A 262275-nucleotide genomic window follows, 5' to 3' on the forward strand; every position below is an offset into this window, starting at 1 on the left:
CTTGGTATGCAGGAGCCGCTGCCGGCTTCAAATCCCATCGACTTCCAATGAGCAATGCCATCAATAAAAGCTAATTGATGGCACGGCCGCTCCAAATCAGATTCCCCATCCCCTGAATCGAGTTGATGGCTCCGCGCCCCGCAGCCAGCCGCGGCAGAAATTGAATCTATTAAAGGAAGAGGCTCCATTAGCCCGTCCCTTCTGTCTCGCAATCCCCCCAGTGCCATTTCCCCCCCTTCCCAGCTCCCCATTGCTGCCCATATGCCAGCCGGGACACTGGGGTGGGCACATGGGTCCCATAGGTGAGGGTTCCTGGGCACCCTTGGCCATCAGGTCCATGTCCCCTGGGTGGGTGGGAATTAAACCCTCAGGAATTGGAAAGGGAAAATTGATCACCAGGAGCAGAGAAATGATGTGGAACGGTGATGGGCAGCCCTGGGCTGGAGAGAGGGACGAAGAGGTGTTGGACTGGGGAGGTGAGATGGAGGCATGGCCGTGGCCAGCCCTCTGAGGATGGATTCAGGCACCGCGGCCGTCGCAAGGGCAGCCCCAGGACACACAGGGTGGGACACGGGACCTGGTGACCCCCCCAGAAGGCTTTAAGGGGCAGTGGGTCCTGTCCCTGCCCGTCTCCCATGGGTGCAGGGCAGTCGTTGCCATCCCCACCGAGAGCCGCCGAGAGCATCCTGGAGATGGGAAATGGCTCCGTGTCACCATGGAAACGGGGCCAGCGGCTCTCCATGCCGAGGGGACACGCCAAGACAAGGGGACACGTGTGCCGAGCCCCGGGGAGCGTGGCACCGGCTGAGCCGGGCACTGGGCACGGTGCAACGGACACCGGGCACCAGACACGGGCTTCCCGCCACCCTGGGGTCCCAACACAGAGCCCAGCACCTGCCTCGGGTGGGGAAGGTCCTCGGAGCGTGATGGGATGAGACCCCTGCGTGATGCCACCGCACCCAGGCGGCTCTGCACCACCACACCGGTGCTCAGCACCGGGTGCCCAGGGCTGGAGCTGCCTCTTCCCCAAGCAGCCGCCTGATGATTCGCGTCGTCAAGGTTATAACTGAGCAGAGCACTCGGCGGGGGCTTTGTGGGGGAGCCGGGCTCATCAACCAGAGCACGCACCGAGCCCTGCCTTGGCAATGAGGGAGCATGCACAGGCCGTGCCGGCTGCACCGGGCAAGGACCGTCGTGTCCCACCCGTGTCCTGCAGTGCTGGGTCGGAGCAGCGGCACCACCGGTCACCTCCGTCAGCCCCACAGGAGCTGCCAGCCCCATGCTGGGTTTGCACACCTGGGGCAATGGGCGCAGGCAGATACTGCCTGAGACGGCTCCATCCCATGCTGGGGTGTCCGTCCATCCCTGCCTGCGCCATCTCCCTGTGCCCTTGCACGTGCCGGGGTGCCGGCAGCAGCTCAGCAGGGCTGTGTCCCCCCACCAGCACCTCCCCAGCCTGCTTAATCCTGATGGACAATAATCCTGCTGTGCCAGGGGTGGGATGGGCAGGAGCAACAGCACGATTGAGCTGCACCCGCTGCATACTAAGGGCCCACAGCCCTGGAGGTGGCTCTGCCATGTCCTGGGGTCCTGGTGCTGGGATCCTCTCTGAATCCAAGGGTTTAAATGGGGAAGTTCAGGTTGGAGACAAGGCAGAAGCTCTTCCCTGTGAGGGTGCTGAGGCGCTGGCCCAGGGTGCCCAGAGAAGCTGTGGCTGCCGCATCCCTGGCAGTGTTCAAGGCCATTGCTTGCAGGAGCACAGGGACAACCTGGTCACAGCATGGACCCACACCATTGTCCCCAGCCTGGCACCCCCCCATGTCACCCCCTTCCACCTCTGCCGGTGCTCCCGGTTCCGGCCGCCACAGATGCTGATTGTGGTGTGATCTATGGACAGTGTGAGCAAGATATTGATGCTGCCTGTCACCCCTCAATCGGATTAACGTCACTTAGGCACCGGCAGCGGGCGGCTGCAGGGATGTGCCAGCAGGGCTGGAGTGGGGATGGTGCAGGCTCCAGCACCATCACCCTGTACCAGAACCGGTGCCAGCTCTAACTGGGTAAGGGCAGGTCTCTTGGGGGGCTGAGTTGTGTGGTATCCCCATGCCCACCATGCGCTCGGGTGCTCCTGTGGCTCAGTGCAGGGTGTTTATGGCTCCCCATGGCACAGCCACCCACGCCATCAGTCCCACGGTTGGCTTCTCCATCACCACCCTGCCCGCCCCTGCCTGCTTGGGTCTGATGGGTGCTGGGCACCCCTCTGGTGGTGCCTACTGCAGCTTTGGCCGGTGCAGCGGACAGGGGTTGGCCAGTGGGGAGCCAAGCGCTGGTCCTGGCGGCTGCAGCTCCAGCTCCGTGTCCTTGCCCCTTCCCCATGGAGCTGTGCTGCAGCGCTCACCCTGCCCACACTGGACGGCTCCCTCCCGTCACAGCCCTCGTGCCCATCCTTGCCATGGCTATGCCGGAGCAGGAGGTGCTGAGCAGGGGTAGCAAGGCCGGGGCTGCCACTGGTGGCTCATATAGGAGTGATCTTGAGGCCAGGAGGGAGGTTTTCCACGCGGGAGGAGAGGAGAGGAGCCGGCTGAGTCACCCGGTGCTGGCTGCTGACTCAGGCGCTGCCTGCCAGGTAGGCCCCGCCGCCAGCACGGGATGCGGCAAAGGGGGCAACCGGGACCCTAGCACCCAGTGGGGCACCCACCGTGCCATGGGCTGGCGGGAGGTGAGCGCAGCGCGGTGCTGCTGGTGCCTGTGGGTTACCCGCTTGTGGCACAGCCATGGGCCGGGGCGGCGTGGGAACCACGAGGAGCCGGATGCTGGCATTTCCCACGCGGCACCGCTGTGTGCCAGGGATGTGGCACGGCCGAGCCAGGCTTCCGGCCCTCAGGCACCGGGCACCCAGGGCAGGGAGCCTGCAGCTTCCTCCGTGCTGGGCAGCGGGAGCAGCCCCAGTGCCATGAACCAGCCTGCGAGGAAGCTGATTTCCTCTGCACCAGCACCGCCACCCTGCTCCGTGCTGGCCACGAGCCCTCCTCTGCTCCACCTCAATCAGCTCTGCAGTGCTAATTAACGGCTCACCCCTATGCCCACCTCCACCCCCCCAGCATGAGGCTGCTCTGGCTGGACCCACGGCACAACAGGGAGGTGGCCGGCAGCGCTGCCACCCATCCTCACCCCCCTGTGCTGCATCCTCACCCTGGATCTCGCTGCCATCACACCAAAGGTGGCCCTGGGAGGTTTGGGCTCTGCCTGGGTGCGGGGGGCTCAGCACCGAGGTACCACTCACCCAGAGCTCAGCACCGAGACGCTGACGCGGCGCGACCATCCGTGAGGCCTTCATTCAAATTTAAAGACCAACACGGGGATATGAAAGGGAAGGGGCAGCAAGGAGCGGGGCGGCTGCAAGCCCGTTCGTGTGCTCCATGGCAGGGCAGCAGCCGATGCACAGCACGGGGCTGCCCATGGGCACTAAGCGCTGCCTGGGGGAGCTGGCAGGAGCCGGGGGCTCCATGCGGATGCTCTGGCGCTGTTCCCTGTCCCGGGTGCCATGCCCCTGCGGCTTGGCCCCGCGTGCCATTAGCGTGTTCTTGCCTTGTCCAGCCGGTCAAGTGCCGGCACAGGTCGGGAGCCCCGAGCTCAGTGCGTTTGGGGCCGCAGAGGTGCGGCTGGTGAATATTTGATGCCCTCCTTGGCCGCGCTCTCGGCTCCGCTCCTGCCTCCTCCTCTCGCCATGTTTATTTATTTAATGAATTATTTATAGGCTCCCCCTCTCGCTCCGCTGGGCGCTGCCCCCCCGGCCCCCCCCCGGCTCCCAGCCCGGCGCGATGATTTATTGAATGCCGGCTCTGCTCTGCGGTTGCGACATGCTGTCACAGGAAGCCGCGGTTAAATATTAACCAGGGCGGGCAGAGCGGGTCCCCTGTGCCCACTGCCCCAGCCGGTGAATGGGGGCTCTGCCTGAGTCCCCCCTGCATTGAAGCAGAGACCTGCTGGTCCCTCACCGGGTGATGGAGACGGGGGACACCGGGGCTGCGTCGTGCTCAAGCGCTGCTGGAGACCTTGAGGCCTCTCATGTCCTCCTGGGAGCGAAGCCACCCGGCTGCAGTGTCCCCACCAGGGATGCTGTGGTCAGCAAACCCATCCCAGCCGCCCTCGGTACCGCCAAGCCCCGGGGGCTGCCAGCACCCGCATGCGTGTGCACAAAGGGTGACTCCGGTCACAGGTGTCCCTGCGGGAGCACCGGGTGCGTCCCGCCATGGCCCCGCACACCGGGGTGCCCCGGAGCTGCGGGGTGAGCGCGGCTGCGTGCGGGTGCTGGCGGCGGCACTCGCGTTGCCATGAGCGGGGGGGTTTCCATGTGGAGGTGTGTGTTGCCATGGGTTTGCCGAGCCATGGCGTTTCCATGGTGGCAGCGCGGTGCTGCCGGGGCCCTTCCAGAGGTGCGCGGCCCCCCCGGGATGCCCCAGCTCTGCGGGTGCACCAGGAAGGACCGGCATCACCACCGGCCCCCGGTGCCCCGGTCCCTGCACACCCCCCAGAGTCACCCACGTTCCCCCCCTAGGGCCGTTTTCCATGGGTTCTGTTCTCTTCAATTCACTTCTCCAGATGAATAATTAATAGGAGGCTTTTTTTGGTCCTCGGGGCCCTTCCGCCAGCCCCCTCCCCCTTCCCGGCAGGGCTCCGGTGGGGTTTGGGCCCCCAATGCCACCGGCAAGGATGGAGCTGTGGGGCTATGACACAGCATCACTGGCACTGGGTCCCCACGGTGCTAAGGAAGGCGGGGGGGAGCTGAGCAAGACCCTCGCCACCACCATCCTCATGTTCCTCCATGGGCAGGGGCAGCATCTGCACCCAAAAGGGGTTTAGGGAGCACAAAAAGGGGCCTCAAGGGGTCCCGAGCTCCCCCACAGCTTTGGGGAGCCAGAAACCCCCATGACCATGGTACTGGGCAGCTACAGCGAGTCACCTGCCCAGGCCAGGGAAGCCACAGTGCCAGGCAGTGGGGACACGGGAACTCAGGACATGGTGTTTGACCACGAGCCAGCTCAGCCCTGGCTCAATGCCTCCCTCCTGGTTTCATTTGCAGGCTCTCAGTGCTGCCAAATCCAACCGGAGCGGGGCCCGCTGGGTCGGTGCCGGTGCTCCCGTGGGGCAGGTCCCGGTGAGCTGCGTGTGCCTGCTCGTGTGCACACACGTGTGTCGGGGCGTGGATCACCTGGCACATGGGACTGCCGGGCGGTGCCACACCGCAGTTACTAAGGGATCTGGCCAAGGATTCAGCTTCATCCCCTCCTGCACCGGGGGGACCAGCACCTCGAGGGCACCCATCGGCCCCACGGCTCCCAGGGCACCTCTGCCCCATTGATCCTTGGGGGAAAACAAGGCAGGGGTGTGGGAGAGAGCCAGGGAACAGGCCCCAAGGGTGGGTGCTTGAGCACATGGAGGCTCCTGGGGCAGGATGAGGCAGCTGGAGAACCTGGCACTGTGGCTGTTGCTCCTCTGGCACTGTGGCCCCGTGCCGGTGGTGAGTGGATGGGTGCCCCCCCTTTCCCGGACACGTGTGACCCTCAGGGTGCTGGCAGCAGCACTGCAAGGACCCTTTGGGTCCTGAGCCACCAGGCACATGGACCCATGGGGACAGCGCCCGAGCCCCACTGCTCCCACCCAGGGTGACCCCAATGTCAGTGGGACCCAGTGCTGGTGCCTCCACGCCTGCGGTCCTGTTAAGACCCCACAGCATCTGATCCCGGCGGGACCCGGTCCTGGTCCCTGCACCTGCAGGGGTTCCGGTGAGACCCCAATATCAGCAGGAGCCGTCCCTGATGCCCCCACCCTTGGGGTCCCGGTAAGACCCCGGTGGCACCTAACCCCAGCGGGATCGTGGGACACAGCCCCGATGCCCGGTGTCGGTGCCCGGTGCCGGTGCAGCCGGGCCCGGGGCGGCGGCGGGCGCGCGCGCGGGGGCGCGGCGGCGGCGGGCGCGCGCGGGGCGGAGCTGGGCGCCGGGGGCGCGGGGCGCGGGCGGCTCCGGCTCCGTTCTCCATTCATCGGGATCGCGGCGGGGCTCCGCGGCGGCGGCAGGATGGCTGCTCGGCTGCCCGTGCTCCTGCCCCTGCTCCCGCTGCTGCTGCTGCTGCCGGGCCGGGGGCCAACGGGGGCCCTGGGCAATCGGCACGCCGTGCACTGGAACAGCTCCAACCCGCAGTGAGTGCGGGGCTGGCGCGGGGGGAGGCCGCCGGAACCGGTACCGGGAGGCGGTGTAAGGTGGGGGGTGTCCCCGGGGCCGGGGGGCGCCGCCGGGAAGGACGCGGCGGGGGCGCGCAGCGATCGCGCTGAAGGATGCGCGCAGCGGCGGAACGGGGGGGGGGGCGGCGGCGGCGGCGGGGGGCGGGCGGTCGGGGGGGGGCGCACCGGGACTGCGGGACCCCCCGGTGTCGGTGTCTGCGCGGCGCCCCCGTGCGGGCGGGGCTGCCGGGCCCCCGGGTGCCGGTGTCGGTGCCGGCCCCGCGCACCTCGCCCTGCCCGCGGAGGCGGGGACCGCACCGGGGGGGGGCGGCAGCCGCCCGGCCGGACCGACCCGACCTGCGGCGGCGGCGGGGCCCCGGGGCTGGGCTCGGCTGCCCCCGGCGCGGGGGGGTCGGTGACACCGGGGGGTGCTGAGCCCCCTCCTGTCCCTCCCCGAGGGCGCTGACCCGCCCCGCGGCGGGCACCGGGGCACGGCGGGAAGAGCACGACCGGGTCCGCGTCCCCCCGCCTCAGTGCGGCGGCCGGCGCAGGGGGTCTCGGTGCGGCGCTCGCGCCGCCAGACGCGCCCCCCGCCTGTCTGGGTGCGGGAGCGGCAGCGGCGGCACCGCGCGGGGGGGGCCCGGCAGGTACCCGCCGCCCGCCCGGGTCATCCCTGGGCAGCAGCCGAGGGCGGGGGGGCCGGGAGCTCCCGGTGCGGGGGTGACGGGGGGGGCGGGAGGAGGTCTTGTGGGAGCCGCCACCGGGAGCAGAGCCGGGTGGTGGCCCCGGACCCCCGGCACCGCTCTCGTGCCCGGTACCGGGGCTGAGCCTTGACCTCGCCCACTGCTCCCCCCACCTTTCCCGGGTGCGGGGGGGCTGCGATGGGGCTGTCCCGGGTGTGGGGTGCGATGGGCAGGGCCGGATGGGAGTGGGGACCGCGGGTGCCGGTGGGTCCGTGGGGAGCTGGAGCTGAACCCGTCTCCCATTCCCAGTGCGAGGGCGTGGCGGGGCCTCACACCCAGGCGAGCATCCCCCGGTACCGGGGTGTGCCCAGGGTACCACGGGCTCCCCCCGGCCCTGCACCCTTTTGTGTGCTGAGGGGATGTGTGTGTGTGTCCCCCTCCCCGCAGCTCCTTCCCCTCCCTTTGAGGTTGTGTCTCCAGGCGGAAGCTCGGGCCCCATAAATCGTGCGTGTGTGCGACGTGCCGAGGCGCAGCACAATGGCGAGGTGCTTGGCCACGCTTCGGCATCCCCTGCACCCGCACGCTCTCACCCATGGCCTCACCCCCTCACCGTGACATTGCCGGGGCGTTGGCGGGTGCCATCACCCTGCCACGACCGAGACCGAGGGGCATCCTCTCCCCACCCCATCACCGGAGCCACGTGCCATGACCCGGGGGGGACACAGGGTGTGGATGTGGGGGTGTCGCAGCCAGACACCCGCACCCGCTGCGCACACGTCTCTGGCGCGGCCGCTGCGAGCGTCCGGCTCAGGGCATGGGCGACGCGGTGGGGGCGGCTGCGGCAGAGACGTGTCCCAGGGACTCGGGAGCTGATATTTATTGTGAGGCAGCGCGGCAGCTCGCCCGCAATTACAGCCGCGCTGCAAAGTGTCTGGATTGGATAAATTATGGGGGGAATGAGGCTCCCTGGGCTGCAGCCGGCAAATCCCAGCAACCCCGCTGCGATCCCAGCAATAAACCCACCTGGTGCGGCCCCGCGGGGCTCTCTAGGGGCTGGGGGTGCTGCAGGCTCAGCTCCGAGGTGCTCCTGGGAGGCTGTGATAGGCACCCCACAAATTGATGGGCATCTCCCACTGCGGCTCCCATTGGTGAGGGACCGCCCCATGGAGACCACTGTGGTCCCAGGAGTGCTTTGGGGGACAACGGTGGTGCTGTGGGGCTGGGCAGGCCATGCAGCACACAGTGCACCCCTCGCAGGTGGGTTGGCTCTGGGGAGGTGTGAAGGCGGGATCTGGTGTCTCTGCTCGGTCAGGTTGTTGGTCCGGGTGCGCTTTCTGTCTGTCCTGCTGCCTCTGCCGGTGGCAGCGAGTGAGCCCCGGGGGCATGGGATGGTCCTTGGCCGGTCCCTGCCCCCTGCTCCTAAATCCTGCTGGGAGCAGGCACCGCGGCACAGAGGGCAAAGGTGGAGCAGCCTTTGCCCCAGTGCTGGCGTCGAGGGGGGTGGCATCCCTGGGGTTGAGAACGTTCATCTCTGGGGTGCCCCATGGTGTGGGGCTGAGGGCTCCCCAGCCGAGGGGTGTCCCCAGCCGAGCCAGGCCCTCACGTGCCGGGATGCCAGTTGGGTCTCCCAGGTGCCAAGGAGGGGATGGAGGTTCTGTCCCCGTGTGTTGGCACAGGCATGGCCAGCTCCCCCTCCCACAGCTGCAGCCCCCAGGAGCCCCCCAGAGCAGAGCCACTCTGTGACCCTGGCTCTGCTTTGGGTGCCTGAGGCCTCGTGGCACCCAGTGCCATGGGGGAGCCGGGTCGGGTGCTGTGACACCGGGGTGCACAGGGTGCTGGTGCATGGCTGAGGCAGGGGGATCAGAGCCCACTGGTGCTCAGGGAGGCCCCAGTATCATGTGCCGGTGCCACCGCCACGCTCCCAGCTTTTATCTGGCTGAGTTTGTGTTGCAGGCAGCGAGAGCTGGAGCCGGCTCTCGAGAGCCCTTGTGTGGAGCTGCCGCTGCCTGGGGAGCATCTGGCCCAGGAGAGGAGCCACGGCCCCACTCTGCACCCTCTGGGGAGCCCCGGGAGGGTCCGAGGGGACCCAAATCCCTGTGTCCTCTGTAGACACTGGGGCTGGACCCTGACATGAGGGCTGTGCCCTGCTGCATCCCTCCATCGCATCAGCTCGATGCTCATCAGCTCCCACCTCCCCACCCCATGGCTGTGCCCTTCAGGCCGGTCCCCTGGGGTGCAGAGCCCCCTGCCACCTTGGGTGCTGGCTGTGGCACTGGGGGTGCTGTGGGTCACCGCGCCGGGCAGCACCGAGCCCCGGCAGCGCTACCAGGGCCCACGGCATTCCCATGGGAGAAGGGGCCGCGGCATTCCTTGGGGTGTGACCATGGGGGCTGTCCTGGGCCACCTGCTCCTGCCCAGGCTGGTAATTGAGTCACTGGTTGCAGATTGATGGTTTAATTAAAACCCAATTAGAAACCTCATTGATCTTGTTAGCAAAGCGGGGAAGGTCCGGGCTTTAGCAGGGATTAAAGGGATCGTGTGGCCGTCAACAGGGATGGAGGATGTGTGGGTATCTGTGGGGCAGTGCTGGGGGTCCCGGGCTGCTTGCTGAGGGCTGTGCCCACCACCCCACAGTGCGCACTGCCCCATGGCCCCACAGTGCCTGGTGCCTCATCCCCCATCTCCAGTTCCTGGAGCAGGGAGGTGGCCGCGGGGATGCCTTGTGCCAGCGATGCCCGTGGTGGCTGTGCCGGGCGGGCTGGCGGTCCCTGCCGTGCCAGGCCGTGCCGTGGCACTGTGCCACCCGTGCGCGTGGGCTGCGGCGCAGGCACTGTCTGCACACGCGTGTGCGCGGCCGTCTGGGCGCCGTGACTGTGCAGCGCTGCTGCGTAGGGAGGGCCGGGGATGGGGAGGGGGGAGCCCGGTCCGTCTGTCCCGATGGACGGGCCGCGGGGATGGATGCGCCTCCTCCTCTCGCGGCCGCTGGGATGGGACCACATAAATCAACGGCGCTTTTTTGTTCCCTTCTGAAAGATGCGCCCCGGATGTGCCAAAAGGGCGACGCTGCTGGAGCCAAACAAAGGGGCCAAGCTGGGCTTGGGGGGGGCACCTCAGTGCTGGGGGGCACCGCGCCCTCACCCACATCAGTCCTCACAACGCGGGGTGCTGAGCCCGGCTCCGGCTGTGCCCCCTTCCAGGCCTTTCCCGCACGGCGGGGATGAGTGTCCGTGGCGCGGGGGTCCGGGCAGGGGTCTGGTGCGCCGGTTCGTGCTGCAGTGCACCAGGCGCTGCCGGCAGCGCGGCGGCGCTCCGCACGGGTGTACGGCAGCGGGTGGAAGCGGAGCGGCCGCCCCTGCTCAGCGGTGAAGCACCAGGTAGCCGGGGTCTCGCCGGTGCGGGGCCGGTGGGCGCCGAGCCCAGCCCGTGCTCGGGACGGTGCTGCCAGGGGACATCCATCTGCCCAGCGCAGACAGGCTGCTGGAAGGTGCCACTGCCTTCGCAAAGCCCTGCTCTAAAAACGCAGTCGTGCAGAAGTGATGCTGCCCGCTCCGCTCCTGCGCTTAACCCTTCGGGCACTGCACCGCGGCCCCGGCAGGACGGGGGGGCTCCATCCTCACACAGGTCGCCTGTCGCTGGTGCTTCCTGCCCTGTGCTGCCGGGCAGTGCTGCAGGAACAGCGCAGGGTGCCCTGGGGGTGGCACTGGGGGCACCCAGCTCTGTGGGTGCTGCTCTGCACCCGTGGTGCAGGAGCCGAGCATGGCAGGAACACGGTGTCGTGGCCAAAGTTGCTTCCAGAGACCCTGGTTCTACCCATTTGGGGCCATTCTCCTGCCCCACTCCTACCCCCCTCCCCAGCTGGTGCCGATGCCCTGATGCCTGTGACCTCCCATGGGGCTTATTGCCATAGAGAGCGGGGCTCCTGAGCCCCATCTGGGGTGCCCCGTGCCCCTTTGCTTTGGCGCTGGTGTGCCCCGGTCCAATGGGGCACTCCAATGGGGCAGCGCTCATTAGCGAGGCTGTTTACCAGGAGCCACGTTCTTAATGAGCCCCAGCGTGAAGTCCCAGGGGTTGGGGTGGCCCAGCGCTGGGCCCTGCAAGGGGAGGATCCCAGCACCACAGGACAGGGTGGGAGATGGACCAAGGTGTCAATCCTGCGGGCACAGAGACCTGGGGGTGCGCTTCCTCCGGCCCCTCACTCCCATGGCACAGCCGCGGTGGGCACCGGCCCCGTTTGGGGCGCGCCCGCGTCCCGACCCTGCATCCCGCACGGAGTTAATTGCGATGTGATCCTCGGGGCCATTTCTTTAATAACAAGCCTTTTCTCCCCCCTCCTCTCCCCACCACATCAAAGGCGCAAGATGAAAGGTCCCGGCGCCCCGCTGCTGAGCAAGGGTGGCTGCCTCAGCACCTCGCTGGCGCAGGAGTTGCCCGCCGGGTGCCGGGATAGCGGCTGCGCGGCGCGGGAGGTGCCGCGTGGGGCTCCCTGCCCCATGGGTGATGAGGGCTGCGGGATCCCCCCCATGGCCCCCGCTGCCTGGCTCCTCCCTTTGCCGGCAGACACCGGGACCCCTTTGGTTCCCTGTGCCCGGCGCTGGGTGACGCGGGCGCTGGCGGGGTGCCGGGGCTCCCCAAACAGCGCCGGGGGCGCTGGTGCTGGGTGCGGCGTCTGCACACGCAGCCCTGCCCGCTGCCTGCCCTGCCCTGGCAGCCGGCTTCGCTCCCAGGGGGGCCGGGACCCCCCCCGTGGGGTGAGGGGACCCCAAGTGCTGCATTTGCAGACGGTGGGGATGGCCTGTGCCAGGCTGAGAACACTGAGCCTGGGGAAGAGAAGCTGCGTGGAGACCTCAGAGCAGCCTCCAGTGTCTGAAGGGGGCTACAAGGATGCTGGAGAGGGGCTTTCATAAGGGACTGGAGCAACAGGACAAGGGGTGATGGTTTCAAACTGAAACAGGGGAAGTTCAGGTTGGAGATAAGGCAGAAGCTCTTTACTATGAGGGTGCTGAGGCGCTGGCACAGGGTGCCCAGAGAAGCTGTGGCTGCCCCATCCCTGGCAGTGTTCAAGCCCGGGTTGGACACGGGCTTGGAGCACCCTGCTCCAGTGGAAGGGGTCCCTGCCCACAGCAGGGCTTGGAACTGGATGAGCTTTTGGTCCTCTCCAACCCAAACCGTTCCATGATCCTATGAGAAGCAGGGAAAGGGGCCCCAAGCCGGAGCAATGCACCGCAGGGATCCACACGTGCCAGGATGCTGCCGAGTGAGGGACCCCCAATGCAGCGGGCCCGGGGGAGGCCCCAGGCGGGCTGGGCAGTGGAGCGAGGGCCGGTGCTGCCGCGGCAGCTCGGGCGGAGCTGTAATTAATTGGCAGGAGCAGCGGGTCAGCGCGGCAGTGGGATTACTGCGGCCGGGATCTCCATCGGCCGCGGATTAGGAGCCAGCAGAGCCTCTCCTGAGTGGATCTGAGGGGATTGCTGCTCCTAATCAATGTAAATGAGGCTCCCCCAGGGCCACCCTTTATGGCATTAACGAACTAACGGGATTAGCCGGAGCGGGGTGAGAAATCCTCTCTCTGAGCTGCGGCGCGTGGCGGGGCCGGGGCTGCGGTGGGGCTGGGGAACACCGAGCACCCACCGCACCCAGGGCTGCGCGGTGGGGACCAGGAGCCGCGTCCTGCAGTGCCCATCGCTGTGTCCGGGTCTGTCTGTCCCTCTGTGTCCATCCCCTCCTTGATGCTCCCCACACGTTCCCGGCAGGACACAGCAGCGCTGCCTCCTGTGCCTGCTGTCTTGCACCCTACATGTGGCACCCGTAGCATCATCCCCAGCAGCACCCGCGCCCCCCCGAGCCGGTGATGCCACATGCGGGTCCATGGGGCTGAAGGGTCCCAATGTGTCAGGGACTCCAGGTAGAGGTTGAGCATCCTCCTGGGCTCCTTGCTCCGGGACCTGCCCCTTCTCCAGCCTCCATGTCCTTTTGAGGAGGGGGACACAGTGTTTGGGAAGGTGCAGGGGGGGTCCCTGACAGCTGCCCCCCTGTCCCCTTGCAGCCTGCGGCGGGAGGGCTACACGGTGCAGGTGAACGTCAATGACTACCTGGACATCTACTGCCCACACTACAACGCCTCAGTGCCCGAGCACCGGCTGGAGCAGTACGTGCTCTACATGGTGAACGCAGAGGGGTACCGCACCTGCAACACCAGCCAGGGCTTCAAGCGCTGGGAGTGCAACCGGTCCCACGCGCCCCACAGCCCCATCAAGTTCTCGGAGAAGTTCCAGCGGTACAGCGCCTTCTCACTGGGCTACGAGTTCCGCGCCGGGCAGGAGTACTACTACATCTGTACGTACCCCCCTCCAGCACCCACATGGGCCCTCCTGCATCCCCATCCTGGCCAGGACCCCCCACACCAAACCCCCCACGCCAAACCCGCCACAAATACCACTGATGTGGGTGCCCCAGGCTAAGGGATGGGTGTATGGGGAGAGTTGGGGTGTGGAGGGGGTCGTGATGCAGGGGTGAGATGGGGCATGGGGAGAGATGAGGGTGTGGAGGAGCAGAATTGTGGTACTGGGGTATGTTGGTGCAGGATGGGGGAGCTGTGGGGTGCTAATGCAGAATTGGGATGCTGTGGGGTGCTGGTGCAGGATGTGGGAGCTGTGGGGGTACTAATGCAGAATTGGGATGCTGTGGGGTGCTGGCGCAGGATGGGGGTGTTGGGGGTGCTGGTGCAGGATGGGGGTGCTGGGGGGTGGAGGGCGCTGCTGCAGGTTTAACTCCAAGGGGTGCAGGATGCGGCTGCTGCCTCCCCCCAGCCCAGGGCTCACCCCAGGCAGGGCCGGCCCCCCCCATACCCCATCTCAGCCCCCCCCCCCCCGCGGGTGCCCGGGGCTGAGACCGCCCACAGCGGAGCCCCCCCCCAGCCCGCTCTGTCCTTGCAGCCACCCCGACGCACAACCACCGCCGCGCCTGCCTCAAGATGAAGGTGTTCGTGTGCTGCGCCTCCAGTAAGTGCCCGGGGCGGCGGGGGGCGGCGGGTCCCCCCCGGGGGGCGCTGTGGCACAAGGCGGCCGGGAGCATGGTCCCCATCCCCGTCCCCATCCCTGTCCCCATCCCCGTCCCCATCCCTGTCTCCTTCTTGCAGCGTCGCACGCCGGGGAGAAGCCGGTGCCCACCCTGCCGCAGTTCACCCTGCGGCCCGAGGTGAAGATCGAGGACCTGGGTGAGTCCAGCACAGCCCCCGGCCCCACCGCGCCGCGTGTGTGTGCCCCCCCCCCCGCCACCGCCACCCGTGGGGGTGCCCCAGCCATGGGGTGAGGGGTTTGGGGCCACCCCATTGCCATCCTCACCCTCTTCTTGCTCTTCCTTCCTTCCCCACAGACAACTTCAACCCGGAGATGCCCAAGCTGGAGAAGAGCATCAGCGGCACCAGCCCCAAGCGGGAACACTTGCCCTTGGCCGTGGCTGCCGCGCTCTTCCTCATGACGCTGCTGGCCTCCTAGCTCCCGGTGCGAACGGGGGCCCCCAGCCTGCTGAGAGCCAGCGGGGACCCCCGGGACCCCCGTCCCCTCTGCACCACCACCCCCTGCCCACAGAGCTGCCCGCGGGGCAGGGGCCGATCCCGCCTGGCGCTTCCACCCTTCCCGATGGATGCGGCCGCATCTGCGGGGATGCGGCTCGGTGCTGCACCGGCCACTGACACCGTCCTGCCGGTGCCCAGGGTTGGCCCCCAGGGCTGGGCAGCCTGTACATACCTATATAGAGTCTATACATACTGTACAGAGAGCGACTATAGAGATATATCTACACTGTACCATAGGCAGCGGTGCCGGCCCCGGGCTGGCTTGTACATAGTCGAACGTGTTGGATTTTCCTCGTCTTCCGTGAAGACCCGACCTATGCAAACGCACAGACACTTTTTGGGGACAAAAGAAACCGAAACAGAACAAAAAAAACAAACAGTCTGAACCTTTTTTCAAGTGCTTTGGCTGGTGATTTTCATATTCTGCTCTTAGTCTATTACAAAACCTAATAAAAGGATAAAAAAACCACCCCCTGTCACGTCGTGGCAAGTGCCATCACCATGGGCTCAGCGCCTCTGGCACATGGGGGGCACTACATTGCCCCCGAGGCATGGAGCATCCAGCCAGGACTGGGTGCTGCCCGCAGATGGAAGCATGGACACAACCTGCAGGTAAGGGCAGCGTGTGGCCATGGGCCACGGGTCCCACACTGGGCCCAGGTCCCTGGGGTGTTGACGGCTGGGGAGAAGTGGGTGCAGGAAAATCTTCATCACCTTCCTCACCACCATCACCGGCTGCATGGGGTGAAAGGCCATGAGCTGGCACCCCCACATGCCCAGGAGCCTCCCAGGGCTCCCCACATTGTCCCCCCCCAGCACCTCTGGCTCTGCTGGGGTTAGGGGCACACAGCGCACACTGCACAATGGCTCCAGGACATGGGGACACCCCTGAGCCCCCCAGCACCAGAGGGAAGGGGATGTGAGGGGAGGGGGTTCCCTGGGGCTGGGCTCCCACCGAAGGGGGTGTCCGTGGGAGCAGTGGGGTGCACCCAGCCCTGCAGCCAGCACCCATGGCCCCAGCAGTGCAGGGGAGCACCGCGCTGGCCTGGGGGGCCCCGGTGCCCCACGAGGCAGGGTGGGACATGGGGGGCTTCCCCCACCGTGGCGCTGGGGCGGCCGCTCCCCCCCCCTCGGCAGCGGTGTTGCTGGGCGGCGGCTCCGTGTCCCGCCGGCCCGGGCTTGTCCTGGTGCGGGAGAACCCGTCCGACGGGTCCTGGGCGCTGCCGGCAGGCGCCGGGCTCCCCACGGCCCCCCCGCCTGCCCCTGCGGGCCTGGCCCCACTGCGGAGCCCCCCATCCATGGGTGTCACCAGCCTCTGCCCCCGGGGCGATGGGTTCGGGGTCCGGGTGCATCCCCAAAGGACCAAGCCCTGTCGTGGGGGCCAGCACAGCCCCTGTTGTGGCACAGGGCCCTGCCGGCGGCTCACGGTGCAGTGGTGTGGGGAGCCCAAAGCCGTGCTGGGGTGCATCATGTAGGGGAGCAGGGGACCCATGGCCACCCTGGCACCGTGTGGCACCGTGAGCTCTGCTTGTGACATCCCTCCCGCTGCTTGCCTCGACCTTGGCACCGCTCCGCTGTGTTTGCATGGCACGGTTCCCGTTCGGTGGGGACCGGCCGCCCTGCTCCGTGCCTCCAGGCAAGGTGCAGTGTGGCACCGGACCAGGCAGGAGCCTCCTGCGGCACTGGGGGGCTTCCACCTGGGGCTGGGCACGGCTGGACCGTCCCTTAGCATCAGCCCATGGCAGCATCGGTGCTGCCCAGGCAGGGCTGGGAGCATCCTGCTCGCTCTGGCCAAGCGAAAGGGCCTGGCGTGGCCGGGCAGCCCCAGGGCCGTGGCTCTGGCGTCGGGGCCGTGCCTACCTGCCAGGCTGCACGCAGCCAGCACCGCACGTCACCGCGGCCTTCGCTCCTGGACGAGAGGCCATAAACCCCTGGTCACGAGCTCGGCGGCCTCTGCCCGGCCCCACCTGCCCCGTGCCACCGGGGGTGCCGGGAAAGGTGTGAAACGGTTTCACCTTTGCCCTGTGAACCAGGCACCAGGGCCGGTCCCCGGCCAGCACACATCAGCGGCGCAGCCGTGACCACAGGCACGTGCACGGCACCCGCGGTGCTGCTGTGGGTGAGTGCTGACCACCCTATCTGTGATCCTGCCCACCCTATACAGGGTGCTGCCCACCCTTGTCCCTGCCATGGCTCGTCCCGCACCATCGAGCCCCAAGTGATGCAGCACCGGGAGGTACCAGGGCCCCCTCCAGCCCCAGCTCATCCCTGGGGCTGTCCCTAGCAGGGGACACGAGCTTGTCCTTCCTCCCCAGTGCAGCCACTGATGTGGGGCCACGCTCTTGCCATGGGCCAGGCAGGGCAGTGATGCTGGGACCTGGCTCCCAGCCCTGGCTCCGTGTGCTGGTGGTCCTGCCTGGCGCTGGGTACCACATCCCAGGGAACGGATCCAGTGTGGATCCCCCATGGCTGCTCCTTGCCTCAGTTTCCACAAGCACCCAGCACAGGCCTGTCTCTGTGCAGTGGCAGCAGCAGCGGGGCAGTGCCAGGACCCAGTGCTGACAGGCTCCCAGCACCATCCATCCGGCTGTGCCGGTCCCTGTGGTTTGCACGTGCCGCACTCTGGTGCTGTGATCCCAGGGGTGTTCCCAGGAGGTGCTCCCCTGTACAAGCCACGGCAGCGCCAGCTTCCCAGGAGCAGGAGGCCTCGCACAGTCATCGCGGCGCAGGGAATGATGTCAGGCCTGGCCGCAGCGAGGCGGGATGAAAGGGAAGCAGCAGGTCCCCCTCCCACGGGAGAGAGGTTGGGACATGGGGAGGACACGGGGGGTGCGGGGGGGATGTGGGGCACCAGCCCCACACCTTGGCCTCATGGGAGCCCCGGGCTGCTGGAGCCAAGAGCTGCTCTGTGGTTAAGGCCGTGGTGCCGGCGCCTGCCTGAGCCCCTGCGGGTGCCAGGGGAGCGCTGCTCGCACGGCTGCGGCGGCGGGCACGCAACATTACCCACGATCAATGGATCATTATGTCATAAACAAGAGGAAAGTTGTTTTGCAAATGCGGCTGAGTTATCACTTCCCACCACGGAGCATCCCTCTGCAGGGCTGAGCAGGGAGGGATCCGCGCTGGGGCACACGGAGCTGGATAAAGAGCGGCCGCTCTGCGCAGCGCCCTGCAGCCCCTCACGCCGCACCGGGGGCAGTGGGGGGGATGTCGCGATAGAGAGCAAACAACAGCAGGGGACATGTGTGGGGTTTGTCCAGTGCTGCCCTGGGAGGGCAGAGGCAGCTCAGAAGGGCAAGAATGGGGGCAGCTGCCCCTGTGCCCCCCAGCACCTCCTTAGCAGCCACTGCAGACCCCAGCCCCACTCGCTTGGGGTCCAGCACCCCAGATAAGGGGGTTCCCATGGGGAGGGCTGGGGCGCCAGGTCCTAGGGTCCCCCCATCACCGGGACCCCACTCGCAGCTCTCAAGGCGCCGTCATCCCCCGGGGCCTCACCCCCCCACCGCCCATCACCCCAGGGCAGTGACCCCCCCCCCCGCCCGCGCACCCGCGGCACCACGGGGGCGATGCCGCCCCCCGCCACGGTCGGTACCGGGGTCTCGGTGCCCGCTACCGGTAGCGCTTGGTGCCGCCCCCCCGCGCTGCCCGTGGTGTTGTTGTTGTGTCTCGCCCGGTGCGCGGGGCGGGGCGCGGGGCGGGCGCGGCGGCGGCGGCAGCGGGGCCGTACTTAAGGCGGGGGCCGGGCGCGGTGCCCGCCCGGCGGAGCGGCCCGCGGAGCGCATGGAGCGGCGGTGGCTGCCCCTGGCCCTGCTGGGGCTCGGGCTGTGCTGGGCGGCGGCGGCCGAGCGGCACACGGTGTTCTGGAACAGCTCCAACCCCCGGTGAGTGCCGCCGCACCGGGACCCCCCCTCCCCGCACCTCCACCGGCGGCCCCGAGGGCGCGGACGCCGTCGCTCCCTGCCGGGGCTGGGCGCTCCCCGGCGGCCTTTGTCCGGGGCGGGCGGCGCGGCCGCAGCCGCGCGGGGCCGGGGGAAGGTGGAGGTGCGCGGGCTCCCGGTGCGGGGGGGGACGCGGCGGGGCCGGCCCAGGTGCGGACCGGGGGGGCCTTTCCGTTCCCAGGGCCGAGCGGGAGCGGGGCCTCTTCCTTCCCCGCGGCGGTGGCGCGGCGCCAGCCCCGGCGTCGGGGCACAGGGAAGCTGTTGACAAACACGGGGCTGGCCCCGGCTCCTGCCGCCCGGGCAGGATGTGCCGGGGGGGGGAAAAGGCCGGGATGGGTCCCCTCCAAGCCCTGGCTGCTCCCAGGTCCTGGCCCCAGGGCTGTGGGGTTACCCCATCCTCGACCCCAGCCTGTTGTGGGGCTGCGTGTGTCCATTCCCCCCCAGCGGTGAGCAGGGTTTGGGGGTAGCGGGTGCCCCCCCCCCGCTGGATGTGCTTTAAGAGGGGACCCCAGCGAGGCCCCTGAGCGGCTGCAACCCCCCCGGGCTGAGGTGTGGGGAGCAGCAGGCGCTGCAGCAGGGCCGGCTGCCCCACGGGTAGCGCTGCCGCCGCCTCCTGGCTGGGGCAGGTCCCCTCCCTGTTCCCGGGGTGCGCTGGGAATGGGGGTGCTGGAGGGGGACTCCTCCTCCCAAAGCCATCCTGGGCCCTGTGGGGCTGCCCAGGGACAGGCAGACCAGGGGTTGCCCCTTGGAAAGAGCGGCTTTGCTGTCCCTTGGCCTAGTGAATCAGTGGGGGGGGGGGTTTGGGGGTGCATGGGAAGGGCCCCCCCAGCTCTCCCCATGGAGCTGACCCTTGCTGCTGCAGGTTCCTGTGGAGCGATTACACGGTGGAGGTGCGGCTCAACGACTACTTGGACATCATCTGCCCGCACTACGAGGAGGGGAGCGTGGACCCCCGCACCATGGAGCGCTACACGCTCTACCTGGTGGAGCCCGAGGAGTACGAGGCCTGCAAGCCCCGCTCCAAGGAGCAGATCCGTTGGGAATGCGACAAACCCAGCGCCCTGCACGGCCCCGAGAAGTTCTCCGAGAAGTTCCAGCGCTTCACCCCCTTCACGCTGGGCAAGGAGTTCAAGGAGGGGCACAGCTACTACTACATCTGTGAGAGCCGGGGGGGCTGCCGGGGGGGGGGGGGTCCTGCTGGGTACCCCCCCCGGGCCCTAACCCACCTCCTCCCTTGCAGCCAAGCCCATTCACCACCACGGTGAAGCGTGTCTGAAGCTGAAGGTGATGGTGGCTGGCAAAGGCAGTGAGTATTGCCCGGACCCCCCTGCATCCCACCCTGTCCCTGCTCTCATTTCCTGCGCTGAGTCACGGCCAGCCCCGGTGTGGGCACCCGAGCGTGGACTGGGACGGTGCTGGTGGCTGTGGGGGGACGGTCCCTGGTGCAGCTTGGCCGTGGGGGGTCCCTGGGGGCTGCCACAAGCCTGACCTTGCGTTTGCTTTGCAGCTCAGGCACCGCCTGTCCCTGCCTCTACCCAGAAGGGGAGGATCCAGGCAGGTAGGTTGGGGGCTGCAAGGCAGAGAGATGGGGCTGTGCTGGGCTCCACTGCTGTCCCCGGGGGAGCTGGGGCAGGCCCTGCATGGGGTGATGATGTGGGTCCCGGCACCTCCCTCGGGGGTGATGCTCACAGCTCCTCTCTCCCCATGGCACAGATGATGCGGCTGCGCACGTGCTGAGGAGCGTGGGGCAGAATTCGGCCATGAGGAGCAGCAGCCCCTTCACCTTCATCAGCCTCCTCGTGCCCCTCCTGGTGCCGCAGGGGCTGTGACTGCTCCGCCGGGCCCGGATGGACCAAGGCTGCGGCTGCTGGGGATGGAGCTGGGATGCAGCAGAGGGGGAACCCCCGTTTGTCCTCCTGTGTGCCCCGGGGCCGCCTGCCCTGTGCCTGTCTGGGTGAGGGGAGAAAGGATTTGTCAGTATTAGAGGGCCGGAGGGCCCGAAGCCAAAGCTGAGCAGCCAAAGCCCTCGGACGCCCCCGGCTCCCCTGGCTCTCGCAGGACGTCGAGGCTGAGCCAGGAGCCTGGGGCTGGAGCTGTCCCGGGCTGGAGGGGAGCAAGGGGCTGGTTCCCCTGGGCCGGGACCGGCGCTCACCGTGGGGGGGGGGGGCGCTCCCCCGTGTCCTGCCGGCGGGGCCGCGGTCCCTCGGTGTCCCCGGCGCTGGGAGCCTGGATGCGTGAGCAGCAGAGCGGGGCTGTGCGAGCATCCCCCTTCCCCGACCTTCACACCCCCCCTTTACCTTCCCCGGTGCTGGAGGGGGCCGCCCTCAGCAGCACCCAGGGTGGGTGCTTTGTGCACCCCCGTTTGTACAGCTTTCTAACGGGAGTTTTTATACTATTGTCTTGAATAAATAACCAAGACCAATGAGAACGTGGGGTTGGGGGGGTTCTGGCCCCCACACCTTGTGCCTGAGCTGCTCTGGCCTTGGCGGGAGCCATGGCCCGTGTGGGGCGTTTGTGCTGGTGAATTGCTCAATTGGCTGGTGCTTGGGGAGGGCTTTGAAGTGGAAAAGGGCCGCAGTTTGGTGGTGCCATCGCTTGTCTCCACCTGGGGACACGGAGCCTTCCGAGGCCTGGGGGTGGGGGTTTCATCTCCTTCCCTGTGCTTTGTGATGAGCTCCCGGGCCTGGGGCGGTGCGGAGGGGACTCATGGCAGGAGGGGAATGGGGGTCTCGGGGCTTTGAGATCACGGGGGGGGGTGCTGGGGTCGTGGGGAATGGGGGTCCCAGGGATGTGTGACCCCAGGGTGTGGGGATGGGGGTCCCAGGGATGTGTGACCCCAGGGTGTGGGGATTGAGGGCTCCTGGAGAGGTGGGAGCGCAGGGATGCAGGACCTGTGCAGGCAAATGGGCTCCGGACGGGTGCGGGGGCCGCAGTGATGGAGGCTCCCGGTGAGGAGCCCGTGGGGATGCGGGGTCCTTGGCAGCCGGGTGCATCCCGTCCGTTCCAGCCCCCCCGCCCCGGCCCCTCAGTGCTATGGGGCGATGCGGAGGGGCCCTCCCGGTGCTCGGCCCCGCCCCGGTAGTGCGTCCCGCCCCGCCCCGCGCGGGAAGCACCGCCCCCGCCGGTGCCCGGTGCCGCGGCCCAGCATGGCCCCGCCGCCGCTGCTCGCTGCTGCCTGCATCGGCTGCACCGTGGCCATGTTCGGGACCGGGCTGTGAGCGGGACACGGGGGGCGATGGGGCCAGTTTGGGGGTGCAGGGGGGCTGCAGAGGGGGTGTGGGATGCAGTGGGGAGGGCAGTAGGACCAGTTTGGGGGGCCTATGGGGAGAGGTGCAGTGGGGCCAGTTTGGGGGGTGCGGGGACGTCCATGGGGGCTCTGGGAGGGTTGGGGTGCAGTGGGGAGGACAGTGGGGGGATGCAGTGGGTTCCATTGGGTGCTGGTGCAGGGGGTTTGGGGGTGCAATGGGAGAGGAGGGATGCAGCAGGTGCTGGCAGGGTTTGGGGTTCACAAGGGTGGGGGGTGTAGGTTTTGGGGTGCCTGCTGCCTGCAGGGACCGTGGTGCTGGCACCCAGGAGCCTGCCTCGCTCCGCTCTCCATAGGTCTGACCTGCGCCAGATGCTGGCAACCAAGAGCGTGGAGAACATCCAGTTCCTGCCCTTCCTCACCACCGACATCAAGTACAGCGGGGTCCGTGACGCTGGGGGCACGTGGTGGTGCCGGGGGGCAGCACCCCATTGCCAAGCACCTCTTTGCCCCACAGCAACCTCAGCTGGTTGGGCTACGGGTGCTTGAAGCAGGACTGGACCCTGATCGCCATCAACACCATCGGCGCAGCGCTGCAGACCCTCTACATCCTGGTGTACCTCTACTACAGCCCCGTGAAGGTGGGGGGCAGCCTGCGTTGATGGGGGGGGGGGGGCATAGGGGGGACCCTCACCCTGACGGTGCCCCCCTGCAGCGCGTGGTGCTGCTGCAGAGCCTGGCGCTGCTGGCGCTGCTGGCCACGGGCTACGGTTACTTCACGCTGGTGGTGGGGGACGCGCGGACGCGCCTGGCGCGCCTGGGGCTCTTCTGCAGTGCCTTCACCATCAGCATGTACCTGTCACCGCTCGCAGACCTGGTGCGTGGGGCCGGGGGGGTGGTTCTGGGGGGGGGGGGGTCGCGGTGGCACCGGCACTGCCCGGCCCCAGCCTGGTCCTGCCGCAGGCCAGGGTGGTGCGGAGCAGGTCCACGCGCTGCCTGTCCTTCCCCCTCGCCGTCACCACCTGCCTGGCCTCCTCCAGCTGGACCCTCTACGGCCTCCAGCTCCAAGACCCCTACATCACGGTGCGTTGGGGGGAATGAGGGTGCTCCCCTTCCCTTCCCATCCCATCTCATTCCAACCCGTCCCATCTTATCCTATCCCATCTTGTCCCATCTCATTCCATCCCATCTTATCGCATCCCACGCCATCCCATTATCCCATCTTGTCCAATCCTATTCCATCCTGTCCCATCCCATTTCATCCCATCTCATCCTATCCCATTCTATCTTGTATCTCATCTCATCCCATCCTGTCCCATTTTGTCCCATCCCATCCAGTCCTGCCCTGCCCCATCTCATTCCATCCCATCCCGTCCCAACCTGGCCCAGCCCATCCTATCCCATTCTGTCTCGTGTCTCATCTCATCCCATCCTTTCCCATCCCACCCCATGGTGCTCAGCGGAGCGGTGGTACTGGATTGACCCTGCTCTGTCACCATGTGTCACACAGCAGAGCCCGTGCCTGGGCTCAGGGATACGAGGATCGATTCCCATTAATTAACTTCTATAAGGCCAATAAATCCCCCCCGGCAGCACCAGGAGCTGCGTGGATCTGGACCAGCTCTCCCCATCCCGCAGGTCCCCAATGTGCCGGGGATCATCACCAGCGTCGTGAGGTTCTGGCTCTTCTGGCGGTACCGGGACAAGCCCCACAGACCCCTCCCTGCCTGAGGGCACCGGACCATGAAGGACCCCCCCATCCCATCCTGCTCCAGTAGGGACCAGTTCCAGTGCTGAGCACCAGGAGCCACCTCCTGCCCCTGCGGTTCTTTCTCACCAGCATCCCCCCCAGCCCTTGGTCCCTCCAGGTCGGGTTGGGCTCAGCGATGCCTTTGGGGTGCCAGGAGCACCCCCCAGGCTCCCACCTATCCCATGGGACAGTCTCCCATGCCCGGAGCTGTCTGGAGCTGCCGGGAAGCCCCACGTCCCTTTCGGACCCATTTAAGTGCCTTGAATAAATCAGAGGCTTCCCGGTGCCGGGTTTGTTCCTTCCCTTGGTGTGGGGCTGGGGGCTCTTCCCACGGCCTCCAGCAGCCCCCAGTGGAAGCATCAGCCCCGGATGGGACCCAGGGGATGGCAGCACTGCCTGGGGAGGCTGCGCGGACCCCCCCGGAGCAGCAGCCTGGGGCCATTGGTCACAATGGGGACGGAAAAGGCCTCTGTGGCTTGAACACGTTGGCGTGGACCCAAAGTCGATGAACAATGACCTGGAATGAAGCCACCAGGCAAATGCAGGAGCAAGGGGACAGGAGCGTGCTTGGGTGACAATTACACAACGGCCACCACAGTCTTGGGAGAGGTGACAGCAAACACCCCCCCCATGGGGCAGGAGAGACCCCTATGGGGCAGAAGAACCCCCCCCCCCCGGGGCAGGATTAAGGGAGGGTGACGCAGACGGATCAAGGAAGCAGTGACGAGGATGTTGGCAGAGCCCGAGCGGCGGCTCCGACGCTGGTTCACACCTTGTGCGTGGCCTGGGAAAAGTCAACACGGAGGGAGCAGGACAGGAACGGGATTGGGAGCGGGACTGGGACAAGGAGCGGGAGCAGAGGCCAGGCTCTGGGTGGCTCCAGCTGCGTGTGCTAGGAACACCGGGAAGTGGCCCCATGGCAAGGATGGAGACGTACTCAACAAGGAGACTTTGCCACCCTCCGTGTGCGGGGTAACGAGCCCATAGGTGGCCGTGAGTAGCCCACGGAGGGTCCTGAGTAGCCCATGGAGGGCGGCCCATGGAGCAGCCTCCAGCAGCTGCAGTTCCTGCCTTGTGGTCTCTGCCCCCAGCACCGACCCCGGGGCGGTGCCGCCCCCCCCGCTGCCCACCCAGCTCCGCGCCGCCACCGCTGCGCAGGAAGGAGCTCATTAGCTCCTCCTGTTAATTACGCCGAGTGCTCCCGCCCCGTGCGCGCAGCGCTCATTAAAGCACAAGCAAGGCCTTCGGCTGGAACGCGAGGCAGCCGCGGGAGGGGGGGGGGGCAGGTCCCGGCCTGAGTCACCGCGCAGCGACCTCAGCGTGGGGCTGAGCCCCCCGGGTGCTGCGGCCCCGGCCCTGGGTGCTCCGCACTGCAGAGGCTGCGCCGCCCGCTCCGCCCGGGGGAGCTCCCTCCTCCTCCTCCTCCTCCTCCTCCTCCCGCTGGAATCCGGGCACGGCGGCCGGGAGGAGGCTGCGGCAGCTCCCGCCCGACGGCGGGAACCACATCTAAGGGGACCGCGCTGTGCCCGCGGGGCTGGGGCCGGTCCAGGCCGCGGAGCCTCCATCCCCCCCCCAGAGCCGGGCTCCGAGAGGGGCCTCGCAGCCTCCCGGGAGCCCCCGGGCGCACCGGACACCCGGACTCCCCGTCCGCGCCGTTTATTGGGCTCAGAAGCGCAGGCCGCGCCGGGCCAGGTCTGCCCGCGCCGCACGGATGTGCTCCCGCAGCTCGGCCGCCGCCTCCTCACAGTCGTTGAAGGTGGCGAGGCGGAAGCCCACGGTGGCCAGCGAGTAGCAGCCGAAGGCCACCAGCAGGTAGACGGGCAGCGGCAGCAGGGCCTGGCGGAACGGCGCCGGTAACCGCAGCCCCGGCGGCGACAGCGCCAGCGCGGCCCAGGCGGAGCCCAGCAGCACGAGTCCGCACAGCCACTGCCCCAGCTTGGTCATGGCGGCCTGCGGGGAGAGCGCCCATGAGAGCCCGCCCCGAGCCCCGGCCCCGCCGCCACCCGCCCCGGGCGCCCCCCGGTACCGGCTCCGTCACTCCCGGGCCCCGCGCTCCTGCCGTCGCTAAGGTGACGTCACGGCCGCGCCGCAGCGCGGTGACCGCTGGGAGTTGTAGTTCAAAGCAGCGCCACGTCGCTTAACGCCTGCGCAGCGGGAGGCCCGTGCAGCGCCCCCTGGCGGCGGGGCGGGTGACCTCCACATCCCTCCCCCCCCCCCCGTTCCCTCTCCCGTTCCCCCCCGTTGCGGCCCCGGTGCCGCAGGAAGCACCTGGCTTCCGCCGCGTCCGGCCGCGGGGCTGGCGTGGGAGCGGGGCCTGCCGGTCCTCCCACGGCTCCCAGCGCCCGCAACCTTCCCAGGGCCCCTTTGTTCCCAATGGCTGTGCCAGCGGATGGAGCGGCCACCGGTGAGCAAGGAACCCGCGCAGCCTGAGCGGGACCAGTCTCTGGCACAGAGCAGTGAGAGGAAACCGGGCAGGGGAACCAGAGCCACAGCCACGGAGCTACAAAGAAATGGCTTTATTGGGCCCGGTGGGGAGGGGGCTGCCCCGGGGAAGGGGCTGCAGGACATCAATTCCTCTTCCTGCCTTTGCCGACAGCCTTGGCGGGAGCAGCGATGGGCGCTGTGGACTGGTAGAGAGTGGAGGAGATCTTGTTGATGTAGTAGAGGCCAACCATGGAGAAGATGAGGCTGTGGGGGAAGAAGAGATGAGGATGCTCAGTCAGTAACACACCGGGATAAACCAACCTTCCCCTTCCATCCCACTGTGAGTGCCTGTCCCCCTCCTCACCCTCCCGAGCCGGGTCTGCACTTACCAAGTGGTCACACAGACGCGGTGAATGAGGCCGGAGGCAAAGAGAGCCAGCAAGAGGCAGGTGAGGACTGCGGGAAGAGCAGGAGGGAGCGATGCAGCCCCAGCGCAGGGGGCCCGGACTGCAGCAGAGCCCTTGGGCCCCAAGGGCAGAGCAGGGACACCCCAAACCCCTCCCCACGGCCCCCGCTGACCCCGGCCCCGCAGCACTCACTCTCCGGGAATATCTTGGCCTGGAAGCCCTTGCCGAAGACGAGGTTCTCCAGGTTGTTGAAGGCCTGGCTGGGGGTTAAGGACCGTACCGGGGCCGTACCGAGGAGGCGCCGCAGCCCCGGCCCCCGGTGCAAAGGATACGGTGAGGGAGCAGACGAAGAGCGCGGAGCCCAGCAGCCCGCCCTGGATCGTCAGCCACTCGGTGGAGGCGAGCTGCCGGCTGTACATCTGCATCCCGGCGAACAGCAGCAGCGACAGCAGCGACGACAGCGCCAGCGACGTGCCCGTGCCTACAGCTGCGACCGCGGGGGAGTCTCAGCGTGGGCACCGGGACCGAGCCCCCCCCCCCCCCCCCATCACTACCGGTGCTCCTTCCTCCCCGGTACCCCCCCCCATCGGCCGCCGTTACCCATAGTGCCCCGCGGCGCGTCCCGGTGCCGTCCCGGTGCCGCCGCTCTGCGCACTGCGCCCGCGCCAGGAGGCCCCGCCCCGCCCCGGTGCTGCCCCCTGGCGCCCGGGCGCGGGGCTGCGGCGCCCCCTGGCGGCGGGGAGAGGCGCCGCCGTTTCCCCCCCGTTCCCCGGTACCGGCCCCGGTACCGGTTTCACGGGCTCCGCGCACCGAACCCTCCCCGGAGTGCCCGGGAGCGCTGCGGGAGCTTCCCGGAGCCGCCCCCCCCACCCCAGCCTCTGGTGCTGCTGAGCATGCGCGCCGCCGCCCCCCGCCCTCCCCCCCGGCTCCGCCGCTCCCTGCAACCGAGCGGGGTGTCCGCTGCTGCCGCCGCGGGGACCGGCGCCGGGAGCGGGCGCGGAGCCATGGCCGAGGGCGAGGACCTGCAGACCTTCACCTCCATCATGGACGCGCTCGTCCGCATCAGCGTGAGCGGCGGCGGCGGCGGCGGGAGGGGGGCACCGCGGGGCGGCCGGGCCTGGCCGCGCTCCCCCGGGCCTGGCGTCGCCATGGCAACGCGGCGGGGCGCGATGAGGGGCGAGTGGGGCGGCGGCGCTGCCCTGGAGGGTCTCGAACCTCGACCCGGCGCATCCGGACCCCCCCTCCCCATCGCGGGCCTGGCTCTGGGCCCGCTGCCGGTGCCCATCGTGAGCGCCCCCAGCCCCATCCCGATCCCAGCCCTGGGCCCCATCCTGGTGCTGGTCCAGGCCCGATCCTGGCCCTGGTGCTGGGCATGATCCTGGTGCTGGTCCCATCCCCCATCCCATCCCCATCTCAGCCCTGGTGCTGCTTCTGATCTGAATCCTGACCATGCTGCTGCCCCCAGTCCCAATCCTGGCCCTGATGCTGGCCCCAGCCCTTTTCTGGGCCCTGGTGCTTCTCCTGATCCCAATCCTGACCATGCTGCTGCTCCCAGCCCTGATCCTGGCCCTGGTGCTGCTCCCAGCCCTGCTCACACACTTGGGGTTGGTCCTGGCTCTGATCCCACTGCTGGTCCTGACTGTGGCCCTGATGCCAGCCCCCATCCCAGCCATAGCCCTGATCCCCATCCTGCTGCTGGTCCCAGTGCTGGTCCTTACCCTATCCCTGCTGCTGCTGCTGCTGCTCCCAGCCCCGCTCCCATCCCCATCCGATGACGCTCCCCACTCTCTCCGCAGACCAGCATGAAGAACATGGAGCGGGAGCTGGTGTGCCCGGTGTGCAAGGAGATGTACAAGCAGCCGCTGGCGCTGCCCTGCACGCACAACGTCTGCCACGTCTGCGCCAGCGAGGTGCTGCTGCAGCACGGGTACCTCTGCTGCGACCCCACCTCCGAGCCCTCCTCGCCCGCCGCCACTCCGGCCACCCGCAGCCCCCGCCTGGGCCGCCGCGCTGTGCCCAAGCCCGACCGCCTCGACCGCCTCCTCAAGTCAGGTGAGCGGCCAGAGGGCACAGGGACGGCACTGCGGGTCTGGGGGTGCTGCCCCCCCCCCCTCGGCCTGACCACCTTCCCCGCATCCCCCCCACAGGCTTTGGCACCTACCCCGGGCGCAAGCGGGGCCCGGTGCACCCGCAGAGCGTGAGCTTCCCGTGCCCCGCGTGCCGGCGGGACGTGGACCTGGGCGAGCGGGGCCTGGGCAGCCTCTTCCGCAACCTGACGCTGGAGCGGGTGGTGGAGCGCTACCGGCAGACCATCAACATCAGCGCTGCCATCATGTGCCAGTTCTGCAAGCCCCCGCAGCTGGAGGCCACCAAGGGCTGCACCGAGTGCAAGTCCAGCTTCTGCAATGAGTGCTTCAAGCTCTACCACCCCTGGGGCACGCAGAAAGCCCAGCACGAGCCCACGCCGCCCACCCTCACCTTCCGACCCAAGGTACCGGCTCCTTCCCTGCTCCTTTGGGGTGCTGAGGGTTCGGGGAGGGTGGGTTCAGAGTGGGTTCAGAGCCCCACTGAGCTCCCCTATGGCCACACACAGGGGCTGATGTGCCCGGAGCACAAGGAGGAGGTGACTCACTACTGCAAGACGTGCCAGCGCCTGGTGTGCCAGCTCTGCCGCGTGCGGCGCACTCACACCAGCCACAAGATCACCCCTGTGCTCAGCGCGTACCAGGCCCTCAGGGTAAGAGCTGCCGGGGCAGGGATGGGGGGGAATTGGGGTCACCCCATGGGGGATGTGGGGTGTGGGTGTGGGAGCTGCCAGTGCCTCCCATCCCCTCCCTCCCTGCAGGAAAAGCTGACAAAGAGCCTTGCCTACATCCTGAGCAGCCAGGACACGGTGCAGACCCAGATCGCTGAGCTGGAGGAGACGGTGAAGCACACAGAGGTGAGGGTGGAGGGTGCCTGCAGTCCCCAGGCTCTCCCTGGGCTGTCCCGCTCAGCCCCGGCGCATGCAGCGAGCTGACCCCGCCGTTGTGGGCAGGTGAATGGCTCGCAGGCCAAGGAGGAGGTGTCGCAGCTGATCCAGGGGCTGTGCTCCATGCTGGAGGAGAAGCGGGCCACCCTGCTGCAGGCCATCGAGGAGTGCCAGCAGGAGCGGCTGGCCAGCCTGCACGGCCAGATCCAGGAGCACCAGGCCATGCTGGAGAACTCGGGCATGGTGGGCTATGCGCAGGAAGTGCTGAAGGAGACCGACCACCCCTGCTTCGTCCAGGCTGCCAAGCAGCTGCACAACAGGTACGGGGCTGCAGGGACCCAGGGCGCTGCGGTGCTCAAGGCAGGGTGAGCATCACAGGCTGCAGGGCTGCACCCAATGCTGCAGGGGGGGTCTCACCAGAGTAGAGCAGAGGGGCAGGATCCCCTCCCTGAGCTGCTGCTCCCACTCTGGGGGTGCTCCCAGCACACTCTGAAGCAGCTCACGTTCAGCTTCTTGTTTGCTGAGACCCCGCTCTCCCCTGCTGCAGGATCCTCAGGGCCACCGACTCGCTGCAGAGCTTCCGTCCTGCGGCCACAGCCTCCTTCAGCCACTTCCAGCTGGACGTCAGCAGGGAGCTGAAGCTGCTCACGGACCTGGCCTTCATCCGAGGTAACGGCAGCAGCGCCGGGCACCGGCTGTGCCCGTGCAGAGGTGCAGCCCCACAGCCGCTCGCGGGTCTCCTGGTCCCCCCTCCCCGCCAGGGACAGCCCCTACAGCCCCCAGACCCCCCCCACCCCGTGCCGGGTGCGGAGGCAGCACAGGCAGGGCTGTGGTGCCAGGTAAGGGCAGCAGCGGCGCCGGAGGGTGAGTACGGACGGTGGCTGCGCCGCGGGCAGGGCAGCGCTTCCCCCCCGGGCAGGAGCCGCGGGGCCCTGCCGCACCTCGGCGGCACTTTTCAGACCTGCTTCTACCTCTCTTTGTTTATAGGCTGCGCCCGCTGCCGAGTCGTCACTGAAGTAACTGAGGCAAGTCACACCCCTGCCCCAGAGCCCGCCCCGCTCTCTCTGTCCCATCCTTCCAGCCCCATCCTGCCCCATCCCCGCTGCCATCCTCCATCCCCGTCCTGCCCCATCCCCGCTGCCATCCTCCATCCCCATCCTGCCCCATCCCCGCTGCCATCCTCCATCCCCGTCCTGCCCCATCCCCGCTGCCATCCTCCATCCCCATCCTGCCCCATCCCCGCTGCCATCCTCCATCCCCGTCCTGCCCCATCCCCGCTGCCATCCTCCATCCCCATCCTGCCCCATCCCCGCTGCCATCTTCCATCCCCGTCCTGCCCCATCCCCGCTGCCATCTTCCATCCCCGTCCTGCCCCATCCCCGCTGCCATCCTCCATCCCCATCCTGCCCCATCCCCGCTGCCATCCTCCATCCCCATCCTGCCCCATCCCCGCTGCCATCCTCCATCCCCATCCTGCCCCATCCCCGCTGCCATCTTCCATCCCCGTCCTGCCCCATCCCCGCTGCCATCCTCCATCCCCATCCTGCCCCATCCCCGCTGCCATCCTCCATCCCCATCCTGCCCCATCCCCGCTGCCATCTTCCATCCCCGTCCTGCCCCATCCCCGCTGCCATCCTCCATCCCCATCCTGCCCCATCCCCGCTGCCATCCTCCATCCCCGTCCTGCCCCATCCCCGCTGCCATCCTCCATCCCCGTCCTGCCCCATCCCCGCTGCCATCCTCCATCCCCATCCTGCCCCATCCCCGCTGCCATCTTCCATCCCCATCCTGCGCGCTGGTGGTGGCAGGCGGTGGCTCTGCCCCACTCCTCCATCTGCTGCCACTCCTCCTGCCCTCCCACCACCTTCTCTCCCCATTTCCATCCACTCCTTGCCCCATTTCTGTCCCTCTTTCACCCCATTTCTGTCCCCCTTTTTACCTGATTTCCATCACCTCCTCACCCCATTTCCGTCCCCCTTCTCACCCCATTTCCACCCACTTCCTCATCTCACTTCCCCCTGCCATCCCCTCATCTCCCCACTGTCCTTCTCACCCTGCCTCTGCTCCCACCATGCCTCTGGCACCCTCACACCACCATCCTCATCTCCTCCTCTCCCGCTGCCTCCATCCTCTCTCTTTCTCTCTCTCCTCCCTCCCGACTTGCACTCAGCCTGTCTGGTCCCTGCAGCCCCACAGCAGCAGCTCCTCTGTCTCCCCGACTCTCGCTCCTCTCTGGTGCCTCCACACGGTCTCTGCAGTCAGATCCCTTTAGACTCCTGGTTGTGCGTCCGTGCGTCCGTCCGGAATGCCCCTTCCCTGCATCTGGCCGCCTCCCCGCCTGCCGGGGGGGGGGATGCTGCCTGATGCCCGCCGGTGCCTTTCCCCACAGCCCCTGAGGCCCCCGTCATCGACACGCAGCGCACCTACGCCTACGACCAGATCTTCCTGTGCTGGCGGCTGCCGCAGCACTCACCGCCCGCCTGGCACTACACGGTGGAGTACCGCAAGACCGACACCAAGGCCAAGGGGCTGAAGCTGTGGCAGCGGCGGGAGGAGGTGCGCGGCACCAGCGCCCTCGTGGAGTACCTGGATACCGACAGCGTGTACGTGCTGCGGGTGAAGGGCTGCAACAAGGCAGGATTTGGGGAGTACAGCGAGGACATCTACCTGCACACGCCGCCCGCCCCAGGTGAGAGGGGCTGAGGGCTCGGAGCACCCCATGGGCTGCTCGCACCGTCCTCACCCTTCCTCCTCCTTCCTGCAGTCCTCAACTTCTTCCTGGACAACCGCTGGGGCTTCAACCGGGACCGCCTGGCCATCAGCAAGGACCAGCGCGCCGTGCGCAGCGTGCCCGGCATCCCCATGCTCTTCGCTGCTGAGCGCCTCATGACCAGCTGCCACCTCTCCATCGACCTGGTCATTGGCGACGTGGCCATCACGCAGGGCAAGAGCTACTGGGCCTGCTGCGTGGACCCCAGCTCCTACCTGGTCAAAGTGGGAGTGGGGCTGGAAAGCAAGCTCCAGGAGTGGTTCCAGGTGCCGCAGGACGTGGTGAGCCCCAGGTGAGGTCTGGTGCCCTCCCACCTATGGGGTGCCGAGGGGAGCCCCTGATCGCCCCTCACCCATCCCCCTGCCACAGGTACGACCCCGACAGCGGCCACGACAGCGGCGCAGAGGACACAACGGTGGAGGCCCCCCCTCCCTACGCCTTCCTCACCATCGGCATGGGCAAGATCCTGCTGTCGCACGGCTCGGCGCTCACCTCCCGCGACCCCAATGGCTGCACCGTGCCCTTGCCCCCGCGCATCGGCATCTGTCTGGACTACGAGCAGGGCAAGGTGAGCTTCTACGACGCCGTGTCCTTCCGTGAGCTCTGGGAGTGCGGCGTGGACTGCTCCGGGCCCGTCTGCCCGGCCTTCTGCTTCATTGGCGGCGGGGCCCTGCACCTCCAGGAGCTGGTGGCCAACAAGCATGAGCGGAAAGTGACCATCGGGGGCTTCGCCAAGCTGGACTGAGCCGCGCTGCAGCCCCGCTGAGCGGCGGGGCTGGGGGTGCAGAGCGCGGGGGGGGCCCTGCCGCTGGGGGCAGGCCGGGTGTGGGGCTTGGGGGACGGGGGGGACAGGGACAGCGCTGCCGTCCCCTCCTCTCCCTCTCTGCAAGCCCCATTCCCAGCTCGGCTCAAGGCTGTGGGCAGGGTCAGCCCCTAGAGATGGAGCAGGGAGGGGGTGTGAGCGGGACACGGGGCTGTGCAGGGAGGGGGGACCGCAGGTGGCAGTGAGGTGACAGTGGGGTGACAGTGGGGGGTGCGCCGCTGGGTGCTGGCTGGGGTGGGGGAGGCAGCCGGGTTGGGGGGCAGTGGGGGGGGCTGGGTTGGACCAAGGTGTTGGAGACTTGTTTTATAATGGCTCATGTTCAGTGTGGCCGCCCCGGGCACAGCCACTGGCACGGGCACAGCCACCGGGGGTGTCCCCTGCTCTGCGGGGATCTGCAATGTGTCCCATGCCCCCCGGGAGCTCCATGCTCGAGGCCTTGCCTGCACGTGCTCTGCAGGGACACACTGAGCCCCTGTTAATCGCAGTGGGGTCGGCATCCGGCCCGGACGGTGATCCCACACCGGTGATCCTACACCGGCGATGCCGCACTGGTGCTCCTGCACTGGTGATCCTGCACTGGTGATCCTGCACCGGGATCCATCTGAGCTGCTGTTGTTTCTCTTGGGTTCTGTTACAGTCGCTGTATTTTCATGGTTTCCTACAATAAACTGCAACGCCAGACTCCTCCTGAGCCACCCTGCAGGGCTGTGGGGCTGAGCCGGCCTTGGGGCTGTGGCCAGCATGGGCTAATCCTGCCCAGGGCAGTGCTCGGGCAGTGCTGACGTGTCCAGTTCCTGCCTGGCCGCGTGGCCGCTGCTGCCCATCCCTGTGGTATCAGGGCGCTCCAGCACCATCTCCCTGCACAAGCCCAGGGCAGGGACAAGGGTCCAGCACGGAGGAGGGGGCACCGGGGCATCCTCTGGAGTGGTAACAAGGGCTGGACCCACATCCCGGGTACCTGGAGGAGGGGCTGCGTGCGGGGCTGTCCCGGTCCCCGTCGCAGTCCCTCGCTGTCGGGGCCGTCGGGGCCGGCTCCCTGTGAACAAGCACCGCTTTGTCGTGCCCAGTTTCGATTCCTGCGGGCCCTGCCCAGGGCCGGAAGGGTTTCGAGCGCCCTGCCCGGCCGCGCTTCCCCCCTTCCCGTGCCCTGGGTGTGCGGGGCTGGGGCTGACACCCTCGGTGCTGCCCTTGTGTCCCTACTGGGGCAGGGTCCCCTCATCCCCATCCCCGGATGCTCCTCCTGTGCCACTCCCCCGAGCCCCCCCATCGCATCCATCCCCATCCCCGCTGGCAGGATGCTGGTCCCGCTCGCTGTTGCTGTTGGCAACTCTGGTTACCAGCACGGCACAAGGAGAGCCAGAAGCAGCAGAGACACCCCCTTACCTCCCCCCCACAGCCTTGGGGCTTGTGCCACCACCTCCCGCAGGGCAGGCACCCCCCCGGGCTCCCCCCCCAGCCACCCACTGGCCCCGTGCCCATCTTCACAAGGGATCACTTTGGGGAACGTTGTTTCCTCGTTCTGTTGTTCCAGTGGTTGCCAAAACCCTCCCAGCACCCAGCCCCAAAGTAGGGCTGCTGTGGGGCTGCCCCCCGGTCAGTGCCCCACTCCCTGCCCCACGGCAAGCAGGCCAGGTCCTCCTTTCATCCCCCTCCCCGCTGCTCCACCCCGCTGCCCCCCAGCCCTGCCATGCTCCTCTTCTCCTCTCCAAAGCCCTCTCGGGGCTCGCTCTGGGTTTGGAGCATCCCAAACCTGGACCAGGCGGGGTTTGGAGCGGGCCCGGCCGCGCTCGGACCCGGCTCATGTTTTATGGCCCCTCGGTTACCTTTCCCATCGTCACCTTTGCGTGACGCGGCGGAACCGGTTGTGCCGAACAGTTCGTGTTTGCCCATGTGATTGAAACCGGGAGCGCGGGTGTGAGAGAGGGGACACGGAGGACAGCGCCTGCGGCCGTGCGGGGCAGGCACAGGGAGTGATGGGCAGCACCCGCAGGACCCAGCACCCGCAGGACCCCCCCGAGCCGAGCCCGGAGCCCACATCCCACAGAGAGAGATGTATTTGTATAAAATAACACCACAAAAGAGCCATTGAGTTGAGGGGGGAAAAGCGGGGGGGCGGGGGGGGGGGCAGGAGCCGGGACCCCCCCTTGGTGCAAAGCCAAGCGAGTGCAGGGAGCGGGGGGCGCAGGGAGCCCCCTTCCAGCCTGGATCCCAATCCCTGTCCATCCAGTTCTGTCATGTGCATGAATCCGGCTGCTCCAGAACCATCTGGCTCCTGCTGCCTGTGGCGAGGGGGGGAACAAGCCCGGGGCCGGTGCTTGCCCTCCTATCCCGAGCCCTCTCCTTGTGCGTCCCGGTGTTACTCAGAGGTTGTCGGAGGTAGCGGAAGGGTTGGTGTAGGTGAAGGTGCCGGTCCCTGCGCCGTTGCTGCTGGCGACCTGCAATAAGCCCCCTCCTCAGTGCCGGAACCCCCTCTATCACCACGGGGTCAGCCCAAACACGTGTCCCCCCGACCCTGCATGGTGGGCACCCACAGTTGCCTATGGGCACACTGAGCCCACCATGACCCCCATTGATGCCCATGGGCACCCTGGGCACAGGAGCCGTGCCGTGGCCCTGGCCGTGTCCCTCTTCCTGCACGATAAGCCCAGCCCAGGCAGAGCCAAGGTAAATATTTACCCAGGCCCCTGGTATTTGCTCAGGGGGAGCTGCTTGATGAGGCCACGCAGCTGGATGCGGCTCCTGCCACAGCACCAGTGCATAGGCAGAGCATGGGGGGCAGGGGGGTGGCCCCTGCACCCCTTATTGCTCTGGGGAGCTGGGGCCTGTGCATGTGCGGGCAGCTCCTGGCACTGTCCTGCAGCTCTGCTTACAGAGCTTCTGGTGCAGGAGATGGGGTGCTGGGTGCAAGGTGCAGGATATGGGATGCTGGCTACGGGAATCAGCCCTCAGCCAATCCCACTCCCCATCCATGCAGGAGGATGCCTCGACACCAGCACATGCGAGGCTCTGGCTGGGACGCAGCGCTTGGGAAGGGGCAGAGCAGCAGCAGGCACCCGAGGCTGTGGAGCTCCCCATGGCCGGGCCGGGTCTGCCAGCGCCGGTGCCGCTGCTCCATCGAGGCGTGAAAGTTACCTCGCAGGTCCCGGGGCCACCGGCCCCGCTGGCTCCGTTAGCCATTAACCAGCGGCCATGGAGCTGCCGGGTGCCGGCGGTGCTGGGCACTCACCTGGCTGTAGGGGTTGGGTTTGCTGCTGGGGGACACGTAGCGCCCGTGGCTCTGGTACTGCAGGTACTCAGACATGGGGTGGTAGGAATCCTTTGTGCTGAACAGGTCCAGCTTCCCACGGGTCTTGCGGCGGCAGGCGCAGATGGTCTGGGGGGAGGATGGGGTTGTGGGGCTGACGGCACAGGGACGGGCACAGGGACCCACCGGCAGGAGGGCTGGGGACTCACCAGCAGGAGGCAGGTAAGGATGCTCAGCAGCAGCAGGATGCAGACCAGGACCAGCAGAGCAATGGCCCAGCCTGGCACCGCAGGCACTGTCGCTGGGGACATCCCATCCGTGTTGCCTGAAAGAGGACCAGAGCCGTGTCTGCGCTATGGGGCAGAGCCATGGCACTGGCCAGGACCGACAGCCACAGGGCAGGGCCTCCTCCAGGGGTCCAGTTGGAGTTCCCACTGGGAACCTGCATTGGCTCTGCAGGCTGCCCCCCACCACCAGGGAGACCCCCAAAGCATCCCAGTGGGGCCCCATCCTCCCTCATATCCCCATCCCAAAGCCCCTGCTCACTCAAGATGTCACTCAGCTGCAGGCCCATGATGAAGCCGTTCTGGTCCAGGTTGTTCCTGAGCTGCTCCTCAGTGGCACTGCTGGAGATGATGCCGTTGCCCTGGCCAAACACGAGGGTGGACTGCACGGCCACGGAGCCTTGGCTGCCCATGGGAGAAGTGTTAGTGCCCAGGTGGTGCCCAGCACCAGGGGCTCTGCATGGTGCAGCCCCACTCACCTGAAATGGAGCTCACTGCATCCCTTGTAGCTCTGCTCACTGCCGTAGACACGGTCAAACTGGAACAGAGCACGAGGGTGATGGAGACCCCATCCCTCCTCCATCCATCCCGTCCCCTCAGTGCTCCCCATCATGGCACTGGCACTGCTGAAGTGGGTACCGGGGGCAATTGCACAGGGCACAGCACCGGGGGCTTTGCTCTGGGACTCACCATGGCCAGCACAGCGCGGCTCAGGCTCCGGTACTGCTCTGATGTGGGGTTGCGCAGGCTCTCGTTGAAGCTCCTGTTGAGGATGCGGAAGGACAGGGGGATGCTGAGCAGCAGCGGCACCGCGGTGGCTGTGTTGGGGCTGGGACCGGCGCTGCCACCCGGTGCCACTGCAGGGGCCGTGACAGAGGTTCTGTGCGTGGGGGTGGTCTGGGTGCTGCTGCTTTTGGTGCTGGAGGTGAGAATCACTGTGCCACCGTCCGTGTCAGAGGTGGGAGCTGCAGCGCTGCTCTTGGCTGTGTTGGTGGCAATGGTGGGAGCTGTGGTGCTGCTGTTGGTTGTGTTGGTGGCAGAGATGGGACCCAAGGTGCCGCTGTTGGTTGCGTTGATGGCAAAGGTGGGAGCCACGGTGCTGCTGTTGGTTATGTTGGTGGCAGAGGTGGGAGCCACGGTGCTGCTGTTGGTTATGTTGATGGCAAAGGTGGGAGCCACAGTGCTGCTGTTGGTTATGTTGATGGCAGAGGTAGGAGCCACGGTGCTGCTGTTGGTTATGTTGGTGGCAGAGGTGGGAGCCACAGTGCTGCTGTTGGTTATGTTGGTGGCAGAGGTGGGAGCCACGGTGCTGCTGTTGGTTATGTTGATGGCAAAGGTGGGAGCCACAGCGCTGCTGTTGGTTATGTTGGTGGCAGAGGTGGGAGCCACGGTGCTGCTGTTGGCGCTGAAGGTGGGGACCAAGCTGCTGCTGTTTGTGGTGGTGTTGGTGTAGGGGGTGGCAGAGCTGACTGGGGTAGGCACCATGGTGCTGTTGGCAGTGGTGGTGTTGGGCTGGAAGCTTGTGGTGTTGATTGTGCTGGGGAAGGCTGTAGCAGGGGGTGGTTGCGTCCCATTGCTGCTTGTGATGATGATGTTCGGGGTGGTGGTCATGGGGGTGGTGGTGGTCGTCTCGGTGGTCATCTCCGTGGTGGTCGTGGTTGTCTCTGTGGTGGTTGTGTCAGTGGTGGTGGTCTCTGTGGTGCTCTCCGTGGTGGTGGTCATGGCACAGGTACCTAAAGGAAAACACCAGGAGTCAGTGGCTGGGAACCATTTACCCAACACGGCTCCTTGGCCAGACGTTCCCTGGGCACCGGGAGCCACCACAACCTCAGGAGCCAACCAGAACACCCCGCGGCCGGGGCTGGTGCTGGGCACATGTGGCCCTATGGGGAGCACCAGCCCTGCAGCCCCCCATCGCCTCACCCCATGAGCTCCCTTTGCTGTGGGTCACCACGCTGCCCGCTGAAGGCGCTGGAGGGGAGCCCGTGGTCCCGGTGCTCACAGACACGCCTGAATTCCAGCCCCGGGCACAGCCGGCTCCGGCTGCTCAGACACGGCCGGCGGGAGCCACCGGCGGTGCGAGACCCCCGTGTCCCGGCTTCGCTGGGGTCACCACCCCCGGAGCGATGCAGCGGGAGAAGCGGTGACATCGCTGGTGCCGGGGTCCTCGCTCAGAAGCGGCCCCGGGGGCTCGGCTCCCGCCCCGCATCCCCCCCAGCCCCGCTCCTTCGGGCTCGGGGTATCCCCGTCCGCAGCCCCTCACCTGTGCCCAGCGCCAGCAGCAGCAGGAGGGCGGTGTTGGCCATGGGGCTGCCGGTCCGGGGCCGCCGGAGCCCTCCCCTGCGCGCTGTCGGCTCGCTCCGGTCCCGGCAGCAGGAACTGGCGGGAGCTTTATAGAAACACCTGAGGCGGGAGGGGAGGCCCCACCCCGCCGCCGGCCCCACCGATTGGGGGGGGTCCCTCCGTGCCGCTTCGCACCGGGCACGGGGCGCGATGGGGCTCCCGCAGCATCCTGACCCCCGGGGTTGGGTCCCGGGTTGGGGGGGCACCACCGGCAGCGTCCCCGAGCCGCGGGAGGGGACACAGGGAAGGGGCAGTGCCGGGGATCCCGGGATCCCTGGGCAGGGGGGTTTGGGGTTAAACCCACAAGAACCCCATGGGCTATGCTGCGGCTCCCAGAACCTGGTGGGGAGCAAGGGGGGGACAGAGCCTCCCAGTGCCCTATACCAGGGAGGGGGGGGCTCATTCTCTGGCTCTGTCCTGCGTTAATCATTACCGGCCGGCCCCTGCCTCGCCCTACACTCAAATAAACGCCGGTGATACCCCCCCGAAATGCTTACGCAGGTGGGGCCCGGGGCCCCATAAAATCCCAGTACCTCCCAGTACCCTCCCTGCCAGGTCCCAGTGCACCCCCCGGTCCTGGGTGCCACAACAGGCGTAAGACCCTCATCGCCCTTGGGACACAGCCCCTGGCGGTGCCCGGTGCCAAGCTGGATGCTGATGCTCCACCCCAGGGGTACGAGGTGCCCGCCGGTGCCCCCGTTCTGCCCGGTGCCACGTGCTCCTGGCACGGCCGGACCGCACCAACCGCTCTGGTCCCTCCCTGTCCCTGCCCTGCGGAAGAGCCCCCATTCCCGGAGAGAGCCCCAACTCCCGGGAAGGGCTTGGCCAGGGCCCCCCCGCCCGGCGCCCTGCCCTGCCCTGCCCTGCCCTGCTCGGTGAGCGGGGGGGGGTCAGTGCAAAGGGGAGCTGGAGGGGGGACCCTCCGCGGTGCCCAAGGAGTGGGTGTCCTGCGCCTCAGCACGGGTTCGACAGGACCCGGCTGCACCCCGGTCACCAGCGGGGAGCGCTGCACTGGGGCCGCGCAGGGGGGATGCGGCAGGGGATGGGCAGGAAGCTCCAGGTGACCGTGACAACCCCCCCTCCTCCCAAACCCCCCCGGAAGCCCCCATTCGAGCGGACCCCCGCGTTCTGCTCTGCGACAGCTCCGGTCCCCGGGACCCCCCCCCCCGTTCAACGCTCCCCTCGGCAGAACCGATGGAGCACTCGCCGAAGGGGGGGCCCGGGGCACGGAACGGGCCCCGTCCCCCGCGGCAGCGACCCCCGGGCTCGGCGCCGTACGAGGGGGCGCTGGGTCCCGACTGGGTCCCGCTGGGTCCCGACTGGGTCCCGGTTGGGTCCTGCCCGCCCCGGCGGCGACTGAGCTGCGGCGCCCTCTGGCGGACGCGGTCCTCGCGACACGCCTCGGGACGGGAAGCGGGAGCGGGACCGGAGCCTGCGGATGCCCCTGGCAGCCCGGGGGGGTCTGTGTGTGTGTGGTGGTGGCTCAGCCCCGCCGCGCCGTGCACCGGACGGACCAGGGGGCGTTCGGTACCGCGCAGCAGCCCCCGGTTCCCGCAAGCCCCGGTCGAGCCGCGGCCCCGGTCCGGGATCGGGCAGCGCTAACCCGGGCACTGCCTCCGGAACCGGTACTGCCGGAGCAGCCCCGCGACCACCGCGTTGCCCTTTTAAGAGCGGGGCCCGGTGCCGCCGCGCCCATTGTCGCCGCCGTGGGGCGGGGTGGGGGGGGGGCGGGCCGGTGGCGGCTCCGCGCGCTCCCGGGCGGGCGGGAGCAGGGAAGGAAGGGAGGGGGGGAGGCACATTCCGCAGCGTTGCCGGGACAGCCGTCGCTATGGCGACCGGGAAGTGCCGCCGGGGCTCGGCGCGCACCGCGCAGTTCCCACGGAGCGGCCCGAGCGGCGGGTCCGGTGCGCGTCCTCCGCGGCGGCGGCAGGGACGGGATGCGGTGCAGTGTTGTGCTCTCGCCTACCAATATTGCACTCGTCCCGGCCTCCCGCCGCCGCGGGCACCGCCGGTGGCACCGGCCGCGAAACCCACACCCCCCCTCCGCGACCACTGGACCGGAGAGCACCGGGGGGGGGGCAGAGCCGTTTCGGGGCACCGGGACCCCCCCCCCAAAGGAGCGGGGCAAGCAGGCTAGAAAACACTTAAAACTTTATGGCCAGACTTCGGGCAGGGACCGGAGCAGCAGCGGGGGGGGCCGCGCCGGTACCGGCAGTGCAAAGTCCGCGGGGGGCCCGGAGCGGGGCCTGGCCGGGAGCGGGGCCCAGAGCGGTGCCGTCGGCGCGGTGCGGGGGGAACCGGGCCGGGCGCGGCCGCTCACTCGCGTCCCTGCAGCAGGAACCGGCGGAAGGGCTCGAAGTCGGCGGGGATCGTGTCTGCAGGGACACAGCGGGGGGGAAAGCTCCGGTAAACCGGCGCCGAGCCACCCCCCGCAGGAGATGCTCGTCGAGCTCTCGGCCGGGTAAAGCGGGGGGCTCCCCGGGGGGGCCCTGCTCACCGTTGCAGCGGTACTGCAGGTTGGACCAGATGATGTTTTCCTGGGAGAAGCAGAAGACCCCCAGCCGCCCCCCGCGCATCGTGGTGTCGATGATCACCCCGGAGTCGGCCACCAGCCGCGGGCCCTCGTACAGCCGGACCCTGCGGAGGGAACGGTGCGGCCCGGCCGGTCAGCGGGACCTCCCCGGGGGCAGCGTCGGGCATCCCGACCCAGGCTGGAGTGGGGCACGGGGATGGCGGCACCGAGCTGGGGCATCGCGGCCTACGGTGGGATGCGAGCACCGGGCCGGGAACGGGGCATCCCGCGGCGGATGGGATGGGCAGAATCCCCCGCCCCGGGCAGGGCCCCCCCGCTACGGGCGGGATGGAGCCCCCGGCCCCGGCCCCGCCGCCTTTGTCGGGCGCTTTGCATGTGAAAGGCTCCGGCGGCCGCGGGGTCGCCATGGAGACGGGACAATGGCCACGGGGGCCCGGCCGGGCGGACAGGACCGGCCCGCGGATCCCCCCCGCGGCGGCCGCCCCGCCGGGAGCCTTAAAGGGGAAACGCGGTCCCACCGGACAGGACCCCCCTCCACCGACAGCGTCCTCCCCCTCAAGAGCTGGACCACACTGGCGCTGGACCCCTCCCCAGGGCATCCCCCAGCCACTGTGGTCCCACCGGGGCTGGACCGCTCCCCACCACCAGCATCCTCCCCCTGTACCATGGCAGGAGCAGCCGCATCCCATCATTCCAGGCCCTGCTCACCTGATGTAGCCAACCTGGGGCCTGTGGGCCAGTTGCCAGCGGTAGGAGGTCTTGTCCCGCCAGCCCACGTTGCGTGGGTCCTTCCAGAGCAGGCGGACGTGGTCGGGTGTGTGGCCCGTGTGCCACAACGCGTTGCGCAGGTGCTCCCCGGGGCCCGTCGAGGACTTCACTGCCTGTGGGTGCACGGGGCGTCAATGGGGAGGGACCCCGACCTGGTGCCAGGGGTAGCCAGCACCCACCTTGAGCTGCAGCCCTGGCTCAGCCACGGCACGGAAAGGGGTGGCCTGCCAGTACGTCTGCTCCGTCTGCTTCCACATCACCACGTAGAAGCTGGCGCTGTCCTGGTAGCTGAAGATGAAGCCGGCGTAGTCATCGTCGGTGACAGTGTTGACATGGAAGGTGCCCTCGAAGTCCACCCCATTGAAGGCTGTGTAGCCTACAGGCAGGCAAACGCTGCGAGGACACCTCTCCCCCAGCACAGGACCCCCCACCCCAGCTCCCTCCACTCCTCTGTGGGGCAAGGAACCAGCCCTCACCTCCCAGCGCAGGGGGACAGGAGCAGAGGGGCTGCCCCACAGGGCCTAGGGGTGGGAGAGCATCTCTTACCGACAGCCAAGCCTGGGTCACTGTTCATGGTCTGCACGATCTCCATGCCCTGATGGGGACAGCTGGGTGAGGGGCGTCCCCAGGGACCCCCCAGCCCTGCTCTGCTCCTCCCCTGCCAGCTCTGGCCCCAGAAACACGGGGGGCAGCACCCACACCTGGTTGAGGACGACCCAGTTGGGATCGATCTGAGCATCCCCCTCGGGGTCAAGGATGACGGTCTGGTAGGCTCGGAAGTCGGTCAGCGTCACCTCGGCGCTCTCGGGGCACACGTCGAGCTGATCCACCACCGTGTCGTTGTCAAAGTCCTCCTCGCACACATCGCCCACCCCGTTCCCTGCGGACACGCAGCCCGATCAGGCCAGGATGAGCCCGTCTGTGGCTCTGCCTCCTCTCGCTGGCCCCGCGCTCACCATCCGAGTCCTTCTGGTTGGGGTTGGCGATGAGGCGGCAGTTGTCTGGGCCGGGCGCTGTGTAGTCGGGGATGCCATCGTTGTCATCGTCGTTGTCACAGTCATCCCCCAGCCCATCGTTGTCCGAGTCCAGCTGGGAACTGTTGGGGATCTCGGCGCAGTTGTCCTTGGTGTCCTGGTGCCCGTCCCCATCACTGGCAGCAAGAACAGGGTCACAGCAGTGCTGCACACTGGGGCCCCAGCACCGTGTCCCTGCACCCTTGTCATCCCCAAAGACCTTGTCATCCCTCTCCCAGGCCTCCAAGCCAGGAATGGATGGGACAGGGTGGTAACCCCACCTCAGCGTGGTCCCTACCTGTCCTCATTGGTGTCACAGATGTCTCCTACCAGGTCGCTGTCCATATCTGTCTGGAGGAGAGCAGTGCCCTGGTTCAGTGCTGCCTGAAGACCCCCCATTCCCCACGGGGCCCCCACCATACCTGAGTGGGGTTGCTCATTTCAGGGCAACTGTCACAGGCGTCCCCGACCCCATCCTCATCCCGGTCTGTCTGCAGAGGGTTGGGCACCTTGGGGCAGTTATCCAGCATGTTGGGAATCCCTGCAAGGACAGCGCTGGGTGGATGCCCGCAGCCTGGGGTGCAGCAGGGCAGGACAGCCCCCGCAGCCGCTCACCGTCCCCATCGATGTCGTTGTCACAAGCGTCCCCCTCGCCGTTGCTGTCTGTGTCCCGCTGGTCGTTGTTGGGCACGTTGGGGCAGTTGTCGCAGGCGTCCCCAAAGGAGTCGGTGTCTGAGTTCTGCTGGTCCTTGTTGGGGAAGAGCCGGCAGTTGTCCTGTGAGAAAGGGGACAGGGAGGCCCACGCTGCAGTGGTTGGTGGGCAAGAGGGCACAGTCCCGCATGGCTCAGTGCAGGGCATCTCCAGGGATGACCATCCCAGAGCCCTAGGAGAACCATCTTGAAGGAGTCAGCACCAAGCCGAAGGCAGAAGCCCCCTGCCCAGCACAGCCCCAAGAGCCACAGGCACCTCCACATTCTTGATGCCATCACCATCAGCATCATCATCACACTGGTCCCCGATGCCGTCATTGTCAGCATCCTCCTGCCCCGAGTTTGGTGTCAGGCGGCAGTTGTCCTGCAGGGACAGTGTCAGACAGGAGGAGACGAGGTGTGAAGCACAGCCCCTGCCCCATGGTGCCGCTGGTACCCACCTGCTTGCAGTGCTTGTTGTTGTCGATGCAGGGCAGGGGCTCATCGGGGTAGCCATCAAGGTCCGTGTCTTGCCCACACACGTTGCCGTTGCCAGCCCAGCCCACGTTGCACTGAAGAAACAAGGAATCAGGAGCTGGGAAGCAGGACAAGGCCATGGCAGGACCAAGTGCTGCCCGTGCCCCTCCGGCTTCGCCCTCCTCCTGCCCCAGTCCCCTCACGCACCGCACACGAGATCTCCCCGTTCCTCTCGAACACACAGAAGCCGTTGACGTCGCAGGGGTTGGAGGTGGGGGTGCTGCAGGACTTCTGCGGGATGCAGCCGGACGTTTGGTTCCCCACAAACCCGGACTTGCAGGGACCGCACTTGTAGGAGCCCTGGGAGAGGGAGGGCAGGGTCAGGATGAGGGAGCGGAGCAGCCGCGGGTGCCAGGCCTTGGGGCAGCTCTGCTCACCAGCGTGTTGGTGCAGATGGAGTTGGGGTCACAGCCCCCGTTGTTCCCATCGTTGCATTCATCAATATCCGTGCAAACCTGCGAGCAGGGTGGGAGAAGCCATCACACGGAGCCGTTTCCTGCAGCTCTGCCCATTCCTGTCCCTCCTCCGGCAGCATCCTCCACCCGTCCCCACAGCTCCGCAGCTGGGAGCATCCGCAGGGATCGGGCTGAGCACTGCACTCACCTGCTTGCTGGCCCTTGCATAGTCAGCTCCCACACCGGACACGGTGTTGCCGCGATAGCCGCGGGGACAGGGCTCGCAGCGGAAGCCGGGGGCTGTGTTGATGCACTTGGAGCCAGGGAAGCAGGGGTTGGCGTGGGCACACTGCAGAGGGAGAAACACCCCTTCACCGCCGGCACGGCATTCTGCACTGGAATTCCCAGTGGAGCCCTTCCCAGTGAGGGGAAGCACCATCTGGAGCGCACCCACCTCATCGATGTCGGCACAGTGGGTGCCGTTGCCCTCCAGCCCCGGCGGGCAGGGCCCGCAGCGGTACCCGGGGTACTCGTAGGTCTCCATGCAGTCCACGCCGCTGAAGCAGGGGTTGGGGTTGCAGCGGGACCGGTGCTCGTGGAAGCCTGAGGAGAGGGAGGACGGGGCAGGGGTGAGACAGGGCCTCCCTTTGCCCCCTGTGGTGGGAGCAGAGCCTCGTAGCACTCACCGCAGACCTGGCACTCCATGATGGTGTTACGGATCAGGGACATCTCCTTCACCTGCGGCAGCAGAGCACAGGGTCGGGGGCTGCAGCACCCCCCGGCAGCGTGCTCCGGGGACATCCAGCCCAGGGACCCCCCTGCCTCACCTGGTCCCTGATGTCCTCCCGCAGCTCGGTCAGGACCTGGTTGAACAGGGTCAGCTGCGTGACCAGCGCCTTGGTCTGCTCGCCTGGCCGGGAGCAAAGGGACAAAGTCAGCCCCAGGGCAGATGCAGCTTCCCAGGGCCATGGGCTGGGAACTGGGAGGACAAGACAAGCAATGGCTCCTCCTCCTCCCTGGTCCACACAGGATCCCTTCCCCAGTAGCAATCCCTTTGATCCACCACATCCTGAGGCCAGCAGGCACGTGGGGCACCAGGGAGGTTTGTGTAGCCCCAAACACTGCCATTGCCCTCATGCCAAGGAAGGAGGGAAGCAGAGCAGAGACTTACCCAGGACGGAGGCCAGCGCATTTGTCACTGCCAAGGAGAGAGGCGAGATGTTACTGAGTGCTGCCAAGAGCCCAGCAGTGCCGGGCTGCTCCTGGTCAGTGCATGCACAGCACTTGGGCAGGAGCACCCCTTTGTGCAGCACATTGTCACCTCCTACCTCGTGTGTCACAGCACATGGGTGACCCCATACCTGCTCTGCCCGGTGCAAGGGGCAGACATGCCATTACCTGCACTGTGAATGGACTCATCCCCTTGGAAAGGGCACTCGCTCAGGGCCCCCACGCGGCTCATGGACCCCCCCAGGATCAGCTTCATCGACTCCACGACCCCCTGACGTACAAAGGGAGACGTGGTCAGCCCGGGGGGGTGCTCTGCCTGTCCCCAAAGCACAGCAAGGGGGGTCCCAGCACTCACCTGCATCCTCTGGTAGGCTTTCTGCCCCGTGCGCACCTCGATGGACTCTACCTCTGCCAGGGGGATCTCGGACAGCTCGGGCAGCCCCACGCTGGAATCCATCTGCTTGCAGTCAACGTAGAGCTCCACGCTGAGCATGTCCCCGCGCAGCCCGCTCAGGCGCACGATGACCGTGTGGCTCTGCCCGTCCGCCACGTGCGCATGCTGCAGGTTCACCGAGTGCAGTTTGTTGTCCTCTCGCAGGTAACGCACCAGGACTGCGGAGCAGCAGGAAGAGGCCGTCAGCTCCCCCCTGCCCCAGCGCTGGCAGCCCCCCCGGACCAGCGTGCACCCAGTGCCATCCCCAGTGGGCTCCTCGGGTGGCAGCGACTCAGACCCCGTTTCCCTCTGAGCATCACGGACCCACCTTTGTTGATTTTCCCCACTACAGAGACCTCCAACCACCTCGTGTTGTCCTTCTTGGAGTAGAGGCCGAAGAGGGTCCCCCCCTGCTTGGGGGGCAGGCGGAAGGTGGAGAGGAGGTAAACGTCGTTAACGGTCAGGAGCTCCATGCGGATCTTGTGTGTGATGCTGGCCATCTGCCGGGCCTCGCTCACCAGCAGCAGGTCGATGACTGCAGGAGCCAAACGCGGGGGTCGCATCCTGAACCGGGACCCGCAGCTCCGGACATGCCCGGTGCGGGGCACGCGGCGCGGCCCGCCCGAGGGGACGGAGCCGCGGGAAGTCCCTGGACCGCCGGGCCCCGGGGGTCCGGGGAAGCCCCGAGATCCCCGGGCCCCACCCAGCGCCGGCCCCGCGCGGTGGCGCTCCAGGACCGGCAGCGCCGCGGCCGCACCACCGGGAGGGGACCCGCGGAGCCCCGCCACCGGCGGGACCGGCGGCCCAGCGGGGACCCCGGCCCGGAGCCTGCCCTGCTCCGCACCCCCGCTCCGCAGCCGGGGCTTCCCCGCCCGCCCCGGGCATCCCGCAGCTGGGACGGCCCCGCAGAGCGGGGATGCAACTCGCGGGACTGCCCCCCCCCGCCCCGGGACCGGCCCCGCCAAACCGCAGCGGGACCGGGAGCTCCTGCAGGGACGGCCCGGCCCGGCCCGGAGCGTTCCGCGGAGGCACGGAGAGCCCGGTCCCGCCGCCTGCTCCGTGCAGCCGCACCGGGCAGAGCAGCAGCAGCCCCGACAAGCGGCAGCCGCGCACCGCTGGAGCTCCCGCTGCCCCGAGCTCGCATCGGGACCGGCGGCTCCCTGCTCCCGGCGGCCGCTCCGCGCTCCGCGGATGAATGTGCCTCTGTCCCCCTGTCCCTCTGTCCCCCGGTGCCCGCGGAGCGGCTGCCAGAGCTCCCAGGGCCAGCAGAGCCGCTGTCAGCGGGCCCCGGGCCGGGGAGCGGGGCCGGAGGTCTCCGTCCGCCTCGCCCCGGTCTCCCCTTACCTTGCAGCCCCTGACGAGCCGCGCCGGCGGCTCCCAGCAGGAGCAGCGCCAGGAGCGCGCCCAGCGCCGGGCCCCCCGCGGCCGCCGGTGCCCCCATGCCGCCGGTGCCGCCGGTGCGGAGCGGAGCGCGGTGGAGCGGGGTGGCGCGACGGGGGAGGGGCCGGGGCTGCCGGCGAGGAGGAAACAAAGAGCCGTCAATCACGGGCGCGCATCCCGGGGACCCCGGCGGGCGCTCGGGGCCGCGGCCCCGTTGGCGGAGGGGAGAGGAGCGGAGCGGGACGCGGCGCACAGGGGCCGCGAGGGAGCCACCGGCCGCCCCGCGCTGCCCGGCCCTGGCGCAGCTCCTGCGCGCCGGTTCACCGGGAGGTCAGGCAGTCTGGGGCCGCCCTACAGCGAGCCAGAGGCTCCCCAGCAGCGCCGGAGCATCCCAGCCCCGGAGAGCCGGGGCCGCGGGGACGGCGGGGGCTGCTTTGCGGGGTGTCCCCCGGTGCGAGCCCCCGGGGCGGGCGGTGCTTCCCGGCGGGAGCGGAGCGAGCGGAGCCAGCGCTTGAGAGCGCTCAGCGGCATAAATCAGCGCCGGGCCCCAGCCCAAGCCGCGGAGCAGCGATGAGCTCATCCCGGGAGCGCCTGCCCCTGCGCCCTGGGCCGGGAGAGCGGGGCCGCCGGGGGAGCCCCGCTGTGCCCTCGGGCGGCGGCAGCAGCGCGGGGTCCCGCGGGCATCACTCGGTTGGGCAGCGCCGCGCGGTACCGGTCCGGTCCGTGCCGCCGGAGCCCGCTGCGGCGCCCGGGGCCGCTCGGGCCGCTCCCCGCTGAGCTCCGGCCAAGGCGGGCGGGCGGCCCCGGCCGTGTTTATCGCTGTTTTCCCCGGCTCCATAACAACGCCCCGCGGCCGCCCCAGCGCCGTTCCCCCGGCCCCAGCCCCGCGCCAGCGGCTCGGAGCGGAGCAGCGGCCCCGGGCAGAGGCGGGACGGGGCGGGGGCTGCTCCCGAGTCCCCCCCCGGGGGGTTCCCGTCCCTCCGGTGCCAGCGGGCTCCCGGCCCCGTTCCCCGTCCATAGACACGTGCGAGGCGCTGGGACACGGGGCACGGCCGCCCCTGCCCCGGGGGCTCCTCTCGGACACGGGGCGGCCTCGGGCCGGTGGCGCGCCCGGTGGCGGAGCCACCCCGCGGCGGGGACGGGCGGAGTCGGCCCGTGTGGTTCCGGGTCGGGCGGGAAGATGGCGGCGCCCATGGAGCTGTTCTGCTGGGCCGGGGGCTGGGGGCTGCCCTCGGTGGACCCCGACTGCTTGGCCGTGCTGGTGAGCGGCGGCGGGGCCGGGGCCGCGGCGGGGCCGGGGTCGGTGCGTCCCGTCCGGCCGAGCCCCCGCTCCCGCCGCCGCTCTCCTCTTGCAGACGTACGCGCGGTTCACGGGCGCGCCGCTGAAGGTTCACCGGGTCTCCAGCCCCTGGAGGAGCCCCTCCGGTAAGGACCCCGCCGCCCCTCCGGGGCTGCCGGCACCGCCCGGCAGCCGGGACCACCCGACCCAGTGCAACGCTCCCATTGCACCCCCTGGCCCAGTGCACACCCACTGCATCGCGCTCCATCAAACCCCTGCACCTTTCCGTTATCACCTCGGCCACCCCCGACCCCATTGCGCCCCCTGCCCCATTGCGCCCCCTGCCCCATTGCACCCCTGCCCCCTTGCGCCCTCTGCCCCATTGCGCCCCTGCCCCATTGCTCCACCTGCTCCATTGCTCCCCCTGCCCCATTGCGCTTGCTGCCCCATTGCTGCCCCTGCCCCATTGCTGCCCCTGCCCCATTGCTCCCCCTGCCCCATTGCGCTTGCTGCCCCATTGCTGCCCCTGCCCCATTGCTGCCCCTTCCCCATTGCTCCCCCTGCTCCATTGCACTTGCTGCCCCATTGCGCCCCCTGCCCCATTGCGCCCCCTCGCACTGCCGCGTGCCCCTCTGCCTTGCACCCCTTACCTGAGCATAGGGGCCCCTTGCCCCTGCACCGATGCCTGCACCTACCCCTCTCCTGCCCTCAGGGCGCCTGCCAGCCTTGAAGACGAGGGACAACGGCACCATTTCCAAAACGGAGCAGATCATAACTCACCTCAGGAAACAGGTATGGGGGGGACGAGGGGCACCCCCAGGGCACCGGAGACCCCTGGAAGGAAGGGGCAGGATTTGGCCCTTCCTTGCTGGATCAGTCCCCTTGTGTTGCCCTGCAGAAGTACAACGCTGACTACGACCTCTCTGCTGCGCAAGGGGCGGACACGCTGGCCTTCGTGTCCCTGCTGGAGGAGAAGCTGCTGCCAGTGCTGGTGAGTTCTGTTCTCAGGGATCAAACCTCAGGGTCCGGAGCAGCAGGAGCAGGGATGACGGTGCCGGGCTCTGCTATGGTGACCCTGCTGCTCCCTCAGCCCCTCGGGGTCTCCGGGGTGCTCAGTGCCTGTGTGAGCAGCGCCGGGGCACGGCTTCAGCCCCACCATAGCCTGGGCACGGGTTGCTCCTCCCTGCAGATCCACACCTTCTGGGTGGACGCAAAGAACTACGTGGAGCACACGCGGAAGTGGTACGCGGAAACCATCCCCTTCCCCCTGAACTTCTTCCTGCCCAACTGCATGCACAAGCAGCACCTCGAGCGGCTGCAGCTTCTGTGGGGGGACGGCTACATGGAGGATGAGGAGAAGCTGGAGAAGGAGGTGAGGGGATGTGCTTTGGGCACAGCAGCTCCTCACGGGCTCCAGGGTTCACCCTGGCTGAGCGCTCCCGTCCCGCTCCCCATGTCCCACTGTGTGGCTGGGGGGGTGACGGCCCTCTCTCCTCCTGCTCCTGCTCCAGCTGTACCGGGATGCTCGGGAATGTCTGACGCTCCTGTCCCAGCGCCTCGGATCCCAGAAGTTTTTCTTTGGAGACTCGTAGGTGGCTGCAGGGGGAGGATGCTCCACACACACACACACAGAGAGGACCAACCCCATGGTCCACAGGGGACCCGCAGCCCATGCGTGTCACTTTGGGGTCGGGCAGGCTTCCATGGCAGCAGGAGATGCCACCAGCCCCGTCTCTTGTTGGAGCCAGCTCCGGAGTGGGATAATCCTGCTCCCCCTGTCCTCACCTTGGGGCTGGAAGCAGAAAGGGAGGAGGCGCTGCCTGCCATTCCCTGGGGCGCAGGGGGTGGCCCATGGCGTTGATGGCTTTGGTTGGGGCAGTGCCTCAGGGCAGGTCTCTGTGCCCCAGGCCAGCCTCCCTCGACGCCTTTGTCTTCAGCCGCCTGGCGCCGCTCCTGAAGGCAAAACTTCCCAATGGGAAACTGCAGCAGCACCTCAAGTCCCTGCAGAACCTGTGCAATTACTGCACCTCCATTCTCAGCCTCTACTTCCCCTGGGACGGAGGTGAGACGCATGCCCCCCCCCCCCTCACCCAGCGGGCTCAGGGTGCCCTGTGCCCTCACCGCATCCTGGCTCTGTCCCCCCAGCAGAGCACCCGGGCAGCGCCCCGCGAGCTGCAGGCACCGACGAGGCCGAGGAGGACCCGCACAAGCGGCGGAACCAGCTGCTGTCGGTGCTGGTGGGGCTGGTGGCCATGCTGGGCTACGCCTTCCTCAGCGGCATCGTGTCCATCCAACGCGGCGGCGCAGGGCCGGCCGCCCGCCAGCCCATTGCCATGCAGGAGGAGGAAGAGGAGGAGGAGGAGTGAGGAAGAGCCGCTCGTCCTGGTCCCTGGAACTGTTTTTACACTGGAGCGTGGCAGCATCGCTCCCTGGGGATGCTCCGCTCTGCATCCCGCCGGGAACTGCAGCTCTCCATAGGGAGCGCGCCGCCACGCCAATAAATGTCCCCGTCATCACACGTGCCCTGGAGTCCTCCCAGCAGCTCGGTTCCCTTCCCAGTCTCCCCACTTGCACAGGCTGGAGCGCTGCAGCAGGCACTGATGTGCTGTCTCGTTCCGTTCCTGCTCTGTCTCACTACCGCATCCTCCCACAGCTCCAGCTCTTGTCCCTGGCCTCAGGGCTCTCTGGGGATGGGGTGAAGGGGGGGACGATGAGTGTCAGGGTTCCTAAAAGCATCTGTGAGCGTCTCAGCAGCACCCCCTGTCCTTTCTCTAGCAGCTGTGGCGCTGAGCCCATCATCTCCCTATTCTGCAGTATCCCGGCAGAGCAGGCAGCAGGTTCTGGGGGCTGGTGTGTTTGTGCCCCCCCCGCTGCTGCCGGCCTGGCTTTCCTGGGAGCTGTGGCATGAAGACCTGGGCTCCTTGGCAGGATGTGGCACAGCCTGGAAGGGCACGAGTGCTCTCAAGTCTCTGCAGAACCTGTGCAACCACTGCACCTCCATCCTCAGCCTCTGCTTCCCCTGGGATGGAGGTGAGATCTGTGTGTCCCAGCCTCACTCAGTGGGCTCAAGGTGCTGGATGTTCACCCAGAGCCCCCCTCCCTGCTGCTGGATGGGTACCCAGAGCCCCGCTCCCTGCTGCTGGATGGGTACCCAGAGCCCCGCTCCCTGCTGCTGGATGGGTACCCAGAGCCCCGCTCCCTGCTGCTGGATGGGTACCCAGAGCCCCGCTCCCTGCTGCTGGATGGGTACCCAGAGCCCCGCTCCCTGCTGCTGGATGGGTACCCAGAGCCCCGCTCCCTGCTGCTGGATGGGTACCCAGAGCCCCGCTCCCTGCTGCTGGATGGGTACCCAGAGCCCCGCTCCCTGCTGCTGGATGGGTACCCAGAGCCCCGCTCCCTGCTGCTGGATGGGTACCCAGAGCCCCGCTCCCGGTTCTGGCCCCCGGCGCTCGCAGGGTGCGGGCAGCAGCTGCGGTGGCCGCAGCAGGAATCCCTCCGGGCTCTGTTTGCCTTCATGCGCCCGCCCGCAGCGGGGAGCCGCTGCCGCTGCCGCGAGCACATCGCGGCCACCCAAGCACCGCGCGTCCCTGCAGCACCGCGGGGCTCCCCCGGGGCACCCCCGTGCGGCTGCGATGGAAACGGGGCCAGGAAACAGCGCTCGCTTGTTCGGGGCAGGGACAGGCTGTGCCCCCCCGCTCCCTGTGTGTGATGGCCCGGGGGGGGCCCGCGGTATGGTGGGAGCGGAGCCGCGGTGCCAGGACCAGCGCTGGAGCCTCCCCTGTGCTGGCCCAGTTCGAGGGGCCCCACGGGAAGGGGATGAGTCAATGCAGCCCCCCCGGGCCCGCTCCCCCCATCACGTCACTCGGGAAGTATGTACCCGGCGCTCCCGGTTCCCATTAGCCGGGAAGGGCTGATGCTGCTCCAGCGGCAGGAACCGCAGCCGCCTGCTCTGGCCGGAGCTGCTGACGTCCTCAATCCCAGCTCCCCATCCCTGCCAGCTCCTGGTGCCTGCCCAGGGGATGCTGCAGTGAGGGAGATGCTTTCCCTTGGGGTGACAGCTCTTTGCCTCCCTGCAGCATGGACCTGGTCCCCAAGGTGCCCCTAGGAACCCCATAGGGCTCACAGCAGGTACCTCAGCCCCAAACCTGCCTCCTCTGGCCCCTGGCACGGCTCAGCAAGGGAAGGCAGAGGGGCTGCAGGCGAGGATGTAGAAAACTTGTTTATTGTACGAAAACATCTAGAAAAGAGCAGGCACCACAGCCCTTGGATCAACCAGGTCCCCTGCGGTGTCCCCAGCCCCACACAGGGGCCTGTCCCCAAGCCCCAACCAGCACCACACTCCCAGTGCCAGCACCTCCCTTCTCCACCAGCCACATCCATCCTAGGCTGGCTGCGTCCAGAGGAATGTCTGGATGGAGTCGCTGAGAGCCGTGGCCTCGATGAAGCCAACCCGTGGGTCAGAGATCCCGAAGGACACGTCCACAGGGGAGCTGTGGGGAAGGCGAAGGGGCCGCAGGTCAGGAGGCAGCCACGCTCCGGGCCGGGCACAGGGCTCAGGCACTCACCGGTTCAGGACCACCAGGACCACGGCGCCATCAGGGCGCAGGAACGCCGAGTGCTCCAGGTCACAGCGGTGGCACCTCTTGGACACAGCCAGCCCCACGCGCTGCGAGCCCTCGGGGATGAACTTGCTGCGGGGACAGCACCAGGACAGGGATGGGGACCCGGCTTTCAGGCTGGTGGCATCACCCCCGCCCCACTCCCAGCCGTGCCCCACCTGAAGTGCCCCATGTGGTAGAACATGGGCTGCTTGTAGAAGATGTCCTTGCTGCTGTCCACGATGATGGGGCTGTCCACATAGTTTTTGCTCCAGTTGGGGCCCCCCTTCATGTCCAGAGCCAGGTTCCAGTCGGTCCAACCCGTCACGTAGTTGTTGAGGTTCTGTGGGGCAGATGATGGTGCTGAGCTGCACTGGGCGCAGGGGGGTGGCACGTCCGTGTCCCCAGCCGAGCCCTACCGTCAGGATGCTGTGGCTGTACTTGCTGCCGCGGTCCCAGCCGCCCAGCACCACCCTGGGCTCCCAAAAGTAGGAGCCGGCGGAAGCCTCGGTGGAGAGGAGGAAATAATCCGGGAAGAGGTGGTGGGTGATGGACAGCGTGAGGTCAACTGGCGCCAGGAAGTCCAGGTACCAGTGGATGCCGATGCCGCTGATGTAGCTGGCGGCCATGGGGTCTTTGAGGACCTGGCAGGAGAAGAGGGTCACCGGCGCCCAGGGCTGGAAGAGCCATGCGGGGCCAGGACAGTGGCCATGGGGACTCACCACCTCGGCCCAGTAGGGCAGCATCACCCTCTGGTCATCCAGGATGATGAGCCGGATGCCGCGGTGGGAGCTGTTGGCCAGCGCGGGGCCCAGGTCCCGGGCGATGAAGTCCCGCTGGTGCTCGGGGGAGAAGCCCAGGCACTGGAAGGGGTAGAAGATGATCTCCCCAGCCGTGGGCTCGTTCCCTGCCGTCACCGCCCAGAAGGTCAGGTTGTGTTTGGCGTATTCATCCAGGAACCTGCGTGTGCGGCACGCCGTGAATGGCCCCGTTGTGGCAGCGCCGGCCCCGTGCCCTGGCACCCACCGAGCTCTGCAGCCCCTCACCGGATGAAGTACTTGGCCCAGGCCTGGTGGTACTTGTCCCCGGGGCTGCCCTTCAGCGTCCCTCTCCCCGTCATCGCGCCATTCGTCTTCATCCACACTGGGGAGGTCCAGGGGCTGGCGTAGAGCGACAGAGGCCGCTTGGCCATTGCCTGGGCTGCCCGGAGGATGGGGATCTGTGGAGAACCAGGATGGCAGCGGGCGCACGGGGCATGCCTCAGTGCCAGCATCGTGGGCAGCAGGATGAGCACCCTCCCTCCTCATCAGTGGGAAGGTGCTCCCCTTCCCCAGCCCATTCTATCCCATCCCATCCCACCCGAGCTCTCCCTTTGGGACTCACCTTCATCCGCGTGTCCTCCTCCGTCAGGTTGAAGTGCTTCAGCTCAAAGTCACCCTCTGCATCAGCATAGGTGTACAGGCGGACGGAGAAGTCGGTGCTGGCCATGGGGACACGCACGAGGTTGTACTCGATGCCTGGGGACAGGGCGGGTGGTGATGGACATCCCTGGGGTGTCTTTGGGGGGAGCAGCCCCTTGACAGGGGTCTCAGGGGCCAGACCCTGAGCAGAGGAGGTCAGAGCAGCCCCACCGCGCCGCAGCGTCGCCCTGCCTCAGGCTCACCCTCCTCGGAGAAGTAGGAGCGGAGAAGGTGATTCTGAGCATCCCTGGACAGGGACAAGATGTTGATGGCAGCCGAGTCTGTGACGGAGCCACCGAAGCCCTTCACCTTCTGGTACCGCTGCGCAGTGTCCAGGGTGAGGTGGAAATCTGCAGGGGACAGAGACCATGGCAGCCGCAGGCAGGGATGGGCTCTGTGCCCCGCATCCAGCCCTGGCGTGTACCTGGAGTGGCCGCATTGTGCTGGAAGCTCCCCTCGCTGCGCTCCAGCCGCTTCCCGGCCTTGCTGCTCTCGTACCTCACGTAGGTACCGTGGGCCGGCAGCACCACGGGGTCCAGCGTGTCGCAGTACGCGGCGCTGCAGGCACACACCAGAGAGCCCTGCCCGAAGTCCTTGGCATCACAGGGACGGCCGCCTGCGGGAGGAGGCACCGGGTAGGAGCCCGGCTCGCCATGGACACCAAAGCACTGCCCTCCGGCCCCGGGCACGGCACCAGCACCTACCTGCTGCTTGCCACACTGCCTGCGCCAGCAGGAACCAGCACAAGACCCCTGCACAGCCCGGCCCCATTGCACCTCTGGTGACAAGAACCAGGCTGGGAGCGGGTGATCGGTGTCAGCAACGGGTTCCCTGCTGGAGCACAAGTGATGGGGAACGGCTGAGAGACCTGGGGGGTTCAGATGGAGAAGAGAAGGTTCAGGGGGGACCTGATCGCTCCCTACAAGTGCCTGACAGGAGGATGGAGCCAGGAGGGGCTGGGCTCTGCTCCCAAGGGATGGGACAAGTGGAACTGGCCTCAAGCTGCACCAGGGCAGGTTTAGATGGAGCTGAGGAACAATTCCTGCCCCACTGGACCAGGCTGCCCAGGGCAGGGCTGCAGGCGCCGGCCCTGGAGGTGCTCACACCCCCTCAGTGCCATGGGGCAGTGGTGGCCTTGGCAGCTGGGACTGGCTGAGCTGAGAGGGCTTTTCCGGCTTCTCTGATCCTGCGATTCCATGATTCAGTTCACTCCCATCACGTCCCTCCCACTCCTTGCTTGTCCCACGGCTGTGCCATGTCCTGATGCTCCACACGTTCCCAGTGCCGCAGCCAACAGCTCCACGCTTCCAGCCCCACAAGCGTGGCAGCCAGGGCTTGTCCTCACGTGGTGCTTTGGGGCCTGAGCTCCCAGCACCGAGGGGTCCCGCATTGCCCTGCTCCCTGCGGGTCCTCCCACCCTGCCCTGGGATAGCAGCTTCTCCATGGGGACATGGGATGAGCCTCCTCCACACCCGGTGCTGCAGAGGAGTTCGATGGGACGGTGCGGGGCAGGGAGCTCCCTGTGCAGGATGGGGCCGGGGCCGCTCCCGCACATCCCCTCCCTCCCCATGGGCACGGCCTCAGCGCGGTCCTGCTCTGAGGTCCATCCCCATCCCCACCGGCAGCTCCGGACCCGCGGTACTCACCTGCAGCCCAGGATCCCTCTGCTGCGCCTCTGTGGGTGCGGGCGGCGGGACCTGCTCCGTGGCTCCTCGTGGTGGGAGGCGACGGCGTCCGGTGGAGCAGGAAAGGTGAGTCGGGCCGGGACAGCTGATGGGGCTCCCAAACGGAGCCCGGGGATGGTTTTGCAACCTGGATCCAGTGAGAGCTTTCAACACTCACCACAGCTCCCAGCCCCGTCCCAGTGGGGTGCCCCCCAAGTGCCACCACACCCAGCCCCGGCACAGGGATCCCCTTGGGAAGAGCCCCCCAGCAGCCACCTCATCTCCCCCTGGACACCCCAAACGGGCTGAGGGTCCCATGGGTGCTCAGCCTTGAGTCCCACCCGGCAGCAGCCACCATCCCCTGCATGTGGCTGCACCAGCAGCGGGCAGATGCACTGTGAGGATGCCATAGGTGCAATGGGGGGCTATGGGTGCTGCCCTCTGGGACCCTGCTCCCCCCTGCCATGCGGCTGCACTCCCCACGCCTGTGCCCCAGGCCCGCAACGGGGCTGGGTGGAGCAGGCTGCAGTGGTTTATGATCATCAAAACAAGCCTGGGCCCTGCACCTCCTCCTCTGGGATCTCCCTAATTGCAGGCACTCGCGCATCAGGAGAAACAGGAGCCACAGGAGGGGCAGCCTCGGCCCGGCCCCACTGTTCCCCTGATGCGGGTGGCCAAGGGGACAACCCTGGTCCAGGGACACGCGGGTGATGGGGGGGATCCCTGGGGCCATGGACGTGCTCCATGTGCAGGGCTCAGACGGAGCCTGGTGCCACCTTCCTGCCACGCTCCAGCTGCTAAACCTCTCCTTTGATGAGTTTTCCCCCAGCCTCAGCAGCTCCGCGGCTCGCACACAGGGGACGCTGCCAAGGAGCGCTCTGGCTTTCTCATTCCATCACTTCAAAGATGCTGGTAACGTTCCCAAAAGCTGGAGCGAGCAAACACTGTAACTGGTGTTGAAGGAGAGCAAACAGCACGGCCGGGTAATTGTGGGCTGCCAGCTCCACGGCCAGGATAGAGGGGAGTCTGTGTGGAGGGTGGCTGGATGCGGCCAGCGTGAGCTGTGGGATGGCACCAGCCCGGCTTGGCGCAGGAGGACACGGAGTGAATTCCCTTCTCTACAGCGAGATTCGGTTTAATGAAGAGGGAAACGCAGCCGGGTTGGGGCAAACCCAGAGCACATCTGAAACCCATCAGGCGCTGGCGGGCGGCCGCGGCTGCAGCTGCAGCCATCGGCACGGCAGCCCCACACGGAGCCCTCCGGAGCGGCCCTTCCCGAGGAAAACCGCGCTGTTTCCGAGCGTGCAGAGGAAACACTGACGGGATGGCGCATACCGGAGCAGCCGCGTCACCGCGCCGCTTGGCGCACGCGAAGGGTCCCTGGGAGCCACGTGTGGAAGCGAGGGCCAGGACATGGAGCACTGGGGCTGGGGGGAGCTGGGAAGCACCGGAGCAGCAGGGGCGCAGTGCGGGGAGCACACGGAGCCCGCTGCAGTGGTCATCAGCAGCTTCCATCATTGCAGGGGGACCCCCAGAGGTCCCCCCCGGCTCAGCACCAGCCCCAGCTCTGTCCTGGCCATCACTGCTGGCGCCACAGGTAGGTCTGGATGGAGTTGGCTGGAGCCACCGTCTCGATGAAGCCGACGGCAGGGTCCTGGATCCCGAAGGGCACGTCCCAGCCAGACCTGGGGGCGAGAGGAGCGGAGCGCATTGGCACGGCCATGGCCGGGTGTCCCCATGGGCCCTGCCCCACTGACCTGTTGAGCACCACCAGGACCAGAGCCCCGTCGGGGCGCACGACGGCCACGTGCTCGAGCTGGCAGGGGAGGCACCGGCGGCTCCGCTGCAGCCCCACGCGCTGCGAGCCCTCGGGGATGAACTTGCTGCGGGGACAGCACCAGGACAGGGATGGGGACCTGCTCTCAGGCTGGTGGCATCACCCCCACCCCACTCCCAGCCGTGCCCCACCTGAAGTGCCCCATGTGGTAGAACATGGGCTGCTTGTAGAAGATGTCCTTGCTGCTGTCCACGATGATGGGGCTGTCCACATAGTTCTTGACCCAGTTGGGCCCCCCCTTCATGTCCAGAGCCAGGTTCCAGTCGGTCCAACCGGACACAAAGTGGTTCAGGACCTGGTCAGGAGGGGATGGGGCTGAGCAGGGCTGAGCCCCCAGGCCTGGGCAGGCAGTGCCGGGGGGGCCATACCGTGAGGATGCTGTGGCTGTAGCGCTGCCCCCGGTCCCAGCAGCCCAGGGACACGGAGAAGCGGAAGGTGAGGAACCCGCTGCAGGCCTCTGTGTAGAGCAGGAAGTGGTGAGGGAAGAGCTCGTGTGTGGCCTCCAGGCTGCAGCGCGGGGGAACGATGCTGTCCAGGTACCAGTGAACCCCAATGCCAGCGACGTAGCGGGCAGCGGTGGCATTGCCCAGGACCTGGTGGGGGGAGCAGAGCAGAGGCCTCACACCATGGAATCGACTGGGTTGGAAAAGACCTTTCAGCTCATCCAGTCCAACCATTCCCATCTCCTGTTCCTTGAGAGCAGAGACCAGACCCCTCCTGGCTCCATCCTGCTCTCAGGCAGTTGTAGAGAGCTATAGAGCCACCTGGGCCCCATGCGGATGGATGCATGGATCCCACATCGGGGTCTCCTCGGACCATGTGCTCATGATACAAAGCGAAGGGTGTGTGGGGCAGACGTGCCCCTCATTGGGCTCCTTACCCCACGCATGGCTCCCGGTCCTCCCTCCGCATCCCCCTTGCACCCCGACCCTGCCTGTCAGAGGCTCGAGCCCGCGGCAGGAGCGCGTTTTGTGTTCGTTCAGTTAAAGGCAATTCCCGCAAACAGCTCTGGGAGCGCTGCGAGGGCTGAGCCAAAGCAGCCGGAGCCCTGCCCGGGGCCAGCCGCTCCTGTGCGCGCCGCGCTGCAGGAACCCGGGCCGCGGATGCCACCTCCCGTCCCCGCTGCAGCCGGGCAGCTGCGGAGGAAGCTGCTGCCGGGGGAGCCGGCTCCAGCAGACCGGGTTCTGCTGCGCTCTGAGGGGCTGGGAGCGGCCGCCGGCTTGGTTTGCACCTAAACCCCAAGGCTTGGGTGGGACGGGGCAGGGAGGGAGAGGAAGGAGCCGGTCAGGGTGGCTTTGCCCTTCACCACTTTGGCCCAGTGCGGGAGGTGGATGCGCTGGTCGTCCAGGATGATGAGCTGCGTGCGGTGGGAGCTCTGGGCCAGCGCGGGGCCCAGGTCCTGGACCACAAAGTCCCGCTGCTGCTCGGCTGTGAAGACAATGGTGGGGAACAGGGGCGGGGTGAGGAGCGCCGCGAGGGGCTCGTTCTGCACCGTCACTGCCCAGAAGGTCAGGTTGTGTTTGGCGTATTCATCCAGGAACCTGGCGCGGGGAAGGGAGGGCAGTGTCAGCCGCACCACCTCTGCCTGCTCCATCCCTCCCTCTGCCCACCAGCCCTGTCCCGGCACCAAGGGCACGGTACTTGATGAAGTAGTTGGCCCAGGTCTTGTGGTACTTGTCCCCTGCCTGCCCCTTGAGCACGCCCTTCCCGCGGACATCCCCGTTGCTCCTCATCCAGGCTGGGGCGGTCCAGGGGCTGGCATAGAGCAACAGCGGCCGCTTGCTCATGGCCGAGGCTCGGTGCAGGAGGGGGATCTGCAGGAGGGGGCAGAGGGATGGGCTCAGCTTCAGCCGCAGCCCCCCCTGGGTACCACCCGGCCTGGAAAGGGATTGGAGCACCTCAATAGACCCATATGGAGAACGGCACCAGGGAGCAACACCCCATGGCACCGTGCCCCGCTCTGCGCCCTGCCATGCCAGCCGGGATGCGCCGGGACGTGCCCCGGAGGAGGTGCCAGCTCCCACAGGCTGTCCCCATGCACCCCACGCAGTCACGGAGGTCCCAGCACACACAAGAGCTCTGGCATGAGACGGGACAAGGTGCTTCAGCCTCCCACCTTCATCTTCACATCCTCCTCCGCCAGCTTGAAGTGCTTCAGCTCGTAGTCGTCGGCGACATCGTCGTAGCTGTAGGGGCGCATGGAGAAGTCGCTGCAAGCCATGGGGAGCCGGACGAGGTTGTACTCGATCCCTGTGGAGCAAGAAAGGCATCGAGCAGCACTGGAGCAGCCAGGCAATGGGTGTCCCAGCGGTGGGGACAGGGACACAGCCACCACGGGGGACCCGTGAGCCGCCCCGCGCTCCCTGCTCACCGCTCTCTGAGAAGTAGGATTGCAGCAGCTTGTCCTGGGCCGGCGGCGACAGCCCCAGGATGTTGAGGGCAGCAGCATCAGAGAGGGAGCCGCCGAAGCCCTTCACGCGCTGGTACAACGTGGAGACGTTGACCGTGAGCAGCAGCCCTGCAATGGAGACCCCGGCTCAGTGCACACTGCCGGGGGCTGTGCTGGCACCCGCTCGGCCGCAGCAGGTACCTGTGTTCACGGCGCTGCGCTGGAAGCTCCCCTCGCTGCGCTCCAGCCGCTTCCCGGCCTTGCTGCTCTCGTACTTGATGTAGGTGCCCGGCGGCGGCAGCACCACGGGGTCCAGCGTGTCGCAGTATGTGGCGTTGCAGACGCACACCACGGCATTGCGGCCAAAGTACTTGAGGCTGCAGGGCTGGGCCCCTGGGGAGCACGGGCAGGGGGTGGCAGCGGCAGGGCTCAGGATGTCCCACGCACCCCATCACCTCCTGCGGCCCCCATCGCCCCCCGGGCACCGGGCTCGCGGTGCTGCCCCATTGCCACCCCAGACGCTGTCCCTGCACCCACCTGCAGCCCAGGGCACCGCCTGCAGCAGCAGCAGCAGCATCCAGCCCATGGCACTGACAGCGCCCATGGTCCCTCTGTGTCGCCCCGGGGAGCAGAGCCTGCGGGCAGGGGCACCCTCAGCGCGGGTGGGGATGGGGGCAGGGGCTGCGCTCCCCAGATCCATCCCAAAGCCCCTTGCAGGAGGGTGCTGTGGGTCCATCGCTCCCGGCACCCCCCCACCTCTGCCCCGGCTGCTCCAACTGCTCCTCCCCAGGCGGCTCCAGCCTCCCCACCTCATCTTGCTCCAAGTCCTCCCTCCGCACGGCCTCTCCCACCCCCACAGCTCCTCCTCGCTCCCTCCCCACCCCACACCTTCTGCTGGTCCTGGACCATCACTGCACAGGGCCGGGGCTGAGGAGCGCCGGGAGCCCCCCTCTGCTGCTGCCATGCAAAGGGATCAGGCGCTGGGGAAGAGAGACAGGGATCCCGTTTTAGCAGCTCTGAACGCATGCAAAGCCCCTCTAGCACACGGGGATGCAGCTTGGGGCACCCTTGAACCCACTGCAATGCCCTGAAGGAAGAGCTGATTTCTTTGTTTGGCCAGGTAGGGTCTGAATGAATCCCTGCTCTAACAGCACCTTGGGCCATTTACCCCTGCCCGTCACCCCAGTGCCCTCATTCCCTCCATGCATCCAGCACGGGGAGGGTCCAGAGCCCCCAGGCCAGGATGGAAACGCGGCTGCATCGCCCGGTGCAGCAGAACACCCTGGTAGGTGCAGGCACACGGGAGCTGGGGCCGCTGCCATCCCCCAGCCTGCTGCATTGCTGCCCCCACCTCAGCACATGTCACGGAGGTGTAGAACAAGTAGCAAGCAGGGCAAGAACAAGCAAGCAGAACAAGAACAAGCAGCAGCAGCAGCTCCTGCATGGCAGGGCTCTGCCCTCAGCCCCAGCAATAGCAAACCCATACTTATATAGCCAGACCCACGGAGAGGAACCTCCTGCCCCAACCCTGATCTCCGATGCCAGGAGCCGAGCTCAGCTCCGTGCCTGCTCCCATGGACAGGATGGGATGGATGCTCCTGTTCGTGCATCCATTGCTGCCGGGACACCCTCGGCATCTCCCCACAGGGGTGCCCAAGGGGAAAGCCACTGCTCTGTCTGCCCGGGAGCATCCACACGGGGCTCAGCAGGGTTAACCCCCCCGCCGCTTGCTCCCCCTCTCCACCAGCAGCGCTTCCCGAGGGATTTTCTCCTTTCCTGGCACCCCAGAGGCAGCTCGGGGGCAGTTGAACCCAGCGGGGTTCCTCCTTCCCTTCAGCACTGCCCTGCGCTCCCACACCTCCCCTGGAGCCCAGCCCGGGCCAGCTGCCACCGGGGCACTCGGGGACGGGCAGCTCCAGAGGCAGCTCCTGGCTCTCCCTCTCCCACCCCCGGCTGTGATTCAGCTGATACACCCAGGCTAATGAGCCCCCCTTCTGGGAGGGGTTAATGGGTCAGTGCTGGCTCACAGTGAGCTTAGGCCACCACCAGCCACCCGCGACGCTCCCGACGCCCTTTCCCTCCCTGTTTCAGGGTCTATCTCATCTTGCATCCCACCCAGCAACAGCCCCGCGGCCAACTCGGGTCCCCACAGCTCCTTGGGGTGAAAGCTGAGGAGGCTGCTGGAGCCGGTCCTTATCTACACTGGGCGATAAGAGCTTCCTGCTGAGCAGGAAAAGTGAGATCCAGGGGAAAGGCAACCGCATGGAGCAGGTGGTGCCGGGCGCCCTCACCAGAGCCTCTTCAAGCCACTTTGTGCTGGGTATTAGGAGCAATTCCTTCCCCAAAGGGTGCTCAGGCGTTGGAACAGGCTGCCCAGGGCAGGGCTGCAGTCACCGTCCCTGCAAGTGCTCACACAGAGTGGAGACAAGGCCCTCAGTGCCGTGGGTTAGGGGTGGCCTTGGCAGTGCTGGGAACGGTTGGACTGGATGAGCTTAAAGGTCTTGTCCAACCTCACTGATTCTGTGATTCTCTGCCGTTGGTGGGTTCTCCCCCTCTCCATTTGGTCCTTCGGCAGAAAGCACAGGGAAGACGGCTCTGTCCCACGATGATTCAGCATCCGGCCATCACCTTTATTACCAGGAATGGCAAAACCTTAAAGGAACCCGGTGAGTAAGGACGTGCGGAAGCAGCCGCAGGTGGAGGAGCAGCCCCGCACCGGGCGCAGGGATGCCGGGAGCGGGACCCCTCTTGTGGCCAAACCGCCTCCGGGCGGGAGCGGGATGCTCCTGCCCGCGGCCACCGCAGCTCTGCCCAGGACACGATGCCGGGTCCCGGGGCCCTCCCGGGCCGTGTCCTGGGGATGAGCCAAGATCCCGCAGTGACCGAGCTGCGCCCGGCCCACGCAGCATCGCTGCCAGCCCCGCCAGCGTCGCGCCTGCCTCAGCCCTTCCTCACCCGCACCCGTGACCTCCCTGCCCTAATCCTTGGCTCAGCAACACCCTCCTGCTTCCTCCCTCCCGCCTGGGTGCGCCCCGCTCGGCGCCCACTCTCAGCCTCATCCCTCTTGCTCAAGCTGCCCCGGCTCCATCACCAGGGCCCTGGTGCACCCTGGACCTGCTCAGGGCAGTGGGGACCGGGATGCCCCATCCTTGCCGGGGATGGCACCTGCACTGCAGGGCTGCTGCCACCTGGGCGGCATCGCTCTCACTGCAAAGCCTCAGGAGAACGTTGTGGATGCCCTGGCCTCATCCAGACCCGGCTCATCCCCTGAACCCAGCGCGCTGGGATGGTCCTGCAGCCCTGACCCCATCAGACATCGAGGCAGCATCAGCATTTAATGGCAGAGCAGCAGGAAACAGCGTTCACAGCCTGGGGAAGCTTCACCCCAAGGGGCACCAGTGCCCCTGGACCTCCTACATGTGCCCGGTGCTGCCCAGCTCATCCAAGCACTCGGCTCCATTGCAGTGGTGGGACTCTTCTTCCACAGTCCCAGGCCCAAGCCAATGGAGCACCAGCAGAATCCAGCCCCTGGCCAGCCATGGGCATCCCAGCCCCATCACTGTCGCTGCCACAGGTAGGTCTGGATGGAGCTGGCTGGAGCCACGGCTGCGATGAGGCCAACGCTATCGGCCAGCCCGAAGGTGATGTTCTGTGGGGACCTGGAGGGTGAGGAGCAGCGGGGTCAGCCCTGCAGCAGCTCCATGGGAGCACAGGGCGCAGCAGGACAGGGCCCCACTCTGGGTGCCTCACTCACCGGTTCAGAACCACCACCACCACGGCGCCGTCGGGGCGCAGGAACGCTGTGTACTCCAGGTCTGTCTTTTTGGACTCCTTGGAGGCAACAAGCCCCACACGCTGGGAGCCCTCAGGGATGAACTTACTGCATGGGCAGGAGCGAAAAGCAACCCCAGGAAGGGGGTCAGACCCCAGAACAGCTCCTGTCCTGACAAGCTGCTACAGCAACCATGGAGATGGGACCCAGGCAGCACGTTGGGGGGACCCCAACCCATGTCAGGGGGGTCCTGACCCACCTGAAGTGCCCCATGTGGTAGAACATGGGCTGTTTGTAGAAGATGCCTTCGCTGCTGTCCACAATGACGGGGCTGTCCACGTAGTTCTTGACCCAGTTGGGGCCCCCCTCCAGGTCCAGGGCCAGATTCCAGTCGGTCCAACCGGACACAAAGTGGTTCAGGTTCTGCAACAGGACAGCCCAGATGGGTGCCCAAGCAATGGGGTGCCAACAGGAGACAGGGCACAGCAGGAACCTTCTGGGGCCTGCCCCATGGGGCAGCACCGGGGCCTCACCATCAGGATGCTGTGGCTGTACTGGTTCCCCCGCTCCCAGCAGCCCAGGATCACATCCCTCTCCCAGAAATGGGCCCCGATGCTCGCCTCCGTGGCCAGGATGAAGTAGTCTGGGAACAGCCCATGAGTGGGCACCACCGTGTCCTTTATGGGACCGATGAAGTCCAGGTACCAGTGGATGCCAATGCCATGGACATAGCGAGCTGCCTCTTCATCCTCCAGGACCTGGCAGGGAGACATCAGCCACCACCGGGTCCCATGGGGCAGCACCAGCGCCGCGGGGACGTGCTGTGACACAGGACGGGGGCTCTGCCCCCTCGCTGTGCTGCTGGACCCCACGCTCACCACTTTGGCCCAGTGCGGGAGGTGGAGCCGGTTGTCATCCAGGATGATGAGCCGGATGCCGCGGTGGGAGCTGTTGGCCAGCGCGGGGCCCAGGTCCTGGGCGATGAAGTCCCGCTGCTGCTCGGCCGTGAAGCCCAGGCACTGGAAGGGGTAGTTGTTGATCAGCCCAGCCGAGGGCTCGTTCTCTGCTGTCACTGCCCAGAAGGTCAGGTTGTGTTTGGCGTATTCATCCAGGAACCTGGGTGCGGAACAAAGGGTGAGCCATGGGGTGATCCCGGTGCCAGGTCTCTCCCCTGTCCCCGGGTGCTCCTCACCGTACAAAGTAGTTGGCCCAGGTCTTGTGGTACTTGTCCCCCGCCTGCCCCTTCAGGGTGCCCTTCCCCACAAAGGACTCGCTGGTCTTCATCCAGGTCGGGGAGGTCCAGGGGCTGGCGTAGAGCGACAGCGGCCGCTTGCTCATGGCCAAGGCTCGGTGCAGGAGGGGGATCTGTGGAGGGGGCAGAGGGAGGGGCTGAGCTGAGCCCCTGCACTCCCCATTCCACCCCATCCCATCCCGCTCCCTCCCGCTGCTCACCTTCAGCTTCGTGTCCTCATCTCGCAGGCTGAAGTGCTTCAGCTCGTAGTCAAAGGGGACGTCATCATAGGTGTAGGCATGGAGGGAGAAGTCGCAGCTGGCCATAGGGAGCCGGACCAGGTTGTACTCCAGCCCTGCAGGCACAGGGGGTGGGACAGGCAGAGGTGGGCAGGGGACAGGACCCATGCAAGGTCCCAGCCACCATCCCTTTCACCTCCTCAGTGTTCTCACCCTCCTCAGAGAAGTAGGAGCGCAGCAGATGATCCTGGGCTGCTTCCGGCAGGGACAAGATGTTGATGGCGGCCGCATCAGTGACGGAGCCACCAAACCCCTTCACCTCCTGGTACCGCTGCGCCGTGTCCACAGTCAGGACGAGGTCTGCAGGAGGGAGCCGTTGTGATGTCCAGTGGCAGGCAGGGTCCAGCCCATCTCCCACAGCCACAACAGGTACCTGGGGCTCGCAGGCTGCGCTGGAAGCTCCCCTCGCTGCGCTCCAGCCGCTTCCCGGCCTTGCTGCTCTCGTACTTGACGTAGGTGCCCGGCGCCGGCAGCACCACGGGGTCCAGCGTGTCGCAGTACGTGGCGTTGCAGACGCACACCATGGCATCGCGGCCAAAGTACTTGGGGCTGCAGGGCCGGGCCCCTGGGGAGCACAGGCAGGGGGTGGGCAGCGGTGGGGCTTGGGATGTCCCTCCTACAGCATCCTGCCTGCCCTGGGATGGGGGCCCCATCACCGCCCCACCCACCCCATCACCGTTCCAACCACCCCATCACCACCCCGGGTGCCCCAGCTCCGGTGCTGCCTTTGATGCCCCCAACCCTGCCAGCCCCCGGCTCACCTGCAGCCCAGTGCGCGGCCACCAGCAGCAGCCACAGCCGCCAGCCCAGGGCAGCGGCCCCGGTGGCCACCATGGCCCCTTCCGTGTCCCCAGGCAGGTCCCGGGGTACGGAGCCTCCTGTCCCGTGTCACCCCGAGCAGAGCCGGTCAGGTCCCGTTCGGTCCGGTCGCACCGCTCTGGCTGCCCGCCGAGCCCGCAGCACCGGGACCGATGCCGGCCGAGCCTTTAAAGGTGCCCGGGCTTCCCGTTCCGCCTCCGCCTGGGGCACCGGTGCAGGAACGGCACCGGCTCTGGGCGGGCCGGGCCCTGATTGGGCAACGCAGCGGGCGCCGGCCCGGCCCTACCACGCGACGGTAACGGGGCCGCTCAGCCCCTCCCCAGGCACCGGGGGGCTCCGAGCACCGCTCGGGCACGGCCCTGGGTTCCCGCCGCTACCGCCGTTACCGGCAGCCCCGCCCGTCCACCGGGGACCAGGCGCCCGCTCCGCCCCTCATATGACCAGCGTCAGCTGACCTGTTCCCGCCCCTTTCCCCGCGGCCCCGGCGGCACGGCCCCGGTGGAGGCGGCGATCACCTTTATTCGGTCTCTAGCGAGGGGCGGCGCGGCCTGAGCGCTGCGGGACCGGCCCCGCAACGGGCAGCAGGGGACGGGCACGGCCGGCGCGAGGACCGGTGCGGGACAGGACGGGACAGGCGCGGCCGTCCGGGGGTACAGGCACAGCTGGTGCAGGGGACAGGCATGGCCGGAGCAGGGGACGGGGCAGGGCGCAGGCACGGCTGGCGCAGGGCACAGGGCTGGGGACACGACGGCCCCGCAGCAGACACCGCAGGGGACCAGCCCCTCGCCATGGGGAAGGGGCAGCGGCGCAGGACCCAGCCCCGCCGGGGCGGCAGCCACGTCCGAGGGCCCCGGCCCGGAGCGGGGCCCCTCTTTGGGGCAGCGAGGGGGTCCCCGCGCTCAGAGGACGCTCTCGCTGTCTTTGCAGGTCCCGCTGAGGCTCCGCGGGCGGCCCCGCTCCAGCCGGCGGGCGGAGAGGAGGCGGCGCAGGGACGAGGTGGAGCTCAGGTCCCCGCAGCTCCGCAGGTGGATGCCGTCGTGGGGCCGCTCTGCTCCGGGCCAGGCGCTCCAGGGAACCTGCAGCCCCATGGGGACAGGCTGCAGCCACGGGCCTTCCACCAGAGCAGGGTCCTCCAGCCCGGCCTTGAGCACTGCCACGGGTGGGGCAGCCACAGCTTCTCCATTCAACCCATTCCAGTTCCCCACCACCCTCACAGGGAAGAGCTTCTGCCTTATCTCCGACCTGAACTTCCCCTGTTTCAGTCTGAACCCATCGCCCTTTGTCCTATCGCTACAGTCCCTGATGAAGAGCCCCATCGGGGCTTCCTGGGCTGCGCAAAGTCTCCAACATCCCTTAAGCCAAGGCTGGGACATCCCAGTGGCTGTTTCCGGGCTGTGGTGACTCGAGGGCAAAGCCAAAACTGTTGCGACATGCATGATTTTCCCACTCATGGCTACAGCTGGGAACTAAGGGAAGGAGCTGTCACGCCAAGGAGGGCTGGGCAAGGACAGTGACACAGGAGGGAAGCTCTGGTCACAGCCCCTGCCTGGAGCTGGGGTGCCGACACCATGGGGTGCATGGCAGGGGAACAGACCCTGGAAGGGCTGGTGTGGAGATGGGGAGCAGAGGGAGGAAGAGGGTGTGGATGGGGCTCCCTGCAAAGGAGGAGCTGCCCCTGTCCCACTGGAACCCACCTGCTTGTGCCCCTGGGAGCTGTGCCCGGGCCCCTCCGCGCTGCGCTTGGGTCTCTGCAGGAACCTGGCCATCAGCCCGCGGGTGCCCCGGCAGACCTTGAGGTCCCCCAGGGATCGGGTCGTGCTCTTGGAGAGCTGCTCCGTCACCTTCTTGGAGGGCAGCGCCTTGCTCTTCCCTGCCGAGCCGGCCCGGAGCAGCGGCGGGGAATCACAGTGAGAGCGGCGGCACAGGCAGGCCTCGGAGCACAGCCCTGCGGGGACATCACCATCGCACCCGGGGATGCTGCTCCCAGTGGGACCTGTCCCCAAGCCCCAAAAGGGTGAGCCTGATCCCCACGGGCTGCAGAAACACCCCCCCACCTCCTTGTATAACCTAATACAGCCCAGTGCCCTGACCTGTATCCGCCGAGGAGCTGGACGTGGTGTCCTCCAGTGCTTTGGTATAAAGTATTTCCCTGAAATCTGCAGGGAGCGGAAAGAGGTCTCAGGCTTTGGCAGCATCCTGCACCCCTGTGCGGGCCCCAGCACCAGCCCAGGCAGCACGACCCAACAGCAACCCCTCCTCCCAGCGCAGCAGAACCCTCCTGCCTGTCCCTGCCACGGGCAGGGACCCCTTCCACTGGAGCAGGGTGCTCCAAGCCCCTGTGTCCAACCTGGCCTTGAACACTGCCAGGGATGGGGCAGCCGCAGCTTCTCTGGGCACCCTGTGCCAGCGCCTCAGCACCCTCACAGGGAAGATCTCTGAGTTCATCTCTGGCAGGTTAAAGCCATTCCCCTTGTCCTGCCCCTCCATCCCTTGTCCAAAGCCCCTCTCCAGGTTTCCTGTGGCCTGTTTAGGCACTGGAGCTGCTCTAAAGTCTCCCCAGAGCCTCCTCTTCTCCGGGATCAAACCCCAGGGTCTGGAGCAGCAGGAGCAGGGATTTAACCTCACTTAACCTGAATCAACATCATTTAACCCAGCCCCATTGAACACCTCTGCTGCACCCCGGCTGCATGCGAGCATTCCCATCCCGCACCCATCGCCGCCTACCAGCGCGTCCGGCCGCGGGGACGCCGGGGTCGCTGTGCGCCCTCACGAGCGGGCGCTGGCTCGGCGCGGGGCCCGGGGACGCGGGGCAGGAGCTTTCGCTGTTGCGCCGGAGCTGCCCGAGGCGGCCGGGGCCGAGCCCCGAGGTGCGGCCGCGGCCCCGCAGCGCCCCCTTGTCCTTGAGCCGCACCTCGGGGAAGCAGGGCCCGGCGCAGCGGGACAGCCCCTCCAGCCGGTTGCAGCTGTGGGTGACGGCTCCCCCCACCAGGACGCCGTCGTGGCCGGGTTCTGCCGCCGTGGAGCAGGAGTAGGAGCGTTCCCCCCGCACCCGCGGCTGCGGCACCTCCTCGAAGGGCCCCTGCAGGCCCAGCATGGGGCTGCGCGGGTGGTGGCTGCACTGCACGCAGTCCACGCTCAGGCAGTAATCGGCGCGGCTGCGCTGGATGGAGCGGAACAGCACGTAGTCAACGGAGCGCATGGAGCCCTGCAGCTCCAGCAGGCACGAGTCCTCCGAGGGGCTGCTGTCCCCCGGGATGTCCATGATCTCGGACATGATGAGGGACCCGCTGTCCATGGATACTGCAAGGAGCGGAGCGGGGGGGAGTGAGGAGCTGCTGGGAAGGGACAGTCCCCCCGCGGCCCCTCTCCCCTTCCTCGATGGGGCACAAGCACCTTCTCCACTGAGCACGATGGAGGGGACGCGGTCGCAGGCGCAGGTGTGCGAGCCGTCCGTCAGCGGCAAGTCGAAGAAGGTGGCCTGTGGGGTGACGCAGTCAGGAGCAGGAAGGAGCCCAGCGTGCCTGCCCCATCCCCTGCCCACATCTCCTACCTGGCTGTCCCCCTGCAGCCCCATCACAGTCTCATAGGAAGGAGGGAAGTCGGTTGGGTAGAGGGGCACGGGGCTGTCCATGGAGCCGTTGTAGGTGATGCTGTGGGGCAAGAGCAGAAAAGCCGCGTTGGGTGGGACAAGCCCTGCCTGGGGCTCACGGACCCCCTGCTCCACCAGGCAGGTACCTCTGCGCATCGGTCTCCGAGCTGCACGTGTACTCGGGGGGGTAATAGGGGGGTGGCGGCACCGGGGGCACGAACTCCTCGAAGTCCATCATGCTCTGCAGGAAGGTGTCGGGGGGGGACGTGCATTCCAGCGTCACGGAGCTCGAGCGCTGCGGGACCAGCTGCAGGGAGAGGGGAGGAGGAAGAGCTGGGACCCCCTGCACAGGCATCCAGCAAGGGATGCGCATCCCAAGCCTTAATCCGGCTGGGGCCTGGTCCTGCCCTGGCACCCCAGGGAATGCCAGTCCCAGCCCCATCTGCTCCCGGGCTAGGGCTGGGTCTCACCACATGGACGATATCGAGGGAGAAGATTTGGATGCAGCACACAACAGCAGAGAGCGTGCAGATGATGGTCGAGAAGACGGTCAAGCCACAGACACTGAAGAGGAGGTCCTGGGGGGCAGTGGGGTGAGCGCAGGCGCCCGCAGAGCGTGGTGGGGTGCCCCAGGGAGCCCTGGCCCCACGTCAGGTGTCCCACCTTGAGCGCCACGCGGATGCTGCGGCAGTCGGGGTTGGGGAACATGGTGAGCATCTCGCTCTGCCGGCTGCAGGAGGCAGGGGGGGGCTCCGGGCGGGCCTGGCAGCAAACACACGAGTCCCTCTCCTGGGGACAAGGAGCACCATGAGGGATACCCCTGAGAGCCACCAGAACCTCGCCCCACAGGACCCCTGCCCCACAGCTCCCCGTGTGTCCAGAGCCCGGCAGCCAGGGCTGTGCCCCGCTGCCCCGGGGCCCATCTCACCCTCTCACAGGCCTGCAGGGACTTCACCAGCTGCGCGTTCTGGCAGGACAGGATGGACCCGGCGAGGCTCAGCATGATGCCCAGCACCGACAGCAGCGTGAAGAAGGTGATCTGTGGGCACAGAGGGCTGGTACGTGCAGCCATGCATCCATAGGGGTACACGGGGCTCAACCCCTTGCTCTGCCCTCCCCACCCTGGTCCCCCCCAACACCTACCACCAGCGTGAGGGGCCGCTTCCAGGAGACGATGCCGACAAGGCCGGACAGTGCCAGCTGCAGACGCACAGGCCAAGGGGTGAGGATGAGGAGGGGTCTCTGCCAGGCAGTGGGGCCAAGAGCGGGCCCCCAAGCCCCTGGGCAGAGCCCCCTGAGCCCTGTGGGCCTGGAGCCCGCCCAGGGCCATTCAGGCAGCCCCAGCGCTGCTGCAAGCCAGGCAAAACTGCTGATTCAGGGCACCGGGGAGCCTGGGGACTGCGGGCAGCTCCGCGCCGCACGGGAACCGTGGGGCCTGCGGGGGTCCTGCCCTCGCCCCGCACACACAGCGGGCAAAGCACCCCAGTGCGGGGCTGGGGAGCAGGGCAGGGCTGCCCGGTCCCCCCCTGCCACCACCACTGCAGCACCCCCCGCTCCCCTCCCTCCCAGCACAAACTGCTCAGGGTCTGGATAGAACCGAGTCACCCCCCCCCCGCCCCGCTGCTGGGGTCCCCATCCCACATTGTCACCCTGGAGGAAGCCTTGGGATTCTCCCACAATGCACCACAGCAGCCACAAGCGAAGGATGGGGGAGCAGCGGGGCCACACTCCCTTGGGACGGAGCTGAAGGGACCCGGCAGAGCGGGGCTGGACCGGACCCTCCCCGCGCTGCCCCGGCCCTGGACTCACCGAGAAGCCGGCCCAGGACGGGCAGGAGTGCCGGATCCTGGCGGAGGGCGTGATGGTGGCCGCCACCAGGCTGAAGGTGACGATGAGGACGCCCAGGATGACTTGGATGAAGCCGAGCACCAGCAGGATCTGCAGCCAGGTCCGCTGGACGCGGAGGTGGGTGAGGCTGCGGGATGTGCGGCCGGTCAAGGAGCGGCTGGACTCGCTAGGGGAGGGCATGGCTGCCCCGGGCGGCGAGCGGCGGCTGCGGGCCCCGGAGCCCCGGGGCAACCGGCGGCACCGCGCCAGGACGGCGCCGGCCCCGGGGAAGCAGGAGCGGACGCTCTGCAGGAACGGGCCGGGCTCCACCTTTCGCCTCCCGGAGGATGCTGACGGCGGCGCTGGCCTGCCCGGGCTGTTCTGGAGCAGAACGCGCCTCACCGGTACCTCCGCATCCCGGCCAGAGCCGGGCCTATGGCTCCCGGCGGGCGGCAGAGCGCGGCCCCGCGGCTTCCTCCTCTCTCGCCGTCCCTGTCTCGCCGGGGCCCCGCGGGGGGCTCATAGCGCGCTGCCGAGGCCGGGAGCCGCCGCCCGGGACGCGGCGCCCCTGACCCCGGGGCAGCGCCGGGAGACGGGAGCCGCGGGCGGGGGCCCGGGTGCCGCCCAGGAGCATCCTCCGCGGGGCGGGGGGGTCCCGCTGCCCGGAGCGCACCCGGTGCCGGATGCTGCGCGGAACACGGCCACGCATCGCCCCCCGCCCAGCCCCGGCGGCCCCCGCGCTCCCCGCTCCGCCGGGGCCGGGGCTCAGCTCCGCTTCGGGCTCGCTCCCGCCGCCGCCCGCGCCCCGCAGAGGGGCCGCCCCCCCCCCCCTCCGTTGCACGCCGGGAGCTGTAGCGCGGCTCAGCCCGCCCCGCCGGGGCTGCGGCACCGGCCCCGGGCCCACCCCCCCCCGGTCCCGGTGCACGGAGGCGCAGAGGCACGGAGTGAAACTTCATTTATTCCTTAAATAAAACCCGAGGGCGGCGTCGGGCTCAGCAACACGCGGGGCCGCGGCGGGGGCAGCCCCCGGTGGGGCGGCAGCGGTGGGAGCAGGGACCCCCCCTCCGGGCCCACACGGGAACCGGGCAGAGGCACCGGCCCCATGGATGAAGGCACGAACCCTCCCGCCAGCTCCGGAGCAACAGGGACAAACCCGGGGCACTGAGAGGAGATGGGGCAAAGCAGAACGAGCAGGACCCAGCCCAGGGCTCCCCGAAGGGACGGGTGGCAGCGGGGGGGACACAGGGCAGTGCACAGGGAGGGACAGGCTGCGGGTGAAGAGTGCTGGGCAGGGGGGCAAGAAGGTGATGAAGGTGAGGGGGGGGTTTAGGGGTACCGGGGTCCCTCCTTGGTGCCCAGCCCAGCTCTGGGCTCCACCACAGGCCTGGTTCAGCTGCTGTGGGGCACACGGCTTCAAGGCCAGCAGCCCCCCCACTGCTGCCCGGGTGCATCACATGCTCCTTATTCCTGTGCATGGAGCAGGCTCAGCTGTAAGAAAGGGGGACAAGGAAGGGGGATAGAATGGGGGCTGCCCCTCAGCTCAGCACCCTGGGGACAGAACCAGCCCCACCACCACCAGAGCAAGCTCCTGGGGAAAGCAGGGGACGGATGATGCTCTTGGCAGAGAATTAGGGCCTGCAGCAGAGAAAAGGCAGGGAAAAGCCCCCAGGGAGAAGCTGGGGGCACAAGGGGAACGCAGGGCACACGGATGGGGAAATGGGAATGCCCAAGGAAGGGGAGCAGCCATTTCAGTCCCTGTCACACATCTGGAGGAGCCTCCTGGCCCCAGCAGCTCAGTGCCGGAAGGGAGGGCAATGACAAGCACAGGGCTTGGCCACAGCACCTCCCACCCCGCTCCATCCCCAGTCCGCTGAGGGGAGGGACCAGCACAAACCAGCGCAGCCTCCATCCGTGAGGAAAGGGGTTAGAGCAGCAAACGATTCGGGCACCAGCACATCCAAGCTGGGATGAGGCAGCCTCTGAGAGCTGATGCAGACACACGGGGATCCAATGAAAGTGCAACCTGGATTTCCTCTCCCTCAGGAAGAGCCCACGTGCGATGAGGAGCCGGGGCCCTGTCTTAGGGTGCTCGGAAGGCGTTGGTGGCGGCGCCTGCAGCGGCATTGGCGGCCGCGTTGCGCACAGCCTGGTTGGAGAAGACCCCGGCAGCAAACTCCTCCTGTGCCTTCTGGAAGCTGGCGCCCGTCCGGCGGTACAGGGAGTGGATCTGGGATTGACGAGAGGCTCAGGGCCAGGGCACCCCGGCGAGCAGAGCTGTGTGCCTGTGCCTGCCAAAGCCACTCCAAAAGGTGCTCCGGCCCCAAGGTCTGGTCCAAACTCACCTTTTTCAGCATGATGATGCCCAGCACAGCCACTCCTGTGAAGGACAAGGACACCAGGATCATCATCACCGCCACGGCCGTGTTCTTCTGCAGCGCTATCAGGCTCAATATCCAGCCACTGCAACACAAGAGGCAGTTCCACACCACAGGTTCCCTCGTGCCCACCCGCCTCCTCTCTTTCTGGAGTACTCGGCTGGCCAGGGCTCCCTGGCTTTGCACCACACACACCTGAACCCCCAGTTGGGGATGCCAATGGCCTGCAGCACGTACATCACGTTCTGGGCAAAGAAGACGAAGAAGAAGACAAAGAAGTTGAAGGAACTGTCGCTCCTGGGAGAAAAGAGACAGGCGAGCTTAGGCCACAGGGAAGAACCCCCAAACCTTCCTTACAGCAGGGGGGCACAAGGAGAACACAAAGCTCAATGCAGAATCACAACAGCCCCAGACCCAAAGGCCACCAAAGGAGCTGGGACACCATCAGTGTCCCACTGGGGGCACAACCTGTGCCACCAAGCAGCCCCGTGCCCCCAGCTCCAAGCCCCAGCCATGCAGCCTTCCCACAGCGCTGCTTTGCTGGCCTGGGAGCAGATACACACCTGAAGGCTTTGTACATGGGCCTGTACCAGCAGACAAAGGAGCAGGGCGTGTAGAGGAGAGCCCAGAGGATGGAGAGCCCGAAACCAGAGCCAGACGAGGGCTCCACACAGAACCAGGCCAGCGAGGACAAGAAGTTCAGGAAGAGAGCAATGGTGCTGGCTGAGAAAGAGGCGAGGTCAGTGGGGCACCCACGGCTCCTCCGTCCCCACAGGCCCCCAGTCCCGCACGCATCGCGTTAACCCCAGCTCCTCCAGAGCACCCGGGTCACTCTTGCTCTGCTTCCCGCCGGGACTCACCCATCCAGAGGTAATACATGGTGGAAACGGTCTTCTGGAAGTCCGCGGGGATCTCCACCGGGATGTCCTGGTAGAAGCAAGGCTTCACGGGGCAGAAGGCCGGCAGCGGGGGCCAGTTGTTGAGCCTCGCTGCAGGGGGAAGGAGGCGACAGGCAGAGAGCGGCGGTGCCCGCGCAGGGGGGCCCCGAGGGGACGGTCCCTGCCCGGCCCCTCCGGCCACTCACTTGCGGTGCCGCCGAGGGCCGCGTTCTGCAGCTCCCGCTCCCTCCGGTCCAGCTCCTCCGCCTTCCGGTTCAGCTCCTCCTGCCGCTTCAGCAGCTCGGCCGTGGCGGCCGCAGCCGAGGCCTGCGAGGGGGGAAGCGCAAGCGCTGGGGCTTCCGCCTGCTCCCCGAGCCCTTCCCGCGGCGGCCGCGCCCCCCGCCCCGGTACCTGCGTGCCGTAGGAGCCATAGTTGCGGGGCTCGGTGGGGCTGGCTCTGCGCGGGGGCTGCGGGGCTGCGGCCGGGGCCTGGTACGGCGGCGGCGGCTGCGGGGGACAGAGGAGCGCGGTGAGGGCCCGCCCGCCGGATCCCGGCCCCCCCCGGCCCGCCGGGGCCTCACCGCGCCGCTCTCGAAGGGGTTGTACGCGTCCAGCGCCGCGCTCTCGGGGCCGGGCCGCGGCGGCAGCAGCGCCGGGTCCTGCAACACGCAATGGGCGGGGTGAGGCGGCGGAGGGAAGGGGGATCTGCACCGCCGCTCCCGCTGCCCCGGCCCCGCACCTGGAACGGGTTGTCCGGTAGCACCGCGGAGCCGCCGCGCTGGGCCATGGCGGGACCGGGACCGGGACCAGGGCCGCCGCCGCCGCCTCAGCCCCGTCAGGCGCAGCCCCGCCTCCCACCGCCGCCGATTGGCTGCCGCCCGTGACGTCACCAGCGCCGGCGAGCCCTGCGGCAGGGTGTCCTCTGCACACGCGCGGGGCTGGGCCGGGCAGGCACGTGACGCAGCGCTGTCCGGTAACGGGAACCGGCGCTCGCCCCCCCAGTCCCCCATGACCCCCCCGAGCACCCTGGGCCAGCGCCTCAGCACCCTCACAGGGAAGATTCTGCCTCAGATCCCATCTCCACCCTCCCTCTGGCAGGTTAAAGCCATTCCGCTTGTCCTATCCCTGCATCCCTTGCCCAAAGCCCCTCTCCCGGTTTCCCGGAGCCCGTTTGGGTCCCACACGAACTCAGGTGAAGCCAGGCTTCCCCTTCATCCCTCTGCGCGGTGTCAGTCAGCACCAGGGCAGCATTTGCCACAGGCAGATGGTGCCACAGCCAAGTGCTAAGCTGAGGACAGAGCAGGAGTGCTCCGTTATTGCCAGCCCCCCAGCACGGCTCTTCCAGACGCGCTGGCAAAGCGCCTGCACCAAGCTGGAACCACGTCTGAAACAGCCCCAGCAAGTCCCATGGCAGCAGCCTCACTGCAGGACTGATAAGAGCCAGAGACAGACCCCGAGGTGGCTGCTTGACATCCCTTTTCCCACAGCTACCACCCAGAGCAGCTGCTGCTGGCTCAGACCCAGACCCGGGGCTTTATTCACTTCATATTTATTTCTCCACAAAGACTGTACAAAATCCTTATAAAACTCTGGTGTGGGGATGGGCTATGACATTGATCCAAAAAATAATTCCCATGCAGTCCCACCAGTTTCATAACTTACAAGGAAACAGATAAGCTACAGCGAGCTGCGAGTCCTGGAGTATGTACACCAAGGAGGGCAGGAGGAGACAGAGCAACACATGAACAGAGGTATTTACATATGGACATACAGGCCCCCTCACCTCATGATAACGGCAGCAGCAACAGTAGGAGGTTGGGCCTGTGGTGCTCAGAGGCCGCTATAGAATACGGGCTATTTACAATATCTCACATATTAACAGCTTTACAAACTTGTCCAGGGGAGTTTTACTCATGTATAAAAAAAAACCAAACCAAAAGCACCAAAAGTCTGAATAGAAATGACACAGGCCTCCACGGGGGCTAGAATGTGAGTGCAGGCTGGCGCCCAGGCCGTCACCGGCTGATGTCCCTGCTCGAGTCCCACAGTTTTGTGCTGGGCTCCATCTCCAACATGTCAAAGAAGGGGTGCTTGAGGGCTTCGGCCAGGGTGAGGCGCTTGGAGGGCTCGTACTCCAGCATGCTCTCAATGAGGTCAAAAAGGCGGTGATGGTCCTCGGCCTCCGAGGTCAGGTATCGCTGGGCAGATGGAAGGGGAAGGTTAGTGCTGAGGATGCTGCATGCGGCCCACTCACAGGGCTTTCCCTGGGCTGAATGGCCAAGATGGGGGAAGGTTTGGTTTGTTCAGGCCATCACTAATCCCAGACCTGAGCTCTGCGCTTTACCAAGCATGGAACTGCTGAGTTCCCCCTGCCCTCTTTCCCCACGCACTTCCCAAGGTCTCCATGCCCTCCTCCTCCACATCAGATTACGCCCAGGCTGCTGCAGCCTTCCTCATTTATGTCTGGGATAGCCAATGCTCCTTCAGGAATGCACTGGTCTGACTCTCTTGGTGGCCCAACCTTGCCCCCAGGACAATCTTCCTAACTGGGGCAGGCATTAAAAGACTCTGCAATGAGAAGAGGCTGCAGCAAGCAGGATTCCTGCCCACCCCTCCTTACCCGCAGTGGTTTGCAGTTCTCCCTCACGTAGCGGCCAGCAGAGGTGTTCTCATCCCAGTCCAGGCGGCCATGGTAGAAATACTTCTGTTTCCTGCCAGAGTAAGAGGTGGGAACAAGTTAGCCCACCACCAAATGCCTTGCAGCAACACCAACACGCTCAGCAGGCAGCTTCAAAGCTCAGCCCCTCAGAGGAGCACTACCCTGAAGCAGGAGCAAGCCTGTGGTACCCAAGCAGCCTTGCCCACCTCGTCTTCCGGATCATCCGAGAAGGAATTGGCCCCAAGATCCTCTCCATCATGGCCAGGTGCTCCCGGTTGTCATGTGTCTGAGGGGGAGAAACATAAAGGGAAGGCATGGAACAGATTCCAATTGTTCCAGCTCCAGCCCTGGGTACTCCCCTGCTCAGAACCCCTTGCTGGGCAACACCTTGGTTGTCTCTACAAGACTGCAGTGATGGAGGGAAGCCCATGATTCCCAGAGGCTCCCGGCTGTACTGGGGAACAGCCAGCATCCTCTTTCACCAGTTGTGAGGTAGCCATACAGCGTACAGTTCTCACCTGAAACAGGGTGAAACCCACATAATACTCAAAGATGATGCAGCCAATGCTCCACACATCACAGGGCTGGCTCCAGCCAAGCTCTAGAAAACAATGTGTTTTAAATAAAAGATCCAGTTACGGCCTAAGATTCCAAATCCCTCTCCCTTTTAGAAACAAACAACTGGAAAAACAACTCCCATTCCCACCAGGCTCCTGACACACTGGTGTGCCCAGCTGGTGGCAATGCCAAAACACCAACTTAGGAGTTGCTGCCTGCCCCCCGCCACCCCTCCCCAAAATAGCACTGTAGAGCATGTTAAATAAAGTGTTTCTCATCTCCCAGGGTAAACCCAGGACAGCCACTGAAGGATGTGGAGGCAAAATGCTCCTTAATCCAGCAGGCAACACCCAGTGCCCTGGGGCAAACACCTGCCTCTGCAGAGACCAAGGGGAACATACCCAGGATGACTTCTGGGGCTCGGTAGTGCCTGGTAGACACAATGGTGCTGTGATGCTCATGGTCAAAGGTGGCACTGCCAAAGTCCACCACTCTGATGGCTGTGCTCTTCACGCTCCGCTCATCCCGCTTCTTCACAAGGGAGAACAGCATCAGTTACTCGGGAGCTTCAGGACGTACACTTAGCCCCTTCCTTACACAGCTAAGGCTTCACCACAGGGCAGGGGAAGGCTTCAGAGGCTACACTAGCACTAGCACAGCCCCAGACAAGCTCCCACCATCAGCCAGGTAATCCTGTGGTCCCTATGGCTCCCTCACAGGCCACACAGGCAGCTCGTGCAAGCTACAGGCCCTGAACATGTGCACGAACGTAGCCGGTGAACCCCGTGTCTCCTGGCTCCGTGTTCTGACTCATCCCTCCTGCTGCTAAGGCCAGGGACAGCAGAACCCAAGAGAAGAACCCCAGAAGCACCGTTACCTTTTCCAGGTTATAGGAGAGCTCATAATCGGAATTCACAAAGAGGATGTTCTCTGGCTTGAGGTCGGTGTGGGTGAGTTTATTGTCGTGCAGAACTGAGGGAGCAAACAGAGTCGGGTGATGGAGCAGAAGCGAAGTGAGGCTACACCCACCCAAAGAGCGAACATCACTGATTCAGGCTGCTCACACTGGCACCAGTTTAGCCCACGTTTAGAACAGGGTGTGAACAGGCTGCTCCAGGCCAAGATGATTTGTCAGAAGCACATTTATCATATTGATCACCCAAACGCATAAAGGGGTGGATGCTGAAGTGCTCTGAGCTCCTGCCAGCCCACATGCATCGGAAAACATTACAAGCAGGAAAACAAGCATCCATTCCAAGCATGCATTCACCACTGGAGGCAGTGCAAGGCTTAGGCTCAGAACTGGCACTGCTGGGAGCTGCACAGCTCTCCAGGTCAGCCAAGGAGCAGTGGAGAAGCACAGCGGGCACTTACATTTCACAGCCTGGCACACCTGGTAGGCCATGTGCCGCACTTGGTGGATGGGGTAAGGCAGGTAGTTGTTGTCCTTGAGGAAATCAAAGGTGCTGAGCCCCAGGAGCTCGAAGGAGATGCACATGTGGCCGTGGTAGTCAAACCAGTCAAACATCCTGACGCAAAGACTGAGGGCAAAAATATGAGGCTTGAGACAGACCTGCACAAATCACCCCGCTGCTATCCCTGTGCCTGCTTCCTCCTTTCCTTCTCATCCCACAGCAAGCCAATATACCTCCAAAACATAGCCACACACAGATTCAGTCACCCAGCATCAAGTACCTCTCGCATTCCATCCCTGCAACTGCACTAAGGCAAGGCTTCCCCTTCCATTGCAACAGCAAGAGCCCACTCACTTGGTGTTCTCGGGATCCTTCTCGTTGATCTTCTCCAGCACGTTGATCTCCAGCCGAGCAGCCTCTTTGTACTTCTCTACGTTTTTAATGATTTTGAGAGCAACACGGGCACCAGCCCTGGCGGAGAAAGAGAGATAAAGCTCAAGATCAACCCTGAGCTGGGCCAGAGAGCCCATGCCCTGCAAAAAGGCTTTCTGAATCAGCCTCACCCTCTGCAGCACAGCCTTCCACCACCCTTCCCAAGCCAGGAGGTGGCTTTTATTAAGGGCTGTCATAGAATGGTTTGGGTTGGAAAGGAACTGAAGATCATCCAGTTCTAACCCCCTGCCATGGGCAGGGACACCTCACACTAGACCGTGTTGCCCAAGTCACTGTTCAACCTGGCCTTGAACACAGCCAAGGGTGGAGCATTTACCACTTCTCTGGGCAACCTCTGTCAGCGCCTCATGACCCTCACAGTAAAGAACTTCTTCCTTTTATTCAACCTGAACTTCCCCTCTTTCCATTTGAACCCACCACCCCTTGTCCTGTCACTCTAGTCCCCAATGAAGGTCCCTCCCCAACATCCTTGTAGCCCCCTCCAGACACTGGAAGCTGCTCTGTCCACCAAAGCAGCACCTTTTCCCTCCTTACAAGCACCCCCCAGCAGCTCCCCCTGACCCTTCTCCAACACACGGACAACCTGAGAGGTTGAGTGCCCAGACCAGCTGAGGAATCCCAGGAACAAAGAGGCTCATTTCACCCCCAGGCTCCCACGTTGAGCTCAAAAGGCTCCATTGCCAGCTACGGTCTCTCTTTACCCCTCACCACCACGCCCCTGCCCACGTACCTGCGGTGATCGATGCATTGCACCACCCTGCCGAACGTGCCTTCCCCTAAGGTGCTAATAATCTCATCTGGGAGGGAGAGAAAGAGAGGAAAGCAGATGAGAGAGTGAGCACGACCTGGATGCAGCGCATACACAAGGCAGAGGAGAATGCATTGCAACACCTAACCTGCACACAGCTTGAGAGGCCGGAGCAGCGGAAGGCTGACACCGGCTGCACAAGGCAACAGCCCTAATTCCCTGGCACTTCAGTAACAATACAAAATATAAACGTAGCTTTAACAAAAGGGGAAGGAAAAAGGAGAGGGTTTCTCTTTAATAAACAATGGAAATAAAATGAAAAAGAAAGATAAGACAGATCTGCGACTGCGATGGGAGCTTAACTAGAGAGCTAAATTATGTTACGATTTGGCTGTACATCTTTCTTGTAGCCAGTCGCCGACGCGATAGATCAGATGCCCCTCGTCGTCGTCCTCCACACTCTTGGCCCTTCTGCTGCTCTGTCGACTCCGCTGCTGGCCCAGGCAGACAGGGAATTCATCATTCACCAATCACATTTTCAACCCAGCGCAGCAGCCAGCGTCACGCATTGGTTGGTTTGGAAATTCACATGGTTGTTTGAGGAGGGGTTGCAGGAGGAGATTCCCAGCCAATTCATACGGCACAGAGGAATATATAACGATAGGGATATTGCAAGGGAACATGTCAAGATACAACACACTAGCTCAGAAAAGAAAAAAACAGTTTGCTTTTCGTTGTAGCCAAAAAGAAAAAAAAAAAGAAAAGAAAAACAAGGAAAAAAAAAAAAAAAAAAGAAAAAGAACCAAAAAAAAAAAAGAACCTAGAAACAGCCCCACCCGAACCAGTGCGAGAGCAGAGACGGTCACAACAAGGCTAGTGGAGGGCAGAGCAAGGGGGCAGCTGCCCTCACTCCTAGCAGGGCTCCGAGAGCAAAGGCACTGGCCTTCAGGTCCTGGTGACGCCAAGAGAGCGCGGCAGAGCCCCGGGGAGAGGCTCCTTCAGCCCCATGCGGCCGCTGGGGAAAGGCAGCAGAAGGCGGGTGCTGGCAAGTCCTGCACAAGCAAAGGCCCGGGCTGTCCCCCACATCCCATTCCAACAGCCCCCCCACAGCGTCCCCCAGCCCCAACACTCAGGCAAAGATGAATTCAGAGGTTTCAGAAGCAACTCTCAGTAAAATGATCCATCCAAACCAGAGAGAACTGTGACTGCCTTGGGGAAGATGTGACCCTGCTGCCTACACCCTCCCCTAACAAAGCTGATCCTGGAAGGACTAGCTTCCAGGAGAGAAGCAGAGGCCCAGTAGGGAATAGGGACAGCCTGGGATGAGGCAGATAAGAGGCTTATGCCAGAGAAGAGAGAATTCCTGCCTTCGGTTCTTCAGCTAAGTATCCCCACACCTGGGAGCAACCAACTGGCCAACACACTTGGGACCTGAATCCAGCCCCGAGACCCATCCCTGGACATAAAGCCAGAACAGACCGGACAACACTGAGAGCTCCACATACAGAGCAGAGAACGTGTCGGGGGTCTAACAGAAGTGGAAGGTGAACAGCAGAACAGACAAGAAGAGAAAGGCAGGGACACTGCTGGGAAGAGCCTGTGACGGTTGCTGCCTCCACCTGAATTGATCAGTCCACAAGTTTCACTCCTTTGCAAAGCCCCTCACACGACATCCCACATCAGCTGAGCCCACCCAGAAGGATCCTGCTCTGCTGCAGGACCTAACCCTCAGAGACAGGGAGGCTTCCTGCCACAGAACACAGAACCAGGGACCAAGCTGCCTGTGGCAGGCAGGCTGAGCTCTCTGGGACCAGGATCAGCTGGACCTCACACAAAAGACTGCTTGGCTGGGGTTCCTAGACAGCTCTTAATGAGCACCACCGAACAAAAGCAGTGCTCTGGAGGGATAAAGGAGCTGAGGCCTGCTGCACCACCCCGGGGGGGACATGCCAGCCTCGCAAGGCACAGCCTGTCCTCCTCCCACCTCTGAGTGGGCAACACTATGCGAGGGGCTGAGCTGCCTGGGCCGGGCTGGCACAGTGCAGCCCCTGCCGAGGCGCAGCAGGATGGTGGACACGAGCTGCCACCTGCACCAAAGGTTTCTCTACGCACATCTCAAGCTGAGTCCGAGAGAGCAGTTAGAAAGTGAGTTTTCCACTTACCCAGCTCGGCACCTGGGAGAGAAAGGTTACAGGGGAGGCCCAGCACAGCAGGATACTCACCGATGAGGAGCGACTAAAGGACCGGCTGCGGCGCCGCCTCCGCCTGTGCTTACGCCGGCTGCTTTTGCAGCTCCGGTAGCTGCCCTCGCGGTCCCGGGAGCGCCGGTACTCGTAGGAGTGACGGTACTCGGGGTCATAGTAGGCTTCCCCCCGCTCGCGGCTGTAGTCGTTCCGCCGGTAGCTGTCACAGTAACGCCGGTCATAGGCCCTCCTGTCTGCTGAGTGGTCGTCGTAGCTGGGAAAGGGGAAGCACGGTGGGGATTCCATCAGGAACACAACCCAGCTCAGAGCACAGGGCAGAGCAGAGGAGCTGCCCCTGGAGGAGCCCCGCAGGTCAGGGGCCCTGCCCCGGCCTTGCAGCCTCACCTCCTGGAGCGAACATGGTAGCTGTCCTCCCGCCGGTGCCGCCGGTCCCGCTCGCTGCTGCTGGACCGTGACCGTGTCCGCCGCCGCTTGTGCTTGCGGCTCCTGTAGCGCTCGTGGTAACTGCCCCGGCTGCTGCGCTCCGACGAGCGGTACCTTCGGGAGTGAGGCATCTGCAGGGACAGGAGAGGACTGTGAGAGGCAATGGTAAGGGAGAGAAGACAGAGCAGAGCATCCGCAGCCAAGGAGCTGCCAGGGCAAGGAGAGGGGAGGCCACCAGCAGCGTGTCTGAGCATGCAGGGGGGACCTGACAGGGAGGGGATGAGCTTCTGAGAGACCCCAGAACCCCATATGAGAGGATGTGGCCACCCACATGGGCTGTGCTTGCTGCAGTTCTGGTTTTCAGGTTACTTTCACCTCTTTGCACTCAACTCTACTGGCCACAGCTCCAGGAGCAGCATTTGAGCCTTCAGAGCTTCCACCTTCTTCTCTCTTTAAACTAAGGTGCTCCCCAGGAAGGAGAGAACAGCGCCAAGGAAAACTGAAGGAAGGTGAAATGAAGCTCAGGATATCAGCAAGTGCTTGGCCAAAAGTCCTTGTACTCCAGCACTGCTGCACAGGGACTTTGTACGGGAGCTCCTGAAGAAATGTCTCTGGTTTACTGCAGAGCAAGAGACATCCACACTTCCCACTGCCCCATCCAGGGAGCAAAATCACCCTCTGCACGTGCAAAGGCATTCATGAAGCCTTGCAGACCCCTCCTCAGTGGGATGAGTGCTCACCTCTACCTCTCTGATGGGATGCAAGAGCCAAGAGAGAAGGACACTGTCCTTCAGTAGGACGGCATGCTGAGTCCCAGCTCATAGGATCCTGCTCCCAGACCGAGCTCTAAGCCATTCCCCACACATATTTTAGCTCCAAACCATCAAACACCTCCACCTGCTCTGCCTCCAAAGGTAAGAGCCTGGAGCTAGGCTTGCCCACAGCCCTTCCAATAGCGACTTTTCCCCTCAACAGGCACACACGCAGCGGCCGCACACCCGTCTCAGTATTACAGGCCCGGCTACCGAAAGGCCGAGGTGGTGACTGGAAGGACCCGGGGCCGGCGGCTCCTCGTCCAACCTCTCATTAAAGGCAGCGCATGAAGGCGGCGCTGGAGGCCTGCCAAGGCCGGGCACCCCCATCCCGAGCAGGCAAAGCCCGCACCGGCGCGTTCCAAAGCAGCTCTGGAACCGGTTTGGGGACGATGATGGCGGCCGCGCTCCGCCGCTGTCGGGTGGGGCCTCACCGGCCGAGCGCCAACAGCGGAAGGACCGGGGACGGGACCAGGCCGCGAAGCGGCAGAACGGGGCTCACGCACCGGGAGGCACCAGCACCGAGGGAAGAGGCTGCGGGTGGGGAGCAACAGCAAGGCCTCACCGCGGCCTTCTCCCCCAACCCCACCCCCGGAAGGGCCCGCACCGCCCCGCGCTCCGCACCGTCCTCGCAGCCAGCCCGGTGCGTTTATCCCACAGGAAATCCGTGATGGCGGCCGTGGAGCCCCCGGGAATCCCGGGCCCCGCTCCGAGTACTCCGAGCTCCGCCGCGCCCCGCCGCCGCCGATCCGGGTCCCCGCCGCCAGGCCGCGTACGCACGTACGCAACTGCGTCACAGGGGGAGGGGCCGGGGTGGGCGGGGCTCCGGGGGACGACGTACGTCGTCCCCCGGAGCCCCGCCCACCCCGGCCCCGCCCCGCCCGCGGGGTCCCGCGCTGCCGCCGCCGCCGCTCCGGTACCTCCGGTGCATCCCCGTTAGCGGCGGGGCCCCGCTGCCTCGCCCCTGGGTGCGCAACAGGAGGGCGGCCCCTGGAGCTGCGGACACCGGTAACGGAGCGGTGAGCGGTGACCGAGCGGTCGGGACCGGCGAAGTGAACGCGCGCCCGCCCGCCCGCCCGGGGCCGGGCATGTGCGGCGGGGCGGCGGGCAGAACGCCCGGGCAAGGGCGTTTGAAGGAAACGTGAGGCGGCGGCGGCGGAGGGATGGACGAGGCACCGGGCAGGAGCCCCGAGCCGCGGGAGAAGCCGCCGGTGCTGGATGGGGAAGCGACAGGAGCGGCCCCGGCTTCGCCGGTGGCGGCGGAGCAGATCGTGGCGGAGGGCGAGGCGGCGGCTACGGCGGCGGCGGCGGGCACGTTCGTGCAGCGGCAGCTCGGGGCCATGCTGCAGCCCGCCGTGAACAAGTTCTCGCTGCGCATGTTCGGCAGCCACCGGGCCGTGGAGATCGAACGGCAGCGGGTGAAGTCGGCCGGTGCCTGGATCATCCATCCCTACAGCGACTTCAGGTGGGACCCGCTCCCGGTCCCGCGCGGTGCCGCTGTCCCTGGTGCTGAGCGCGGCTCCTCCGCCCGCCTCGCCCCGCCCCGGCCCCGTCGGGGCAACAAGTGACGGGCACCCGCGCTCCGCAGCACCGGGCCGGGAGGACGTGGCTCCGCACCGTAGCCGCCGGCCCGGCCCTCCCCGGGGCCCGGGGACGCCCAGCCCCAGCCCCTGCCCCGTCCTTGGGTTATTCTACGGGGGGCACCGGTGACTTTCTCCTGCCTCAGTCCCTCCGCACCGGGCCCCGGGGGTTTCCCGTTGGCCGGGGGCAGCCCAGCCCAACCGAGGCCCCCTCTTCCTCCTCCTCCTCGGAGGCAGGGGCCGCCGGCCTTCATCCACGCAGCTCCCCGCTTCCCGACGCTGTTTGTGTCTGGTGAGGAGCTGCGTGACCCCGGTGGGGACACGGGCCCCGCGAGCTGCCTGCAGAGCCTGGGAGCTGGTGGCAGGGGGCAGGACGCTCAGCATGGAGCCGGGCCTGGCTCACGGTGTCACCGGGATCACGGGGAGGGCTCAGGGACGGATGATGTGGGAGGAACTGGGTGTCACGGGGATGTTGAGTCATACAGGGTGGGCTTTCTCTACGGGGAAGGGAGCCGCCAGGCAGTCGTCTCCCGCGGCAAGCTGTGACACGGCTCATGTCCCCAGCCTGGCGAGCACCCCAGTACCTGTAGCCAACTCCTGAGCCTGACACCGGGGGCCGCCAGCCCTCGGAGCCCTTTTCCCAGGGAAGCTGCCCCAAAGTTCGGGAGCCTGCGCTCGGCAGGAGCAGCTTGTGCAGTGGTGCCATGGGGCGAGCTGGCCGGTAGACAGCTGGCGGGATTACGCCGGTGTTTATCACATTATAGGGATACATAAAGGCCACTGAGATCAGGGCCCTGCGTGTTCGGCCTGACACAGAGCAGAGGACGGGGCTTGCCCTAAATAGCTTAAGCCTGAGGCTGAATCAAGAGCTCTGGCAGCTGCGGGGGCTGGCGGCTCGGCAGTGCAGCGCTTGGGGCACAGCGTGGGGTGCAGGAGGCAATTGCTCGGCTGGGTCAGGCCCCTTCTGCCATGACCAGCATCTTCTTGCCTTCCCCAGCCTGTCTTGGCCACAGGCAAGAGGGTGTTAACATGTGTGAGGCCTCTGGGTCCTGAGGGAGCCCCCGTGTTGGTGGTGCCCCCTCCCTGGCATGGTGCTCTCTCTTGAAGGAGCCATCACTTCTGCTCCTTCCTCTTCCCCACCACTTGCAGAAAGCGTTGCCTGATGAGGACACAGTGGAGGAAACGCCTGCAGGCTTCTTGTCATTGCAAAGGCCACTTTGAATCAAAGAGTTGCCCTGAGGTCACCTTTGAAGACTTGGGGTCTTTACCCACAACCGGGGCTGGGGCTAATGGGGCACCCAAAGGTGGGAGCTGGATTTGCTTTTCCAGGCGCCCATAAAGACTTGGAGCCTCGGAGTCCACCAAGCTGCTGCAGGAGCCGTCACAGGCCTTGCGAAGCAAAGTGTGTCCATGTGTTTGTGTGAGGAACGAAAACATCCCAGCCACATTTGCACGTGAATGGGGACGCTGGGTTTCATGGCATGAGCAAACACCAATCAACTGCTGCCCAGTGTCTCTTGGCTTTGCCTCCGAAGCCTCTGAGCTTGTCCACTCCCAGGGAAAGGAGGTGGATTGAGGGGTCCTGCAGACCCAGTGCCCATGAGTAGCCCCTTTGGGGTTGGACATGTTCCTCCCACCTTCCCTATGGTGATGGCACTTGTCTACCCTTGCTTGGCTGCTGCCTGGCTCCCCCATGCTGCTGCCGCTTCACTGGCCTCCAGGTCAGAAGAGGGAGCAGCGACAGCCAAGCTGCAGCTCTCCATTCCCACACGCATTGGGTAATGTTTGCTCCCCCAGACCCACCAAGAGCCAGTGCATTGCTGCTCCTCCCCGCACACGAGTGTCCCAGCCGAGCAGCAGCGTTAGTCATGTGTGTGGGCAGGCGCGTGTGTGCATGTCCTGAGCGCCCGTCTCTCCACACTGCATTGGGCTCTCTAACTTCGAACTTGGGGTTGCTTCTAACCCACTGTCTCCTGCCTCTCCCTGCTTCTCCCACCCCTGTGCTCCGTCCCTGCAGGTTCTACTGGGACCTCATCATGCTGCTGCTGATGGTGGGGAATCTGATCATCCTGCCCGTGGGCATCACCTTCTTCAAGGATGAGAACACCCCTCCCTGGATCGTCTTCAACGTGCTGTCGGACACTTTCTTCTTGGCTGACCTGGTGCTGAACTTCCGGACAGGCATCGTGGTGGAGGACAACACGGAGATCATCCTCGACCCGCACACCATCAAAATGAAGTACTTGAAGAGCTGGTTCCTGGTTGACTTCATCTCCTCCATCCCCGTGGATTACATCTTCCTCATCGTTGACCTGGAGACGCAGGTGGATTCTGACGTGTACAAGACAGCGCGGGCGCTGCGCATCGTGCGCTTCACCAAGATCCTCAGCCTGCTGCGCCTGCTGCGCCTCTCGCGCCTCATCCGCTACATCCATCAGTGGGAGGAGGTGAGAGCCCCTTGGGGACCCACGGCCCCTGCTCAAGGCCTCACGCTGGGGACCCCTGGCTGTGGGGTACGGCTGGCTGGGGGGTTCAGAGCTGTTGTGGGACAAGTGTCATAGACTCATAGAATGGTTTGAGTTGGAAAGGACCTTAAGATCATCCAGTTCCAACCCCCCTGCCATGGGCAGGGACACCCCACACTAAACCATGGCACCCAAGGCTCTGTCCAACCTGGCCTTGAACACCGCCAGGGATGGAGCATTCACAACCTCCCTGGGCAACCCATTCCAGTGCCAGTGTCTCTGTAGCTCCAACTCCTGCCTCTTCCCCAGATCTTCCACATGACCTACGACCTGGCCAGCGCTGTGGTGAGGATCTTCAACCTCATTGGCATGATGCTGCTGCTGTGTCACTGGGACGGCTGCCTCCAGTTCCTGGTGCCCATGCTGCAAGACTTCCCTGAGGACTGCTGGGTCTCCATCAACCACATGGTGGTGAGTGCGCTGCACAGGGGGGATGCTGGCCACGTAGGGAGGAGAGGATTTGATCACCCAAAGGCTGGAGCTGCCTGGATCCATGTGCTCAGAGCAGCATTCCTCTTCTAGTCCCAGCAGCGCCATGGGGTGGAGGGAATCTCTGCATCACCCTCCTGTCTCAGCCCGCTGTGGCTGCTGCTGGGGTTGGGGGGGCTGGAGGGTTCAGCCCAGCAGCTCCTTCCAGCAGCCCCCAGCGCCGCTGTTCCTTGCCCGCAGAACGACTCCTGGGGGAAGCAGTACTCGCACGCGCTCTTCAAGGCCATGAGCCACATGCTCTGCATCGGCTACGGGCAGCAGGCGCCGGAGGGCATGACCGACGTGTGGCTCACCATGCTGAGCATGATCGTGGGCGCCACGTGCTATGCCATGTTCATCGGCCACGCCACCGCCCTCATCCAGTCGCTGGACTCGTCCCGGCGCCAGTACCAGGAGAAGGTCAGTGCGATGGGCGCTGGGTGCCTGAGCACAGCGGAAAGGTGCCCCCAGCACCAGTGGGTCCCTGCCCTGCAGGTTCCTGCCCTTGTCTCTGCCACTCACCCGGAGGGGTGTTCGGGGGCATCAGGCGGCCCATTTGCAGAGAGATGCCCCATTCGTAGTGTTGGGGTCACCTCAGCGTAGTGAGGCACCATCCTGGGCTCTGCCCCAGGGCCCTCTGCGTCCCGAGTGCACAGGGTTCTGTCCTCTGCCCTGGACATCAGGTCAGATATAACGCAGAAGCTCTCCCCTGTGAGGGTGCTGAGGCGCTGGCACAGGGTGCCCAGAGAAGCTGTGGCTGCCCCATCCCTGGCAGTGTTCAAGGCCAGGTTGGACACAGGGGCTTGGGGCACCCTGCTCTAGTGGAAGATGTCCCTGCCCACGGCAGGGGTTGGAACTGGAGGAGCTTTAAGGTCCTTTCAACCTAAACCAGTGATCCTAGGATTCTTTGACATGGCTTTTGGGGGGGTCTGGATCCCAGCCCCGCGGTGCAGCTTGGTTCACCCCGTGTGGCTCTGCCTTGTCCCCGGCAGTACAAGCAAGTGGAGCAGTACATGTCATTCCACAAGCTGCCTGGGGACACGCGCCAGCGCATCCACGAGTACTACGAGCACCGCTACCAGGGCAAGATGTTCGACGAGGAGAACATCCTGGGGGAGCTCAGCGAGCCGCTCAAAGAGGTACGGGCAGGCACCCACTGCTGGTGCCTTGGGTGTTCACCAGGGCCAGGCTCGGCGATGTCCCTGTTGGTGATGTGCTCCTCAACCCCACAGGAGATCATCAACTTCAACTGCCGCAATCTGGTGGCCAACATGCCCCTGTTTGCCAACGCGGACCCCAACTTTGTGACAGCCATGCTGACCAAGCTGCGCTTCGAGGTCTTCCAGCCCGGGGACTTCATCATCCGCGAGGGCACCGTAGGCAAAAAGATGTACTTCATCCAGCACGGGGTGGTCAGCATCCTCACCAAGGGCAACAAGGAAACGAAGCTGTCTGATGGCTCCTACTTTGGGGGTGAGGCTGGGCTGGGGCACCTGGGAAGCAGAGGGGAGCAAGAGCTGCTGGGGGGCAGGAGCTGGGGCATCCAGCTCACGCTGGGCTCTGGGGCTCACAATTCCACCACCGCTGTTCTCATGGGGTACCTTGTCCAGCAGATTGAGTTGCAGAGACCAGAATTCTGTCTGGCTTGGGCAGAGGGGGCATCTCCACAACTCTGGCCGGAAAAGAGGGAGGTTTAGAGCAGAGCATCTGAGCCAGTTGGTAGGCTACAGGTTTGGGAGAGCAGCCATGGCCAGGGGTGTCTCCATGGCCTGGGCAGGCTGTGCCTGGCTGAGGACACAGCGTGGCTGTCCAGGCTCCAGGGTCTGTCCCTCTTCCTGAGTCACAGTTTCTGTGCAGGGTATGGGAGTGCCAGGCAGTCCGGTCCCCATCCCAGCTGCCCTTATCTGGGGACATGGTTGGGAAGGGGATGGATGGAAGTGTTAAGGGACAGGTTGGATGGGGCTTGGAGCAAACTGCTCTAGTGGAAGGTGTCCCTGTCCGTGGCAAGGGGCTGGAGCTGGATGAGCTTTAAGGTTCCTTCAACCCAACCCATTCCATGGTTCTATGGATGCATCATCCCGACAGCCAAACCTGTGTCCCTGCAGAAATCTGCCTGCTGACACGGGGCCGGCGCACGGCCAGTGTGCGCGCTGACACCTACTGCCGCCTCTACTCCTTGTCCGTGGATAACTTCAACGAGGTGCTGGAGGAGTACCCCATGATGCGCAGGGCCTTCGAGACAGTGGCCATGGACCGGCTGGACCGCATAGGTGAGCAGTGGCCCCCGGGCCCAGCAGAGCCACTCCTGAGCCATGGCACCTCAGCCCCATGGGTGATGGCACCCCAGCCCCATGGGTGATGGCACTGCAGCCCCATGGGTGCCCAGCAATGAGGATGAGGGGGAGCACAGGGAAGGAGCCTGCCTCCAGCATCCCTTTCTCCTCCCAGGAAGATCCAGGCAATGCTGTGTGACAGAGGGGCTATCACCCACTCCCTTCTCCCATATTTGCACTGGCTTTGGCCGGCTGCTTGTCCTCACCCCCCTCACCTGCAGAGGACAAGCAGGACCACGGTCTCCAGCCTCCAACCTGGAACCTTTGGAGCTGGGACTCCCTTGGTTTGTCCCTGCTTCCCCCTCTGCTCCAGCCCGAACCCTCCCCAGGGGCACAGGGGTGAGGCTTTACTGTCCCTTCCCCACCGCTGCTCCCAGTGACGCTGCTGCCTCCCCCCCAACGCAGGGAAGAAGAACTCCATCTTGCTCCGCAAGCGAGCCGAGCACAGCTCGGGGCCCATGAACAACGAGATGATCCAGCAGATCGTGAAGCACGACCAGGACATGGCGCACAACATCCAGGACCTGCAGCAGATGGCTATGGGCCGGGAGCTCAGCGGCAAGCCGGTGATCTGGGAGCCGCTGGTGCACGCACCGCTGCAGACGGCCGCCGCCACCACCAACGTGGCCATCGCCTTGACCCACCAGCACAGCCTGCAGGCGCACATCTTCCTGCCGCCCTCCTCCATCGCCAGCCCGCTCTCCCCCGAGGCCACGCTGCTCACCAAGCCCGTGCGCCGCTCCCAGCCCAGCCTGGGGGGCTCCCGGCCCTCCTCCATGAGCTCCCCGTCGGCGCCGCAGTCCCACCTCCAGACGCCCGCCGCCGGGTCCCCGTCCTCGCCCATGGTGCAGCCTCTGGAGGGCGCGGGGCAGAGACCCAGCCCCGGGGCACAGCCGCTGCCGCGCCCGGCACCCAAGGGGGACCCCGCGCCCGCGGCCAAGCAGCCCCCGGCCGGCCCCCAGCCGCAGCTCTCCCGGTCCCGCGGCGCCTCGGTGTCCACGTCGCTGCTGCAGCAGGCGGCCGGGGCCCCGTCCCCCAGCTCGGAGCAGGCGCTGCCGCCCGGGAGAACGCTCCACTACAGCCTGTCCCGAGCCACCGGCTCCCACATCTCACTCCTGATGCAGCCGCAGCAGCTGGTGAAGCACCGGAGCATCCAGGGCCTGCCGGTGGGGCGGCTCACCCAGGACGTCCGGCTCCTCTCCGCATCCCAGCCCTCCCTTCCCAACAGAGTGGCCCTGCAAGGCGACGGGAGCTCCCTGCAGCAGGGCAGGAAGTCCGCGGGGAGCCTGGCCCGCCGGTCCTCGCCCTCGGTCGCCGGGCTCCTGTCCAAGCCGTGCCCGGGGGTGCCAGCCCAGCACTCGCAGCAGATGCCTTCAGGATCGCTGGCTCAACCCGGCCGCGCCGTGGCCGGAGCATCCACGCCACAGTCCCCGGTGTCCGCGTCCCGGCAAGCAGCAGGTCCCTCCCGCAAGGGCTCCGTGGCCTTCAGCCCCGAGGTAGAAACGGGGAAGCCCAAACTCCAGTCCAACATGTGAGTCCCGGGTACAGGCAAGAGGGAGCCGGGCACCCGACGGCACAGGCGGAGGGAAGACGAGGGGAGAGGCAGCACCGTGGCTGTGGACCGGCTGCTCTGGGTGTGGGGCAGCCCCTGGGTGAGGAGGGGGCTCTGCCGACTGCCCCATGGGTCCCACCCAGGCTCTCCCCTTGCTCCATCACCGTTCACCCTCCTCCTGGAGGCAGCAGGACCGGTCGGAGCCCTCGCCCGAGTCCTGGGGAGCTGTCTCCCCACAGCTGCTCCATGGGGTCCGTGCCCCACCGCGCTCTGCCCTCGCTCCCCATTGCCCCTCCTTGGGGCCAGGCCAGCGCTGGGGGCTCCTCCAGCTTGTCCTGTCACAGCGGGGGCCTCCACACACCCGCCTCGGTCCCCAGACAGCTCTGCCAGCACCTTTGCTTTGGGGAGAGGAGGAGAGGCCCCAGTGCTGGGGCAGAGTGAGGGGTCTGGAGCTCATCGCAGAAGCCAGGTCCCCCTCCCTGAGGCCCTGGACACAGTGCCCAGACCTGGGGGTCCCGGGCAGGGTTCCCCTGGGGTGACGAGCTCCAGGCAGCAGATCTGGGGGCAGATGGGTCTCTCATGGGGCAGCCCCTGAGTGCCTCTCCCCAGCAACATCAAGGGGTCCGGGCGCTGTGACCTGGCCCCTCTCCATGCTCCATCAAGGGGGCAGCCCTGGGGTGACCCCGCTGCCTGAAGGGATGCTCAGTCTGGGTTCTACTCCTTCCCTGCGCTGTGGTCCCAGTTCCAGGCACCGCAGTGAGCAAAAGGGTGTCTGGAGGAGATGCAGTTCCCGGGTGAAGTGTGGGGCTGTGGAGCTGCCTCCCCTCACCCTTCTGGGTCTCTGTTTTGGGGGGCAGGAGGCTGGGTTCCCCATGGCCAACCCACACCACCCCTCGGGAGCCAGTAGTCAGCAATGTGTGTTCAAGCTGTGGCTCTGCCCAGCCGCTGAGCTCTGCTTGCAGTGTCGCTTTGGGTCACCCGTGTTACCAGTCCTGGTTAAAGTAGTGTCCCCTCCCGTCCCCGCCACTCTGCGCCAGCTGCTTCCCACTACCGGGGTCAGGAACCATGGCTTGTATTTGTGCTCTGGGGCCTGGCTGCCACCGAGCAGGGCCCCCGTGCAGCGAGCGAGGGCCTTGTTCCGTGTGGTCCTTTCTCAAAGTGAGGTCTTCAGTTCTCCCCCCTTGCGTTTTGGGACGCCAGGACCGATGCAGCCCGTAAGGCACCGCAGCCCGGCCGGGATCCTGCCAGCGCGTCCAGCGGAGGGGATGGCCAGCACTGCCTTCTTCTCATGGACCTCAGCTCTTCCCTGCCCACATCCCGCTCCATCCCCATGGTCGGTGTGTCCCCAGCAGCCCCTCGGGAAGGGGTCTGCGGCGGGGCCGTGTAGTCAGACGTTCCCAGGCTGTGTGATGTAGATGTGTTAACCCATCCTTAGGTGTCCCCGCAGAGCCCGCGGGCTGGTCCGGATGGTACCGAGCTCAGCTCTGCTCCCGTTGCAGCCAGAGCCACCCCCGGTGTGGAGGCAGGAGGGGCCGCCGGGGGTGCTGGTGTCTCTGCAGCGTGCGCGGGCACAAGTCTAAGCCACCAAAGACCACGCTCCTCCACTCGCACTCGCGGCAGTTGATGTACAGAGCTTGTAGTTTTCATATCGCAGAGGATTTAAAAGCGTTTTTTTATTTTTGGTCGTTGTACATAATGGATTTAAATAATAAAGAGAGATTCCGAGCTGGTTCTGGGGGAGCCTCCTTCGGGGCTGGCACCCCCAGCACCCCGCCTGCCCGCGGGGATGGGATGGGGCAGGGGGATGCTCTGCGGATCCAATCCCCGGGATCTGTGGAGCATCCTTGGGTACCCACTGAGGGGCCTCTCCCCGACCCCCCAGCCCCAGTGGGAGCCCAAAGGCAGCAGGTCCCCTCCTGCCCATCCCGTCCCTTTAGGCCCTGGGGAGATTAATGTTTAATCTTCAGTTACTTTCCCCTTCCATTTCTTACTGGGGGGATGGGGAGGTTTGATACCGCCTGATTGCAGAGCAGACGCTGGGCATTAACCAGATTAAATGAAGGTCGTGCAGCACGAGATGGGCTGCTGGTGGCACAGAGCTCCCACCACAGCCACCCGCAGCGCCCTGCAGCAGCCCCTGCCCTACCACCAGCAGGACTTGGGCTCTGTGACACACGATGCCATCAGAGCTGATTAGCAGTTTCTTTCTAATTTGATTATTTCAGCTTACACCGAAGCCAGCCTGATTAAGAGCGTGTGTAGCCAACAGTGCCCTGCCCCAGCGCCCTGCTGGAAGGCTGGGATGTGCTGCCAGAGCCTGGATCTGCCTCTGCAGAGGCTGCTGGAAGGGAAAAGAGCTTTTTCCTAGAAGCACAATCCCAGCCTCTGCATCCCTGCTCAGCGCTGCTCGGGCACCCAACGCACCCGGAGGCAGGAGGAGGCGAAGGGACCTGCTGGCTCCGCAAGGGCACCCTGGGCTGTCTCATCCCCAAGCCCCCGCGTTGACGGCTGTAGGGGTGTGGGGGGGATTAGCAGCCCGCAAGGCAGAGATTAATTAAACCGGGGTTAGCGGGGATTAGGGGATCGCAGCAGATAAAGCGCAGATTGGCAATCAGCGGGGCTGGGGAGGGGGCCGCGGTGCCCCTCGCTGTGCCCGCCACTGACTGAAGCCTCGTCCCGGACGGGTGATGGGGAACCTGCCCCGTCCCTGGCGCCGGGGCTCTGTCCTGTGCACAAAGGTGTGGGGTGCACCCCCTGGTTAACACTGCACAGCCCCAAGCTGTCCTGCATCCCCTCATGCATCCCCCCATGCACTCCTAGCTGCCTGCACCCCCCATTACCCCCCAGCTGCCCAAAGCCCCCGTGCAGCCCCGGTCCCCATGCACCCCCAGTTTCCATGTACCCCCCCATGCACCCACCCATACACCAGTCCCCATGCACCCCCAGTCCCCCAGGCCCCATGCACCCCCCATGCACCCCCCATGCACTCCTAGCTGCCTGCACCCCCCATTACCCCCCAGCTGCCCAAAGCCCCCGTGCAGCCCCGGTCCCCATGCACCCCCAGTTTCCATGTACCCCCCCATGCACCCACCCATACACCAGTCCCCATGCACCCCCAGTCCCCCAGGCCCCATGCACCCCCCATGCACCCCCCATGCACCCCGATCTGTCTGCCCCGGGGCGTGCACCCCTCGCCCTCCTCCGCAGCCTCGCCCCGCGCCCCCGCGCATCGGCAGAGCCCTCGCTCCATTCGCCTCCTCCACCAATCAGCAGCATCGGTCCCGCCCCCCACGAGCTCCTATTGGCTCAGCCTTCTCAGACTCATCCTCATACGATGGAGCGGACCAATGAGAACGGGCGCAGGCCGAAGCCGGAGGCTGGCTCCGCCCCGCGCGGGGCACGCCGGGAGTTGTAGTCCTGCGGCGGGAGAGGCTCCGGCTGCCCCGGAGGCTGCGGGACTGCGCGTCCCGGCCAGCCCCGCGCCCGGCGGAGGGACCGGACGGGGCGGGACGGGGCGGGGCGGGACGCGGCGCCCCTAAGCGCTGCCGGGGCTGCGGCGTGGGTCGGCCGCGCTCCGGGCACCATGAGCGGTAGCGGGGCGCAGGCGGCGGCAGAGCGGGAGGAGTTCATGAGTGTCTTCCCGCAGATCGTGCGCGACCTGACCGAGGGCGGCCTGGGGCACCCCGAGGTGGGCGATGCCGTGTCCCGCTTGAAGGAGGTGAGGAGGGCGCGGGGGATCCGGCTCCATCCCCTGCCCGTCCTGTCCGAGGCTGCCCGTTCCCGTCTGCCCGCAGGTGCTGGAGTACAACGGGCCGGGCGGGAAGTGCAACCGGGGCATGACGGTCCTGGCTGCCTACCGAGAGCTGGCGGGCCCCGGGCAGCAGGATGCGGAGAGCCTCCAGTGCGCCCTGGTCGTCGGCTGGTGCATCGAGCTGGTGAGAGCCGGGACGGGGTGGGCCTCGGGGGTACCCCCCCCCCGGGACCCTGCACCCCTAACCTGACCTCTCGCAGCTCCAGGCCTTTTTCCTGGTGACCGACGACATCATGGACGCGTCCCTCACCCGCCGGGGACAGCTCTGCTGGTACAAGAAGGTGAGAGCCCTCGGGAGGCCCCTGTCCCCTGGGAGGTGCGGGGAGGTCGGGGTGTTTTGTGACACCTCCCTGCCCGCCCGGTGCAGGAGGGGATCGGTCTTGATGCCATCAATGATGCCCTGCTCCTGGAGTCCTCCATCTACCGGCTGCTGAAGAAGTACTGCGGGGAGCATCCCTACTACGTGCACCTCCTGGAGCTCTTCCTGCAGGTGAGCCCGGCCCCTGCATCCCCCCTGCACATGATCCCTGGGATCTGACAGCGAGTAGATCCCTTTCCTGAGGCTGCTGGGCGTCCGGCCCTTCACACTTGGAGAGGTGCTGAAACTGGGCTTGGGTTTGGGGTTTCACTGCACTGTCGGGACTCTGCTGGGGGGCTGCAGGAACAAATCCTCCCGTTCCTCTTCAGACCACCTACCAGACGGAGCTGGGGCAGACGCTGGACCTCATCACTGCTCCCGTTTCCCAGGTGGATTTGAATCGCCTCAGTGAGCAGAGGTGAGGAGGTGGAGGTGATGGAGGTGTGGCAGAGCTGCTCTGCTCACGGTCCCTTCCGCACGGTGTAGGGGGGATAACATCGTGCCAAGCTCCGTGGAGCAGGTCTTGCTCGTGCTGTCGGAGCTTGCGGCCTGGGTTGAAGGGAATTGCTGGTCCTGGTCTGTAGAGCCCTGTTGGGAGGGGAAGGCCTGGGCCCTGGTGCTGAGCAGGGTTCCTCTGCCACAGGTATAAGGCGATTGTGAAGTACAAAACGGCGTTTTACTCCTTCTACCTGCCTGTGGCTGCTGCCATGTACATGGTGAGTCCTTGGTCGCTGTCCTAGGACTTGCCCTTGCTGTCAAGGAAGGCAGGAGCTTTGGGAGATGGGAAAGGGTGGAAGGCAGGTACTGGAAGGCTTCATTCTTTTTTTTCCCTCCCTCTTAGGCTGGTATTGACAGCAAGGAGGAGCATGACAATGCCAAGGCCATCTTGCTGGAGATGGGTGAATTCTTTCAGATCCAGGTAGGTGATGCTTCCCTGTCCTTTAGTGCTTTTAAGATGCTGGTTGTGGCACTCACGTGCTCCCATCTCTATACAGGATGATTACCTGGACTGCTATGGAGACCCAAAGCTGACAGGGAAGGTTGGCACTGATATTGAGGACAATAAGTGCAGCTGGCTGGTGGTGCAGTGTCTGCATCGGGTCACACCAGAGCAGAGGCAGATCCTGGAGGTAACGCCACCAGGTTCACAACCCGCTGGAGGGGAGATGTGGTGTAGAGGGGGTGTAGTGCCCTGTTGAACACCCTGCAGTCTGGTTGTTGTGAGTGGTTGGGGCAGTAGTGGGGACGACAAGAGGTGACTCCTGCCACCCTTTGAAGGATCGGCTGTGGCTGGGGCCAGATGCTGGACCTCAGCCTGACTTCGCCTGGTGTTTTCTCAGGAGAACTATGGCCGTAAGGAACCTGAGAAGGTGGCAAAGGTGAAGGAGCTCTATGACACCCTGGGCATGAGGGCTGCTTTCCAAGAGTACGAGGAGAGCAGCTACCAGCGCCTGCAGGAGCTGATCCGGAAGCACAGCCACCGCCTGCCCAAGGCCATCTTCCTTGGCCTAGCTCAGAAGATCTACAAGCGGCAGAAGTGATGGTGGGGCTGCCCCTCTGCTGAAGGGGGCTGGTGGCCATTAGGGTCTACCCTTGGCTGGAACTGATGCCTGCCCCACTGCCCCGTGGGGCTCCTTCCGTGGGGTAGGATCTGGGGCTGGTTGTGGGCCGGGGGTGGGGTTTGGATCGCAGTTGTCAATAAACGTTAAGTTATTGATTATCCCTGTCCATAGCCGTGATTGCGGCTGCAGCGCTGCGGGTGTTGGCTGGAACCGGGCCGGGGGGCGGGGGGGGATGCGGGCACGCGCGGCTCCTCCGCCTGCAGGGGCTCGGGGGGGGGGGGCCGCGGCGCCACCGCCTCCTCCCGGCCGGGGCGGGGCCGGGGCCGCGGCTCCTCCTCCCGCCGCAGTCGCCGCCGCAGCGCGAGGTGAGCGGGGCTGGGGCGGGGGCCGGGGCCGGGCGGGGGCTGCGGGCGGCTGCACCCGCGGGGCCGGGGCCGCTCCAGCGCAGGGGCCGGGGGATGCTCGGAGCTGCGCGGTCGCTGCCCGCCGCTGCCGGGCGGTGCCCGGGGCCGTGCGGAGCGGGGGGGCGCTGCGGGAGGCTGCGGGCGGGCGTCTCCTCGCCGGGGCCGGGGTCCCTGCCGCGGCCTTGCAGCCCCGGCGCTGTCGCCACCCCTCGGCCGGGCCCGGCACCGACCCCGGTGAGGGTTCAAGGGCGTTTCCTCCTTGGTGGCATCCTCGGATGCTCCTCACCTCTGGGCGGGATCCAGCGCTCCCTGCGCTGCTCCCCCGCACCGCGCTCGGGAATCGCCCACCAGCCCCGGGCGCAGGGGGGAGCTGTGGGGCTGCCCCTTGCTGCTGGGCACGTTCCCATCTCGGAACCCAAGGGCCCAACCCCGACCACCTGCATCCAGCCCTTCCCGGCTCGGGGCCTGCCGCAAGGTCGCCGTCATCCCTTCCACCCCGTCTGCTCCTCTCCAGGTTCGTGCTCCGCGCTCTCCCCTGCCCGCTGAAGGGGTGTTTGTTGTTTGCAGGGAGCTGCATGGTCTGAAGCAGGAGCTGTGGGGCTCTCTGAGAAGCCCCAGCACCACCAGTGAGGCAGCATCATGTTGGCTCCAAAGAAAGGCCTCCTGTGCAACCTCAACCACATCCATCTGCAGCACATCTCCCTGGGGCTGCACCTCTCCCGGCACCCGGAGCTCCAAGAGACTTCTGGCTCCATGGGTGGAGGGGACCAGACCGGCTACAGCGACTGCCCGGAGAACTGTGAGCAAGTGGATGCCAATTCCAACAATCCCTCCCTGAAATGCCGGTGTTGTGAGTCCCATCCTCAGCAGGCAGTGACGCTGGGTCTCCAGAACCAGACAGCTCAAGAGGATTTCCCCTGCCTGCATGCTGGGGAGGAGGTGGCTTCCCCTTGTGATCTGGCTTCCTCCTCCTCCTCCTCCTCCTCCTCTGTCAGTAGCTGCTCGGATTTCAGCTTGGATGACTCCCCAGTCTCCGTGTACTGCAAAGGGTTCCCCAGAGAAGAGCCTCGACCCCTTGAAAATCCACCCAGCGTCATTCCCACAGAAGATGCCCAGGATGTGCAGTCGCTTGGTGATCAGGGTGGGACGTGTGATGGAAGAGATGCCAACCTCAACCCCCCGGTGCCCCAGAGACCGGCCTCCCTGCCCGGAGGGAGCCCGGACAGCCTCCGCAGCAGCAGCTCGCTCGACTCCCGGTGTGATGAGACCTCCCCCAGCGTGCGGGACGCCGCTGGCATCAGCACCGACCTCGATCCCAACTGCAACCCCCTGCCCGAGGCTGAGGCTGCCCCTCCAGCACCGCCTGTGCCAGGGCGCAGGGATCCTGCTCTGAGCCGAGCTCCGGAGCTGCGGCCCCGGGCTGGAAGCATCCCCCCACCAGTGCCCCCCAGGCCCCGGAGGCGCCTGCAGGTTCTCAATGGGCACAGAGCAGGGCAGCCACCTCTGCCTGCGCGGCCTCTGGAGCTGGAGCCCGGCTCGGGCGATCTCTGCAGAGACGTGGGCAAGAAAACCATCACCTCCTTCCATGAGCTGGCTCAGAAGAGGAAGAGGAACGGTGCTGGGCCTGCTCCTGCCCCTGCCCCTGCCAGGGCTGACCGCAGCGACTGGCTCATCGTCTTCTCACCGGACACGGAGCTGCCTCCTCCCAGCGAGCTCCTCTCCAGCACCACGGGCCAGGAGCCGGCCCGGCCCCAGCTCCAGCCCGAGCCGCCACCGCGACCCCCCGGCTCCAGGCAGCGCGAGGTGACCACGTTCAAGGAGCTGCGGTACCGCAGCGCTTCCAACAAGGCCAAGGGGCAGCCAGCGGGCGAGCGGGCAGAGCCGGGGGCATCGCAGCATCGCCCTGCGCTCCCGGAGGCGGCCTTGGGCAGCGACAGCGCAGGCTGGGTGCCACCGGTGCCTCTGGAGGGGCAGCTGCTGGCACCCATGGACGGCCACCAGCTGAAGAGGAGGAGATCCCGGCCGGGGCTGCAGCCCATCGCGGAGGGGCAGCCCGGGGACGCGGAGGAAGCGGGGCCGCCGCTGCAGAGCGCCCTTCCCGGCGAGAAGGGAGCCGCGATTCGGAGGCTCAGGGGACCAGGCGGCGCCCCGCGAGTGCCCGGGGCAGGCGAGAGAGGGGACGGGTCCCGCAAGGAGGGTAAGAGCTCGGGTCCTGTGCGGGCGCGGAGCGGGGCTGGGGCAAGGACGGGCTCCGAACCCCCCCCGGGGCCGCCCCGCCGCGTTCCCTGCCTTCCCCCGCCCCGTTCCTGGCTGCGGCGGGGCCCGCCCCAGCCTCTGCCCTTCGCCCCGCCGCGGCCTCCGGCTCCATGGGCGAGCGCGGCCCGGCCGGGCCCGGCGCCGGTAACCGCGGCCGGCCCGAGGGGGCGAGGCTGCGCCTTCCCCCGGCAGCGCCTGATGCGGCCGCGCTCCCTGCAGCCGAATCCCCGCCGTCCGCCGCTGGAGCCGCCGCGGCCCCGGGCCCGCCCGGGGCGGGAAGCACGGAGGGAGCCCGCGGGGAGCAGAAGAAAGGTAACGGCAGCGGCCGCGGGCCCGGGCGGGCTCCGGTGAGCGGGAGGAGGCCGGGGTCGGCCGTGGCCGGTCCGCGGCCGCGGGCAGGGGCGGGCAGGGGCTGCGACCCCGCCCCGTGGTGGAGCCGGGGAGCGGGGGCGCGGCGCTGCCGTTCCCCGCCCTCGCCTCCATCCTGGCCCGGTGCCCTGGGGACCGCGGGTCCTTCATCCCGGCACGGTTCCCATGGCAACAGCCTGGATGCTCCTTGCGTCTTCCCAGCACTCCTCTGTGCCTTGGTGTCCGGAGAGGCGGCTGGTGCCCAGCACGCAGGGAGGCTCTGGGCTCAAGCACGCACTGAAGCCGGGTCATGGGGAGCTTCTCCTCACCCAACACCCGCAGGTCCTCCTCGGGGCTGCTCTGAGCCTTTCTTTCTGACACCTTCCCTTCTGCCCCCCAGCCCTGCTCATCGCCATCAGTGCCGCCGTGGATAAGGTCATTGCTCACTTCAGCTCTGCACGGAACCTGGTGCAGAAGGTGAGGCTCTGGGCTGGGGTGGGCAGAAGTGAGGGCAGGAGGGGCCTTGGGACCTCCAGGGGCTTCGTCCCTCCCCGCAGGCTCGGGGATAGGCACTGCCGTTCCCTTCCTCTCCTCTCCCTGTGCTTCAGGCCCAGCTGGGCGACAGCCGGCTCAGCCCTGACGTGGGGTATCTGCTGCTGCACACCCTGTGCCCTGCGCTCTACGCCTTGGTGGAGGACGGGCTCAAGCCCTTCCAGAAGGACGTCATCACCGGCCAGAGGAGGAATTCCCCTTGGAGCGTGGTGGAAGCCTCTGTGAGGACAGGTCTGTGCGGGGCACTCAGAGCTGGGGGGCATCTCAAGGAGCCTGGAATCCTTCTCCAGCCTGGGCTGGGGGGATTGGAGCCTGGAGCGGTGACCATTGTGTGTTCCACAGGCCCCGGTGCGCGCCCCTTCCACTCACTGTACGGGCACGTGGCCGGGCTGGCCCCGCTCCACAGCACCAGGCAGAAGTTTCATGCCTTTATTCTGGGCCTTTTGAAGTGAGTTCCAGCCCCTCTGGCCCCTGCTGCAGGTTGGGACAGAGCCCCAGGAGCTCTAACGTGGGTTCCCTTTGCCTTCTTTAGCATTAAGCAGCTGGAGCAGTGGATTTCTCACCTGCAGAAGAGCCCAGGTAAGGAGACAATGTCCAGAAGATCCCCATCCACGTCCTCTATTACTTACCAGGGTGTAATCAGGTTCAACACATAAACAGGTCTGATCCCAGCCCCTTCCCACCCATGGTGCTTGGCTGGGATTTGCATGCTGGAAAAGGGCATCATTTCCATGGTGTGCCTTTAATGCAGCTCTCGGCAGAAGCTCCTCTGACCTGCTGGGACAGCCCTGCTGGCCCTGCAAGGGCACTTCGCAGCCCTCCAGCGCTCTCTTGTCTCTCGTAGGTGTCATCTCCGTGCTGTACTCACCCATGGCCTTCTTCGCGCTGAGCCAAGGGCCTTTGCCCTACCTTGCTGATGAGCTGCTGCTGCTCATCCAGCCCCTCTCCGTGCTGACTTTCCACCTGGACCTGCTCTTCGAACACCATCACCTCTCCATGGATGTGCGGCCCTTGTCCCGCCGGCCGCAGTCACCGCCCTGTCCTGCCCATGGCTCCGCTCCGGGTCCCGGCCGGCGTTCCCTGGGGGGGCTCTGCAGCGTCGCGGGGCCCAGCCTGGAGGATCAGACCCCCCGTGATGCCGTGGGGCCCCAGCAGCCCCACGCTGCTGCGCTGGTCCCTGGTGCCCAGGTCGGGGCCGCTCTGCAGCAGACCCTGCAGCACGTCCTGCGCTGGGGCGACCGCCTCAGCCGCACGCTGCTGGGGACCGACGGCTCCCCGGCGCCCTCGCGGCCGGAGCCAGGCCCTGGGGATGCCGGGGCTGGTCCCAGGGGCTGGTGGGGGCAGCTGGGCCGGGCCTCCAGGACCTGCTCCGTGCCCAGCAAGGAGAAGCTCCCCTCGGTTTGGTGGATGAAGCTGCGGGCGGCTGCGGCGGATCCCAGCCCTGGCCCGGCCCTGCCGCCCCTGGGGGAGCCCAGCGGCACTGAGCTGCGGCTGCTGCAGACCAAAGCCGTCCCGGAGCTCCCCTCTCCGCAGCCCAGCAGCAGCGCGGGCACCTCCGGATCCTCCTCCCCCGAAGCCCTCATCCTGTCCGCGGGAGCCGGAGCATCCCCTGTGCCGTCTGATCCCGCCGCTGGAGAGAGCCCCCGGGCATCGCCTGGTGCGGACGGGAGCCGGGCATCACCTCCCGGGCCCCGCGATGCCGACAGGGGCCGTTGGCTGGGCCGGCTCTTTGGGGCCTCCAGCCCCTCGGCCAGGAGCTTCCCTCCCAGTCCCGATGCAGCCTCAGCGAGGTCCAGGTAAGTCCCAGTGCAGGGCCCCCATCAGCTCCCACATCCCCAGGCCGGGCTGAGTTTGCGGCTTCTGCTGCCTGCAGGAGACCTTCGAGCTGGCTGTCACCCGGCGCCCGTGTCCTGGCTGCGGTGGTGAAGGGGCTGGCGGCTGAGAAGAGCCGGGCTCAGGAGCAGGCAGAGGGGACCGTGTCGGACTCACCCCGGCCCTGCAGGTGATGGCGGCACCGCGGTGCTTGGGGCTGGAAAGCTGCCGGGGGGGGGGGTTTGGTCCTGGGCTCTGCACGCTCTGCTTGGTGGGACGTGGTCCGATGGCAGCTCCTCCATGAGCATCCTGTGGGAGCCTCTCCCAGGGGCACTGGGGGCGCGGGGGGGGGGTGAGTCCGGATGCTGTTTGCTGTGCAGGGCGGTCCGGGCGCTGTGCGACCACACGGGCACGGCCGACGGGCACCTGAGCTTCCAGAAAGGGGACATCCTGCAGCTGCTCTCCACCGTGGATGAAGACTGGATCCGCTGCTGCCATGGAAACAGCACTGGCCTGGTTCCCGTGGGTTACACATCCCTGATCCTGTGAGGGACCGGCTCCTGCCACGCTCTCACCACCTCAGAGCATCCCTCGCGGGGCTCTGCTCACTCGCATGACGTTACCCTGAGCCTGCGCCGCCGCGGTGCCCGGCATCACCACGGCTCCCATGGGGGACCTGCTCACGCTCCTGCGTCCTCAGCTGCTGCCCAGCCTGCGCCAGGGCCGGGGAGGTCCCTGTCCCCGCTCCATGCCCCTGCCATTGTGTCCCCCCACTGCTCTGCCCTGTGCCCGGCAGCCAGGGCCCGGCCGCACTTTGTCCCATGGGAACGCGCTGATTCCAAGGGGAAAAGCTGGGAATAAAGGTTGTGACTCCCGTGGCTGCGAGTGGGAATGGGTCACTGCGGGGGGAAGCTGGTGCTGGGGCTTTGAGGAGCAATGCTCTTGTTCCTGTTTCCCTCTCAGCTGAGGGACATTGGATCTTAACGGGAATGGGGTTGGCCTTAAGGGGGCTTGGTTGGGCTCCACACTGGGCTTGGAAACAGGTCAGGCCAGGTAGGTCCTCAGGTGGGTTTAAGTAAAGCTAGCTCTTCATCCCTTGGGCTGGTGACTCTGGTTCAAAAGGGACACAATCAATGGGGCAGGGACCACAGTGGTCCAGGCTGGGAGATGGAGAAGAAAACCAGGTCACAGGGAAGGGGAAGCATCGAGGAGCGGCTTCATTGATAACGTGAAGAGCCACAAAACACCCCCAGCAACCACCTCTGAGGTCTGCGGCCTCTGCAGGCCTGGAGGGGATGGCTCTGGGTGCCTGGGGCTGCACCCTGGGACCAGGCACTGAAGCTGCAGGTTTAAGGGCCCAGGTACCCATGGATGCTGCTGCTCCTGTGTCCAGGCCGCCACCAGCGCTCCTGCCCAGAGCATCAGCATCAACCCAAAGCCATGGGAGAGCCGGGACAAGAACCCCTGGCAAAGCAACGGGAAGAGTGGGACCAAGAGCAAAGAAAAGCCCACGAAGGCACCGATAGGAAAAGATTTTCCATTTAATACTAGACTCTCTCAGGATTGAGATGCAGGCTTTTTATGCAATTACATCCAATGTTAAAATTGGTAATACATAATTTACAAAGATTAACATCAAAACAATGATCTATTTAGATATGCTTTGTAAAAAGGAAATATATTAGCAGCATTTATTTTCAGCAATCACACAGCCTACACCCATGCAGACTAAGAGTTCATATCTATTTGCAGTAATGTAGTGCTTCCTGGTCTGAAAACAGCGATCCTGGCGACCCTCCGGTCTTCTCATTATTATAAAATAACCCCAAAATAAAAAAAGTCCTTAATTTCTACACCAGTAAGAAAAAACGAAGTCTTTGCACTTACCTAACGTTTGATTGTCTAAAAAACATCTCGGTTTAGTCTTTCAACAAAAGAAAGATAAAATGAGAGAGCTCAGGGTGGCGCTTCCGAACGCACTTGGCTTCTTAAAAACTTCTTTCTTTTAGTGTTTAACACCATTGGAGACGATGATTTCGGGGCTGGAACTAAAGGAGACAACGCAAGGGGGGGACATGCGATATTCCTACTACACGCACGAGTATTTTATACTCAGGGCTCCTGGTTCTGTACAGTGCTTCTCTACAGTAAGAAAATATTCCAAACTATTTCCTTAGGTTTTGTCTTTTTTTTTTTTCTTTTTTTTTTTTAATAAAATATTTGTGGGTTTTATTATTTTTTTTTTCTCAAAGGGTTTTTTTTTGCCTTTTTTTTGTGGTTTTTTTTTTTTTTCTTCTTTTTTAATCTCTTTTTTTTTTTTTTTCTGTCCTTTTGAAATCAACACGGAAAAGTTGAATGGAATGAGCCATGTTCCACTAAGAGTAAAATAATCATCATAATAACAAGAATGTACATTAGGACGAGCTTGGTCCGTTAAAAAGGAACATGTAACTACGGTATTGCTTTACATCCACGCAGCAGATATATACAACTTGGCACATTAAAAACCGGTTTTCTTCGAAGAACATCTAAACCAGGACTGTATATGCATATGTACGTCGGAAGGACAAAAAAGCAAAGCCATTTCCAAGGGGCAGCGTAGCCGACCCCCCCCTCCCTTTGCTCCATGCCCCGGGGCAGCCCCACTCCTGGGCATGCTGTGGCTTCCTGCGGGGAGCAGCGGGGGCCTGCGTGCCCTTGCGGGGCTGGCACCCGGCAGGGCAGAGGGAGGGCGGCGCGGGGTACGCTGGCTCTTCAGTTCAGAGACGGACAGGTTAAGCTGTACAACCAGAACACGAGGGGAGTGTTAGCAGTTGCTATATCCTACAGGGCACAACAAACACTCGCTGGGAATACTGCTCGACGGTTCATGTAGTGAAGGGTTCCTCTGGTTTCGGGGGGGGGGGTGTTTGCTTCTTTTGAACAGGTTTCCATTTGCACAACACACGAGACACACGAGAGCCACGGCTTCTCCAACCCAGCAGCAGCGATGGTGGCGGCAGGGGCTGACCTGCGTTAGAAAACCTCTGCAGAAAACAAGTGAGAAAGAGAAATCCCCCCCCCTCCCCATTCCATGCCGCAGAACAAGGGCCTCAAGCAGCCAACTCCTGCCTTGCTCCAAGGGGACTCTGGAAGCTGCTCCTTGTCACACACGTGCGCACCGGCCGCTCCGCGCTGACCCCGTCGCAGCTCCAGGGACGTTTCTCTCCTCTTGGAACTTGTGCAAATCAGAGGCCACGACTTCAGGGCTGCCCTGCATTGGAAGCCACTGGGCCCTCACCCTCCCATCCGGATTTCATTCATTGCCATGGGCCACGGTGGTGCCAGCAGTATCTCGTACAATCACAGGTTAAGTGGTGACCATGGGGAATATTCTCAGAGTAGCTCAGTCCTTTTCCTTCTCACCTCCCCCATTCCTGTCCTTTTTTACCTCTTTTTCTCCTTTTTTTTTTTTTTCTTTTTTTTTCCTCTGAGTGGGAATCTCAAGCAAAAATAAATTAAATTTGACCATCCTGGACAATAACCACGAGGTTTTTCTCAGTACCTAACATCAATACAAGGCACGCCCAACAACACACACACCATAAGAGCACTGCAGAGCAGGGCAGGGCAACCTGCCAACCCAGACATCTAAGTGCTAACTGTTTGTATATTTGTCAGTTTGCTGCTGCCCTCTTTTCCTTGGCTGGTGCAGAGGAAGTTGGGCTCCTGCCCTCAGTCCTCAGCAGACCTTGTAGCAGACTCCAGACCACAGCTTCCTCTGGTGGCATCACTTCCTGAAGCTGCTCTCTGGGATGGTCAGGGTTCGCCGCCGCAGTTTTCTTCCCGATCCTTCCTCCAGCAAGTAAGTGACATCAATAGCTGCAACAGAGCACAGGCTTTTGGTAAAGGAAGGTCACAGCAACAACAGTTTTCCCACTTCCCTACTCACGGTTCCTCCAAGGATGTTTCCATCCATAGCAACATTCAAAACTCTACTGGACAAGGTGCTGAGCAACCTGGCTGAAGTTTGGAGTTAGCCCCACCTTGAGTCATGTTTGCACCTGACGATCCTAAAGACCCTTCCAATCTAACTGATGATTCCATGACTACTTTGCATTAACTCCCAGAACGCAAAGGAGACTGCGCAGAGCTCATCCTAAGCTTTAAATCAAAACCAGACACATTTAACTAGTGCAACCACTGCACCCCAATTCTACAGCTTAGACAATGCCTACAGAAGTTACCTAAAACCCAATGGAAAGCTCACTGAAGGTCAAAAGAGACTTTTCAAATTCCCTTCAGTCTCACTGTGTGTCTCTGTTCAGTTTCTGAGCTGAATGATGGGGAAATTTGCCTTCAGGGAGTTTTGGTATAAGCACAGTGACAGTGGTAGGAAATTTCTTTGGGATTTAGTGGAAATTGCTGCTGTTGCAATAGAAAACATTGCTGCAAAGAAAACTCCTTCCTAGGAACGCCCACTAGCAATGACTTCAGCCAAACCCATTCATTTCATCTCCACAGTCTGCAGTGACCTGAAGACAAATCTGCTGAAGAAACGCTTCTGTGTCCTCAGAGAGCAAAATCTCACCGTTTTTCCCTGGGATTTTCTCTAAGAGGTTTAGCAGGATCTGATTCAGTCTCTCCCTCTGAATGTGCCGCCTTTCCTCCGCAGTGCAGAGCTGCCTCGTGTCCGAGCTGCTTTCTTCTACCTTCTTCTCAGCTTCACAGCCCTCACCAGAGGCTGCCTCTTTTTCTGCCTCCTCTAGGGTAGGCATCTCACTGGAAGTTTGCTCTTGGTTTCCCAATACATCCTCCATCAAGGGAAGAGAATCTTCTTCTTGGTTTAAGTCTTTAATCTGCGGTTTGGAGCGGTCTGTTTTCCAGGATGATCTAGCAGGGAAAGAAGGGTTTAACCACCACAGTTTTCCAGATGGAAAGGTTGGTTACTAGTGAGCCAAGGACTTGTCAGCAGCCAGGGGGGGTTCTGGAACCTCAGTCGCTTGACTTACTACGTACATTCAAACCCTTAGTGCCGGAAGGCTGGATGCTCTTGTCCTGGGATCTGCCATCTCCCACATTCAGCTGCTTTTGCTACCTTTCTAAACAGCTTCCGTACTCTTCCTTACCTCCATTATTAAGGAACACTAACACTGCTTCTATATTCTATTCTTCCTCACCTGTTCCCTTGTTATCTCTTCGTTTAGAGAGATTGCTTTAAATAATTTAAACTTCTTATTTCCATAGCACCCAGGGGAAACGGGTATGGAAATGGGTGGACACTTGACAGACAGGATGATCTCATCTCTTCCCAATGAACACTCTGGTAGGTAAGACTCACCTGCCTCCATTTCTCTTGTAGTTGTCTGGTACATAATGAGGCTGTAAGAACAGTAAAGAGTATGGTTAATACCAAAGAAAATTCACAGTGGAAGAATGTGACACAGCCAGCCTGACCAGCTCACATGGGACTGGATGTTGTGTGAGGCTCTAAAACACATCAAATAATTGTACAGTTGCAGAATTGTGACCAAAAAGTGAGTTTTAAGATTTTCTTCGCTCAGGAAGTGAAGTTTGGCAGTGTTCAAGGCCAGGCTGGATGGGGCCTGGAATCGGATGAGCTTTAAGGTCCTTTCCAACCCAACCCAGTCTGGGATTCTACGATTCTAGGAGCGGCTTAAATGAAACTAGCACCTAGATTTCAGCCAGAAACTACCATCTCCAAACTTACACATCACTGTTCATTCAATATCTGTTGGCCTTTGAACTGCATATTCTCTATCTCCAATCAGTTTTGCTTTCTAAGCTTGCTTTCTAGACAACTTTCCCTCTAGACTGTGTATGCTCATGTGTCAGCTTTTTTTGGTTTACCAAGCTTCACTCACAGGGAGCTAGGGGCTTTCCAAGAGTATGGCCAGTCTTGCAGCAAAAAGGAAGGAAGCCAAGGGAAGAAATACTTACTGAAAAGTCTCTCTTGGGTGTGAGTTTCTTGGGAAAGTGGTCGAAGGCATAGGGCTTGGTGCAGACAGGATAGCGGTTCCGGTGGATCTTGTAGAAGAGATGAGCTGATTTGTCCAGGCGGTAGTCACAGATATACACATCCTGCTCCTTCACACCTTTTGGCCTCCCTGCATTTGGAAACAGAGCAGGAAAAAATGCCAGTGAGATTCAAGAGGATGCTCATGGTACAGCAGAACAACAGCAAGCCATTCACAGTGTCAAAGAGGCATAGCGGCTGGCAGAGCTGTTCAGTGGGATGGAAGTTAGAACAAGATGAGCTCTAGGGCCCCTTCCAACCCAAACCAGTCTGGAAGGTATTTTGATCACTTACTCTTCTACTTTTATTTCAATTATTAAGCTGTTCTTATCTCAAACCATGGGTTTTATCTTCTTCTGATTCTCCCCATCCCACCGTGGGGTGAGTGAGCAGCTTCGTGGTACTCAGTTGGGGTTAAACCACAGCAGCAGCAGTGAATTGTATTTCTTTTCTCCTTACCTTTGCAGTAGGTGTAGAGGTCAAGAACACAGCACGTGCCCACCACAGCCTCCAAGGGGATGATTTCATACAGTGGCACCCGGAAGAGCTCATTATGATAGAACTTTCGAGAAGGGGAATGATGCGTTTCATGTGGACGGAAATAGTGATGACCAAAGGCAAACCGCTCCTCTCTGCAGGGGTGAAGTGAAAGAAAGAGAGAAACAGGAGGGAAAAAAGGCAAGAGATTATGTCTATAAGCCCAGATACAACTTCCCTTCAAGCCCTCCACCTCATTTGGAACAGTCTTGCATTTTTGCGATGACTGTGATGAAAAGCAAAGTCACACGAATGTTACACATTCAACTTTAGCCCCTTCAGTAAGTGGAAATACTCCTAGTGCGAGTTTTATGAACACAGCAGACTTACTATGCTGCTGTCATTGGCGCGTTTAATCCCATTACAGGGGTTTAGGCAGTGATCATGAGCTGTCAGTGTGTATCCTTGGCCTGTTCTAACTGAGGAAACTGGATCAACTGATAGCTCTTATCCCTTGTTTAAACCTCCACATTTAGATGCTTTTACTTTGCAGTCATGAAGCACAAGCAGAGGCATCATGAAGCCTCTGTAACTGAAGCGTGTTCAGTCCTGCGCTCTCAAGCTATGATCAGACTTCTGCAAAAGCACTGTTCAGCCAGGCAGGTATCTGCAATGTCCCCAATACAAGAGATGCCTTGAACATACTTCTCATTTTTCCAGAGCTTTTCGATGCGGAATATATCGAGTTTCTCCCTGTTGATGTGGGACAGGAGCCGGTAGGACTGCCGCACGGGGTGGCCATCCGGAGTTCTGCGGCTGTCCCTCATCAGGTAAACACAGTCACCTGGCAATGGGCACAAAACATACACCTGTAAAGAACTTGTCATCAGTCCAGCACCAAAAATAGAGCAAATGCTTCCATTAAAATGAACATGACTTCTTATTCCAGCAGAACTCCAAGAAGATGCACAGATCAGCACTGACAGACTCAGGGTTTTGAAGCAATGTCCAGAAAGATACACTTCAGGGAACGAACAAGCAATAAGGTGCTGTTTTAATGACCATTCTACACTAAAACACTGAAGACCTAATAGCCTCCTTTGCCTTTACTTCTAAATGTTAACTACCACAAGTTGGCTCAGCATCTTCCTTCTCTGGCCAGAAGGAGAGCCCTATCTGTGCTAAAGGTAATTATGTTGCTTCATCAACCAGCCTGTGAGAACTCATACTACGTGTCACTCCCATAATAGCAAAGAGTGCAGCTTTCTACTTGTAAGAAGATAAAAGGATTTTAAACAGGGTGATGCCAGAAATCTCTGTACGCTCTGATCTGATGGAAAGCACAGCAGCCACCAGGGTTAGCACATACCTTGGCGCAGCAGCAGATCATCCCGTAGTAAGCAAATGTAATAGACACAGCCAGGCTGGGCATAGTGGGGACGAGGGATCATGGGCACCTCCTGGATAAAGAAAGAAAAAAGGAAAGAAATGCTGTGATGCTCACTATAATCAGTGCAAAGATGGGGCTGAAATCCTTTTGCAGAAGTGGACAGAGAATTGGCAGTTAAGGTGGATAAACCTAAACCAAGGAAGCTACACTATAAGGTGAGAACCCCACACTGGTCTGGCCAATCTCAATAAATGTAAATGCAAGAGCTGCTTTAGTTTAGCAATAAAGAGGAGACTTTTTCTTACCCTGTTCACTGACCGAGGTTCACACTGCTCACACAAGTAGTGTTCAACATCCGAATTCACCCCCATACAGTCACAGTGCTGCCAGACCTAGAAAACCAGATACATCCCAGTTAGAAATTCCTGTGACAGACTGCATTGACAACTGGCATTTTCTCAAGCAAATATGGACGAAAGCAAGGAAGCGAGCTTCCCAAAGGAAATTCAACGTTTTCTTTGAGCTATTACAGAAGACACACAAGATCCTTATGCAACCGTGTGCTCCAAATTGTTGAAGTTAATTCTGCTTGCCAAGGACAGGAGCTGCTGATAGTCTCAGGGAAGTGCTAGCTCCTCTGTAGAGAAATGCAAGTTGCATTTCTTCTGTGAAAACAGACTTTCAATTCCTCTGGAGAGGAAGTGAAGGTCTGCAGATGTAATTCATGCTACCAGCTACACGAAACTGCTAGTAAATAGTGCACTGTTTACGGAGAAGAGCACCAGGCTCTGTTTTGTGTTCCCCCTGCCTCACCATGCACTTTTCACACTGGATCATGAGTCCTTCATCTTTGTAAAGGCCACAAATGCATCTGATCACGTCCTCGTCCTTCTCGTGCCCGTTTTCCTTCTCGCAGACCGATGTCTCACTGCTGTCCGCCTCGCTTGCTGTTTCTCCCACAATCTCATCAATCTGGGCCGCTGCCTCGTGCCGGGCGCTGTAATACGCCTTCCGCAGGCGGCACACGTCGCGCCCCGTCGGGGATTTCCTGCCATAGTATTTCTGTGTGAAACCAAAGCAAAGAAACCATTAAGGTCCTTTCCAACCCAAACCAGGCTGTGATTCCATCATTCTATCAATATCTGCTCATCAGAAACACATCATTACAAGGTTTCTTCTTCTAAAACAGTTTTCTTCTCCTGTTACTGTAAGTCATCAAGAGCATTAAATGAGGCTACATGCCCACTGTCTCTGCAATAGCTTTAAGGCCAGAGAGAGCCTCACCTCTGCATTCCGGAAGACCTTCAGCATGTCCCCATCAAAAGCTTCCACAGTTTTGTAATACCCAGTCAAGATCTGCTTCTCAATCGTGGCAAGGTCCAGGGGATCGGAGATCTTCTCATAATAGTCTGCATTTCTAAAATGGGAACGTATGCACCATGTCATTTTCACTAGCAAGTCAAAGCTGTGCAAATCCATTATGGAAAACTTCAGGTTGCTCTGGGAAGCAAGTACTTACTTTTTCTTTGGGGGTAGGTTCAGGAGAGGAGTGGCAAGAGCCTGCCTGGAGGAATCTGCAACAGGAACACAGAGTTCAACATTTACTTGAGTGAAACTTCAAAAGACAAGTAACTAACAACACTCCATCTAGGTTAAAAAAAGGCTCTTCTACTATCTGAGGCAGAGGGAATTGAAATGCTTTTGCATTTCTAGAAGTTGGCTGCTGTAATGGGACTACAAGTATCAAAACGGATGATATTTCCTTGCAATTCTGTCAGCTGTACCATTTTGCTGAACCACTTAAAAAGCAATTTAAAAGCATAGCAACATCTGCAGATTCTGGTGGCAGAGGAAGAGGTTGGGGACAAAGCAAAGTGATTTAAAGTCATTACTGGTAGCAGGAGAAAGGGGGGAAAAAGAAGGAAGGTTCTTTAACACCCTGGAAGAAGCTATTTTGTTCCCTAGGATCTGCCATTCAGTTCATTGCTTCAGAGGCTGAGAAAGTCTTCAGGGAAGTTTTTTAAGGAGTGTTGTTACCTTCACCTTTATAGGCGATGATGCTATCACATATTTCCTTAAAGATCTGGGCTAGGCGGGCAGCGCGAGCCACCTCAATGTTCTCCTCAGCTGCAGCCAAGCGGCGTGTTCGCACGGAGCGAGCGGTCTGAAGGGCTGAGAACTGGGTCATGAACACATCTGAAAGAGGGCAAAAAGAAAGATCCAATCACAGCCTCCTTTCCCATCCAGCAGCTCCCTCAGTTATTAAAATGAACGTGTTTTCTAAGCTACTACAATAGTAGAAGGCTTCAGTTTCATATCCCCAGGTCAACTCTCACTGCTTCGAGCTCATCTAAATGCTTAAGCTGGTTAGCAAAGGACTTTATGTTGCTGGAACAAATACAGAATGTCACTGACTTCACCTAAAACACTCCCCAGCTTTGCCTGTACCTGACAGCGGGACCCAGTCCTGCCTGGCTGTGAAGATTATGGTCCGACAAAGGGAGAGTGCTATTTTTGGAGTAGGATTTTTGTCCCGTTCCCATAGCTGCACGCCAAAAAGCTTTGTTCTCTGAAGGCCTGAATGCCACTGAATTATGAGGATAAATTACAATTGTCAAAGTCAGCACAACTGTTTCTAGTCTAGGGACACAGAATGCAGGAAACAGCCCTTCTCTGTGAGGGTCCAATCACGGAAGATGTTAAATATCATCTTCCTCCTCTTCTGATAAACCACTCCTGATGCAACACGACACAGGACAACTTCTACCAGGACTGAGAGACAACAGGGCTGCTGGAGGAACAGAACTGGATCCAGGAACCACACCAATGGTTTAGAGAGTCCAAAATTCTCATCCTTAAGCAAGCAGCATTAAGTGTTTCAGAGGAAACTGCAGAATCCCATTATGCCAAAACCCTACCGAAACAGCAAAAGAGCTTCTGTCTTACTCTGCTACGTAAAGATAAGGGCATTCATACACAAACATGTATGTAGGCATTTTTCTCTGTATAGCATTCCCTGTATGTGTTATAAAGGCACATGGAACTTGTAAGAACTCTGCATTTGATTTATACACAGAGCTTAAACTTTTCACATAGGCTCTCAAAGCAGCAACCTGAGGAACCTGTGGTGGCCTCACCAGATTTAATGTTCCCATCATCCCGACAGATCCCATTCCAGCGGTTGTACAGTGATGTGCTGTGGATATTGTCACTGACATGCTTCACTTCCTCTTGCTTCTGTCGAATCTTTTCCCAGTTTCGTACCAAAAATACATGGTGTTTCAGCACAAAATTCCTATGGGAATTAGAAAAGCATTCAAGAATCACCTTCTTACTGTAAAATCCATTCCTTCTCTCCTCAGTGGAGAGGAATTCCACCCTAGTTGCTTAAAGGAGAACTACGAACTGCTTACTCAGGCATTTCATGAGGACCTATCTCACAGAAACAACATCTGCACACGGCTCCATTTCTGAGGAGAATCCCACGGAAAGAATTCCTCACCTTTCCCTGTTTGACATGGGCTTCATCTGCAGCTGTGGCGTCAGCCTTGTTGGTGTGTTCACACTTTCACTGGGCTCCTCTGGGATGTGACCCCTCTGGAAAACACATCATTCTGATAGACAGGAAAAACTGTGCCGAGGACTTGGCAAAGCACTAAAAGTAGCTGCTGAGACAGAACCTGCAGTATTTCTCTATAGCATTTCTCTGAAGTTTAAAATACACAAATACAGGGTTTTTTGCTCTGATGGCATGAACCCATTTCCTACCGTTTATTCACATAAAAAGCTGGGTTTACTACTTACTCTCTTCTTCAGTTTGTGCTTTGACTTCCTTTTCTCTTTTGACCGTCCAGGCCTTCTGTGGGTGCTCACAGGCTGATTGCTTTTGCTTGAAAGCCCATTCATTCGCTGACTTTTACCCCCGATTATTCCTCTGCATTTGTCAAAACCACACTTGCAGAGTTGCTTTGAAAAAGAAAATAGAGATATCCTTTGAAAATAACCCCCAAAACATGTAGATTCTCTCTCAATATTCTAAAGAACCTGCTGTGTCAAATACAACACAAAAGCTTTGGTTAAGTGACCTTCAACTTGACACAACCGTTTGTCCTGGCTGAGTTTTCTCAAGGCCTTGCACAGGGAGCCTTACCTGTTTTTCCACATTGAAGGAATGAAAATTGTAGTCATAAGTCAGTTCAGTACCAGCAGGCATGTCTTTAAGTGCATACAATCCAATCCTGTAAACACCATTCACAGACCTGCAGGGAAAACACAAAGAAAGATTCCCAAGAATTACAAAGAAAAGGCTTTGTCCACATAGTGGAAGAGTTAAGAGACAGGAAGCAACCCTTCTGCTCTGCCCTGGATTATGCTGCTGCTTCATTTGTGCTATTCTCTCGTTTCTCTCTCGCAACAAACTTTGGTAGCCAAAAAAGTGAATCCTGGGTTTACAGAGAGGAGGCAGTTGTGCTTCAAACAGAGAAGCTCCAAATTACATTGGCTGTTGTGGCAGACCTACTTCTCAACCACCAAGACTCAGGCCCTCCCCTTAAATCAAAAGCTCACCTTGACCATCAGACCTCATTTCACAACAGACACTAAAGTCAGCTGCCTCTCCAATACCTTTGCTTCTTTTGTGCTGGATTTTCCAATGTAAAACTTGATTAGTATTGCTGAAATCCACTAGAATTAGCTGGGAATCACCAGCTTCTCTGCCACCACCTTATCACAACCATCTGCCACTTCACTCTACGTTATCCCCTACAAGTTTCTCAGAAGTGCTTCCTACTAGTCTGGCACTGGCTTGCTTCTGATAACAGAGTACTGATAGGACACAGGGTTTGCTGAAATCAGACTACTTCCCTCTTTGCCTGCTTTAAAAAAGAGTATTTGAATTGAAGGAAAGAAGAGACATGCAGAGATTATTTTCGGCATTACCCAGGCTTCGAAATGTGGAGCAGATTAACAGTATGACAAACAGCAATGTTGGATTTGCCTTGCCAGTAAACTTAGATTCTGTCTCCAAAATGTCCAATGCTTGAACACATTACATCACTCCTCTTGTGCAATGCAAGCATCATAGAAATGTTATTTACAGTGTTCAGCTTGATTCCCCTCCCTATTTTTAGACGAGATTCTCTTGATGCTTTGGTTATCTACATGTTAGTCACTGCCATCCCAGTCTTCCAGTAAACACAAAATGTTTCTCTTACCATTTCTGCATCTCACAGTTAGGATTACAGCTGTGGTTGATAAAACGAGCCTCATTGCCCATACGATAACTATCTATCACCATTCCACTGTCTAAATTCAGGCAGTAATGATCACTGTGATTATGGTACTGTTCAATCATCCGGTTCCTAGGAAGCAACACAGGAAAGTTATTTGTGATTCTGCTTGTTGCTGCAAAACAGGGAGTAACAAAGTCATAGAGCGTTTGGGAATTCTGAGAGAGGGTTTGGAAGGAAAAGCAATGATCATCTTTGATTTTACAGAACCATACACCTCGAGATGGAGGAAAACCATTTTTATACCTATTTTTATAAGTCAAGGCCACTGACAGAGCTTGCATTAGAATTTAGAAATTTGCTCTTCTGGAATGCTCCCTTTTGGGTTCTGCAGATTATCTGTCTACATTTCATGGTGATAACCTGTGTATGGAAGAGAAAATGCAAGTATACGTTCTTTGGTGTGTATCTGTATGCATGTGAACAACAATCAGCTTCTTTCATTAGCTGGGACCGGATACAATTGCTGGGTTGACATCCATGGATTACAGCTTCCTCTTTTTAGCAAGAGAGCAACAAGAGGCCGTTGTGTTAGCAGGTATTTCTGCATAAGAAGATTGCATTTGTCTTCTGATGGGTCTCTAAGAGCAAGTATGTCCCTCCAATCTCAATTGTCCTGTGATGTCATGGAGTTAAAAGACTACATTCATTATTAACGCTCCCACTTGTTCTTTTTCGTACCTATCTGCAGAAGCTGACCACCCTTCCTGCTCCATTCTGCCCCTCAGTTCTATCTTGCACAGTTCATATCCTGCACAATCCTCATAATGACGTAAAATTCATATGCACTTGTAGCATTTGGCATTTCTAGAGCAGATGTGGCAGATGATGCATTCCAAACACAATTGTGCCTCTCTATTTGACCGAGAAAAACTTGGTGGATCAAAAGAGCTCAATTCTAGGCCTTCCTTCTGGTGGCTGTGACCAGAAAAGCATTCTTCCCCCCCTTCCTCTCCCCTTTGTTTCTAAGGGTTTCCCAGCAATGATAATAGATGCTAAAGTCATTTATTGAGCCTCCCATGCTAAAGCAGCAAATAAATATTTCTACCTGAATTCCTGCTCACTAACAACTTCTCCCAGATATTCAATGATAAACTGTCCTGCTTTCAGGGGTTCTTTGGTACGAATACCCCATCCTTTCTCCTCAGCCCGGAACCTCTCCAGGCACTGCACCCATTCATGCCTCTGTATCCGCTGATTGCAGCACTGGTCACCACAAGGGCATGTGTTTGGTGAACACTCCGCAAAGATCATCCTGAAATAGAAAGCAAAGAAGTTAAAGGAAGGTGCATGGCCTACTTTCACATCTATCACACAAAGGGGAAAAGAAATGCCTTTGTTAAACACAAGTTACTAAAGAATCCCAGCCTGGTTTAGGTTGCAAGGGACTGTAAAGCTCATCCAGGTCCAACCCCCAGCACAGGCAGGGACCCCTTCCACTAGAGCAGGTTGCTCCAAGCCCCTCTGTCCAACCTGGCCTTGAGCACTGCCAGGGATGGGGCAGCCACAAAGAACTAAAATGCTTCTTGTTTTCACACAGAGATTCACAGCTTCTCACTGCTATTCAAAGATCAAAATAGAGCTTTTAAAGGCATCTTTCATCTGAAGAAAGAAGTGGGGGAGCATATGTGCAGCAGAAGGTTACCCTGTATGCTCTGGAACAATACTTTAATTTCTGGGGTTGCATCCAGCACAACTCTTTTCTTAAGCTATTATTAATTGATGTGAAGTACTACATTTACTGAAACTGCCTTCTCATCACTCAACCTCTTTCTAACCTGTTGAGACAGTCCTCCACGCAGCCCTTCCCGTTGTCATCATCTGGCTTCTTACAATTGCAGGTGGTGGCCTCATAGCCAGAGAGAGGTTTGACATCCACATAGACATCTGGAGAGAAAAGAAAACAACAAAAAACAAACCCAAACAGGGAAAAGAATTCTTTCCAGGTGAAAAGCAGAGTTGATTTCTCTACAAGACTTTCATTCTAATTCCATAAAGCAAAAAGGAGGAGATGGAAGCGTCTTTGGGAGGATGAAGAGCATGACAGACAGGAGGGATGGCAGAAATGAACACACTTGAATAATAAGATTTTACTTACTAGAACGGATTTTTTTATACAGTGGGACATCTGGCTTTTTATACAACTAAAAGAAGAGAAAGAAAATGTTAATACACTGCAGAAGTGCTTCTGTTAGTCAAAAGAATCAAGGAAATTGTGTTCTGTACAGAGGGAAGCTTTGTAATCCCTACAAAACACAGCTGCATTCTCTTCTTTAGGCTCCGACTGCATTAGCAAATAGGTCAAAAGAAGTACCTGGGTAACAGAACTCAGGCTAAAGGAGTTAGCTGAGCATTCTGCCTAACATAGACTTTATTCTTCCCATACTCTGAACAGAGCAGTACGGATCCTGAGGGCAGACTAACCTGAGCAAACCATGTAACCTGCACAACGACTGTACAAACAAAACTGCTCTGGAAGGGGTTCCCAAATTCTAGGTAGATACAGAAAATGTCAAGGAAATAGGTCACATGTGTATTATGTAATATTGAACAGATAAGATAGGCAGATGTAAGTTATCTTCAATACAAGGCAAGAAGCTGAAATGTCACCTGGGAGCATTACCTGAAGATTCAATTTTAGTGGCATCACAAAGAGTAGCTGGAGCCACAACCACCTGGGGATTTGTCTTGCTCATTTACAAGCTTAAGTTACATGTCACCGAACGCTCTCTTGCTGTAAAGCTGGGGACAGATTTACTCTCCAGCCTTAAATCCTGCGCTCAATCACTTGGTGGAAACTTCTCAGGGAGAAAACAAAATATCCTATTTTTAGGTTTGCACATATTTAAAGCTCTTTCAGGAGAATGAGGCTGTGAAAGAGTTTCTCTTCTTTCCTCAGCAGGAAAATCTCTGCTTGCAAGTGAAAAATAAATTCCACTCTGCTGGGACTGATCCAAGAAAAATAAGGGCTGAGATTTCTCAGTGCTGCTGGCAGCACATCTGAATTCTCCCGAGGCGTGTCTAAAACAAGATCACTGCAGAGAGCAGCCACACACCAAAATAAGAGTCTGCTCCAAAAGGAATGACTTTTTGCAGCAGAAACCCCCGGGATTGCTATTTTGCAAGACAGGGAATAATGGAAATTATTCCTATTAAATACATATGCAAATCCTTTTCTTCCTCAAAGAGTGGCAGCCTCAAGAATATTCACCAACACACAGGGTATAGAAACAGTTTCATGCAAGAATCAATTCTTTCTAAGACTTTTGATGGCAATCTTGGCAACCCAGGAACTTTTTATCTTGTACCTGATTGTGTTTCCACTGCCAGAGGATGTCGTAAGGCAGCTGGAAGTCGATCCTCTTCTGTCTGAGATACTTTCCTGAAACAAAAAAGGTTTGTCAGTGGCACACACTCAGCTTCCCCTATCCCCAAGGGGAAACTGAGCTGCTCCCAGGCACAGCACCAGCTTCTGATAGGGCCTCTCCACACTGGAAAGGCCAAGAGGCAGAAGAGCAGAATCCTCCCAGAACATTTTGTTTGTCTGGCAAGCCCAGGGAAGAGCTCTGCACAAGGCTCCCTTCTGCATTCTACCCCGTCAGGTTTGAACCTTTCCTGCCAGTGAGGAAACTGCTGCCTTAGACAGGAGATGCCTGGTGAGGTCGGTGCAGAGGGAGCTGCCCTCTGCATTGATGATGGTGTTACAGATGCCACCAAACTCCAGCAGTCACAGCTCAACTCTCAAGAGCAGTGCCAGGAACCTGCTGGGGTCACTGAACCTGAGCTACACAAGGGACAAGAGCAAACAACTGACAACATGAATTCAACTTTGTGCCTCACGGTGGCTTCTGGGCAGGAATCGCACAGCTGACACTTTCCTGCATCCCTGTGAACACAGTGATGTGGCGCAGAGACCAAATCTGCCTGCACCATTCATGCAAGCTGGTAAATCACAACCTTGTACTCAAAGAAACCAAACAGTATGCAAGCCTGTTCCTATGACCTTCACAAAGAGAGACTTACGAACAAACTCAGGCTTGGCAAACACATCCCTAAATGTTCTGGAAAGACTTCAAGCTGGTCTATGTTTTCAGCAGCAACTGACACTCCTTTCAGAAAGGAGTTACTGCTCTCCTTGCAGATTTAGACTCTATCCCAAAATTTACTGTCACCCTGAAGCTTTCCCCAAAAGAGGGCAACTGACCCATTACAGACTTTGTTAATATGGGACCTGAGGCCTGGCACAGGCACCGGGTTAGTTCTGGCCAAGCTTAAAACGTTCTCTCATCATTTTGCTTTTGGACAAGGGCCTGTAGGGCCAGGCCAAGGGGAATGGCTTGAACCTGCCAGAGGGGAGACTGAGATGAGCTCTTAGGCAGAAGCTCTTCCCTGTGAGGGTGCTGAGGCGCTGGCACAGGGTGCCCAGAGAAGCTGTGGCTGCCCCATCCCTGGCAGTGTTCAAGGCCAGGTTGGACACAGGGGCTTGGAGCAAGCTGCTCCAGTGGAAGGGGTCCTTGCCTGTGGCAGGGGTTGGAGCTGGAGGAGCTTTAAGGTCCCTTCAACCCAAACCAGTCTGGGATTCTGTGAACACTGTGTCACAGAACTGAAGTGAGGAGGGACTAAGGATGAGGTGTCAGCCCCATGTCTGATTTTCCCAGCTTTTCTGAATGCTAACAAGTGCCTTTCCCACCCCTCCAGCTGGAAGGAGTCTCATGTACATTCACACACATGCCCTCACCACTGGAAAATAACAACTGTAATGTTTTCCTTCCAATTTACCCCTCAATTACTCTCCATTTTCAATGCTGTATTCATCCACTGCAGGTTCCAGGAAAGAGCTAAATCTGCTGGGAATTTGCTTTCACTTCTATGACCTCAGCAGCGAAACAAAAGGCTCTTTCAGGTGCCCTGGCACCGTGCCTGGATGCATGGAATATCCCTCCAGCCCCGTCAAGTGGGCACTAGTGCAGTCATCTGGCAGAGAGCTTAACCTGGGAGCTCTGCAGTTAAACCACTCTCCAGCTACCTGATATAGAGTAATTGAAGCAGCTTTAACGTCAGAGCAGGAGCTTGTTTGTATCTGCTACACAACCAACCACGGGGTCAGGGCCTTGGGAAGAGAGAACAGGAGCATCCTGACAGATGGTTCGGTCACACACCACTTCTATGACCCAATTTCAAGAGGAACTGAAAAAAGGTCATGGGTTTGAGGATTTAACTTAACACCTTCAGGCCTGAATTTGCAGTTACTGCTTCAGCCAGAGCTGTCCAACTCCTCACTGCCACCACCCCCCGTAAAAGTCGCCGTTGTGCAAGAAGCAAGAGAGTTCAGTTCAAGAAGACAAACCAATGACACACTCGTACTGCAGGGGTCAAACATTCCCCCTGAATAACATGGAATTTCCCGAACTAGCCCAGTCTGGTGGAGTAGACTTGTGAGCTCCAACCTGGAACTCTGAGTTCTACCCGCTCATGCCATAGGTTACGGCACAAAGAGAAGCCCCAAACCTCATTTCTGTTCTACCCAAGGCCTCGAAGTCTATTAAATCCCCAATATTGCCTGCTTACTTTTTGAGATTTAACAAATGCTTATAGTAGTGTCTGGCTATTCTACTGTAAGATGAGTTCGAAAAGGAAACCATTTATTGTACTGCATTTAAGCAAAAGTATTCTGGAGTTAAATCAGGTTTGAAACTAGACTGGCTCTTTCTAGGGGTAAACAAAACCTGAGAACAAAGTTCATGCAGCAAGGGAATAAAACAGCCTTCTGAGTCAAGCTTTTGCACTGCAGGACACAGGTGGACGAGTGTGACCTTTGGCAAAGCTCCTGTGCTGAAAGCCATGAGTGACCTGGCAAGGGGCTGCAAGAAGAAAGGAAAAAGGGAGACTGTGATCCAGAGTACTTCCATGTCACCTAAGTGTGGTATCTGTTCCCAACAACTCAAACACACATGAAGTACCCACCAACGTGAATAGGGGCTGGGAATAATCCATGCTCATGCTCTCCAGGAGTGTACTCCAGCTTCTCTTTCTTCAGTTGGATGAGGCGGCTCTTGGGACTGTGAAGAACAGTGACAAAACCCCATCAGGATGAGGAACAGGCATTTGCAACCCCCATCTTTTCCGGCTGAATGACGGCACAAACATCCAGAACACCAGGCAAGAGAATAACAACAGAAATGGAGGAGCTTTAAGGTCCCTTCAACCCAAACCATGATTACGAAGAGGGAATGGGAAGGTATTTTGCAAAGGCAAAGTGTGAACCTCCATTTCCAAAAGGCAAATCCTTAAACCAAAGGCATGGAAAAAAAGGAAAAACATTCAGTGGAAAGGTGACTTAATTCGAGCCAAATGTGCACCTTTTAACACCCACATACTCGCTGTAAAGGAAGGCAATGGAAAAATAAATGAGGGTAAATAAGCTGCAAGGAGGAAAGCAGAGTGGAAAGGAAATGCAGAAGGCAATTATCTAACCCCACAAACAGCACATGAATTCCTGCAGGCACTGCAGACACACCCGTGTTAGAGCCAGCCACAAAGAACACTGGGGAAAGCACCTACACTGGGTCCCTTCTAAACACAGCAGTGAAGTGTTGTCAGAGACATGTAAAAACTCTTCTGACAAATCAGTGCACTCAACAAAGGCCACCACCACTTCAGGGACTTCAGAGGCAAAGGCTGAGATGCCAAAATAAAGCACAGTTCTTCATTAAAAGGAAGGGAACACACTCAATCGAGTGTGAACCAGACACAGCTCTAGAAACGCCAACACTGCAAAAAGCACCTCATGAATTAAAAAAGGCCTCTCCACACCAGCAGTAAAAGGTCTGTATTAGCAGGTCCACACGTTCCCACTGGGAAGGCGAGGAGCTATTTTAGGCTGGGGTTTCTCAGCAGGCAATGAAGGTTCTGCTTTTGTGTTCAGCTACTATGAGACCTCTCCTTGCACTTTGCTGCTAGCTTTGGAGAAGCTTAAATTCAGAGCTCAAGTGGCACTAACATGATCCTCACCAGACCCACAGGAGGTTTCCACTCACACCTCTGCTCATGGAGCCCAGAAACCCATTTACACTCAGTCCCTGCCTGGCCTATGTGGTGAGGGTGCACCCACCTCCAGCTCAGCCACAGCCATGGGAGCTGTGGATCTGGTGGTGGCTGAGCCATGCTCTGGCTTCCTGGCTAGAGCCTGGACCTCCTTGGCCATGATGGACTGTGTCTGACCCTGGTTACCATCACCAAACCCCATCCCGACCTGCAGAGTAACTTCCCCCTTGGCTTGCCTCATCACCACAGACTGCTCTGGCAAACAGGATTCCTGCTGGGTACCACTGCCCAGGCTGTGGGAGTGCCACACGTGGGGCTGTGCCCAGGACAGCAGGTTTCCTTCCCTGCTGCTCAGATCCAGTGCTGTTCCTGTCAGTCTTTAACTAAGCTGGAACACTTGCCAGCCAGATACACCTCGCTGCAGATGGTGCAGGAACAGGAATTCCCAGGGCTAAGCCCAAGTCCTTGCAGCCTCCCAGGATCAAGGACAAGGACCCTGGCTCATTTTCATACCATGCCCTTTAAGATGTTTCCCTCTATAAGCAGATATAATGATTCCAGGAGCTGAAAAGCAAAAGATCTCTCCTGAGAATACAGAGTGGATCTACTGGATACAGGGATTAACACTTGACTGTACCATCACTAGAGGGTGCCCTACGATCAGAGCTGCATTTTTGTTCTCAACCAAGATCCTGTTTTCAGACTTTTACAGCAGGAAGTGATATAAATTCTGGGCTAACAACATTAACTTCTGCCCTCCTCTTGCACTGGCAAATGTCTGACTGTGCAGGAGAGCTGGAGCAGCAAGTTAGATCACTAGAAAATGGAATTACAACCAAGTGACTTGTTCTGCTGATTCAGTTTGCTGAACTTAGTGAGGAAGTGACGCAGTGCTAGCACGAAAGGATGGTGGGATCAGCCCTTCAAGCTGCAGCTCGCTGTAAGACAAGACACCTGAATCAAGATGGCCATAGCTCTGTCCTTGCCATCTCCATGCCTTGTTTTAGTACCAGTGTTCAAACAACCCTGCAGAGTAGTTCAGACTCCGTAGGTAGGATCAGCTTGCCTGGTAGGGCAAAGATTCCTCAGAGTTCTTAAGCAGCTTACCACAAACATCAGGACCAGCGCAAGGAAAGAACTCGGCATGGGGAGCAGCACGTAAAGGGAAAGACCAAATCAGACCTCTTTAAGCTCCAAGGGAAGTGCAACACAAATTGCATTTGAAATTCTCTCACCCAAAAGATAACCAGTTGTCATCATTCAGTCAATACAAAGGGAAACCTAATGGCTTCTTTTACGCAGACATTGTCCTCAGGACCTGAACACCTCAAGCTCCCCCAGAACTTTTGCTGCCATCAGCATTAAGCCTGTTGATTGAAGCTCTCTTACCTTCTTCATCTGAACCACTTTCAGATTGCTCGAGGCTGCTTTCTGACTGGGCTTACATTTTAAATCTTCACTGGCTCAGACTCTGAGAATTATCATGCGTGTAATTTTTTGCAGCTTTCAATTAAGTTGATGGTTTTATTTCAGCTGCTCAGTAGTGGCAGCTCTGTATGGTTCTAGGTGGAAGGAGACAGTTTCCACTGGAATAGCAGCAGCTTGTCAGTGCTGTTACTTACTCTGTGGTTTTGTACACATCAGAGTAGAGCCCTGCCTTCTGGTACTTCTTCTTTGGGGGTCGAGGGGCTTTTTTCTCACGCTGGGCTAGAGCTGGCAAAGGCTGCTCAGTGTTTTCAGGTCCAGGTGGTTTCCCAAGGGCATCCTGCGGACTGGGAGGTTCGGCTGCTGGCTCAGAGAAACTGGAAGGGAAAGGAAAGACTGAAGATTCCCTCACCACAGCTCATTATTCCCCTCTAGAACCTGGTCAGCAGGAAAAGCAGTGCCCATGTTTCTGAGTTAGCAGATGGCACTGCTAGTGACAAAAAGGCAATTCAATGATCACAATCAAGCGGTGGTTAAGCACAATCATGAGAAAAGTAGGATCTTTTTATAGTAGTGTTACTAATAATTACATGAAGAATGGTGTTTGTACTCGTAACATTTATCCCTTGGCGTCTCAGCTGAGTAATGTAGAAGGTTCCAGACACAGTCTGTGAATCTAAATGCCTACATTACAGTATTCATTCCTGAAACACAAATATGGGGTTATTTTTCAGCACTATTCTGAAAACACACAAAGGAAGACTTATGGAAGAGTTTGATCTGTTTGTACTGATGGTTTTGGGGATAAGCATGTGAAAACTAGACCAGGAGGTAGATTTCTGGGGTGATCCTTTACTAGCCACTGATTGCAGAGGTGCACACCTTAACTCCTCCTTGCTGCTTGGTTTTACTCTTTATTTGCTGCATATCAACCGATCTCACCTTATGTTCTGTACCACTCTGAGATTCTCATGGTGCATGTAACTCTTTCAATTCCTTATTCCAACAGGATGAAAGAACAATCTCTGCTATGGTACCTCATCAGTAAATTCGTTACCAACTCACTCTTCACCAAGACAACCATAAAGCTTGCTTCACTTGAGACACAAGCACAAAACCAACAGGTTTAGATTACCTGAGATTCCATCTCATCATGGGGTGTTCAGAAACTTAGGAAGACCCTAAAGCACACTTAACACTGACATGCTAGTTTCCTCTACACTGAAAAGCAAACGTAACAAGCAGAGCTCATTCCAGTAGGATTCTTTCATGGCCTGAACTGATACAAAACCAACAACAACTATACTGATGGCACAAAACTATAAGGGAGTTACCTCTTATTGCTCTCCTGTTCCTCTTCTGGCAAAGGCTTTTGGCGTTTCCTGGCCTGTTCCTCTGCAAGCCACCTCTTCCTCTTCCAGCCTTTCCGGTGATCTGTATTCAGGTTCACACTCTGCACCACAGCTTCAATCACATCTGTGATGGTATCAGGTCCCAGGTGTAAGGGGCTGCTGCTTTCTTCTCTCTTCTCTAGCTCCTGGCTCACTAGTCGAGCTGCCTGGAAAGCCTGCATTGAGACGACAGCCTGGAGCGGGTACTTCCGAGGCCTCCCTGGCCTGCGCTTCACAAAGTTATTCCCTGTCCGTGCCTGCCTCTGCAGCTTTTTGGCTTTCAGGATCTTATTGACGTGGTCCAGATTTTTTTTTGTTGCCAAGATCTTGTTATAATTGCACATTTTCCTGGCTTGTCGCTGCATGGCTTCAACCACGCTCCTCTTGAGGTGCCGTGGGGAGTAGCTGTTTGGTAGCCTGTCCGACAGAAGCGAGATGCTATCGCTGCAGGAGCTGCTGGGAATTGCTGGAGCTCCGAGACTGTCCTGTTTCCCCAGCCCTCTCTCTCTGTTTCGAGCAGGACTGGCTGATGGTGGAACAGACACATTTGCCATGACTGCTTCTAAGGTTTTGTCCAAAGTAGCCTGGCCGTCGTGCTGCGCCATGCGCTGCAGCAAGGTATCCACTGGATCATCAGTACTTGCCAGCCTTCCTCCCCGGGCAGGTACTCCCATCACTGAAACACAAATACACACACACTGAGAGACCTGAGCTATAACCAGGTGAGCTTGGAATGAAAACAGAATAGCTGGATAGGCTGACAGGCTTTTATATCCTCAAATTGCCCAGAGCACTGAACAGGAAGACACCAATTTCTGGAACACAAGTTCCAATAGAGAAGAGACCCAGTGAGGCAGAAATGGAAAATCTACATTTTACATCAGCTTTAACACAATTCTTTTCTCTTTATTCACACACAGTCCCCATTTCTTAGAGCTGCAGAAAAAGAGGGTTTCCGGGTCCACCATACAGATCATGCTGTATCAAAAAGGGGGTCTGTTCCAAACCAAGAGCTTCTTGAAGCTGGTTCTTTGTGATGGCATTTAATCAGAAGCAGCCCTGGATTTTATTGAATAAAACGGATGCTGCCTTCTCCTAAACAGATCGCAATTGCACATTAACATTTACAACAGAATGTTACTGCTCCTTGGGGCCGGTTATTTACATTAGATCTACTTAAAGCAGTGGGTCTGAGGCTGCCGACCGAAGAGCACATGCTACTGCAAAGGTAAGGGGGAGGCAACAGAATGTTTCTATAAAAGGGTCTGACAGGAGGGAGATGATGCATTGGCTGACAAGAGAAAGCACAAACAACTTCAGAGAGTGCACAGCTTAAACAAGGAAGTTTTAAATCCTAAAATCCTCCTGTAGCAACATTCTTGCTACGGGTTGGAAAAGGAATGCAGAAACATTTGTCAGGTCAGTGCTGTAAGCACTTGGAAAACCCAGGAACCTGAGAAGCTCTGGGAGAAGAGGAAGGATTTACACACCCAGCTTTCAATTTGAGATGAAATAAGAAAGAGAATTTACCCTTGGTTTTCTTCTGGCCTTAAATACATGTGAGGATGGAGCTGAGGATTCCTCACAGAAACACCATCCATTCAGCACAGTGAGCTCTATAAAGAGCTGCCCCATCCAACAATAACCAAACTCTCCAACACATTTGGGCACCAAGTCTAATGGATGCTCTTGAACTAGTGCTTCTGTTTGGAATCTGATCCAAAAGGCTGGGACAACTGAAGGCTGTGATCCCCAAACCAGCTGCAGCCCTAGTGAGACACACTCGCAGCCCTCAGCAACAAAGCAGCTCTCTGACAAACACACTGAAATCCCACATGCATTCCAGATCCATGGAAATCCTAACAAAGACTCATCTTTTCAGCCGCATCATCAGTTCAATGACTTTGAAGTTGATAAACTTGTGATTCCTTCCATTCCTCTGCTCTCCTGCACAAAATCTGCATGAACTTTTAACACCTTCCTATCCATAGATGTACCCTGCCTGCAGCTGCCCTTTTAAAAGGAGTAGAAGTACATTAACAGGACAGACAGGAAAAGGGAAAACACTTCCTCACTGTGATGACTTTCTTTGGCAGATGCTGATTAAAGCATCTGTCACAACTATCTGTTTAAAGGGAGGAGGAAATAGCAGTTTTGGCACATTCATCCTATATGGAAATCATAAGTAGTTCTGGAAGTACCAAGCCTTAGGACTTTCACTACAAATCGGTGTCTAAGAATGTCTGAATTGTGTCAACAGGACTGCTGTGCAAAAGAAAGCTCAAAACACATGAGGAGTACCTTGCCCTAGGGTCATTCACTGCTGGGAAGAGCTGCCTGTCATCCTCCATCACTTTAGCAGGATCCTCACATGCTACCAAGAGAACATAGCAGAGCCCACCCTGACCCTAACACTTATCTACCCAAGAGTAGAAAACTGTCCGCCTTTAGAACAGCACGGAAGTCAAGCTCTTCCCCATGGAGGAATTAACCTATTCATCCAATCCGCTGATTAACTGGAGCATCGCAGGTCTTGCTAGCATTAAAGCACTGAGCTTCATGAAGACTAAGTGAGGAGCCAGGCTCCATCCTGCCATAGTTATGCTGCTGCTACTTTGCTCAAGTTCCCCTATTTTACAACCCCATTTGCTGTACTTGAGTCCTAAAATGCAAGTAGAAAACCTCCCTATCTCCATGAACATATTGCTGCTCTTGAAGTTGTCTGTAGTAGCATAGGTCTTCCTATAGCAGTGGTCTCGAAAATAAGGCCCCCAGCCATGACTTGCCTGTAGAAGATGTGCTCTCAGATGTGGATCTCTTTCTGGAAGGGCTGCAGTTTGTGCTCTCTGACTGCCTGTGGGAAGGTTTGTCCTGTGTTGGCAAAGCGCCTGAAAAACAGATCAGGGAAGAGAAAAGCACAGAAAAACTCGTTTCAGTCTGGCAGTGCCAACACAACATGCTGCAGATGCTGAATATTCAAAGTGAGATCCCTCTGGTTTAGCTTTAGGAACATTTGCTTGCTATGATGCACAGAGGTGGAGAAGGACAGAAATGGACCATCAAGAAGGAATCTCTCGTAGGCTAATGGCACAGGTAGGACAGCAAACAAGCCATGAGGAAAAGCCATGGATCTCATCACAGCATTAGCTTTCATGTACAAAAAGAAACCAACCCCCCCATATTACTACTTCAAATGAACTCCTTTCTTCATGTCCTAAATTTCACATGAGATCTGGTCTTTCCTGTTATGCACATGGCAAAGCTCACAGCTCCAGAGTGGTCTTTGCCTTCAATAGCATCACTGCTCAGTCAGTTGTGCTTCAGCTTCGTCTGAGGCTATGAAGAGAGCAGTCATGACAAGGTTTGGTCTTAGGCATTCCCAGCAGCATCTAGCAACTGTTCTGAGGTACTGCTGGAGGCCTCAGGGATCAAAAGCTGCACTGTTCAAACTAACTAAAACTGGAACAGGTTTTGAACTGGACCTGTTATTCACAATGAGCACCAAGAGGTGGTCTAACCCAACTCAACCAAATGTCACCCCAACCAGAAACACAGCTCTTAAAGGCTCAAAAATCAAGAGAAATTTCAAACCAATTCAGCAGGAGGTTAAAATTGGAAGGAAAAAGAAAAGACTTTTCCATGACAAAACATCCTCAGCCTAACTCCACGTACTGCTGGACCAAAGCAAGAGGCACCCGCTGGGAAGAGCTACTTCCACAATCCACAAGCAGCTCTGGAGGAGACTCTCTGTTAGCCTGTACCAAATGCTGCCCAGAGCAGAGTTTAACAGGACAGAGACCTCCCGAGCGAGAGCAGGGCTGGAATTCAACGCAGGAGGATTCCTACCCAGGCAGGGCTGGCCCTGCCCTCCCGCTCTAGCACGTTTGGTCCAACACAAAGCAGCAAGGCCCAGGAAAGCACACTTGGAGTCCTTACCTGTGAGCGGCTGGAGGGCCTTCTCCATGGAAGGCAGCGGCTCCTTCCGGAGGGGCCGGGAGAGGGGGGGCTCCTGCGCGCCGAACAGGCTGGGGCTCTCGGGCAGCTTTTTACGTCCACTGGCGCTGGCGGAGCCGGGGCCCCTGCAGCTCCCTATTGCACTTGTGAAAAGGTTCGTGTGCTCGTCGCTGCTGCCGGGCTCCGAGCTGGGGGTGAACCCCCCCAGGGACAGGCCGGGGGGGGTTTCTGCACAGTCTATCTGCAGCGGGGTCTGCAGGCCCAGCGCTAAGGAGTTGGGCTCCGAAGGCTCTCTCCTGACCCACTGCTCGTCTCTGCTTAGCAAACCCTTGGAAGGCGAGAGGTGTGGACAAGACATGTGGCATCTGTGTTTCTCTTTGTGTTTGTACCTCTCCCCAACAGCCTCCTTCCCAAACCTGTAGCGCTTCAGGGACTCCAGAACTGTTCGAGAAGAGCTATTGGCCGCTATAGTGTCCATGGAAACCTGCGGCTGCTCGGAAGAACGATGCTCTCTGTGTTTGTGGCGATGCCTGTGCTTATGTTCGAGCATCCAGCCGTAAGCCATCTCCGGCGGAACGCTGGGGTACGTGCTCATGGACAAGAGCGGAGTCCTGCTCGTGGTGAGGAAAGCCTCCTGGCGCAGCAGTTTATGCTTCTTCTTGTGGTATTTGGTGGGATTGAGAAGCAAATGGCCTGTATGCATGTACGAAGGTGGTGGCAAGGGCGTAGTAAAAGAAGGAGAGGGTGGAGGAGGATAAAGAGTTGGAGGGTACCTTCCATAATAACCTAAGCCTATGGGAGCAGCTGCAAGGGGAGAAGGAGAGTAAGGCATGCCATAAGAGGGGTAGAACCCGGTACTGGAGAGAGGAAAGCTCAGGCTATGCATAAAGGGCATTTCTGCCATTGCCTCCCGCATTTTGGGAGGCCTGCCTCTCTTCTTCTTTAAATCAGGTTTCCTAATGTAGTGCAAAGGATCTAAAGGAAAAGTAGGATGGGTATAGAAGCTATTGAAGTTTATCCTAAAAATGGTAGGCAGCAAATCTCGGGGTATGAAGTGGTGACTTCGGTGGGTTATTCGGATTTCACTCAGCCGACTTATCAACTCCTCCAACTCCGCGAGGAAATCGGGGTCCTGCCTCCCTCGAAGCTGAGGGTACTTCTTTTTCCTTTTCCGCTTCTGCCTCTTCATTTTGTCATAACTAAGGTAGTCGTGGCTGCGGCGCTTGCACTTGTGCTTGTGCTTCTCTTTCAGGTTACTTAAAACAGTGGAAGTTTCGGGTGGGATGAGGGAAACGTGGTCGAACGAGTGCCTCTTCTTCTTCTGCCCGCAGAACTTCTCCGCTCGGTCGGAGGTGCTGTTGTTGTCTGTCCCTATCCCGCTGTCGCTGGGGATCGTCTCGTCGCTGTGGGACTCACTCACAGGGGACGGGGTGGCTTCCTTCAGCGAGGTCAGCTCGCTCAGGTGCGAAGGAGAGTTGGGCAGCAGCGTAGGTGGAGATAACCTCCTCCTGCCCTTAGCAGCCTTCTTCATGGCAAGGGTCTGAACGACTCCCCCCTGCCTGGAGTGGATGTGTAAGTACGGCACCGAGCTGGGCTCGATGAACCCCGCGTCGCTGCTCACAGGGCTCTGGCCCCCGCTCACGGCAGAAGACTGGGAGCAAACTGGAGATGGAAGGATCTCGGAACTGGTACCTGCTGAAGGCAGCAAGTGGGGAAGCACTTGCCCCAGGGATGTACCAGGAGCTTGTTGAGCAGACTTCTCCAGAACTGTCAAACTGGCCGAGCTGCTGGTTAAAATACCATTGAGGACAGCTTTAGGCTTCCTTCCTCTCCTTTTTCCTATGTAAATCGTTCCTTTCTTGCTGACGTTTATTTGCTGGCCTAATTTGGACCCGAACGTGGCAGCAAGAGTGGACACGGTGTTGTGGAGTTTAGATTGCACTTTCCCTTTGTTATTTGGTTCCACTGTACTCGACAGAATCTGATTCAGGAGCTTCTTTCGCTTCAGAGTTTTCATCTTATTTATCTTCCGAATGATGGTTTTCATCAACTGCCCGTTATTCCTCTTGGCAACTTTGCGGTCCGAGTCCGCTTCCAAATCGCTCATGCTACAAAGAGCGGGCTTTTGGATTTCTTCTGGCCCTCGGAGCTGCTCCTTTCTCTCAAAGAAGTCCCCAGCTCGATGCTGGTCGCCTTCAGAACCCATCTTGCTCGAGTTCTCTGTGCCAACAAAAGGGGCCACAGAAAGAATCGGTGGCTTCATTTTAATCGAGGACCTGATCTGTCTTTTGGGCCTCCCTCTCTTTTTAGGAAAAGGTTGTCCTGGTAAGCTCTGTTTTAAGGAGGGAATTTCCACTTCAGGTTGCAAGATTGGAGGTTCCTGCTCCTCTTTCGACTGCACTGAAAAGACTTTTGATGCTGGGATCTTCAGAGTTCTTTTGGGGGGACCTTCGAGCTCTGGCATCTCCTTGGCTTTAGGTCTTCCTCTTTTGGGTTTATACATGTCAGGTAAGAAATCATCTGACATACACAGACTAGAGGGTTTGTGAGTGCTGTAGAACTTTGGAGTTTGCTTGTCAGTCTCAGCTAAGAGCGCAAGAGACTGCCCATTAGCTTCATTCAGTTTTGGCAGCTGATGCTTGACAAAGTCATGCTCCACGAACGAAGATGTTCCTATGTTCTTCAAGAATTTGGCCTGCTCCAAATTACTGCTGGACAGTGTGCTGTAGGAAATGTTCTTAAAAAGCTCGGACCTTTCTAATTCTAGACCCTTTGGAGGTCGACACGTGCTTCTTGATACCACTTTAGTCCACCGTGGCTTCCTTCCTTTTCTTTTCTTTAAAGGTTTTGATTGCTGAGTAGTGCTCAGAGGCTTTGCTCCTTGGCAGGATTTCTCCGATGCAGCTATTGCACCGATCTTTAGGAACTGCTTGCTACTAAACAAGCTCGTGAAACTAACTACTGAAGGGGTGACCGTAGCATGAATGCTCGTTTCAGCTGCCAAAATGGGCTTTTTCCCCGTAGGAGGACTAGTTCTTGAAGTTTCTATGTAAGTAGCTTTTGAATCACTTAAGTCTTTCTCAGCACCTTTAAAATCGGTGCTCAGCGTGTGGTTTAATGTTCTGTTTATGTTCAGAAGTGCACTGTCAGAGGAAAACTGAGTTTTGCCAATCTGATCCGAAATCCCTTCTAAGAGATCTGCTGTGGAACTTAAATGCAAGGAGTTCGACGCTAACTGGGAAGATGTTGTTGAGAGGCTCCTGTTTAAGGTGGTAACAGACACGGTGGGTGAAGGCGATGGGAGATTGCCCTCTCCTACTGCACTAAAGGGGGACTTTGCTGTCGATACGTCGGAAGCACCTCCTGTTCTGAAGTCTGGTGAAGTGCAATAGACAGGAGGCTGTTTCTCATGCTTAGAAGTTTCATAAATCCCTTTTTCACTGGCTGAGTAAGCATCCTGTGGAATGCAGATTCCTTCACTGAACATCTCTTTGCCTACATCTGCAATTTCCTTCCGGATTGAGAATTTTTCCAAGATGCTTTCCTTATTCTGTCTCATAACATGCTTCTCAAACGTTTTGCTAGTAGTATTTTCCTTCAGAACATCTGTAGTCTCATGGCTTTCAAGGCTACTGAGGTTTGAATTGCAAGGAAGCTTAAAGGGCTCCGAGGCAGGCAGCAGAGAATCTGCTTTCAGAGTTCCAGAGTCCTTGTTAACCAAACCAACCGGACTGCCAATTCCTGCTGGCTTCTTTCCAGGGTCCTTGCTAACCAATCCCACTGGACTGCTAATTCCTGGCATCTTCCTCCCAGAATCCTTGTTAACTGGTCCCACTGGGCTGCCAATTCCTGGTGTCTTCCTTCCAGAGTCTTTGTTGGTTGGAACTGCCGTAGTGCCAGTCCCTGGCATCTTTCTCCCAGAATCCTTGTTAACCAATCCTGCAGGACTAGTTATTCCCAGCAACTTCTTCCCAGCGTCCTTGTTAATCAATCCTGCTGGAGTGCCAATCCCTAACGGCTTCTTGACAGACTCCTTATTCGTCAATCCAGTTGGAGTGCTGATAGCCTGAAGCTTCCTCCCAACATCTTTGCTGATTAATCCAACTGCAGAGCTGGTCACTGGCTGCTTCTTTCCAGAGTCCTTGTTACCTAACCCAGGCGGAGTGCTGATCCCTGGTGGCCTCTTCCCAGAGTCCTTGTTAACCAATCCAATCAGTGGGCCAAGCCCCTGTGGCTTCTTCCCAGAGTCTTTGTTAACCAATATGGCTGCACTCCCAATCCCTAATGGCTTCTTCCCTGAGTCCTTGTTAACCAACCCAACAGCAATCCCAGATCCTGGCAATTTCTTTACCAAATCTTTACTAACTAACCCACTTGTAGTCAGAGTTCCTGGTAGCTTCTTCCCAGAGTCTTTAACCAAACCAGATGCAGTTCCACTTCCAGGCTTCTTCTGCTTTGTTTTGGAAGACTTTGAAGGAGGACAGGTTGCAATAAGTTGAGCCAATTTCTCTGTTACAGTTGTTGCTCCGTTAATCTGTGTTCTATCCTTTAAGTCAGAATTATGGCTACTGATAAGAGTCGGAGGAGATGACTTTATATAATCTGTCATTTCAGAGTGCAATGGGGAAACTTTCTTAGGTAAAGGATTTGTTTCTACTTGTATACCTTCTTCCACATGTAATTCAACTGTTGCAACTTCTCCAGCTTTCTTGTAGGACTTTGAAGCATCCTAGAAGTTAATAAAGAAAGAATCTTTAGGAACAGAGCAGAAAGTCCCTGAGCAACAGGGGATCTACATAAACACACATGATCCTGTTCATTTGAAGGCAAATATATTTCAAAGGACATGGGAAGGGATTTCTGATGTTAAGGAAAACCAAACTTACCCCCAGTAAATGTAGGGCCTGTAGGGACAGGCCAAGGGGAATGGCTTTAACCTGCCAGAGGGGAGACTGAGATGAGCTCTTAGGCAGAAGCTCTTCCCTGTGAGGGTGCTGAGGCACAGGGTGCCCAGAGAAGCTGTGGCTGCCCCATCCCTGGCAGTGCTCAAGGCCAGGTTGGACACAGGGGCTTGGAGCACCCTGCTCCAGTGGAAGGGGTCCCTGCCTGTGGCAGGGGGCTGGAGCTGGATGATCTTAAGGTCCTTAAAGTAGGATTTTTACATGCACACACACACATTAACAGGTAGTTGCTGTACCTCTGGCCAGGGCACAGGCTCCAGTTAAATGAGCATCCTGAAGAACCACAGAATTGTTTGTGGCATTGTGGCATTGATCTATCCTAGACCAGTGCCCCAAATAACAGTGACTGAAAGTGTGTTTGCTGTTTATTTTCACCATCAAGACTTTGTAGTCTTTTCTAAGAGCAAGTTTTAGCTACCTCCTGGGGAAAACAGAAAGGCTTTGTGTAGTCTCAGACTCATGTCCCAAGAAGGGAAGGGAAGCCTTGAACATTTTCAGTCAGTGGCTGTGATTTCATCAGCAAGCCTTCCTCCTGTTGAGCTTCTCTCCATAACCAAGGGTAATAGAAAGAACTACAGAACATTGTGCTCAGCACTTTTCCACAGCAAGGAGATGGAGCGAAGGGGCATGCTCCAACTTGCTTCACTGGGACTGTTTTAGAACTGCAGCAGGCTGTTACTATTGCTTCTCACCTTTCTGTTTCCTGAACCTTCAGTAATGCAACTCCGCTGTGTCACTGGCTACATCTACCTTGCAAGCACAGGTAAAGCACACGCATGTGCTAAACTAACCAAAGCAAGGTTTGTGTTTATGTCTAAGGCTCAGGCTTTCAGGCTTGGCAAAGGTTCACCAGTCACAGAGCAATGTCTGTCACAGGCCACTCTTCTGAAAGAAAGAAATCCAGGTTTCATGCTCAGTGTCAAAAGCAAAGCAAAGCGTGGTTGGTTTTGCTATTACAGGAACTCGTGTTTCTCTCAGCACTGGGAATCTTGGCCAGTTCCAGGTCTCCCTTTTCTGCTCTGATTTTCTCTTCAGAAGATGATTAATTTTTGTTGTCTACACGTTCCTGGAGGACTAATGGTGAACATACAAACTACCCACCTCATCTCTTTTGGGATGCAGATAACCCTCTATTGGCATAATGGGAGCCACTCTAAGTTTTAAGAGTCCTTTCAGCACTAAGCTTGAGACGGAATCACAACTGTCAGAGATAGGAATGCAAAGTATTTTTCTACTGTTACAGTTTCTACACTGATATTCCCCAGAGACAATTTCCACTATTTCTCTTTGTGTCTTAGTACACTGTCACTATACTTCAGTATATGTACCTATAAGTATAGTGCAAGTGCTAAATTTTCAGTCTAATTCTTTATTCCTCCTGTAAGAGCACAGAGAATACAGCTTCACAGCTCAAAGTCTTGCCACACCTTGCTCCAAATCGGATATATCTGTTCCCCCCCCAATCAATGGAAGATTAAAGGCTCACTTCCATTTTCTGAAGCAATTTGCAGTGCTAAAACTTGATTTATTTCACTGCAGTAAGAAAAAGAACAGACAATCCCTCAGGTATTGTATTCCAAACATGCAATGGCTTTCATGGGTTTAAACCATGTTTACCATTTGCTTCCACAAAGCCACTTTTTAATCACACGTGCTCCAAACCGGGATGTTGTAAAGTGTCATTTCAGCCAAAGTGCCAGCAGGGAACAGGCGGAGTTAAACACCCTGAAAACCGTTTCAGTACAGTTTGAGAGGGGAGCAGAGTATCTGAAGTGCATTAGCATTACCCAGGGCTTTTAAACGACTTTGGTTAGCTGGCAGATCATGTATACAGGCATAAAGAGCGGGCTGTAACAAAACCCTTCTAACATTCAGCATCTCTGCAACTGCATTTCGAATTCTCGCCATTTATCCTCTTTTCCCTATCTGTTATTGCTGCTTTTACTTGTTACATCATGCAGATCATAAAAAGAAGACATCCTCAAGGCAGGGCTATCTCCTTGCACCTGGAAAATACCTGGCACATCTCTCAAGCCACTCCATTTTCATGCAGTTTATTATGGGGCTGTTTTCTAACACATCTGGAGAAGTATCTTTTCTTTGCGGACACTGCTCACTACGTTCATCACAGAGCATCAGTTAAACCACAGCAAAGCCAGTGCTTCCAACAGGTAAGAATAAAGCCAGGCACTAGAGATGAGCACAGCAAATGCACAGCCCCATTTAAACAGAGAAAAACCCCTCCCCTCCCAATTTCTTCTGCACAAAGGATTACAAATTTGCTGTTACTTTCCAGAAACGTACTCATGATGTTCACTTCAAGTTAACATGGGAATTATCTTTTACTACCGTAAAAACCCAACACTGACAAGCTGCAAAAGACCAAAGCCATTATTCCTTGTCAACGGAAATGAACTCAAACCATTTCTAACTTCAGAACCTTCCACACCGGAGCTGACATGGAGAAACAGTTTGTAGAACGCGGTTGTGCAGAGACACTAGATACTTTTCAACAGGGTTTAAATTCACTATGACTTGAAGACACTACATAAACACAGTACTGGGACTAAGGGACACGGTTTAGCGGTGGACTTGGTAGTGCTAAGTCAACAGATGGACTTGATGATCCCAAAGGCCTTTTCCAACCTAACTGATTCTATGATTCTACTCACTTGTTTTGAAGGACAGTGCTCATTCTTCTCATCTGTCATCTTCCCACTCTTGGGGGCCCTTCTTGGTTGCTTGATGCTGGTTTTTATAGCAGGCCGGCACACATAGTTCTCCAGGTTCTTGGGAGGCTTTTTTGTTCGCTTTGCCTGGAGCCCAATCTTCAGCTTCAGGTTCCCCTCGGAAAAGTTTGTTTCTTTCACTGAAAACTGTTGCTGGGCCTCAGAGAGAGCCTCGTTCTTCCCATCCTCAGCACTGGTCCCCTCCCGGTTCTTCTTCTTACTGTCGTCTTCTTCCTTGGTGCAACTTTCCAGCTCTACTTCGCCTTTTCCCACCAATGTGCCAAGATTAACCACAGAGGGGCTTTTCCCAGAAAACCCTTCAGAATCAGAACCCAAGCCTAACATAGCAGTATTCCGAGGGTCCATCACAGGAAAATATGCCTTCAGGTAACTGCAGGGAAGATTTAGAGAGATATGTTCCACAGAAGATCTGTTCTACTACTGGCAGTCAGCATCTTTTACCCTGTAGAAGGAAAAGACAGACTTAACCTTTCATTTTCTAGCAGGAATTAAATGAGTATTAAAACCAATCCAAAAGCAAACAATTCTGTTTCAGACAAGCAGTTACACAGCTGGAAACACCAACCCGTCCGTAATCTACTACACAAATACAATGTATGGTAAAGCCATTTTTAAATGATAGGTGAAAAATCAAAAGTAGGTGATTATTGCAATGTAATTTCCAATTAATCCACACGACATTTCAAAATAATGATTAAGGCTTTTAATATTGATCATCAAAGTATGTTCTTTATTTAAAACCAGAGCCCAGCTACTCCTGGTTCTGCCGCTCTTAGTCTGGATGCACTGCAACAGTTGGACCTAAGGAATGATGTAGCTAATGAAACCTATGCTAAAGCATCCAAAACCCAGGAACAATCCCATTTTTACCACCTAAGCCACCAGGAAAGTTGAGTTTAACCCAAGTTATGCACTGGTTTGCAAACATGCCACAAAAGCTGCTCGTTAGTTAAGAACTTTCCACAGTTCAGGAAGAAGGAGAGGGAGAACAGAAGGAAACCCACAAAACAACCCCACCAAACACGTGCACACAGAGATTTGTACTTCCTGACGCATAGGAACAGAGAAATCCACACTTCTAGCAGTGTTCTTTCCTATTTATCATAAGATATCGGAGGCAACTTTTTCATCTTAACTAAAGCAACAGTTGATTTGAGCCAACTTGCTAATGCCAGGCCTTCAAATCCCAACTACTTGTGCAGTACGTGCTCCTTTCCCATCAAGCCCAACGCTCAGTCCATTAGGCTATAGCACGTCACCACACACACACAAACTGCCCAGCAGTAAAATAAGTCTAAACTCCTGCATGAAGTTTATTATTCAAGTTCAAGAACAAGAGAGAATCCTGCAGGCCACCATGGAGCGCTCAAATCCACGTTCACACCACCGCTTCCTTCTCCAGGGCCTGGGGTCCACAACAGGTACAACACTTCAGTTGTTGTCTTACATATAAAGTAGAGTCAGCTTCAAATCTGAAACCAAATTAGACTGAAAGAGCACCATCTATGCTGCTGTACTTAGCTCCAAATGTACTTAATAGCAAGACTCCAAGTAATTCCTCTTATATACCGACCTTAGAACCTGCAAAACCAAGACAAAGTGCACACTGAGAATTAAAGAACTGTGTTAAAGCGTTGTTCTGTGGTAACAGCATCAGTAACACACCTAGAAACAAATGCACAAATTGATGCCTCTCATAAACATGCAGCAGGTCATTTTATTTAGCCATTAATTCCTCTCTAAACAGGCAACAAAAATGCTAATCCTGGAGCTCAGCATCATTTTGCCTCCATCACTGTAATCTCCTCTCTGACTCCCCAATTACCCTGCTCTGATTCACAGAAAACCTGACAACTGAATCATTTCCTAACCACGAGCTGATGAGATCTCACCTCTTTGAGGCTTCTTCCCCACCCGATCAATGGCAAGCTTCCTGGCGTTGTCCTCAAGGTGTAACTGTACCTTGGTTCTTCACTTGTTCCTGTTCCTTGGTGCTTCTGTTTCACCAGTGACAACATCCCTTTGCACGGGTTCTTTTCTTCATCCCTCCCCCTTTCAGTTAAGTAACACCACTGCTTTCTCTGTGCTACTCTTCACACTTTGCCTACAGGATCTTTACCGTCCTTCTTGCAGCTCCTGCCTTAAAACCTCCATGTGCAAATGCAGCCAAACGATGACAGCCACAGTTCAGAGGCAGCTACACAAGACTGAATTTCCTGGACTAAGAACCATCTTGTATCAGTCTCTACACGGCCTTACAAATGATGCTCAAGACATGCCCTAACCATCACCCCAAGAAGCAAACCAGAGCAAACTGCCAGTCTCATCCAGCAGATTCTGTAAGTCTCAAATCCCTCCTGGAATCATTCTTCCCTATAAGATTAACTAGGAAGCACTTTAACATCCGCTTTGAAATGTGCTACCTAGAACTAAATGCTGTTCATTAATGATTTTTCTAATGCCATTTACAGGTTTCACACTTTTCATTCATTCTTATTTCCCTGGTGACACATCCAAAGCCCTTTTTGTCCATCATCTGCTAAGATTTCTGTACCAACGGCTGACTTCCACTGCCAGCTCCTCAATCCATTTCTCCCCATCCCATTAGCAATATTAAATGAGATTTTGTTTTCCTCTGTCCAATTTACTACAGATCTTCACTCCTGTTGATAAAAACATCCAGGGATTTTCTAGTTGAAGGTGTCTGTCTTTTGTTCAGCTTCAGCTCCAACGGATGTCAAAAAATCCAGCTGAGTGTTTGAAATCCCAAACCATTCCTAGGAAGTCTTTGGTCTCCTATAATTGCTTCGCATACGCCCTGTCTTCTTTCTTGTAGGGCTGTAGGAAGAGGTGCATGATGACATTCCAAGAATGCTTCAGTGGGAGGGAAACTTTGGAAGCAGATGCGATGTCTCTTCTGGTACCTTAACCTCTGGTGTCCTACCTTAACTGAAAAGGCTGGAAGCAAAAGATTCCCTTTGGACTTGCCTGATCATTTTGATGTTTCACTACTCATGTGCAAAGCAACACGGAACTGCCAAACATCGTATAACGAACCCCACATTTGATCAGACCAAAGGGTCCTTTAGCCTTAGGTTGTTAGCCCTAGCACCAGATACGGGACACAGTAACCCACTGTTCCACTTCCAGTGTTCTAAGGGGGCTACGAGGATGCTGGAGAGGGACTGTAGTGACAGGACAAGGGGTGATGGGTTCAAACTGAACCAGGGGAAGTTCAGGTTGGAGATAAGGCAGAAGCTCTTCCCTGTGAGGGTGCTGAGGCGCTGGCACAGGGTACCCAGAGAAGCTGTGGCTGCCCCATCCCTGGCAGTGTTCAAGGCCAGGTTGGACACAGGGGCTTGGAGCAACCTCCTCCCAGATTTTGCTTTCACAGACTAGGAATTCTCTTTCCTTCTCCTTTCGCTCTCAGGTGCGCTCTGCCTTGCTCGTACAGGTTCCCACTGTGGGGAAAAGTCAGCCCTCAGGCTTTTGGCTTTCCTTTTCGGAAGCTGGGACATGAAACATCCCCAATGGCAAACGTCCTCCTCTTGCCAGCACCAAGTTACTTGAATGAAAAGTCAACAATCCATCTGACAACAATACCTGTTTCAAACCAACTGTAACTCAGTAACTGTACATGCTCCTTCCATTCTTCTCTTGTGCCAACAGCGTTACAATTTCCATCCCTAAGCCCATCCCTTGCACCAAGGGTGTAAACTGCTTTTTGTATCCTCGAGGACAGTTGAAACTTCCGAAAACAACCGAAAACAAGCTGCTGCTTTTTGTAAACCATGACTCGAGTTATTCTCCGGTTTATTATCACTCAACATTAAGTGCTTTCTAGATGCTGTTGACTGCACCAATCAAATGTAACTGAAGTTTTGGCTGTCAAATGGAACCAAGATTTGTCTTTATACCCAGACGTAGACCTCCTCAAAAAAATAAACCCAAAGTCTTATTACACAGCTTACAAAAGCTACTGAAGCTTTCATTTTCAAGTGCAAATGCTGCTTAAGAACTCAAGTGCGCAGACAGATGATGATTTTAGAGCCCATCTCTACCCATATGTTCAACCAGCTGCTAGAACTTCCCCATTCACGCCGAGGCAGAAGCCCCAGGGATGGGCTGGAGGTCCTCGAGGATGACCATGTGAAACCCAACCTTTCGGGATCCCTCAACCCCCCCCGCGTTCTTTGGCGCACATTGCTTTGCAGGTGCAATCTGCATCAGGGCATGGAAAACAAACCCCAGAACATGCAAACGAGGGGTCTGCCAATGGAAATGAAGTGTATTTAAATGTCAGGTCCCAGAGTTTTAGCGCACATCCATCCCTGCTCCCCACAGCTCTCTGAACCAGCCTGGAAAGCCACGGTAAGAACCCACTACCTGAAGTTTGGCTCCTGACAACACACAACTTCCAGGAGAGCGAATGCATGTCCTGAGGCCATCTGATGGGAACCCACATTCCGAGCCCTTTCTAGTTCTCTGCTCCGTAATTAACAGGGTGAAGGAACCACAAACCAAGGGTGAAACCCAGAAGTTAAGAAGTCAGGAGGCTATCTTAACGCTAAGCAAAGGACCGCAACACCTTGGCTCCTGAGCCGAGAGGCGGGTCAGGCTAAGGCACATTAGGCACAACCATCTCATCCCAAATTACCGGTTGATTCAACTAAAAGAGGATAAAACCGCAATAAAAGTGAGATTTCAGCAGTACGAGGGAGGGGATCGCAGGCACAAAGGCCCACAAGGCACTGACCCATCACCACCACCGAAGCAGCAGCACCCCCGGCTCCGCACAGAGCCGCCACCGAGGGGCCGGGCACAGACCCCAAGTCTGGGGCTATGGAACAGCCCCGATCCCGGGGAAACCCCCTGAAAACCGCGACCCCCGGGCGGGCCGGGGCTGACCCGCGCCCGCCGCCCCCCGCCGCGGCACCGGGCCAGCTGTCAGGTGATCTCCCGCCCCCCCACCCCGCGCCGCGGCCCGACACAACGCATGAGCGCGGCTGTCAGGCAGCGGCACCCCCGCGGGGCACGGCCCCGGCCCGCCGCCACCCGGGCCTCCCATAGGCCCCGATCCCGCCGTCGGGACCCCCCGCGCCGCGCCGGGCCCCGCGGTTGCGGGGATCCCCGCCTCCCTCCTCGGCGCGGGCCCGGCTGTCAGGGATCCCCCGCCCCCTCCCGGCGCGGGCCCGGCTGTCAGGGATCCCCCGCCCCGCTTCACGCAGCGGCCCCGCTGGGGTCCCCCCGCTCCAACTCCGGGCGCGGGCACTGCCGAGCCCCCCCCCCCCGGCCCCACGCACTCCCGCCGCCACCGGGGATTCCCCCCGCCGCCGCCCTCCGAGCCCCCGCCGCCGGGGCTGGCCCGCGAACGGGCCCCGTGCACAGGGATGCGGGGCAGCGCCGGGGCGGGGCTGCCCTCGCTGCGCGGCTCCCCGGCCGGGCTCCCCTCCCCCCGGGCTCCGGGCCTGAGGCGGTCCCAGTCCCCGCCCGACGCCCCGCTCGCTCGCTGCGCTCCTCACCGTGTCAGCGACAACACGAGCGGGGCCGAGCCCGGGCTCCTCCGCGCCGCATCGTTCCCGGCCGCCCGCGCGGACGGGGCCAGGGCGGGACCCGCACGGACCGGCCGCCGCTTCGGCCCTGCTCCGAGCCGAGGCAGCGAAACCAAAATGGCGGCGGCTCCTGCTCCACCGCGAGCGAGCGCCCCGGCGCCCCGCCCGCACCGCGCGCGGCCACGCCCCCCCGGCGCGGCCACACCCCTCCGCCTCAGCCCCGCCCCCGCCGGGCGCGCAGCGCGGGGCGGGGTCTGGCCCCGCTCGGCTCCCGTAGCGGCCCTCGCGTGTGGCGGCGGTGCGGCCTGTGGTGAGTGCGGGGCCCGGAGGAGAAGGAACGGGCGGGGGGGGGGGGGGAAACGAGCAGCGGCGGGGCCGAGAGGTGCATCCGGTCCGCCCGCAGGAGATCGGTGGAGAGCGGGGGGGGGCTGTGGAACAGGTCCCCGAGGGGCAGCGGGCACCAGCTCCGAGCTGTGCCCGTCTCTGCTGCCGTGTTCCTGGCGCTTGGGTTCGGCTTCCTGAAGCCGGGAGCGAGTACAGAGGGCGAGCAGCGGGGAGGTGTGGGGAGGTGATGGGTGAAGGCCTCAAATGCGACTTTCAGGGCTCTTTGCATCAGTTCTATGCTAATCCCTAAATCCCTTCCTAAAGACCACAAGTAGGTTTTCTACCATGGAACAGCGCTGAGGGGTTGGTTCTTTCACTCGAGCCAGTTTGGGTCTCCTCCTGTCCCAGAGACAGACAAACCCTGCAGAAGAACCTTGCAACTGCTGTGGTCCCAATGGTAGCGGTGCCCTAAAGAAACAGAAACCTTCAGTTGTGTTGGAGCAAACAGCTTTGCCGTCCCTTTCTTCACTGTTAAACTGATGTGAAACAAAGGGGCTGTGTTCTCATGCGGAACAGAACTTCTCCTTCCTCTGCTGTACGAGCATGGCAAAGAACAGGCTAAAAGAAGCCCCCCCAGGCCGATGGCTTCACTTATCCTTGATATAGCAAAAGTGGGGCTTGTTTTGCAGCTCTGGACTGTGCAGTGCCTGTTGGAGGAGGGGATGTAACACGTCTGCAAGAGAAGAGACGCCCTTCGTGTGGTAGGGGTTTCTCATCCTGTGCAGTTCAAGCATCCTGGGCTCGCTGCAGTTAAGCACCAATCCCACTACGAGCCATTCCTCCTAAGGGGTTACAAGGTAATGATCTGCCTTTGAATGCATTGGGGTAACTTCCTGCAGCCAGGAATTCTTAAAGCATCTTTCTTAGGTATTGATATTATCTTCTCCCCCAGGAGTGGGATGCAGAAGGCCTTGAACGCCCGCGGGGGTGACAGATTTAACCATTTACTGACCTCTGTGCCTTTCTTTTTTGCATCACGGTTGCTCAAGGGGTTTGGATTGGGGTTTGGTTTGGAATCAGGAGATTTTTACTGTACCTGAATACAAAGCATCTTCAGCCTCTGCATTAGTCCAGAGTCTTCAGAATAATCCCTGTGTAGCTGCTGCTTTGACATCTGTTTAACAGCTGCACTCAAACTAATGCCCTTCCCCTGGAAAAGAATTTGGCCTCGTACTAGATGAATGAAGTATCTTGACCTCTAAAGTGAGGTTTGGGTTTGGTGTTTTCTTCTGGGGTTTTTAATGTATCTCGGAAAAAAGGCAAGACAAGAAAGGATCAGGTTTTTATTAGGCAAATGATGCTGGTTACCAGTAGCCACTGCATTGCTGCAGGTTCCCACAGCTTGTCCATATGATTTGTGTGCCAAGACTTGAAGCTGTCTGGGCAGGAATGATTCTCTGCCAGTGTAAGATCCATGAACCATAATAAATCCCCCTAAAGAATTCATTTTTTCTCTGCAGAAACAATGCTGAGGAGTTTGAAAGGACTTCTCTCCCATCCCCTAAAGGTAAGCCCTGCAATGGTGCGCTGCTGCTTCCAGGGTTTCAGCTGTCCTGTGAACTGGAATGACCATTTACACCTGTCAGAAGTGAGGTGCTGCTTACCTCTGTCATCTGAAGCCTTGGTGCCTCCCACGAGTGTAAACTGTAGGTAAAGGGAAGAGAGACAGCTTGTGTGTGTTAGTCCTTACACTTCCCTCTGTTGGCTGGAGAGGGGACATGGAGCAAGGCAGGAGTGCTGGCTTAAGGCGCTTGTTAGGAGATTGAAGTTTGGCATTCTGCAATGTCCAGAATGCTGGAATTCCACATCTGAGCTGCGAGTGTGGCTCAGAAAACAGAGCATCGACTTGCTCTGCACTGCTGGGAAGTACAAAGGGAGAAGCCCTTGCCACAGAACAGATCCCCCAGCCTTGCACAAAGGCTGGTGCTGGTGGGAAGATAATTTTGCATCAGGTGGGTGTAAGTAATATCAGCTCTACCACAGCAATGCAGCAGCACTGTGTTAGCAGAAAAGCTTCCTTTTACTATAAACAGCACAACGAGTTGAATGGTGCAGGTCTGGAATGACTTCACAGTGGGAGAGAGTTTCTGTCGGTTTGTTTGCTCTTGTCTTTTCAATGCTTTTTCACTAGCACATGCTGACATGCAGCCATTAAAGAGGATGCTGTATAACTGCTTCTTTCCAGAGATGAGATTCTGGCTGTACAGCACTGATGATGGCAGCTTGATGAGATAAACAGCCTTTTCTAGGGACTATGATATGTGGAAACATGTAGGAACAGCTCCACCTTATGGCACATGACTTTGGGATTAATCTCCATGTACCACGTGATGGTTTGCTGCCATTTCAGGGATCCGAGTTACACTACTCTGTCCTTTGGCAGATGCAAACTTCCTATAAACCCCACTCTACACTACTGGGAAAACAGCATTAAAAGGTGACGTGAAAACCCGAGAACCTTCTTGACACATTAGGATTTACTACACAGCTCTACAGAGAGCCAGAAAGGTGAATGGATGTGTCTCTGGCATTCTGCACGAAGCCAGGGGGACCAGTGATAAGCCACTGCCTTTTGTTCAGGAGGAGGGATCAAGTGGCACGTTGCTGCTATAACGCCAGAGTAGATAATGCATTAGAGAGTGAGTAACCAGCTCACTATGAGTAGCTTTGTATTCACTATTGTAGGAGCTTGTGTTGATTTGTAGCACTTCAGAGAGTTAGGAAAGGATTTCAAGTCCTCAAGTGCTTAGAAACTGCTTCTACAGCCCAGCGCAAGCTACATTCCACAAAGGGAAAGTTCCAAAGCACTCAGGGCTACACAGTGATTCTGAGGAGGAATCACGTTAAGGTTCAAAGAAGTGATGCTCTAAACCAGGATCCTTCCAGGAGAAGGACATAGGAAGATGGGATATGTTCTATTGATAGAAAAATAGAAGTTCCATGTACTTGGTTGCAAGAAGAGAGGGCTGGACTTCAAGACAAAGTCCTTCTCTAGGCACATAGAAACTGAACACATGGAGCAAGAAGTGAATCCTTGCTTCATTTTCATCTGCTGCTCCACAGGTCAGGATTCGCATGGGACTCCTGAGAAAGGATGTCCCCAGAGCTGTGAGCTTGCCTTGAAGTGAGCAAAGCTCGCAGCCTCAAGATGTTCGCTTGAGAAGGAGGGAATGTGGGATGTTCAAAGGAAATGAGAGGGACCATGGTGCCAGGTCTGCAATATCTTGGGGCTGACCTTTCCTAGGTGAACAGGAGACAAGAGTTGCATGCTCTAGGTATCCATGTATTACATTATCATCTTGGTGCCTTGCTCTAGCCTGTAAATGAAGACACGTCTGTGGATTTGAACTGAGCACAGCCAAGACATCCTAAACGGATGGTTTGGATTTGAGGAAAAGACCATTGTGGGAACAAGAGAAATAGGTGGTGACAAAACTGAATGTTTCGTGATGTTCTGTATTTACCCTGCAGTTAGATAGGTATCTAGTGCTGAGTCTCAACTGGTTGAATTCCCTTCCTAAAAGGAGAGGGAGTGTGGAAATGCTGATTCAGGAGCCCATTGTGTGTTTGGGATGTGGGGTAATCCAACATTACACTTTCTTCTTGTGGCTTTCCAATGACCCCCTGAGGAAAAGTGGGATGACAGCAGAATTGCATCATGCCACGGAGAACTGAACCAGCTGCTCCTGTCTCTAAACTTTACTTTATGGCTCCTCTCATCTCTGCAGACAGACAAAATAGGAAACTACTTGCTCTGTTTACAGCTGGAGCCTGCAACTGTTCCAGTCAGTAATGGGAAGGGTGACTTCCAGTTTTGCTTTGGTCACAGCCTCTGCCTGGAGGATTCACTGCTTCAGTCCCTGACAAATGCTTCTGTTTCCTTTCACCACCACATCATAAAATGCTTGTCCTTCTCCTCCTTGCTTTCTTGCCTGGTTTGGCCCAAGCTTTACAGGCACCCTTCAGCAGTCTCTCCATGGAAAAAAGAACTAATTGGCTTAGCTGTCCTTTTCTCAGCCATGTCTGTGTTATAATGAAAGAGTCTGTATGCAGGGACACAGCCAGGAAAATCAGTGTAGGGAATGTCATTACAAATACCAAATAGTGGGTAGCACTGCACTAATCCCAACCACTGACATGCTTCTGGGTTACCAGACAGCTGGAATTTTCAAGGTGCTAGCTACTGTTCATCAGGATAGGCAGAAACATTGGGAGAATATCCCAGCAATAAGATCTTAATGGTTGTATTTGTGCTCTTAAGCAATCTTGAAGGGGATAGAGAACACTTCCAGGAACAGGGCTTGGCTCTCTAGATAACTTATAGGGTAGCCAACTGAAGTGAATGGCAGTGGTTTAGAGGCAGCCTCTCAATGTGACATGGCTCTACACTATGTGCTCTTTCATTATGAATTTACATCCTAATGATGAGGGTTTATTCTCATTGCAGAGAATTGTTACGTATTGCGTGCTACCCTCATGGCCATCCTCATGTGCATGCAGTGAGGGTACAAACCAAACCACCACCTGGCTTCCTTTGCCTGCTGAGAGGTTTGTTGTCTGTTTGCCTTTTCCTCTCCTCAGCTGGACCATGGCTATGCCCTCCATACGGCAGCCAAAGAGTGCTTAAGTACTGCTGTCAGCCCGGAGGTCCAAATCCCAGCACCTACATCGAGAGCAATTTTCTACACCAGTGAGAACAACCCGGTGAGTAACTGCCACAACCATCACTGCCAGACAGCAAGTGCCTGGGACATGCTGCGGCCAGGGGTGCTCACTGGGCTTGTGTGCTTCTGGTGAAGATAAGGGACTACATGGGTTTAATACCAGGCATCTGGAGCATCCTTGGCCCGAAGCAAACAGGCCCTGGCTGTGCACTGCACCTGCCTGGATTTAAACACCACAGGGCTGGTCCTCTGCCTGAAAGCTCCTGGGAACAAGTATTGATTCTTTCTCTACAGTTGCACAGAGGAGATAGGCTGTGAATTGTAGAAGCTCAGATGTGGCTTAGCTTGTCATCAGGCACCATGAATTTCAACTCCAGGGTTATTCTTCCCTAACCTCCCCAAATTGGCTATGAAGGGGGGTAAAAAACACACCCCAGATGACCTCAGCACAGCACAGCTCTCCAGCATCATAATTCCAGCCTCACACTCTCTGTCTCAAGCACAAAATGAAGTGGAATAAATGAATGGAATAAGCCTTTGAGGTGCTTTGCTGCTGCCTGTGTAATTGGAGTCTTTCAATACTGATTCCTCTGGGGTCTCTATGGAAACAGCAGCATGCAGATGATCTCACTCACGTGATGCGAGTGTCTCTATAGATTGCACAGAAGAGTCCAGATGGCAAGGATTGTCCCCACTGTCCTGTGCCTACCATTTAGGTTGCCAGGCAACTGGCTTTGGCATTCTGGTTTCATGTGCCCGATGTTTGGCGACAGCCACCATTGCTTATTCATTTCTCAGGTCAGTGTTCCTTGGACTTGCTGTGTCACACATCACGTACTGCAGCAGAGGGGCTCTGCTGCTCCCTGCAGCAGCACCCGTGCTTGTGTGTGAAGCCCCACTAAAAATGGGTCAAGATGACCAAATAAAAACTAAGACTTCACTTTTATACACCTTCTCATTAGCAAAAGTGCCTAAATGTGAGGATAAAGGTACTGACCCACTTTACAGAGGTAGCAGCTGAAGAGTGAAGGAATTTGCCAAGGTATGCAGCAAGTCAGTGATGAAGCAGAAGGAAAATGGTCTCTGGAGTACTGCTCTTCTGCTCAAGTCCATGGGTAACACTGCCATGCAGAAGCACAAGAGCTGTTAGTCTGTGTCCAACACGTGCAGGAAAGCTCTAGGGAATCCAGCTCAGAGTTTGAAATACAGCTCTGCCTGGAAGAGGACTGAAGTCTCCAGTAAGAGGTCTCCTCTTCAGCCTATGTCCAAGTAACATCTCACAGCAGAGGAGCTATTGCCCAGCAGGTTTTTAATGTTTTCTTCCTGTTGCTAAGACTTACTGACCAGTAAACACCACATTGGCCACTTAAGCATCTTAGAGAGCAGTTGCTGAAGTTACCAAATGGTTTCTTCCTATGAATAGTCTGGCAAAGCTGTGGGTACCTCGACTCCTGCAGCTGTACCAAGGTGAACACAGAGTCCAGGACACAGTGACCTGTCCTCAGTAAGGCATGGAATGGAGGTGTCATTAGCATGGGCTCTTCAGGGTGGAGGGGGCAGACGATAAGAGAACAGGCATGCTGCATGCTGAAAATCTCACCTGAGGAAAGGATGTAGCAAGAACCTTGGGTTAGAGAACTGAGGGTCATCGGGCAGAGGTGAGCGACCAAGCCCAGAGCAGAACTGTCTCCTCTCTTCTGGCCTCAGTACATTAAGCCCTGGGTCCACAGCAAAGCTAATAGGGAATACAAAGGAAGTGTGGCTCAGCCCCTAGACCTGGTAAAGCTGGCAGAAATAATGACTGCTGCTTTTCCTTTGTGAATAGGAAATAAAACTCTTCCTGGATCATTATTATGCAAAATAGAGAAAACAAGGAAGTTGTCAGAGTCTGGTTCCATCTCAACCAAAATGGAACCTGGAAAACCAAAGGTTCATATATAAGCTCAAGGAAGCCCATTATTGTTTGTTGCCAGGTAGGATCCTTTCTGTAGACTCTTCCTAAGCATCTGCCATTAGTGTCCTGGTACTGCAATTCCTGTTTGCTCTAATACAGTAGTAGCTCTGGCTCTACGTAGACACTTGCTTTGAGTGTTCCCTCCCTGTTTGGTTCTCCTGGACCCAGAAAAGAGACCTTGGGCTCTCCCAAGTGTTACAGTTTGCATTTTCCCTTCCCAGGCCAACCACGGAGAGCAGCACGAGGGGCGTCACTACAGCATCCCACTGGAGGAGGTCAGAGCTGTGTTCCCACATGGACTGCCCTATCGCTTCCAGCAGCAGGTACTTGTCCTGGAGCAGGTTTGTGGGGAGTGGACTGGGAGGTGGGAAGAACCAGATCCATCGGGTAGCTGGGATGCTTTCCTGTTGGGATAAGAGAGAGTGATGGGCTGCAAGAACGCGATTATTCCTGGGCCTTACTGTCATTTTCAGACAGCAGTGGACGTTCAGACCCTGCACAGTCCCAGAGATGGGGTCATGCCAGGAAGGGCTGTAGGGAGCCAGCACTTGGCTTCTTGTTCACATTCTCTTCCTTTTCTCAGATTAAGACCTTCAACGAAGCCTTCCTGATGGTGCGGAAACCAGCTCTGGAACTCTTCAGCTACCTGAAGAGCTCCAACTTTGCACACCCGGCTGTCAGATACGTGATCTGTATCTTTTACCACTTACTTGAGAGTAGAATGCAAGTTAAATACGAGCAGGTGAGTTTACCCACATCACCAGCTCTGATGTACGGGGGCAGGATATATAGAAAGAAGGAACTCCTGAGGCTGAACAAAAGCAGGATGGAATGCCATCCTTGCTTTGATGACCCTTGAACTTCATTATACCTGACACAGTCAGGAATACACTGAAGTGGTTTTTCAGAGCCTTTCCTTGACAGTACATTTTGGAGATGGTGAGAAGGGAACAGGGAAAACCATGACCCTGTGCCATGTGATTCACTACTGCGCAAGGCAAGGCTGGCTGGTGCTGCACATCCCTGATGGTAAGAACACCGATGCTGTTGTGTTACTACATCAACTACACATGGGATGTGGGAGATGCTGCTGCAAGAGGAGGGTGGAGAAGGCTTCTAAAGCACAAACCCCACCAAATAAAGTAGAACAGAATGACAGTTACTTTCACGTGCTCTCACATGCCTATCATCAGCCTTTGTGCACTGGTAGTGAGTATGACAAGATGACATACTGTGTGTGGGTCTGTGTAACCTCTTCTGCTCTCAAGGGAGAGTCTTCTCTGTTAAGCATGGTGGGATTTTTTTACCAGTGTAGCAGAATAAGAGCTACAAACACCCCCTAACTCATAGCATTCTTTTGACTAAAAGAAAAGCAACTCTTCTATTTTGCTTTCAGCTCATCTCTGGGTGAAGAACTGCAGGGAGCTGCTGCAGTCTTCCTACAAGAAAGAACGTCTTGATCAGCCTCTGCAAGCATCCTCCTGGCTCAAGAACTTCAAAATCTCCAATGAGCGCTTCCTAAAGGAGGTCTGTAGAGCCTGTCAGGTTGTCTTGGTTGGTAGCTGAGAACTACCCACTGGACTGGCTCTTGCCACTCAGCCTTGCCAAAGCTGCCTTTGCATTACAGACTTCCCAATCTAACTGTAGTGCTTTTACTGCAGATAAAAACACAGAGAAGATACGTGTGGGACAAAAGAGAAAGCACAGAGCAGGGCAGGCCACTGGGAGAAGTGGTGGAGCAGGTAGGGAGTAACAGCTGATAACAACTGCTTCTGGCTTTGTCTCACCTGCTTTGGAAGATCCCATCATTGTGTATGTGAACACACTGCGTATGCCTTGAACGCTGCCAGGGATGGAGCAGTGACCACTTCTTTGATGCTCAGTCCCTTAGGCCAGATTGCTCCTTTGAAAGGAATGAGCAGGCTGACTCCTCTTTCATTTTCCTTCCCCCTTAGAGAGTGCCCAGGGCCACCAGAGCTCTGTGTTACCACGAAACCCAACCTGAGTTTTGTGCCTTCTCCTACTGGCAGGGTTTAGCTCGTGTGAGAAGTGCCAGCGATGCTGTCGGGGTTGTGCTGAAGGAGCTGAAGCAGCAAAGTCACCTCGGCTCCTTCAGGCTGCTCGTGGCAGTGGACGGCGTCAACGCGCTCTGGGGACGGACGACGTTAAAGAAGGAAGATAAAAGCCCTGTAAGAAATGCTCTGCTCTGGTGCTGTTCCTGCATTCCCACTGCAGAGGGGTTGGCTTTGCTGGCATGGAGGGACCTGCACAATCTGGTTCCGGAGAGTTCTTAACTGCAGACAGCTCCTCACGAAGAGAAAAGTGCAGAAACATCTTGTTACAGCAGGGAGGGCTGGGCACTTCCCTGGGTACCATCGCTAAGGCTGAGTGCTAAGTGAAAGCAAGTCAGAAAGTGCCCCTAAAGGCTGCAGCTGATCCTTCCAGTGTGATGTGAAGCAGGGGAGGGGAACTGAGGTCTCAAACTCCTTTCAAAAGCAAGTGACCCAGACACTCCTCTCCAGGTCTCTCCAGAGGAGCTGACGCTTGTGTACAACCTGAGGAAGATGATGATGAATGACTGGGTGAGTTCCAGTCTCTACCTTTGGGGGTGTTCTCGTTAGCAGGTAAAGGTACATGCCAAGAACATCGGACTGTGCTAATCCCAGACTGGTTTGGGTTGAAGGCACCTTAAAGCTCATCCAGTCCCAACCCCTGCCACAGGCAGGGACCCCTTCCACTGGAGCAGGGTGCTCCAAGCCCCTGTGTCCAACCTGGCCTTGAACACTGCCAGGGATGGGGCAGCCACAGCTTCTCTGGGCACCCTGTGCCAGCGCCTCAGCACCCTCACAGGGAAGAGCTTCTGCCTAAGAGCTCATCTCAGTCTCCCCTCTGGCAGGTTCAAGCCATTCCCCTTGGCCTGTCCCTACATCCCTTGTCTAAAGCTCCAGGCTTCCTGTAGCCCTTTAAGTTTGGAAGCTGACAGCTCTTTCACAAACACCATGCTCGCAGCTCAGAGGGTTTCTAATCTGCCTTTCAGACCGGAGGTGCCATCGTGACCACCCTCAGCCAGACTGGCTCCCTTTTCAAACCCAGCTTGGCCTATCTGCCCCAGGAGCTGCTGGGGAAGGTGAGTCCCGGCCTCTCCTGGCCCTCGAACTGACTCTGCTGGAGCGGGGCTGGGCCGGGTCCCCCCTCCGAGGGTCCCGCTCCAACCCCCGGCTTTGCTTCCCAGGAGGGCTTCGACGCTCTGGACCCCTTCGTGCCCATCTCAGTCCCCAACTACAGCCACAGGGAGTTCGAGAGCTGCTACCGGTACTACCTGGACCGCAAGTGGCTGCAGCACGAGAACGGTGAGCGCCGCCCCAGGGCCCCGCACACCGGGGCAGCGGCGGGGGGGGGGCCCCGCTGGAGCCGCGCTCACCGCGCACCTCGTGTCTTGCAGCGCGCACGGAGGACGGGAAGGAGGAGCTGCGGTTCCTGAGCGGCTCCAACCCGCGGCAGCTCGAGCGCCTGGCGGGGCCGCTCTAACGCAATAAAGGCGGCGGCGCGGGTCCCGCATCCTCCGGTGTCCGCGTCCGTTTGTGCGGGCCTGGAGGGGGGGCGGTGCTGACGCGCTTCCCGTTCCCTGCCGCGGGAGGGGGGCTGCGGAAGGCGCATGCGCCGCGGGGCACGATGCCGGGCGAGGCGGTGACGCTGCAGCTGGGGCCGTACGCGGGGAGCGCGGGAGCGCACTGGTGGGGGCTGCAGGTGCGGGACCGGCACCGGGGCGGGACCGAGCTGGGACCGGGCGCGGGTCTGACCTCTGACCCCTGACCCCCGCAGGCCGCCGCGCTGCGCCGCCCCGCAGAGGCCGCCGAGCTCCGCTCCTCCGCGCTGCTGCGCCCCGCGCAGGCGCCGGGCGGGCGGGAGATCCACGCACCGCGGCTGGTGGCGCTGGAGCTGAAAGGTACCGGAGGGGCGGGGGGGGGGGGGCTGCGGGGCGGCCCCGCCGTGACCGCGCTCTCTCGCAGGCGGCGCGGGCGCGCTCAGGACCGGAGACGCGGGCGCGGAGGCACCGGTGACCTGGTGAGTGCTGGGGGGGGGGGGGGCTGTGCGCGGAGGCTCCGGTGAGTGCGGGGGGGGGGGCGCGGGGCCGCCGCAGCTGCCCCGGTTTGTGTTGCAGGAACGGGGCGGTCGCCGCTTACCTGGAGCGCGGCCCGGGCGGGGCCTCCGCGGCGCGGGAAGAGGCGGCCTCCGGCAGCGCCGCGGCTCGAGGTGCGTGCTCGGTACCCGCGGGCTGGGCATGGAGCGAGCCTGGAGCGCCTCCAGCTCCAATGCAGGGACCGCCTCCTCCGGAGCAGCGCGCTCCGAGCCCGTGTCCAGCCCGGCCTTGAGCGCTGCCAGGGATGGGGCATTGGTGTTGTCTTGAGGAGCTTGGGACTGACGCTGGCCCCCGTGCAGTGAGCGAGGGGAAAACAATGGGAGGAGAGTTCCTGCTTATGGGCAGCTGGGTGAAAGAGCAGTAAATGGTTAAGGAACTGCAAGAGAGGAAAACAAAACCGGCTTTTTCTCATCCCAAGCTGACAGGAGCTTCCCTCTTCCCATCTCGTTCCAGGGCCGGCTCCTGCCCCTTCCCCACTTGCTGCTGCCCAGGACGTTCCCTCTGGCAGCCACGTGCAGCTCTGGTCCCATCACCTCAATGTGCAGCTGCATCCCAAGAGCCTCTACGTCATCCGGCAGTACATGCACGATGGGTACGGCCTGGAGGGCGGCAGTCGCTGGGCCGGGACAGGGGCTTCGTGTTGCCTCTAAGAAGGAATTAAGAGGGGAACGGAATCAGCTTCATTCTTATTCTGCCTTTATTCCATAGGGACTGTGGGTGTCTGGAAGCCTTTGCCCAAGGTGAAGGTCTCCTGCAGGACCCTTCCTGCATGGAGGAGCTCGAGGATCGCTTGCACTACTTTGTTGAGGAATGCGATTCCCTCCAGGTCTGAGAGCTCGGCCCCAGCTGCCCTTTGCTTTCCGGACCCTTCCCGTTATGGTTCCGGAGGCTCTCAGGTGCTGCCCTTGTTCCGCGCAGGGCTTTCAGGTTCTCTGTGACCTCCACAACGGCTTCTCAGGAGTGGGTGCCAAGGTGACGGAGCTGCTCTGTGATGAGTACTCAGGGAAAGGAATCCTGAGCTGGGGCTTGACGCCGGCCCTGAGCAGCGTGGCTGTAAGTAGGCAATGGGAGAGCCCCAGGACCAGGCGCTGCTCCCGTGCCTGGTGCCGATGGGACGGGTCCTTGGGTGCAGGTTGTAACGGTTGGGTTCTCCCGCTCCAGGATTCCCAGAGGAACGCTTACAGACTGATGAACACGGCCCTGGGACTCGTCCATCTCTGCGCTCACAGCTCCCTCTTCTGCCCCCTGTCCCTCAGCGGGAGCCTGGGGCTCAAGCCCCAACCTCCAGTGACGTTCCCGTACATCAGCTATGATGTACGTGTGCTGGGCCCCGCTTTGGCCCTGAGGCTTCCTCCTGGTGGTGCTCCTGGTGCTGCAGCCTTGGCTCAGCATCAGAAGCTGCTCGCAAGAGGATGGGCACCAAGCAAGGAGCCTGCGCTGTTAAACCAGCGCCTCTACAAGAGCACGGTTCACATCTGGAACACACAGGAACCAATGGGCCCTGTCCTGCCACGTCTCCCTTTGTGTCCCTCCGCAGGCCTCACTCAGCTACCACAGCAGCGCCATCCTGGCAGCAGCCCTCGATACTCTCACTGTTCCCTATCGGCTCAGCTCCTCCCAGGGCTCCATCCTGCACCTCGCTGAAACGCTCAACTTCTCTGGGAGGAAGGTGAGGGTTAAAGAGCAGCAGCCCCCGTCCGAGCCCATCCGCTCCTCCTGAACAGGAGCTGTTCTGCTCCACGTCCATCCCCGCGCGCAGGGCAGGCTGCGGGGAGCAGGTTCCAGGGCATCACTTGTCACCCCCTCCCTTGCAGGTTGCGGCTGCGTGGGCTTCTGTTCCCTTCCCTGCCCTTCACGGCTCCTCCCTCCCTGATGCTTTGTGCGCCCACCAGGACGTGCCCTGGAAGCTCCTGGCTTCGTGCAGGGAGCGAAAGGGCAGCTCCTGCTTCGCTCAGTCCGTTGTGCTCCGAGGGCTTGGCAAGGACAGACCCAGCAGGTGAGGAGCATCCGAGCTGCACTTTACCCCCAGAGCTCCAGTGCTGTCCCCAGCACCGAGCTCTTACAAGCGGCACTCACCCTCCTCCCAGTAGCATCTGGTGCTCCAGGCAGTTGTATGGAGCTCCCTGCACAGCAAGCCAGCAGCTCCATCCCCCCCTGGGTTCAGGCGAGTGCCCTGCCTTGGGTTTGAGCTGGTTTTCTTTGCAGCAGCTCTCCAGGAAGGCAGCCCCGCTCTCCCCTCCATGCCTGTGAGAGCACTGAGCGCGTCCTGCAGCGCTACTTACACACTGCCTTCCCTGGGGCGTTCAGGTGGGTAACGTGGCTTCAGGTTTGGGGTCACTGGGAACTGCAGGGAGAGGGAGTTTGGGATAACTCCGTTCCCCTTCTTCCTTACAGCACATCCCATGTGCTTGAGCAGCCGTGTTACACCCCGGCTCCATACCCCCAGTTCTTCTCTCCTCGTCTGAGCAGACAAGGCTTCCTCCTGGACCAAGCTCCCACTTCCTCCCCAGCAGGTAATGAGCGCCCCATCAACTTGCTTTGCAGCAGGAGGAGCTGATGTGGGGCTGACAGGGGACAGAAAATGACTCAAACCGCTGCCCTTTTGGGTGGTTGTAGGGCACAACCCTGCTGTGTAACAGCAAAGCAAGTGCTGGCGGAGCAGAACAGGGCGGAGGAATGGGTGGGTGGCTCTGTTGACACAAAGCTGTTTGTCCCTGCAGCTGTCGAGAGCATCCCCGTGCTGGCAGCCCTCCAGTCTGCCCCCGTTCTCCACACGCTCCTCTATGGCTTGTACAAGGACCTGCAGAAGCTGAACCCGCGGCGCTGCGCCAGTTTCTTCTCTGCTGGTGTGGAGCAGGATGACTTCCAGGAGGCCTTACACAAGCTCCGGACTCTCGCCCAGTGCTATGAAACTGAGCTGGAAGCAGATGGATCTGAAGAGGAAGCAGATTCAGACTGACTCAGGTTTATTACTAGGGAGTGGAAGGAAGAATTGCTTTCAGAATAAAGGGAATGGCTCTCAGGATGGCCCCGCTGCTGCTTCTCCTGTCAGCTAAACCCTGTCAGAGGCTGCCTGAAGCCCTGCAGCTCCCTGCACTCAGGTTGGAAAGGGGGGGTTTGTACGGCTGGGGGCTTTCTTCACCTCTGCTCTGTCAGAATCAGGCCACACAATAAATACACAGCTCAGGGCGGAGCTTCCCCACCTACAATCAACACAAGGGGAGAACTTACAAAACGCCTCCAGTCGGGTGTTTGTTCCACAGGAAAACAGACATCTTATGGTACAATATTTACATGGTTCAAAGGCTGTGGGGTCCACAAGCATCCGTTCTGCTGCTGGAGGTCCCCATGGAGGTTCTAGAGGCTCTCACACCCTAACACCCTTCTCCAGGCCCTTAGTGCAGCTTGACAGGAGTACAGCAGGAAAATGAACCCAAAACCACCCCGGAAGGTGCCATCTTCAGTACCCGTGCAAATGGTTTTCCTTTACCCACAGCACAAGCCTAGCAGCAAACGCAAACAACTCCCCTTCTGGTGCAGGCAGGAGCTTCTCAAGCCCAAACCAGCCCTCAGTCATCAGGTTCCTCCTCAGAAAGCAGCAGGTCTTTGTCTGACAGCTGGTCCGTGTTACTGGTACTGGTAGCATCCTCCTCATCTTCAGAGCTCCCATCACAGGATGTGTGGAACAGCCTCATCAGTTCTCTGAACCTGTGGGATACCTGAAGGACAAGGGAAATGCAAGCTGAGGTTATCTTTTGGTTATCTTTTTTGGTGGTGCAACAAGGGGATGGCCCAGGCTGGAGCTGAGGGTGTTTTGTGCTTCCATGTTAAACCCACAGCAGGTTTTTATGCAGGGTTCAAGCAGAAAGGGAACTGGGGGAGCACCGGGTGCTGCGGTCTCCTCCGGCACAACAGTTCTGTTGGTTTGGCCGCACCAGCACGCACCAGGGTTTGGTTTGAGCTTTTGATTTCCAGCTGGGATTATTTTTCCCTGATGCAGCATCAAATCAAAGTTCAAAGCGGGAGACGCAAAGCTCCGCTTCCCCTTCCTTCCCCCTGCCCCAGTCACTGCAGCAGAGAGCAGCAGCTCCGCAGCAGCCCTCACCTCGCTGGCGGTTTTGTTGCCCAGTTTCTGGGAGATGGCGTGGAATGTTTCCAGCTGGGCTCCCTTCTCCTGGCACGTGGTGAGGATGACCCTGTCGGCCTCCCTGCAAAACGGCACAAGAGCTGGAAGGCTGCTGAGAGCAACGCCTGACAGCACGCGAGAGGCCTGCTCCTGGGGAAGGGCAGCAAAGCAAGGCCCTGGCTTCTTCCTTTACTCACCCATCACAAGACCTGGCTCAAAGAGCTGCATTTGGCCCAGTTCTAAAGCCTTTCGAAGGAGGGAAGTGAAATCTTTCCCAGCTTGCAGCATTACAATTACACTGCCACAAGCAGACCCTGTTTCTCCCAGAACCAGCAATGAGAGACAGAGGGAGTCAAAGGCAGGGGGCAGAAGACATTTGAAAACGGGAATACACAACAAAGGACTCCATAACACGGAAGCTGAAGCCAAACACCGAATGCTCAGAGGATGGAAGGTGCAGCTCAGGCAGACCTACCTGGTCCAGAGGACAACCTTCTCCCCGGTCGAGCTGACTTTGCTGTTCTTGGCACACACGGTGGCCTCGGTGACTCGCTGCTGCTGTTGCTGCTCCTCCTCCCTGTGGCCCAGGGAGGCAGGAACCCCTCTGTCCTCCACCTGCCCGGAACGCTGCTGCCCCTGGAAGCAGCGCTTTGCATTTGCCTTCGATCTGCTCTCAGTGCAGCCCAGCTCATCCGGCTCCGAACCACAGCGCTCAGGGGATCGGCAGCTGCGGCTCTTCCCCGGCGCTGACTTTCTGCAGCCCTGCTTTGCTTCAGGTTTTCCTTCCAGAGGCAGAGGGGAGCCCTCAAGTTCTTGCAGCCCCGATTCTGCAGCGTGCCCAAGGGCAGCTCCCGAGTCAGGGTGAAGCCCTTCAGCCTGACACAAGCCCTGTCCGGAACAGGAACTCGATGCCATTGAACCCTTTTCTGGAGCAGAACGAGGGGGCAGCAGCAGCTCTGCAGCTCCTTGCTGCTGGCTCAGTCCCTCCCTCCCCCCGGTGCAAGGGCAGTCTTTGGTTTCTTGAGGTAGTTTTAGAGGAGCTTTGTGGAGCTGGGTCCCTGCGGGGCCGTCGTCCTTCGCAGCAGCCACAGCAGCTCTGGCTGCCCCCTCTCGACCCCGGCTCTCCGGCAGCGCAGGCTCTGCAGCAGGTTCGTGGCTGCTGGAGACGATCTTCCCCTGCACGTGAGGTCCTGCGGGAGGCCCACACAAGCTGGGATGAGCTGTTAGAGAACCTGGGGAGGTTTCACTATGGTTATTACATGCACTGTGAACGGAGGGAGCAGTTCTGTGATTCCAGCTGCTGTTTACCCATCCTGTACTTCAAAGAAGTCAATGTGCTGCAGCACTGCGGGTTAGTACAACCAGCTGCTGGGTGAAGAAGTGCAGGGGGTTGGAACCGGAGGAGCTTTAAGGTCCCTCCCAACTCAGCTGTGATTCTATGGCAAATGCACGTTTGGAGCATCCAGCGTGGATGAACACAAGGTAAGAAAATGAAAGGTTCCCAGAGTTCCCCTCTTTCCACTTGATCGAGCCAGCTCAGAGAGCACTGACAGACCTGCCTGGGCACACGCTTACATACCTGGAGCCAGAGACTCTGCTTTCCTAGACCCAGGTTTTGGTTTGCTCTGGACATCCTCTCCCTCATCTCTGCTCTCCAGGCTTTCTTCTGCAGCTTCCTTAGACATTCCAGACTCCTTCCCTTCAGGCTGGGGACTGGATTCTTGTTGACCAAGGTTTGCACTGAGCTCTTGAGAATCCTTGTTCTTATAGAATTTGTTTTCACACACCTGCAAATCAATGCAGAGGGATCCAGTTACAGATGGAGCAGGGATCCAGCCAAACCTAACACCTCAGCCTTTGCTTCCAAAGCATTCCTTGGCCCTCGCAAAGGCTCCAGGTGGCACTTAGATGAGTCCTTTCTCTTATGAAGAGGCACCGTTCTTTCCACAGTGGCCACAGAAGCATCTTCCAGTTCAAAAGCTTAATTCTTAAAAGAACACCCAACTTCACATTACTGAGCACAGCAAGGGGGGGCAGTGGAAAGTGAGCAGGAGACAGAGAGGGGAAGGGCTGTGCAGTCAGAGCTCCAAGAGGAAGATGCTATTGGTCACCTTTTGAGTTACGTTCTTCCTCAGTACATCACGTTGGCGACACGAGGCTGGACGGATCACCACAGGGGACTCTTGGCAGGACTCTACTTCCCACTCACCACTCCAGCGACTGCGCCTGTCAACTAACCTTACTACTACAATGGCTGCAGGTCCTCCTTTTGCTTTTCTTTAGCTTGAGATCGCTGCTCCCTTCGTGGCAGGAACATGAACATTCCTTCATCCCATCTCCCCACTCGACCTCCTGGAAACAGACATACTCCAGCTGACAAATGTGCATGGAACACAAAAATGAGAGGCAGGGGAAGGTGAGCCCCAGAGGGAGCAGCAGGGCTGGGGCCCTCTGCACACACCCAGAGAGGCCCGAAGCGATTTTGCCGCTGGCCAAGCAAAGCACAACAGAAACCTTTCAATGCCCTTTCTTCAACTCTTCCCAGGCTCTTGTCCTGCCTCTCACGTTTCTCCTCACGGGCATTTGCTCAGGGTCCAGACACGTGCAGGAGTCAGACACCCCAGGCCCACCTTGTCATTGCTCTGGCTGACGATCTCTTTCCGCTTCTTTGCCCTGGAGGCTGCGTGCATCTTGGGTGGCTCCTCCTCCTCCTCCACATCTGGCAGGGACACTTCTTCAAACCCATCAAACTACAGGAGAGAAACACAAACCCTGCTCTTATCATGACAGACCCAACTTCATTCTCCCCAGGACAACTGAGCTCGCTTCCAGGACGTGACAAGTTCCAATATGCTCAAACAGACAAATGCTAGAAAACCATAGAATGGTTTGGGTTGGAAAGGACCTTAAGATCATCCAGCTCCAACCCCTTGCCATGGGCACGGACACCTCCCACTAGGGACTCTGCTCAGTCCCCCAGCAGCTATCCCAGCCCTCTGCTTCCCTTGCTCTACAAAGGCAGCCTCAAGTTGAGGTCTTCAAGCTCAAACAAGACCAGTTTCTCCCCTTTTTGGTGGTCTTAGGGAAAAGGTTGCTCCACCTCGTATTCCTTCTCTTCTGTCCAGTTGATCTCCTCGAAATCGCCCATGCGGCTGGCAGAGGGCCGCAAGTGATCAAAGAAAACGGAGAACTCATCCTGCAAGTGGTCGTGGCCTTTCAGCAGCTGCCACATTTGGGTCTTCAGCTGAAAGAGAGAAACGCAGAGAAAATGAGGCTTTCGTTCCATGTTGTCACATTCTTCTCAGAAGGGTTTCTCAAAGCCAGAGGAGCATCAAGGCTCGACAGACCCCAACGTGGCGGTTTCTGCCTGCGTTGGTACTATCCGTGGATATTCTGAAACCATTCCACATCCAGCTATCAGACCTTGTAACCATCTTCCAATACCTAAAAGGGGCCGCAAGAAACCTGGAGAGGGGCAGGGGGTTGGAACTGGAGGAGCTTTAAGATCCCTTCCAACACAAACCACGGCAGGGGGGTTGGAACTGGATGATCTTAAGGTCCTTTCCAACCCTAACTATTCTATGATTAGCACAGAAATATCCCTCTAAAAGCCCAGGCAGACTCTGTAGCACTAAACTAGAACATATAAAAGCAAGGTGGAGGTAGGAGAGAGGAGACAAAGAGGCCAGTTCATTATAAAGCCTCTTGAAGGAGCAGCTTCAGCTCTCTACCACTTGTTAAACTCTTGTGGGCTCCAAGAGCGGCACAGGGGAACCCTGAAGCAGGGTAACTGCTGAGGCAGGAGGTACCCGGCTGCCCGCTTACCTCGGCGATCTCCTGGGGGAGGCACTCAGTGCAGCTCTGCAGGACTTTGATGATCTTCTGATGGTGGGCAGGGTTCTCAGCAAAGCAGATCTCCAGCTGCCTGAGGAACTTGCGGCTCTTTTCAAACGCCTGCTGCTCCTCAAACTGACCAAAGGGAGAGCACTGAGCACTCCTGCTCAAGAACCCATTCCCCAGAGCCTCCGGTTGGTTACAAAGCGCCTGCCTTGCTGCTTCTTTCCCATTCCCATTGACACCCAATGCAAAAGTGGGAAGAGGTGGAAGAGAAACAAGTCTTTGTAGACCAGTATTTCTGTAAGTGCTAAAGCTTTGCTTTCTGTGAGAGGCACAGCAGGTAGGAAAAGCCAGCAAGGATTTCCGACGTGGAAGGCTGATTTGTGAGACAAGGGAACCATTCCACTTGCTGTGTCTGCACAGTCTCTGCAGTTAGACTCTGATTCTCCAAAGCAATACCGAGTACGAGACTTAAACACTAATTAATAAACCAACAAGGCAAGCAAATGACTCACCAGCTCTTTACCTTTCTTGCCCTAGAAAGAACTCCTTATGCTTTCACTCCCCCAAGCATTCACTTTATCTGCTCAGAATCCGGCCTCCTCCTCTCACTACCTACCAGTCCACACTCCAAAGCTTGCTCTGGTAAAAGAAAGGCAGCAAAATCTGTGAGCAACTGCGGCCAGTCATGCAACAGCTTCTGCAGGGTAGAATAGAGATCCACGGCCGTTCGCTTGTCTGTGCTGATCTCAAACTCGTAGATAACGCGGAGGAAGTCCTCATACTTCCCAGGAACATGCTGCAAGGCTTCCCGCACCTGCAAAGAGCAGCAGGACAACACGTTATCCAGGAGGAAAACACGCTCATTTAGGAACCCTTCACCTCTTGCTACCTGAGCAGTCTCACAGGACTCCAAGTGTCCGCTGCTCCTCTTTCTGGTTCATCCGCTGGCCTGGCTTACCCTGCTTAGATAGGCTTGTGCAAATGCCAGATCCTTCTGCTCCCGCAGGGGATCTCTCTCCAGGATGTCTTCATCATACAAGAGCAGCAGCTTGGATGTATCTTTGCTGGCACGAGCCCGTCCCCTCTTATTCCTGGTTCTGTGGGAACTCCTGCTTTTCCCAGGGGCTTTCATGCTTTCTCCTAGGAAGAAGCACAAAGCAAGTGGGTTCTTTGTGGGTTTTTCAACCCACAAAGCTGGGTTGGCAGCCAGCTCCTCTTCTAGATCAATACTGCAATAGGAACGAAGGCTTCCAGAGTTGGTGAGGAGTTACCTGGTTACACTCTCCTGGGTATGAGCAATGCACTTGTCATGAATGAGGCTCCTAACACCTTTTACATTGCCTGGTTCTTTTCATAGCATCTGGCAGGAAAAGCCTCTGGGTACAGCAGCAAATCCATCCGAGCTCTTACTCAGATCTACTAAGAACTAATAGCTACATCTCCTGCACATCAGGGGCAAACCAGTCACAGTGCACAGAGCTCTGCTGTGAGCATCAGGGCTGCCTGCTCACACTTGCAAAGGGTCCTTTTAGCTTGTTATCTACAGGAATAGCCAGCATCACAGATAAATAACCAAGGGAAATGAAACCCAGAGACAGCTCCCCCATCCCTTTGCTGTTCATGCAGAAGCAGCTCCATCGCCCCATGCCCTGTGTCAAAAGAAACCCACAGGACTCACCTGCTGGAATTCTGTGGGCTTCCACCTGTGGGGCTGCCTTTGTCAATGGGAAGGCAGATTTGGGTTCCTCTGATGTATCTCCACATACTTCATCATCTTTCTGTGAACTCTCTATGCCTTCCCCTTCCTCCTCCTCCTCTTCCTCAGGCTCAGAGTTCTCTTCCTGGGAATTCTCTTCTTCAGAATCTCCTTCTTGGCTCAAACGTCTCTTGGTTGCCAGCCAAGTCAGTTTTTCCATTGTCTCCTTAGAAAGCAACAACAACCATCATCATCAGGTTTGCTTTCAGTGTTTAACATCATCCAGCAACCAGCTCGCTCCAGGAGCAACTACTCCACTGGGAATTCTAACAGCCAATTTGACAGATCAGAATCTGAGCAATAGAGGGTTCCACTGAAGGGCCAGAACCCAACCACCACCGGCTCTATTTCTGTATTCCAGAATCTGCCACTTCTAAAAGCCTGAAGCTGGACAGAATTCCTTAATGATCATCTCAGCTCCTAAAGTCTTGCTGGAATTGTGAGCTGGAAAGTAACTGTCACTTGAAGGTCCTTGCCATTACACAGCTAGTCCAGCTTTCCAATTGGATTCCAGCTGTGATTTGCCCTGACTCCACCGGGGTGTTTCAGGACACCAGTAGTTGTCATTAGCAAGGCTTAGAACCTTTTGCTTGCTCTTACCTGAAGTTCTGGCACTGAAAGAATGGATTCTTCTGAGGCTGATGACATTTCTTCATCCTCATCTTGTGTAAAGTCATCAAAGTCATCTTCTTCCTCTTCTTCTTGCCCTTCTCTCTCCCCGCCAGCTTCAGGGCCAGCCGGTGTTCCCACTGACTGCCCATCTATGCTGGATGAATCCTCTGGTCTTCCCAGTGGACTACTGAACTCTGCCTCAACATCTGCCGTGTAAGAAGGATTCTTTGGAGACTCACTGCTTACTTGCGGTCCAGCAACACCACCTACATCCATCTGCTGTTCCCTGTGGGGAGACGACTGCAAAGGCCAGCGCTGTTCTTCTCCCTTCTTATCACACAATGGATGCTCCTGTTTCATTTCTTTCAGGTCATCTGAGCATGAACATGCAGCCTCCATGTTCAGCTCCTGGCCAAGATCCAGCATGAATTCCTCCTTCACTTCAGCACATACAAGATCCCTCTTCTGCACTGGGTTTACTTCCTTGGTAGCATCATTTGATTCTTCAGATTCAATTTTCACTGTTTCATCTGGATCTTCTAAATGAGGCAAAAGGCCCACAGACAATGACTCTGAAGTGTTCTCCTCTCCTTCCACCACTGTCCAGCTACAGCAATCACTGTTATTCACCTTCTCCTGACTGCCATTACTTGCAGGGGCAGGATTTGTACTGCAGTCCTTGGGGGAGACAGCAGAGCATGAAGCGTACAACTCCGAGGGTTCAGCCTTGGCCTCTGCTGTACTTTTGTTGTTTCCAGCAGAGCAGGAAGGAACCAGATTCAGCTGCTCCTCGTTTTCACCAACAGATGATGCAGAAAGACCAACAGGGTTAGGGGACACAATCAGCGACGGGATTGAAGAAGTCACTAGAGGCTGATTTAACGGACAGGGGAAAGTGGATGGATTTACCAGTAAGGTTGTAACTGGAATCGCCTGAGTGCCTCTACCAACTGTGGTATTTATGGGCTGAATCATATTGCAGCCATTGCCTATATTCACCACTTTCACTGTGGTAGCAGGCACAGTGAGGATGACAGGAGACGGCTGAATCAAAGGGGAAGTCTTGATCAGTGGGGCAGATTTTGTCCCTTTCTTCCTCTGGTACCCCTTACGAACGCAAGGCTTGCGCGCTTTTGCTCCAGCCAAAGCTGGCAACATCACTTTGGGCTGAACAGTCACCGGATTTGAGGGCACAAGAGCGGGTGGGACAGCAGCTGAGAAAGCCTGTCTGGAGTCCGGGTGGGAGGTGGAAAGCACGTGCTGGAATTCCAAGCCATCTCCACTTCCTACCACTGCTGGAACGTTCAAGGGCTGCACTCCCGGCACCGTCTGCACCACTGGAGCTGGCTGGATCAGCCGGGGAATCTGGACCATCACTTTGCTGGGAGGAGCTTCCGACTGGGACAGCTTCACAGTTCTCTGGATGTTGATAGGGTTAGCACTGGGCTGCAGGCAAGGGCTCGGGCGAATGAGGACAGGCTTAAGAGCTGAAGACCTCTGCCTCCTCCATGCTCTCCTAGAGAACCGGTTGGCAAGGGGCTTTAGGGTCAGTACGAGGCCCTTTGGCATGAGGAGAGGGTATTTTTCATCATATTCTGTATCTGAAGCTTCCTTTCCCGTCCCCAGGACAGCTTCTGCAGCAGGTGAACCTGGTGCCTCCCTGGCATCTTCTGCCAGTTGCTTCAGCTCCCTCTGAATGGAGGGCAAGCTTGCCTAAAGGGAACAAGAGTTTATTATTTCAGCCCTTTGGCTATTCCTCTTATTACCACCTTCAAACAGCATCACAGAAGGCAACAGAGAGCAACTTGCTCCTAAAAGTAAAGCAGGTTTAGTTTATACTCCTGCTTATTACTGTCTACCACTTGATATTCACTGGATATTACTTTATATTGATGGGATTTACTCAAAGCCTTCAAAAGAATCCAAGAGCCTGAAAGAAACAAGAGAACTGAACTGCTTCAGAAAGGTTCCTTTAGTAAATACAAGACTTTGGGGGAAGGAAGCTTCCCTGTAGCAATGAAATGCAATCGGTGATTAAGAGAACTGGATTTTATGGCATCCAAGTGTAATTGTTGCCTCAGACGCAGTCCTCTGACTCACTATGGTCACTGTGTCAGTGCTGATTAACAACCTAACAAAGCCAAGTAACAAACATCACCGCATCAAACCAGAGACGCAGCAAACCAAGGATCAGGGATGGCCACGCTACCTTCAGTCAGCTTGGCAGCTGGGCAGACAAGCACTGAGAGTAGTGTCTAATCCTTACAGGTTGCTGAGTACTATTGGGCTTGCTACATTTCCTAGCTAGAGCCAGGACAACAGAGGGTCCCTTGCAATACAATCAGGATACGTTTTGACTTCAGAGCTGTAGCTTACCCAACAAACCCCTCTGGCCCTAGGCTGTAAAGAAAAAGGAAGAAAAACCCACCACCACCAAGAAAGAAATCAATCAAAACCAACCCCCCCCCCCATTTATAGCAGGAACTACCTTTAGCCAAAATGGGAGGCGATGCTCTTCTCTCTCCACAGGAGGCTTCCACTCCTCAGGCTGGACTTCCTCACAGCACTTGAACAGAACAGGCAACTGCTTTGTCTTTTTGTAGTACTACATGGGAAGAGGAGAGAACGCAAGACAAGAGGACTGTGGTCACCTGGCTGGTGCAGCGTATGGGCTGTGCTCTGTAAAAGCGTTCATGTGAATGAAGTGATTCCCAAGAAACATTAAAGAAAGAGCAATAAAGGCTGACAAGAGCTCGCTGCCACCTTGGGTGCTCAGAAGGAAGCATGAAGTTCTAGCAGATATGCACTTGCTTTAAGTGCTGCTGGTTCTTGCTCTCACTTCAGCAGTGGTTATAGCTTATGGGAGCTGCTGGACAATCCCCATGGCTGCAGACAGCCCTTTGGTTTAAGCTTCACTACTCCAAGTTTATTTGTATGAATTGGTCAGGATTACGGAAGCCACAGCTGGGCTGTCTGCAAGTGCTGGTCTCTTTAGAGTCAGAACAGCAAGAGCAGTACTTGCACAGTCCAGAGGGTGAAGAAATCCTCATTGCTAATAAAAGGATGATGTTTTCTTCAAAGAAAATAGAGCACAGGCACAAAATGATCCTTGGAACAACCAGCACGTCTCTTCCTGTCCAGCAAATCAGCAGACATACGAAGCTGAGAGATACCAACCCGTAAGCTACAGGCACCACTTACTCTGATGATGTTATCAGGGGCTCGGTTCATATTGAGGTTCTTGATCCTCACTGTGAGCTGGTGGGCAGTTTTTGTTGGCAACAGATATTTGCTGATCAAAGGCTTTGGAAACTCCGTCCCTTCAAAGTGTTTCAAACCTAAAGCTAATAAACTGAAGGAGGAAAAAGGGGGAGAGGGAAGAGAAGAAGCCTGTTAGACAGGATGGCAGGCTGCTGTTTGGATGTGCAGGACACAGGACACAGCTAGCCCCAAGGTTTGCATCCTAGAAATTCTCCTTAGCAAAGCAGCCCCATTCATGTGCATTTCCTGCAACAATTCCAAGCTCTTACTTGTCCTCCGCCTTGGTGAAGATGATCTTGTCCCGTGGAGGGTTTGCTTTCAAGGAACATATTGGCAGTAACTCGGGATACATAAAGACTCTCCTTGTTGCCAAAATCCATGCCACTTGCTTTGGTAAACATGGGAATTCATTGGCTGTGAAGAGAATTAACTTACTGTGGTGCAAGCTTAAGCAGCAAAAAGGCAGTCAATGAAATGGGTGGATTTATGGACAAATACCTCACAGAATCAAAGTAAATCCATTCCAAAGAGCAGCCTGAACCATCTCTCATCGGGAGACAACTCTCACTGTGAACACCTTCCCATGGCTTCTCCCTTCAGATACTCACCACTTTTCTTCACAGCTTTGCGAGGGCTCCAGTCCACTTGGACTTGGGCATGAAAATCCTCAATGAGCTGCAGGGCTCCCTTCAAGTTGCAGGGCTGGAACATGGTCTGAAACTTCGGATTGAAGGACAGGTGAAGGAGCGTGGAGCTACGAGCAAAGTTCCCAAGCTCGCTCTGCCGAGTCAAACACAGAGGAACATAAGCCAAGAGGCCTTCCAATGGACGGTGAAGACAAATTCTTGCTTTTCAGTATTTCCAAGGAAACAGCAAAAAAATGACATTTCAAAGCCCTGTTATTAGTGAACATGATGTGAATTATTTCTCTAAGTACTGAGCATGTTCGTCGTAGGCTTACAACATCACCCCCTTAGTGAGGGCTAGTTTCATTTAAGGGCATCAATGAATTAATCTCTCCAAATTAACCTCTCGAAATACCTCCAGCAACCAGCAATCATTAACATTCACTTTTAGCTCTGATTTGAGACATATCCTTACCAAAAACATCCTGGTGGTACTGGCCTCTGAACTTAAAGCAGGGTTGGAACTTGCGAGGAGATGGATTTGAGTCAGAAGCTGAACATGCTTGAAGAATAAAATCAGACAAATGGGGGTTTGTTTTCAGTGGATCAGAAATCCAAGAAACTGGAAAGCACAAGTATAGAGGCACAAGAAATATCTCCTGAGCACCCCAAAAACCACATTCGGACTCAACTAATCTAAGCAATAGAAAGCTGAGGGGAAACTTGAATATCCATCCAATTCCAATAGTCTTTCAGTGGAATTGGGCATGTAAACATCACCTACAAGAGCTCCAGCTTCAAACATGGCTTTTTCAACTCACTGCCCTAAGAAAGCACACCCACATGCTTGCTGCACCACTGCCTCCCCCTGCCCCTACAGTATCCAGCAAATACTCATTAGGTCAGACCAGGTAACATTTTATTACCTGCTGCATTTGCTGCTGGAGCCTCTTTCTTTGCACACTGTCCAGAACAAGGCTCTGGAGAGGCTTCTCATTCTGAGGTTTGGATTTTTCCATCTCCTGTGGTGGCTTAATGGAGGACTTCTTCATTCTCAACTGCTCAAGCTGCTCCTTCACTGTCCGGTGTTGTTCGTTCAGTAAATTGGCCAGGGGCTCTTCAAATCTGGTTGAGACCAAAAGAGAATGGCACCCCGCAAGCAACAATAAACCTAGCAAATCCACGCTTTGCCACAAAACCACCTGAATCTTGTATACAGATAAAACTGGGGAAGAAGCGACTGGGAGAACTGCCCCCCCCCGAAAATTCACACAGGTGGCTATTGTCAAAAGACAAATCATACAAATAGTAAGAGAGAGCATCCAGATTCCCTGCTTTTAGTCTGTAGCTGGTTTAAGAGTTGCTTCACTCCCCTCTGGTACTGCTCATCCCAGAGAGAGTATCAAGAAACTCCAGCCTTCATTTTAGCTCCTTTCCCAAACAGATACAGCTTGGATCTTGAGCTGATCTGCCCCAAAAACCAGGAGACACCATTCATGCTGCAGTTCACCTTCAGCCACTTTCTGTAACTGGTTAAACAGGTTGACCTAGAAAGTCAGTGCTTTAGACCCGTCCTCCTCCAAGTCACTGTTTCAAGTATAACCCATCCCAGAAATCCTCAAAAGCCAACTTCCAAACTTTATCAGCAGCTCAGCCCTAGGCCTCAGCCATATTAAGCAGTCTTCCCTCAGAAAAGGCCACCATTACATCCAAGCTATTTACTTAAAAGGCAAGGCAATGGCTGGCCAAACCAGCTCCTCAAGTTTCTTGTCACCAAGCAGTGGCCTGTGCTGAACAGGCATTACCTCCCTGGGGGATGGCACAGGAAAGCTGCAGGTAACCACAGGCTTTTTAGCATAACAGTGTAATTTTCCAACTATTCAAAACCATTGACCCTACCTAAGTGCCTGGGGTGTATTGAAGTTCGGCCGTGACTCTGTAACATTATCCTCATCTTCTGGACCTTCATCTTCCATGTTGGAGAAACCCATCTCATCCTGAAACTGAGAGCAAATGCGTAGCAGCACTCAGCAACAGAAAGCTCAAGCAGCACATTTGTCTTTAGCCGATACAGCTCATGACAATCCTCAAGCACACACATTCATCTGCAGGGATTTAAGGACGTTCCTATGTATGTTCCTTCCCATGGCTAAAAGTGACACTTTCACGATAGGACCCCTTTGCACATAGTCAGCGCTAAGCATCTTCCTGAGACCACCCCTTTATGGCTTTAAAATTTCATGCCAGAGCTGAGAAAGATCTGTTCTTCAGTGCTATACCCAATTTATCACTTACTGTCTCAAAGAGCTCCTCCATCAGTTCGTTCACTTCCTTTTCTGCAAGTAAAATTAAAAAGCATGAAGATTTCTTTCCCAAGAAACACTGTCATAAAATCAAGTCACTGAAGGAATCTCTCTGGAAAAGCAAAGCCCTCTCCTTGCAAAGGAAGGACCAAGAAGGAAAGCCCCCTGATATTACACTCCTTTATAACGCTGGACCCCAGAAAGCTTCAGCTGAGACTGTTCTGAATGAGCAATGGAATTCAAAAGCTGATTTCCAGAATTAAGCTGGAAGTTAAGCTGGGCTAAGCCCTAAACCAAGTGTGCTTTGTTGAGAAGATGAAGAACGCTATGTTTATAAAACTAACTTGAAGATTGAAAGGACTTGGAGAACACTGAACTCCACTCAAGTCACAGGGCAAGCATTCAATCCTGCATTGGCCAAAGCTCTATGCAAGACTCTACTAGCACCTAAGGATTATTCTTCAGTCTCTGCTATGGAGTAAAGTTGCATTTGACAGCACAGCAGCTCTGACCAGAGCCTTCCATGTATGCACAGAAAGGCAGCTTTGCAGAGGAACGCTCTTCAGTCAGTATGCAGATTGGTTTTAGCTAGCCTACACAGCAAAAATCTTGGCACCAAACCACTTCTCCAAGTGAATTATTAATCCTAACAAGAAAGGAGACGTGATTCCCACAGAAGGTGGGATTCCCAAAGGACTTACTCGTAATTCTCACAGCACGATCATTTCTGAAGTCTTCTGTATCTGGTTCATCCAGATCTTCCAGGAAATTGTACTCAGGGTCATCATCATCATCTGCTTCATCTAATAAGAAGCATGGTTTGAAACATCATTACCCTGCCCCAAGACCAGTTGCCAGGAGCAGAAGCAGTTTGTTTACTGCCTGACCGGCACAAAGAGCATCCTTCTTTGTAGCCATTTCCATTTAGAACAGGTGAATCTATTCTCTGTCACCTGAGTTCCAGCTCAATTTACAAAGACTGAAGTAGCAGTATTTCAATTTGTGCTTTACATTCCATGTGCACAGCTGTAAGCAACTGGTAAATTGAGGGCAAAAGGAAGTCAAGTCCCAAAGCTTGTTCTTGGTTCTTCTCAAAGAGCAAACCAGTTGTTTTTACCAAACCAAGTCCTGTGCTAACAAGGAGCATGATACACTCCATAGATTCAGGTGTATCAGTGCTCAGCTTCCTGACACAGCAGGATGGATTAAGGGCTGAAACCCATACATTTATTGATGGTTACCTTCATTCTCCACATCATCATTCATGAGTCCTCCAAGCCACCTCTTCCACTCCTCATCATCTGCAGTGTTAGGATCATACATATCAGGTGTGATATCTGGGGCTCGGAGCTCAGCCTCCAGCTGGCCAAGAGGAACATCCTTCAGTGGTCTCTTGGATCGGGTTCGGAAGGCAATGAGGCTGTCTTCCAGAGACTGAAAGGTGAAGGAAAACCACACTGGAATTACCAGTCTCTGCTTTTCCCAGTTTCTCTGGCAGCCAAAAAAAATCTCAATACCAAAAATACAAGATTCCTGACACAAGGAATCCTTTACTTTGGTAGAAAGCCAAACTTTCATTCCTTTTGCTATTAAACTGCTATTGGTGATAAACATGTTCTTGTTCATTTAGCTCATGTTAAACTCTTATCTGCTACCAAAGAAGCAATCCCCACTTGCACTGTTTTTCTCACTATTACAATGAAACCATGTTCTCTTTACAGCCGGCTTCCTCAGGGGTTACTACAAACTTGCCTGCAAAACACAACTAAGCTGGCAGGTTAGCCTTCAAAAGGAAAACTGTCTTCACTAGTCATGTCAATGTCATAGAATTACATTTAACAGTCAAAACAATGCTAGTGGGAGTTATGAGCAGAAACAAAGTGTAGTTACAACACAAGAAACTAGAAGCATACGTCACTAACACCGTTTTACTAACAACTGCCTTTATTCTCTCACAGAGCTGGCGTCCTACACGCTGTGGAGATTCCACCCACACTATTACAGCATCCCCAAACCAGTACCTGGTAAGAATCCATGCACACTGGGCTTGAAGCCAGTTCTTCATCCACTGCATGCAGCTTCTCCATGAACGTGCTGTCTTTGTTTTGCTTTGGTTTTGGAGGTGGTGGAGGTCCCATGGGAACTACTTCAGCACTAATATGTCTAACAACAGGCGTAGTGACCTTTTCCATCTGATTAAAAAGGCCTTTGTGTTAGAAGGGAAATGTATGTTCTAGATAAAACAAGGACAGAGCAAGTCTCTACCTGCTTGGCCGGAGTCTAATACAACAGAAAGGAGAGAAATGCTTCACAGAAGAAAAGGGATTCTTTATCCTACACTCACTTTATCTTTCAGGAAGTACAAGTAAATTCACTGTTGAAAAGACGTGCAGGAAAGAAGACATTTGGAAGAGCTGAATATCAGCCTCCATGTTACTAGAGCTGATAAACCTGAACACTGGTAATTGTGGCACACTCCCAGCTCTCCCAAAAGCAAACCCAGGGCAAGCAGAAGGTGGAAACAGCATTACATTATTGCTCTTTCATCAGCTCCAGTGGCAGTAGCCAGTTCTCACGCATGCTTTCTCGTTCTTGTCTGTTGATACTCGACTCTCACCAGCCAGCACATACTCCCACTGGTTAACAGTCCCCAGATATAAGCACCACTTCCTCCTCCGAAGCCAAGCACAGAATGCAATTCCCCTGCACTCCTCTCCCACATAAGCAGAAAAACAATTATTATCTGAGAAGAGCCTCTTCTTCCCATTGCCAGTGGTTTTAAGTACCTCTGTTTATTTTAGACTAAGCTCTTTCTGCAAGGGTTGCGCTTCACTGCTTATGCAGGAACCGCTGCAGAGGGACCCTAAAGCCACACAGCACCTGCCTCACACCACAGCCTGAAGCAGTAATGTGTCTTTGTGCTTTTGCATTAATAGCTTAGGAAGAAAGGCCCAAAGTTGTTTCTAAAGAAAGCAAGTTTACCTCGCAGAGAGTCCCTCCATCTTCATCAGAGGATCGCCTCGTCCTAGATCGCTTTGCTCCCCGAGGAGAAGAAGCAGTGCTCTCTACATCACTTTCCAGTAAGCTCTACAGCACAAAAGATGCAGAAGGCAATCAAACACTGCTTTAACTCATAGTCCAAAGACTCCTTTTTGGTCAAATGAATACCACAGCATTGAAGAAACATTACTAGAAGGTCTGGGACAACTTACAAGTTTTCACATGTTAAAATAAAGAGCATTCTACTGCCTCAAACATGCAGACAGCTCCATGCTGATCACAACACATCTTTGTCCGAGTTGCAGTTACCTCTTCTGCAGTCTCGTCCTCATCCTCATCCTCAGGCTGGTATTCTTCATCAGACGAATCATCTTCCTCAAGAGGAATGTCCACAAACTGAGGAGGCTGCAACAGAACAGAACAGACAACTCTGTACAGGCGAGAAAGAGCTGCACTGTCAGATCAAAGGTTTCCAGCTGAGGAAATGCCCTGAAGCTCAGAAAGGAAGGAATGTGCTGAGAAAAGCTGAAGAGACCAAAGAAATTACTGAAGTACAACTGGTAAAGCAAAGGAAGTGGTTTAAAATGCCCAAAATATTTACATTTGTAGGATGGAAACACTGCATGAACAGACCCTATCTTAGAGATATGTTTCTAGTACCTGAATGGTCCCTTCCCTCCTGCCACACTGCTGGATCCTGCCTACACCTAGGTAACAAACCTTTTGGGGCAGGCAAAAAAAGCCCCGAGACCCAGGCTGTATTTCCAGAAAGTCCTACAGTGCATAGAACATGAGGTCTGGGCACTAACATTCACCATCAGAAGTTCCATCCAGGTAGAGGCTGCTGCAGTACCAATGTGGGAAGCTTAGAAGACATCCCTGTGGCATGTCATCACCTCATCCCAGTTTGTCTTCCCCTAAGGGCAGCTCTTTTGGGCCCTCTGTGCACCCAGTGCTATGTTAACTGCCCTGTCCTGTTTGCAGTGCTCCTGGTCACTGTATTGGCTATGTTAGACATGAATCTGCTTCACCCCTCCAAAAGATTCCTTGCTTTCAAGGTGCCTCTAGTACAGTCTGGCACTTCCCAGCAGTAGTTCACTTACCTTCACCTCATTTGCCTTCTTAATTGGAGAAATATTCCACGTTGGAATCACCTAAAGAGAGCAAAAGCCCTTTAGCTGGCTCTGAAAAGCATGGTCTGTGCAGCTTAGATCTCTTACACCAAATCAGTACTTGAGCTTGAGGCCTTGTCCTCCAAAGTAGCCAAGTAACAACAGACTTCCAACAAAGGCTTTCTGAGCTGCACCTGTGATCCCTGCAGCAGTAACTTCAGGATACTGTCAATTCACTGCATTTTCTAACTCTGACCTGGTTCTATTATTCTGCCCATCTAAAAGTTTTACACTGCTTTAACTTATTTTTTTCACATGAAGAATAAATCACATAAAAGTACACTTTACACCTCCTTCAGAAGACCCAGCTACCAAAGCCATTTGGGCAGGGGGAGGCTGCAATAGTCAAAGCAGATCACGTACTTACCACGCCTTTCTCCACAACTTCCTTCAGTTTGGAACGAGTCATTTTGGGCTCCTGAGGGTTTAAAAGAAGACAACAGCAACCGATTCAGCCGCTTTTCTTCACTGCAAACTTTCCCCCAGCAGCTCTTCACTACAAGGCTTTTCTCTTCTTTACATGCATTGCCTTTCAGGCAGGATCAGAGCGACATCAAAAATAACCCCTCATAATCCTGTTTCATCATTTACACTCATACGCAGACACTATTCACTTCATCCAAGTGGTAACAAAACATCAGTTATGGTCCCACCTATTCTCTCCATACCACAAGATAGACTGGGGAAGGTCCTGTGCATTTGGAACAACTGAAACCCCTTTTTACTTACAAACAACGGGATATCTTCGGTCTCACTGATGGCTGCTTTCATCATGGCAACCACATGCTCATTTGTGATCACTTCCTACAGGAACACACACACACAAAAAGGATCTTTTACACTGTTTGTCAAAAAGAAACAAACTTTAGGTTAAAATAAACTAGTTAGAAACAGGATGGAGAAATAGTCAGGGTACGATTGACTTTGTAATTATACAAGAACAAAGAAAGACTGGACATGAAAATCCATAAGGATTTTCTTAAGGGTAAAGATATCCTTAAGCATATCCGTAAGCATAAGGAGTGATACAAGCACGTGCACCACGGTGCCTGGGAATGTCCCCCAGAACAGATTCCCAGCAGGAGGAAAGAAAATAGTTGAAGGAAAAGCCCACCCCAATTCCCCTTCCTTTGTGTCACATCATGAGGAAAACCTCCCTGGCACATGAGAAATGCTGCCGTGAAGCTGCACCAGCTTCCAAACGGGTAAGGGTCTAATCCTCTAGAGAAAGCACAGAATAATCTGCGCTTGCAACATCGTGGTCCATCATTTCAGACAACGCTTTCTAGATTCCAAAGGCAGGCAGAAGGGAGCCAGTATCCGTGACTCCATCTCCTGAATGCCACCATAAGGTTCCAGGGAACGTAGGCGACTCTGAGGTATTTACAGCCCCCACACGGTGCCATGTGACAGAGAAAGATTCATTTCTGGCACTTGCTCAGGATCAGCTGGTGCCTCTGCCTGACAGAATCGTGGCAGCCTCCAATCTGTGTGCCACAGGGAGGGCAAGGAGGGAAATCCTTGAGCTGCCCTGGACTGGAACAGTACCTGCACAAAATAAACCCAAAGCAAAGCACACACACACGAGCCTCAGACTAAAGTCTAGAGGGCACTGTCTTAGAAAGCTGAGCACTTCCCTCCCCACTCACATGCAGGATGTTTCTCACGTTGACAACTGTCAGGTTGTGTTGTTTGGCTCCATCTTCTAAGGTGCGATCAAGGGTATCATCTAGCTTGATGTCACAGGACAAAGATCCCTCCTCCTCTTGACTTTTCCCTTCTCTTTTGCGTTTGGTTGCCTTCCTCCTCCTCTTCCTCCTTTCCATATCCTCTCCGTCTTGCTCCTCTGAAAATGAATAAACACGGAATCACCTTCCCATGCAGTACATCCCGAGAACCTGATTTAAACCACCCCAAACCCCAGCAGCTACAATTCTGCAGATACTGAAATGACAGCAGCTTTTCCAGAGGAGATCACCAAATGCAAATGGCCAAAAGAACCGGGATTGAATCTGAATGTTTGAATGATGGATTCAAACTCTGCAAGACCTGAGGGAGTCACTCGAGCAAACAAAGGTTACGTATTTGCCATCTCTATTGGCTTGAGCTTACAGAAGGGTCTCAGCAGCCTTTACCCCTCTTCCACATGGAGGTGTTTTAAGTAGTGAACAGCCCCAAATCCTCCTTTGCCTCCCCCGTCTGCTGGGGCCACTCACCAGCTCTGCTGCTCTTCAGCGGCTTCACCACGGGAGGATTCCGAACAGGCACCTGCAAAGAGCTTCTCGCTGGAGCCTCCTGCACTGCAGCCTGGCTTTCAGGCAGATACGGATCTCTCTGTGCGTTCGCTTCCACCTCTGCACACAGCTTGGGCATCTTCCCTGCGGACGGAATACACGGCGCTGCACTCAGACACCACACACAGCACAGCTGCGAGGCTGCTGCACTCCCTAAAGCTTATCATGACCCATTCAGATCAATGGCACCAGCCTAACCCAGCCTGGGGAAGCGGTCCAGGCCACAGAAAAGGCTGATTTCTTCAAGCCAGGGCTGTACTCCCTGTTGTAGAAATGCAATAGGAATCAGCAGCTAGGGAACACTGTAACTGTGTGCAATGTTAGGATGCAGTCTCAGAGCCACCTTAGGCCAGTTTAAACCCACACCAGTGCTGACAGGGGTGGCTGCATAACCCCTGCTCCGGTTTCAAGCCAGTCTTGATGCTTTGCCTCCCCCATCAAACCAGCTCCCAGAGAGCCAGGGAAAGGGAAGAAGAAGAGACCAGGCAATGCGGGGAAAGCGGCCACAACCACTTGCTACAGTCGGGTTAAACATGACCGGAGATCCTCCAGCACCACTTTGGTGGTGAATCCCTCTCGAGCTCCATGCTCGCTTGGGCCGTGTCTCGCTGCTGCAGTCCCTAAAGGACCAAACCCAGGGGCCGGCCCGGGAAACCGGGGCTGAATTTGTACAATTGTGGACGTGAGGCTGGAAGTAAGAAACAAAACCGAAGCAGCTCCGGAAGCACTCGCGGCTCAGCAGCACCAGAGGCGAGCGGCTCGGGGTCCCCTTGAGTTTCCTCGTGTTTTAAGGGAGGAGAAGCCCCAGCCTCTGAAAGCGGGATTCCTGCTCATCTTTAACCCCTCAGGAAGCCCCAAACGCACGCAGCACAGAGCCGAAGCACCCAAAGGAGCCGCGGTTCCTAAGCTCCGGTGCTGAGGCGCTCCCAGGGCCGGCAGCGGGGCAATGGCGTGCGGAGACCCCCAGCACCCCGCGACACGCTCCGGCCGCGTTTACCTTCCGCTGCCGCCGCTTCGGGAGCGCCGAGGCCCTCGGGGAGCTGCGCGCAGGCCTCCTTCGTGCCCGGCCGCTTCCCGCCCTTCAGCGAGGCCTCCCCGGGGCCCCTCCACACGCCCGGGCCGGCGGAGGGCGGCGCTCCGGCCCGGGCCGCCGCCGCGAGCTTGGCGGAGGAGCCGCCGTCCGCGGAGGAGGAGGAGCTCCCGGGCACGTCCCCGTCGTCCCGCGGGCTCTGTGGCCCCGCCACCGCCGCCCTCCGCTTCTTGCAGGGCAGCATCTTCAGCGACAGCGCCATGGCGGCGGCGGCGCCCGCCCGGAGCCCAGCACCGCGGCGCCCCGGGACCCGGGCCCGACCCGCCGGCTCCGCAGGAAGCGGAAGCGCCGCGGGGCCCGCCCGCCGCGCAGGCGCCTTGCCACTATGTTGGCCCGGCGCGGGGCGCTCCGCCGCCATGTTGGCGGCGCGGGGGCCGTCAGCCCCGCCGTGACGACGCGGGGCAGCGGGGGCGGCCGCCGCCATCTTTGCTGGGCGCCACCGCCCGGGGCCGCGCCGCCGCACCCCAGGGTCCGCCCGCGGCGCGCTCCCGCTCGCGCCCCCCGCCGGAGCGCATCGGCCCCGCAGCCGCCGTCCCGCAGCGGGCACGGGCACAGGGAGGGGGGAGCCACCGGCCCCGCACGCGCACGCGCGCGCCCCGCCGCTCCGCCGCCACCACCGCGCTCCTCGCCCGGGAGGCGCGGCCACAGCCCCGGCTCTTGCCGAGTCACCGCCGGGCGGCCGCGGGGCGGGGCCGGCCGCTGGCAGGCGCGGGAGGGCCGGGCCGCCGGGCGGGGCCTGCGCCGCACCAGGACCAGTCGGCAGCTCCTGCATCCCGGGCTCCGAGCATCCTCCGGGCGGGGGCCGGCAGCGCGGCGCCTCCGCAGCGGGCTCCGCATCCCGGTTGCCCCGGCCTCAGCTGGGCCATGGCGGAGATCACCAGCGTCCACCCGGGCTTCGGTGAGTGGGGCCGGGCCCCTTCCTCCATCCCGGCCGCGCTCGCCGCCCCCGAGGCCGGACCCCGCTCGGTGCGCGGAGCCCCGCAGGCCCGCTCCGGCCTCCTCCGCGGCGGCGGCCGCCACGCACCGCTGGGGCGGTGCCAGCGCTCGGCCCCGCAGCAGCCGCGGGGTCGCGGCCGGGCCCGGCGGGCGGTAGCGGGGCCAGCGGGGAGCAGGTGCGCGGCCCCCGCCGCATGAGGCCGTGTCCGGGCCGGGCCGCGCCGCGCCCCGGCCTTTGTTCGCACCTCCCCGGGGGCCGGGGCGGCTGCGGCACCGGCGGCGAGGCGGGGCCGGCCGGGGGGGCTGCGGCGGGAGGGGCCGGGGCGGCGGCCGCGCAGCGGGGCGGGGGGCGCAGGCGGGCGAAGGGGCCCGGGGGAGCCGGGAGCGGCGGTGAATGACGGAGATGGCGCGGCCGGGCCGCCCCAGGGGTGCGCGCAGGGGCCGGGGCTGCAGCGCTGGGGCTCGGTTGGGTTTTCCAGGCCGGAAGGTTCCAGGCGCTGCCTGTGTCTGTCCTCCAGCGAGCCGCTGCCCTTCCCCGCGCACTGTAAGGCCCCGTGGTAAAGCGCAGATGCTCCATGGCCGCTGGAATCTGAAGTACTTAACAGTAATCCTCCATTGCTGGAGCATAGCATGCTTCCTTACCTTTGACATCCGCTGCTTCCTGGGATCCAGGAGCCACGTGCTGTCATCATGGAGCCAGTGGCCACCATTAGGATAGAATTCACAACCCTCCGTTTTAAAAGGAAGTTTTCCCTTCTTTCCCGTTAATTGCAATGTGATTCCATCCCCCCCCGAGCCGGGTTCAGCATCACGTCGGAACAGAGACCTCTCCTGCAGAGTTTGAATTCAAAGGGGTGGTTCTGCGCTCTCCGAGAGAGGAAGGAGGCTGCGGTGCCATTGAAATGGACGTTGTGCAGAGCAAAGCTGCAAACTCGCAGCTAAAATCGGGTTGAGGCAGCTTTACCCAGGGCAGTTTTCAACTGGAAGGAATTACAGAGACCAGGCTAATGAATGGGTGGAATGAGGACCTAAGGAGGAGTTTGCAGCCAGGACAAGAGGGTGGCAGAGCAGGGAAGCCCTATGGGGGAGTGTTTTGTTAATCGGACAGATTCCTCTTGCTTGAGGCCGTTCCTGCAGTGGGGCTGAGCCACGCTTGGCTCTGAAGTCAATGCCCATTGCAAACCCTCGCAGGGACAGGCTGGGAAGGTTTCTCTCTTGCCAAAAGTGCCTTTGCCATTTGTGCAGGAAGGAGACGTTTCCTCTTGGAAACCAGTTTATTCCTGAGCCTGTTGGATGCTCAGGTTCGACACTGATCTTCACGTCAATCAATAGAGATGTGGGGAGGAACTGAACATGCAGGAGCTCTCTGGAGCTCCAGGGATGATGTGGGTGCATCATTTTCTCCTGTTTAGGGTTCAGAATGAAGACAGGAAAACCAGAGCTTGGCTTTAGCACCCTCTCAGTTCAGCTGTTGCAGGTTTTACCTTTGTGAAGAAGGAGCCATAGGGCAAGAGGGACGTTTTGTTTGCTTGCCTCCAAAGCAAAAGAGCAATTGGTTACTAAAGCAGTGACACAATAAGGAGGTAGGGGAAGAGTCTGACTTTACCTCCCCTCTCACCTCCCACCAAGGAGCCGAAGGCAGCAAAAGGAGCTCTCGCTTCTCTTCCCTTGTAAGAGTGAACAAGCCCCGCTCTTTCGCCCTGTCCTTGTCTTCCCTCTGCTGTCCCTTCTCCATCTGCTCCAGTTTCTTGGGCACCTTGGTGGCTCTTGACTGGAGTTCCTTGAGGGTTAGGACAAAACCATCGACCAGTTCAGGCCCCAGGGATTAGAACCGGTCATGAAGAATAACCCCGGGGCCAGTGTTGGTTACCCCATTGCTGTCCTTCACAGAGAACCGGGGAATGCTTCTGAACAGGGCATTCAAAACCGCAGAAAAACCCCAAAGCTTCCTGCAAAGCAAGAGCCACAATCCTGTGGGGATGCTGCTGGGGGGGAGATTGGAGCAGGCAAGCACTTGTTTGACATTCCCAACCCATGAAACCCAACGCAGGCCTTAGGAGTGTGAAGTGTTTCCCGTGTGGGGAAACCTAAGTTAAAGGCTTTGACACCCAGATCATGGCGTGAAGACCAGCACAGGAGCACTGGGTAGATCTCCATCCCCATGTGCTTGGCTCCAGGGGGGCACAAGCTGGTTCCTGACTGCCTTGTCTCCTCTGCAGATGTCTCTCCAGTGGTGGCAGGCCTCATTGGTGCTACTGTCCTCGTGGTTTCTGTCTCAGTAACAGTTTTTGTGTGGACATGCTGTCACCAGCAAGCAGAAAAGAAGCACAAAACCCCCCCGTATAAGTTCATTCACATGTTGAAAGGCATCAGCATCTATCCAGAGACCTTGAGCAACAAGAAGAAAATCATCCGCATCCGGAGAGACAAGAATGGCGCTCCCAAGGAGGCTGGAAGGGGAAACCTCTTGGTGGATGCTGCTGAATCCGGTTTAATAGGCTCTGATAAAGCTCCAGACGGGCCAAGCGCAGCCCCTCGCGTCGACCAGCTCCCCATCAAAGTCGATTACGGAGATGAACTAAGTCCGGATCAAAGCCTCACTCCAGGAGGAAGCAAAACGTCCTCGCCATCATCTCCAGGGGATGAGGTCCTCTTGGGTGAACTGACTTTCTCAGTGGACTACAACTTCCCTAAGAAAGCTCTGGTAGTCACTATCCAGGAGGCTCGCGGGCTGCCGGTGATGGATGAGCACACGCAGAGCTCTGACCCCTACATCAAGATGACAATTCTGCCAGACAAAAGGCATCGGGTGAAGACTCGTGTGCTCCGCAAGACGCTGGAGCCGGTGTTCGATGAAACCTTCACCTTCTATGGGATCCCCTACAGCCAGCTCCAGGACCTGGTGCTTCACTTCCTCGTGCTGAGCTTCGACCGCTTTTCCCGGGATGATGTGATCGGAGAGGTCATGGTGCCCCTTGCAGGCGTGGATCCGAGCACTGGGAAGGTTCATCTCACCCGGGAGATCCTCAAAAGGAACATACAAGTAAGTCGCTTTAGGTGCTGTGACCCCAGGGTCCTTGCATTGTGGCTGCTCCCGGTTCTTTTGGTCCAGGAGCCTCCGTGGTCTGATAAGCAGGAATACTGCAAATCCTGAGCCAGGAATCCCGTTTTTCCACAGATCATATGATGGGTATTAGATGGAGATACTCATGATGGTATTGGAGATACGTGTGATGGGTATTAGATGGAGGTACATACGATGGGTAGTGGGGATACATATGATGGGTATTGGAGATACATATGATTGCTATTAGATGGAGATACGTGTGATGGGTATTAGATGGAGGTACATATGATGGGTATTAATGGAGATATATATGATGGGTATTGGAGATACATCTGATGGGTATTAGATGGAAGTATGTATGATTGCTATTACATGGAGATACATATGATTGCTATTAGATGGAGGTACATATGAACCCAGAATTGCATCTAACCCCCCGTAAATGACTGCATGGAGCGAAGGCAGCAAAGGTGCATCCCCTGCTTAACAGCCCCTGGTTTCTGAGAGGGGAAGAGTGCAAATTGCTCTGAAGTAACTGCACTAAATTCAACTCACGTTTCCCTCCCAGGGCCAGGAATGTGTTTATTCTCCATCAGGAATTTTACAGGAGCAGCAGCAGCCTCTGTTCCTTGCACTGGAAGCGCTGGCTTAAACCCCCCGAATGATAACGAACATTGAAGGCTGCACACCCAGGCTTTCCCTACAGCAGCAGTTGAAAGAGGCTTCACCTCGGGGGGGATCAGAGCATTCAGAGTGACGGTTACCGTGGTGCTTCCCCAATTCCTGCGTTTGGGAATCCCCCCCCGCTCTGCCGGGTTAACAGCACCAGGCTCGGCGCTGCGAGTCAGCCCCCTCAGCAGGCCTCTGGTTGAGCTGTTGCAATTGCCTGCGCCTCCTTTTGCAGCTGCTCAGGCACTGGAAGGGGATGGCGTTGGTGCCCGTGTTTCTGAGGGCAGCTTGGCCTGAGAGCTTCTCTCTGTTTCCCTTCCCCAGAAGTGCATCAGCAGAGGGGAGCTGCAGGTCTCCTTGTCCTACCAGCCCGTGGCTCAGAGGATGACTGTCGTGGTGCTGAAAGCCAGGCACTTGCCAAAGATGGACATCACTGGCCTCTCAGGTAGAAGCTATTTTCTCCCCCTCGAAATGAGTAGAACAACGAATGTCCCAAGTCCCCTTTGAGCTCTTGTCACCTGCTTTGTTCACACCTTTCCTCCCACTGCTCCGAAGGGCAATGAGTCACCAGGAGCAATCCATCATCCCCAAGGGATGGTTACACAAAGACCAAACCCTTCCTGCTGCCAGACCAACAATTGCATCCTTCTGGCAGCTCCTTGTTCTCCAAATCCAGCAGATCTCCGTGTTGCTTTAGGGCACATCATGGATGCTCTGTGCCTCCATGCATTCCATGGAGAAACAAAGCTCTGTGTGCCTCGAGCTTCATTTTAACCCTAGCAGAGAGCAGAACAAAGAACGAAGTGGGGCTGAGGGAAACGGGAGGCTTTGGGTTGAACTTCCTTCCTTTCCAGTCCCCTCACTTTTCCAGCCCTGAATTCTGAACCCCCTTCAGACACTTCCATGGGTTATTCCCTGAAATAGGGGAGAAATGGCTCTTGTTAGAGATGAGCAGGGCCCAGCCCCGCACGGAGCTCCCCAGGAAGCTCCCACCACCATTTCCATGCCGCTTGCTCCCCCCCAGCCCCACGTCCCATTGAAACTGCTCCAGCCCTTCCAGCAGTAACCTCAGCAAGGAGAAACCACCCCAGTAGTGGAGCAAGCAGCCAAAATCCACACCATTCCCTTGAGCTGGGGCCAGTCCAGGGCGCTGCTCCCCCAGGAGCCTCCAGGGGCTGTGTTATTGGTCCCTTTGTCTCCGTCCTCCCGCAGATCCCTACGTGAAGGTGAACGTTTACTACGGCAGGAAGCGCATCGCCAAGAAGAAGACTCACGTGAAGAAGTGCACTTTGAACCCCGTCTTCAACGAGTCCTTCATCTACGACATCCCCGTGGATCTGCTGCCCGACATCAGCATCGAGTTCCTGGTCATCGACTTCGACCGCACCACCAAGAACGAGGTGGTGGGGAGGCTGATCCTGGGCGCGCACAGCGTCACGGCGGCCGGGGTGGAGCACTGGCGGGAGGTGTGTGACAACCCCCGGAAGCCCATTGCCAAGTGGCACAGCCTGAGCGAGTACTAGAGCTTGTAGGGCAGCCTTAACCCTGGTTTTAGCTGTAGGACTAAACCTTGGTGCAAGCAGCAGCAGCTGATGATGGGGTTCTCTCGTGATGTGATTTCTTGCAGGGCACTCAGATTCGAAAGAGCAGTCAATGAAACCCAGAAACACAGATATATATAACCGTGTACTCACGCTATTGCATGCCTAAGACAAACTGACCTTAGTATAACTACCACTATCAAGTTGCAGATTTTAATACAATTACTTCTCTGTCACTATGGAAGTTGTGTTTGTGCCGAACTGTCTTTGCCGGTATTCACCGAGATTGGCCTCTCTTTAGTAGGCTTCTCCCAGAGTTTAACCTCTAGTTTCTTGTTCGTTTGCCTGCCCCTTGGTTCTTGCAGTTCTGTTCTTTGCTGGTTCGGGAGCACCAACCACAGGTCCCTGGAAAGGTGGTTTGGAATTCTGCACTACAGAAAGGGAAATGGCCCTTTCCTTCGGGAGCCAAGTTCTCTTGTCAGCTCCTGGAACTCTTGGCACTGCCTCATCCTTGATGGGGGGCTCTGAGGCCCCAACAGCAGAGATTTCCATCTACAGTTCGCAGCCCACCAAAGGGCTCGCTTTGGGTGATCTGAGGGCCCTTTCCAACCCAGCCCATTCTGTGAAGGGCCCAAGAACACAAAGTGCTGGGTCAGGGACCTCCTGCTGATTCTGTTGACCCTTAAAGGGGGGATCCCACAGCTCAGGTCTGTGACAACGCAGCTGAGAGAGGAAAATGGGGTGCGGGGGAAAGGATCACAAAGCTTCCTTCCGTGCAGTTTGCGTTAGAGATGATGTGGAGCCAGCTCCCAAGGGAGGTCACCCAGGGCAAAGCCTGTTTCAAGGCACTTGTTCAGTTGTGAACGACTCAGCCTTCCCATAGGTTTCCATCAGCTCGGAGCTGTGAAGGGCTCTTAACCCTGCCTGCTCAGGGCTTCATCAAGCTCCACAAAGCCCAGCTTGGAAGCGGCTGCATTGGATCCGGTGTTAAAGACACCAAGAAGCAGCATCCTGGCAAGTTAACTTCATTTGGCTGCTTAGCCCGTGCAAGCCAGGCCAGGCGGCAGGGTGGGAACTGGCAGCAGGTCCTTGGTTGGAGCAGAACTAGAGCCAGGCTGGAGGAGTTCAACTGCTCCAATGGGATCTGAAGCAGAAGGGAGCTCGCAAAGGGGCTTTCAGGTGGCCTTCAGTTGCTTGATAATGGATCCTGTCGATGACGTCTGAAGCTCATTTCACCGCTCACAGGCCTTGACTCCTGAATTTAGAGCCCTGTTGGGAAATGATCCTTCCCCCTTCCTCCTAACGAAGGTGGAACGAGGGAGCGCGCCTGGCTGGGGGCCGCACGTAAAGCAGCAGTGGGAGGGCTCCTCCGGCCCAGGCAGCTCGCTGGGAGCTGGCAATCCTTTGGCATCTCTTCCTTCCCTCTGGAAAGCCGGATCTTCTCTCTCCTTGGAACTTGCTTCCAGGCAGAGCCTCTGCAGCAGCAGACGCTGCCCTGAGGCTGCCGCTCCCTCTGCACGGGCAGAGGAGGCTCCGTTCCTGCTGGCCTGCCCGAGGTTGTAGGTTGTGTCTTTAACGCTTCTCCAGCTCATGCTCTTGCAGGGGCTCAGAGCCCAGCCCGAGTCTCCTGTGGGCACCGGGGCAGCTCCAGCTCAGCCCCAGGTTTTGCACCAAGCGGCTGCGTTGCTGCAGGTTAGCGGCTGCCCGGCCTTCTCCTGGGAAGCCGCTTGCACCAGCACCGCCCGGGACGCTCCCTCCTGCCCGTCCGGTGCACAAAGCGCGCCTCAGCCCAGGGGATCCCAAGGGGATTCCTTGAGCTGCAAAGGGAAAGCTGAACTTGGTGGCAAGGAAACGTGCTCAGGGTGCACAGGCGCAGGCAGGAGCAGCCCTCACCCTCCATGGAACAATAGGAAACGGAAGAGGTGCAGATCTCTATATTTTTAAAGCATCACATAGACAGTAAGCGACAGGAACTCACTGTACCCCCCCCGCTGTGGTTGGGCTTCACCTTCTCGTGTCTCCTCGTGTCAAATTAACCTGGAAAATTACAACTTTGTGTGAAAAAAAGAAAAATAAAAGGAAAAAAAACCCTATCTGGACATGTGTGAAAGTGCATCATGTGTGAAAGTGCTCCATGAGTGAGCTGCTCCATGAGTGAGCTGCTCCATGTGGGAGCTGTTCCATGTGTGAGCTGCTCCATGTGGGAGCTGTTCCATGTGTGAGCTGCTCCATGTGTGAGCTGTTCCATGAGTGAGCTGTTCCATGAGTGAGCTGCTCCATGAGTGAGCTGCTCCATGTGGGAGCTGTTCCATGTGTGAGCTGCTCCATGTGTGAGCTGTTCCATGAGTGAGCTGCTCCATGTGGGAGCTGTTCCATGTGTGAGCTGCTCCGTGTGTGAGCTGTTCCATGAGTGAGCTGCTCCATGAGTGAGCTGCTCCATGAGTGAGCTGTTCCATGTGTGAGCTGCTCCATGTGTGAGCTGTTCCATGAGTGAGCTGCTCCATGTGGGAGCTGCTCCATGAGTGAGCTGTTCCATGTGGGAGCTGTTCCATGTGGGAGCTGTTCCATGAGTGAGCTGCTCCATGAGTGAGCTGCTCCATGAGTGAGCTGCTCCATGTGGGAGCTGTTCCATGTGGGAGCTGCTCCATGAGTGAGCTGCTCCATGAGTGAGCTGCTCCATGAGTGAGCTGCTCCATGAGTGAGCTGTTCCATGTGGGAGCTGTTCCATGTGGGAGCTGCTCCATGTGGGAGCTGTTCCATGAGTGAGCTGCTCCATGAGTGAGCTGCTCCATGAGTGAGCTGCTCCATGAGTGAGCTGTTCCATGTGTGAGCTGCTCCATGTGTGAGCTGTTCCATGAGTGAGCTGCTCCATGAGTGAGCTGCTCCATGAGTGAGCTGTTCCATGTGTGAGCTGCTCCATGAGTGAGCTGCTCCATGAGTGAGCTGCTCCATGAGTGAGCTGTTCCATGAGTGAGCTGCTCCATGAGTGAGCTGCTCCAAGTGTGAGCTGTTCCAAGTGTGAGCTGCTCCATGAGTGAGCTGCTCCATGAGTGAGCTGCTCCATGAGTGAGCTGCTCCATGAGTGAGCTGCTCCATGTGGGAGCTGCTCCATGTGGGAGCTGCTCCATGTTGTAACCCAAGCTTGTCTCTTGGGTTTGTTATCGCACACTGAGCATGCAAATAAAGCTGGAATCACTTCAGCTGCTGCCTGTGCCATGATTGATGCAGGCAACACAGACGGGGTGAGAGCTGGAAGGGCTCAAGGCCAGGTTGGACACAGGGGCTTGGAGCAAGCTGCTCCAGTGGAAGGGGTCCCTGCCCTGGCAGGGGTTGGGGCTGGAGGAGCTTTGAGGTCCCTTCATCCCAACCCATTTCATGGTTCTATGAATTTAAGCACTGGTCCCACAGGCAGGCATTTCTGCTCTTGGCTCTTCCCAGGCCAAGCACACACAAAGGAAAACTCCCAAGAGCTAAGTGACCAGGACACAATCCCAGCAAATGAAGCCTCACACTGATCCTGAAGCGGTGGCCCATCCAAACCCTCTCCGTGACCCGCACAGCATCCCCATCGGCTGTGATTTGGCAGGAATGGGCATTCTTTAGCCCAGTGAAAAAGAGGGCACGGGATGAGCAGGAGCAGCAGCAGCTGGACTCCAACAGTGGGAATTCAGAGGCATCCCTGGAGCCCTGGCAATGGGGATGCTCCGGGTGCTGGGCGGGAGGCTCCAGCCTCTCCCGAGCAGGGATCTGGCTCCTGTGACTTGTCCCCTGCCGCTCCCGGCACAGAACATCATCACCGGGCACAAAGCCACGGCTTCGGTAATGCCGGATCCTGCGGAGCCCGGAGCCGTTTCCCAGCAACCCCAGCGCTGCGCTCCCCTCCCGGGCAGCTCCCATGCACCGGGGGGGGGGGGTTCGGTGTCGCTTTGGGGGGCTCAAAAGGAGCCTCAGGTCTGAGCTTAAGGACCCAGAGAGGTCCAGGCCAAGCCTTATGGAGCGATGCCTCGCACCCACCCCAGCAGAAGGGATGAGGTTCAGCTCCAGCACATCCCTGTCAGTGGCACTGCTGGGATGCTGAGCACACAGGAACAGCAGAAGGCCTCGAGGTCCTGCAGGTTCTGATGCCCAAGACCCGTGCTCATGTTCAGAGCCAGTGCCCAGTGCCTGCAGCCACCGTGGTGCCTCCCATGGTGGTACCCACGGTTGTCAGAGCCCAGCCAAAGCCCCCTTAAGGACTGGTTTCTACTCACAGGGGAAGATGGGGAAGGAAATCCCTCCTCTCTGCTCTAACACAGTCCCTCGGGTTCCTCCATGCAGCTGCAACAGCAACGAAAGGATTTGCATGAGAAAAAGTCAAACACGAAAGCAAAGAGAAAGGGGCTGCGGAGCGCTGAGGGTCTGTGCAGAGCATGGGGGCTCTGCTCCCGCTCCCTTCCCACCTTCCTCGGGACCTTTCAGCCCCTTTCCAACACAATTGGGTCTCTCCTCCTCCTCTGCCTCACCAATTCCCTCGGGAGCAGCCACGTTGCCAGGGCAATGGGATTCACAGTAACAGCAGCCCCCTTCGGGCTCCATCCTCCTGTCAGGCTGCTGTAGGGAGCCATAAGGACCCCCTGAGCCTTCTCTTCGCACTGAACCCCTCCAGCTCCCCCAACTCCTCTTGCTTGGAGCAAGACACGAAATTCCCAGCGGAATTCCCAAGCACAACGCGAGCTTTTCCCTCATCAGCGCTCTGAGGCTGACCAGCTCCAACCCATCCCGCTGGGCCCTCGAGAGGAAACATCAGCGGCAAGGGTTTGTATTCCAAATGATAGAGGGTGCCAAATAACCCAGGAATTCTGTGTATTCCAAATGATAGAGGGTGCCAAATAACCCAGGAATTCTGTGTATTCCAAATGATAGAGGGTGCCAAATAACCCAGGAATTCTGTGTATTCCAAATGCTATATTGTGTCAAATAAGCCAGGAATTCTGAGTATTCCAAATGCTATATTTTGTCAAATAACCCAGGAATTCTGTGTGTTCCAACTGCTATATTGTGTCAAATAACCCAGGAATTCTGTGTGTTCCAAATGCTACATTGTGTCAAATAAATCAGGAATTCTGTGTATTCCAATGCTATATTGTGTCAAATAAACCAGGAATTCTGAGTATTCCAAATGCTATATTGTGTCAAAGAAACCAGGAATTCTGTGTATTCCAATGCTATATTGTGTCAAAGAAACCAGGAATTCTGAGTATTCCAAATGCTATATTGTGTCAAAGAAACCAGGAATTCTGTGTGTTCCAAATGCTATATTGTGTCAAATAAACCAGGAATTCTGTGTGTTCCAAATGCTACATTGTGTCAAATAAACCAGGAATTCTGTGTGTTCCAAATGCTATATTGTGTCAAAGAAACCAGGAATTCTGTGTGTTCCAAATGCTACATTGTGTCAAATAAATCAGGAATTCTGTGTATTCCAATGCTATATTGTGTCAAAGAAACCAGGAATTCTGAGTATTCCAAATGCTACATTGTGTCAAAGAAACCAGGAATTCTGTGTATTCCAATGCTATATTGTGTCAAAGAAACCAGGAATTCTGAGTATTCCAAATGCTACATTGTGTCAAAGAAACCAGGAATTCTGTGTATTCCAATGCTATATTGTGTCAAAGAAACCAGGAATTCTGTGTATTCCAATGCTATATTGTGTCAAAGAAACCAGGAATTCTGAGTATTCCAAATGCTACATTGTGTCAAAGAAACCAGGAATTCTGTGTATTCCAATGCTATATTGTGTCAAAGAAACCAGGAATTCTGTGTATTCCAATGATATATTGTGTCAAAGAAACCAGGAATTCAGCGTACAAATTCATCAGTGTCAAAAATAAACCTCTTCTGCGTAACACTGTAAACCCAAAGCGCTCGCTGCTCCTCCCATGGAGCGACTGCAAGCAAGCGGCTCCCAAGGGCATCAGTAAACACTTCCACGGCATTGAAGGCACCCCAGAAGGCACGGACATCGGTTACTTCAAGGTGGAAACGGGCCCAAAGAGCTTCCAGGGCTGCTCACGGGTTCCCCGTAGGTGCTGCCTGACCCTGCCTGCAGGGGCTGCCCCATGCTTTGTGTTATCAAGGAGACGCAGAGGGAGACCTTGGCAGCATCAGGCCCTGCTCTGCCTTTCCTATGATAGAAGCAGCAACTTTGCTGTTGCCTCCTCCTCAAAGCCAGGGCTTTCTGGCTGAGTTACAAACAGCCTTTAACCCACAAGGGCCTGAGGAGGAGGGAAGCTCGGTCCTAAAGCAGCGGCTACAGAGAGGGTGCACACAACTGGACAACGGGGCTGAAATCCCAAGCTCTCACCAATGTGAATTATCCTCAGCCCTTCCAAACGTGTGACTGGTACCAGGGGAGAGACACTGGAGCACTGGAAAAGAGAAACGAGAACCAATGGGACTGTTCAGCTCAGAACCACGTAACCCTCCTCCAAACGTCTTCCCCGAGTCTGGTCTTGGTTTGCAATCCCACCCCGAGAACAGGCACGGAATTTCCAGTCACACCTTAAGCAATAAGGACTTTAGCAAGGAAAGAAGTGGAAGTTCATGCATTTGCTCTCCTCGTTTCTTGTACTAATCCCGTTACAGAGGAGGTTTCAGTTTTGACTGCACCCTCACATGCAGCACACTCCGACTGACGTTAGAGTTGGCTTTGGAACAAGATTAACAGCGACTGACACAGATGATCAGAGAATAATGGAAGCTCTCCTACAGTCAGCCTACAAAGCTCTTTCCCTCTGAAACAGAAAGATTCCAGGCACTTTGTTCTCCAGGAAACCTGTTTTAGCCATGTCTGAGTTACCCAACTATGGTTTGTGCTGTTATTAAACCCAAGAGGAGCACCAGACATCGTGTCTCTGCTGGATTTAACTCCACGACTGATGTGGGTGTCAATCAGCTCCAAAGCAGAGAACAAGCCTAGGTATGGAGGGTGCCAGCAGCACTTTAACCAGATCATTCTTTACTGAGCGTAAGAAAACCTGTCCCTGTGCCACCTGCACACAGAAGGTCAGGATGTGACCCTTCAGGGACTGTCACTGTGCCCAGCTGATCCCTTCCTTCCACTGCATCAGCAATTCCACTTTTAAGACTGCACTGGAAGCATCTTACCAGCATTAGGGGTGCTCATTCTGGGCCCAGATTCCTCAGGATCAGGCGTTTTGTCTACAAAGGAGTTATCACAGGAAATAATCTGGATTTGCCACGTTAGAGGCTCCTACGTCCCAAAGCTCCTGGCTCCTTTCGGACAGGAACATAAACCAGAGTGGAAATAAATAAGCCAGCCCCCCCTCACCGCGATGGCTTTCAACCAGCGAGTCAGAGAACCCAAAGCTGTGGTTCCTGCAGCGTCGTGACACGACACACACTGCGGCACCCAGTAAATGCTGGGGACAGTAGGAAACTGTTCCCTCTCCACGACTGTTGCCAAGTTACAGCTGCCATAGGAACAGGATTTGCTGCTTCTGACTTGGTTTGAATCCCACCTCCACCTCTGCTGCGAACTCCCCACTTCCACCCTGGTGCTGGAAGGAAATGTATGACATGAGAACAGCAGAACTCCAGCACAGCTCCTTTCAGTGGTACCCACACCCAGCCAGGGCTGCTGGCCACGATGAGCACTGTGTAAACTACTCCTCACCACGACCTCAACAAGCCCCCCCTTGGGATGTGCATCACTGCTCCCGAGAGCAGCAACATCTGCTTGTGCAGACCATGACAAAGAGAAGATGCATTAAGTTCAGCTGGGGAGAACTTCAGCAATATCCTACACAATTCAGCTGCCAGCATGCAGTGACTGAAGAGAAACGTTCCAAAGTGCAGGGCCACAAACCTGCAGCATTTGTAACCAACCTACAAGCAACATTTGCTGGATCCAGTCCAAAACTGACAACAAACAATAGGACAACTGCTACTGGTCTGAAGCGGAATATCCAACAGGAAGAGAGCATCATTCTAAACAAGAACTGGTAAAAGTTAGGTCTTCCCTCACAGAAGTCCATTCAGGTTTAAAACACCACCAAAACGTTGTCACTAAACTGCTTTGGTTACAAACGGCTGTTCCCAGGTTTTGTTCTATGGGCAGAGGAATCCTCTCTGTTCAAGTGACTGAATCCTTCTTCCTTCGAAAGGGGGACTTGAGCCTTTTCCACACACTGCTTTTGGGTTTGGATTTCTTCTCCATGGCCATTACTGCTTCCTTCTCCTTCCTGCGGATCTCCCGCACCAGGGCATGGAACACGTCATCGATGTAGTAGCGGAACGCGGCCGACGTCTCGAAGAAGGGGCAGCTGAACTCTCGAGCTAAAGAAGAGCCTTCTTCTTTGGAGACCTGCAATAGAAAGCCCTCTCATCAGGAAAGCCAAAACCAGAATCATGGAATCAACCGCGTTAGGAAAGCCCTTTCAGCTCATCCAGACCAACCATTCCCAGCACTGCCAAGGCCACCACTAACCCATGCCCATGGCACTGAGGCCTCGTCTCCACAGTGTGTGAACACTTGCAGGGACGGTGACTCCAGCCCTGCCCTGGGCAGCCTGTTCCAATGGGGCAGGAATTGGTCCTCAGCTCCATCTAAACCTGCCCTGGTGCAGCTTGAGGCCGGTTCCTCTTGTCCCATCCCTTAGGAGCAGAGCCCAGCCCCTCCTGGCTCCATCCTCCTGTCAGGCAGTTGCAGGGAGCGATCAGGTCCCCCCTGAACCTTCTCTTCTCCATCTGAACCCCCCAGGTCCCTCAGCCCTTCCCCATCACACTGTGCTCCAGGCCCTGCACCAGCCCCATTGCCCTCCTATGGCCCCCCTCCAGTCCCTCAATGTTTCTCTTGTAGGGAGGGGGCCAGAGCTGAACACAGGATTCAAGGTGCAGCCTCACCACAACCACTGCCCTGGGCCTGCAGCCACACTGGTGCTGGGACCAAGTTTATTTCTCTTGTTCTGCCTGTTCTGGAGCTGTGCATGCACCTTCCCAGCCCCAGAACAAGCTCATTGCCACCGATTTCTACATCTTTCTCTGAAAACCCGTTTTTCTTTCACTTTCACTCCTCACTTCTGTAGCAACACAATCATCTGCAAGGAACTCTCTGGACGTTCATGAAACAACAAAGTCAGTTTGGAAAGCGGAGACGAGAAGCTGCATGGAGACCTCAGAGCAGCTTCCAGTGTCTGAAGGGGGCTACAAGGATGCTGGAGAGGGACTCTTCATCAGGGGCTGTGGTGACAGGACAAGGGGTGATGGGTTCAAATGGAACCCTTTGTATTCCTGTGTTTTCCAAGAGGAAGAGCTTGCAGCCGTGGGCCTGGCTCATGCCCTTTACCTGCCGCAGCTGTGTGAGGTCAGATTTGTTCCCCACCAGCACCACGGGGGTGTCGTCGGTGCGGCGGACGCGGTAGATGAGCTGCTTGAACTCGCGCACCTCGTGGAAGCTGCGCCGGTCTGTGATGGAGTAGCAGATGATGAAGCCCTCCCCAGCCCTCATGTACTGGTCCCTCATGGCCGTGAACTCTGCCTGCAAACAGACGAGGATGTTTCAGCTGCACCATCGCTTTCTGAGCTGCTCACGATGGACACCAAATGCACAGCAGCTCTGGGAAGCAGCGGCCAGCCGGAGGGAAGGCGCTGGCACAGACAAGCTGTGGCTGCCCCATCCCTGGCAGTGCTCAAGGCCAGGATGGATGGGGCTTGGAGCACCCTGCTCCAGTGGAAGGGGTCCCTGCCCGTGGCAGGGGTTGGAGCTTTAAGGTCCTTTCCAACCCAACCCATTCTATGATTCTTCCAACCCACACCATTCTAATGTCCCATTACTGCAGGCCAAGGCAGTACATGCTGGGATTAACACCGAGTTTCCTTGCTAGAGAGATGACACCAACACGTCGCTTCTCACCAGTACCTATTGCTTGTTGATCATGAACAGAACGGTGCCACAGAGAAAGCAGAGCACCTTCCTGAGGTGCCTAAATACAGACAATGTGATACAGATGCTGTGAGCAATGCAACGCTTCAGGAAGCTCCAAAAGCAAAGACATGGATACTTTTACAGGATTTCTGCCTCTATGCCTGACCACTGGAGACTTTTAACATCCTCCTAAAGGTCTTATTATTGCCATACCTGTCCTGCTGTGTCCAGGATATCCAGATTGGCAGGTTCATCATCAATGCGTATCCGTATTTTATAAGCATCCTCTGTGAATCCACAGCACATGGGAAAGAACAGGGTTGGCGACAAGTGCAACACTCAACAAGAACCACACCAGAACCACCCAAGCTGCGAACCTCCCTCTACCACGTTACTCTGAGCTCCATTTAACACCGAACGCTGGGATTTAAGATCCTCCCAAACGCTTGCTGAAGTCCCAGCACTGGCCCAGCTCTTTCGGACCCCACTCCACAACTCAGCTCAAAGCACAGAGGAAGCGCCTTGCCCTTCTCCCAGAGCCAGAACACACCCGGAATTCAAGGAAGAACTTGCCCCCCCCCACTGCTATTCCCTTAGAAGACGATGAATGCTGTGTTCCTCTAAAGCCGCTCTCCCATACTACAGCGGCTGCTTCCAACCAGAAGGTGCTGCTTTTCCCACCTTCCCTTTGATGCTGGGGGGAAAGGTTTCTCTCGAGATGCTGCAGACGTTCTGCAGCCACAGAGGAAGCTGTTGGGCCCTTTCCTCCCTCTCCGTTTCTAAAGCACAGAACACAAGTGGGGCTGACAGGTTCCTAGCACAGAGCTGCTCCCCACCATGGGGAGTGGATTTACAGGCAGCTCATACTGACCCCAGCACGTTTCCAGCCTTTCCCTGCCGACACACAAATACAGACAGCGAATGGCCCGAATATATGGGATAGGAAAGCACAGAAGAGCTAAACCTCAGGCTGTGCCTGTACCAGTCCCCCCAGCAGCCTCAGAACTCTTCATACCTGTAAGTGAGAAACCCAAAGGACTTTGGTCCTCAATTTACAGCCCAACGCACAGCTTGCTTTCAACTGAGTGCCTTCAAGCAATGGACCCCCCAAGAGCTTCACCTGCAAGGCGAGGGCCTGAACAGCAGAGAAGAGCGAGCTTTTCCTTACCAATTGTGGGATCGTGATCCTCTGGGAAGCGGTGGCTGATGAACTGCATGGTCATGGCTAGAAACAAAAGTCAGAGGCACAATGGCACAGGCTGGGCAGCACCTGCAGCCTCAGCATCCAGCCCTTAACGGGCCTGAGCTCGCTCCTTCCCCGGCGGCTGAACCAAACCCGCGCTCGGTGCAAGCCGAGAGACGCCGGGCACCAGAGCGCGATGCCCCCGTCCCCCCTCCCAGAGCATCCGGACACCCCCGTTAGGAACCATCCTCCCGCGGCCCCCGGCGCTGTCCCGGCGACGGTTGCGGGGCCGCCCCGGCGCTCAACGCACCGCTCTTGCCGACACCACCGGCGCCCAGCATCACCAGCTTGTACTCGCGGGACTGCCCCGGCGCGGCGCCGCCGCCCGGCCGCGCTCCGCACTCCATCTCCTCAGCGTCGCAGCAGCCGCTGAAGCGGAGAGAACGATCGGGAGCGGCGGCCCCCGCCGCCCGGCCCCGCTCTCCTCACCCTCCGCCGGCCTGAGGCGGCGGCACCAAAATGGCGGCGGCTCCTCCACCGCCAGCAGCGCCCGCCCGGGCCGCGCCGAGGGGCGGCACTGGACGGCGGCCCGGAGGGGTCAGCGCAGGCGCGGTGGCGGCGCCGCTCCCTCCCTGCGCTCCCCACGACGGGACCCGCACCCCACGGAGCGGCCAGACCCGGGCTCTTTGTACTTTAATCGTCACCGAAGGAGGGGGCCGAGTATTTACAACACGGGGAAGGGCCGGGTTTGTCCGAGCGCGGCCCCTCGGGGCACAGCAGCACCACGCAGCCCCGGTTCAAAGCCGTTTGTCCCGTTCCAAACGCCGAGCATCACCTCGCCACATCCCCTCTCCGCACAAGTTCTGCACCGCCACGAAAACGCCTGTTCCAGTTCATGTCCATCACCAGGCCAAGAACTTGGGCCCGGGGTCAAGGCAGGAGCGGTCCTGGTTGGTGCCCACCATGAGCCAGAAGGGGTGGAGAAAGAAGGAAGGGACGGGGCCAAGCTCTCAGCAGGAGTCCCGTGTGCCTTCAGCATGGATCCAAGCCCCGAGGGAGGAGAGATGGAGATGAACCCATCTGCGCCCCTGCCCTCTCATCCCGCTGGAAAGAGCAGGTGTGGGTCAGCAAAAGAAGCAAACCCCGGTGCTGAGTTACAGGAGACGCTCGAGAAGTAAAACACAAAGGAAGAGGTTGAAGAAGCCCGCTCCTCAGCTTCGTCAGAGCGATTGTACATTCCTTTCCTTGGCTCAAAGTCCCAACATTGAAGCTGTGGCCATCATCAGCTCAAACAGGGCTGCAAACACAGGCTGAGCGCAGGAGCACTCCATACAACACAAGCACCAGGCCAAGGGTGAAGGCAGAGGGACTGACTCTGGCCCTTTTTAAGTGATCCTGGAACAACGGAGCCTTCCCTCTTCTCTTCACAGTGCTTCCCCCACTGCACAAGGGCCTAGCCCTGTCACCACTACTTCAGTTCATGGTGGGGTTTTATTTGACAGACTCACTGCAGAAATAAGGAGTTTAAAAACGACGGATCCCTTTCAAAGGGGGGAACACTGAACCTTTTAGCTTCTGCAACTGTAAAAACAAGGGGTATTTGCAAAGTTCAGGCTGTAATATACATGCATTATTGCTAAAGGGGGGGAAAATAACCCAGATGAATGAAAACTCTTCTCTGCAGCCTTTACGGTGCCATCCAAAATGGCATCTGTTGTTTAGCTCGCTGTTGTGAGGACGGGTACTGGTACCCCAAACTCCATCCCTGTGAAAAGGTACTTGCGGTTTTATGGCCCCCGTGTTCCTCCTCTTCGTCTGATGAATCTCCAGCATATGCCACTAAACCAAAGCCTTTTTCTGCAGTTTTCATCTTCTTTGCTTGATGATCTAGGAGGGGAAAACAAAACACCCCCCCCCAGCCCCCGAGAAGGGAAAAATCAAACCAAAAAGAGATAAAATGCCCCAAAACGAGTTAATAAAAAAAGACGTTAATTGTAAATCGTTAGTTGGACACCATTTTGAGGTCACAAGGCCAATGGTCATCCAAGGTCGAAGGCCACACGAAACACCAGCAGCAACAGCACATGTGATCCATCAGAACCATGTAAGAGAACAGAGAAAGAAGAAAGAAACACACAAGAAAGGGCAAGTTAGCAACTGGGTGTCAGCGATGGCAACGTCACCGTTACAGAGATCAACACGTCAAGAAAAGCAGGACCTTAGCTCAAAAGCAAGCTAACGGAAGAACAACCTCTGGGAGCAATACTGCAGAGAAACTGCGGTTAAGGAGGCCTAACGTGAGGCACCTGCAGACCTGCCAGGCACCGAACTACCCCAAGAGTTCAAGCCATGCCGTGTTTTACCAAGTTGCAAACACAGCCCTATGAGAGGATGAGCTCTGAGAGCCCTTGTGTCCTTTGCAGACATAACTCATGTCTGTGCATACACACCTGAACCATAACTCCCACCGACAGTGCCTCTAGAGAGAGCTGTTCACAAAGTAAAGCCACAGGACATCCATGTTACAAAACAAACCTATGAGATCGTGTGCCTCTGGGTCAAAAATACCTGTCCTTCAGTCCATTACACCCTCCTCATCCATACAGGTATTTATTGAGGCTCTAAGAGAAGCATCGTGTGTTTAATCACAGTGAGTTTAGAGCAGTGCAGCATGAGCTGCTTTCCATCTAGACAGTCTAAAGAAGAGCTAAAAAGAACCCCCACTGCTTTAAACACGTTAGGACCAGCGTAAACCCATATGGGAAAGGAAACTTGACTTACAAGTGTCTCTCATTCACTGCACTCACCATGGTTGCCTGGTAAAGACCCCGCACCATTTCTGTCTTCAGAGTCCGATTTCATCCCAGTGACAGGAAAAGCTGGTGGAGGCATCAACTGCCTGTTTAAAGCAATGCAAGCCCTTAGTTCTTCTGGTTTAAGCAAGCAGAGAGTCAAAGGTAACAGCAAACAAGTTCAGAAGCCAGTCCTTGACCCTTAACTTTTAATTGCCTGACTAATCTAGTGGTCTTCTAGGATGGAGTGACTGCATCAGCGGACAAGGGAAGAGCAACTGATGAAACCCACCTGGACTTCTGGAAAGCTTCACTATGGTCCCCCCAACATTCTTAGCTCTAAATCAGAGAGGATTTGATGGATGGGCTATTAAATGGGGTTTTATTATTAAATGGGCTATTGTTAAATGGGTAAGGAATTGGCTGGATGGCCACATCCAAAGAATTACAGTCGGCAGCTCAGCATCCAAGTGGAAACCAGTAACAAGTGGTGTCCCTCAAGGGTACATACTGGGACCAATACTACTTAATATCTTAATCAATGCCAGACAGGGGGACCAATGACACCGAGCTGTGTGGAGCATCATCTAGTAGATGTCCCTTCCCACAGGAACAGGGGTGGCCTAGATGCTCTTTCAAGGTCCCTTCCAACCCCAACCATGCTCTGGTGCTATTTCACAGCAGAGAACATGAAACACGCATCCCCTCGGCTTTCCATCAGGATCAGGAGAGACATGGATGCCATCCTGCCCTCACTCACCTGTCCCTCTCTCTCTCCTTTCCTGAGGAACTTGCTGCCTTCGATCCGGCTCCATCGAGTTCACTCTGACTGGAGAAGCCTGTACCTAAATTAGTCATATGAATGGGTCCATGCTATGAGCAGAAAAACACACGGCATTAGCAAATCTACCACTACAACATAAGCTCCAGCTCCTTAATGATAATGATAGGAAAGCCAACTTTTCAGAGCATATTGCCAACTAGCAGAAGGAACCACTAATCACCACTGTTAAACAAGAGGCTTGCTCCTAAAGACACTGAGGGTAATGCAGTAAGGAACATGCCTGAGAAGCACGAGCGAAGGCACCTCATCACCTACTCCACCTCAGCAGTAGCCTTAGTTCATGGATAACTTAGTCCCTCCTCAGTCAGCTAATTCTGAGCCCTGTACAGACCTCGTGCCACAGTCAACTCTGCTGGAGATGGTCACAGTAGGGCTAACAGAGAGGCAGGTGCTTATTGCCTCTAGGCAGAGGTTTTAGCAAGGGTTTCTGCCTGTGAGCAGGGCTGTATCACCTGAGGAGCATTTGCAGAAGCTCCCTTTTCTCACATACAAGCCTGAAGAACTCAAAATTACTTTAATTAAAATCAACCACTTTGCTCTTTAAAACAAAAATAACTATTTCTAACTCAGGCTGCTTGAAACCCTCTGAAGTGCAACCTGCAAGGAAGGTAAATGGGGAAAACCTGGGAGTTACTACCACGGTTCCCTCCCGCCCTCAAACAAGCCTGCAAAAGACCCCCCAGACCCCAAAGAATCTCCCTTTAAACTAACCAGAAACACACTATGGGCATCTCTTTGACCTGAATGCACCGGCAGCCTTCAGGAAAGACTGAGGTATGAAAACAAGGTGCCAATGCATCAGCAAGTCACAGTTTAACAGCGGTGCATCCACTCAAAGAAACCAAAGCATGGTCTTGAGGTTGTGCAACAACCGCAGCCATCTGCCAAAGGCCTTGCATGACTGTTCCCCGATAAACTGTACTAAATCATCTCTCTCCAGTCAAGTTCTGCTTTGGTGAATGAAGTAAAATGGGTGATTTTATTCCACCTGGTATCCCAGCAGTCCTGACTCTCTCTCATCCGGCAGCTCCTCAGTGAAGCGTCTCTTTTGACCCTGGGGATGGGGTTGGACTTGTGGCTGGGAACCAGTCGGCAGGGTGGTTTTAACTGGGGCAGCAGGAAGGAAAGGACCGCTCAGTGGGCTCTGGCGTGCGGAAGATGAAACAAGAGACAAGAAAATTTAATAATAGGCATAGGAAGTACACATCAAATGTAGCCTTTCAGACTCAGGAGCAGAACACACAAATAGGCAGAACTGAAGAGCAACTAGAAGGCAATTCACAACTTCAAGAGGAAACAAGTATTTCATTTCTAGAAATTAATCACTGGCTGCAGCTCCAACTCATTGTACCTACAGAGAGCTGCATCAAAGCCTGTGGTAACACTTTCCCTATGGGAGTGAGCACCCCCTGCAAATATCCTTTATGTTCACAGGTTATGAGAAACAGAGGCTGAAGCAGCCATCCAACAATGTCATTGCTCAGACACAAGTAGCAGCAAAGCATTAACAAATCCAAAAGCCCTCAAGAATCCTCCATCTGGAACTACTCCAAGTATTTTCCTGCTAGTAAAGAAACAACTCAATAAACTGACAGCTACAGGGCAAAAGATGAACTGCAGCAGTACCTGGCCAGTGCTGGCTGGAGGCTGTACTTGAGATATGGGATACTGTGTTGGCACAGGTGGAACTCCTGTAGGTAGCGTTGTTAAGACTCCAGGTGCCAAAGGTACTGCAGGAGGTACTATGCCTGGTACCCCATATGGTGGCTGAACTGGTTGTTGAGGAGGAGGAACCACAGGATAACCAGACTGATAGCCATTGGAAGGGTAATAGGAGGGTTGGGAAGGTACGCTGTTGATAGCAGCAGGCTGTGTGAAGCCTAGAGAGAGAAAACAACATCTTCAATTCAGTTTGTCACCAAAACACCCCATTTCACTGCCAAAAACGAAGGGCTGCAAGCTCAAGACTTCCAAAAAACTGCAAGTACAACTCTGCAGAATGCAACTCCAGATGCTTTGGTGTTGCTGAGGTTTACCTGCTAGGGGTACTGCAGTGGTTATCTGATTCACAAACCGAGAGTACTCAGCATGAACCTACGAGGAATTGGCAGAGATTAGACAAGAACCATTCACTATGTAGTGTATTAACCTTTCGCAGGCAAAAGGCATTTGACCACACAGCTTCCAGAACACAGCATGCAGAGAGACAGCAGTAATCCACACACACCCCCTGAGAACAAAACCCCACTCATCCTGCTGGCTCTGGGACAGATTCCTGTAACACACAGGATAATCTTGCACAGGAAACAGAGTGGCAAACGAATCACTTCACTCAAAGAAGCTAAAAGCTTCCATCTATTCTCCAAAAGAGGCTTTGCAGCCCACACTCCATTACCAATACTAACAGAAAGACTCAGCAGTGCTCAGAAGGGAAAACACCCTTAGGAAGCCAGAACACACGGCCAGTTTTGCTGAGAGCACACAAAGCAGTAACAGCCAGGCACACACTGGGGCTGTGACAGGCTCTGAAACCTCCCGGTTGTAAGAGCTACTCACGGTTTGCAATAGATTCTCACACAGCTTTTTAGCAGCTGCCAAACCTTCTGGCTTTGGGTGACTGCAAACACACACAAAGGAATAGCTCATAAGCACCAGTGTTTCTGCAAGCTCCTTCTTTCATCTGTTTCTGTTTCCAAACATCCCTCATACCTGATGTAAATGTACATGGGTTCAAAAGCTTCTCTGCCCGATGCTGGCTCGATGCAACCTGAGCCTTTGCCACGAAGAAAGACTTTGGCACCCGTTTCAATCTGAATGTGCTGCAAATAGGAGCAACCAGGCCCTTCCACCTTCTCCTTCACATTAAATGTAGGTACAGCATGTTCCAATCCAACAAATAACTTGTCCTGAACATAATGCATCTGTAAATGGAACAGTAAAAGCTTATTATTTCACTCTAAGAATGAGGCTAGAAATGTTGTTCCTGTGACAGGTGAGTGTCAGATGGCACAGTCAGCCCTTCGCTTTCCTGTAAGCAGGACTGCTCTCTCCATCCCTTTTCTTTTAGGAGGCTGCTGTCACCTGAGCCTCACTCTTCAGGCTCAGCTCGCTCAGTCCTCCACGACACACAATGTACACTTCGTGACAGGTAAATCTTGTCACCAGTGATAGTCAAGGAAATTCAGAGCAATGCATTACTCACCCCTGACTGGAATGGAGGTTTCTGGCCAACTGCTGGAGACAACTGAGCAATAGGGGCTGGCTGGTGGTAGACAGTAACTGTAGCTCCATTGAAGGTTGGACTAGAGCCTGTAGCTGCTTTCACTACTCCATTAGTAATGATCTCTTTAATTCTGTTAACAGCCCCTAGTTGACAAAACAGGGAATTCAGTTGTTTCGCCCCCTGTCAACTGTCCAGATCACCCAAATCTAACATGAGCATTCCAGATCGGCTCACAAAGGATGCAACAAGCATCTGTTATCAACATCAAGATATTTACAGTACAAATCCATGCTGGTCATAACAAAGGCCCTTAATTCCCCCCTTTTCCACAAGTAATGATGGAAGAGCAGGATTCATTTTTGCACTTACGGTCAACCAGTTCCCGTGTCTGACCCTGGACGTGAAGATACAAAGGACGATCTCTGGAAAGGAAATAGCCACTAAACTCCCAAAGAACACACAAGAACAGAGCCAATCTAATACATACACTTATGTTACAGACAGAAAGCCTTCCATAAAGACTTTATATACTCTTTGTTTTTACCTCTCAGCATTAGGCAGGCAGGGGAACAGCCATGCTCTTAGCACTACACTAATGGCAAACATATTCCAAACACTCAATACCCCATTGACTCTGGCCCCCAAGGCTGACACTGCCCATGAAAACCAACCCAAGAGCCCCACCACTGAGCCCGCAAAGAGAAATACAAACCCTGGTCCCACTTTGGCTTTCTCTTCTGCTGTCATGAACCTCCCTCGGGTCGATACAGCCGCTCCGCTCAGGCGACTTATCTACAAAACCCCAGGGACAAGTTTAGCACCAAGAAACCAAGCACAGAGAAACCCCAAAGTGCTTAAGCTTTGTTGGGTTCTAAAGGGAACAGACACACTAATAAAGTGGTGAGAAAAGGGATGGGGCCCACTAAAAGATACCAACTGTGCTACCTGAGCTCCTTATATGACACTGTAGTGAATAAACCACTAAACAAAGTAGCTTCAGAAAACCCTGAGCTTGGTAGAAAGGAAACCACCACGGACTGTAGTTGATTGCAGCTCTTTTGGCCTTACAAAGAGGCCCAAGCGTGCTGCCAAGCCCAAGAAACCAGCCGTCGATCCTGCCCGTACCTCATCCTGAGTCTGGCCTCTCGTCAGCAGGTTCCTGCACGTGAGGGGGACGTCATTGATTTCCACCTCTGCCACCACAAGGTCATCTTTGCTTTTGTTTGTAGCTGGACCTTTTCCCAGCGCCTGCAGCTTCAAAGAGAACCATTGCAAAAGACCAGAAATAGATAGAAAGCAGAGAAAAATGATGCAACCACCAGGCCCTGGTACTCTAGAAGGCAAAATCCTTTCCTTTCTCCCTTTTCAGCTGTTGAACCTTTACACACATTAACAGAAAGCACACCACATCCACTATTTCATCATTTACCTCTCACAACCTTGAGCCTAAATCAAAACACCACTATTACCTTCAGCACATTGGAGCACCATAAGTAACTATTGCTTCTGCTCTATAAATAGAGAAAACAGATGTAGAACCAAGCAGCAAAGTTGCTCAAACTGAATCCAAGGCATCTCACGCTTGAGCTGGCAGCTCGGGCAGAAAGCTGAGCCTAAGAACACCTGGGATTCATATTTCAACTCCTCTTAGACTCAGAGCTCCTGCTGAAGACCTGAACTCATCCACACCATGACTACACTTCCCCCCCACACTTCTTGTTTCAAATCAAGGGCATCACGTTCTGTGTTAGTATCTAAGTGCTCTGAAAGAAAAAGCCAGAGACACAGAGATGGCAGAAGCTGTGTGGAGACCTCAGAGCAGCTTCCAGTGTCTGAAAAGGGCTACAAGGATGCTGGAGAGGCACCTTCATCAGGGACTGTAGTGCTAGCACAAGGCATGACGGGTTCAAACTGAAACAGGGGGGATTTAGGTTCAATATTAGGCAGAAGCTCTTCCCTGTGAGGGTGCTGAGGTGGTGGCACAGAGAAGCTGTGGCTGCTCCATCCCTGGCAGTGTTCAAGGCCAGGTTGGACACAGGGGCTTGGAGCATCCTGCTCTAATGAAAGGTGTCCCTGCCCGTGGCAGACGTTGGAGCTGGAGGAGCTTTAAAGCCCCTTCAACCCAGACCAGGCTGGGACTCTCTGCTCTCCATCATTTCCACCTCACTGAGAGCTCCTCGGATACTTAAAGCCCGCTGGTCTCCACAACGCAGCCGTGACAGCCCCCTCGCCCATCCGCTCCGCTCCGGGTACCCACCTTGTCCGCCGTGCTGGGCGCCGGCTTCAGCTTCCCTTTGGCCATCAGCATCGCGTTGATCTTGGCGGCCACAGCCGCGGCCGCATCCAGCGCTCCGGAGGGCGCTGCGGAGCTCTCGGACCCCGCCACCGCGGAGCCGCCATCCCCGCCGCCGGGAAAGGGCCGCCCGGGCAGCGGCGCCGTGCCGGGGAGAAGGAAGGCGGGGGCCGGGCCGGGCTGGTCCCACTTACTGCGGCGCCTGCAAAACAGAGAGGCCTCAGTGGCGGCCGAGGCCGAGCGGGAGCTCCAGGCCGGGCCCCGGAGCCGCCGACCGCCCAAGGGCGCTGTGGGGACCCGCAGCGCGGCCTCACCCGGCGGCGGCCCCGGCGTCGCGCTGCGCTGCACCGCCCGCGGACATGGCTCCGGCCCGGCTCCGGCTGCAGCTGCGGCTCCACCGCCCCCGCGCCTCGCAGCGCGTCATTTCCGGTCCGCCGCGCAACGCCCCTTCCGCGCGTTACCATGGAGACGGCGCTGCCCGCCAGACGCCGGCCCCTCGGGAGCGGGGAGCAGGCCCGGAGCTGGGCGGGCGGGGAGTGGCGGGGACCGGCACCGAGGGCCGGGAGCGAGCGAGCTCCGAGCACCAGCGGCGGCGAGCGGAGGGAGGGGAAAGGGAAGGAGTCGGGGCCCTCCCGCATGCGCACTGCGGGCGCTCACACGGGCACCGTCGCCGCCTGCTGGTCAGATCCGGGGCTGCGCTGGCTCCTCGGAGCCTGGGCGCTGCCGCCATGTTGAGCGCTGCCCGGGGATACCGGAGAGCCCGGCCCGAGGAACAGCGGATGGGACAGGAGGAAACGGCCTCAAGCTGCGCCAGGGGAGGTTGAGATGGAGCTGAGGACCAATTCCTGCCCCATTGGAACAGGCTGCCCAGGGCAGGGCTGGAGGCACCGGCCGTGGAGGTGTTCACCCACCATGGAGACGAGGCCTCGGTGCCACGCTGAGTCCCTGCAGCCCTGCCTGTGCATGGGGAATTGTCCATGCTAAGAAAGCAGGCTGAAACATTCCCTTGGGAGAAGGCGCTTCCCGGGCTCCTCCAGGTGGGAACCTCTGTGGGAGCCTGGCCACTGACCCGGGTCAAGCACTGTTGACATTCCATAGAGTGAGTCAGGGACAGGGAATGGGGCTTGTCCCAGGCACTTGGCCATGGGAGGCCTTGAGCGTAAGGGAAGCAAACAACAAGGCCATTGGCTCCTGATAGTGCCCAGACAGGATCGTTCTGTCCCGCTGGTCACAGCTGAGCAGCCGCCACAGGGACAATGAGCACCCGGAGGATGCTCTGGGAACAGCAGCTTTGGAGCTGCACATGTGCTGCCACACCACATTCATCATCTCAGGAGCGCCTCCCTGGGCTTTGTGTGCAGATAATGGAGAACACCCCAAAGGACAGCAATGTCACCGAGCGGCTCCACTCACGGAAGCTCCCACCCCCAAAGAGGCCCAAGAAGACATGTTTGGATCCCTGGATGGTGACACTTCCTCTTTCTCTCTTCTTTTTGATGGAATATTGACTGGATCTCAGTGAAACCCACGGCACGGGATGTGCTGGTCTAGTTCAAGTGATCCTTGCTGAGTTCTGTCCAACCACTTGCCTTGTCTTTTGTATGAATAAATCATCAAACCGCTTGCTTGGTATCGGTTCACCTTAACTCAGTACAAGGGCATCACAGCTTGGCCGCTGGTCCCAAGGGGAAGGAGGTCACCCTAAAGAACTCCTTCAGGTCACAGCCACCTCTCCCAGACCATGTTCCCCCTCAGGGTGTGCTCTCTACTACACTGCTGGGAGCCAGAAGCAGGGCCCTGAGGTGACTGTGGGATCCCAAAGCTGTGCTCACATCTGCTGCTGCTCGGAGGAGAGCTCCAGGTGGAATGGGCCTTCTTGAAGGCAGCGGCTCCAGAGGCTTCTGAGCAGCTCAGGAGAAGCTGCAATAGGATGACTTGGTTGGAGCCACGTAGCTGAACAAGGCGAGTGCCCTTCATGCTGCTTGTCAGGGAAGTACAGGCACAGCTTATCCAGGAGCTGACCTACCCAGAACCTGCTCTCATTTATCCTTTGTATCCTATTCCTCTGAAGCCTGTGAAGAAAGGGAGGGGGAAGAGATAAGAGACAGGAAAGGGACAGAAACTGCTCTGTGAGCCAAGTGAGCTGGCAGGAACCAGCCACCCGGGCTTGCAGGCCTCAGGAAGCTCTGCCAACCCCGTGCAGTCTGTGCTGGTCCCCATTACACACAACTGACCCCGGAGATGCCAGCTCGTGGAGCTATCTTACGAGTGAGGTGAACAGAGGAGATTGGGCTCTGCTCTGCAGTGCTTTGGGTTATATTCCCGTTTCCTGCAGCTGAAACCAGTTGCCCCAGTCGCTCTTCCATACCCATCCTGTGGGCCTGCTTTCCTCAGCAGTGAGCACCAGCAGCTCCAGCCTCTCCACACGAGTTCCTTTGTGCTGCCCTCCTGCACGGCCTGGCAGCGGCCTGCAGACACCCCCCGCCATGCCATGGGCCTTAAAGCACCACACACAGAGATCGCTTCATGTGTGAGCATCACTCACAGAGCTGTAAAGATGAGTTTGAACCCCCTGTACGTGGGATGTGCAGCAGGAAGAGGGAATTCCAGCCAGCCCTCTGGCACCTGCTTCACCTCCCTTCTCCCACAGCCCAGAGGCGGGATGCTCAGGTCTGGCCTCGCGCTACCCCCGTGGCACAGGGAATTCTTTTTGCTAACAAAGAAAAGGGTGGTGCTTCACGTGGTGCCTGTTCTTTGCTCCACCGGTTTATTTCACCCAGCAGCAGAGCCCAGACCCCTGAGCTGCCTGCAGGAAGCCATAACACACACACACACCCACCCCGCCTACCCCGCCACCGCTCCGCCCGCCGCCATCTTGCTGCGCACGGCAGGGGCCGCGCTGTGCGCACGGCTCGCGGCGGTTGGTCCCGCCCCTCTGTTTGCACACGGCCCCGTGCCCTATAAAAGGCCGAGGCTGTGGGGAGTTCTGAGGGTTGTGTTTGGGTGCGGAGCGGGGTTGGGCTGTAAATGGCTTCCTGCCCCCGGGCTGGTTTTCCTGCTCTTGTCATTGTTAATCCTGAGGGAGCAGGTGGCTTTTTCTAAGGGAATAGTGCCGCAGACGGGGTCATCTCTCTTTGTGTTCCTCATAGAGGTGCTGAGCTCTGGCTTGTGTTAGGTGGGTCTGTGGGCGCTCCCGTGAGGGGCAGCTCAGCTCCCTCAGTGGTCTGGAGCTTTCCGCCCAGTTACAAACCCGTTGTCGTGGCCTTGGGCATGTGCTGGGTGGTCTATAGAGGTGATGGGAAAGCTTAGCTCATGGTGAGGGTCAAAGGCTTAATAATAACATGGCTTAATAAAAGAATAGCTCCTGAGGGGTCTACTTCCCCAGGACTCATTTAGTTTGCAGAGGGAAGCAGGCTAAAGCCTTGGAAATGCTTCCCAGAGGTGGCTTAAATGTGGAAAGCCCTTTCTTAGGGTCCTTTAGAAACAGAACCAGAGTGGAAAAGCCTTTTCAGCTCTCCCGTCCAACTGTTCCCAGCACTGCCAAGGCCACCACTAACCCATGGCACTGAGGGCCTCGCCTCCATGGTGTGTGAACACTTGCAGGGATGGTGCCTCCAGCACATTCAAACACTGGTTTGAGCTGGTAACGAGTTCATTGTGCAAGAAGTGTTTGTGGGTTCAGGTATCAGAGGTGAAATAGCTGCAGTCTGCACTTGTGAATGGACAGAGCCGTGTTAACGCAGTGTTTTCTTAACAGACAGAAGAAAGCTGCAAGATGGCAACTGCTCAGAAGCAAAGGAACTGTGCGGTATGGTTTCCATGTGTGTTTCAGCACAAAATGTTATTTGAACTGGAAAAGGCAGTCAGTTGCAGCTGATGCAGTGCCCCCCGGGGCTCTGTAATGCTGCTTCGCTTGAGAATTGCAGGCTAATTCCATCTTTTAACTGTGAGCAAAGATAGGGTAACAGAATAGCTTGAGCCTGACCTTTGTGCTTGTGCACTTGGTCGAAATCAGCTATGACCTGAATGCAGGAAGTGTTAGGATTATGCTTAACGTTATAAATGGCAAAAGTGATACTTTGCCATTCAATTCAAATGCTAGTCCAGCACTGAACCAGACTGCAGCCTATCCAGGTTGGATGTGGACAGAGGTTAACTTCTTTTGTCCTCTTTCAGAGTGCAGTTGTATTCCCTACCAAAATAGCCACTGAGCAGCAGTCCCTGATGCTAGTGAAGAGGCTCCTGGCAGTAGCAGTGTCCTGCATTACGTACCTGAGAGGAATCTTTCCTGAGAGTGCCTATAGGACAAGATACATGGATGGTAACAGGCTGGTTTCCTGCTGCTTTACAAAATCTATTGTCAAAGGCTTGTTAAGAAGTTACTGAGTGCTTTTAGAGCCACTTGGTCTTAATGTGATGGCCATTTTCAGTGACTGGCATGGAAACTTCACTGAGACATGAACAGTTGCTAATGGTGATGCTGCCTCAGCAATTAAAACTCTGCCTACACCTATTTGTAATGCTGATTTGAGTCTGCTTTTCCTAGATGCTTTTAGGGAATGAACTTTCCTTTCTTAGCAATGTAGTTCCATTCTGTGCTGAGTAACTGCATGGATTCATTCTGCTTTTTTGGAGATGTCTGTGTTAAAATCCTGAGGGAAGACAAGAGCTGTCCTGGCTCCACTCAGCTGGTGAAATGGTACGTTGGTTTCCGTGCATCTGGAACACTGCCACAGCGTGGCAGCTCTGAAGGGAACCTTTCTGCCTGGGGGCAGATAGCAAAGTTGCCTTGCTGTGAGTGCACAGCAGCGCAGGCACTGCTTTCAAGGCAGGGCTGGCAATGTTGTTTGAAATGGCAAGTCCATCCATAGAGGGGGTGGGACCATTTTAGTTAGTCAGAAGCAAAGCAAATGGAGATTAGATGGACAATATCATCTGATTTTTGCAGGATGTTAGGATGCTACGATGCCTTGCAGAAGAAATATGTAAGTCTTTCTATCATTTAGCTATTTTAAATGTATTAAATCCATTTAAATGTATTAAATCCTAAATCCATCACCTGCAGTGTAGTTACAGGACTTTCTGGTTAGGGAATAGCTCTGCTTTAATGTGTTAAAACAGCTACGGTGTGGTTGCATACCCATCTCAGGCTCATACTCTTTGTCAGCAGACACTTAAAGCCAGGGCTGCGTGGGCATTTTCTTCTGCCAGTTGTTAAGTCCTTTCTGAAACAGACAAGGAGTTGAGCATATAAAGAGGTTTCCCTTCAAACAGGCCTTAGTTGTCTGCATTGGTTTCCAGAGCTAGAGAGCCAGAACAGCTTGGCAAGCAGAAGTGAGCTATGGAATACATTTAATGTTCTTTTTCTTTCCTTATGTTTCCAACAGCTCAGAATGATTGTCCTGGCAGTGAGTATCTCTGACAAGTAAGGTACATGGTTGGTTAAGGTGGCTGCTTAGACAGGTGAACAGTTCTGACTCTGCTTTTTCTCTTTACTTTAAAAATACAGGTCTATACCCATCCAGAAGATCCTCAGGTAAATCTGTTGGAATATTTTACTGGATATAGTATGGATATAGTGAAACATGTATACAAGCAGTAGTACTTAACATTCATATCCTAAAAACTTAAGCTGATGTTTCGAACTATTTTCTCATGGTGATTCCTGGGAAATGTGGATCCTCATTTTTGTGGATGGCAGTTGCATACATGGATGCTGTGTAAAGGTGTATTAGGTGCATGGACGTGCCTGAGGCAGGAGTTGGGCTGTCATTAGTTGCAGCACCAGGTTACCAGCCAGCAGCAGTTTGCCTCACAGCTCAGTAACCACTGCCTTTGTTTGCAGACCATCACAGAGTGTTACCACTTCAAATTCAAGTACACCAACAATGGGCCCCTCCTGGACTTCAGCAGGTACTGCCCCTGAGATCTGCCGCTCCGGGGTTCTCCACCTGAATGTAAAAACTGAAGAGTTGATCTATTTGGTGCTTCCTTTCTTCATGCTGCCTCTTAAGACTCATACACTGTCAGCTTAGACTTCACATGCAATAAAGCATTTTGGCAGGTGATGTTTTTCAGTGTCCACTCAAAAGATGGTTCTTGGTGTCAGAGTCCAGCACTCTCTGAGCAGGTTCTTTAAGGCATTTCATGTGTGGAGGGTGAAATGTTTAGTATTGGAATGTGTTCTCTTACCAGTAACCATTCTTGTCAGTCAACAGTGTTACTTAAGGGAAAGCAAGGATATGAGACTTCATAGAATTGGGGCTTTCAGAAGTTCCTCCTTTTTTTTTCCTCCTCCTTTTCTCCTTTCCTCCCTCTTCCTTTCCTCCCTCCTTTACTCCTGGGTATTGTTTAAGCACTGTGTAATGTAAAATACAGCAGTTGGTCACAGATGCTGAACCATAATGCTTTCAGGATGCCCCCGCCTCAGGCTTGGATCTCCAAAGGGCAGAGAACACACAGGTCACTTAGCATTAGGACTTGCAGTGCCTGTAATCTCAGCCCTTGGGCAACACAGATGATGTTTACTTCTGACACTCATAGTCTGCTACTCATGTATCCAAACACTGAAAATCGCTTGGTACATTAAACTCTGAATACTCTGTTCATCTGTAGTAAGGACACAGGGAATAACTCCACCATCACCTGTGCAGACACCAAGAAAGCCAGCATCCTCCTCATCCGCAAGATCTACGTCCTGATGCAGAACCTGAGCCCCTTACCAAATGATGTTTGCCTCACTATGAAGCTGTTCTATTATGATGAAGGTAATGTTTCCATCTTGCCCTGATTCCTCAACTCTGCTCAGGCACTGGAAAGCAATTCAGGGAAATCTTTCCATGTAGAATCTTTATGGATGTTGGGACCTGTGAGATGATGTTATTTTGCTCGTGTCTGTTTCTCACGACACTCTAAAATCCAAAGGGAATGGATTTGATCACTGTAGGAACACAATGTTGTCACTGACTTCACTGGAGCAGGATTTCAATGCATTTTAAAGCAGTTTTCCTGAGTATGCCGAGATGTAACATGTTTGCCAGTTCTGGTTTGGATCACTATTTAAATGTCTAGCTCTGCTTTCAGAAAGTATTACTTTACATTGCTTTACAATGAAAAATCAGAGCTTCAAGCTCATCTCTTTCTGTATTTAATTGTTTCAAATAGCTTTAATGGGGTTTTGCCTGTTGTGTAGGGGGAAAAAGAACTTAGTACAAATTGAATATTGATAATTTTCTGCTCCCCATGCATTTATTTAGTAGCTCTTTGTATTTAAAGGAAAAAAGTCTTCTTGCTGTACAAGTTCAAATACATTTTACAGAATGTGTTTCATTCTAACACATTTAATGAATCCTTTCCTGCAGTTACACCACCTGATTACCAACCCCCTGGCTTTAAAGAGGGTGAATGTGAGGGGATGATATTTGAAGGGGAGCCCATGTATTTGAACGTGGGTGAAGTGCCAACACCTTTTCATATGCTGAAAGTAAAAGTGACAACTGAAAAGCAACGAATGGAAAATGTTGATAAAAGCATCCTGAAGAGAGGAGAGACAAATGTGCCTCTCCAGGTGATCCGAGTGGACAGGGATGATCCAGAAGAGGAGAACCGCGACACGAATGTAAGAGCACAAATGTTCTGTGTGGCTTGTTCTGTGGGTTATAGCCTAGAGAAAGGCCACTGATTGAGTCACTGCATGTCTTGCTCTAACATTAATAAAAACCTCTGGGCTTCCAGATGTATTTAACCAAGATCACGTCTTCAGTACGTTTTTTCCTTGAATTTGACTGCTCCAGTTAGAATCTGTCATTGTCAAAGCGATATTGAACAAGGGCATCTGCAGGATGCCCAGCAGCAGCACCAGTGTTGGTAGTTGCGTCTCTGTCAGACTAGAGAGGAGCCAAGGAGAGTGAGGAGCAGAGGAGCAGCTTCGTGCTGTGGGTACCTGTTCTGTGGGGCTGAACAAGCAGCACAGGACACAGTGAAGCCTCCCTGAAGCTGTCCCATACCAATCCCAAGTGAGCTGCTACAGCCAGAGCAACGAATGTGCTCTGGGATCCTTTAGTGCAGCACTATATGTACAGACAGCCACAATTGTAGTACTTCTTAGAGGTGTTTTTCTTGGTCGTTGAACTAAATATGTGTTTCATTACTAATGAGTTAATGCTGAGCTGCTCTGCACGTTCCATGTCAGATTAAATGACTTCAGTGGAGTTTGTTCCACTGAGAATCCATGGGAAGCTCTGGCCCAGAGCATCTGAGTACAAACCCTCTTTCTGCTTTGCCTGCAGTAAATGGTAGTCCCTTTTCTTAATCTAGGAAAATCCCAGCCTGGATAACAAAGCGGAAGAGAGGAATAATGTGAAGATTTCAGAAGCTCAAGGTAACATTCCTGTTTATTTCTCAAGTCTCTTCAGGTTGTGCCTCTGTTTCCTGCAGCTGCAGGCAGTGGCAAGGGAACTGTAGCTCCAGGAGCTGCTCCCTTGGGTTGTGTTTGGTTACAAACTGGTGGTGGGCTCAGAGGCAGCACAGGCTGTGCCACAGTGGTCCCACAGGGACATTGCCCTGTTCTGCAGTGCAAAATGGGCTCATGAGGTGTTTAGGTTTTAAATCTTGGAAGCAGTTCCCAACATAGACCAGCCTTTAGTTGTCCAATGTATAAAGGAGTTTGGGGATCAAGCCCACTTTTCCAAAGATCCTGTGTGTAAATCTACTACTTAGGATAAGCATCTTTTTATGGCTGTGATAGGAAATCACTGAATGCTGAAGATGTAAGAGAGTGCAATGCTTGGTCAGTTACCAGCTTGCACATAGAGAATCAGAGCCCTTGGAAGAACACATTCCCTGCATTTCCAAAGTGTTCCCGGTGGCAAACACCAGTGCTGAGAGGCTGTGATTGTCAACCCTGTGCTTATGAAACTCTTTCACAGAACCACACTTCACTTGTGAGGAAGATGGAGTTACAAAGGCTGGGGGGAACCAGAATTCGTGTGTTTCTAACCCTCAGGTACGAAAACCCCATCCTGTCTTCTTAAACTTTTACTAAAGCTTTTGTAAAGCTTCTTTCTCACTTGGAGTAATGCACAGGGAAGCTGCAAAAGGTTAATTTACAACAGCATTTTCAGCAGTAAAATGCCTTTACCTTTTACTTGCTGGTATTGCACAAAACCTACTCATATTCTAAAGCAATCCGAAGCAGTACCAAAAGGCTGTTGCTCTGTGAGACAGCTTTCACACTAAGCAGATGGGCTGGCTGTTGTTAGGAGAACTGGGAATGCAATTCTCATGTTTCTAGACTGCCATCACTAAATGCTCTGCCCAACAGCAATGGCTCTGCTCATTCTGCCAGACCAAAACACCTTTAAAGGTTGTTAAAAGGCAGGTTTCTGACTCAGGCTCTATCCCTGCATGTAGCAGAGTGGTTTAATTTAGAGGTGGAGGATGACTCCAACCACAGGTCCTTGAGAGAGCTTAAAAAAGCATAGCCCCAGGTAACTGTGAGTGACTTACGGATCAAAATAACTGCTGCTTGTCTCTGCCAGGGCTCTTTGACACCTCCAGCTGTAAATAGAGCTGGTGACTTCAGTGGGTATGCTTGAGGATTTAAATACTCCTGGATTTCAATTTCAGCTTAAGCAGTGGGGAGCAGAGACAGAGCTTTGTGCGTGCTACAGCACTGAACCCTGCTGTAGCCTCTAATGTATGGATGGATTTACTGCAGTCTCAAGGAAACGTCTCTTTTCTGATTTTAGGTGGATCATTTGGCAAGCAAAACATCTCAACTTAATATGTCAGAGAGCAGGACAAGGAGCGGGAAGCTATTCCAGACCAGCACTGTTAGTACTGTTCTATTGCTGTTCTTTAAACCTTTCCCTGTTCCAAAGGGTGAATAAACCTCTTAAGCTTCAATACATTTCACACTGGCAGAATGGAATTCTCATCACTTCTGAAATTGCCATGAAATTCAACACATTTGGATTCTTAGGATCCAAAAAGAAATCATCTGTTCCAAAGAGCTGAAAGCTGAACGTTGGTGCAGTTAACACAGGCTGAGAAAGATGTGTTAGGATTGATTAGATCTTCTGGAGGATGCATTTATTCCCTGATGTGAAGGAAAAGCCACAGCTTCTCTGGGCACCCTGTGCCACAGAGGAGCTCCTGCTCTAACAGCATAATCACATGCCAGCCTTCCTTCAGGAGTCTGGAGGGAGGGTCAGTTCTGCCAGTAGAGTATTCAGGTGTTTCTTCAGGCTTAGCACCTCTGCATGGGGACCAGGTAGTAGCAGGATGAAGCCAGATGCTCAATGCAGCTCTCGATGCATCTGGGTCAGGGTGGTCTTTTTCCATGTTCCATTTGCTAATGCCATGGAGCTGTGCAGCAGCCTGTAACACCGGGCTGTTCTCCCTTGGCAGGTTCATCAGTTTGAGCTCTCATCTAGTCAAGATGTGCTGCCAAAAAGGAGGAAGATCAGTGAACCAAAGGAGCAGTTCTAGATGCCCGTGCCCAGCTGGTCCTTCACAGAGTTCTCCACACCACTTCCATGTTGCTGTTGAATGTGATTGTTCCTATTGAAATAGCTTTTAGAGATCATTTTGGTTCTGTTTGTAGTCAAACTGGACAGTTTTGAAAGGAAAAAACCTGTCAAGAAGCCCAGTTGAAGAAATCAGAAGTTATTTTTCGCAGGAGGCTGTATCCCATCAGGAAGGACAGAAGGTGCGTGGCTACTGAGGGAACCTGTTCCGAGGTGAGTTGGGGATTTAACTCCTGCTTGTAACCTGGTGCACTCTGATGGGGACTGTGACAGGTTCATTCCCCACAGCACAAGGTTTCACCAGGAGCTTTGGGCTCTGTTTCAAAGCTGAGGAACTCCTTATCCAGAACCTGCCTTGTGGGGCACAGAGCCCCTCAAGTCCTGGGTTCATTCAAGCTTGTTCGGTTTCAGCACTGTTACATGTTCTGCTTTTGCTGCTGGGGCACTTGGGGGGGGTTCGTTTCTGCCAGCCTGAAGGCACCACGCTCCAGTAAGAAGCGTTCTTCACATCTCCACTTCCATATTTCATGCTAGAACTGCTGGACAGATGTGATGAGATCTGTTTCTTTGTAATGACAAAGCATTCAGCTGTGGGGCTGTTAGAACGGTGGAAGATTCCTTATGGACGTGCTCCAAACGCTTCCCGGTGGCCACCGGCCGCGGCTCTTCGCCTTTCTTAACAACCAACCTTTTCCCTTCGCTGTACATGACTTGGAGCTGTCTCTGCGCGGAGCTGCTGCCGCCTTCAGGCGGGAACAACCCAACGTTTTAGGCTTTGAAACGCAGAATCTCCGTTTATGAGTCCTCGATTAAAACGCTCTCAACGTCCCCGTCGCTCCCGTGTTCCTTTAGCGGGAGGTTGGTCACAACGGGGCGAGCGAGGAAGAGGAGAAGGGGAGGAAGAAAAGGAGGAGGAGGAGGAGAAGGGGGTGGACGGGGACAGGAGCTCCCGCCCCGCCGGTCGCGCTCATTGGAGGCCTCGGGGCCGTGCGGGCTCCCATTCGCCCGCGTTCCCGGGGCGCAGGAAGCCGCCGGCAGCTCCCGCCCGCCCCGGCCCCACCAGGAAGCGTTTCCTCCGCCCGGCCCCCGAAGTTTGACCGCGGGGGAAGGAGCCGCCGGGAAGGGTAAGTCGGGGGGGGGGGGGGGGGGGCCGGGGTGCGGCCCTCGTCCCGCAGCGCTGGAGCCCCGTGCGGGGACGGGACCGGGCACCCCCCCCCTGCACCCCCGGGTCCCGCCGCGCTGGGTGCGGGTGCTCCGGGACGTGCGGTGCCAGCGTTGCGAGATGAGGGCGGGTTGGGCCCGCGTCCTGCGCCCGCTGTCCCCGGGGGGGACCCGCCGGGGCTGCCCCCCTCCCTGTCCCATCCCCTCCAGCGCTGGGCACCGGTGAGGCCACACCTCGAGTCCTGTGTTCAGCTCTGGGCGCCCCTCACTGCAAGGGAGACATTGAGGGGCTGGAGCGAGGCCATAGGAGGGCAATGGGGCTGGTGCAGGGCCTGGAGCACAGTGTGATGGGGAAGGGCTGAGGGACCTGGGGGGTTCAGTCTGGAGAAGAGAAGGCTCAGGGGGGACCTGATCGCTCCCTGCAACTGCCTGACAGGAGGATGGAGCCAGGAGGGGCTGGGCTCTGCTCCCAAGGGATGGGACAAGAGGAACCGGCCTCAAGCTGCACCAGGGCAGGTTCAGATGGAGCTGAGGAACAATTCCTGCCCCACTGGACCAGGCTGCCCAGGGCAGGGCTGGAGTAGCTGAGGCTCTCAGTGCCATGGGGCAGTGGTGGCCTTGGCAGTTGGGACTGGATGAGCTGAAAGTGCTTTTCTATGGTTGCTTCCATGGCTCTAAGCTGTTGGGTGGCAGCGGCTGCTCCCTACCAGTGACCTGCCCAGGCCTGGGCACGGTGGGATGAGGGTCCCGGGGTAGGGGCTCAGCGCTGCTGTGTCCGTGGTGCCCAGCGCAGAGCTCGGCTCGGGGGGAGATGACGACGCTCACGCACCGCAGCCGCCGCGCCGAGGGCAGGAAAGGGGCCGGGGAGGAGGACGCGGCTGCAGAGAGGGACCCGACCGAGGAGGACCCCGATGACTCCAAGGACATTCGCCTGACGCTGATGGAGGAGGTGCTGCTCCTGGGGCTGAAGGACAAGGAGGTGAGGGGGAGCATCAGGGGCTGCTCTGAGCCCTTCTGGGCAAAGCTCAACCTCCTCGGTGCAAACCGGCCCCATCCATAGCGGAAAGTGAGCCCCGGGCTTTGCTGCCAGGGGGGCTGGCAGAAGCCTCCAGCCGGGACGCAGGAGCAGCCCGAGCGCCCTTCCTGCTGCGGGGAAAGGAGGAGCCAAGCTGGTGCTGCCTTGGTGTGGGCTGGTGCCGTGTTCCCACCGGGAGCTGCTCAGGACACGGCTCCTGACGAGGACCCCGCTCCTGCAGATGCAGCTGGGAAGAGCTGCGGTTGTGAGGGACCTGCGGGTGCCCTGCTTCAGGACCCTGGATGAGCTCCAGGACGGAGCTGCACAGGGAGCCCATGGGAGCAGGGCTGTAAGAACACGGCAGCGTGATCTGGGAGCAGCCCCGGAGCTCCGCATTGTCCCGGGCTGGGTCTGGTGCTCTTGGCTTGGTTAATGTGTTCCTGGGAATGGCCATGGAGGCACCAGGAAGCTGGGAGAGCACAAGAGGGGTGAGCAGACACCTCTGCCCCTCCGGTCCTGTCCTGCCGCATTCCTTCCTCTCCTGAGGGATGGAGGCAGCAGGGGTCTGGCGCTGAGCTGGGCTCCCACCATTGGCTTTTCCCAGCTCCGCTGTGGGAAACTCCTGCGATTTCATCCAAATCCAAGGATTTCCGGGTGGAATTTCAGGACTGAAGGAGCAGGTTCAGGGCCTGGAAGGAACCCGGGAGCTTTGGGCTTGGGTGATTCCAGAGCCCTTGGAACCTGCTGGAGGTGCCCTCGGTCACCTCTGCTGGAACCGGTTCCCGCGGGCACGGCCGGGATGAAGGCGCCTTTGTCCTCCCACACAAGGAAGTGAAGGGAGCACAGGAGGATTCTCCCGTCCTTGCTGCTCTCTGGGCCGCAGGAGCACAACCTGGTGTGTCCGGCCGCGCTGGGAGCAGAGCGCACCCGCATCCGCTGAAGGCTTCCATGGGGGAGGCTGCCTGATCCCAGGCTCTGTTCCCTGGGGACGGGGCTCCTGTGGCTGCAGTGTCCTGGGGCAGCTGCCCATTGGGAACAGGCCCCAGGCTTTCTTATCCAGACGCTTCCTCCTTCCTGGTGCCAGCTCCAGGCTCTGGCTGTGATTTAGCCCAGGGCTGCACCCACTGGAAGTGGGAACCGGCCATTCCCTTCCTTTCTGCTGCTGCTGCCCCTTATCCCACTCTGGCTCCTCTGCTGGTTCCTCATGGGTTTTCCAGAGCTCTGCACCTTCCTGTTGCTTTGGAGCTTGCAGTTCCTGGGGCAGGCTTGGAAAACACCAACCACATCCATCCGGATGTGCTATGGGCCAGGTCCCCACTGGTTGGATTTTCCCATCCTTCATCCCTGACCGGGAATCTCCTCCTCCCACTTGGGTGTGGGAAATGCACGCCCCATCCCTGGCAGTGTCCAGGGCCAGGCTGGATGGGGCTGGGAGCACCCTGCTCCCGTGGGAGGTGGCCCTGGAGCTGGGTGATCTCCAGGTGCTGGGAATGGCTCTAACAGAGCTCCTGTTCCCATCCTTCTCCTTCCTGTTCCCCGCAGGGCTACACCTCCTTCTGGAATGACTGCATCTCCTCGGGCCTGCGCGGCGGCATCCTCATCGAGCTGGCTTTCCGCGGCCGCATCCGCCTCGAGCCGCTCTCCGTGAGGAAGAAGAGGCTGCTGGAGAGGAAGGTGCTGATGGGCCGGAGCTGGGGCTGCGGGATGGGAGCAGCGGCTCCGCCTCCAGCCTCAGATCCTGCCCTGTGCTTCCAGGTGCTCCTGAAGTCGGATGCGCCCACGGGGGACGTGCTGCTGGATGAGACCCTCCGGCACATCAAGGCCACGGAGGCTGCAGAAACGGTGCAGACCTGGATAGAGCTGCTCACGGGTAGGGCTGCTTGGAGCCCGCATCCCTTGGGATGCTCCCTGTCATCTGTCCCTTCCCCATGGCTGGGCACTGGACAGGGGCCGAGCGCTGAGAGCGGAGCACGGGAAGGCGAATGGGGGAGCAGAGGTGGTTTTCCAGGCTGTTTTGGCTGGGAGCTGGACCTTGCTCCCCATGGCCTCTTTTCCCATGTGGAGCCAGTGGTTAACAGGGGGATTCCCAATGGATCTGCCCTGTGGGCTCTTTCCCAGCTTGGATGCTGGGAGAAGCCAGAGTGAGGCCCAGGATTCCAGGAGCAGGGATGGGCTGGGATTGGGTGGCCACGTCCTTGCTGCACCAAATCCCTTGTCCCGCAGGAGAGACCTGGAACCCCTTCAAGCTGCAGTACCAGCTGCGGAACGTGCGGGAGCGCGTGGCCAAGGCTCTGGTGGAGAAGGGGATCCTCACCACAGAGAAGCAGAACTTCCTGCTCTTCGACATGACCACGCACCCCGTCAGCAACGGCACCGAGAAGCAGCGCCTGGTGCGGCGCCTGCAGGAGAGCGTCCTGGAGCGCTGGGTCAAGGACCCGCTCCGCATGGAGCGCAGGACTCTGGCGCTCCTGGTGCTCGCCCACTCCTCGGATGTGCTGGAGAACGTCTTCGCCAGCCTGGCCGATGACAAGTACGACGTGGCCATGAACAGGACCAAAGACCTCCTCGAGATGGACCCGGAGGTGGAAGCTGCCAAAGGCAGGGCCACGGAGATGGTGTGGGCTGTGCTGGCGGCCTTCAATAAGTCCTAAAGAGCCCCCAGGACCATGCAGGGTGGCCTCAGCGCCTTGGCTCAAAGCCGGGGGGGGGGGCCGGGCACAGCGTTCCTGCAGCAGCGGTGGGCTCGGCTTGGGGATAACGGGGGGGGGGGGTTGGCTCTTTTCCCCCCTGCAGGGTATGAGCCCCCCGTGCGTGGCCAGGGCCCTCGCTCCTCCACCGGCCACTGCTGCTGCTCCCTGCTCCATTGGCTCCCTCTGCCATGGGGTGACCCCCCCAGGGGGTGCAGGCTGGGGGCTGCCTGCTGGGGCCACCCCAGCGCAGAGCCATGGGGGAGCAGCTCCAAGGGCCGGGGGGTCCCTGCGTGCCCCCATCGCGCCCCCCCTGTTCCTCGTGCAGGTGAAGCTGTGATTCTCTTTTCTACACCCCGTGCCCCCCCAGCTCCCGTCGCTCGTGTCAATGTACTTTCAGCAGCAGGAGGTGTCCTGGGTGTTCAACTGCGCCGGTCGGGGCTGGGGGGGGGGTCCCGCTGCCTCCCGTTGGCAGCCGGGGGTGCTCTGGGTGCCGGTGGCTCCAGCGTTGTCTCTGGACACAGAGCGGGGCATGCGCGGTGCTGCGGGTGCCGTCACCCTGCGGGTCCGCCCGGGTCTCCGAGCGCTGCCCCATCCCGGGGTCCCCGGCACCCGGAGCGTGGCGGCCGCGCAGCACCGGTACCGGGTCCGGTCCCCGCACCGAGGCTCCGCCCCCTTGGCTCCGCCTCGCTTCCCATTGGCCGGTGGCCGCTCCAGCTGGAGTGGCTCCGCCCCCTCTTCCCCGCGGGCGCTGATTGGTCAGGTGTGATGTCACCGCGGCCGCCTCCTTATGCCCATTGGTCAGAGCTGCTGTCAGTCATGGAGCTGAGGCGTTAGGGGGTGGCAGCGGCCATTTTGGAGCGGAGCGTGGGGCTGCTGGAGCGGAGGGAGCGCGGGGCGCGGAGGCCTCTTCCGAGCCCCGCCATGGCGGCGCCGCTCGGTACCGGCGCCCGCGCCCAGGAGACGGGGCAGGAGAAACAGGTGGGGATCTCCGGGGGCGGGCCCGGGGGGCTCCCATTGGCTCCGCCGCGCGTCGCTCGCAGCAGCCTTGTGCGTGCATTGGTTGGTTGTTGCGGAATGCTGGATTGTTATTGGCTGCGGTCTTGGTTGGGGGCTGGACTTCCGACAGGGCTGGTGGGAGAGCGGGGTCTCAGTGGTGGGGGGTGCGCGGGGGCTTGTGGGATACTGGCGGTGCGGGAGGGGGGCCCTGGGGGTGCTGACAGCGTTGGGGTGCGGGTTATGGGGGGAGACGCTTCCCCTCCCGGTGTGTGTTGGGTCGGGGATGCTGTGGGAAGGGGCAGAGCCGTGGGGCAGCGCCATGGGGCAGCGCTGGGGTCGGTTGGACGGGATAAGCTAAAGGCGTTTCCCAGCGCGGTTGCCTCCCTGTGTGTGGGGTCTGCGTCAGCCCGGGCCTGGCGCTGCCATGGAGACGGATGGAGCTGAGCTCCCCCGGGCTGTGTGGGCAAAGCCCCGCAGAGGCAGGCGCTGAAGATGGTGACGGGGCCCCCGGCGCCTTCCCCCGCCTTCACTTCCCACTCCCATCCCATGGGGTGCTGAGGGCTCCGGGGGGGGTGTGCTGAGCCTGCGCAGCAGCCTCAGCCTTGTCCGGACCGAACCCCCCGGTCCCGCGGCCGTTCCCATCGCGCTGCTCCAGGCCCTGCTCCGGCCCCAGTTTCCAGGAGCTGAGCGCGGTGCTCCTGTGCTGTCAGTGGGGCTGAAAGGGCTCCTGGCCCCTCTCTGTATTTCAGGACATGCAGCACAAGGACCCCATCACCCCGGAGCGAGCAGAAGAGCTCAAACTCAAGGCCAAATACCCCAACTTGGGCCAGAAGCCCGGGGGCTCCGACTTCCTCATGAAGAGGCTGCAGAAAGGGGTACGTACGGCTCCAGCGCTGGGGTTCAACCTTCCCTGCGCCGCCGGGGGGGGGGAGCAGAACCGTGCAGGAGGCCCCATCCCAATGGCTGTGATCCGGGAGCGCAGCACCCCCTGGGCTCCAGCTTCCCCTGCTGGGATCTTCCCTCGCACGATGGGGTGGGAGCTGGGTTTGAGCAACCCCAGCAGCTCCCTAAAGGCCACGCGGGTGTCTCTGCTCTGCCCCCCCCCCCCCCCACCCGGTTCCCGCAATCCAATGTGACCCCAGCTTCCTCTTCCAGCAAAAATACTTCGATTCGGGTGACTACAACATGGCCAAGGCAAAGATGAAGAACAAGCAGCTGCCAAGCGCGGGGCCAGACAAGAACCTGGTGACAGGAGACCACATTCCCACCCCGCAGGACCTCCCGCAGCGCAAGTCCTCGCTGGTGACCAGCAAGCTGGCAGGGTAACCTGCGCCCACAGCCTCGCCTCCCCTCCTCGCCTCCTTCCTTTGGCTGAATGGATTGAATCTCACTGTACCCTAGCGACGGGAGCACCAGCATCCACGTAGGGACTCGAGTATCCCAGCAAACACAGCCCAAACCCCGCAAGACACGAGAGGTGCCCACAGGACCCACGGGCAGGTTTGATTCAGCTGAGCCTGTAGCAAAGCCACTCGCTTCCTGCCTTCGTTTTCCTGCTGTTTGGAAGCCTGGAGAACCTCTGGAGCGCTGCCTCCTGCCGGGGAGAAGCAGGAAGGGGCTTGGAGTCCTTGCTGGTGCTTGGCGCTGGGTAGGAGGGGAGTGCTCGGAGCTGAGCTGTGTGAACGCCAGGCAGAAGGGGTGGGACATGAGCTGGAGCTTGGGAATGAAGGAGCAAGCGGATGTGCAGAGACCTCCATGGCTGCGATGCTGGGCTGGGCTCCCACAGCACTGAGCTCACGGGAGGAGACCGCGCATCCCATAGAGCTGGGACTGGGTCTGGAAAGGTCCTGGGGGCTTGAAGCTGCTCCGGGTAGAGCCTCGGTGCAGCTCCAGCTGTGGCTGCGTGCAGGGGATGCTGTGGGGCTCAGCAGCAGGGCTTGAGGCAGTTCCTGTCCCCATAGGCTGCTGGAGGTGCTTGAGCTGGATCCCACCAGCAGCGAGGTGATGGGGACACCAGAGAGGTGGCACTTGCAAAGGAACCAATGAGATGGGTGCAGGGAATAACCACCCTGGATGGGGAGGATGCACCAGAGCCACAGAGCATGGAGACAGGGAGAGAGGAGCAGTGTCGGGTGCCCCACGCTTGGATTTCTTTCTTTTTCCTTCCTTTTCTTGCCCTTCTTTGCCTTTTCTTTGCTCTAGGCCTGGCCAAAAGCAACCAAACCCCAAGCAGCCAGCCCCATGGGTGCGATGCTGCAGCCTGTACAGCGCTCGGCGCACATCCTGCCTGTGCATCCACAGGCAGTGCCTGGAGGCGCAGCACCCTCTGCCCTGTGCAGCGCAAGGGCTCAGCGCTCCGGTGCCTGCTTTGGGAGGCATTCAGGAGGAAATGGAGTGGGTTTTTGCTTTCATTGTGTGGGGATGCCGGGGTTGGTCCCAGGGCAAGGGGGGCAGCAGGGGATGCTCTGCATGGGCACAGCGCGTTCCTGCCTGCCTGGCGCTGAACCTGCCTGACGGGTCCCCCCCTCCCCGCTGGGTGCTGCTTCCCTGGATGGTGTTTGCCAAGGGTGTGCTTGGAGCCAGCCCTGCGGCTGCTCCCATCGGGCACCCGGAGCCGGGAGCTCCCTTCCCACCCTTCCCAGTTTGTGGAGTGGGCAAAGGAGCACTGGGGGTGCCCCCCGCTCACTGCAGGGCTGGGCTTTGGTCTCCAGTCCCTTTGCACACCCCGGGTGACGTGGCGCTGACTGCAGCCTCCTTGGTCCTGCCTGTCCCAGCCAGGTTGTAAATAGACCTGAATCATATCTCTAAATACATCTAATTTTGTACCTGTGGAGCTCTTGCAGAGCACTCGCCTTGCTTTGCCTTCCCTTTGCTAGGACAAGGAACTGTAATGACGGGAAAAGGGGATTTTGCAGCTCGGGGCTGCCCCGGGGGTGGTGTCTGTGGGGCTCCAGCCCCGTCTTTCCCTGGTTTGCTGGAAATCCGTGGGAAAGGGAAGCGATTGTTTGCTGCAGGATGAGAACCAGTGAAAGCAATTCCATACAAGGGAAATAGCGATGGAATGGGCTCATTTCCACCCTGCCCGGGCCCCACATTCCCATCCTCTGCTCCTCCTCCAATCTGCTTTGCATGGGGCTGGCCCCCAGCAGTGGGGCCGTGGCAAGTGGGGTTCTCGGGGGCCATCGCCATGGGGTGCCCCCCGGTGCCACCCTCCCATTGCGGCTCCCTTTGTCCCGTCACCGCCGGCACCGTCAGCCTTGACGTCACCTCTGGCGTCACCGGTGTCCCGGGGCGGGGGGGGGGGCTGCTCCTCCCGTCCGGTCCCTGTCCCCCCCCCCCGGCTCCGGGACGCGCTGTTCCAGTTTGTGCTCTCCAGGCTGGCACCGCTCCCAGCACCAGGAATGCGCTTCCCGACGAGGCCGCATTCCATGGGGAGGCTCCTGCGGGGGCAGGGTTTGCCTTTGCTCAGCACCTGGATGTGACCCGCAGCCACCTCTGCCCCGGTGCCCGGGGCTGCTCACGTCTCGCTGCGGTGCCCTTTGGACAGAGGTGGTACCCAGAGGCCCCAGCACGTGGCCGCGGCGTGGCCGAGCCCCGGGCACAGGGAAACCCTTCCCTGCCTTCAGAGGAGGAACCGGGGGGGGTCCTGGGGGTCCAGCCCCGGTTCCAGGGGCTCTGGATGGGCACCAAAAGGGCTGGAGCAGGGTTATGGAATGAACCAGGGTGGAAAAGAGCTTTGAGATCATCAAACCCAGCTGTTAACCCCAGGCCAAGGCAGGGGACAGTGACTGCAGCCCTGCCCTGGGCAGCCTGGTCCAATGGGGCAGGAATTGTTCCTCAGCTCCATCTAAACCTGCCCTGGTGCAGCTTGAGGCTGTTTCCTCTTGTCCCATCCCTTGGGAGTGGAGCCCAGCCCCTCCTGGCTCCATCCTCCTGTCAGGCAGGGAGGGGTCAGGTCCCCTCTGAGCCTTCTCTCCCCAGCTAACCCCATAGGCACCCACTGCATCCATAGCACCCATTGCATCCATAGACAGCCATTGCACCCATTGCATCCATAGACACCCATTGCACCCATAGCACCCATTGCATCCGTAGACACCCATAGCACCCAGTGCACCTATAGCACCCATTGCATCCATAGGCACCCACTGCACCCATTGCATCCATAGACACCCATAGCACCCACTGCACCTATAGCACCCATTGCATCCATAGGCACCCATCGCACCCATAGCACCCTTTGCATCCATAGGCACCTATTGCATCCATAGACACCCATTGCATCCATAGGCGCCCACTGCACCCACAGGCACCCATTGCACCCGTAGGCACCCATCGCATCCATAGACACCCATTGCACCCATAGCACCCACTGCATCCATAGGCACCCATGGCACCCATAGCCTCAGCTCCGCCGCACCGCACCCCCGTGCCCGGACAGCGCCCCCGCTCGGCCGGAAACGCGTCCGGAAGCGGAACCGGCGCTGCCGGTGCCCCGGTCCCGCCCCGCCGCGCCCCGCGCCGCGTCACCGCCGCCATATAGAGGGGAGCGGGCGGCGGCGCGGCCGTTGTGCGGGGCTGCCATGTTCGCGCTCAAGCGGAACGCAGTCATCGGCCTCAACCTCTACTGCGGCGGCAGCCCGGCCCCGCCGCCGCCCTCCGCGGGGGCCTGGGCCGCGGGGTGCTCCGAGGCGCTGCTGGGCTGCGGCCCGGTCCCGTTGCGGAGCCCCGAGGAGGAGCTGGACGGCTGCGAGCCGGAGCCCGAGCGCGGCCCCGCCGCGGCCCCGCTGCCCGGCGGCGCCCCCGACGCCCTGCGCCAGGCCTCGCTGGAGCTCATCGGCCGCTACCTGCGGGAGGCGGCGGGCGAGGCCCAGCCCGACCCCAAGAAGCTGTTCCCGGGGTTGCGGTGCGGGCCCGGGCGGCCCCGCGGGGCGGATGCGGGGCTGGAGAAGGCGCTGGAGACGCTGCGGAGGCTCGGGGACAGCGTCCTGCGGAAGCACGAGCTCGCGTTCCAGGGTGCGTGCGGGGCGACCGGAGCCGCTTCCCCTCCTCTGGAGGCCGCGGGCCCGGCCCGGCTGCTGCGTGGGGGGGGTTAAGCTGGGGATGGAGCAAGGCCCCTGTGACCCCCCCCAGCACGGAGGGGGCTGAGGGTCGGGGCGTTCGGTGCCCGGTTTGGGGGTCGGAGCCGCTGTGAAAGCGAAACCGAACTTTGCTCGGTCGGGGCCGCACGAACGTGCGCGGAGCCGATAACGCGGTTACAGATTAGCCCCGGGCCTGGCCCAGCACCACGTCCCCTGCGGTCCAAAGCTCAGGGGCTCCGCACGCCCCGGCTGGGCTGGAGCGGGGCCGCACCTCGGAGCCTGGGCTCGGATCCACAGCAGGGGCGTTGAGGGCCGGGAGTGGGGAACGACTGAGGGACCTGGGCAAGAGAAGGCTCAGGGGGGACCTGATCGCTCCCTGCCTGAGAGGAGGAGGAGGGAGCCAAGAGGGGTCTCTGCTCCTAAGGGATGGGACAAGAGGAAAGGGCCTCAAGCTGCACCAGGGCAGGTTTAGATGGAGCTGAGGAACAATTCCTGCCCCACTGGACCAGGCTGCCCAGGGCAGGGCTGCAGGCACCGGCCCTGGAGGTGTTCACACCCCCTCAGTGCCATGGGGCAGTGGTGGCCTTGGCAGCGCTGGGTAAAGGTTGGGTTTGGTGACGTTAAAGCTCTTTCCACCCCGTTGGTTCCGGGACTGAGCCCCGGGGGCTGTGCTCCGGTTGTGGCTCTTTTCCCATAACCACTCACTTGTGATGAGCCCTGCAGTAGCCAAGTCCCTTTAGTGACCATTGACCCCAGCTGGGGCTCGAGTCCAGTTCCCTCTGCAGCGTCCTGGGGCCAGCCTGGAAGTGGGAATGGACCTGTTCTGGCTTGGTTTCATGTGGCTTGGAAAGGAGCTGGTTTGGGGCCAAGGTCCCAGCAGTGGGGGGGGGTTTGTGCCGGGACTGCTTTCAGCCCCCAGCTCAGAGGGAGAGAAACCCCTCCTTGTTCCAGGAGCGCTTCCAGCCTTGTTTTGAACGCGGAAGCGTTTTGGTTTCGCCCTCTTGGCCCGGGCGGTGCTGGTGCAGAGGCTGCGGTTCAGTAAAACCCCAGCCAGATCCATGGAATGAGGAGTGCTCGGAGCAGGGCTGGTGCTGGTGGGAGCCTTCTGCGGGGCTAAAGAGGGTGCAGGAAAGGAGCTGGCTTCAGGGTTAGGGGGCATTGCAGGGCTGTGTGCTTCCAGGTCCTAAACCCAGCAGTAACTGCGTGCTCCCTGCTCTGCCGGGGCTTTCATCCCTTGGGAGCCCTAGGAGGGGGCCAGGGGCTGGTTTTGGTCTCACCCAGGCACACGTGAGCAGCAGAGACAGGCGCTTGCTCTCTGTCGCTGCTCCCAGAGCTGGATGTGGGGTCTGTGTCTCTGTGTTCCTGCCTCTAAAGCAACGCCTCTTGCAGGAATGCTTCGGAAGCTGGAAATCCGGAAGGAGGAGGACCTGCAGGCGGTGCGGGACGTGGCCGCGTGCCTGTTCAGCGACGGGGTGACCAACTGGGGCCGGGTGGTGACGCTCCTCTCCTTCGGGGCCTTTGTCGCCAAGCACCTGAAGAGCATCCAGCAGGAGAAGTGCATCGGCTCCCTGGCGGGGATCATCACGGACGCGCTCCTCTCCTCCAGCCGTGAGTGGCTGCTGAGCCAGGGAGCTTGGGTGAGTCCTGCCCGGCCCCAGAGCTTTCTGCCTGCCATCTGCGCGCTGGTACCCGCACGGGGCTGACTCCCGGCTCCTCTGCACCCCGATCAAGCGCCCAGCCCCAGTGCTGGTGCCCCAGGAGCTCTTGACTCAGCCTTGACCTAAACGTGGGCTGCGTGGGGAGGGCGGCGTTCCCAAAGCTGAGTCAGTCCCGGCTGTGCTGAGCTGGCTCCGGACCGGTCCCCAGGGCTGCCTCCTCTCTGGGGCAGGATGCAGCCAGGGGGAGCACATTGGGATGTGGTGCACAGGCTGGACCCAGCTGCTCTGTGCCCAGGGGTGAAGGCTCCTGGTGCCTTCCTGCTGCAGAGCAGGGGCTGGCAGGGCCCTGACCTCCCCTTCTCCCCCCTAGGAGGGCTTCGTGGACTTCTTTCACGTGGAGGACCTGGAAGGCAGCATCAGGAATGTGCTGATGGTGTTTGCAGGCATGGCTGGACTGGGAGCGAGCTTGGCCTACATGATCCGGTGAGCCCGGGGCTGCTGCGGAGGGACAGGACTCGGGGTGGACTGGCTCTGTGTGGGGTTGGCGAGCACATCACGGCCTCCTCTGAGGACTTACGAAGCCGGACTTGGGTGACCCAAGGAGAACATCCCCTGAGCGACGTGGTCAGGTTGTGGGTACCGCTGAGGATTCACTGCTATGGGGCCAGCAAGCGGAAGAGTTGGTGGTGCGCTGCTTGCCAAGAGGATGCCGACACAAAGCTCGAGCGGACGCTTCACTTGTATCCCAGAGGGAACCATCCCGCTTAGCAGCAAGGCCGTGAGCACCAGCAGCTGGACTGAGCTTGGCACCGCAGCTCTGTCTCGAGCAGATGCTTTGCGGTTGTGGCTTTCTGGAAATAGCATCTTCTGCTGCTGCTGCCCTGCCTCAACTTGTGGCTTCCCTGCTGGAGCGGAGGCGTTGCCGTGGCCCGAGGGGTGCACGCACCGGCCCCCAGAAGCGGCAGAGCTGTGAGAGGGTGAGCCGGGGCCAGGACGCGGGCGCTGGAGCCCTGCATGGCCCTTCCCTTGCAGGCAAAGGAGCGAGGTGGGGCTGGGCTGTAACCACAGCCCCTGCGCTGCAGCGGCGCTTGGGGCCTCGCCACACTGGGGCAGGTTAAAAACAGGGAGTGCGTTTGTAAGGGTGTAAAACCCCCCCCGGGGGGGGCTGCACAGGAGCTGCGGACAGGCCCGGAGGGGTGAGATCTGTGCAGTCTGCGAGAGCTGATGCCCTGAGCAAGGGATCTGAACGTGGCTGCTGGGGGCCTGCTCTTCGTTGCCTCGAGGGAAGCGAAGCCTTCTCCTGCCTTGACTCCAAGGGAGCTTTTCCGTGATGCGTGTGAGCAGCGTTGCCGGGGGTGCAGCAGGGACCCCGCGTGCCCACAGCCCGCTGGCAACGCGTGAAGTTCCTCTTGACTTGGCCCTCTTAGGTTGTTCCTGCCCTCACAATGGGAGGGGAGCTGCTGGGGTTGGTATCGGCCACTGCCCTGCTCCTCCCTTCCCCTGCATCCTCTAAAGCCATGAGTTAAAGCTGATGTTTGAATGTAGACCTTGTGGAGCAGGCGCAAAGGTGTCAGCTCGGGCAAGGCTCTGGGGCCACCTTGCCCTTGGGCCCCAGCCCGTGGGGATGCTCCTCGGGGGGCTGGAAGTGCTCATCCGCCTCCTGCCCTCCGGCCCTGGGTTGTGGGGCTCATGGGGATGCTCTCCTCTAGGAGCAAGCATCCTCGCCCCATGCGCTTGACCCAGTGGGGAGCTGAAGATGGTGCTAAGGCCGGAGCTGCTTGTTTGCTGAGCAAGCACTTAGTTTTGTCAATAAATGCCCTTGGTTCTCAATCCTCTCACACCCAACTCAGTTTCCTGCCGGAGATGCGATGTGCTCAGCACTGCTGTGGGGCTCTTCCTGCCCGTGGGGCACCCCACGGCCGCCTGTGAGCTGCGGGAAGTGGCTCTGGGTGCTTGGTGGCACCGCTGGGGCTCCCCGGAGCTGCTCCGGGCTGAGATGCTCTTTCCTTCCCCACCACTGTCTGTGGGTGGGGAAAGTCCACGGCGGGGGTGCTGAGCCCTGCAGCACCTCTCATAGCACCCAGGGGTGCGCTATGGGTGCTGCAGCATCCCTGCCCCGCATCCCTGCCCCGTGCGTGTTCAGGGAGCTCCTCTCAGCACTGGCTCTTTCCAGGCTCTTCTGGAGCCGCCCCAGCGCCGGGGCTGGGCCGTGGCCGGTGCTGGCGGTGCTGATAACCGGGAGCTTCCTCTTCTGCTTCCCAGAAGCGCCCCCGGCTTCTCGGAATGGGGGGGAAGGGAAGGGAAGGGTGGGAGCAACAGAGGGGGGGGGCTCAGCACCGCTCTGGGGTCCCTTGGGAAGGGGGGGGGGGGCACAGAGCAGGGCTGGAGCAGGATGTGGCCCCGCTGCTTGTGTTGGGGGGGGGGGGAGGGTGGTGGAAGCACCATGCAAATGTAGGAAATCCCCCAGCGAGGCGAAACCGCCCCAATTCCTGCCTGTTTCTGGCTCAGGTTGGGCTGGGGGCTTGGTAAGGGATAATCATGGCTAATAATGGATGGTAATAGCTAATAATAGACTTTAATTGTCTATCAAGGCTGCTTTTGCCCCAAACGTGTCCCTTTCCAGGGTGCTGCCCCCCTGCTCCTCCCTAGATCTATGGGGCAGGTGCTGCACCCCTCCCAGAGCTGGGCTCTTGCCATGGGGTTGATTGAGAGGCCTGGGCAGGTCCTTGCAATGGGGAGGCTTTGGGGGAGCAGGGATGGGACCCCGTTACCACCACCCCCCCCGCTGTGGGGTGCTGGGGGGGGGTTGGGGTGCACCTTGGGGTTCTGCCCCCCCTGCCTCAGCTCTGCCCAGCAACAAGGGCTCTGAATAGCAGCAAGTGGGGAAGTCACGTGTGCCCCTTCCAGGAACCCGGGCGTCCGGTCCGGCCCCCCCCAGCCATGGGGTGACACCAGGGAGGTATCGAACCCCCCCCCCCCCCGTGCCTCGGTGCCCTCAGCGCCCTGGTGAGGGTTATGGGGTGTTTGGTGCATGGGGACACCCCTGGACATGGGAGCGTGGGCACAGGGTGTTGGGGGGCTTGGGGAGAGCAGGATGGGGGGGGAGGAGCACACTGGGGGGGGGTTGTGGTTGGGCTCCAGGAGCTGAAAGGTCTTTTCCATGATGGGGTGGGGGGGGTTTGAGCACACACATGTGGGGGGGGGTGCAGTGGGGCTGCCGTGGGGCTGTGGGGTTCTATGGGGCTGCCACGGGGCTGTGGGGTTCAGTGGGGCTGCCACGGGGCTGTGGGGTGCAATGGGGCTGTTGTGGGGCTATGGGGTTCAGTGGGGTTGCCGTGGGGCTGCGGGGTGCAATGGGGCTGGGGCACGCTCCTGCCTGGGCGGGATCCAGCGGTGACTCAGGCAGGAATGTGCTGGCAGGACACAAGGTTCCAGCCCTGCCCCACTTGGCCCAGCCCCAGATCCCATTGAGGCTGCCCCATGGCCGCGGGGGTGTCCCCGAGCAGCGCAGTGCGAGGCGTGGCCTGTCCCCATCGGTGTCCCTATGGGACATGGGGCACCAGCTCAATGGGCCCCATAGGCTGCTGGCCCCCCCCCCCCCCGTGATCTCTTATCTTTTCCATGTGTGACTCACGTTCAAGGCAGTTTCACTTCACGCAGGCAAACACGCACGAAGCAACGCGAGCAGCAAGGGAAGGGGCCCGACGGTCCCAGCCTGAGGCTGAAATCCATCCTCTCCCTGGGAAATCCCATTATCCCTATGGAGGTGATGCAGAGGTAGAATTCCAAGGTGATGTGTCCAGGAAGGATAAAACCTCGTGGTCTTACAGGCGTTTGGTGGGGATTGATAGGGTTTCTATTCTATTTATGGAATTTATCGTAATATTCCATTATAATATCATTCTATAGTATTAATTATAGGGGTTCTAGATATTCATACAGGATAATAGATATATTATCTATTATTATAGCTATACTAAGCAGCATCACCCGCCTGGGTACTCTTCCACCTCAGTGCTTTGCTCATGGAATGATTTCCCAGGATAAGCCGGGAGCTTCCTGCTCCGTCGGGGTCCGGGCTCCACGGAGCCATGGGAGGTTCTCCCGAGGAACACTCGCGAATCCCGGCGGGTCCATCCCGGCCGTTGCCTATCGCGGGCAGCAAAGCGCAGCGGCGGCGCTTGCTGGTGGCAGCGCGGAGCTGCCCGGGGCCGGGGCAGCCGCGGCTCCTCCTGGATCCCATTCCATGTCCCAGCCCCCGCGCAGGGAAGTGCCTCCATCCCCCTTGTCCGCGATGCAAACGCAACCGGTGGGGAGGGGGCTCCGTGCCCTGCTCCGGGGGCCATGGGAGGCTCTGGAAGCCGCGGTTTGCCTGGGAAATGAACCCAAATCACGTCATTTCACTGCCTTGGGGATTAAATGGGGAAGGAGGGGTAGAAACCTGCCCCTTGCGCTGGTTCATGGGCCCTGGGCCGGGGACAGGAGCCAGGCCCCCCTGCCACGGTGCTTTTGAAAGGGCGGCGGCCCCTTTAAGGGCGCGGTGGCCGCGCGGTCACGTGAGCGGCTGCGCTCGCAACATGGCGGCGGCCGTGGCGCTGCTGCTGCTGCTACCGGTGGTGGCGGCCGGGGCCGGCGGCGGGAGGCGGGTGAGCGGGACCGGGACCGGGGCTGGGGGAGCAGCGGACACGGAGCCCGTGTGAGAGCCGCCGCTCCCCGCAGGTGTCCCTGCAGTACAACCCCGGCTGGAACGGCTCCTCCGTGAACCTGCTGCACGTGCGGGCGGTGGGCGCCGCGGACACCCTGCACTACGTGTGGAGCAGCATCGGCGGCCCCGCCGTGCTGCTGCTGGCGACCCGGAGCAGCACCAGCGCCCTGGGCATCGACTGGACCCGGCTCCTCTCGCCTGCCCCCGCCGGCGCCGTCTGGATCGAGCCCCCCGGCAGCGTCACCCACGCGGCTGCCGTTGTCTTCACCAAGGTACGGCCGCGCCGGGGGGGGGCAGAGCGGGAGCCGCTTCCCCAGCGAGTCCTGGCCAAGGCAGCTCCGCCGGGGGCTCCTTCTGCTCCCAGCCCCGTGCGCGGCAGCTCCCGGAGCACAGCAGGAGGGGCCTGGGCTCTGCTCCCAAGGGATGGGACAAGTGGAACCGGCCTCAAGCTGCACCAGGGCAGGTTTAGATGGAGCTGAGGCCCCATTCCTGCCCCACTGGACCAGGCTGCCCAGGGCAGGGCTGCAGGCACCGGCCCTGGAGGTGCTCACACCCCCTCAGTGCCATGGGGCAGTGGTGGCCTTGGCAGCTGGGACTGGCTGAGCTGAGAGGGCTTTTCCATGGTTGATTCCCTGAATCCTCAGCACCCGGTAACGGCTCCCATCCCCTCTCCTTTTCCTTCTCCCTGAGGTGTTCGAGTACAGCCAGGCCGGAGCCCAGGAGGAGCTTTTCTACCCCACGTACGACCTCTCCGCCTTCTCCTGGGCCAGCATCAATCGCACCCTGAACCACACAGCGCTGACGGCCGAGTTCTCCGGGGTCCCGGCTGCTGATCCCAGTGGCAGCTTCTCCAATGGCAGCCTGGCCTTCCGGGTACGTCCTTGGGATGGGCCCACGCCGCACTGGGATGCGCTCCAACGCTGTGTCCTGGAGCGGGGACGTCCCCGCGCGGTGCCGCAGCTCCGTGTCCCCGCAGGTCACAGCCTACGAGGCCGGCGGCCGCGACGAGGCCCTGCCCAGCCTCCTGCACACAGCAAACAGCTCCAAGGTGGAGTTTGTCCTGGACGGGGTGGCCCCGCGGGGCAACGGCTCCCGCTTCGTGCTGGAGCTGGCGGCGGTGGAGGAGCCGGGGCTGGCGCCGGCGCTGCGGGTGCTGCGCTCCATCGATGACGAGTACACCCCGGCCGTCTTCGAGGTGAGCCTGGGCTGAGGACACCGGGGCCGGGAGCCCGCCCTGCGCTCACCGCGCGGCTCTCGCCCTGCTCCAGGTGCTCTCCCTGGCAGCCCAGGCCCGGAATGAGAGCTCCGCACGGAGCTTCCTGCAGTGGAAGGCGACGGCCTACGGCTCCCGGAGCCCCCGGCTTGAGGACCGGATCCGCTGCCGCTCCCAGGGGCTGCAAGCGGCCAACGGGAGCCTGCCCATGTCCAGCCTCGTCCGTGCCTACTTCGGGGACGGGGCCGGCAGCAGCTACAGCATCAGCGCCGTCAACATCTCCTTTGGGGGAGAGGAGGGGAAGGTTTACGAGGAGAAGCGGTACCTGAGCTGGTGAGGGGCGAGTTCTGCTCCCTGCAGGGTGCCCACAGGAGCTGCCCCATCCCTGGCAGTGTTCAAGCTCACTTCAAGCCCCTGGTGCTGCAGGGGGGGGTCTCAGAGTGGGATTTGTCTCCTCCCCGCTGCAGGTCGGCGCTGCTGGGCTTCGGGCAGCCCCCCCAGGACACCTTCTCCCCCCTCATCATCTCCATCGTGGCCGTGGCGCTGGGCACCCCGGTGCTGCTGCTGCTGCTGGGCGGCTGCGTGCTCCTCTGCGCCCGGAGGCAGCGCTACTCCGAGTACGAGCCCATCAACTGAGCGGGGTGAGCCCCGAGGGACCCCCAGGACCACCTTTGGCTGCTGCAGGGGCTCCTCTGCCCTCCCCTTGGTGCCCTCCCCTTCATCCCAGGCTCAGGGTGCCTGTTACAGTTGCCCACATCCTGGCTCCCTCCATCCCAATCCTCATCCCATTGCTCCCCCTCTGCTCCTGCTCCACCCAGCCAAGAGAAGGGACTGGACGGAGCTGATCAGGGATTCCTTGAGCTGATTCCCAAGGGATAAACCCACTGGTGCCAGCTTTGCAGCCTGTGGTGCTGTGCTGGCCCTGGGGAGGGCTCAAGCAGTGGCTTGAGCTCAGTGGGGTCCTGCTCTGACTCAGCTGCAGCCTGGGCTCGGAGCCGGCATCCGGGTGCAGGAGGCTGTGGACAAGGAGCTCTGTGGCTGCTCAGGGGGGTGGCAGAGGGCCCCTGGCACTGGGGGATGCGCTGGGGCTTGGGCTCCAGCACGGGCTTGGCTTTGACCAAATAAAGTGGATTTTTGTTGTGTCCTGTCCCTCCAGCCCCTTGCAAACCCCCCCATGGGTTTCCTGTGGGCCCTTTAGGCACTGGGAGCTGAGCATTCCCTTCCCTGCATCCCAAGCACGCGTCATCCCAGGATCATCCTGGACACTTAATCCTGGCATCCCAGCATCTCAGGTGCACATCGTTCCTGCATCCCAACACCCGAGGCGCATGTTATCCCTGCATCCCCAGATCCCAGCCACCTATCACCCCTGCATCCCACACTCCATCCTGGGCTGCCCCTGGCTGAACATCACCCTCATACCCTGGAGCCCTCAGCCATCCATCACCCCTATTAACCTGTATCCCGGGCTCCTGCCCATGCATCCCATATAAATCCCGGGATCCCCTGCCACGCTGGGCCCCCCATCCTGGCAGCCCAGTGAGCACAGTGCATTATCCAGCCTCAAGTGCTGTCAAGGCGCCATTAATCGCTTCTCCTCGTTACAGTAATAGCTCTAATCACTCGGAATGATTCCCACATCCCAGCGCGGCTCCTTCCCACCCATCCCAGGGCTCCATTAGGATCGAACCCACCTGCAGCTGTGGGTCCGCTGTGGCCACTCCAAAAGGGCGCTTCCCGGGGGGGTGGAAGTGACCCCCCCATTGGCTGCTGCTCTTTAAGGTGTCCCCAGGGCAGGGGAAATGGGGCTTGGGGACGCTGCAGCTGCGCCCCAGCGTCGCGATGCTGGACCGGGACCCCCAAGTGCACTTAGGGGGCAGGCAGGGGCTGTGTGGGGCCGGGCAGCGCTCACGCTGCATCCCCAATGCCCCCAAAGCACACAGCGGGGATGCCTTTAGGGATGCTCGGAGCAGACCCAGCCTCAGTGGGGTCCTCGCCGGCAGCACCGGGGTGGGTCGGGACCTCCTTGTGCAGGATGCGGCCATGGACCCCCCGCACCCCAGAACGGGGCCAGCCCGCCCCCCCCCCCCCCCGTTACCCCTCGTTCTCGGGGCCGCGGGGCGGGCGGGAGCGGAGCCGTTAATTACCTCATTGCGAGTCCATTACAGCTCCCCCCGGAGCCCGACACCGAGAAACGGCGGCGGGAGGAGCCGGGGGGGGGATCAATGAGCACAGGAGCCCTCGGGGAGCGGGGCTGGAGGGAGCTTAACCCTTCCCTGACCCCCCAAAGGGGAACCGAGGCAGGGGGGCACCGCTCGCACCGGGGCCGTTCCGGGGCGCTGCTCTGCGGCAGAGCCGCGGCGGGGCTGGAGAAGCTCAAAGGTTTTAATCTTGTTCCTTCCTCAAATGAGATAAGAGGGGAAAGAGGCCATAAATCAGCAGAGGAACAGGGCAGGAGGGACCCCAAGGAGGAGGGGGGGGCTCGGGCGGCAGCGCTGTGCTCCACGGGGCTCACATCCTGCTCACAGCAGCTCCACACGGCACAGGGAGAGGGCTTGGAGCCGGGTCCAGCCCCACTGCGGGGACTGGGGATGGAGCACAGGGGCTGGGGCTCCTCCATCCAGCCCCAGCCGCGTGGGGTCCTGAGCCCCTTCGCTCCTGCTCGCCTCTGCCTCAGTTTCCCCTCCGCCCCCCCCCCTTTCCTCCTGCTTATCTCGGGTCGTGGTGGGTAACAAAAGAGCTGCCAGGCCCGGCCTAATGAGCCAGATGGAATCAATTCAGCTCCATTACGGTCAGATCCAGGTCTCGACCATTACCAAGGCGGCCGGAGAGCCCGAAGGGGGATGATGGAGTGGATGCTACAGGGCATGTGATAACCCCCTGGCTCCAATGAGGGCTGTGGGGAAGGGGGGGCTTCATCCTTTGGCTTTGTGCCGTGGAGTCCTATCCATCCCCCTGGGCCTGCTGGCAACGGGACCCAGGCACCCGGCTGAGGAATGGCAAGAGCATCCTGGAGGGATGCTGAGCCCCATGGCTCTCTCTCTGCATCTGTGGACAGGGACATCATCCCTGCACCCCAGACACACATCATCCCTGCACCCCGGGCACACATCATCCCTGCATCCCGGACACATCCTCTCCCCGCACCACAGACCCCTTGCTCCAAAACCTCCCTCTTTTTCCCCCAAACCCGCTCCAATCCCACCCGGAGCCAGCGGGTCCCAGTGCGGGGGGAGCCGGACAGCTTTATTATGGACCGGTTGTGCTGCGGAGTGGAGCATCCCATCAGCCAGGGACCGGGATGAAGGAGCAGCTGAGCCGCCGGGTGCCCAAACCACCCCCCTTAGAGCTGAGCCCCCACCACCACCAATGGCCCCAAGCCTGTGCTGGGGGCTCTCAGCTCTGCCCCATCAGCCTTGGGGGGCCCCCAGCCCAGCCCTGCAGCCCCCCGGGGCGGTGGGAAGGGCATTTTCCACTATAAATAAGGTTTCGTTCCTCTCTCCCCTCCCTTGGAGCATCAGCCCAGGGGGATCCATTGGGCGGGAGGCAGCGGGGCAGGGGGCAGCAGGGAGCAGAGGGTCCCCCCTCAGCCCAGGATGTCCAGGTAGATGGGGGGGGTCTTGACAAGGGCTTGGAGCTGGCTGTGGATGTCCTTGATGGGCCGGCGCTGCTGGGGCTCCCGTTGCCAGCAGCTCTGCATGATGGAGTACACCTCGGAGGGGCATGTGCGGGGCCGCTCCAGCTCCCGGCCCTGCGTGATGCACTCGATGGCCTGTGGGAATACGGGATGGAGATGGAATAACACCCCCCCCCCCGGGGCTCTGACACCATCCTCTGCCCCCCCCCGTCACCCACCTCGGTGTTGGAGAGCTGGTACCAGGGCTGCTTCCCGTAGGTGAAGATCTCCCAGAGCACGACACCGAAGCTCCAGATATCGCTCTCGGTGGTGAACTTACGGTAGAGGATGCTCTCGGGGGGCATCCAGCGGATGGGCAGCATGGTCCTGCCCCCCACCTACCCGCAGTGGGGCCATCAGTGGGGCAGGGACCCCCCGTTTGCCCCCCGTCAAGCCCCCAAATGTGCCTCCGATTAGAACGGGTTGAACACTGAGGGTGCCCATCCCTGGCAGTGTTCAAGGCCAGGCTGGAGCTCCCTGCTCTAATGGAAGGTGCCCATGGAACTGGATGAGCTTTAAGGTGCCTCTGCCCCACCCCAGACTGAGCTGCTGTGATTGAGCACGGATGGACACGGGCTGGGGATGGGAGCGGAGCCCCCGGCTCACCCGGTAGTAGTCGGTGCTGTAGATATCCCGGGACATTCCGAAGTCCCCGATCTTCACCACCAGGTCTTGGCCCACCAGGCAGTTGCGGGTGGCCAGGTCCCGGTGCACGAAGTGGAGCGAGGCGAGGTAGACCATGCCCGAGGCGATCTGCGTGGCGATCTGCAGCATGCGGCTCAGCGTCAGCGGCCCGCAGGGCTGCCCCCGCCCCTGCTCCAGCATCTTGGCATCGGGGCCGTGGGACCTGCCGGGCACAGGGGCTGCTCGGAGCCGGGAACCAGCCATGGGGCACGGGGGGAAAGGGGGGGGTAAAGGAGCAGTGCCGGGAAGGATGCGCCATGGAGCTGCCAGGGGACGGTGCCCCTGCCTGTGGAGCTTTGAGCTCCCTCCATCCCAAAGCATTCCCCGGCTCCCTGGCACGCACAGAGGCTGCCGGGGTGCGAACGGGGGGCACGGGGGCCGCATCCAGCAGCTCTGCCTTTTGATGCCGAGCGCTGCTGACAGCGGGAGCTGGGGGGGTTCTGCTCGGCACAACCATTAATGCCAACTCCCATAACGATAATCACAGCAGCCACGTCTCAGAGCTCAGCGCGGCCACTAAAGCGATGCCTCTGGCAGCTCCAACCCCCCCCCCCCCCCGTCTAGCAGCAATACCTGGGGGGGCAATCGAAAAGTCTCTGCTCATTCCAGCTGATGGCCAATCTCTCTCTATTTGAGCCTCTCAGACAGCTAATCTAATCAATATTGCAAGGAGGGCTGCATTAGCAGGGAGCAGGCTGGCAGCGCTGATGGAGCGGCCAAGGAAAGGGGGGGGGCCTGCGACCCCCCCCCCCCAGGCCCACCTGAGGAAGCGGTTGAGGTCCCCGTGCTTCATGTACTCAAAGACCATGATGAGGGGCTCGCCCTCGGTGCAGACGCCGTAGAACTTGACGATGTGCTCGTGCTGCAGCACCGTCAGCAGCTCGGCCTCGCGCTGGAAGTCCAGGCGGGCGCTTTCCGTCACCTCCTTCAGCGCCTGCGGGGACGCGGCATCAAACACCCCCCATAGACACCCCCAGCAGCATCGGCATCACCCCCCCCCCACCCTCACCTTCACAGCCACCAGCATCTTCTCCTGCTCCGGGAGGAGGTTGTAGCACTCGGCCAAGAAAACCTTCCCGAAGGCGCCTTCCCCCAGCTCCCACTTGAGCACAATGTCCCGACGCTGCACGTGGTGCACGCCTGGGGGGGACCCCGGCCCGTCAGTGCCCCCCCTGCACCAGGGTGAGGCACTGGGAGGATGCTCTTGGGGTTCCCCCCCTTCCAGCCCTTACAGGCGTCACAGAAGTACTGGGGGTTCTCGATGAAGTTGCTCTTCAGCCCCTCCAGCTTGCTCTCGGCCGAGGACAAGGGGCTGCTGCCCAGGTTCATGAAGTGCAGCGACATGGCCAGGTCGTCCTCTTGGGCCAGCACGGCCGAGCCTTGCAGGGACAAAGACAAGGCCATTGGGGGGGTCCCCCACGGGCCCCCCCCCAGCCGGTGCTGCCAATGCCAGGCTCTGCCGAGCATCCCCTCGGCCCGGCCGGCCCCTGGGGGCCAGGCAGCCCCATCAAACCCATTTAGAGACTGAATCTATTCCAGGAGTGAATTAGCAGCTGCTGCCTGTGCTGCCGGGGGGGGCCAGCATCCGCTATGGTCCCCATCAGAGTCCCCCCCAGTGGTCCCCATCAACGTCCCCCACAACTTCCCCACCCAAAGTCCCCATTAATGCCCCCAAACCTGGTCCCCATCAACGGGCTCACCCCTGGTCCCCATCAGCATCCCCCCCAATTGTCCCCATCAATGTCCATGCCTGTGGTCCTCATCAACATCCCCATCAGCATCCCTACCCTTGGTCCCCCCGAGCATCCCCGCTGTGGTCCCCACCCCTGCCGCTGTGTCCCAGCCCCTGGGTGTCCCGGTGCCCATTGCCCGTCCTGGCGGGGGGGGGACTCACGGTTGATGCCGAACTTGGAGCGGCGCCCGCACTTGTTGAGTGCAATGAGCATGAGGGAGAGGAAGAGGGAGGCAAACACGGCCAGCGCCACGGCCACCGAGACCTGGGCACAGCGGGGACAGGGCCTTGGTCACGGTCACAGAGCCCAGGGGAAACCGAGGCACAGGAGCGCTGCCCTTCAGCCCCACCGCATCCTGCTCGGCTCTGCTTCGGGCTGGGCCCTAAGGCTTTCTCCCCCCCTTGTTGGGGTGTCCTGGTCCCCCAGCCACGGAGCACCCCCTCACCCCAAACGCGTGCTCATCCGCCGTCTCCACGGGCCCATCCAGTGAGCTGTTCCTGGTCCCTGGGGCGGGAGAAGGGTGTGGGGTGAGTGTGGGGCAGGGGGGCTCCATCACATGGGGTGGCCCCAGTGAGGGGGGGGCACCCGGGATGGCAACGCTTCTGCAGCGCAGGGATGGGGGTACCCCAGCATCAGCCCTGTTGGGGCAGGGGTTGTATCCACTGCAGCACCCGTCACTCACCCAGTGGAGACAGAGACACTGGTGCAGCCCAGCGGGAGAAAGAAGGGAGAAAACCTCGTTATTCCAAAGCCAAAGGAGGAAAAACCTCGTTATTCCCAGGCAAAGGAGGAAAAAAACCATTATTTCCAAGGCAAAGGAGGAAAACCTTGCTATTCCCAGGCTAAGGGGGAAAAACGTTGTTACTCCCAAGGTAAAGGAGGAAAAACCTCGTTATTCCCAGGCAAAGGGGGGGAAACCTCGCTATTCCCTGCCCTTCCCTTCTCCCGCCCCTGAGGAACCTGAGCCCCACCGGAGCCGCGCACAGAGCCAAGGAGATGGAGCCCCCGGGCAGCACCCACCGGGAATGGGCTCCTCGGGGCTGAAGCTGAAGGGGTTCTCCATGAAGCGGCCCTGGACGCTGCGGGAAGCGCTTCCCAGCGGATTGTGGAGCACGAGGGTGTAGTTGCCGTTGTTGACGTGCGTGGGGCGGTTGAGCTGGAGGCAGCCGTGCAGCACCGTGGAGTTGTGCTCGTACTCCACGATGCGCGTGTGGATGTAGGGCCCCTCGGCCAGGTCTGAGCCGTTGAAGAGCCAGTGGATGCTGGGCGCGGGGTTGCCGTCCACGGAGAACGGGATGCACCAGAAGTGCTGCGGGATGGCCTCGTGCAGCAGCAGGATCACGGGGGGGACTAAAGGGAACGGACACACGGAGCAGGATGGGTGCCGGAGCCAGACCCCGCACCCCGACCCCGCTCCAGCCCCCTCGGGCTGCTCACAGGTGATGTTCAGCACCACGCTGTCCTCCGCCGGCCCCACCGCGTTCTCTGCCCGGCACGTCAGGTCCTTGTGGTTGAGGCTGGAGGAGACGTTGCTGATCTCCAGGATGAGCTCCTGGTCCGAGAGCTGCGGGAGCACCGGGATGAGCAAACATCCCCCCCCCCGTGCAGCCCCCCCATGGCCATGGGGGGGACAGTGCCAGGGCCGTGCCCCGCTGAGGTTGAGCCTCGTGGCCCTGGCTTGCCTTGGTGACCACGGGCAGCTCGGGGCCCCCCTCGGGGAGCAGCCACTCCGCGGTGCCCGGCGGCTCGGCCGCGATGAGGCAGGTGAGGTTGATGCTGTCCCCTTGGCGCAGCGCGGCTCCGGGGGGCTCGATGCGGACGCTCGGGGGCTCTGCGAGGGACACGGGGGGTGAGCGGGGCCGGGTGCCCCCCCCCCAGAGGGAGCTCAGGAAGGGGGGGACCAGCACCTACCGCAGGCTCGCAGGGGCCGGCTGCCCGGTGGCACCAGTGCGGAGCCATTCCAGCAGCTCAGGGACTGGTTGCCCAGGTCGGGCCGGCTCCCGATGTGCCAGAGCTGCAGCCAGCGGAGGCCGCAGGAGCAGTTGAAGGGGTTCCCCACCAGGACGCTGAGATGGGGCAGGGAAGAGGACAAGGACTCACCACGGGAGCGCATTTCCAGTCCCACTGATCCCGCCCCGAGCCGGATGCCTCAGGTGCCACCCCTGTCCCCATCCCCACACCGGGGCTGTCAGAGCCTCCCTCTCCCTGCATCCCCAGCCCTGTCCCTGCCTCCTCGGCACCGCAGGGTGCATCCCCGGGCAGGGATGCTCCGCACCTATCTCCCCCTTCCCCATCACTCACAGCTCCTGCAGGGACAGATGCTGGAAGCTCTTCCAGGAGAGGCTTTGCAGCGCGTTGAAGGAGAGATTCCTGCCGGGATGGAGCCCATCAGCCGCCCCTTCCCACCACAGACCCCGTCCTCCATCACCCCACCCTGGACCGGGTCACACCGTGACCAAGCAAAACCACCTCTGCCACGATGCCACCGGCGTCCAGGCGAGAAGGGAGCCCCACGCACCCCAGGACAGAGCCCGTCCCCCCCGCACCAGGACAGCACAGAGCTCCCGGGGGGGGGCAGAAGCTCCCCAGGTCGATGGTTTCCCATTCAATAGCAGAGCCCCACGTGTGTCCCCCCTCCCCGGCGCGGTGACAGCATCGATCCGGTCACCCTGCACCGGGGCTGAGCGCCCGCAGGGATGGGGAAGGGAACTGGTGTGGGGGGGGACACACTCACACATGGCTCAGCCTGGGGGTGTCCAGGAAGGCATCGTCAGCGACGTGCTGCAGCCCCGACCTGGAGATGGTGCTGCGGGAGGCAAGGGCTGAGCGCCCGCAATGGGAGCCCCGAATCCCCATCCTGGGAGCGCTCCCCCTTTGTCTCCCTGCTGCGGGATCAGGCTCCAGGCACCAGCCTCCCCCCACGGCCCCGGACAGGGACCCCCCCCCCGCCGCTCCCGGGGTGCTCACAGGCTCCGGAGCTCCCGCAGCATCCTGGTGTCAGCCCGGGTCAGGGCCGTCAGCGCCCGTTGGTTCTCAATGACCCTGGGGGGCAGAGGAGGGGTTTGGGGGGCAGCGAAGGACGCCCCGTGCCGGGGGCTGCCAGACAGCACAGGGTGAGGGAGGCACCGGCTGCCTTCCCCCGTTCCCAAGGCAGGAGGGGAAGGAAAACCCCTTTGGCAGCGGGCGCTGCTCCTGCAACCCCGAATTGTCAGGTGCTAAGTGGGGATTCAGACCCACACCGAGAGGGGTTGGGTTCCACGGTGACCCTCGTGGGGGAGTTCCTCGTGGATGAGGCCGTGGGGATGGGGCAGGGGGGGTCTTTTGGGGGACCCCCGTCCCCACCCAGTGAACAAAGAACTGATGCAGCATCCCCGGCACGTGGGGAAACTGAGGCACGGAGACAGCGCCGCAGGCAGCCCCGGCAATGCGGCACGGCCGGGGCTGTACAGGGGGGTCCTGCGCCCCCTCCCACCCCAGTACCCTCCTCTGCAAACCACGCAGGAGGAGGGGCAAGAGCAGAGATCCTCCAAACCGTCACATTCGGGGTGCCCAGCCCCAGCCCCATCTCCCCAGCAGCAGCAGCCCCCAGGCCCCTTGCTCTGTCCCCAAACCCATCACCCCCAGCTCCATCGTTCCCAGCTCCATTGCTCCATCACCACACGCCTCAGACCCATCACCACCACCATCTCCATCACTCCGAGCCCCATCCCCGTCACCCTCCATCCCTATTGCCCTGTCTCCCAGTCCCATCACCCCCAGCCCCACTCACACGTCGGTGAAGCCGCCGGTCCCCAGCAGCCGCTCCAGGCTGCTCACGGTGCCGGGCTCCCTGCAGAGCACGGAACCGGCCCGGGGGCAGCGGCAGCCCCGGGGGCAGGGACCGGCAGCGCCCGGAGCGGGCAGCGGCAGCAGCAGCGCGGCCAAGCAGAGCCAGGCGGGCAGCGGCGGCATCGCGGGGCCGGGGCCGCCGTCCCTCGCACTTGCCCGGCAGCCCGAGCACGGGGCCGTGCGGGGCTTAAAAGCCAGGCAGGGACCGGCCCCTCGGGAGGGGCCGCGGCTCCCCCCGCCCCGGCACCGCCCCCGGCGCCCCCCGGCCGGGATGGAGCGGGACAGGGACCCTCCGGACCGGGGGCAACCGGAGCCCCCGAACCTATCACAACCCCCCCGTGTGACCCAGAATCCCAACGCAGGACGGAGCTGCCCTGGCTCCGGCTCTTGCCCCGGAGTCCTGCGATGTTGGGGTGCAGAGAGGCTGGAGACGGGGGACATTTGGTGGCACCAGCACACCCCCCCCCCCCAGCAGAGCTGCCGCCGCCCGCATCCTCCCCAATTCCCTGGTTTAATCCCGATGCGGACGCCGCAGGAAGAGGATGGGGCTGGGGGGGGAATGGAAACCCCCATGAGCTGCACCCCCCTTCGCAGTGACCCCCCCAAACCAGGCACCGCCACGTCCGAGCTTCATCCCCCCTTTATTCACTCTCGTCCCATGGGCACAGAACAGGCAGCGGAGCCCCTTACCCAGCCCAGCGGAGCCCAGAGACTGGTCCCAGTGCTGGGGACGGGAGGGGGGGCAGAGGACAGGCCCGCGCCTCAGTTTCCCCACGTGTAAAAGAGAGGGGGACGCGGTTGCTGGTTGAGGAGGGGAACCCAGACCCCCATTTCCCTTCCCTCCCAAAACAATAAGGACAGACCAGGGCGGTCTCTGTCCATCCGGTGCCTTCCCGCTCCCTCCCCTCGACTTGGGGCACCCCAATACATTCCCAGGGGAAACGCGCCCCATGAAGCATCCTGGTTTTTCCTGCCACCCCGTTCCCAAGGCACCCGCTCCTTGGAAGCAATAAATAACACAGGAGAGGTCCCGGCGGTGGGGGGGTGGCCGGGGGATGCAGAGTCCAAGGACACGCAGGGATGGGCTCAGGCCATCCCATTGGGAAGCCGGCTGGAGCCGTGGTCCTTAGGGGAAGGCGGCGGGGACACGGAGGGCTCGTCCTTCCCATAGGATTGATCCACATCGGTGTCGGGGGGTTCTCCGGAGCCACCGCGGCTGTAGAAGAAGGAGAGGGTGCGGAAAGCGGGGGCCATGTGGTCCTTGATGCTCTCCAGGAGCTGGAGGAAGGAAGGGCGCTGCCGCGGGTTCTGCTGCCAGCACAGGCACATCAGCTCGTGCCTGCGGGAGAAGAGGCACCACTGGGCTTGGGGCGCACCCCAAAGGACCCAGGGACCAGACACCAGGGTGATGGGCGCGGGGCTGGGCTCTCTGAGCAGCACAAGGGGAGGGTTCCGGGGGGGTCTCCACCATCGCCACACTCACAGTTTGTCGGGGCAGTTCTCAGGGCGCTCCAGGACCCCATTGTCCATGACGAAGCGCAGGACCTGCTCGTTGGACATGCCCTGGTAGGGCTGCTCGGCCAGCGTGGCGATCTCCCACAGCACCACCCCGAAGGACCTGCAGCATCATGGCACTCAACTGGGACACGTACCCCCCCCCGGCCCCACAGGGCTCCCCGTGCCCCAGCACCTACCACACATCGGACTGCGTGTTGAAGATGCCGTCCTTGAGGGCCTCCGGGGACATCCAGCGCACAGGGAGCAGCCCCTTGCCCCCCTTCCGGTAATAATCGGTCTCGTAGATATCCCGGGTCATGCCGAAATCTGGGGGGAAGGAAGAGGAGGAGGGAGCTGTGAGCACCAGGATGCTCCTTGCAGCACTGGGTGCAGCTCTGGTGTCCTCAGCATAAGGACACGGAGCTGCTGGAGCAAGTCCGAAGGAGGCCGCAAGGATGAGCAGGGGCTGGAGCAGCTCCCATAGAAGCCAGGCTGAGAACATTGGGGCTGGTTCAGTCTGGAGAACAAAAGGTTCCAGGGAGACCTGAGAGCAGCTCCAGTGCCTAAAGGGGCGACAAGAAACCTGGAGAGGGGCTTTGGACAAGGGATGCAGGGACAGGACAAGGGGAATGGCTTTAACCTGGTTGCACAGGGCTTGGAGCATCCTGCTCCAGTGGAAGCTGTGCCTGCCCATGGCAGGGGTTGGAGCTGGAGGAGCTTTGAGGTCCCTTCCACCCAATCCTGTCTGGGGCTGTGTGTGGGGCTGGCACCTCCAATCTTGACGGTGAAGTCCTCGGACACCATGCAGTTGCGGGCAGCCAGGTCCCGGTGCACGAACTTGTTGGCGTTGAGGTAGGCCATGCCATCGGCGATCTCCCCGGCCATCTGGATCATGTCCTTGAGCGACGGCGGCGGCAGCCCGGGGTTGTTCTGCACCGCGCACAGAGACCCGGGGCTGGGGGATGCACCAGGTCTCCCCCTCAGGGATGGGGTGGGGGTCCCTGTGCCCATGGGCACTGCGGGGCCTGGCCAGCCCCTCACCTCGGCGTCAGGCCGGAGTGAGCGCAGGTAACTCTTCAGGTCCCCACGTGTCATCAGCTCCATGATGACCAGGGCTGGCTGGCCCTGGGACACGACGCCGAGCAGACGGACCTGGGGGGCACAAAGAGGGGTGGCCAGTTTGTGGCCAGACCCCTCCGTGTCCCCTCCACCCCCCTTGGCCCCCCACCTACCACATGGTGGCACTTGAAGGCTTTCATGACGGAGGCCTCGTTGAGGAACTCGATGCGCTCCCGCATGGTGGCCAGCTCATTGACCGTCTTCAGGGCCACCTTGGTCTCCTCACCCTCAGCATCCAGCCCCAGCAGCAGCCCCTCGTACACCATCCCGAAGGAGCCCTGCCCCAGCTCCCGGATCACCGTGATCCTCTCCCGCGACACCTCCCACTCGTCGGGAATGTACACTGCAGGGTGAGGGGGTCCCGCTCTCACTGTCACCATCCCCATCCCTGCCACTATCTCCCTCTCCATCCTCATCCCATCCCATCTCCGTCCTTGTCCCCATCCCCATCTCCATCCCATCACTATCCTTGTCTCCATTCTCATCCTCATCCCCATTCCCATCTCCATTCCCAGCCACATCCCCATCTTCATGACCCTGTCTTCACCCCCATCCCCATCTCCATCACATCACCATCCCCATACTCATCCCCATCCCCATCCCCATCTCCATCTTCATCCACAACCACATCCCATCCCATCCCCATTCCCATCCCACCCCAAAGGAAGGCCCTGCCCGTCCCCACGCACTGTCCGAGGTGCTGAAGTACTCGGGGTTGACGGAGGCGTAGAGCGTCCCGCTGGGGTACCCATCATTGCTCCTGCCGGGGGGGCATCACTCAGAGGATGGGGCCGAGGGCTCGGTGCCACCGCCCCACATCCCAGCCCCAAGGCCACGGGGATGGTCGCTACCTCTTCTTGTTGTAGAAGAAGACGAAGATGGCGAGGCAGGAAATGAGCACCATGAGCACCACGGGCGCCACCGTGAGCAGGACATAGAAGCTGTTGGACTCCTCCTCGGCTGCTGGGAGCAGGCGGCCGTGGGCACTCAGCCCACCCCACACATTGCAGGATATATCCCACCACCACCACCACCACTGGGACAGCTCCCCAGCCCAGCAGCACCCACTGGTCCTTGGGTGTCCCCATCCCAGAGCATCCCCAAATCCAGCAGCATGCCCTGATCCTTCAGTGTCCCCCAGTCCCCTAGCTCCCCTGTCCAGCAGCATCCTCGGATGAAGGATGGGAGAAGACTGGCCTGGATAAAGGGAGCTTTGGCTGGAAATCAGGGATAAAAGAAATGTTGGTGACCTTTGGAAGAAGGAGCAGACAACTCAGGAGGACCACAGGGTTGTGCAGGGAGAAAATTAGAAGGGCCAAAGCCTGACTAGAACTTAATCTGTTACTGCTATAAAAGATGGAATCATGGAATGGTTTGGGTTGGAAGGGACCTTAAAGCTCCTCCAGCTCCAGCCCCTGCCATGGGCAGGGACACCTTCCACTAGAGCAGCTGCTCCAAGCCCTGTGTCCAGCCTGGCCTTGAGCAATGAAAATGCCTCTGCAAAGACATTAACACCAAAAGGAGGGTGAGGGACATTCTCCATCCTGTGTTGGATGTGGAGGGAAGCAGTGGCAAAACCTGAGGAGAAGGTCAAGGCACTTAATGCCACCTTTACCTCTGTGTAATAGTGAGAGCGGTTGTCCCAGGGGTACCAAACCCCCTGGGCTGGACAAGGGCAGGGAGCACCTTGAAGCCCTCGTCAGCCAAGGGGAAATGGTCAGGGACCTTCCCCACCACTTACACACACACAGGTCTATGGGGCTGGATGGGACCCACGGCGGGAACTGATAGAAGCTCTCCTCAAGCCACTTCCCATCAGTTCTGAGCAGTCCTGGGAGGTCCCAGTTGGCTCGAAGCTCCCAATCCAGCAGCATCCCCCGATCCAGCAGCACCCCCAACACCCAGCTCCCTGCCCCACAGCCCATGCCCATGGCTGGGGCCCCCACTGGTGTCCCTGCTGTCCCTTGTGGGTACCTGGCCCCAGGATGTAGAACTTGATGAGCCCTGTCCAGGAGCCATTGCCAGCCAAAGAGGTGGCCCGGACCTTGGCTGAGTAGTTTCCCGGCTGGAGCAGAGCCAGGTGGACCCCTCCATACTTGGAATAGCGGTGGCGGGACACACAAACAACGGTGGTGACCTCCTGGGGGGGACAACGGTGGGGTGGCAAAGGGGCTGCATTGCCCTCAGCCATGCATGGGCCTCGGGGGAGGGAGATGAGATGATGGGAAGGGGATGGGATAGGGACGAGGATGCAGATGAGGATGGGGATGGGATGGAGAGGGGGAGAGGGAGCAGGTGGGATGGGGATGAGGATGGGATGGGATGGGGATGGGAATGAGAATGGGAAGGGGAAAGGATGGGGATGGAATGGGAAGGAGAAGGGATGGGGAGGGGATGGGATGGGATGGGGATGGGATGTGGAAGGGATGGGGATGGGCAGGGGATGTGAATGAGAATGTGAAGGAGAAAGAATGGGGATAGAATGGGAAAGGAAAGGGGTGGGGATGGGATGGGGATGGGAATGGGAAGGGAAAGGGATGGGGGTGGGATGGGGATGGGAATGGGAAGGGAAAGGGATGGGGGTGGGATGGGGATGGGAATGGGAAGGGAAAGGGATGGGGGTGGGATGGGGAGGGGGATGGGAATGGATGGGGATGGGATGGGAAGGGATCGATGGGTGCTGTGCCCCCACAACCAGATGCATCAGGGGGTGCTGCAGGGGTCCTCACCTCGCTCTCGCGGCTGTACTTGATCTCGTACTTGAGGATGAGCCCATTGGGGTTGCGGGGCTCCTCCCAGCGCAGCAGGACACTGTTCTTCCCTGCTGGCTCCCACGTCACGTTACCGGGAATGTTGTCGGCTTGCACTGGAGAGAGGGCACGGAGGGGCTCAGCTCCCATCACCACCCCCGTCCAGCCCACGTGGAAGGCTCCCGGCGCATTCCGGCACCATGGAAGCAGGCTCAGGACGTACGCTCGGGCATGGTCCTGGCGAAGACGAAGGTGGAGGCGCTGCAGCCCACGGTGTGCGCGGCGTGGTTGCAGGCGTGGATGTCGATGCGGTACTCGGTGAAGTGCCGCAGGCGCGACAGCACCGCGCGGTCGCGAACCACCTTGTCCTCGAAGATCTGGAAGTGGGGTTTGGGATCCCCCCCGGTGCCGCGCGACGGCGCCGCAGGCTCCACCCAGGACGCGTTGGTCGGGGACGCGGCGGCCGCCACATCCCTGCGGTGCTTCGGGGTCCTGCGGGACACGGGGGGGGATGCAGGGGATGGGTGGTGGCTCCCCAGCGCTGAGCAGGGAAGGGCTGGTGCGGTCCCTGCTCACCTCTGTGGGTTCTTGTTGATGGACGTCACCTTCCAGGGTGGCCTGAGATAGAGGGAAATTGGTTAAAGGATCCATCAGGAACAGCCTCCGCATCCCCATCCATGCATCCTCCTCCAGGAATCACACCCTGCATGTGCTGGACAACCAGAGCCTGCAGCAGCTCTGGGACTGGAGCCACCACGTCCTCTCCATCCCCGTGGGCAAGATGCCCTTTGCCTTCAACCCTAAGCTGTGCCTGGCCAAGATCTACCCCATGGAGGAGGTGACGGGCACCAAGGGGCAGCAGAGCAAGGCTGAGATCGAGCCTTGCGCCAACGGGGACCCCAACCCAGGACCCTCCTTGGACGTCACCTGGGGATGATGATGGAGCTGTGGAGGAAGTTCTCAAACTTCTTCTGGAAGGACTCGGCCTCCCCCTGCATGTGGAGCTGCCCATCGGCCGGGCGGCAGGGGCAGCACCGCTCCTCCGCATCCTGCTCCACCTCAGCGCCATCGCCATCGCCGGCCCCGAAGCGGGTGTCCGCGCTGCTCGTGGGCAGCTTCAGGCCTGCGGGAAGAGATGGGCAGGGCTGGAGGTGATCCCGGAGCCTGGCTCCGTGGGAGCATCCCTGTCCCCAGCCACCACGCTCGTCCGGCCTCACCTTTGTGGCAGTAGTCATTGACATAGAGCTCCATGTCCTCAGCCAGCTGCTGCCACAGCACCAGGTAGTAGGTGATGTTGCCGTTGCGCTGCGTCGGGGGCTTCCAACGCACCACGATGTGGGAGGAGGAGTTGGACATGGAGATGACATCCCGGGGCACCGTCGGGGCTGGGTGGACGTGGGGATGTCAGCACCCCTCCGGGGCTCCGCCGCGGGCACCCGCAGCCCCGTCCCCATCCCTTACCCGCGGGCATGGTGCGGATGTAGACCACCTCGCTCTGCGCCCCGTAGTTGCGCCCTTCCTCGGCCGTGGTGAGGGTGATGGCGCGCACGAAGATGGCGTATTGAGTCCAGGGCCGCAGGTTGAGCAGGGCCACCCCGGGCTCCTGCTCGCTGCTGAGCGGCAGCTCCACGTCCAGCACGTTCCAGCTCTGCGCCCCGCACGCATCCTGCCCCACGTACTCTGACACGTTCTGGAAGGGTCTGCCCCAGAGATCCAGGCATTGGGATCCCCTCCTGGCCACACAACCCCCGGGGTCCAGCTCCCGAACCCTCCACGAGGGTGGATGGGGACCACTCACGACTCCTTGTAGTAGACGATGAAGCTGAGGAGATCCCGGTACTCAGGGGGCCGGTACCGCTCCCACTTGAGGAAGATGCGGTCGGACTCGGTGACATTGGAGATGAAGCGCAGGGGCTGGGTCTTGCCTGTGCAGAGGAGGGAGGGTTGGGGAAGGGGCTCGAGGCATCACCGCGTTCCCCAGCCCTGTACTCACAGGACGCCCGGTCCCCGTTGGTGCGAGGGTTGATCTCAGCCTTGTTCTGCCGCCCCTTGGTGCCCGTCACCTCCTCCATGCGGTAGATCTCGGCCAGGCACAGCTTGGGGTTGAAGGCGAAGTACATCTTGCCCACGGGGATGGAGAGGACGTGGTGGCTCCAGTCCCAGAGCTGCTGCAGGTTCTGGTTGTCCAGCACATACAGGGTGTAATTCCTGGAGGAGACGCGGATGGAAGAGGTGGGAATGGGCACCCCAAAGCCATTTGTCCCCGCAGACCCAAACCCATGCCCCATCCTCACCCATCAACCATGGAGTCACCACGGATCAGCTTGAGGTTCTTGAAGAAGGACAAGGAGACGAGGGCAAAGGAGTGCTTGATCTTCAGGAAGCCCGTGATGGTCTCGATGAGGCCCAGGCTGCTCTGCAGCTCCGAGGCCAGGTTATCTGGGGACAAGCCACCGGTGTGAGGATCCCCCCCTTCATTCACCCCTCTCCTTGCCCCTTGAGCAGGTTGGGATGCAGGAGGCTGCAGGCAGCACTCACAGCCCCGGCGGATGTTGACAATCAGGTTGCCTTCAACGAGGGTGCAGCCGCCCAGCTCCTGCGCCGCCCGCGTCGAGTCAATGGTCTTGGTGCCCACCTTGCAGGCCTTGGGGCAGAGCCCCTCGCACTTGTGGCAGAACATGCTGCAGGCAGGACGGGGAGGGACACAGGACCCGGGAATTAGGGAATCAGTGAGGCTGGGAAGCGCCTTTCAGCTCATCCAGTCCCAACTGCCGAGGCCACCACTGCCCCATGGCACTGAGAGCCTCAGCTACCCCAGCCCTGCCCTGGGCAGCCTGATCCAATGGGGAAGGAATCGGTCCTTATCTCCATCTAAACCTGCCCTGGTGCAGCTTGAGGCCGTTTCCTCCCATCCCATCCCTTGGGAACAGAGACCCCTCCTGGCTCCATCCTTTCAGGTCGGGAGCGATCGGGTGCCCCCTGAGCCTTCTCTTCTCCCGGTCCCTCAGCCGCTCCCCATCACCCATGCCCCGGGCCCCGCTCCAGCCCCGCTGCCCGCTCCCATCCTGACCTGCTCTCGTTCCTGCTGTACCCCGCGGGGCACTCGGCGAGGCACTGCCGCTGGTGGAGCACGAACTCGGAGGCGTGGCGGGGGTTGCCGGAGACCTTGCGCAGGCTGGCGCAGTACTCGGCGGTCACGCAGCGCCAGCCCTCGTACTCGTAGGTGCGGGGCGGGCAGGAGGGCAGGCACCGGCCCTGGAACTGGAAGTGGCGGCAGGCGACGCAGACGCGGTCGTCCCGGGGCCGCCCGCAGCCCCCCAGGCACTCGGCGTGGCAGCACTCGCCCGAGGCCGTGCAGGCGGAGCCCGCGCCGCAGGGACACACTGCGAGGGGGACAGGGCACGGGGGGCGTGGAGCGGGGAGCCCGTCCTGCTCCAGCCCCTGCCGCGGGCAGGGACCCCTTCCACTGGAGCAGGGTGCTCCAAGCCCCTGTGTCCAACCTGGCCTTGAGCACTGCCAGGGATGGGGCAGCCACAGCTTCTCTGGGCACCCTGTGCCAGCGCCTCAGCACCCTCACAGGGGAGAGCTTCTGCCTTATCTCCAACCTGAACTCCCCCTGTTTCAGTCTGAACCCATCACCACTTGCCCTATTGCTACAGTCTCTGATGCAGGCCCCTCTCCAGCACCCTTGTAGCCTCCTTCAGACACTGGAAGCTGGTCTCCACACAAAAGAAGATGTAGGGATGAAGTGATGGAGTGATAAAGTGATGTGGGAATGGAAGGAGGGGCAGATGTATAATGGGATGAAGGGATAAAGGGAAGGGAAGGGAATAAGGAAAAGGGGAATAAGGAAAGGAAAGGAAAGGAAAGGAAAGGAAAGGAAAGGAAAGGAAAAAGGAAAGGAAAAAGGAAAGGAAAGGTAAGGAAAGGAAAGGAAAAAGGAAAGGAAAGGAAAGGAAAGGAAAGGAAAGGAAAGGAAAGGGGAAAGGAAAGGAAAGGGGAAAGGAAAGGAAAGGGGAAAGGAAAGGAAAGGGGAAAGGAAAGGAAAAAGGAAAGGAAAGAAAAAAGGAAAGGAAAGGAAAGGAAAGAGGAAAGGAAAGGAAAGAGGAAAGGAAAGGAAAAAGGAAAGGAAAGAAAAAAGGAAAGGAAAGGAAAGAGGAAAGGAAAGGAAAGGAAAGAGGAAAGGAAAGAAAAGGGAAAAGGAAAGGAAAAAGGAAAGGAAAGAAAAAAGGAAAGGAAAGGAAAGGAAAGAGGAAAGGAAAGGAAAGAGGAAAGGAAAGGAAAGAGGAAAGGAAAGGGAAAAGGAAAGGAAAAAGGAAAGGAAAGGAAAAAAGAAAGGAAAGGAAAGAGGAAAGGAAAAGGGAAAGGGAAAGGGAAAGGGAAAGGGAAAGGGAAAGGGAAAGGAAAGGAAAGGAAAGGAAAGGAAAGGAAAGGAAAGGAAAGGAAGGGAAAGGGAAAGGGAAAGGGAAAGGGAAAGGAAAGGAAAGGAAAGGAAAGGAAAGGAAAGGAAAGGAAAGGAAAGGAAAGGAAAGGAAAGGAAGGCTGTGGCTGTGGCTGTGGCTGCAGGTCGCTGTGCCCGGTGGCGGTGCCGCAGCCCCGATAAGATCGGTGTTTACTGTACACACCCCCTGCCCAGCCTCCTGTTTACAGCAAACGAGGCCGGGAGGGGCCCGCGGTGACCTCGCCCCGGGACAGCAGCAGCGGGGATGTTACAGCGCGGCTCCGGTTACCGCCCGCCCGCCTTCCCCGGGGCCAAGCAGCGCCATGGCTGCGCCGGCCCCGCCGGTACCCACCCTTCTGGCAGTAGCCGGAGGTCCAGCAGCGGTACTCGAGGCGCCCGTTGACGCTGGTCTGAGCGCACGGCTTCTCCACGTCCAGGATGCCCGGGCAGACGTCGGCGCACTCCTCGGCCGGTTTGTTGCCCACGATGTAGGGGTTATCTCCGGCGTCGGGCAGCAGCAGCCCCCAGTCGATGGTGGAGAGGTGGCAGAGCTCCTGGTTGCGCTCGATGCGCACGGAGCCGCGCAGGATGTGGGCCAGGCTGTGCAGCCCCACGTCCCGCAGGTGCGGCATCTCGAAGATGACCAAGGCGTAGCTGAAGAAGAGGTTGGTGCCGCGGATGACGGAGAGGTTGGGGAAGAGATCCCGGAGGCTTTCGAGCCCGTACACGCGGAACAGGAGCAAGTACTCAGTGATCATGAGCAGGCGGGGAAAGCTCAGCCCGCGGAAGTCCTCGGCGCCCGTGGTGAACATGAGCAGGATCTGCAGGTTGCCCTCGATGATGGAGCAGTTCTCCAGCTTCTGGAGCTGGGAGACGTCGTTGCGGATGTCCATGCTGCCGCAGACTGCGGTGGTGACAAGGGGGGGGGGGATGCTGCGGGCAGCGGGGATGGGGCGGCTGCCCCCCAGCACCACCACGCACCGGGGGGGTTGATGCCACTGCTGCCTGTCAGCCGCGGCTGTGATGGTTGGGGTGACAGGAGCGGCTGTGACAGGCGGCTCAGGGGTGATGCTAACAAGGGCTGGCTCTTGTCTCGCCTCCTGTCAGCCCCACACCACGTCCCTGCGCCCCGCGGGGGTCAGGATGCTCCATGGGGAGCTCACGGCATCTTCCCCCCCCACCCCCCATAGATGTGTGCTGATGCAGGTCGTGCTCCAGCATTCCCAGTGACCCCCCACTGGGTTTTGCCACCCAAAGAGTGGGAATATTGCAGGAGCATCCCGCACTTCCCAGCGCAAGCAGGGATGCAAGGAGAAGGTGGCAGCTTCCCGGCTGCAGCACCCTCAGCCCGGGTCCTGGTGCTGAGTGATGAGATCCCAGTGATGGGATCTTATGGATGCACATGGGCTCAGGGACCCTCTGCGGGTGCAGCGCGGGGGGGGGGGGGCGGGCAGGACAGACCCTGATCCCAGACATGCCCCATAGCAGCCGGGACATTCCCCACCATGGCCAAAGGAGCCACAGGAGCCCCCCCTTCCCTTTTCCATTCACTCCCATTAACAGCGCTGCCCATGGCTCCTTCCCACAGTTCCAGCTCCCAGCTCCAGCCAAACCTCCCACCACGCTCCCTTCCTCCCATCCCAACAAATGGAGGGGGGGGGTCCCCCACACTCCTCCTCCTGGATGGGGGATTCACAGCACACGGAGAGGGAAACCGAGGCAGGAAGCACCCAAAGAGCTTTGCGCACCCCCCCCATGTACAGCCCCCCCATCCCAGCACTTACTTTCGGACGGCGCCCGCACGGGGGGCAGCGGGAAGGGGCCGAGGAGCAGCAGCATCAGCCCCAGCCGCAGGGCGCCCCGCACCCTGGTCCCCATCCCCGGCGGGACCCCGGCCCCGTCCTGCTTCTGCCGCTGCTGCTCCGTGTCCGGCCGCGGTCCCTATGGAGCGCGCTATGGGGCAGGGGCGGCCCCGCGGCCCCTCCGCGTTGTTGTCGGCTGCCGCACACCAAATATTTAGCCTGAAAACTGCGCGGGCCGCGGCCAGCGCTTGTTTGGGAAATAGAGGAGGGCAAACAGCAACCCCCCCCCCCGCCGGGATGGGCCGGGAAGCGGGGAAGGGCTGCGCCGCTCCGGGGTCCCCGCCTCGGGATGCAGCGGGCGCCGGTGGAGCCCCCGGCACGGCACAAGGTGACAACGCCGGGGTCACCCTCCGGGAGCACGGAGCTGGGACCCCACGGTCCCGTCCCCCCCCCCCCAGGAGCGGGAGGAGCTGCGGGAGAGGAGCATGGATGAGGGGAGGTTGATTTCTCACTCGAGGGCTGAGCACGGGGGAGCGTCCGGCCGCGGGGCGGCCCCATGGATGGAGGGATGGGAAGGTGGGGGCAGGATTTACCCCCAGGAGAAGCTCTCTGCTGGAAAAAGCCTTTCAGAGGCAATTCCCGGTGTCGGGAGCGGCCGGATCCGTTCTGCAGCCCCTGTCCCCAAACAAGGGTTGAGAACAGGAAACCCGGCTGGCGGCTGCCATGGGGGAAGTGGGTGCGAGGGTGCAGGGAGGGACGTGGGGCTCTTAAGGTGGAGAGAGCCGGGGCTTGCGCCTCGGGATGCGGGAGGGCACCGGGAGCCATCCCCATCCCCATCCCGGCTCTGCAGAGCCCAGCACAGCCCATCCCTGTCCCGGTGCAATGGATGAGCCATTCCCAGCTCTAATCCCAGTTCTCAGACACCTTGTGCCAGTGCAGGGCCGGCTCTGGAGCAGGCAGCACCAGGAGGGAATCAGGGCTGACACGGAATCATGGAATCAACCAGGGTGGAAGAAGCCTTCAAGCTCATCCGGTCCAACCGTTCCCAGCCCTGCCAAGGCCACCCCTAACCCACAGCACTGAGGCCTCGGCACCACGGTGTGGGAGCACTTCCAGGGATGGTGACTCCAGCCCTGCCCTGGGAAGTGCCCATGGGACGGAGCTGGAGGTGCTGGAAGCTTCCCACTGGGCTCATCTCCCTCTGCTCCCGGTGCCACCTTGCCAGTACCTGTCCCATCACCCAAGGCTCCTGCAGCTCTGTCGTCGTTGTCCTTCCTGCCCCTTGCAGGCAGCCAAGGCGCAGCCCCCCCATCCCATCGGCTCCAGCCATGGACCCCAGCCCCTGCATGCCCGGGCAGAGGGGGTTGCATGGGGGGGGTCGGGGTTTGTGCTGGGATGGGAGGGAGGTCCAAGGCAAGCGCCCTCAGGGGCTGCTTCACTGCCAAAGGAGGCCTTTGGAGGCAGGAGAGGTCCAGGGCCTTTATCCCAGCTCCCCTCTAGTGCTAAACATGAGCTGTTACGCGTGGAATAGGAAAAAGGCTTCAACCTCCAGCCCTGGCTCTGCCATCCCCGCGCTCCAAGTGGGAATGCTGAGGGTCAGGAATCCACATCACGGGCGAGCGAAACCCAGCACCCATGCCCTTGGCCGAGCCTTTCCCCCCTGTCTGTGCAGCAGCATCTGCTTGGAGAGGAAACCAAGGCTGCTCCCAAACCATGGGCTTCAGCCTTCCCATGGGAAGGGAGAACGGATCCAGAATACCTGGAGCAAGGAGCCGAGCGCCAAGTGCCGGACACGGATGTGACCGAGTTCATTGCAAAGTTTATTCCTTTATCAAATCTCTCGCTGGAGGCCTGGGCTCTACAGGGGAGAGAGCAATAAATTACTCACCAGTGACTTTATTCTGCTCATCCAATGCTCCAAAGGGGCTCCGGAAGTACTAAAACATCCCGGGAAGTCACCTGGGAATGGGGGGGGGGTCCTTTAAAGCGCTCTAAGGAAAGGTTTCACTCAGGGTTGCTTGGTTTGAACAGGAAACGGGAGAAAAAACCCCCTTTGGGAGCCCTAAATCCAACCACAAAGAGAAGCTGCTTTACAACACTAAAACCCGTCGTGGGAATGGGAGGGCAACACCAGCTCTGGCCCCTTTAGCAATGGAGTGAGGCCACTGAGATTTGGCTGCAGAGAGGGGTCTGGGCAGGAGGAAGGGGGGGGACAGGAAATGTACAGACACACACTGAGCATCTCCATCTGAAAGCACCTCGGGATCCTCCCTGCGCTCACAGGCGGGGTGCTCCCAGCTCTGACCTGCAAAAGGAGCTCCCCCTCAGCACTTAGAGGCTGCTGGAGCCGAGAACAGGAGCAAGGACTCAGCATCCCTCAACCAGACACAAGCAGCGGTTGTGTGAGAGGAGCTCGGGAGCTCCTCAGCCTCGAGGATGCCCCAACTCAAAGGACCACAAAAGAAGGGGGCAAAGAGGCCAGGCTTGCTCCTGGAAGCGTCTTTGCAAGAGGCCAAGCGCGCTCCGAACGCGCAGCGAGTCCAGGAGAGGAGCAAAGTGGGAACTGGGAGTTTATTGAGACTCTGCCCAAGGTTCCTGTGTGAGCCTGCATGGAAGCAGCAGCAGCCCCTGCGCCCACAGCCTCGTGCCAGGCCCAGCTCCTGCCTTGGGCGGGATCCATTGTGGGGAACAGGCTTGGACTGAACCTTCCCTGGTCTTGTTTGTTAAGGAGGGAGGGGAAAGGTTGCAGGTGGAGGCTCAGGACCAGCCGCATGAAACCCTTCTCGTGCCGGAGGGGAGCGCGGTGTCCTCGCACCGAGGGCCTGGGTGCTGCCCAGGAGCAGTCCAACACAGGAGGTCCCCTGGGACACAGCCAAGGAGCAGGGCAGAGGAGTCAGAATCCGTATTTGGCCTGAGTCTGGCGCCTGCTGAGCTTGTTTTCAGACCAAGTGTTCTTCAGCTCCAGCTCTCGCTCCTTGGCCTGCGGGAGAGGATGGAGATGAGCGCTGCTGAGTCAGCAGCTCCCAGAGTTTCACCCCCCCCCTTGCCGGGGGTGCCTGGGCACTTCAGCCAGCAGCCTCCTTCCAGAAGCTCGCACCATCCCCGTGCCGGAGGCCTGAATCCATAGGGGTGCATGAGCAGCTCTCATTCAAGCTGAAATGCAGCTTCTTGAGGGGACAGTGTCAGGAGCTGCTCCCGAAGCACAGGGCAATGGGGTGGAATGAAGAGAGGCAGCAAAGAGACTCAGAGCACACACTGGGGCTTGCGGGGAGCGAAGCAGAGCCAAAAGCCAGGCAGGGGCTCAGGGCTAGGACACCCTCAGGGTCAAGGTGCTGCTGCCCCAAGGGTGCTGGTGGCCTCAGGTGCTGCTGCCACTCACCTGATGGATCAGGTACGTGATCTGGTGCTTCCTCCTCTGCTGCCCCGTGGGCTGGTCTCCTTTTCTCTAGGAAGCAAAAGCAAGGGAACTGTTAAAGGCTGCAAAGATCCCACCTCAGAGAGTGAAACACGAGCGGAGCCTGCACAACGCCAGGGCAAGAGGAGGATGGACACAAGAGGATGCTGTCATCATGAGAACAATCAGCCTTCGGAATCATGTCCCCAAGGAGGTGGCAGATTCCCCATCGCTGGATCCTTTGAAGGTTCAGCTGGGCTGCCTTAGCTAGACTGTGCTTTTGCCAAGAGGGGATGGACCAGATGAGCCTTGAAGATCCTCCCAGCCTCAGAGTCTAGGACTCTAAGATGCTTTGTTTCCTGTTAAAGGGCTCTAGGGCAGTTCCTGGCTGGTTTTACCTCCTGCACCCTGTGTTTTGAGCAGCTCTGATGTGGAATACATCACCCAAGGGTCCCTGTCCCCCCATGTCGGTGACTGCATCCAATACACAAAGTGTCTGAACAAAGGTCTCCAAACCCCTGCCTGTACCTTGCTGAAGGACTTCATGGTCTTCTCCTCAGTCAAGGACTTGGTGAGCCACTGCTGGGCTCCACTCAGCTGATCATCACCTTTGATATCCACAAAGTTGATCTCCTCCCGCCCTCGGTTCCTCTTGCCCTGCAGCCGCTTGAACTGGAACGAGAGGAGGCACCACAGTTCCAGCAGCGCTGGAACAAGGCAAGGGGGATGGAGGCTGAGCCCTGAGCATGCCACGAGCCCCACCACCAAACACCTCCCCTGTTACCAACGGGAGCTCTGCTTTGCTACAGGCCTTAAAGCTGTCAGCAGGAAGGCTGGAACCTCACTGCCCCATGCAAGACAAAACAGCACCTACTCATCGGTGCCTCAGCCTCCTGAGTCACTCAGTTTAAGCTCTAGGGAGGTGCCTGAGGTTTTGCTGCCAGCACATCCACCTCCCACGGCACAAATACACCTCTAAAGGGCAGAAGTCCCTTGGAGATGCGTGAGTCCTCCGTCAGGCTCCGTTTATGAGCCTGGCAGCTTCTGGATGGGATCAACAGTGGGAAAAGGTGGTTGAAAAGAGGGGTTTGAGGGGGTTAATTCACTGCTGCGCTGGAGGATGCACCATGAAGGTACCCCCAAGGGTGGCTCATCTGCAGCTCAGCAAGGAACAGCTTCACTCCCCCCAGCTGCCCCTCACAAGGAGGGGATGGGGCTCTGGAAGCAAACATCCCTGATGGATATCACACATGGACCTGCTGAAGCAGCAGCCCAAGAGACGGCTGGGAAGACACCACCCCATGCTAGACCCCATGGAACAACTGAGCATGAAGCACAGGGGATGCTGGTGGGGTCCTGTGCTCCAACAGAGCTTAAACACCAATCCTGCAGCAGGACAGGGAGGGAAGTGCCAACCGCTTCGTCATCGATGAAGGAGGAGTCGCTGCTCATCTCCTGCGGTGCTGCCTGGGCTGGTTCCCCCTCCTGGTAGTAGCCGCTGCTGTAGTAATCCTGCCAGCAGAAGGAAAAGCAGTTTGGGAGATCAACCCTGGAGCATCTATCTCCACACCAAGGTCCGGGGATGGAGCACGGAATCCGGCCCTCACCCCATCAGCTGCTGTGGAGCAGAGTGTGTTACACACAGTGGGAAGTGCCCCATCCCTGGCAGTGCTCAAGGCCAGGTTGGATGGGGTTTGGAGCAAGCTGCTCCAGTGGAAGGTGGCCCTGCCCGTAGCAGGGTTTGGAGCTGGAGGAGCTTGAGGTCCTTTCCACCCCAACCCAGTCCCTGCTGTGTTAACACCGGGGATCTCTGCTCCCTGCCCCAGCTCTCACAGAGGACATCCCCACAAG

The 262275-nt window shown here is 59.1% G+C and overlaps 32 protein-coding genes across 72 annotated transcripts in view; 16 read left to right on the plus strand and 16 right to left on the minus strand.

Moving 5' to 3' along the window:
• Positions 1–6079: 6079 nt before the first annotated feature.
• On the plus strand, positions 6080–14398 carry EFNA3 (ephrin A3; the record flags this gene model as incomplete). The annotated part of the gene is made up of 5 exons (XM_080635086.1): positions 6080–6201; positions 12949–13238; positions 13838–13903; positions 14041–14118; positions 14277–14398. 5 exons carry the CDS (start codon positions 6080–6082, stop codon positions 14396–14398), a joined length of 678 nt encoding a protein of 225 aa, XP_080491212.1.
• A 3860-nt stretch (positions 14399–18258) lies between these two features.
• EFNA1 (ephrin A1) lies at positions 18259–20245 on the plus strand (the record flags this gene model as incomplete). The annotated part of the gene is made up of 5 exons (XM_080635096.1): positions 18259–18359; positions 19279–19574; positions 19657–19722; positions 19924–19974; positions 20130–20245. The coding sequence occupies 5 exons, from the start codon at positions 18259–18261 to the stop codon at positions 20243–20245; spliced, it is 630 nt and encodes a 209-aa protein (XP_080491222.1).
• A 1368-nt stretch (positions 20246–21613) lies between these two features.
• Positions 21614–23404, plus strand: SLC50A1 (solute carrier family 50 member 1; the record flags this gene model as incomplete). The annotated part of the gene is made up of 6 exons (XM_080634797.1): positions 21614–21630; positions 22017–22094; positions 22178–22301; positions 22376–22537; positions 22624–22743; positions 23299–23404. 6 exons carry the CDS (start codon positions 21614–21616, stop codon positions 23389–23391), a joined length of 594 nt encoding a protein of 197 aa, XP_080490923.1. The 3' UTR covers positions 23392–23404.
• Positions 23405–24662: 1258 nt separating this feature from the next.
• On the minus strand, positions 24663–25488 carry DPM3 (dolichyl-phosphate mannosyltransferase subunit 3, regulatory). Its single transcript, XM_080635053.1, has 2 exons — positions 25437–25488; positions 24663–25360 (listed from the first exon to the last, which is right to left on the minus strand). Exon 2 carries the CDS (start codon positions 25352–25354, stop codon positions 25076–25078), a length of 279 nt encoding a protein of 92 aa, XP_080491179.1. The 5' UTR covers positions 25355–25360; positions 25437–25488; the 3' UTR covers positions 24663–25075.
• A 423-nt stretch (positions 25489–25911) lies between these two features.
• On the minus strand, positions 25912–27142 carry KRTCAP2 (keratinocyte associated protein 2). 3 transcript variants are annotated; one of them, XM_080635225.1, is made up of 5 exons: positions 26842–27093; positions 26574–26728; positions 26434–26497; positions 26224–26290; positions 25912–26098 (listed from the first exon to the last, which is right to left on the minus strand). In XM_080635225.1, the coding sequence occupies exons 1-5, from the start codon at positions 26843–26845 to the stop codon at positions 25978–25980; spliced, it is 411 nt and encodes a 136-aa protein (XP_080491351.1). In that variant the 5' UTR covers positions 26846–27093; the 3' UTR covers positions 25912–25977. The 3 variants fall into 3 exon arrangements, with proteins under 3 accessions (XP_080491351.1, XP_080491352.1, XP_080491350.1); XM_080635226.1 differs by lacking the exon at positions 26224–26290 and having other exon boundaries at positions 26434–26501; positions 26842–27142; XM_080635224.1 differs by lacking the exon at positions 26224–26290 and having other exon boundaries at positions 26434–26728; positions 26842–27129.
• Positions 27143–28037: 895 nt separating this feature from the next.
• TRIM46 (tripartite motif containing 46) lies at positions 28038–32727 on the plus strand (the record flags this gene model as incomplete). The annotated part of the gene is made up of 9 exons (XM_080634818.1): positions 28038–28293; positions 28389–28732; positions 28835–28978; positions 29087–29182; positions 29279–29532; positions 29760–29881; positions 31602–31901; positions 31977–32274; positions 32352–32727. The coding sequence occupies exons 1-9, from the start codon at positions 28044–28046 to the stop codon at positions 32725–32727; spliced, it is 2184 nt and encodes a 727-aa protein (XP_080490944.1). The 5' UTR covers positions 28038–28043.
• An 8238-nt stretch (positions 32728–40965) lies between these two features.
• THBS3 (thrombospondin 3) lies at positions 40966–48045 on the minus strand (the record flags this gene model as incomplete). Its single annotated transcript, XM_080634910.1, is given in 27 exon segments — positions 40966–41051; positions 41174–41313; positions 41918–42090; positions 42157–42353; positions 42524–42572; positions 42679–42857; positions 42934–43127; positions 43289–43341; positions 43413–43531; positions 43606–43765; positions 43958–44065; positions 44142–44252; positions 44365–44517; positions 44595–44672; positions 44821–44961; positions 45067–45285; positions 45291–45350; positions 45440–45522; positions 45784–45810; positions 46011–46113; positions 46198–46454; positions 46604–46810; positions 47620–47873; positions 47875–47938; positions 47941–47961; positions 47964–48006; positions 48010–48045. Coding segments are annotated over 27 exon segments (3288 nt in total). The 3' UTR covers positions 40966–40992.
• A 790-nt stretch (positions 48046–48835) lies between these two features.
• On the plus strand, positions 48836–51300 carry MTX1 (metaxin 1; the record flags this gene model as incomplete). Its single annotated transcript, XM_080634926.1, has 8 exons — positions 48836–48916; positions 49011–49080; positions 49647–49726; positions 49833–49925; positions 50124–50306; positions 50446–50522; positions 50842–50996; positions 51080–51300. The coding sequence occupies 8 exons, from the start codon at positions 48836–48838 to the stop codon at positions 51298–51300; spliced, it is 960 nt and encodes a 319-aa protein (XP_080491052.1).
• Positions 51301–53315: 2015 nt separating this feature from the next.
• Positions 53316–55763, minus strand: LOC308230330 (lysosomal acid glucosylceramidase-like; the record flags this gene model as incomplete). The annotated part of the gene is made up of 10 exons (XM_080634971.1): positions 53316–53424; positions 53500–53625; positions 53712–53875; positions 53952–54176; positions 54255–54492; positions 54579–54751; positions 54916–55049; positions 55196–55342; positions 55417–55608; positions 55697–55763. The coding sequence occupies 10 exons, from the start codon at positions 55761–55763 to the stop codon at positions 53316–53318; spliced, it is 1575 nt and encodes a 524-aa protein (XP_080491097.1).
• Positions 55764–58235: 2472 nt separating this feature from the next.
• LOC308230328 (lysosomal acid glucosylceramidase-like) lies at positions 58236–67063 on the minus strand (the record flags this gene model as incomplete). Its single annotated transcript, XM_080634969.1, has 10 exons — positions 66946–67063; positions 66558–66749; positions 66338–66484; positions 66107–66240; positions 65847–66019; positions 65533–65770; positions 65188–65412; positions 64914–65077; positions 64637–64762; positions 58236–58341 (listed from the first exon to the last, which is right to left on the minus strand). Exons 1-10 carry the CDS (start codon positions 67016–67018, stop codon positions 58236–58238), a joined length of 1578 nt encoding a protein of 525 aa, XP_080491095.1. The 5' UTR covers positions 67019–67063.
• LOC308230238 (lysosomal acid glucosylceramidase-like) lies at positions 58371–61486 on the minus strand (the record flags this gene model as incomplete). Its single annotated transcript, XM_080634855.1, has 9 exons — positions 58371–58539; positions 58625–58788; positions 58862–59086; positions 59800–60034; positions 60135–60307; positions 60610–60743; positions 60865–61011; positions 61084–61275; positions 61420–61486. Coding segments are annotated over 9 exons (1506 nt in total), but the record flags the coding sequence as incomplete, so codon positions are not given.
• Positions 67064–67854: 791 nt separating the features above from the next.
• ENTREP3 (endosomal transmembrane epsin interactor 3) lies at positions 67855–72620 on the minus strand (the record flags this gene model as incomplete). Its single annotated transcript, XM_080635008.1, has 12 exons — positions 67855–68079; positions 68698–68948; positions 69094–69159; positions 69728–70303; positions 70397–70481; positions 70554–70653; positions 70739–70899; positions 71063–71170; positions 71256–71381; positions 71521–71631; positions 71736–71792; positions 72402–72620. The coding sequence occupies 12 exons, from the start codon at positions 72618–72620 to the stop codon at positions 67903–67905; spliced, it is 2037 nt and encodes a 678-aa protein (XP_080491134.1). The 3' UTR covers positions 67855–67902.
• Positions 72621–73357: 737 nt separating this feature from the next.
• Positions 73358–76525, minus strand: SCAMP3 (secretory carrier membrane protein 3). Of its 3 annotated transcripts, XM_080635025.1 has the most exons (9): positions 76412–76525; positions 76254–76331; positions 76084–76179; positions 75879–75999; positions 75655–75783; positions 75358–75517; positions 74990–75091; positions 74762–74879; positions 73358–74646 (listed from the first exon to the last, which is right to left on the minus strand). In XM_080635025.1, exons 1-9 carry the CDS (start codon positions 76457–76459, stop codon positions 74500–74502), a joined length of 999 nt encoding a protein of 332 aa, XP_080491151.1. In that variant the 5' UTR covers positions 76460–76525; the 3' UTR covers positions 73358–74499. The 3 variants fall into 3 exon arrangements, with proteins under 3 accessions (XP_080491151.1, XP_080491150.1, XP_080491149.1); XM_080635024.1 differs by having other exon boundaries at positions 74762–74796; positions 75879–76179; XM_080635023.1 differs by having other exon boundaries at positions 75879–76179.
• Positions 76526–77211: 686 nt separating this feature from the next.
• Positions 77212–85729, minus strand: CLK2 (CDC like kinase 2; the record flags this gene model as incomplete). Of its 12 annotated transcripts, none has more annotated exons than XM_080634752.1 (13): positions 77212–77870; positions 78293–78383; positions 78538–78617; positions 78850–78932; positions 79291–79420; positions 79767–79861; positions 80264–80430; positions 80659–80775; positions 81488–81554; positions 81903–81999; positions 83668–83962; positions 84094–84263; positions 85569–85729. In XM_080634752.1, the coding sequence occupies 12 exons, from the start codon at positions 84261–84263 to the stop codon at positions 77688–77690; spliced, it is 1575 nt and encodes a 524-aa protein (XP_080490878.1). In that variant the 3' UTR covers positions 77212–77687. The 12 variants fall into 12 exon arrangements, 10 of the variants coding, with proteins under 10 accessions (XP_080490878.1, XP_080490879.1, XP_080490882.1 ...); XM_080634753.1 differs by having other exon boundaries at positions 81903–81996; positions 83728–83962; positions 85569–85728; XM_080634756.1 differs by lacking the exon at positions 85569–85729 and adding an exon at positions 85131–85562.
• A 178-nt stretch (positions 85730–85907) lies between these two features.
• HCN3 (hyperpolarization activated cyclic nucleotide gated potassium channel 3) lies at positions 85908–95052 on the plus strand. The gene is made up of 8 exons (XM_080634798.1): positions 85908–86409; positions 88542–88971; positions 89299–89460; positions 89719–89937; positions 90510–90656; positions 90750–90990; positions 91623–91787; positions 92256–95052. The coding sequence occupies exons 1-8, from the start codon at positions 86108–86110 to the stop codon at positions 93383–93385; spliced, it is 2796 nt and encodes a 931-aa protein (XP_080490924.1). The 5' UTR covers positions 85908–86107; the 3' UTR covers positions 93386–95052.
• A 1933-nt stretch (positions 95053–96985) lies between these two features.
• On the plus strand, positions 96986–99112 carry FDPS (farnesyl diphosphate synthase; the record flags this gene model as incomplete). Its single annotated transcript, XM_080634749.1, has 9 exons — positions 96986–97120; positions 97197–97337; positions 97414–97494; positions 97581–97703; positions 97901–97989; positions 98215–98287; positions 98413–98490; positions 98567–98701; positions 98912–99112. The coding sequence occupies 9 exons, from the start codon at positions 96986–96988 to the stop codon at positions 99110–99112; spliced, it is 1056 nt and encodes a 351-aa protein (XP_080490875.1).
• Positions 99113–100176: 1064 nt separating this feature from the next.
• Positions 100177–105250, plus strand: RUSC1 (RUN and SH3 domain containing 1; the record flags this gene model as incomplete). Its single annotated transcript, XM_080634819.1, has 9 exons — positions 100177–101734; positions 102013–102105; positions 102542–102618; positions 102750–102924; positions 103036–103141; positions 103226–103272; positions 103538–104489; positions 104567–104695; positions 104886–105250. The coding sequence occupies 9 exons, from the start codon at positions 100177–100179 to the stop codon at positions 105052–105054; spliced, it is 3306 nt and encodes a 1101-aa protein (XP_080490945.1). The 3' UTR covers positions 105055–105250.
• Positions 105251–106683: 1433 nt separating this feature from the next.
• On the minus strand, positions 106684–144911 carry ASH1L (ASH1 like histone lysine methyltransferase). 2 transcript variants are annotated; one of them, XM_080634763.1, is made up of 28 exons: positions 144724–144911; positions 139124–139643; positions 131473–136219; positions 130323–130424; positions 127480–128212; positions 126343–126522; positions 123641–123735; positions 120985–121058; positions 119775–119820; positions 119455–119563; positions 118725–118931; positions 117602–117748; positions 116539–116647; positions 116193–116354; positions 115891–115985; positions 115526–115683; positions 114432–114584; positions 113908–113962; positions 113673–113805; positions 113202–113450; positions 112694–112780; positions 112368–112458; positions 111704–111842; positions 110981–111153; positions 110446–110612; positions 109826–109866; positions 109076–109377; positions 106684–108366 (listed from the first exon to the last, which is right to left on the minus strand). In XM_080634763.1, exons 2-28 carry the CDS (start codon positions 139544–139546, stop codon positions 108275–108277), a joined length of 9069 nt encoding a protein of 3022 aa, XP_080490889.1. In that variant the 5' UTR covers positions 139547–139643; positions 144724–144911; the 3' UTR covers positions 106684–108274. The 2 variants fall into 2 exon arrangements, with proteins under 2 accessions (XP_080490889.1, XP_080490888.1); XM_080634762.1 differs by having other exon boundaries at positions 114426–114584.
• Positions 144912–144950: 39 nt separating this feature from the next.
• Positions 144951–155405, plus strand: DAP3 (death associated protein 3). Its single transcript, XM_080635173.1, has 14 exons — positions 144951–145063; positions 145767–145934; positions 146598–146644; positions 149719–149841; positions 151977–152078; positions 152339–152447; positions 152692–152784; positions 153152–153282; positions 153417–153497; positions 153786–153944; positions 154278–154337; positions 154793–154882; positions 154988–155105; positions 155198–155405. The coding sequence occupies exons 3-14, from the start codon at positions 146603–146605 to the stop codon at positions 155281–155283; spliced, it is 1194 nt and encodes a 397-aa protein (XP_080491299.1). The 5' UTR covers positions 144951–145063; positions 145767–145934; positions 146598–146602; the 3' UTR covers positions 155284–155405.
• MSTO1 (misato mitochondrial distribution and morphology regulator 1) lies at positions 155294–158855 on the plus strand (the record flags this gene model as incomplete). Of its 7 annotated transcripts, none has more annotated exons than XM_080635168.1 (13): positions 155296–155502; positions 155578–155701; positions 155766–155820; positions 155918–156009; positions 156350–156488; positions 156605–156722; positions 156815–156949; positions 157058–157210; positions 157434–157565; positions 157711–157892; positions 158105–158203; positions 158291–158409; positions 158617–158855. In XM_080635168.1, exons 1-13 carry the CDS (start codon positions 155428–155430, stop codon positions 158853–158855), a joined length of 1662 nt encoding a protein of 553 aa, XP_080491294.1. In that variant the 5' UTR covers positions 155296–155427. The 7 variants fall into 7 exon arrangements, with proteins under 7 accessions (XP_080491290.1, XP_080491289.1, XP_080491294.1 ...); XM_080635167.1 differs by having other exon boundaries at positions 155297–155502; positions 158102–158203; XM_080635165.1 differs by having other exon boundaries at positions 156815–157210; positions 158102–158203.
• Positions 158856–159123: 268 nt separating this feature from the next.
• Positions 159124–180848, minus strand: LOC308230440 (GON-4-like protein). The gene is given in 32 exon segments (XM_080635158.1): positions 159124–159615; positions 160002–160104; positions 160498–161212; positions 161602–161809; positions 162261–162374; positions 162653–162772; positions 163123–163266; positions 163848–163991; positions 164479–164676; positions 164821–165002; positions 165541–165784; positions 166219–167943; positions 168719–168835; positions 169432–169582; positions 169761–169905; positions 170100–170271; positions 170593–170679; positions 171044–171242; positions 172017–172120; positions 172413–172453; positions 173122–173223; positions 173662–173854; positions 174442–174612; positions 175403–175507; positions 175730–175825; positions 176524–176574; positions 176960–177010; positions 177322–177396; positions 178242–178438; positions 178809–178970; positions 179884–180680; positions 180682–180848. Coding segments are annotated over 32 exon segments (7224 nt in total). The 5' UTR covers positions 180843–180848; the 3' UTR covers positions 159124–159465.
• On the plus strand, positions 180841–186191 carry SYT11 (synaptotagmin 11; the record flags this gene model as incomplete). 2 transcript variants are annotated; one of them, XM_080635171.1, is made up of 4 exons in its annotated part: positions 180841–180874; positions 183132–183955; positions 184973–185096; positions 185861–186191. In XM_080635171.1, 4 exons carry the CDS (start codon positions 180841–180843, stop codon positions 186169–186171), a joined length of 1293 nt encoding a protein of 430 aa, XP_080491297.1. In that variant the 3' UTR covers positions 186172–186191. The 2 variants fall into 2 exon arrangements, with proteins under 2 accessions (XP_080491297.1, XP_080491296.1); XM_080635170.1 differs by lacking the exon at positions 180841–180874 and having other exon boundaries at positions 182944–183955.
• Positions 186192–188111: 1920 nt separating this feature from the next.
• RIT1 (Ras like without CAAX 1) lies at positions 188112–197741 on the minus strand. 4 transcript variants are annotated; one of them, XR_013958549.1, is made up of 8 exons: positions 197611–197741; positions 197286–197342; positions 196331–196404; positions 195539–195730; positions 193339–194557; positions 192536–192599; positions 190440–190506; positions 188112–188226 (listed from the first exon to the last, which is right to left on the minus strand). XR_013958549.1 is itself a non-coding variant. In XM_080635174.1 (5 exons), exons 1-5 carry the CDS (start codon positions 197705–197707, stop codon positions 194327–194329), a joined length of 651 nt encoding a protein of 216 aa, XP_080491300.1. In that variant the 5' UTR covers positions 197708–197741; the 3' UTR covers positions 191580–194326. The 4 variants fall into 4 exon arrangements, 1 of the variants encoding a protein (XP_080491300.1); XR_013958550.1 differs by having other exon boundaries at positions 192536–194557; XR_013958551.1 differs by lacking the exons at positions 188112–188226; positions 190440–190506 and having other exon boundaries at positions 191580–192599.
• Positions 197742–197766: 25 nt separating this feature from the next.
• KHDC4 (KH domain containing 4, pre-mRNA splicing factor) lies at positions 197767–208012 on the minus strand. 6 transcript variants are annotated; one of them, XM_080635161.1, is made up of 14 exons: positions 206767–208012; positions 206417–206654; positions 205285–205413; positions 204872–204951; positions 204529–204581; positions 204139–204302; positions 203646–203857; positions 203493–203553; positions 202973–203030; positions 202563–202816; positions 201925–202080; positions 200853–200965; positions 200108–200199; positions 197767–198881 (listed from the first exon to the last, which is right to left on the minus strand). In XM_080635161.1, the coding sequence occupies exons 1-14, from the start codon at positions 206874–206876 to the stop codon at positions 198805–198807; spliced, it is 1797 nt and encodes a 598-aa protein (XP_080491287.1). In that variant the 5' UTR covers positions 206877–208012; the 3' UTR covers positions 197767–198804. The 6 variants fall into 6 exon arrangements, 4 of the variants coding, with proteins under 4 accessions (XP_080491287.1, XP_080491286.1, XP_080491285.1 ...); XM_080635160.1 differs by having other exon boundaries at positions 197770–199187; positions 205285–205407; positions 206767–208010; XM_080635159.1 differs by having other exon boundaries at positions 197771–199187; positions 206767–208009.
• Positions 208013–209455: 1443 nt separating this feature from the next.
• On the plus strand, positions 209456–217001 carry HORMAD1 (HORMA domain containing 1). Its single transcript, XM_080634737.1, has 14 exons — positions 209456–209627; positions 210210–210260; positions 210629–210773; positions 211088–211151; positions 211401–211437; positions 211840–211860; positions 211962–211988; positions 212298–212365; positions 213068–213219; positions 213814–214070; positions 214769–214832; positions 215380–215456; positions 216202–216285; positions 216863–217001. Exons 2-14 carry the CDS (start codon positions 210228–210230, stop codon positions 216941–216943), a joined length of 1110 nt encoding a protein of 369 aa, XP_080490863.1. The 5' UTR covers positions 209456–209627; positions 210210–210227; the 3' UTR covers positions 216944–217001.
• Positions 217002–218122: 1121 nt separating this feature from the next.
• Positions 218123–221842, plus strand: GOLPH3L (golgi phosphoprotein 3 like). 2 transcript variants are annotated; one of them, XM_080634739.1, is made up of 4 exons: positions 218953–219121; positions 220700–220831; positions 220913–221027; positions 221381–221842. In XM_080634739.1, exons 1-4 carry the CDS (start codon positions 218954–218956, stop codon positions 221806–221808), a joined length of 843 nt encoding a protein of 280 aa, XP_080490865.1. In that variant the 5' UTR covers position 218953; the 3' UTR covers positions 221809–221842. The 2 variants fall into 2 exon arrangements, with proteins under 2 accessions (XP_080490864.1, XP_080490865.1); XM_080634738.1 differs by having other exon boundaries at positions 218123–219121; positions 220700–221027.
• An 822-nt stretch (positions 221843–222664) lies between these two features.
• On the plus strand, positions 222665–225676 carry ENSA (endosulfine alpha). Of its 2 annotated transcripts, none has more exons than XM_080634741.1 (3): positions 222665–222825; positions 223593–223718; positions 223999–225676. In XM_080634741.1, exons 1-3 carry the CDS (start codon positions 222769–222771, stop codon positions 224167–224169), a joined length of 354 nt encoding a protein of 117 aa, XP_080490867.1. In that variant the 5' UTR covers positions 222665–222768; the 3' UTR covers positions 224170–225676. The 2 variants fall into 2 exon arrangements, with proteins under 2 accessions (XP_080490867.1, XP_080490868.1); XM_080634742.1 differs by lacking the exon at positions 222665–222825 and adding an exon at positions 222842–223007.
• A 1623-nt stretch (positions 225677–227299) lies between these two features.
• On the plus strand, positions 227300–231427 carry MCL1 (MCL1 apoptosis regulator, BCL2 family member). Its single transcript, XM_080634740.1, has 3 exons — positions 227300–227859; positions 229314–229561; positions 229953–231427. The coding sequence occupies exons 1-3, from the start codon at positions 227427–227429 to the stop codon at positions 230067–230069; spliced, it is 798 nt and encodes a 265-aa protein (XP_080490866.1). The 5' UTR covers positions 227300–227426; the 3' UTR covers positions 230070–231427.
• A 2004-nt stretch (positions 231428–233431) lies between these two features.
• Positions 233432–236649, plus strand: GLMP (glycosylated lysosomal membrane protein). The gene is made up of 6 exons (XM_080635087.1): positions 233432–234228; positions 234302–234559; positions 234978–235160; positions 235264–235482; positions 235556–235833; positions 235968–236649. Exons 1-6 carry the CDS (start codon positions 233674–233676, stop codon positions 236134–236136), a joined length of 1662 nt encoding a protein of 553 aa, XP_080491213.1. The 5' UTR covers positions 233432–233673; the 3' UTR covers positions 236137–236649.
• A 2437-nt stretch (positions 236650–239086) lies between these two features.
• Positions 239087–245544, minus strand: NTRK1 (neurotrophic receptor tyrosine kinase 1; the record flags this gene model as incomplete). Its single annotated transcript, XM_080634894.1, has 17 exons — positions 239087–239272; positions 239356–239514; positions 239783–240023; positions 240622–240794; positions 240870–241000; positions 241093–241239; positions 241755–241857; positions 242039–242097; positions 242276–242293; positions 242614–242943; positions 243031–243157; positions 243276–243424; positions 243505–243659; positions 243895–243963; positions 244328–244399; positions 244561–244635; positions 245363–245544. The coding sequence occupies 17 exons, from the start codon at positions 245542–245544 to the stop codon at positions 239087–239089; spliced, it is 2376 nt and encodes a 791-aa protein (XP_080491020.1).
• Positions 245545–246061: 517 nt separating this feature from the next.
• Positions 246062–256142, minus strand: INSRR (insulin receptor related receptor; the record flags this gene model as incomplete). 7 transcript variants are annotated; one of them, XM_080634805.1, is made up of 21 exons in its annotated part: positions 246062–246760; positions 246905–247039; positions 247116–247245; positions 247689–247848; positions 247960–248070; positions 248151–248380; positions 248727–248797; positions 248889–249000; positions 250012–250177; positions 250767–250903; positions 251011–251279; positions 251364–251405; positions 251715–251910; positions 252005–252172; positions 252249–252487; positions 252586–252712; positions 252781–252995; positions 253082–253226; positions 253326–253468; positions 253858–254170; positions 255581–256142. In XM_080634805.1, the coding sequence occupies 21 exons, from the start codon at positions 256119–256121 to the stop codon at positions 246508–246510; spliced, it is 3903 nt and encodes a 1300-aa protein (XP_080490931.1). In that variant the 3' UTR covers positions 246062–246507. The 7 variants fall into 7 exon arrangements, with proteins under 7 accessions (XP_080490931.1, XP_080490930.1, XP_080490925.1 ...); XM_080634804.1 differs by lacking the exons at positions 253326–253468; positions 253858–254170; XM_080634799.1 differs by lacking the exons at positions 253326–253468; positions 253858–254170 and having other exon boundaries at positions 248889–248997; positions 255581–256121.
• A 3445-nt stretch (positions 256143–259587) lies between these two features.
• PRCC (proline rich mitotic checkpoint control factor) overlaps positions 259588–262275 on the minus strand; it is a 5304-nt gene continuing 2616 nt past the window's right edge. For both annotated transcript variants that reach the window (XM_080635228.1, XM_080635227.1), the window contains exons 4-7: positions 261841–261936; positions 260953–261096; positions 260410–260475; positions 259588–260010 (exon numbers count right to left, since the gene is read on the minus strand). In XM_080635228.1, coding sequence (XP_080491354.1) covers positions 259924–260010; positions 260410–260475; positions 260953–261096; positions 261841–261936 — 393 coding nt within the window. In that variant the 3' untranslated portion in view covers positions 259588–259923. The remainder of the gene's footprint in view (positions 260011–260409; positions 260476–260952; positions 261097–261840; positions 261937–262275) is intronic.

This window comes from Psittacula echo (genome assembly GCF_963264785.1).
Source record: "Psittacula echo genome assembly, chromosome: 26".
In the NCBI taxonomy this organism is placed as follows: Eukaryota; Metazoa; Chordata; class Aves; order Psittaciformes; family Psittacidae; genus Psittacula; species Psittacula echo.

Coding starts and splice junctions, on each gene's coding strand:
- DPM3 (XM_080635053.1), bottom strand. CDS start 25,354: ATGACCAAGCTGGGGCAGTGGCTGTGCGGACTCGTGCTGCTGGGCTCC.
- KRTCAP2 (XM_080635224.1), bottom strand. Junction 26,099..26,433: donor GGCCAAGATATTCCCGGAGA/GTGAGTGCTGCG, acceptor CTTCCCCCACAG/CCTCATCTTCTCCATGGTTG.
- SCAMP3 (XM_080635023.1), bottom strand. CDS start 76,459: ATGGCCCAGCGCGGCGGCTCCGCGGTGCTACCGGACAACCCGTTCCAG. Junction 76,332..76,411: donor TACCGGACAACCCGTTCCAG/GTGCGGGGCCGG, acceptor TGCGTGTTGCAG/GACCCGGCGCTGCTGCCGCC. Junction 76,180..76,253: donor ACCCCTTCGAGAGCGGCGCG/GTGAGGCCCCGG, acceptor TGTCCCCCGCAG/CCGCCGCCGCCGTACCAGGC.
- HCN3 (XM_080634798.1), top strand. CDS start 86,108: ATGGACGAGGCACCGGGCAGGAGCCCCGAGCCGCGGGAGAAGCCGCCG. Junction 88,972..89,298: donor ACATCCATCAGTGGGAGGAG/GTGAGAGCCCCT, acceptor CCTCTTCCCCAG/ATCTTCCACATGACCTACGA. Junction 90,657..90,749: donor TCAGCGAGCCGCTCAAAGAG/GTACGGGCAGGC, acceptor TCAACCCCACAG/GAGATCATCAACTTCAACTG.
- ASH1L (XM_080634762.1), bottom strand. CDS start 139,546: ATGGACCCTCGGAATACTGCTATGTTAGGCTTGGGTTCTGATTCTGAA. Junction 130,425..131,472: donor GGCCCTCCAGCCGCTCACAG/GTAAGGACTCCA, acceptor TCTGTTTTTCAG/GCGCTTTGCCAACACAGGAC. Junction 119,821..120,984: donor GGCAGTGGAAACACAATCAG/GTACAAGATAAA, acceptor CTCTTCTTTTAG/TTGTATAAAAAGCCAGATGT.
- DAP3 (XM_080635173.1), top strand. CDS start 146,603: ATGCTGAGGAGTTTGAAAGGACTTCTCTCCCATCCCCTAAAG. Junction 154,338..154,792: donor AGATGATGATGAATGACTGG/GTGAGTTCCAGT, acceptor TCTGCCTTTCAG/ACCGGAGGTGCCATCGTGAC. Junction 155,106..155,197: donor GTGGCTGCAGCACGAGAACG/GTGAGCGCCGCC, acceptor CGTGTCTTGCAG/CGCGCACGGAGGACGGGAAG.
- RIT1 (XM_080635174.1), bottom strand. CDS start 197,707: ATGGAGTGCGGAGCGCGGCCGGGCGGCGGCGCCGCGCCGGGGCAGTCC. Junction 197,343..197,610: donor CGGTGGTGTCGGCAAGAGCG/GTGCGTTGAGCG, acceptor TTTTGTTTCTAG/CCATGACCATGCAGTTCATC. Junction 196,405..197,285: donor GGATCACGATCCCACAATTG/GTAAGGAAAAGC, acceptor GTGGATTCACAG/AGGATGCTTATAAAATACGG.
- KHDC4 (XM_080635159.1), bottom strand. CDS start 206,876: ATGACGCGCTGCGAGGCGCGGGGGCGGTGGAGCCGCAGCTGCAGCCGG. Junction 204,582..204,871: donor AAAGCCAAAGTGGGACCAGG/GTTTGTATTTCT, acceptor TTTCCTTTCCAG/AGATCGTCCTTTGTATCTTC. Junction 202,817..202,972: donor CACTGCAGTACCCCTAGCAG/GTAAACCTCAGC, acceptor TTCTCTCTCTAG/GCTTCACACAGCCTGCTGCT.
- HORMAD1 (XM_080634737.1), top strand. CDS start 210,228: ATGGCAACTGCTCAGAAGCAAAGGAACTGTGCG. Junction 213,220..213,813: donor GCTGTTCTATTATGATGAAG/GTAATGTTTCCA, acceptor CCTTTCCTGCAG/TTACACCACCTGATTACCAA. Junction 214,833..215,379: donor GAAGATTTCAGAAGCTCAAG/GTAACATTCCTG, acceptor ACTCTTTCACAG/AACCACACTTCACTTGTGAG.
- GOLPH3L (XM_080634738.1), top strand. CDS start 218,954: ATGACGACGCTCACGCACCGCAGCCGCCGCGCCGAGGGCAGGAAAGGG. Junction 219,122..220,699: donor TGGGGCTGAAGGACAAGGAG/GTGAGGGGGAGC, acceptor TGTTCCCCGCAG/GGCTACACCTCCTTCTGGAA. Junction 221,028..221,380: donor CTGGATAGAGCTGCTCACGG/GTAGGGCTGCTT, acceptor CTTGTCCCGCAG/GAGAGACCTGGAACCCCTTC.
- ENSA (XM_080634741.1), top strand. CDS start 222,769: ATGGCGGCGCCGCTCGGTACCGGCGCCCGCGCCCAGGAGACGGGGCAG. Junction 222,826..223,592: donor AGACGGGGCAGGAGAAACAG/GTGGGGATCTCC, acceptor TCTGTATTTCAG/GACATGCAGCACAAGGACCC. Junction 223,719..223,998: donor TGAAGAGGCTGCAGAAAGGG/GTACGTACGGCT, acceptor TTCCTCTTCCAG/CAAAAATACTTCGATTCGGG.
- MCL1 (XM_080634740.1), top strand. CDS start 227,427: ATGTTCGCGCTCAAGCGGAACGCAGTCATCGGCCTCAACCTCTACTGC. Junction 227,860..229,313: donor GCACGAGCTCGCGTTCCAGG/GTGCGTGCGGGG, acceptor CGCCTCTTGCAG/GAATGCTTCGGAAGCTGGAA. Junction 229,562..229,952: donor TGCTGAGCCAGGGAGCTTGG/GTGAGTCCTGCC, acceptor TCTCCCCCCTAG/GAGGGCTTCGTGGACTTCTT.
- GLMP (XM_080635087.1), top strand. CDS start 233,674: ATGGGAGGTTCTCCCGAGGAACACTCGCGAATCCCGGCGGGTCCATCC. Junction 234,560..234,977: donor CTGCCGTTGTCTTCACCAAG/GTACGGCCGCGC, acceptor CTTCTCCCTGAG/GTGTTCGAGTACAGCCAGGC. Junction 235,834..235,967: donor GAGAAGCGGTACCTGAGCTG/GTGAGGGGCGAG, acceptor TCCCCGCTGCAG/GTCGGCGCTGCTGGGCTTCG.